At 55.7% G+C, this 279,306-nt stretch overlaps 5 protein-coding genes across 8 annotated transcripts in view; 3 read left to right on the plus strand and 2 right to left on the minus strand.

The window, feature by feature from the left end:
- Nucleotides 1-1,007: 1,007 nt before the first annotated feature.
- CHST13 (carbohydrate sulfotransferase 13) lies at nt 1,008-13,327 on the plus strand. Its single transcript, XM_068557248.1, has 3 exons — nt 1,008-1,104; nt 10,641-10,723; nt 12,485-13,327. The coding sequence occupies exons 1-3, from the start codon at nt 1,008-1,010 to the stop codon at nt 13,325-13,327; spliced, it is 1,023 nt and encodes a 340-aa protein (XP_068413349.1).
- C12H3orf22 (chromosome 12 C3orf22 homolog) lies at nt 8,941-33,571 on the minus strand. Of its 4 annotated transcripts, none has more exons than XM_068557253.1 (4): nt 33,492-33,571; nt 23,447-23,576; nt 22,339-22,470; nt 8,941-12,032 (listed from the first exon to the last, which is right to left on the minus strand). In XM_068557253.1, exons 2-4 carry the CDS (start codon nt 23,533-23,535, stop codon nt 11,855-11,857), a joined length of 399 nt encoding a protein of 132 aa, XP_068413354.1. In that variant the 5' UTR covers nt 23,536-23,576; nt 33,492-33,571; the 3' UTR covers nt 8,941-11,854. The 4 variants fall into 4 exon arrangements, with proteins under 4 accessions (XP_068413354.1, XP_068413351.1, XP_068413352.1 ...); XM_068557250.1 differs by having other exon boundaries at nt 8,941-12,075; XM_068557251.1 differs by lacking the exon at nt 33,492-33,571 and adding an exon at nt 23,966-25,124 and having other exon boundaries at nt 8,941-12,075.
- Nucleotides 33,431-75,613, minus strand: TXNRD3 (thioredoxin reductase 3). Its single transcript, XM_068557844.1, has 16 exons — nt 75,113-75,613; nt 61,861-61,921; nt 60,766-60,875; nt 58,470-58,574; nt 58,162-58,234; nt 56,119-56,238; nt 54,162-54,304; nt 52,808-52,923; nt 51,824-52,049; nt 51,122-51,214; nt 45,117-45,193; nt 44,116-44,272; nt 40,984-41,091; nt 36,719-36,814; nt 33,834-33,968; nt 33,431-33,619 (listed from the first exon to the last, which is right to left on the minus strand). The coding sequence occupies exons 1-16, from the start codon at nt 75,611-75,613 to the stop codon at nt 33,557-33,559; spliced, it is 2,184 nt and encodes a 727-aa protein (XP_068413945.1). The 3' UTR covers nt 33,431-33,556.
- Nucleotides 75,614-96,360: 20,747 nt separating this feature from the next.
- On the plus strand, nt 96,361-226,213 carry CHCHD6 (coiled-coil-helix-coiled-coil-helix domain containing 6). The gene is made up of 8 exons (XM_068557249.1): nt 96,361-96,506; nt 112,125-112,233; nt 115,176-115,248; nt 116,837-116,981; nt 180,487-180,570; nt 202,068-202,138; nt 224,992-225,127; nt 226,029-226,213. The coding sequence occupies exons 1-8, from the start codon at nt 96,420-96,422 to the stop codon at nt 226,032-226,034; spliced, it is 711 nt and encodes a 236-aa protein (XP_068413350.1). The 5' UTR covers nt 96,361-96,419; the 3' UTR covers nt 226,035-226,213.
- An 11,823-nt stretch (nt 226,214-238,036) lies between these two features.
- PLXNA1 (plexin A1) overlaps nt 238,037-279,306 on the plus strand; it is a 46,281-nt gene continuing 5,011 nt past the window's right edge. Inside the window, exons 1-29 of the mRNA XM_068556889.1 lie at nt 238,037-238,083; nt 242,413-243,664; nt 245,401-245,583; nt 255,181-255,321; nt 256,034-256,134; nt 256,316-256,439; nt 256,523-256,676; nt 256,943-257,042; nt 258,174-258,288; nt 261,020-261,220; nt 262,847-262,943; nt 263,012-263,205; nt 263,287-263,438; nt 263,517-263,637; nt 263,870-264,006; nt 265,206-265,373; nt 265,707-265,800; nt 265,967-266,206; nt 266,292-266,435; nt 266,642-266,876; nt 269,236-269,378; nt 270,604-270,860; nt 271,093-271,159; nt 276,243-276,389; nt 276,471-276,630; nt 277,243-277,346; nt 277,539-277,635; nt 277,932-278,122; nt 278,200-278,369. Coding sequence (XP_068412990.1) covers nt 242,486-243,664; nt 245,401-245,583; nt 255,181-255,321; nt 256,034-256,134; nt 256,316-256,439; nt 256,523-256,676; nt 256,943-257,042; nt 258,174-258,288; nt 261,020-261,220; nt 262,847-262,943; nt 263,012-263,205; nt 263,287-263,438; nt 263,517-263,637; nt 263,870-264,006; nt 265,206-265,373; nt 265,707-265,800; nt 265,967-266,206; nt 266,292-266,435; nt 266,642-266,876; nt 269,236-269,378; nt 270,604-270,860; nt 271,093-271,159; nt 276,243-276,389; nt 276,471-276,630; nt 277,243-277,346; nt 277,539-277,635; nt 277,932-278,122; nt 278,200-278,369 — 5,216 coding nt within the window. The 5' untranslated portion in view covers nt 238,037-238,083; nt 242,413-242,485. The remainder of the gene's footprint in view (nt 238,084-242,412; nt 243,665-245,400; nt 245,584-255,180; nt 255,322-256,033; nt 256,135-256,315; nt 256,440-256,522; nt 256,677-256,942; nt 257,043-258,173; nt 258,289-261,019; nt 261,221-262,846; nt 262,944-263,011; nt 263,206-263,286; nt 263,439-263,516; nt 263,638-263,869; nt 264,007-265,205; nt 265,374-265,706; nt 265,801-265,966; nt 266,207-266,291; nt 266,436-266,641; nt 266,877-269,235; nt 269,379-270,603; nt 270,861-271,092; nt 271,160-276,242; nt 276,390-276,470; nt 276,631-277,242; nt 277,347-277,538; nt 277,636-277,931; nt 278,123-278,199; nt 278,370-279,306) is intronic.

A 279,306-nucleotide genomic window follows, 5' to 3' on the forward strand; every position in this document is an offset into this window, starting at 1 on the left:
ACCCTGGGTTCAGGCCGGGTCTCCCAGCCCCCAGGGATTCACTGTCATCCCCCTGCACTCAGGAGTCCTCAGCGAGCTCTAAGTGCTCCCCTGGGGTCTGGAGCAGCTGTGGGGGACCAGGTGAGGCACAACAGTCCTGATGCCCGGAGGCGTGAAGTGGGACTCCCCACCTCAGCCCCCCGTCCTGCCCCCCTCTCCCCCGGCTGCGGCCTGCAGGCGCGGGGGATCCAGGCAGGACCTGGAGACCCCCGTGTAAAACAAGGCTACAGGGTGGGCTTGGGAGGAGAAAGAGGCACCCTTGGGCCTGATTCCGGGAAGGGGGGTTCCGGGGGAGTCATGTATAGGCGGCTGGTCCCCCAAGCCAGCCCCTGGACCCCTGGTACGTAACGCAGCAAAAAGGCAAGGGGACACCGTGCTCCCCCGACCCGCTCATCCGCCAATGTGACAAGGCTTCTCGGCGTCGGGTAGAGGATGGCGCCGCCGACGAGCGGAAGAGGACGGAGCCGCGCCGGCGACAGGGCTCCCTCCACCCAGTCTCCACCCTTCGCGCCCTGGACCACTGCTCGGCTGCCCCGCTGGACTGGGTGGGGGCCGGGCAGACTGGCCCGCCGACCGCCTCGCCCACCTGCCTGGTCCCCAGCAGTCGCCGCCTCGCCCCGCCATCCCGCCCCTGGCGAGCAGAGCCCTCGCCCCCGCCCCCGCGCCGAGGGCAGTGGTGCGCGCCGCCGGGAGGGTCCCAGGTCCGGATCCAGGAGCGAGGACCAGCCCCTGGGCGGCCCAGGGGTGGGTTGGGGTAGGGTTTCGGGTCTGGTTCCCGGTGCGGGTCCGGGTCCGAGGACTCGTCCGTCGGCGGGCCAGCGGGAGGGCCGGGGGCGAGTTGCCCTGGGGCGGGTTTCAGGTACTGGTCCGAGGACTCGTCCGTGGGCGGGTCCAGGGGCGGGGCGGGGGGCCGGCTTCGGGTGCGGGCCGGGCCGGACCCCGCGGACAGCGGCGCGCGCCGGGCAAGCATGGGGAGGCGCTGCTGGCGGCGGCGCGCGCTGGTGGCCGCGTGTCTGGGCGCCGCGCTCCTGCTCCTGGGCGCCGCGCCCCGCGCCCTGCGCCCGGGTGAGTGTGCCCGCCGGCCCCAGGGCCGCCCCACCAGCGGCCGGTCCCCCGACCGGGTGGGGGCACCTACGGTTTCCTCCCGGGCTGGGGGACTGGGACGGGTGCGCTCAGAAAGGCTCTAAACGCCCCGCCCTTGTCCCGGCTCCCCGCAAGGGTCTTGTCCCCTCGGGAGTTGGTCTCCCAAGGCCCGGAGAGGTGAGAGGTGACAGTCCGGGCCTCCCAGCCTGTGCCCAGGGACCAGGTGAGTGGTGGGCGGCGGAAGGCATTAGGCCCACCCGGGAAGTTTGCCTCCTTTGCCTCGAGCTCACCCCGCTTAGCGCCCGGAAACCCCTCCGGGTGCGCGGCCGCGCAAGGGTGGCGGGCTTGACGCTCCGGGTCCGGAGGTGGCCCCTCCGCGCACCGCGCTGCGCCCTGGCGCGCCTGCTCCGCCTGAAGTTCGCACCGGGAAGGACTAGGATCCTGAGCACTCACCTCATGGTCCGGCGGGGGAAACAGGCAGCCAGTCGTGACCGCCGTGCGGATTTCCAGCTCCGAGCCGGGCATGTGCTGAGTCTTCTTCACTCACGGGAGAGGCCGAGGGGCCCTTGGGCGGCCTGGGGCTGGAGGTGCCCGGAGGCCTGTTCTGACCTCTGCTCTGTTTGCCTTTTCCTGGTGTGAGTGTGAGTGAATGTGAGAGTGTGTGTTGGGGGAATCTGTGTCTCCTCCCCCACCCCCTGTGGGCTCTGCAAGAATCCTTGGAATCACGCCTTTGGAGCCTTGCAGAGGGGGTCCAGGGAGGAAGTAACCGTGTCCGCAGGTGGGAGGGGACCATGGGAGTGTGGGGTCAGGGTGGCTCAAGAGATGAGGCTGAGGAGACTTTGGGGTCAGCACGTACCCACCTGGCTGGGTCTGGGTGACCTATCCCTGCCCCACTGCCCAGGGCCTCAGTACTCCCATCTATAAAATGGGCTGCTCGAGTTCTTCCTTACAGGGTCTCTGGGGAAGTGGAGTTAAATGGGAGCAAAGTGCCTGGCTCCCAGCCTCCTCATCAAGCCGGATGTCACATGGGTGGCGTGGTGCCCCCCGCATCCTGGGGTGAGGGGCTTCCTTCTCCTGCTCACCTCAAACCTCTCTGCCTGCCTCTGGGCTGCGGTCCAGGTGAGCTGGGCTTGGGAGGCTCCTCGGTGCTCACCAGGGCTCTGCCCAGTCACCCTGCCGTTCACACCGTCCCCTCCATGGCTGGACGCAGCTGCCCAGACCTCGCCGCCTCCCCAGGCCCACGGGAGGGAGCCGCAGTCAGTCTTTCCGTCCCCCGACCAGTTCTGAGGGCTGGGTGGCCATGGGGGTGGTGCTCCTGGCTCCTGGGGAGGGGGCTCCCATGTCCTAGCTGAGCCGAGTGTCCCCCGGCACTGCGTGGGCTGTAGTCCTAGTATCTGCGGTCATGACACTGGCCACCCACTCTTTCTCGAACAAATGATTACCAGGACCTAGGGCCGGGCAGGGCACAGTGGTTCCTGGCCCCCAGGGCTCAGGCTCGGGTGTGGGGGGAGAGAGAAGCTGCACTTTGTTCCTTCTGACCTCCTCCCTCTCCCGTAGATTAGGAGGGTGCCTCCCATGCCCCCTTCCTAGCCTTTGCTCAGGCCGTTCCCCACCTGAGCCGAACCTGCCTCATGAATACCCTTGGCCATGACCCTCTCCCGCAGCAGCGTGGCCTCACTGCGTCTGGCCTGGCAGACCCTTCTGGAACCCTGCTTCCAGCGCCCCCAGGTGGGGTGGGGCCTTTCCTCTGCTTCCCAGAGCCCCTCTCTGTTCCTTCTGGACTTTCAGGCCTTTCCCCATGGCCTGCTGCCAGCCATCAGAGCTTTGAGGGTGACCTGGACAAGCAAGGGTTAATCAAGCCAACCTAGCCTGCTGGCTCTTCTGCCCCCAAGCCCTGAGCTGAAGCCCCTGACCCCAGGAGCCAGTGAGGCTGTGCTAATGGTGGGCCTGCAGGCCCGGCAGAGGGGGCAGAGACAGCGGGGCAGAAAGGGCAGGCTCTCTGTCCAGGGCCTCTGGAAATGGCTTCAACAGGGCCTGCGGCATCTCCGAGTGTGTCCCGGCAGCGTGGCCCGAGTTGGAAGGGGGTGGAGCGTGTGGCTCGTGGCGGGGGGATAGGGCTCCAGGGCCCACGAGGGACTGCAGCCCCTTCCTCCAGGCAGGTGAGTCTCCAAAGCGGCAGAAGTTGCCACAAGGTGGGCAGGAGACCCCTGAAGCGGGCTCCGCTGCCCCTTTTCTAGTGGGGAGGTCTGGAGCAGCCCAGCTGGTGCCCGTCAGGCCAATGCTGACCTAGTGGCCAGGGTCCTGGGGACGAGGAAGATGCCAGAGGAGGTGGGACAGCTGCCTGGGGCACTGCCGCCCTCAGCGCCCTACCCTCGCCCCGGCCCCACTGACAGGCCCACTGTCCCCCCTGCCCGCCCACCCTTGGCTTCCCCTGTGGCTTACCTGGTGGGGTGACTGACTGCTTCTGTGTGATGCCCTTGACCACGTATTCGCTGGGTGCCTCTTTGTGCCAGCGTCAATCTGGGCTGGGGACAGAACTTACTGATAACCTGCCCTCCCAGAGTTTCTGTTTTAACATCAAAACCCCGGATCTGCAGTCTGTACCCTCCGTCCCCAGAGGCGCACCCAGGGAGAGCCGTGATGCTGCTACTTTAGCTCCCCACCCCTGCTGGTCCACGGGGGCCCTGCTGGGAGGTGCTGGGGCCCACCCTACCCCACCCCGTCCCGACCTCCATCCCCTTCCGGGTTCACAGGGTTGAGCATCTTTCCTGAGGCTGGCAATCAGGGGTGTTTCTCTCAGAGCCAGGCTGGGCTTCTGCCCACTTCCAGGGGACCCTGGGTGGGGGTGGGGGGTTGTTCCCAGGGGGCCCGCCCCTCCCTTCTGGGCTGGACTGCTGCCCTCCTCGTCCTCCGGGGCACAGCCCGTCCCTTAGGGCCCCGCTTCCTGTCCGAGGTCCGAGCGTGATGTGGGCTAACAGGGACCTTCTCCCCCAACAGCCTTCCTGGAGGGGCTCCAGGGGGAAGGACCCAGGAGGCTCGGGTGGGGACGCCGGCTCTGTCCCCGCTGTCCGTCCGCTGCCTTCTCGGGCACAGCAGCACCTGGGGACCCAGGCCGAGGGAACAACGGTCCACGATGGCCTCGGAGCCCCTGCAGTCGTGCAGTGTAGGGCCCTGTAGGCAGCCACCGTTTCTAATGAGACACCAGGATTTGGTCCCACGCAGAATAAATGCAGAAATGCCCAGTGACTCCTGGTGAGCCAAGGTGCCAGGGCTGGGGGGGCGGTCAGTGAGGACAGGGCCCCTGAGGCCTCAGCAGCAGCCCCTCAGTGCAGGCGTCCGGGCTTGCCCCCGGCTGCCCTGTATCCGCTGCCTCCCCCGGAGCCCCGCAGGCCCCAGCCCGCAAGGTCTCTCAACGCCTGCTCCGTGGCGCCCCAGTGCCCGACTGGACCCCCGACTCCTTCCTGTCCTGGCCCTAGAATCACAGCAGGTGACGGGTCAGAGACGGGGCGCCCCCAGAGGGCCGTGTCTCAGACTCACTGGGCCAGATGCTCTGCCATCAGGGGCTCGAACCACGTCTGCATCTCTAGGTCTGGCTTTTCTCTGTGGTGGCCTCACTCCCCGCTCCCGAGCCAGCGGGCAGCGCCTTCTCCGGTAGTTTCAGCCAGGGTCCCAAGGAGGCATCTCATTGGCCTGGATTGGATCACATGGTGCCCACCTCTGAGCCAATCGCTGTGGCAGAAAGGGATGGAATGCTCTGATTGGCCAGACCTGGTCACATGCCCAACCCAGCCGCTACGGGAGTGGGGAGCCTATCAGAACCACCTGGAGGGAACAAGCAGGTTTGTGTCTGGAGGGAAATCAGGTGGGTGACCGAAAGGAGGGGGTGTGGCTGCTGGGAGCCCAATCAGTAGATGCTCACCACACTGCTGCCCACTCTCCCGAATTGCCGGAGGGTTCAGAGCTCTAAGGCACCTTCCAGGCCGCCAGAGAGTAAAAGTCAGCTGTCAAAACAGAAGGCTCCAGAGTAGGGACTGGTCGTCTCATTTTGCAGAGGAAGACGCTAAGATCAGTAGAAACGAAGTGACTTGCTCAAGGCCACCCAAGTAGGAAGTATGGGTGCCAGGATTTAAATCCACGTCTAAATCCTAACCCTTATGCTTTCTGCTGTACAGGGCAGGTGTATTCGGGTTGGGCTTTGAAGGCTGCATAGGAGTTTACCAGGTGCAAAACAACGAAAGAGAATTGCAGGCAGAGGGAGTGGCACAGAAAAGCATGGAGGAGTGAAATGGCCTGGTGTGCTAAGGGATGTGCTGCTCCCTCAAGGGTTCATGAGATGGAGCAGTGAAGTGGAGGCCAGGAAGGTACTGTAGGTTGGTGAGTGGCCTTGAATGGCAGGCTAGGAATTGGGGTGATCGCCCCACGGCCAGGAAGGGCCATCAGTCTTTAAATAAATACTCGCAGACACTAGCTGAGGTACAAGGATTATAAGAAAACAGGACAGTGCCCTCCTTGCAGAGCTGACCTTCCAGAGGGGCAGCCAGATATCAGCCCACACAAATCAGATGATCTCAGCAGTAATGAGTGCTGTGAATAAATTAACGGGAGGCTGTGGTGGGACATTTGAGCTGTCTGGTGGGACATTTGAGCTGAGATCTGAATGAGAAGTATTGACCCTAAAGTGTAGAGGTTTCTCCTGAGGTGGGGACGCACCTAATGTGTCCACTGACCAGCAGGAGGGCAGTGTGGCTGGAGCTGAGTGAGTGAGTGAGCAGGGAAGGGTGGGGCTGTGCCTGGAGACGCCCTGGAAGGAACTGGGACTTGCCATCAGCCAGCGAGAAGGCACGTGGGCTTTCCATCACACGGTGGTGGGAATAAAACCTGTGATTATCCCAGGCAGAGGGGACGCAACTGTACTAGGAGTGATCTGACCAAGCAGGGTTCCGTTCTCGGCATTGTGGAGCTCAGCGTAGAGTCTGAATCTTAAATACAAGTGGAGAGATGGCTACTTAAAAAAAAAAAAAAAAAAAAAAAGCGGCAGGATTGCTTTTTTCTCGTGAAGGGCTTGATCTCTGGAGGGAACATCCCTGCCCCCAGCCTGCAGGTCACAAGGGGACCCAGTGGGCCGGGCAGCGCTGCTCCTGCCCATCTGTTCTTGCGACACTGGCCCAGCTAGAACTTATTAACCGGAAGCCGCGTCGTAACCTCTACTCCCTGGGCAGGGGTCACCAAGCACAGCTTCCCCCACGGGTGCAGCCTCAAGTGGCCCAGGTACGGCTGCGCCGGGCCTGTCCTCAGGGTGAGCGGGCCAAGGACCGTTTGTCGGTTTCTGTTTTTGGTTTCCCTGTGCGGCGTGCCACCCCCTGGCCTGCGGTGCTGTGAGGATGGGTGGGGTAGTGTGCAGGGCAGGGTAGGGCACGGCAGTAAAGGACGCACTCACGCCGTGGCCTGGGGTCAGGCCTGCTTAACGCCCTTACTTGCTGTGAGGCCTCAGCAGTTTTCTTTGCGTCTTTGAGCCTCAGTTTCCCCATCTGTCAAGTGGAGATAACAATAGCTCCTACCCCCAGGAGTACACGTGTCAGTGAACAAAGCAGGGGCACGGTGCCAGGCTCTCGCCCACCCAGCACCTCCTGCCCGGCTCCCCGGCCTCCCTGCAGGCTCCTGTGCTGCCCAGGACACTCCAGTCCACGTGCAGCAGGCACTGGGCTGTCAGGCTGGGCCTCGCGCTGGCCCACTGGGCCGGGACCCAGGCCTGCTCGTGAGTCCGGGGCTGCATGGCTCCCCGGCCTGGACCCTGTGGGCATGGGCCCTGGGTGCCCCCAGATGGCGGGCAGCTCACCCCCTCTGCTTCCCGCCCCTTCACACCCAGCTAGTTTGCTTTGAGCTATTTCCGACATCCTGCTGTTGTCTGTTTCACCTTCTCCAGCCTCTGTCCCTGTCCTCCTGTGTAGCTGCCTTTGTCTCTGTCACCCCTCAGTCCCTCCCACCTCCTTCCGCCACCCTCTCCCCCTTCTCTCTCCCTCTCTCTCTATAACCTATTTTTGTTTCCTTTTCCAAAGGAGAACCCGCCTGCGGTTTTGCCTGTGGCTGCTCTGGGCTGGCCCAGGCCCCTCCCTGGCCATGAGGCTGGGCCTGCCCACCTAACCCTCTGGCCTGTCTGCTCCACAGCGCCCTTGGCAGGGAGGCCTGGGACCTGGGGGTTAGTGGAGGGGCTTGGCGACGGGAGTGGGGGTAGCAGGATGCCTCCGTGTGGCCCTCTGGGGACAGCGCCTACCCTCGGAGCCCAGGCCTCCGGCTTCACGGAGGCGAGGCTGGACCCAGGGATCTCCAGCGCATTCCCCTTCGACCCTCCTCCATGGCCACCCTGCCCACCCTGCTGGACCGCGGCTCTTCTGCTCTGTGCAGTGGCAGGCGTGGAGCTGGGCGGAGGCGGCCCAGCCCTGTAATCACTGGCCTCGGGCTATTCTGGGCCTCTCGCCTTCCACCCACTGGCTCCCGGGGTCTGGGATGGGACCTACTTTCCTGCAGGCTGTGGTCTGGCCGGGAAACGAGAGGCCCCACACAACGCTTGGTGTTTCCGGAAGGCTGCGTGCTTCCGAGTCGTGGGGCTCTGGGGTGGAGGTGGCCTAGGTCTGCTCCTCTGCATGCCCCCCGGTGGGCACCAGCCTTTTCTCCATCCCCAGCCGTGACCCTGAGGGAAGCTCTTCCCCTCTCAAAGGCTCCACTTTCCCATTGGCAGTGGTGAGGCGGACCCCCCCCCCCACCCCGCTCCCAGGGCTGTGCGTGGCGCTGGGCTAGTGTGGTGCCCGCAGCTCCTGGGGCCTCCCTGCCAGCCAGCAGCCAGGAAACAGAGGTTCAAGTCTTGGGACCACCGATGACCCCCAAGACCTGGGCAGGCCCTGAGGGCCTCACCCCTCCACGTGCCCTGGTCACAGGAGAGCGTGGTCCTTGTTCTGGGGACACTGGAGTGGGGAGGGGCCCTGAGGCTGCCAGAGGCCTGGCAGGTGGCCTGAACAGCGGGCTTCAGGTACACACAGAGGGCTCTGGAGGCCGGGGCACGGCCTGTCCGCCTGTCATTTACTGGTTCCTTCAACCACCTCCGCCAGACAGTGCTCCAGATCAGCGGTTCTCAACGTGCACTGCCGGGCCAGCAGTTAACAGCACGCCTACACTGTCAGAAACACAGACTCACGGGCCCCGCTCCACACCTACAAGGGCCAGAGCCTCTGGGTATGGGGCCAGGCCACCTGTGGTTCAGCAGGCCCCATGCACGCTCAAGCTGGAGAACCACTGCTTGTGGTCAACTGGCCGACAGGTCAGTTCATCAGATTTTCCAGGTTTGCTTGTTTGCCAAAGACTTGTCTTAAGGAAAAGTCTTGCATCCTGGCAGCATTTTAAGACTCTTCATTTGGTTGAAAGCCAAGGATCGTGGAAACGCTCGTTCTTTTTATGAATATATTATTTTCTCATATGATCCTGAATTCTTAAAAGATATTCCTCTTATGAACATTCCATATTATTATGAATTCAATAATTTCTCAGTAGCCATGGAATATATTTAAATTTCTAAACCAGATTTACACATGCTCTTGTATATATTATTTTTTGCGGTCAATATCATTTATTTTTATTGAGATAATACTCTCATTCTACAAAATTCACGTTTTTAAAGCGTACAGTGGTTTTTAGCATATTCAAAAGCTGTGCACCGTCACAGCTGTACAAACCCACAACATTAGCCACTAGCCCTGCCCCACATGTTCCCAGTGCCTGCGTGCCCCCCCTCTCCCCATCCCACCCAGAGCCCCTGGAAACCACTCATCGACTTCCTGCCTCTATGGATTTGCCTGTCCCGGACGTTTTATATAGACGGAGTCAAACAATGTGCGCAGGGCCTTCTGCGACGCTTTTTTCACTCAGTGTCAGGTTACAAGGTGCATCCACATGGTAGCAGGTGTCAGTGCTTCACTCCTTTTTATGGCCATTAAATCTGTTAGCTGTGGGTTTTTCCCAGATGGCCTTTATCAGTTTGATGACGTTCCCTTCGATTCCTAGTGTTTTCATCATGAAACGGTACTGAATTTTGTGCAGTGTTTTTTCTGCATCTCTTGATGATCATGCGGGGTTTTTTCTTTATTCTATTAACATGGTGTATTACCTTGATTGATATTTTTATGTTGAACCAACCTTGCATTTCTGGAGTAAATCTCAATCGGTCATGGTGTATAACCCTTTTTACATGTTGATGGATCTAGTTAGCTAGTACTTCCTTGAAGATTTTGCATCTATATTCACAAGAAATACTGGTATATAGTTTTCTTTTTTTGTGACGTCTTTGGTTTTGGTATCGGGGTAATACTGGGTTCATATGACGAATTGAGAAGTGTTCTCTCCTCTTCTGTTTTGTTTGTTTGTTGAAGAGTTTGGTAGAGATTGGTGTTACTTTTTCTTTAAATATTTGGTAAAATTCACCAGGGAAGCAATCTGATCCTGGGCTTTTCTTTGTGGAAATTTTAAAAAATTACTAATTCAATCTCTTTACTTGTTATATGTCTGTTGAGATTTTCTATTTCTTCTTGAGTCAATTTCAGAAATTTGTGTCTTTCTAGAAATTTGTCAGTTTCATACAGGTTAAATTTGCTGTTGTACCGTTGCTCATATTGTATTCTTCAACCCCTTCTTACTTCTGTAAGGTCCACTACTAATGTCTCCTCTTTCATTCCCATTTTTAGTAATTTGCATCTTCATTCTTTTTTTTTTTGGTCTAGCCAAAGACTTGCCTATTTGGGTGATTTTTTAAAGACTGCATTATAATTTATTAGTTTATTAATAACTATAACCACATTTAAGAAAAACATGAGTCTTTGGTAGTTCCGGGAAGATTGAGGAACGCAGCGATGAGACAGAGAGCACCCCTGCCCTTGGAGGCTGCCAGTCTGGGCGAGAGCAAAACCTGCGTTTACCATGAGGCGACACACACACCAGCAGGGGACGTACAGGCCACTGTAGGTGTCCCCAGCGGGTCACCTGAGCTGGTCACCTGCTCACCACCAGAGAGCCGGCAGCTTGGCTGTGCCATGTCCGCTGCTGCCTAGCCCTTTCTGTCCGCCTGTGCCTGGGGCCAGGGGAGGCTGGACCCAGCCAGCCTGCTGAGCCCTAACTCTCAGGGCTCCATGCACGTGGCTGGCAGAGGTGGGGCGTGAGATGAAGGCAGATGGAGGTGGGAGAGGTTGGGTGGTCAGGGCACTCCCGGAGGGCGGTGGTTTCCACCTTCCCTCTTGTTCCCTCCTGCCCGGCCCCCTCCAACTGGGGGGGGCAGGATGTGGGGGCAAGAGTGACACCAAGCACCCTGCCCTGGTGGACGAGGGGCCCTGTCAGTGCCCCCAGAGGCAGGCGGGACACAGGTGGGAAACTGAGTCCCAGAGGTGGATCCAACGTGCCGAGGTGAGTTGGCCAAGCCCCCAGGAACACGGCCAGTCTGTCTGGTGCAGCAGTGAACGCCCCTCTCCTTACTCCCCCAGCGTTTGAAAACAGGGCCGTGGGCTCCAGCTGGCTTGGCGGCAAGAGGAGGAGTCCCCTGCAGATGCTCTACGACCTGGACCAGGTAGGTGGACAGACGCCCCGTCCCTCCCTCCGCCTCCAGCCACGGGAAACCCCGAGCTCCCACGTGGACCTGCTGCCGTGGGGCTGCAGCCACAGCCAGCCTCTGTCCGGGAGGGAATGCTGGGCTGCGGCAGGGCAAATCGTGGGGCAGGCTGAGAGACCTGGGGTCTCCAGCTGTGCACTGAGGCCACGCCCTCTGCAGCAGTGTTCCACGTGGCGGACAGAACGACCAGCGGGCTGTGTGCCACCCACGGCAACAGGCGGCAGCCAAGGGACCCCCGATCTCAGTCCTGCTGTGACAGAGGGAGACAGGCGGGCGCCCCCTCACCAACGGGGGGACCTGCAGGGACCACACACTGTGCCCACTGGGAGCACACGTCTGGCTCACACACACCCCAGCAGGCACACTCAGCACTACTGAGCGCCTGCGGGTCACCTGGGTCCCTGCCCTTGAGGTGCTGACGGTCCCGCGGGGGGAGGATGGCATCTGATGGCTTCCCGCACCAGCCTGCACTGACTTGGGTCCAGGCTGCCCTGAGCTCTGACGGGAGGGCACAGTGTAGATGGAGACCCCCTCTGAGAAAGGGACACGGGGCCTGCAGAGGGACAGCGGAGATGCAGATGGGGGCACCGAGTACCTGGCGGTGGCAGAGGGCCATAGCGGGGCAAGGGCAATAGGGAGCCGGGGAGGAGGACCACACTGGGCTGGGGAAGGCGGCTGCTCACCGAAGCCCTGAGGGCTGAGCCCAAGGCACCCACACCCTTGGGGTGCAGGTGGGAGGCCTTGGTTCAGCGAGGGTGACAGGCTTGCCCTGGGCCCCACAGCGAGCGGAGGGCAGGCCAGCCTCTCAGCAGGCTTCTGAGGGGCAGGTGGGGCTGGCTCGGCCCCCTCGCAGCCTGAGGGCCCAGTGGCCGTTACGTGTCAAGGCATCCTGCAGCTGGACAAACAACAGCAGAGAAACGGTCTGACCGACAAGTGCTGACCGTGCACCGGGCACTCGAGTTCCGGGAGCCCACGCAGGCCTCACGGCAATCCTGTACGATGGGGCGTCATTATCCCCGTTTACCTACGGCACTGTCCCTTGGCACAGGGAGGCCAAGGACCCTGAGAAGGTCACAGAGCTCGTAAGGACTAGGCCCTGGCTGAGGGCCAGCCAGGCTGGCAGGGATGAGGGCTGTGGCTGTAGGACTCCGTCCCGAACCGGTGGGCACAGCCCCGGCTTCTGAATCCTGAGGGACCCGAGGTGGAGTCCCAGCTTCTCTCCTTGACAGCTGCAGGCAACCCACTTCCTCTGAGGCTGTTTTCTCTTCTGTAAAATGGAGAAAGCAGTGCCTGGCTTGGTATTCATAGGGCTGCAAGCAACAGAAAAGCTAGCTGAGGCCAATTTAAGCCATCGGGACACTCACTGCTTATGTCTCAAGATGCTCAGGCACCAGCAGCCCCTGGTACGGCGGCACAGGGCTCATCCCCATCCTCCGGACGTTACTACTGTGTAAGCTACTGGTCTTACACCCCACCCCGGTTTTAGGGAACGGTGAGAAAATACTCAGTTTGCCCCGGCGCTTAGCGCTCTGACGTCAGACGTCTTTACCAGGCTGACTCTGACGTCGCATGTCCGTTCTCCGGCTCTCGGGGTCCAGAGTGCCGTGCACGCGATCAGTCACATCCTGCACGCGCCTCAGGCCGGGTCGATTCACTTCCCCCCATCCAGGCCCCCTGTCTCCCGCGTGGCCCTGACCCACCCCCGTCCTGTCCCCGCAGGGCCCGCGCTCCGCGCTGGCCGAGGTGCACCGGCAGCGGCGCGACCTCCTGCGCCGCGCCTGCAGCCGCCACACGCGCCGGCAGCACCTGCTGCAGCCGGAGGACCTGCGGCACGTGCTGGTGGACGACGCGCACGGCCTGCTCTACTGCTACGTGCCCAAGGTGGCCTGCACCAACTGGAAGCGCGTGCTGCTGGCGCTGAGCGGCCGCGGCCCGGGAGACCCGCGCGCCATCCCCGCGCACGAGGCGCACGCGCCCGGCCGCCTGCCCTCGCTGGCCGACTTCAGTCCGGCCGAAGTCAACCGGCGCCTGCGCGCCTACCTGGCCTTCCTGTTTGTGCGCGAGCCCTTCGAGCGCCTGGCCTCGGCCTACCGCAACAAGCTGCAGCGGCCCTGGGGCGCCACCTTCCAGCGCCGCTTCGGCACCGGCATCGTGCGGCGTCTGCGGCCGCGCCCGGGCCCCGACGCGCTGGTCCGCGGCCACGACGTGCGCTTCGACGAGTTCCTGGCCTACCTGCTGGACCCGCGCACGCGCCGCGACGGGCCCTTCAATGAGCACTGGGAGCGCGCCCACGCGCTCTGCCACCCGTGCCGCCTGCGCTACGACGTCGTGGGCAAGTTCGAGACGCTGGCGGAGGACGCGGCCTTCGTGCTGAGCCTGGTGGGCGCGCCCGGCCTGCGCTTCCCCGAGCCGCCGTCCAGGGCCCGGGCCGCTGGGCGCGACCGTGCCGCGCGTCTCTTCCGCGACATCAGCCCCTTCTACCAGCAGCGCCTCTACGGCCTCTACAGGATGGACTTCCTGCTCTTCAACTACTCCGCCCCCTCCTACCTGCGGCTGCGCTAGCCCTGCGGGCGGGGGGATGGGGCGCGGAGACTGCGCATGCTGCGGGGCCCTGACTCTGCCCCGAGAGCCGCCGCCCCCGCGCTCTCTCACCCTCGGCCCGCCCACCCGGGCCAACCGCATCCCCGGTGCAGCCCCCGTGCAGCCCACCTCCCCGCGGGGGGGGGACTGGACCCCTGGGTGCCTGCCGCCTGCTTCCTCGAAGCGCCCCAGCCGGCGGGTGCTTCTCCAGGACCCCTGAGTGGCTGAGGATGGGATAATAGGTTTCTAGGTTGCGAGCGCCTGTTTTTTGTCCACTCTGTCCTGGAACCTATCCGTGGCGCAAGATTAGAACGCTGGCTCGGCGCAGCCTGTGGCCCATCCTGGGGCCCTCCCCACCTCACCTGCCCGGATGAGGACGGCCCTGGACTAGGAGAGAAGCCCGCCGCCCCTCCCCGGGCCAGGCCCAGGGCAGGCCCAGCCTTGTCGCCAGCTCCGCTCAGGCGGCGACCGTGAGCTGCCGGCCACCTGGGGCGTCCTGAGCCCGGAGCTCACCGAGGGCCCTGTTCTGGCCCCACCCTTGGTCTCTGTCCTGCTCGGTCTTCCTGAGCCCACAGAGCCCAGGTTGCAACGTAGTGGCAGACTTTATACGACCTTGGTGAGCTGGGGAGCTCATGTTTTTGAAATAAATGTGTTTTGTTACTTTCTGACATTTTAGAGTTTCTGTGTCTCATTTTGCCATTTGTTCTGGGGGCATGAGGTTGTCTCATCTTGAGCCTGGGTCACCTTCACAGCAGTCCACAGGTACCAGGTTATGTGGGGAGTGGGATAGGGAGGGGGTACACCATGGGGAGGGTGCTACATTCTGGCTCAAGGGGCGACAGTGACACTTGGGGGAAACCTATCCTTTTACTCTGCCTGGGTCGAGGCTTAAAGCCAAACCAGCTCAGCCAAGCCCTGCGCTTCGGGCTGCCTCCTGCCCTGGGGGGTGTGTGTGTGTGTGTGTGTGTGTGCGTGCGTGCGTGCGTGCGTGTGTGTTGGGCTGCTTGGCAATGAGGATTCCCCCCTCAGAAGCTACACACGCTGTGTTACATCATGCCGTCGATGCCCCGATGACACACAGCTTTGTTCCAAGCTCACGCAGCGCCCATGCAGCCTGTGATGTGACCTGTTTGCTGAGTTACCTCCATCCAGAAGCCACACCCCAGGGGCATCACAATTACAAGTCACCCTCCTGCCCTGCCCTGACACTGCGTGCTGTCAGCCCCCAGCACCTGCTGTGGTCTGGCACTCATCACAGGCGCACACACTCCCTCAGGTGGGGCAGCAGTGCACGCGCCCCGTGTCTCCGTGTCACACTCTCCACAGCCTACCACACAGCCCTCCTCTGTGCCCTGCCCTCACCTACCTTGGGGTATCTGCCTGCTCCGAGCTCTCTGGCTGGTGCCAGAACACCTGTCCTCCCAGAGCACAGGCTGTCAGCCAGCCTCCCAGAGCTGGGGTCCCGGCTGGGTCACTGGACGATCCGAGAGAGGCAGGGTCTCATGGGCAGAGCTGGACAAGTCGTGAGGGCGCCCAGGGGGCTCTCAATCAGGCACGCCCATCACGGATTCTACTAAAACCAGACACAAGTTCCTAAAGGGATTGAGGTCACCAGCTGAAGGTCCCAAGCGTCTACCTTGCTCACCATTGTCTCGTTTTCCCAGTTCCTCAGTCTCCAGAACTGGGTGGTGCCGGTCAGCACCCTCCCCGGGATGGAAGGGATGTGGGTGGATTGGTTTACGAAGACCTGTTTAAAAGAAGTTTCAGTGTTCTTTTGCTTTTTAGGGCTTTCATTGTCAGGAAAATGTTTCCCAGATTTTTGTAGTTGTGGTGTTGGGTTTTTTTTTGTTTTGTTTTCGGTTTTATTTTGTGGCTTTGTCATCCAAGCAGCTTCCTGGGAGGCCTATTTCCATGCTTGAAAAGTTTGCTAAAATAAACCCCTGGTTCTTTGGGCCTGGAGGGATGGTGCACATTCCGTCTCCAGGCAGAGGCCCACTTCCCCCCCCCCGCCTACCGGCCGGACCAGGCCTTGAAGCTTCTGCGGCCGCAGGGGAGGCAGAGGGAGCGCCCTTCGAAGTGCCTGCTTCCAGGGAAAAGCCGTCAGCGCCGTCTGGTGGAAGAAGGGGGAAGGGGGCCCGCCCTGCAGCGTTTGCCCCTCAGGTGGTAAACTGCAGAGTCCTCCCGGGACTCAGCCCCAGGTGCCTGCGGGGAGGCCCTCCCTGCCCTTCGGCGGCGCTTCCTGGAACCTCCTCCCAACTGGACTGGTTGCATCCACATCCCTGTCTGCAGACCTGCTCTGGGGAGGATCCACTGCGGACTTGCTTCCATTTCACTGGTCCCTCAGTAATAGGCAGTTAGGCTCACCTGCGTCCTTGCATGCACCTGGTCCTGCGCACGCGTGTGTGACTGTAGGAGAAACTCCTGGAAGGCGGGCCCGCACCCGCGACCACCTTCTCCTTAGGAGTCCTCAGCCCTGTGCTGTGCGTGTTTGGCTCTGCTCACACTCGGGGCACCAGGACAGTCGAGGTCTGGGCGGCTGCACCTGCACTCTGGCAGCACGCCCCATGCGCCACGCGGGCCACCGTGGTCATTTCTCTGGCCTGTGGGGTGACTCTGCACCGAGAATCCCGCTCAGCCTCTCCTGCTGTCAGACATGCAGCGTGTCGCGCGTTTGTCTGTGAGGTGCTTCCCAAAGCTTGTTTTCTTCTCTGAGGACCTCGTGTACAAACGCTCAGCACACAGCGAGACCAACAGATAGTTCCTTACTCCCTAAACGTTCTCTCCTTAGCGAGAACTTGTAGAGGAGGAGCCCTGAAGAGCAGCACGTTTTATGACTGGATTCAGGGGACTGGCTGAGCTTTTTCTACGGCAGAACCACCGGCTTTGCCCCACGCGCCCTCCAGCTCCGTTTCCTAAACGCTCTGGGGCCACAGCCAGTGCAGCCTGGAGGTGGGGCTGAAGGAGCCTCTGTCTGTCAGCTGCTCGTGGCCACGTGCAGAGAGACCCTCGGGAAACAGTGTGGTGCCCGCAGGTGAGGGTGGGTGCTCAGGAGCCCTCTGGCCAGCAAGTCTTCTCTGGAGACAACGTGCCAGGGGACAGGACCAGACAGGAAAGCTCAGAGCAGCCTCGCCCACCACAGCAAAGAGTGGAAACAATCAAACATCTATTGGAAAGAGATGGACACTTGCGCACATTGCTAAGGGCGGCCACCCTGGTCCTCCCCAGGGTCCCCACCCCCTCTCTCTCTCCCAGGGGGAGGGCTACAGTGAGGGTCCCAGTCTGAGTGCTCTCCCAAGGCTCCAAGATGACGTCCTAGCCCCCGTCTTAGTAGAACAGAGGGGAACCCTTACATCCTCAGCAGTCACCCTCCCACATATGCTGCTCCTACGAAAGCCAGGGGATTCCGCAGGCTGGATTGCAGCGAGCCGGGAGCCCTTCTTCCATTCCCGTCTTCTCTTTAAAGGTGTAAAACACCCACAATGTGGTGTTAGGTTCACACAGTAAACATTTAGAAAATGGTATGCCCGTCCCCAAGTCCCCAGCTTTTCTACCCAAAAGTTGTTACCCACGTACACATGCCCACACACACGTGCACGCTCATACATGCACACACATACACCCACACACCGTTTTCTAATATACACAGATGGCAGCATTTTAGACACTCGCTGCTGTGCTTTAAAAAAATATCTGAACGTCCTCTGCAGATTGTTCCAGATCATTATGTAAAGGACTGCTGCTGCTTTCTAATGCCTGTCTAGTGCTTCGCGGTGCAGCTGTGGCATAATTCAAAGGCGTCATTAATGGATATTTAGGTGGTTTCCAATCACTTGCTATTTCCTGCAGCGCTGGAATGAATATCATTGTCCAAACATCTTTACTTACATGTGTGAGCATATCTTTGGGGTAAATTCTTGGAAATGATATTCACACGCTGCAGAATTGACCGTCACCCCATTTTATGAATGAGAACACACAGCCGGACATGCAGACGACCTTCCAAAGGGCTGTGAACCTGCAGCGTGTATTCACGGGGCGACCTTTCCGGGGCTCCTCAGGGCTGCTCGCCTCCCCACAGGTCACCTCAGCCTGAAGGGAGCTCCCGGACCCGCTGCCCTGAGCGCCCGGGGGGTGGGTGGCCGAGAGAGAGGCGGCGCAGAGCCGGGCTCCAGGAGGGGCCCCCGGGGGGCCGGGCGGCATCGGCCGGGGGGTGCCGCGGACCAGGGGAAGCGGCAGCTCAGCAGCACCAGCTCCCAGGCGTTGCTTGGTGGTGACGGTGGCGGCCGGAGGCTGGACAGTGGAGGGAAATCCGGGGCCCCCAGCCTGGAGAAGCCACACAGAGCCCCGCGGTTACCCTCAGGAGCCTCCCCAAACCCCTCAGAGAAGTCTGCCGGGGCCGCAACCAGGATTCTGCTCCCAGCGCGGACACGCCGCCTCCCAAACGCCACCCGCCTAGACATCCAGCAGCCTGACGCCTCCTGCGCTCTGCCCCTACCTGGACCCCATGCCTGCCCATCTTGGGAGGGACCAACCGTGTGCCACCACATCTTGCGGACTCCTACCTCCGGGACCACCTTCCCCACCCACCTCCCGAGACCACCCTCTCCCCTCCCCCTCCTCCCTCCCCCACTGGGCCTCCTATCCCCACCTCCCCCATTGGACCACCCTCCTCGCTCCCCCACTGGATCAAGCTCGCCACCTCCTCCATTGGAGCAGCCTCCCCAGCTCCCCATTGGACCAAGCTCCCCATCTCCTCCCTTGGACCACCCTCCTCACTCCCCCATTGGACCACGCTCCCTGCCTCCTCCATTGGACCACCCTCCTCGCTCCCCCATTGGACCAAGCTCCCCACCTCCTCCTTTGGACCACCCTCCTCACTCCCCCATTGGACCACGCTCCCTGCCTCCTCCATTGGAGCACCCTCCCCAGCTCTCCCATTGGACCATGCTCCCCAGCTCCCCATTGGACCACGCTCCCCAGCTCCCCATTGGACCAAGCTCCCCACCTCCTCCATTGGACCACCCTCCTCGCTCCCCCATTGGACCAAGCTCCCCGCCTCCTCCTTTGGACCACCCTCCTCACTCCCCCATTGGACCACGCTCCCTGCCTCCTCCATTGGAGCACCCTCCCCAGCTCTCCCATTGGACCATGCTCCCCAGCTCCCCATTGGACCACGCTCCCCAGCTCCCCATTAGACCAAGCTCCCCACCTCCTCCACTGGAGCACCCTCCCCAGCTCCCCATTGGACCACGCTCCCTGCCTCCTCCATTGGAGCACCCTCCCCAGCTCTCCCATTGGACCATGCTCCCCAGCTCCCCATTGGACCACGCTCCCCAGCTCCCCATTGGACCAAGCTCCCCACCTCCTCCACTGGAGCACCCTCCCCAGCTCCCCATTGGACCACGCTCCCTGCCTCCTCCATTGGAGCACCCTCCCCAGCTCTCCCATTGGACCAAGCTCCCCACCTCCTCCATTGGAGCAGCCTCCCCAGCTCCCCATTGGACCACGCTCCCTGCCTCCTCCATTGGAGCACCCTCCCCAGCTCACCCATTGGACCATGCTCCCCAGCTCCCCATTGGACCACGCTCCCCGCCTCCTCCATTGGAGCAGCCTCCCCAGCTCACCCATTGGACCAAGCTCCCCACCTCCTCCATTGGAGCAGCCTCCCCAGCTCCCCATTGGACCACGCTCCCTGCCTCCTCCATTGGAGCACCCTCCCCAGCTCTCCCATTGGACCATGCTCCCCAGCTCCCCATTGGACCAAGCTCCCCACCTCCTCCATTGGAGCACCCTCCCCAGCTCCCCCATTGGACCATGCTCCCCAGCTCCCCATTGGACCACGCTCCCTGCCTCCTCCATTGGAGCACCCTCCCCAGCTCTCCCATTGGACCATGCTCCCCAGCTCCCCATTGGACCACGCTCCCCAGCTCCCCATTGGACCAAGCTCCCCACCTCCTCCACTGGAGCACCCTCCCCAGCTCCCCATTGGACCACGCTCCCTGCCTCCTCCATTGGAGCAGCCTCCCCAGCTCCCCATTGGACCACGCTCCCTGCCTCCTCCATTGGAGCACCCTCCCCAGCTCTCCCATTGGACCATGCTCCCCAGCTCCCCATTGGACCAAGCTCCCCACCTCCTCCATTGGAGCAGCCTCCCCAGCTCACCCATTGGACCAAGCTCCCCACCTCCTCCATTGGAGCAGCCTCCCCAGCTCCCCATTGGACCACGCTCCCTGCCTCCTCCATTGGAGCACCCTCCCCAGCTCTCCCATTGGACCAAGCTCCCCACCTCCTCCATTGGAGCAGCCTCCCCAGCTCCCCATTGGACCACGCTCCCTGCCTCCTCCATTGGAGCAGCCTCCCCAGCTCCCCCATTGGACCATGCTCCCCAGCTCCCCATTGGACCACGCTCCCCACCTCCTCCATTGGAGCAGCCTCCCCAGCTCCCCATTGGACCACGCTCCCTGCCTCCTCCATTGGAGCACCCTCCCCAGCTCTCCCATTGGACCAAGCTCCCCACCTCCTCCATTGGAGCAGCCTCCCCAGCTCCCCATTGGACCACGCTCCCTGCCTCCTCCATTGGAGCACCCTCCCCAGCTCACCCATTGGACCAAGCTCCCCACCTCCTCCATTGGAGCAGCCTCCCCAGCTCCCCATTGGACCATGCTCCCCAGCTCCCCATTGGACCACGCTCCCCACCTCCTCCATTGGAGCACCCTCCCCAGCTCACCCATTGGACCATGCTCCCCACCTCCTCCATTGGAGCAGCCTCCCCAGCTCCCCATTGGACCACGCTCCCTGCCTCCTCCATTGGAGCACCCTCCCCAGCTCTCCCATTGGACCATGCTCCCCAGCTCCCCATTGGACCAAGCTCCCCACCTCCTCCATTGGAGCAGCCTCCCCAGCTCACCCATTGGACCAAGCTCCCCACCTCCTCCATTGGAGCAGCCTCCCCAGCTCCCCATTGGACCACGCTCCCTGCCTCCTCCATTGGAGCACCCTCCCCAGCTCTCCCATTGGACCAAGCTCCCCACCTCCTCCATTGGAGCAGCCTCCCCAGCTCCCCATTGGACCACGCTCCCTGCCTCCTCCATTGGAGCACCCTCCCCAGCTCACCCATTGGACCAAGCTCCCCACCTCCTCCATTGGAGCAGCCTCCCCAGCTCCCCATTGGACCATGCTCCCCAGCTCCCCATTGGACCAAGCTCCCCAGCTCCCCATTGGACCAAGCTCCCCACCTCCTCCATTGGAGCAGCCTCCCCAGCTCCCCATTGGACCAAGCTCCCCACCTCCTCCATTGGAGCAGCCTCCCCAGCTCCCCATTGGACCACGCTCCCTGCCTCCTCCATTGGAGCACCCTCCCCAGCTCTCCCATTGGACCATGCTCCCCAGCTCCCCATTGGACCAAGCTCCCCACCTCCTCCATTGGAGCAGCCTCCCCAGCTCCCCATTGGACCACGCTCCCTGCCTCCTCCATTGGAGCACCCTCCCCAGCTCTCCCATTGGACCATGCTCCCCAGCTCCCCATTGGACCAAGCTCCCCAGCTCCCCATTGGACCAAGCTCCCCACCTCCTCCATTGGAGCACCCTCCCCAGCTCACCCATTGGACCAAGCTCCCCACCTCCTCCATTGGAGCAGCCTCCCCAGCTCCCCATTGGACCACGCTCCCTGCCTCCTCCATTGGAGCACCCTCCCCAGCTCTCCCATTGGACCAAGCTCCCCACCTCCTCCACTGGAGCACCCTCCCCAGCTCCCCCATTGGACCACGCTCCCCAGCTCCCCCATTGGACCACGCTCCCCAGCTCCCCATGGGATCAAGTTCCTCAGCTCCCCCATTGGACCAAGCTCCCCGCCTCCTCTATTGGAGCACCCTCCCCAGTTTCCCCATTGGACCACGCTCCCCAGCTCCCCATTGGACCACCCTCCCCAGCTCCACGTGAGACCACCCTCCCACTCCTGTTTCCCAGACTCCAGTGGCTCCCATTACCCCTCAGATAAGCGCTGGCCTTTAGCACCTGGTGATCTACCCACTGCTAGGGGCTCAGGGTGTGAGGGAGGCAGTCCAAGGGGGGCAGGCCTCAGACTCCCTCCGTCCAGCACAAAGGACCTGGCCACGCACAACCTGACTGCCAGCACAGGACCGTGACTTGCCTGACCCCTTCACAGGAGAAGCTGAGACCCAGGGACACCTGTGCCCCCAGCCCGCAGCCTGTCAGCTGAGAGGAGCTGGCGCCTGCAGCCGAGTGAGGGCGGGGTGCTGAGACCCAGGACCACAGCCTGGGCCAGCGTGGGTGGGGAATGGGCACCATCTGCGCTTCTGTAGGGGTGCGTGTGCGGGTGTGCACGTGTGCGCTGCCTCTCAGGGTGTCCGTTCAGGGGATGGTGTGCACCTTTGTGACTCGCCAGGGTTATACACGGAGTGTGGAGCCAGGGGCCTCCCGGGTCAGAACAGAAACCGGCCTCAGCTCTGAGGACCTGCGTGCCCACTCACGTCTCTTTGCTGGCAGAGTCGCGGGCCCTGGGCCTGGGGCTGGGGTCCTGGGGGGCAGCGGGGAGGCCCTTCTATGTCTAACACCTGAGTGCCAGTCCTGGTTCAGGGTGAGTGGGTGTGTCTGTGCGTCTTTAGGTTTGCATGTGCTGGGTCCTTATCAGGGTGTCTGGGTGTTTCGCTACGTGTCCCCCCACCCCTGCCGTGTGTGTGTGTGTGTGTGTGCATGCTGCCCAGTGCGGGTCCCCTTCTGGCCCCTCCAACCCCCAGAGCTGGCTCTCCTCCACTCCACGCTCGGCCCTGATTCCCCGCCCGTGGACGAGGCCCCAGGTGAGGCCAGGCCCGCCCGAGCTACCCTGCCGGCTACGGAAGGGACCGCGGGCTCTAGTGTCTCCCCGGGGCCCCAGTTTCCTCAGCCTGGACGTGGTGTGTTCGTGTGTGGACCAGGTGGAAGGCCGGGCGGCGTGGCCCGCAGGCAGCGCCAGTGACATCCGGCCTGAGACTCACCCTCTGACTGGGATGGACCTCGTGGGCACCGACGTCTTCTGCAGGGGCAGCTGCTCCCGCAGCGAGCTGCTCATCTTCGTGACCTCCCAGGGCTGCAGGGGCTCCGCGTTGGTCTCCGTCAGCCAGGAAAACCTACAGGAGCACTTGGCATCTTTGGGGGCTGCAGCCCAGACCTGTGGACTAGCTCTCGCTTGCCTGGAACTTTCCACGTTCCAAGCACTGCTCTGAGTGCTTTATAACCATGCTGGGAGGTAGCTATTGCTTTGCCCTTTATGGATGGGGAAACTGAGGCACAGAGAGGTTAAGTGACTTGCCCAAGGTCACACAGCTAGGAAGCAGTGGAGCTGAGATCTGGGCCAGCAGCTGGCCCAGAGCTATGTCTCGGCCCTGCAGCAACGGCCTGGCCCCGGGAGCCCCAGGCCCCAGGTGTAAGCCTCCCCTTGCGTCACGTAAGGGCCACTCTGCCACGTGCATCTGCCACACTGGGCCTCAGGACAGAGTCTGGGGCCTGGCGACAGAACAAGGGTCGAGGTGTGGTGTCCAGCCCAGCCTGCCGCGGGCGCTCTCGAGGAGGCCGTGCCCCGAAGGTTCCGCTCGGGGCAGCCATCGGTCCTCCCACTCCCTCCCAGGCCCCACCTGCCTGCTCAGCACACTGCCGTCTCTGCTGGCTCCTGAGTGCCCTGGGGCTTTGCAAATTCCTGCCCCTCCGCCCCCTCCTCCTGCCCCCCGCAGCCGGATCCCATTACACCCTCACAGGAGCAGGTGCTGTGAATGGGTGACAGGGCCACTGGCCCAAAGGAAGCGGTTTGCCATGGCCCTGGGGTGCCCGGGGGCCCTGGACCCCTCTCTGGAGGCCCTTGGCTCAGGGTGGGATGGGGGCGAAGGTGGACCCCCGCCGTCACGGACCGCAGAGCTGGTCAGGGAGCTCCCTGTGGACAGACGACCGCCCCGCTCCAGCTCTGCGCCCCAGAGTGCGTTCCTGGGGTGCCTGCGGGGAGGCAGGGCTTGGCCTGGGGTCAGGGTCTGGGCTCAGGGCCTGGGGTCAGGGCCTGGGCTGAGGGTCTGGGCTCAGGGCCCGGGGTCAGGGTCTGGGCTCAGGGTTTGGTACCTGTACGGAAACTTCCTGGCAAACTTCTCCTCGGTCCTGGTCTTACTCTTCTTACCCTGGTGGGACCCCTTGGGGGCCTTCACGTCCATCGCAGAACGGGGCTAAGCTGGGGTTCGCCCTTCAGCCACAGCTGGAAGACAGGCGGGAGGAGCCAGTCGGGACCTGGACGGCATGGCTTCCCCTTGACTGACCGCCCGCCCTTGTCTGCCGAGGAGATGGGGCCGAGGGGAGGGCTGTGCTCCAGGATGCTTGCTCTGCTGTGAGTGTGTGTGTGTGTTTGTGTGTGTGTATAGTGTGTCTGAGTGTGTTAGGGTGTAGTGTGTATATGTGTATGTCTGTTTGCTTGTGTACGAGTGTGTGTGGGTGTACGTGTGTGTTTAAGCGTGCGTGCAGCTCTATGCGGTTCTATGCCGTGTGTGGCTCCGTGTTGCCCCACAGTCGAGCGGACGCTCGGCTGACCGGCCCCAGGAGGCTCCCAGCTGCTCCCCTGCCGGCAGCCACATCCTCCCTCCAGCGCACCCCAGCCGCGGCCACCACGGATCTGCTCCCGTCTGTGTGAGGACGTGGCTGCACGGGGTTGTACGGGTGGGATTGCGCGGCCGGCACCCTTTGGAGACTGGCGTCCTCCTGCCGTCGCAGGGCTGGGTCTGCAGGGGCTCCTGCCCAGGGCTGAGCTGGACCGACTGTCACCCACGGGACCCCGGGGCAGTTCCCAGGTTGGAGGCATTATGAATAAAGCTGCTGCAAATGTTCACGTAGAAGTTTCTGCACGAAGATAAGACTTTGTTTCTCTGTTGTAGGCGCCTAGGAGTGCAGTCACCAGGCGGATGGAGGCCCATTTTTAGTTTTAAAGGGAACTGCCACGTGGTTTTCGAGTCGCTGGGTCATTTTCCCTGCCCAGCAGTTGGGAGTGGTTCTCTTTTAAGGCACCCAAGAGTAAGGGTAACCCAAGGCAGGGCTGAGAAGGGCTGGGGTTAAGACCTGACCACTGGGGCTTCACGTGCCCCTTGGCCCCAGCGGCTGTGCTAATGTGGCTGCACTGTGGTCCCCACAGCCAGCTCCTCCGCACGTGCGTGACCTTCATGGGCCGATGCCGGCCACCTGCCGGCACCCCGTGCTCCACAGGCACGGAGGCTCCCAGCATGGGAGGTCCCGAAGCGCCGGCCGAGGCCCTGGTTCCAGGTGGGGATGGTGTGGATGCTGTCAGCCACCCACGGACGTGCCTGACCGGCGGGTCTGACTGCGCCGGGCCAGACAGGTCCCCGGGAGCCAGTGCCCTGGAAGCAGCCCCGCTGGCGACGCGGGGAGGGGGTGGGGAAGGAAAGCCGGGCTGCTTGGCCCCTTGACCGGGACAGCCCCGGGGCACCCTCCCCACAGCACGGCCCGCGGAGGACCTGGCAGGACTGGGCGGAGTTGCCCACCGTGGAGACACCATGTGGAGTGCCTCTTTCCCCCCTTCTCACCTCCCACCCCTGCCGAGCCGCGGGAGCCACTCCCAAGTAAGGCATACCACAGCAGCATGCACCTGTCCCCCGTCGTGGGACTGGCTGAGCCGCCAGGAACCAGGCGGGGAGGGCGAAGGCTGGTCACGTCCCCGCAGCACCGCGTCTGACCACACACAAGCGCAGGGCAGCCACTGTCTGCTGGCTCCTCCTTCCCTGTCAGACCTGAAGCCCACCCCCCATCCCAAGCTGGGGCTGCCCACCCAACCCTTCTCTAGTCACAGCAGCTGGGTTTCCATGACAACACTTTGCATGATAATGGACCTCCTGAAATCTGGAGAAAAGCCTCCTGGAAACAAGGCGCCCCTTCCCAAGTCTGGGGTCTGGGTCCCCAGGAGGCCGCTGTCCCAGTGGGGATTGGGTTTTCTCTCCTGGGGGAGAGGTGGAGAGGTGGGCCAGGCTGCTCCCCCGGAGGGCTTCGAGGGCTGCCTGGGGCAGGTGCCCCAGCGTTGTGGCGGAGCGTGCTGGCCGTGAGGCTGATGGCCCCACTGGGCACAGAGCACCTGGACAAGGCCACGCGGGAAGCCCTGGCCTGTGAGCCCCGAGCACAGCGTCCTGGGGGCCGGGCCCCACCGAGGAGTCCTCCTGACCCGGACTTACCGCCAGCAAAGGGCCGTGTGGACGGGGCAGCTCTACACCAGCACAGGTTAGGGGGCCTTTGTGGCCTCTGACGTGGGACCAGGGTTGTTACGAGGACACCAGGGACCCGTCTGTGGCCCTGGCCCCCAGCCCTTTGTTATCAGGTAAAGCTTTCAGCCCCCCTCCCCAGACGAGCCAGGAGAGGGCCCTGGTCCAGGACGGGGCTGGGTCCGCACAGGAGGTGAAGTGTCTGTTGAGCTCCGTGCAGGACCTTGTTTAATGTTGCCATCTGATGGAGGACACATTACCATCATCCCATTTTCAGGTAAGGAAACGGAGGCTCTAGAAGGTGAACTGCTCGGCCTGCGTGCCCCCTCCCCCAGCACGTGGGGAAGAGGTGGGGTCCGGGCTGTGTCCGGGCCACGTGGCGCAGTCCTGGAGAGGCTGGCGAGGGGACCCCACGCCCACCGGGCCCCACCTGCAGACCCCCTAAGCCCTGGGCCTGGCCCTGCAAACCGTGCCGAGCCTGCTTCCCGCGGGGCAGGAGGGCCCTGCCGGGTCCCGGGCAGCCCTCCGTCCCGCGGCTGCTCCCAAGCCGACTTGGGGCTGCCCTTCCCAGCCACACAGGCTGCCTCCCCGCTCCCGGCAGTGACCCATCAGGGTATGGATCGATGTGAGGGCCACTGCCCACCCCCCCACCCCGCCAAGGCCAGCCCCCCGGCAGGGAGCCTGCAGCCAGAAAGGAGTGGGTGAGCGAACCCCCCAAGGGGCCGGCTACTCACCTGGCCGCCTGAATGACGCCAGAGCCGGGGGAGACGCTGTCTATGGTCCCGGCTGCCGTGCACCAGGTGAGCACTGGCCCCAGGGCCCCAGGGGCCAGGCCCACAGGCTCACTGCAGCATCAGAAGCCCCTGAGGTCACAATCGGTGACACTGCAGCCACTAAGCCACGTGGCTTGGAATCCAGCCTGAAGCCCCGCTGGCCGGGGCATGGCGGTGGGGGCAGCTGCGTGAGGGCTGGGCTGGCGGGCGTTCCCGCTTCGAGGACCCCGGACGGGAGCACCCACACCTACACGTTTGGTGGCAGAGCCCCCTAGCCCTCCTTCAGACTAAGCGCAAGGGAAGGCCTACAAATAGCGAACAACTCGCCCTGGTGGCAGAAAAGCCCCTTTTCTGGCTGACCTTGACTGAGCCCTGGCCGCAGCCCAGGAGCCGTAGGGCTGGGCCAACGCAGGGGAGGGCGGTTAGCTCCGGGGCCTGCTGCCCCGTGGAGGCCCCACCAGGCTCAGAACCGTCAGGGTTGCCACTGGACAAGCAACGGCGAGCATCCCAGGCCAGGGCGCCTGCGTCCCAAGTGGGGACTAGAGGAGAGGAGAGGGGCATGTGGTGTAAAGCAAGGCCTCCTCCTGCCCTGACGTCCTAGGCCTTTATCTGTGAGTGAACACGTAGGGAGCGTGTCAGCTGGGGTCTCGGAACAGCCCCGAGATGGGGGTTCTAGTCGAGGGACATGCCGAGGGAGGGACGCAGGACAGGGCAGGTCTGAGCTGCCGACTGGTCCCAGGGGAGCCCTGCAGGGACCTCCCCGGAGCTGTTCGTGCCCTGAGGTGGGGGCAGCCTTTCGGGCCCGGGCGGTCACGCCTGGCCTGGGGCCTGTGGTGTCCCGTCCCCGGGAGAGCAGTGCTGAGTCAGCACCTCACGGCGGTCAGGGGGCAGGAGGGCTGGCTGGGACACCAGCCTGGTCCAGAGGTCCGCGCAGGGCCAACCTCGCGGTCACAGAAGAGAGGGAGAGTGAGACGGAGGAGGAGGTTTGGCGAGACGGCTGTGCTGTCAGGAGATTCCCAGGAGCTTGGGAGGGAGGTGGACGGGCCCACACGGGCATCCAGGGCTGTGCAGGAGCCGGACTTCCCAGCAGGCTGTCCACACCCTTAAGCCTGATTTAGGTTCCCTTGACTCTTCTCTGGGCCACGGCGTCTCGGACTACGGCTTAGAAGGAACAGCAGGGGAGCGTCGGCACGGGCTGGGGCCCAGGGCACTGTCGGCCCCTCTGAGCTCACACAGTGGTTGGGTCTGTGAAGGGCTGGGCTGGCTGTGGGCGCACCAGGTGAGAGCCCGGCCTCTGCCCGACTCGCCATGCCACCCTGGGCACACAGGACCCTCTCGGAGCCTCCGTGTCTGCGTCTCGGGGCTGTGGAGGAGGGGGTGAGAACTTTCCAGGGGTCCCATTGGCGCGAGGTCACGGTACCGAGGGGACGTGAGCTTTGGTCTGGGAGGCGGCAGAACCCGTGGGGCCGGCGGCGGGGCTGACCTTTCCTCGCTTTTTATGCCCCTCACCTCCTTTCCAGCCTGGTCATCGAGCAGCAGGGCTGAAAGGAGGACTCTGCTCGTGAGGGCAGCGGGTCAAAGCGAGGCCCGCCGGGGCTTCCCAAGGCTGCTACAGATTGTCAGTGAGGAGAGAGATGACAAGACGCGCGCTTTGAAAATATGGCTCTGGCTCTGTGTGGAGAACAAAGAGAATGGGGCCAGGAGCGGGAGCGGGCGGACCAGGGGCCATCGGGGTAAGTGACGCGAGAGACAGACGGCGGCACCTTGGAGCGAGGTGCTAAGAGAACAGAGGGAAGGGGGCGGGCCTGAGAGATGTTTAGGAGATAAAAGTAACACAGCGTGGTGGCGATGGAGGCCATGAGGGGCTCAAGGCGATGCTGGGTTTCCTTCTTTGCCCCCAGATGGGACTGGACGGAGCCATGGAGGGAGACGACGGGTCCAGTCTTGGTCAGGCTGAGTCTGACCCTCTGAGATGTCCCTCCACTTAGGCAGTTAAACATCTGGGTCTGAGATTGAGACGGGTGAAGTCTGGCCTTAAGACAGTAGTTCGGGTGTCACTGGTGTATCAACAGTAACTGAAGATACTCATCCAAAGGGGACAGAGCGCAGCAGAAGTTCGGAGGGCATCAGGCTGACGGTTAAGATACTCCAACGTTTAATGACCAAGTCAACATTTGATGCCCACGAACCAGAGAGAGACACAGATGGAGAAGACACAGAGAGCGGTGTCACCAAAGCCAGGGGACGATCTGGCTCTAGGGGCACAAGTGGTCATAGCCTTGGTGCTGTGGGTGTGCTGCGACATGAGGGCTGAGAAATACTGGGGTCTTGGGGCCGATTCATTCCACGCGGAGCTGGTCCTGGGAAGGACGGGCACAGACTGCAGGGGCTGGACCCTGAGGTTGTGTTGTCACATTCCCTGTGCCATGTCCCCAAGGCACTCTCCGTCGTACCCTGCAAACTGGATGCATTTACCACTAACGGTTTTTGTGGGTTCTCTAGGGTTTTCTGCGTATAAGATCATAGCATCTGTGAAGAGACATAACTTTACTTCTTTTCCAATTTGGATGCCTTTTGTTTCTTTTTCTTGCCTAACTGCTCTCTCTAGAACTTCCAGGACTCGTTGAATGAGCAGTGGGCAAAGGAGGCATCTTTATCTTGTTGCTGATCCCGGGGGAAAAAAAACCTTTCCGTCTCTCAATACTGAGTACGGTGCGATCTGTAGGTTTTTCATATATGGCTTTATCATGTTGGATTTTGTCAAATGCTTTTTTTTGCATCAATTGAGATGATCATGTGGTTTTTACCCATCACTCTATTAATGTGGTGTATTGCATTCACTGATTTCCTTATTATGAAACACCCTTGCACCCTGGGGATAAAACTCACTCGGTATATAATCCTTTAAAGATGCTGTTGAATTTACTTTGCTATTATTTTGTTGAGGATTTTTGCATCTATAATCACCAGGGATACTGGTCTGTAGCTTTCTTTTCTTGTAGTGTCTTTGTCTGGCTTTGGTGGCAGGGTGATATTGATGCATAGAATGAGTTAGGAAGTGCTCTCTCTTCTTCAGTTTTTTGGGAAGATTCTGAGAGGGATTGGTGTTAATGTTTCTTTAACGTTTGGCAGAATTACACCAGTAAAGCCATCTGGTCTTGGGCTTTTTTTGCTGTTGGTTTGTTTCTTTAAATCAACTTTAGTAAGGGCTAATTCACATACAATTAAATGCATTTTAAAAACTGTGGTAAAATACACATAAGATCAAAATAACCATCTTAACCATTTTTAAGTGTACAGTTCAGTGCTAAGTACACGCACACCGTTGTGCACCCATCAGTACCCTCCATCTCCAGAACGTTCTTCATTTTGCAAAACTAAAACTCTGTCCCCGTTAAACAGCCCCTCCCCCTTCCCCTCCCCCAGCCCCTGGCCCCGCCATCCTACTTTGTCTCTACGGATTTGACTGCTCTCATTTAAGAGAAATTGTACGATATCCCCAGTTCTGTCACCGGCTTATTTCACTTGGCATATAATGTCCTCAAGGTTCGTCCACGCTGATGAAATTCATGTAGGAATTTTCTTCCTTTTTAAGGCTGAATAATATTTCATTGTATGTGAAGTCCACATTTTCTTTATCTATTCATCTGTGGATGGATACTTGGGTTTCTTCCACCTTCTGGCTATTGTGAATAATGCTATGAACATGGTGTACAAATATCTCTTGGAGACTCTGCTTTCAGTTCTTTTGAGTGTATATTCAGAAGTGGAATTGCCAGATCATATGGTGATGCTGTTTTTAATTTTTTGAGGAACTGCCAGACTGTTTTCCACAGTGGCAGTACCACCATTTCACACTCCTAATGGCACACGTGGGTTCCTGTTTCTCCACATCCTCACTGACATTTGTTGCGTTTTTTTTTTTTTTTTGAACAACAGCCACCCTGATGGGCGTGAGGTGGTATCTCACTGTGCTTCTGATTTGCATTTCTCTGATGACTAGTGGCACTGAGCAGCTCTTCATGTGCTTATCGGCCATTTGTGCATCTGCTTTGGACAAAGGTCTATTAAAGTCCTTTGCCCATTTTCAAACTGGGTGGTTTGTTTTTATGTTATTGTGTTTTGGAAGTTCTCGATATATTCTGGATATTATATTCTGGATTTTCAGATACGTGGCTTGCAAATATTTCCTCTCATTCTGTGGTTTGTCTTTTTACTCTGTAAATACTGTCCTAGTGTCCTTTACTGCAGAAAGCTTTAAATTCTCCTGAGGTCCAATTTGTCCATTTTTTCTCTTGTTACCTGGCCTTTCATCATATACAAGACTGATTGCCAAATTCAATGTCATGAATCTTTTGCCCTATGTTTTCTTCTAAGAGTTTTATAGCTTTTGCTTTTACATTTAAGTCTTTGATCCATTTTCACTTAATGTTTGTATATGATGTTAGGCAAGGATCCAACGTCATTCTTTTACATGTGGTTCCCCAGCACCATCTGGTGAAAAGATTGTTCTTTTCCCGTTAAGTGGTCTTGGCACCCTTGCTCATATACTGAGGCTTTATTTCAAGGCCCTCTATTCTCTTCCATTGGTCTATAGGTCCCTCTTTGTGCCAGTACCACACTGTTTTGATTGTTGATGATTTGCAGTGAATTTTGAAATTAGGAAGTATGAGATCTCCCACTTTGTTCTCTTCCATGATTGTTCTGAATATTCAGAGTCCCTTCAGATTCCATGTGAATTTTAGGATGGGTTCTTCTATTTCTGCAAAAATCATTGCTGGGGGCTTCCCTGGTGGCGCAGTGGTTGGGAGTCTGCCTGCCAATGCAGGGGACGCGGGTTCGAGCCCTGGTCTGGGAGGATCCCACATGCTGCGGAGCAACTGGGCCCGTGAGCCACAACTACTGAGCCTGCGCGCCTGGAGCCTGTGCTCCGCAACAAGAGAGGCCGCGATAGTGAGAGGCCCGCGCACCGCGATGAAGAGTGGCCCCCGCTTTCCGCAACTAGAGAAAGCCCTCGCACAGAAACGAAGACCCAACGCAGCCAGAAATATAAATAAATAAATTTTAAAAATCATTGCTGGGATTTTGACAGAATCTGAATCTACAGATTGCTTTGGGCATAACTGACATTTTAACAATATTAAGCTTTTCAATCCAGAAATGTGGGATGTCTTTCCACTTACTTGTGTTCTTTTTTTCAGCAACATTTTGTAGTTTTCACTGTACGACTATTTCATCTCTTGGGTTAATTTAGTTCCTATGAATGTAATTCTTTTTCGGGCTATTGTAAATGGAATTATTTTCTTAATTTCCTTTTCAGATTGGTCATTGTTAGTATATAGAAATTCAACTGATATTTTGGTGTTGATTTTGAAATCCTGCTATTTGCTGAACTCATTTATTAGTTCTAACAGTTTCTGTGTCTGTGCGTGTGGAATCTTTAGTGTTTTCTACATACAAGACCGTAACATCTGTGAACAGAGATAGTTCTACTTCTTTCTTTCCAAATTTGGATGCCTGTTATTTCTTTTTCTTGCCTAATTGATCTGGCTAGAACTTTCAGTAAGTACTATGTTGAACAGAAGTGGCAAAAGGGGACATCCTTGTCTTGTTCCTGATATTAGACTAAAAGCTTTCAGTCTTTCACCATTGAGTTAGATGGTAATCGCGGGGTTTTCATATGTGGCTTTTATTATGTAGAGGTAGTTTTCTTCTATTCCTAGTTTGTTCAGTACTTTTTAATCGGGAAAGTGTGTGAAATTTTGTCAAATGCTTTTTCAGCATCAATTGAGATGATCACGTGGTTTTTTTCCTTCATTCTGCTGATATGGTGTACTACACTGATTGATTTTTGCACGTTGAATCATTCTTGCATTCCAGACATAAATCTCACTTGGTTACGGTGTATGATCCTAGGAGAAAATCTATTTGCATGAGAAAAGACAATGAATAGATACCAATGCTGAGATCACACAGAGAGCAGTATTACCTGACAAAGATGTTAAAGCAGCTGCTATAAAAATGCTCCAACAAGTAAGAGAAAACACTCTTGAAGTGAGTAGCCCAAATGTAGCTCCAATACAGCTGCTTGCATTGCACTCTGTTCAGCTGCCCCCCAACCCACATCCAGGGGAAATAAGCAACATCTCCTGTTCCCACCTCAGTTACAGCAATCGCTCCACCCGCCTCTCTTGCTTTTGCCTCCCCAGTAGAAAGGCGAGTCTGTAACTGGATCCTGCGTGCCTTACTCTGGGTGCCCAATCCCCGCCCCAGCCCCGTCCACAGATGGTGCTCCCTAATTGGTTCCTGGCTTAGAGCTTCTTTTAAAACGTATGCCCAGATGTTCTGACCACAGAAGCAGGCGGCCAGCGTACGGCCCAGGAGAGCACTGCTGCCTGGAACCCTCAACTTGGTGCTGGGGAGGTCTGCTCCCAAGGAAACAAGGTTCCAAAACGACCCTGGGCGGGCCTCCCACCTCAAGGGCCTTTTAGATGCTGACAGGTGTGCAAACTCAAAAGGAATCTCCTAACGTCACCTGTTCACTTACTGAACCCAACCGTAAGGAAACAGACTGAGAAGAGAACCACCTAAATAGTTTTCAATTACGTTTCACATGATACAGTATTGAGAACTTTTAAATATTATTCTTAAGATCAACATGAGAAGTCCAAGCATCTCTCTCTGACGTGAGATATTCTGCTCAGTCCAGTGACACGAAGAGGAGAGCGGCCAGGTGGTCACTTTCGGGAACCAGAAGAGGGCGAGGAGGTCTGCCCATGGCTCCACATGTGCCCATAGGAGAAGACGGCGCGCTAGTGCTCTGCGGCAGCTACGGGGGCATCCCAGACGCCCATGTGCTGAAGATGCCCACTTTATAGTCAGTTTCATAAAAGAAAATATTTCCATGGACTCAACAAAGCAAGGGGATAAAAACACTAGCAACCAGGGACATCGACTTAGATGAGTCGTGTGACTAAAAGGTCTGTCAGGGGAGCTGATGGGGAAGAGGTCAGTCTTGGCTCACCTGGCGGCTCCGAGCTAAGACGTCAAGGACGCAGCGTGGCTGCCCCCCCCGTCAGCCAGGCGGGTGGACGGCACTGCTGCTGTCCCGCCTCCTTGTCCCCACGCTGTCCCCGGGCTTACCCGAGAGCACGCCGCCTTCACAGAAACGGGAGCGGGACAAGGAAAGCGACAGCAGCGGCTTAGCCTCAGCAGCCCTTCTGCGTGATGTCCAGCCCCGATGACTTCGTGATCTCCAAGGTGGTGAACACCTGCCCACGGGAAGGAAACAACACGAATTCACACTCAGCTGTCGGTACTTGAGCTCTGCTGCAAGAAATCACGTCCTGAATACAACATCGATATTATCCTTTAAGGCATACAAAGCAGTTATTAACATAAAATTTGTCTATTGACAACATGCTTTATCACAGTTTTCCAGACCACACCAACCGAGTCCACGTCTACAAGCTCCTGTGTCCGTACCTCTGCACACGTGGGGTGGATCCCAATGGTGTCGTCCAGCTGCTGCTTTGTGAGCCCACACTTCATGGCGGCTGCAAATCCTTGGGTGATCTCTCCGGCCTTCGGTCCAAGGACGTGAAATCCTATCACCCGATCCTTCCAAAGGGAAGCCAGTAGGTTAAGGATCTGAATAGGAATCTCGTCATCCCAAGTTCACCATTGAAACTGACGGCAACTCCCACAGAAAAGCACTTCTAACGCTGAACTGAGTAGAGAACACCACCATGAAACCGTGCCCTGCGAGAATCTGTTAGGTGAGCCAGTAAATGCACATCCTGCGTTAACATGCACTCACGATTTACCGGAATGAACAATTAACCTGCTGCACGAAGGAGTCTGTTAGTATGATGGACATTTCTGCATTACACTGAGATAGCGCTAAACGACAACACGACAAATCCCAACTAACAGCCAAGGCTGGAATAAGTCTAAGTTCCGAGGCAGCAGGCGCTACTCCCAGCCCAGGATGCAGGCTGCCAGGCTCCGAGGCGGCTCAGCAGACACCGAGGAGTGGCCGGCGGCCCCTGCTCCCCACCCCAGGGACTGCGAGCCGCAAGGACGCGCGGCTCTCGTCCCTGCGCGCATGCAGGCCCGGGGGACGCGGGCTCGTCCCCGTGCACTCCCAGCACTCAGGCTTCCTCTGTCCATGTTTTCTCATCACTTTTCTTCATCCAGAGCTTCAGGGTTAAAGTGCACAGGGTGAAGAGAGAGAGCATGACAGGCGGCAGGAGTCTGTGCCCCCCACTCTCCGGGCACCCGCGGCAGGCGGGCAAACGGATGCCCCGTGAGCTGCGCTCCCAGGGGGCCGTGGACGGGAAACTCTGAGGGGTGCACGTGCAGCAAAGTGGGAGAAGGAGCGGCCCAGAGAGGGGGAAGCCACTTATTAATGAAAGTGAGGAGCTTCTGAGAGATGGAAGCCTGTTCGTGATTTTCAGCATAGCTCCAGGAAGACAGTGAGTGGTGGGGTGACACTCCAGAAACGGAAATTTGGACAAAAGTAAAAGAAAGGGGCAGTAGGTTACTGCTCACTGACAACGCACCTGGTCACCCAAGAGCTCTGATGGAGATGGACAATGGGATTAATGTTGTTTTCATGCCTGACAACACAACATCCTTTCTACAGCCTACAGATCAAGAAGTGATTTTGACTTTCAAGACTTATTATTTAAGAAATACACTTTGGGGGCTTCCCTGGTGGCGCAGTGGTTGAGAGTCTGCCTGCCAATGCAGGGCACATGGGTTCGGGCCCTGGTCTGGGAAGATCCCACATGACGCGGAGCAACTGGGCCCGTGAGCCACAATTACTGAGCCTGCGCGTCTGGAGCCTGTGCTCCGCAACAAGAGACGCCGCGATAATGAGAGGCCCGCGCACCGTGATGAAGAGTGGCCCCCACTTGCCACAACTAGAGAAGCCCTCGCACAGAAACGAAGACCCAACACAGCCATAAATAAATAAATAAATAAATAGATAGATAAATAAATAAATAAATAAGAAATACACTTTGTTAGGTTGTAGCTGCCATAGACAGTGATTCCTCTGATGGATTTGAGCAAAGTAAATTGAAAACCTTCACCATTCTAGATGCCGTTAAGAACATTTGCGGGACTTCCCTGGCGGTCCGGTGGTTAAGACTGCGTGCCTCCCGTGCAGGGGGCGTGGGTTCGATCCCTGGTCGGGGAACTAGGATCCCACGTGCCTCGCGCGCATGGCACGGCCAATAAAAATTTAAAAAAAAAGAACATTTGTGATTCATGGGAAGAGGTCAACATATCAAAATTAAGAGGAGTTTGGAAGAAGCTGATTCCAGCCCTCCTGGATGACTTTGAGGGGTTCGAGACGTCGTGGAGGAAGGACTGCAGACGTGGTGGAAACGGCAGGGGAACTAGAGCTAGAAGTGGAGGCTGAAGGTGGGACTGAACTGCTGCCATCTTGTGATGAAACGTGAACGGATGAGGGGCTGCTTCTTATGGATGAGCAGAGAGAGTGGTTTCCTAACACGGAATCTACTGCTGGTGAAGAGGCTGTGAAGAGAGTTGAAACGACAGCAAAGGCCTTAGGACACGACACAAACTTCGTTGATAAAGGAGCTGCAGGGTTTGAGAGGACTGACTGCAGTTTTGAAGGAAGTTCTGTGGGTAAATCGCTGCCAAACAGCATTGCTGCTCCAGGGAAATCACTCATGAAAGGAAGAGTCCATCAGTGCGGCGAACTTCATGGAGGCTTTGTTCTCAGAAATGGCCGCAGCCGCCTCCATCCTGACCGGTCAGCGGCCGCCAGCACTGGAGGCGAGACCCTGCACCGGCAGAAGGGCTACAGCTGGCTGAGGCTCAGGGGGTGGTCAGGGTTTTTTAGCATATTTTTAAGTTAAGGTCGTACACTGTCTTTTTAGACATAATGCGATTGCACACATAATACACTACCGTATAGTGTAAACATAACCTTTATAAGCACTGGAAAACCAAAGAATTTTGTGGCTCACGTTACTGCAAAACTCGATTTATTGCAGTGGTCTGGAACCTAACCACAATACCTTCGAGGTATGCCTGTATTTCCAAATGTACACAAACATACGCCTTACATGTCATCACTGATGACCCAAATTTTCACAGATCCTGTACTTCTAAACTGCCAAGTTAGACAGCTCTGGAGTGACACATTCTGATGATTTTGAAAAGGTAAGTCACTGCCCAACTGTCACTCTGCAAACACAGTGCCTGGGTAACAGTTCCAAGGATTTCCACCTGGCCCTTAGAGCTATCTTTAAAGAGATTATAAAAACCCAAATACTAGAATAAAGGCTTTGTTTTAAAATCAGAGCATTCCTGCTTCCAACCGTATGACGTACATTGTCGAATTTACTGCAGATGATCTTTGCGTAACAGGTGTTGCTGTCTCTGCGGGCCACTGTCCACTCGAGAGGCCAGAACAAAGTGTGGTAGACCTGCAAGAGAGAGGCCAAGGTCGGTGTCCATGGAGACCGCTCCTTGACAGGCTCCTTATTATATACAAAGACGACAGTTTCTGTACCAGCTCTCAGAAATTTAAACTTGCATGATACCAGCTTATGAATCTGACGGGAGCATCTGGGCGAGCTCCTAACTGCCAGCTGCAGAGCGTGTGACCTTTGCTTTGCTCTGCCGTTAGTCCCAAAACATCTCCGATTAACTAACTTCGGTTCTCAAGCACCTAGAGAGCTACTCGCCAAGCAGCCAACGCTCCAGGCCCTGTGGGGCTGAGACAGTAAAGAAAGCCTTAGGTTCTGCCCTCCACCAGTTCACACACCTCCTGTGAGGTTCATATTCAAACCAAATCTAGGAGAAGCAGAAGCCACAAGACAGTCCAGCCACCCGCGGTACGAGGAACACTGCCTCCGCCACCTGAAGGCCCCCCTCCCCCAGAGCCCAGGGTACCTCGAAGGCTCCCAACCCGCTCAGGCCTCAGGGGCGGACCACACACCGTCAGTCCCCTCATCCCCTCGGGGCGGCTACACGTCCCGGTGGTCCTCCGCCTAATCACCCACACAGAAGGCGGTGGATCTGTGTGCACTGCCACGATGAGAATGTGCTCTCAACTATCCCCTGCAGCGGAGGGATTTAAGTACTGGTTCTTTGTTCTTTAACAGGATGATGTATTTTACAGTTGGAATACTGTCTTTATTGTTTTTATAACAATGATACAAGGTTATTAAAAGAATAACACAGTGCAGAGAATTACAAAGAAAGCGGGAAAAAAATCCCACTGCCCAGAAATAACCATTTTAAAAGTTAAGGAAGCATCAGTGGTTAATGCGTACGTAGTTAAAATGACATTTTTATTTAAAACACACCATAGTCCACAGCTACTTGTAACAAAAACCATTAGATTTAACATGAAACATGTCTATTTAACAGGAGAGAAATAAACTCTTCCTCACATTTTAATACAAACCTGTCAATCTCTGTGGCTATTAGGAACAGAAGATAAATGCTTCTTCATCTCAAGATAGTATTCCTAAAATACACCCCTAAGGTTAAGAAAAGAAATGGTGCAAACTCCAAGGTTTTAAACAGGATTTCTGAAACTGCAAGCTCCTGGCTTTCATGCGCCCTGAGCCCCTGCACCGACCCCTCTTCCCACACCCCTCCCGCTCCTTTCCTCGTGTGTGTTAGGTCTGTTTTTCCTCCTGGTACTTGCAAGATTTTACTTTAAGTTTCTGATCCTTCTGGTTCAAAGTGGGTGTGAAGTGTGGACCCAACTTCGTATTTTTCCTGAATGCTGTCCCCTTAGACTCCAGCACCCTTAAATGAACGTCCTTTCCCACAGATTTAAAATACCACCTTTACCACACGTTAATTCTTCTAAGCGCTTGAATCAATCTGGGCTCCAAATTCTGTCCCACTAATCTTTCTGTCCACCTGCGTGCCACTCCGGCACAAGTCTAATTACTGTAGTTACAGGATACATTTCAGTCTCTGACAGGACTGGTCTCCCCCGAGTACTCTCCTTATTCAGAATCACGCTTGGGAATTCCCTGGTGGTCCAGTGCTTAGGACTGGGTGCTTTCACTGCTGAGGGTGCAGATTCGATCCCTGGTCGGGGAACTAAGATCCCACACGCCGCGCGGCAAGGCCAAAACAAACAAACAAACAAAATCTCCCTATGATTGTCTTTCTTAAAAGTTTTAATTTTTTAATCAAATTATACACAATAACTGCAAATTTTCAAAGCTCTGTCATGAACCCAGCCACCTGGGCCGCCCCGGTGCCCTCTTCAGTCAGTCAGCACAACCACCTGCACCTCCTGCGCGCGGTCGTTCGCGCCCCGTGCTTCTACACAGCACGCTTACGCTGCACTTACCCGACTCCCCTACGCTCGGCTTCACTTACTGACTCGCCCTATTGAGGAGGAGGATTTAACTCGTTCCTCCCCGGCCCCTGCACTCTCCTCCCCACCCTCCCAATTATACTCAAATTTGTAGCTAGATCATTGGCGGTGTTTCCTTTACTAGGTAGAAGTTATTCACAGAGAAATGGGCATCCACACGCAAAAGAATGAAGTCGGACCCCTACCTCACACGTGTACAAAAAATAACTCAGAATGGATCACAGACCCAGATGTAAGAGCTGAAAACTGTAAAACTCTTAGAAGGAAAAACATAGGCATCAATCTTCACGACTTTGGATTAGGCACTGGTTTGTCAGAAGTGACATCAAAAGTGCATGTGGCAACAGAAAACAAAAAAGACATATTGGACTTCATCAGAATGAAAGATTTTCGTGCTTCAAAGGGCACCATCACGAAGGTGAGAAGACAACCCACAGAAACGGTGACCATTTTTACAAACCATCCCTGTGGTGTCTCACTAAGATCTGGATGTACGTTTCCCTGGTGATTAATGATACTGAGAACTTTTTCATGTGCTTATTGGCCATTTGCGTATGTTCTTTGGAGAAGTATCTATTCAGATTCTTTGCCCTTTAAAAAATTGGGTTATTTGGGGTTTTTTTATTGTTGCGTTGTAAGAGTTCTTTAGATACTCTGCATACAAGTTCATTATCAGACAGATGAAAGTCCACCGGACTTAACGGCATGAATTTTGTGAACAAATTAATCTTTCTTCTTACGCCGTCTTATTGTTTCTACCCTCATCTTCTTTTCACCTGAATTTCCTCATTTAAAAGAAATTATATGTGTATTTATGAGAGGCTTCCTCATTCCTCTTTATAGTTGGAATATTAAAAAAATACTAATAAATCAAATTTTCAGTCCTGTAAAATGCAGTAAATAAATGTACAGACTAGGTGAGTTGATCTGCAGTGAGCCTTAGGAAAGAGACCTTAAAGTAACTCCACAAACCTGGGAACCCTTCCTACAGAGACATCCCTTTATCTGGGGTACAGCCTCCTGCATCCTTCCTCTCACGTGCCTGCAGAGCTTAATTTCTCATTGATCTCAGAAAGTTTTAGAACTAAGTGTTAAATCCATAATTGTTACCATCACTTTTCCAAGACCCAAGTAAAAGTTCAGCACTGCAAATGGGTGGTTCATTATTACCAGAAGTGAATTATAAACACTGATCAAATAATGTCCTCTAAAATGGAAATTTCTCATTGGAAACACCACCTAAAATCGCACCATCTGTCATCATTCTGGTCCCCCACCCCGGAAACATACAGGAGCGTCTCAGGAAGTCATTCGGCCGTTCAGCGCAGGAGCCTCGGTGCTGTGCTTCAGAGGACGCCCCGTAACCAGGGGAGGGCCTGCGACTTCAACTCACCTGCTTCAAACGGCGAGCAGTCCTCAACCTCTGACCCTTCTCACCTCCCCACCCCTCCTGTGTGGGGAGGAGGTGCAGGGAGAAGCCACCTGAACCACCCGCTTACGAGGCGGTTATGACCAGACGGGCAGGGGTGGAGGGAGGGTGAGAGCACCTTCGGGGCGTCTGAGGAGCCCACAGCCCCAGCAGGCCGACAGCCCCGGACCTGCCTCTCCCCTGAGCCTGCAGGTGGCGGAGGGTCCCGGACCAGGTCCTGCCTGAGTCCGGCTCCCGTCACGCCAAGCGGGAGGGGCTGGACGGCAGACCCGGCCCGGACCAGCGATCGTCCCTCATAATTTGTAATTGAGACGAGAAACAGTGAGTCAGTCAGTTCCTCCAAAGACCAGAACTACGGGTGAACTCGGAGCAGGGAAGGGCCACATTCTCCCGCTACGTGCATTTCTGTTCCTAAAGGGTCAGCACTGCCCGCGCACGCGCACAAACTCCCACCAGGAAGAGGAGGAGCTGACACGCCTCCCAGCTCCTGGTTCCCACCCCTCCCCAAGGCCTCAGACACTCCCGCGCCCCCGAAGGTCGCACGGCGACCCTCCCATAAGCTTCCTCAGGCAGACGCCTGTTGCTGTAGCTCGGAGCCCTGATGCCCACAGCATATGTCCTTCTTTCCCCAGCTGTGTAATTATTACAGGTTGCTACAGACAGGGTTTACATGATTTCCAATTTTCCTGAAGTAGGAATACAATTTCCTACAATACAACCATTACGGTAACTCGCAAAACTACAAAACAAAAAGTGACTGAAGACAAACCGTGGATTAAAAGAGAAGGTCTGAACATGCCAGAGTCACACCACCTTACTTCCAGATTCTCCTTCCGGTACACTTCCACGGCTTTCTCCTCCGCGTACCCGCAGCAGCCGTACTCCAGGGGCGTGAACACCACGGTGGGGGCATTAATATAGTCACACTGCAAGAGAAACCAGTCACGGTCTTTTACTTTGTGGTACTTTTTACAGCGAAAATCCATACGACGCACATTTGTAAAAGGAAGATCAACAAGCACGGTCCCGTGCAGGTGACCCTCACTGCCACCGTTTCAGGGAACTGAGTCACTGAGCAGACGGGCGCGCCCCGACTCCAGGGCAGGGGCCACGCACTGCCATTGCACCGGGACCTGGGCCACTGCAGCCGTGCACATGACCGCGCCCCTGCAGGGATGAGCGGAGAAGCCGCTCAGCCGCGCAGGGCAGAGTGAGCGGACCAGCCCGCCCTGGGGAGACGGCCATGCGCATGGAGGGCCGCCACACCGCGGGACCCGGGGACGGGACCCTTCAGGGCCCTTATCAGCCTGGGACAGAGCACAGGAGGACATCACGGGAAGGCTGCAGACGCTGAGCCCCACACGCCGTCCCCAGCAGCCCTGCATCCCGGGGCGCGAGTGTGTGCACAGGTGCACGCCTGTCTGGAGACTGTGACAGCGCAGAGAGAAAGCGTGTGCGGGGCTGAGAAAGGGGGCGGGCAGAGCCAGAGAGGAAGGCCACTGTGCTGCCCGCCCACAGCTCCTCAAGGGCAGCGGTGCCCACCGCACGACTTCCCCCACCCCGCCAACAGCTCACAGGTGACTAGCTCAGGGGAGACTCCAACCCAAAGGGAGCGACCGGCCACCCGCACTGCATGAGGAAAAGGGGAGCTCCGTCCATCAAATTCTTCCCTTTGTAGGATATGAACAAGAGGCGAAGGGAGAGGCCCCCAGGGGTGAAGCCCCTGGGTGGTGGCTGGACAGGAAGAAATGCTCAGCCAGAGTGGGAGCCAACCAGGAACCCCACCCTTTCGGGGCCCAGAGCAGCCTGGAGCCCAGCCCCACCCCAGCCTGGTTCTCCCTGCAGGTTACCGTGGGATCCTCACGAGAAGCCCCGTCGACGTGACGGCCTGAGCGAGGCGCTGCTCTGCGGCCCGAGAGGAAAGCCAGTCACACACCCCCGGGCGTCCCTGCACGCGGTGGACGATGTGGGCACCGCGCACCAGCCTGACCCTCACCTTAGGCCCCGACACGTCGTGTTCCACGACCCGCCAATCACAGACCAGCCAAGCATTTGTTCTCTTTTTTCCAGCGTGGCTACAGAAGCGCACAGAAGCGCAGACGGCTGTATGCAGCAGTGCCTGACCCTCCTAGGTCCTCGCATGCTCATCGATCTGGCCATCAACCCTGCCTCCCACGGCTTACAGGGGACGCCTCATTCTCAGCAGGTGCTTTTCTCCTGCTCCGTGTCAACTGAGGAAAACCAACAGGAAACTCCCCAGCTTCCCCTTTCACCTAAAGCACGCCCCACATCTTCAACTCCGACCTGCACCTGAGCTGGGCCGCACCTCACTCCACCTGCAGCCTTCCCTTCCGCCCTGGTCCTCTGACCTCCCTCTGCACACGCGCTGCCCTGTCTTCTCACCTCTCCGCCCACGGCCCCTGGGATCCGCTTCTCAGGACCTCAGGCAACTGCTGTGCTTCCTACAGCCCAGTGCTCGTGCCCTGGGGAGGGGACAGCTCCCCATCCGTTCGCACCCCTGCCCCCGCCGAGGCCAGCAGGGCCGCGGCCCCAGTCACCCTGCACCCACCCACGCCTCCGTGTGCCCACGAGGTCTGCACACACGACCTCGCTGGGCACCTGGTGGTGAAACACAGCACAGGGAGTTCCTTACGAAGAAGCCGGGCCCCAAACATTCCACCTGAACCTACTCATGCAAAGCATCAGAGAAACCAGGACGTGAGACGCTCTGCAAGAAGAGTAGCCTGGATCCGTCAAAAAAACCCGTCATGAGAAATAAAGCAAAGAAACGGGTAAATAGAGGCAGGGGCTCTGGCGGATTAAAAGAGACCTAAGAGCTTGAAAAGCCAGATGAGCCGGGCGGTGCGCACGTGTGCCCACGGGTGACGTGCTTTGCTCACGTCCTCAGCACAGAGGTGGAGCTGTGGTCATGGAGGGGAGCACCCTTGTTCCTAGGGGACGCTGGCTGGAAGCGTTTTTTGGGGGCAGAGCGCCTGCCACTCACTTCCAGAAGCTCAGCAAAACAGTCTTTGTGTTGAATATCCACATGCTCGGAAATGCGGGCGGTGGGGGGGGGTAGTGAATGGCACGGCATTAACACCTGAACAGTCCGGGCGGGAGGTCCATACAGGTGATTGTTACTAACCTTTCTGCAGTTTAACACCTTTCTGAATAAAACGCTGGGGGACATAAAGGTTCCTTATTGCGGCCTCCCAGATTTTTGATGATCTGGCACCAGATTAGCTCCCAGACTCTTCCTTCCCAGCTGTGGGACCCCCTGCTCTGCCGGCACACGCCAGGCCTCTCTCTGCACTGAGGCTGGGGCAGCACAGCAGGCCCCCTGATCCCCCCCCACCACCGATGCGGCCTGGCCACCTCCCCCGCCGCCCTCATCTGCCAGCCGCGCACGGGTCCCTGCTCTCCTGACGCGCGGGGCTGGGGGCTCCCGAGACCACCCTCGGCCCCGGCAGACACAGCCTGCAGAGCAAGAGGCTCGTCTGTGACCAGAGACTGCGGGAGGCGGGGAGACTGCAGGGAGCGCCGGATGCGCCATCAGCCGTGCGTCGGCTGAAGCAGAGCCCGGAGCCCGGAGAAGCGGGGTGGCTAGACCAGGCCCACAGGCTGAGCAGGCGCAGAGGCCGGCCCCTTCCGCCCCAGGCCACAGGGCCCTGCCACCCGGGACGCGTTTCCAGACCCCTCCAGTCAGAAGACAAGGCGTCCCTGCCTGGGCGCCCCCCACCACCCCGGGAATGTCACCCAGTACAATGGCTTGCACGTTAAGATACTCCTAAGATATTTATTTAAAACCATCAGTAAACGGTACGGAACTGCAAACGGTTTAGGGGGAAGCTTCCCCAGCAACACAGGCACACGGTGCCACCTGTACTGATGGTCCTCAAATCATAATTTTGATTTAGACATTATCTCAGGAACAGCAGTAAGAAACTTACCTTTTCTAAACGGCCCCCAAAAAGCCTTCGAGCCAGCAGCTTGCCTGCCTGCACGGCGACGGGCGTGAGCTCAGGCTTACCCTCCACGACGTCCCCGACGGCGTAGACGTAGGGCACGCTGCTCTGCTCCACGTCGTTCACTGGGATTTTGCCAGTCCTGTTACGTTTGGAAAGAAGAAAGATATTGCGACCGACGCTGCACTGCTGGACACGAACGCCTGTCCAGGAAAAGACTGACTCAGAGAGAAAGACCCCGCTAAGCGCTCGGGCAACTCTGTCATCAAGTGTCTGCGGGCTCAAACAACTGGGGCACCTGCGGCTCCTGAAGAAACACCCTTCTGGCTGGAAAACCAGGCCCACTTTCTGGGTGCCAAAGTATCTCTAGATTCCCCCAGAGTCAAACCCATAGCTTTGAAATTTTTCTCTCTGCCTGATCAAGGACATACAAATTCAGTCTAAATCACAGAAAGTAGGTGAACACATTCCCACAATTTTTGTTAAATAACTGTTTAACGCATGAGATATTTAAGGAAAACATGAAGAGTTATCAACTGATTAATGAAAAAATTGGTAATACAGAGCTGGCACAGTACTTATAAAGTAAATTTAAAGCATCGAAACTTTGCATGTTAGTAATTAGATAAGAGTCTCCAGGAGGTGATGTGTAGAAACGCCGTGCCCTGTGCAGCGCTGGGTCTTGCCCCGTGCAGCGCTGGGACTTGCCCCGTGCAGCGTTGGGTCTTGCCCCGTGCAGCGCTGGGACTTGCCCCGTGCAGCGCTGGGTCTTGCCCCGTGCAGCGCAGGGTCTTGCCCCGTGCAGCGCTGGGACTTGCCCCGTGCAGCGCTGGGTCTTGCCCCGTGCAGCGCAGGGTCTTGCCCCGTGCAGCGCTGGGACTTGCCCCGTGCAGCGCTGGGTCTTGCCCCGTGCAGCGCTGGGTCTTGCCCCGTGCAGCGCTGGGTCTTGCCCTGTGCAGCGCTGGGTGGTGACGCCCGGGACTCACTTCTCATTGACTTTGACACCAATCTTCTCCAGCCCGATTTTCTTCGTACAGGAGTCACGACCAATTGCTAACAAAACCTACATTTAGAGAGAGAGCAAAAACAAATGATCAATATCAGGAATGACAGAGGCAACATCACTATGGATCCTTCAGACATTAAAAGGATAGTAACAGACTATTATGAACACCCTAAGCCAATAAATTTGACAGTTTAGACAAAATAGATTCCTTGAAAGACAGAATTTACCAAACTTGCACCCATACAAGTCTGAATAACCCTACGTCATGGGCTGCATTGTGCCCCTTCCCCAAATTCATGTTGCAGCCCTAACCCCCAGAACCTCAGAATGTGACTGTATTTGGAGATGGGGCCTTTGCAGAGGTGATTAAGGTAAAACAAGGCCATTAGGGTGGCCTAAACCCAGTCTGACTTGTGTCCTTACATAAGAAGAGGTTTTTGAGACACACACAACACAAACTGAGGGGTGATCACGTGAGGACACACGGAGAAGGCGGCCGTCTACACGCCCAGGAGACAGGCCTCAGAGGAGACCAGTCTACTCACACTTTGATCTCAGGGGTCTGGTCTCCAGAGCCGAGAGAAACCCCATCTAGTGGCACTTTGTTATGCCAGCCCTAGCAGACTAAGGAACTCTATACTCATTACAGAAACTGAATCCACAATGTATAAACTTCCCATAAATTAACTCCAGACCCAGGTGACTTCATCGGTAGAGTCTATGGAACACTTAAGAAATAACACTAAGGACTTCCCTGGTGGCGCAGTGGTTGAGAATCCGCCTGCCAATGCAGGGGACATGGGTTCGAGCCCTGGTTCAGGAAGATCCCACATGCCACAGAGCAACTGAGCCCGTGTGCCACAACTACTGAACCCAAGCTCTAGAGTCCATGAGCCACAACTACTGAGCCCACGTGACACAACTACTGAAGCCTGCGCGCCTAGAGCCCGTGCTCCGCAACGAGAGAAGCCACCGCGATGGGAAGCCCGCGCACCGCAATGAAGAGTAGCCTCTGCTCACCACAACTAGAGAAAGCCCACGAGCAGCAACGAAGACCCAATGCAGCCAAAAATAAATAAAATAAATAAATAATTTTTTTTAAAAAAAGAAATAACATTAATGATACACAAACTCTCCGGGACACAGAAGAGGGACCACGTCCCAAGTCCTTTGTAGAAGGCCGGCACAATCATCTGACACAGAATCAAACAAGGGCAGGAAAAGAAAAGAAAATTAGAAGCCAGCACTCCTCATGAACATAGATGCAAAATCCTTAACAGATGTCAGCAACTAAAATAGAGCAACATAAAAAAAGTGGGCTTTGTCCCAAAAATACAAATCTGGTTTAACATACAAAAATCAATCAGTGTAATTCACCATATTAACAGAATAAAGGAGAAAACAACTTAATCATCCCAAAAGATGTGGGGACAGCATCTGACAAAACTGAACACCCTTTGAGGATTTTAATAAAATCCTCAGCACACTCAGAATAAAAGAACACTTCCCCAGCCTGATAAAAGGTATCTGCAAAAACCCGAGAGCTCACATCCCAGCTGTGATGAAAGACAGCCTCATTGCTGAGATGGGGGACTCTCACAATTTCCATTCAACACTGTTGTGGATGTCTTAATCAGTGTAACAAGGCAAGAAAAAGAAATAAAAGCACACAGACTGGAAAGAAGAAACAAAACTGGTGTTTTATGCAGAACAAATCCTAAGGAGGTCAATATACAAAAATCATTTGTATTTCTATGTACTACCTACTAACCACTGAAAATTAAAAATTTAAAATACCATTTACAGTAGCTTAAAAATATGAAATACTTAGAGATAAATTTAACAAAATACATGAAAGACCTTTAGAGCAAAATGACAAAAAGCTGCTGAGAGAAACTAAAGAACTCGCAAATAAATAGAAAGATATATGAGGTTCGTGTACTGGAAAAATCAATGTTGTTAAGATGTCAGTTCTCCCAAATTCATCTACATAAGCAATACAATCTCAATCGAAATCCCAGCAGGATTTTTTTTTTTTTTTAACAAATTGGAAACATGGATGGACCTAGAGATTATCATACTAAGTGAAGTAAGTTAGACAAAGACAAGTATCATATGATATCACTTATATGTGGAATCTAAAAAAATGATACAAATGAACTTATTCACAAAACAGAAGCAGACTCACAGACATAGAAAACAAACTTATGGTTACCAAAGGGGAAAAGGTGGGGAGGGATAAATCAGGAGTTTGGGATTAACAGGTACACACTACTATGTATAAAGTAGATAATCAACAAGGACCTACTGTATAGCACAGGGAACTATATTCAGTATATTGTACTACTTATAATTGGAAAAAATCTGAAAAAGAATATATATATATATATATACACACACACATATATATTTGAATCACTTTGCTGTACACCTGAAACAAACACAACATTGTAAATCAGTTATACTTCAATAAAAAAATTTCATATGGAAAGGCCCTATGCAAAGTTAGAGAGCCTACCCTCCCTGGTCTAATACTTACTATAAAGCTTCAATGACCAAAACAAGTCAGAGAGGATAGAAACAGACCCACAGTTAAACATCACATGATCACAAAGGCACCAAAGCAATTCAATGGACAAAGGGAAGTCTTTTCACAGATGGCTCTGGGTATCAACATGGAAGAAAAAGAACCTCAATTCCTACCTCACACTGTAAACAAAAATTAGTTCAAGATGAATTACAGGCTTAAACATAAAAGATAAAGCTATAAAGCTTCAGGAAGAAAATGCAGAATATCTTCACAACCTCTGGGTAGAGCACACAGAGAACTTTAATCATAAAACAAAAATTTGATAAATTGAACTTCAGCAAAAATTTAAAACTATTGCTCATCAAAAGATGCCATAAAAAACTAAATGGGCAACTAGATGGGAAGAAATATTCACACACATACATCTGAAAAAGGAATGTACCCACAACACACACAGAACTCCTGCAATTCCAAATAAAATTCAATAACCCAACCAAAAATAGGCCAAAGACTCAAACAGACACTTGATAAGGGAAAATATTTAAATGGCCAAAAAACACATGAGAAATCGCCAAACATCACTGTAGTCATTAGGAAGATGCAAGTTAAACCTATAACAAGATTCCACTACACGTGCACTAGAGTGGCTTAAACAAAAAAGTCGACAACCCCAGATGTTGGTGAGGCTACAGAACAACCACAACTCACGCATCCTTGGTGTAAATATAAAATGAGACAATCATTTGGAAGCTGTCTGGCAGTTTCCCCAAAAGTTAAACACAGGAAGTCCCCAATGACCAAGCAATTTCACTGCTAGGTATTTACCCACAAGAAAGGAAAGTGTGTGTCCACAGAAGGCCTCAAGCAAGAACCTTCACAGAGTTTTCGTCACAAGAACCCAGCTGCAAACAGCCTGGCATCCCTCCACAGGAAAGTGAGTGACCTGTGGTACATTCAGACAATTCATATGGTGAAAAGAGCCAGCCACTGATACACGCCACATGGATGGATCCCGAGTCAGACCCCGAGGAGCACGTACCACGTGGCTCCACATCGTGACATCTAAATAGGAACAACTGGTCTCTGGTGACAGAACCAGATCAGGGTTGCTTGGGGTAAGGTACTGGGAAGGGGTGCAAGACAGCTTTCCGACTCCACAGAAATGCTCTGTTACTCTCAAAGGAGTGTGCATTACAGAAACACGTACACTTGTCAAAGCCAATTGAACTGTGCCTATCACTACATGTAAATGATACATCATTACAAAAATAAACAATCCACAATTTTAGATATTTTGCACAACTTTATACCAATACATTTGATAACTTAGATGAAACAGACTAATTCTGAGAAAATATAACAAATCAAAAGTTGATATAGAAAAAAGTAGAAAGCTTTAAAAGGTCCGTTGACTGTTAAAGAAAACTGAATATATCTTCATTGAACATTCTAGGCCCTGGTGGTTGCATCAGTGAATTCTATCAAACATACAAAGAACTAATTCTAATATTACTAAATGCTTCCAGAGAACACAAAAAGAAGGAACATATTCCAAACTTCTTTCATGAGCTAGAATAACTTTGATACCAAAATCTGAAAAGTTCAGTACATGAAAGGAAAATTAGAAGCCAGTACAATTCTTGAATATAGATGCAAAAATTCTAAATAACCAAATCCAACAATATATAAAAAGGACCATTACCAAGTTGGGTTTATCAGGAATACAAAGTTGACTGAACATTAGAAAACCAATGTAATTCAACACACTAACAGATTAAAGAAAAAAAAAATCATTAACAGCTACAAAAGAAACAATCTTACAGCTAAATATCCACTCCTGACTTTTAAAACAAACAAACAAAACCAAAATAACAAAAGAAACCACTTAGCAAACAAGAAATAGAAAATGATTTCTTTAGCGTGATTAAGAATATCTACCCAAACCCTATGGAAAACCTTACTCTATAACCATGAAACAGTGAAAGCCTTCCTTCCGACCCTGAAAACAGACAGGAGCGCCTGGCTCTGCATTTCTTGTTAACACTGCACTGGAGGCCATGGCTGGTGCCCTTGTGCAAGAAAAAGGAGGAAAGGGAAACAGTTGAAAGGAGGAAGCAAAACCCTTGTTATGAACATGTACAAAGAAGACCCCAAATAATATAAGGATACATGACCAAATATGACTTTAGCAAGCTTACTGAATACTAAATCAAATCACACAAATCAGCAGCATTTCTATATATCAGCAACAAACAGTGAAAGACAATGATATTTTTTTCAAAAAACATCATTTGTAACTATACAGAAATACGTAAGTACCTAGGAATAAATCTAACAGAAGACCTTCTTGATGTCTACAGAGAAATGTACTAACTTTGTTGGGAACTATGACAGATGGCTTAAGTCAAGGACAGATATACCATGTTCATGGACTGGGAGACTGGATACTGCAAAGAAGTCCAGTGTTTCCAACTGGTTACGCATCCACCGCAATCCTAATCAAAATCTGAACAGAGGCTGATTTTTATTTTTGTTTTTGTTTTACATATTTTTGGCTTTGGTGAGGCTCTCCACATTATCTACTTTTAATTGAAAAGAATCATGTTATAAGAGTGTGTAGGGCTTCCCTGGTGGCGCAGTGGTTGAGAGTCTGCCTGGCAATGCAGGACACACGGGTTCGAGCCCTTGTCTGGGAGGATCCCACGTGCCGCGGAGCGGCTAGGCCCATGAGCCACAACTACTGAGCCTGCGCGTCTGGAGCCTGTGCCCTGCAATAAGAGAGGCCGCGACAGTGAAAGGCCCGCGCACCGCGATGAAGAGTGGCCCCCACTTGCCACAACTAGAGAAAGCCCTCGCATAGAAACGAAGACCCAACACAGACAAAAAAAAAAAAAAAAAAAGAATAAAGGCAAACACATTAAAAAAAAAAAATAAGAGTGTGTAAAACATAAGTGTACAGTTTATGTTAAAGGTATAAACTACAGTTTACAAAAGAAATGGTCTCTAAATATCATCAGTTTAAATTAGAATTGTTGCCACCCAAAAGTCCATGGACTAGTCACGCTGTTTGGAGATTTTACATTGTTTGTTTTTGAAAATATCTTTATTGTTGTTTTGATTATAAAATATATTCAATGTTTATTGCAAAAATATTCAAATGCAGAAATGTATAAGACATCTAATTCCCCAGAAGTAAGCACTAGAAGCAGTCAGGTACACCTGCTTCCAGATTTTGTTCTCTGCATAGTCACACACACACGTATGCTTTACCATCGTATGCTTCGTGTACCACTGAAAACTATCAAATGTCAACAGCACAACCACCTTCCATATGTATCAGACTCTCAGGAAGAATCAAGAAAAGAGTTAATGCTGGTATAATTTTCCCATAAGTTTCATCTGCACTAACTTACGAGCGTGTTCATCCGCCCACCGCTCACACGACAGAAACTCACCGTGTTGTAAAGGCCCTCAATCATCTCTGTTCCTTCCGTAGATTGAGCCACTACCTTCAGCTTCCCGGGTGACCCCTTCTCCAACTGCTGAACCTGGTGAGGAGGAACAGTGCGAGGATTATCTCTACAGGTGACAGAAAATAGGTGGCCCACAGGGTGTGTGTACGTTTAGGTGTTTGGACAGAGAAAAGAGGGCCGCCCCAAGGGACAATGTGGAGGGAGAGATAAGGTGCTGGGTGGGTTAGTTGGAGACAACAGAAGGGGAGCCACGGAGGGATGCTTTCCAGGCATTGACTGAACAGATGGCGTGTTCCAGGGGACCACTTCCCGAGCACTGAGACAGGCCGGAAACACAGCAGGGAGTACATTCGGTGGGGAAATCAAGAGCTTTATTTCGTCTTGTTAAATTTAAAATGCTTGAGAGGAATTCAAGTGGAGATGCCCAGCAGGCAGCTGCATAAATGGGTGTGGAGTTGGGCAGGATGCCTGAGCAGAGGCCTCAGCACTGAGACAGGACATGCGGCCGCGGGAGGGACAGAGAGGGGGAAGAGGAGGAGGGGGAGGGGCGGCCGGGCGCCGAGACCCGGGGCGGGAGCACCATCTTCAGGGTCCCTGGCGAGCAGAGTTAACTAGGGCAGCAGGGAAGCGCGGGAGCGGGGAGGGCGAGGCGACAGCCACGGCTGGCAGGTGCTGGGGACTCACCTCCACGGGCACGAACTTGCGCAGGAATCGGACGCCGAGCTGCTGCATGGAGGAGCCCACCTTCTCGGCCATCTCCTGGTCGAAGCCCCGCAGCAGCTGCGAGCGCACCATGACCGTGACCTCCAGGCCCAGGCCGGCCAGGAAGCCTGCGCACTCCAGCGCCGCGGGGGATGCGCCCACCACCAGGGTCGCGCCCGGGCAGTAGGGCAGAGAGAAGAGGTCATCGCTGCAAAGAGAGAAGGGGTTTCCAGGCGGGATGGTGCCACGCGGGGCCGGAACGAACAGGCGCTGAAGGGGACAGACAGCCTGTGCAGTGCGTGTCCACTGCGGAGGGAGATGTCCAGCCCAGTGTCTCGAAATCAAACTAGTGGGTCACAGGCCAAGATTTTGTAAATAATACAGTGGAATGGAGGATATTAGACCACATTCCATGTAATAAGAAGAAACACTGCTTTGCCTGGCGTGTGTGTTGTGTGTTCACCTGAACAACTACACAGTGAAAAATGTATTTCTTAAAGTGCGCCTGCTCAAAAAAGTGTGAAAGGCATCATCCAGCTTTATATGTCAAGGTCGTATGTCTTGCTACAACCGTCCAATGAGAATTCCTATTACCTCCCAGTATTAGGACAGCTGTGCTTCTCCTGGTCACCTGGTTCATTACTGTCATACAGACACGAAATCCTAAAGCAGTGAAGTAGTCACTGCTTCCCTGTGAGCTCTAGAAATTGTAGAGCCAAAACCCAGACCCGTTCCCAGAGCACCTACCAGGAGACCTGTAACACACCTGTGTGCATCTGTGACCTTATTATTTACCAAGCCTACGGTCTCTGTGCTCCATTATGTTAACTACTTAGCTTTGCATTGTATGTGCTTTTATTTGTCATTAGTTCAAATCTTTTGTGAAATAAGACAGGGAGTAAATAAACTGGAGACACAGAAACATACTATTTACAACTTACAGTTAGATGGCCTAGTTAATCTTACCTAGTAATACAGTATTCTTTATCTCCTTGGATTCCCAAATAGCGTGGCCTTTCCCCTGTTGCTATGACAAATTTTGCTGCAGTATAATACGTTTCCTGTCCCTTTCCATTGGTTGCCTTGAAAAGAGCAAAGCAAACTTCACTTTTCATCAAACACCACAGAATATCAGACACCCAGGACGCAGTAGTTACTACGGAGCTTCCCGTCAGCGGGAACACACATGCAAAGATAGTAACGCACTGGGATAACCTCCTGCACAGAAAACAGGTGTGTTCACAGCCTGGGCACCACGGCCGCGGTGCGGGGCAGCGGGGAGCTGGAAGGCCAGTCAGGGCGGCCGCGCGGATGACTGGAGAGAGGACAGAGCGCGGCCAAGTGCGCAGGCCGGAGAGCAGCTGGCATTTGGGGAGCAGTCAGTGCCGGGTAGGAACAAGGAAAGAGGGCGCCAACGCTGAAGACCCTTGTGCGCCATCCCGAAATCCAGGCTCTGCAGAATCCACAAAGCTGCTCATTGTTTGTTTATTTTCAATTACACAAGCAAATCATAAATCCATTTTCATTAGAAGATTAAAAAACAGTGGGACGGAGGGAGGGCAGCCTGGAGGAGGGTCCTGAACAGAACAGTCAGGCTGCGGCGGGGAGAAGCCAGGCAGGTGACGGGCTGAGAAACAAGCCCACCGACTGGAGCTCCCACCCCGGTCTCCTGTGGCCACGTGAGGTTCTCAGCTCTCAACACACCACCAACACCTTTCTAGAGACAGCAGGTGACCACAAAAGGACCTCAAGTCCTGTCCAGGCCATCGAGTACTGTGCCACCAAAGCAGAGGACAGAGGTGGAGCATGTGCTGAGGACGGCAGCGGACCGTCTCCCATGCTCCAGTTCAATGTTTGTGATCATCACAACAGTCTCATTCTCCTTAAGTACGGATCTTACAACACACAAATATTACAAATACAAATGTATAAAATACACTAATTCTGATACTACTTTTACTAGTGCTTTTATGAATAATATGTACTGGAGTTGTAGTTAAGGTTTCATTTTAAAAAAGAATTGCACTCCTAAAATTTTGATCTTTTTAGAATTTTGAACTCTGAACTGTTTAAACATTTCCTCTTTTAAGATGGCAATGAAACCAAAAGGCAAATAAGTTAAAACTGAGAGTTCTTTAAAAGGCAATTTCTCCACTTTAGCTAGACGTGGAATCAACGAACACTGGGGAAAGCACATGTGTGCACGGCTGTGCACACGCACACCGGCTGCAGCTCTCAACATGCAACACGGAGTCTGGGTTCACGGCAGGCATGGCAGAAGTAAGGAAAGCAACGAACGGGACAAAACGCCCCAACAGACCTTGATTTTATGGTGTTCAACAAATTCCCCGCAGGAGTTGACGTGGGCCACCGCCTTCTCCCTCAGAGCCCGCCGGTAGCCCCGGGTCATAGAGCCGATGTGGTTCTGAATGGCTTCGGTCATGGTCTCCCAGTTGTGCTTCACTGAGGAGAAATCACCAGGGGGTGTGAAGGGGCTGCACTGTCACCGGTTAAGTCACATGTAACACACGAGCCACCCCATCTATCGCTTCAAGAATCAAGAAGTGAACAGAAGATAATTAGCAACTGAAACCTTTTTTATGCCAGTCACGGCTTATACTTATTCTTCTTTTATAATACAAAAGACGCGCAAAGCAGAGTTGTGAAAACAAGGAAAGCCCATGGAGGAGGGCGGGGAGCAGCCCTCTCGCAGCCAGGCCCCAGGGTCTCGAGGTACCGGGAGCGCCCCCAGGACAGCTGCGGGACACCTCCCCGGCCACTCCCCCCGGGTCCCCAGCGGGGCTGTGACAGTGAACGCCCCACGTCTAGATGACCGAGTTCACCCACTTCCTGTTGAAGCTGGGGTGGGGTTGACGGAATCAAGATTCCTCCTCACCCTGGACCTTCTAGGTGGGGTTTCTTTCCTGGATTCATCGCATCTGCCGATGCTGGTCCCCAAGGAGACACCAGCCCAGGGCTCCCGTCAAGCTGGGGGAGGTCCCCAAAGGCAAACCCATCCAACGGGGGTTCACCCTCTGGTCACATTTGGACCCGGACCCCTCCAGCGCTCCTGAGGGCCCCACTCACTGGGACATGGGACAGGAGAGCACAGGGAAGGGGCAGAGGTCACAGTGCGCGGAGGCTCGGGCGGCGGCAGTGATTATGGCCCAGACGTCACGTCATCCTAGGACCTCAGTGGACAAGTCTCCTAAGATTTTGCAGTCCAGATGGCCATCCTGGTTACTACGTTCCCAGACCCCATGCCCATGATCCCCGGGGGTTTCGACCAGCAGTGATGACCATCTCTACACAGCCCACATGGTGTGGGGCAAGCTGCTTCCCGTCCTGTGTCCTACCTCAAGGGCCACCTTTGCCACCTCCACTCCTCAAGGCTCCTAAGTGCCCCTCAGGTTGATGCTGGAAACCTCAGCACCAATTACGGGCACTAAGTCGCTCCCCTCCCCCTCCCCTCCCCTCCCCCTCCCCCCCCTCCTCTCCCTCCCCCAGCAGGCTGTGCTGCTCCAGGGCAGGAGTGATAGTTTCCTCATCTCTGCATCCTCAGAGCCTCAGCAATAGGTGTTTCGCAGGTTTTTTTTTTTTTTTTTTGGCCACACCGCACGGCATGCAGGATCTTAGTTCCCCAACCAGGGATCGAACCCGCATCCCCTGCAGTGGAAGTGCAGAGTCCTAACCACTGGACCACCAGGGAAGTCCCACCAATAGGTTTTTATTGGTGAATTTGTTTTCCATTTTTCATTAACCAAAGACATACATAAACACTGATAAAAAAGAAAGTGTCCTCACAGTAATGGATAAAATCCACACAATGACCCTTGCTATTCTGTTTTCTTTATACTTGAAAGAAATCTGAAAATAGTGATTATTCCCTCTCACACTCTGCTAAGGGTTTGGAATGGCCGAGGCTGCAAAAACTCCCTCCTTAAGCACTAAGGCCCATGAAAGCAGGTTTCAACTGACCATCTCTGAGTTCTCTGGGCCTGGCTGGCACACGGTGGGCTCTTAAAAAGTGTTTATTAAACTAATTTAGAACTAAACCACAGGGACTTCCCTGGCGGTCCAGTGGTTAGGACTCCACGCTTTCACTGCCGAGGGCCCGGGTTCGATCCCTGGTCGGGGAACTAAGATCCCATAAGCTGCACAGCGCAACCAAAAAAAAACCCCATAAAACTAAACTACAGAAATGTAAATAGCAAGGATTTCTAAGGAACTCATTCTTTCTCTTCTCCCAATCTATATTTTTACACGCTATCACCCACCTTGTTGATTGTACTCCCAGCCAAACTTCCTTGAGTCAGTTAGCGCCTGGCCCAAAAGGGCAGCTTGGTGCATCAACTTCTTAGGGATGCAGCCAACATTCACACAAGTGCCACCAAGACCTGAGAGAGAGGGTCATAGTTGTAACGTTGTGTGTATGTGTGTGTGTGTGTGTGTGTGCGTGGTTTTGCGCACGTGCAGAGTGGGTGTTATTAAAACGTGGAAATGACAAACTCCACGGTCATGGGGGTCACCATCACGCCCCACAACAACACGAAATGATTCACCGAACTTGTTGGCCGAGGGTCCATGAAGAAGGCCCAGGGATGCGCAAAACATGGACGTGCATGTGAACGGTTTTCTGGGGACAGAGTCCAAAACTTCCACGTGAGTCTGACCCACAAAGTGGTCAGAACCGCGTCAGGTTAATTAGGCCCACGCTGCACTAAGGCCAAGACTGTGGCCTCCAGCCTTTGCTTCTGCAAACCTGAGTCCTCCTCTGAGCCAGCAAAGGTCCACTGCCAGCTGCCAGATAACATCTACTCTGGATCCTTCAACAACACGGGGCTAGAAACAGAAGAGCCCTCTGAGAGGACATCTCTCCTGGTGTCCAGGTTAAGCGGGCTCTTTCTGGACAGGAGAGGGGAGGGGGGCAGAGGGAGGAAGAAGACAAGCGTTCTAACCATACGAGCAAAGTTGAGGTGGATTACCTTTAATATATGAAATTCTAGGCTAGATTTTTTTGAGTAAACTTGAACTTTAAAAACCAACTTTCCCGGGGCTTCCCTGGTGGCGCAGTGGTTAAGTACCCGCCTGCCAGTGCAGGGGACACGGGTTCGAGTCCTGGTCCGGGAAGATCCTACATGCCACGGAGCAACGCAGCCCACATGTCACAGCTACTGAGTCTGCACTCTAGGGCCCGCGAGCCACAACTACTGAGCCCACGTGCCACAACTACTGAAGGCCGGACACCTAGAGCCCGTGCTCCACAACAAGAGAAGCCACCGCAATGAGAAGCCCGCGCACCGCAACGAAGAGTAGCCCCCGCTCATCACAACTAGAGAAAGCCTGTGCGCGGCTACAAAGACCCAACACAGCCAAAAATAAAATAAATAAAATAAATAAATTTATTAAAAAAAAAACAAAAAACACCAACTTTCCCATTTTGTCAGGGTTCTGGCAGGAAACAGGTGACACTCCAGCTGGGGAACTGAGGAGAGGGTAGAAATCATTACAGGGTGTGGCAGGAAGAGCAGTGGGTGGAAGGGGGGCCACCACCAGCCCCGTGGAGGGGTAAGCGACGGGGCCAGTGCCACCACCCAAAGCTGGACCACGGGGGGAGAACCAGCCTGCAGTGCCCAGAGGGCCTGGAGACCCTGCCCTACGCTCCCTCCTCTGCTCTTCCCGTTACCCCGATGGCCACGCCCCAGCAGAAGCCAGAGGGCACGCGGCCAATTCCCCAGTTTGTGGGGAGAGCAGGGTACAGACAACGGGGATGGACCGAAGCATAAAGAGAAAACACCCAGCACAAAACCTATGCCTTCTATGCTACAGTGAAAAGAGCGTGGACAGGCGAGCACTCTTGTCTACAGCAAAGTCCCAGGCTGGGAGCTCGCTGTGCGTTGCATTAAACGGACCTGGGATGACCACACACACTAACTCAACTGACCATCCTGCAGCCACTGGGGTCCATGATAAAATCAATGCAGAAACACAGAAAAGCATCATGACCACCTCAGGCGAGCACAACGGGGTGCACACACCACTGCGTGACCACAACTGTGTGAAAACGTCCGTGTGTGTACAAAAATTATTCTGGCAGAAGTTCTGGAATACTGGGGTCATGGAATTTTTCCCTTTCGCACAGTCTTCCTTAATTATTTTCCTATTATTCTTCCAGTGTCTCCCCTTGTTAACAATGTGATTGGACATTTAGTTTCCTCACCCCTGAAACAGGTGGGTTAAACTTGAGATTGTTGTGAGGACTGAGGGAGACTGAGCCGACAGAGAACAACCGCCGCACGATGGTGGGAAGAGCAGCTCACCCCACGATGTGCCCTGGGGCGACGGGACCACAACATCCAGCACCGTGACTCTCCTCCCCAAAGCGGCGGCTTCCTATGAAAAAAGCCACAGATAGAGATCCTGTCATTTTCCTGACACTCCCCCGATTTCTCTCTCCCCTAAACGATGACTGTGCTTGTGATGAAACCCAGTCTTTCCTCTTTATTAAACCAGCTATTACAACAACAGAGTAGACTGGAACATCATAAATGGCTTTTTTTTAAGTAGCAGAAGAAATGCTCATGGCAATCACCAGGAAAATTATCTTTGGGTGTCATTTTCTTCGTACCTGAGCACACGAAAGGCCGCCAGAGCCACCACCAATGACAATGAGGTCGTAATCATATGCTGGATCTTCCTCAAGGAGCTTCTGTAATAAACCACTCTGATGTGCCTGAGGGTTAATCAAAGGAGAGAACACAGTATGACTTGTTTTCAAACTATTTCTTTGTACCCTATGCTTAATCAGCATAAATTTCTTTTATAAAAATCTTGGAAACAGTTGACCTACAATTTATGTAAGTTGGAACTGTCAGTTTACCTGGATGGCATTCAGTTGGGTCCAACTAGTTAGAACGGATGCCAAAGCACATATATTTTGTTGGTTATCACCCAATAGTGAGGCATGTGTCCAATGATGGGGAGGCCATGGCCTTATATCCATGTCAGACAAGGTCATTTTGTAAGCAGCTCTTCTGCCCTTTTCTGTTTGTTCATTTCTGCTTTCCTCAGACCTTAATTGCAAAACTGAGATCACAGGTAACATTTAAACTAGCTCCTGATTTCTGCTCTACTGAATGCACGCAATACCTCGCCTGACCTGTTGACTCCTTTCCTGGATTAAAAGAAGTAAGAATGAAGGATTAAGTAGGTAAACAATGACTGACTCTCTATGCCCATCTTCCCCCTTAGCAAATCTGCAGGTGGACCACGTGGGCAAGATGGCATCCAAAGGAAGCTCAGGAGAAGTCAGCAGGTCTGCACACAATGGAGAAACGACGAAGAATCTGACCTCCTGTCTTAATGATTAACTGAGATTATTTCCCCTTTTTCCCTTTAAAAACGTTCATGGCCAAGCAGAATCTTCCAAGTTGGTTCTGGGACATGGGTCCGCCTTCTCCCCAGATGGCTGGCTTTTCTGATTAAAGCAACTTTCCTTTCTACTAACACTTGCTTCTCGATATTGGCTTTCGACTGGCGAGCAGATAAACCTGAGTCACGGAATAACTTAGTGCAGTTAAATAGCCAAGCACCATTTTTCAAGATCCTCTATATCTTGTTCACCTGTGCTAGTCTTCACTTTGAAAACAATTCTCATGCATCATCAGCAGGACATGCACTTTGAAGCTTTTCCTGGTTTCTCGTAAATTGACCTAAATCTTGCAACTTCCTATACAACTCAAACAACCTGCTCTTTCCGTCGGGATGGTCAGGAGGCTGACGCTGCAGCACACTCTCGTGTCCACTTGGCCCGCCTTGTGGTCAGAAGAAGCTTAGACGAGGTCAGAGACTCCATACGTGACTAAACAATAGTTCTGTCTGTGCGAAGTCAGCTGCTCAGTCCCATCACACTGGCTTTCGAACGGGCTCGTCCTGGGAGCGCCATGCAAGTGCCACGCGACCAAAGACCCAGCAGATGTCTCGTGCATGGTCCCAAAGCCGGGTGGCCTCCTGATTCCTAGGGGCCCGTAGGGAAATCTACCTCCTACACAGCTGCTGTCCAAGGGAGAGTCTTCCAGTCTCGAAGTAGAACTGACATCTCTACAGCCCCAGATCCATGCTCTGACAGCATTTTCCCAGCTAGGATTGGCAAGACCAGCCAACTCCAAAGGTGTTTAGAGGCTATAAACTATGGTACTTACCACCACATGAGTTGGGTTATAGCTTCTAGGACAGACAGAGCAGGCTGTTACTAGATAACAATGCCAATCCCAGATTAACATACAACGTAGACAATCTTTTCTCCCGACAAAAATATAATTCTTAATTGAAATCGAAATATAAGTATTTAATCAATCACTGATTATTACCATTTGCATACATACATAAAGGATACAAGAGCAGAATTTTAATAAAAGCAAACCTAGGTAAAATACAGACCTTATTTAATAAATAACAATTTTTATCTATCTCTACTTAGCCGAATGATTCCTGTTCATTTCTGCATTCTAGGAATCAAATAAGCAAAGCTTTGCAAAGCTCGCAGGGTCAGCAGCCTTGGTAGGAGCTCTGTGCACCCTGGACCAGCATGTGAGTGTTGACCTCGTTTCACTAAACCTTGAGGAGGGAAGAGGCCTTGTCCCTGTCCCATCAGGAGGAAGAGAGCAGGGCCACTCACCTGTCTGCCCTACAACCTCACTCAAAGCCTCCTCCTTCTCAGCTTCGGAAGTTTGAATTCGTAGAAAAGCTGATTTCCATTAAAGTAATCAAGATGACCTGATAACCATCCTACAGGCTTTTGATTTTACAAGCTCCGAAAGACACAAATGAACAGACTTCTAAAAACCATCTCCCCCCCTTTTAAATATTTTTTTAAAACAAAATTTGAACAAACAGCATTCTAGAACACACGATACTATCATTACCTGGAAAGTTCGGTCACATCCGCCCACGTGCACTTTATTCACAAAGATATTGGGCACGGTCCTCTGATCAGTGATCTCCGACAGCACCTCTTGAACACTGGCCCCATCATCTAAGGAATAAAAGATTAAATATGTAAAACACTGCAAAGGTTCTAAGCCTTTGTGAGCTGAGCTGAAGTGTTACGACACTCAGACGCCCACGTTTGCACACCCACAAAGGTCAGCATATCATACAACTTTATAAATGATGACTCGAGAGGGGAAAACACTCAGGTGTTCAAAAGGAACCTTAAAGAATAAAGACCAGTCTCCTGACTCCTTTTAAAACAAACACTTCTAAATCAGAATCTGATTTATAATCCAATGACTAGGCAGAGACAGATAACAATCCTCTTTAAAGAGCAAACATAAAATAAGATCTGCTTTAACAGTAGTAACTGAGGAAATATTTCCTGTAATTACATTTGAAAAAGCTTCATGATCAGGGTCCCTAAAAATAGAACTGGGCCGTAAGTACTTCCGGCACCCTGCTTGGGATACTCTCTAGACAAGTTTCAAAGATTCTAGAACGCTTCGCTTATTAAAGTGACCCGGCTAAAAGGAGGGGTGACGTCCACGAAGGCTCAGATCAGGTTTTTGTTCACCATGACGTCTCCCACTCCTGCAAAACACATGCACGCGTAAAGTGCACAGATGACAGGAATTCAAAAGTGTAAAGCTGGAAAACTAACGTGTTGCCCCTCAGGGGTAATACACTCAGGAAACAGGGGCAGATGCACTTCATTTATCACAGCTTAATCTACTGTGCTAGAAAGCTGGCAGACACATCTGAAATGCCTGAAGGACTTCCAGGTTATCGGCTTATACATCTTCCTTCTACTCCCTCCCCTCAAACGCAAAAAACATAAACAAAAATAAATCTACACAAATTATTTTCATATACAGGTTCATTCTCCGCGGGGTTGAATGTAGATGAAATTAGCTCATCTAACCGAAAGAGACAGGAGTAAATTGAATTGAATGAGGCAAACGGAAAGAAGTCAATCTTGTTGACATTTATTACAAACAACAATGTGTACTAATCATTCTACTTACCAACTTGATCAAGTTCCAAGATATTACAGTCAACTCCCAGAGAAGAAAAGAGTTCTTTAACCTGCAACAAAAATGCACCCAAGTTTTACTCTCACAAAGATTAGACAGAGCTATGAAACATGGGCAGAGTAACAAGGGATGTTCAATACAGATGTTCTTCAGGAACATGAGCTCCGGTCTATGTTCTCCCCCTTCCTCTATGCATCTTCCCAGAAAAACCTCACCCCATCTCTCTCCTTCCTTTACATTCTTGATTTCCAAATCTGCATTCTCGATTTCCAAATCTGTAACTTTTGCCCAAATCCCCTTTCTGAACTCAGGACAAGCAATATTTCTCCACCTGGCTGACCACAGGTACCTCACATGCAGCATGCCCCAAATAAAATTCATCTGTTCCCACATCCCTTTTCCTCTTTGCGTTTTCTGTCAACAGTCATTAAGCCATTCAACAAATACTCATCCATCACACACCTACTATAGAGGTCATCCATTGTTCTACATATTCAAGACACAACAATGAGAAAGACACAATCCCTGCCCTCCAGTAGGGGAAACAGACAAGGAAACGGACAATTCCACCCTGTCACCATTCGCCAGTTGCTTGAACACAAAACCCTAGGCCCTTGCTACTCAAATGGGGGGCCAGCAGCTTGGGCATCTCTAGGAGTCGTCAGACACGCAGACGCAGGCCCTGGATGCTGATCTGCATTTTGAGCACTTTGCGGAGCGCGGACTGAGTCACTCCAGTGCTTCCCTCTCCTGCGGTGTCTTCCTCCCCTCACTAACTCCTCACCCACCCAGTTAATGACCAAGTCTCGACAGTCCTCTGCGTGGAGCTCGTTCATCTTTCCAGTTCCCCCGAGTCGCGGTCCTCAGCCAGTGACACCTACCATGGGAATTTCTCAGCTCCCTCCTAGGGGTTCTCTAAGCTGCAGCTGACGAGGTCAGCTTTCAGCAGGGCTCCAACCCTTCAACGCCCTCAGCCCTCAAGGTAAAGCCCAGGGGCTCCAATTCCAGGATGGAGGCGTGAGGAACTTGGCAGACCTGCTCCCTGGCAAACGTCCACAACTGGTGGAACTTGTTTAAAAAGAGCCATTTAAAGTCTCTCGAAATTGAGGGCACATAGCAAATAAGGAAACATTTATTGAAGAAAATCTACTAGATGTCAGTAAGAGCGGGAGAGTCTGAGGCACCTGAGCCATGACCTGCGCCTTCCCTCCTCTGCCCGTCAGCGTGATGGAAGCTCCACTCCAGGTGGACGTGGCCAAGGGAATGAGGCTGCCTGTTACCTGAGATCCCAGCCACTAGAAGGGCCAGGCCACCACCATTTCCCAATCTCCCCACAGCTCTGAGTGGCAGAGGCTATATTCCCGGGGAGCGTGGCCAGCAACACGGGAAAAGCTCCCTTCCTTCAACCACCCCCACTCATAAATCCAAGTTTCTATCCCAGGCAAAAACACCAGGGCCCTGATCCCCCTGGCCCCAGCCCACTGGTGGGACAAGGTTCCAGGCTGGGAGAGGCCACCGCCTCACCAGAGCTGCTCATAAAGCAGGTTCTCCCTCCAAGACAAGGGGGTCGCTGTCCCCACCCCAGCTCTGGAGCAAGGTCTCAGAGACTCTGCTCAGGGCAAGAGGTAAACCACAAGATCAGAGAGCTCCAAAACTCTACCCAAAGGAACGGACTTTATTTGAAACAGACTGTGGGGAAGTTCAAGTCTAAAGGTGCAACTGAAACAATGGAGATTTCAGTGGTGAGCAGTTAAGGGGAGGCTGGTAGCTCCATCCTCTGTAGCCAGCTGGTTTACCAGAGAGCCAGGGAAGGACCTATCGAACAACAACCCTTCTAGGGTCAGAACAAACTGCAAATTTGTCTCAAAAACTACAGCTGCAAAGGGGCCCAGATTTAATTAGATAAGCGAACGGAACAATTTACACCCCAGGGGATTGTCAAAAACAGCAGAGCAACTAACCTGCAAATGGTGGAGCCTAACACCTGGCATGACACTGACAGGATCAGACAATGTAACACGGACGCCCAGCGAGAGCCCTGCTCAACCCTAACACATGGCATGACACTGACAGGGTCAGACAGTGTAACACGGGCGCCCAGCGAGAGCCCTGCTCAACCCTAACACATGGCATGACACTGACAGGGCCAGACAGTGTAACACGGGCGCCCAGCGAGAGCCCTGCTCAACCCTAACACCTGGCATGACACTGACAGGGTCAGACAGTGTAACACGGACGCCCAGCGAGAGCCCTGCTCAACCCTAACACCTGGCATGACACTGACAGGGTCAGACAGTGTAACACGGACGCCCAGCGAGAGCCCTGCTCAACCCTAACACCTGGCATGACACTGACAGGGCCAGACAGTGTAACACGGGCGCCCAGCGAGAGCCCTGCTCAACCCTAACACCTGGCATGACACTGACAGGGTCAGACAGTGTAACACGGACGCCCAGCGAGAGCCCTGCTCAACCCTAACACCTGGCATGACACTGACAGGGTCAGACAACGTAACACGGACGCCCAGCGAGAGCCCTGCTCAACCCTAACACCTGGCATGACACTGACAGGGTCAGACAACGTAACACGGACACCCAGCGAGAGCCCTGCTCAAACCGTTAACCCAGGGCGGCTGCGCAGGCCGAAGGCTGCACCTCTGAGGAGCATGCGGGGCTCCATCTTCAGGTGGACACAAACTTCCCCCAAATAATCCAGCCAACGCCCTACAAAGAAATAAACAAGCAAGCAGAAACAAGCCACAGAGAAGGAGGGGTCCAGTATCCGGAGTTGATATCATACATTACCTAAAATGTCCTGGTTTCAACAAAAAAAATACCAGACATACAAAGAAACAGGAAAGTGGATCCATACACAGGAAGAAAAGCAGGCAAGAGAACCTGCCTCTGAGAGGTCCCAGATAGCATGATGAACTGGCCAAGTAGCCACTGTAAATACATTCAAGGAACTGGAGAAAAGTATGCTTCAGGAGATATGAAGGAAGGTATGATGCTAATGTCTCATCCAGTAGAAAATATCAATAAAGAGACAGAAATTATATAAAGGAACCAACTGGAAATCACGGGAAAGTACAATAACTAAAATCAAAATTCCACTATAGTATCTCTACACTAGACTTGAACTGGCAGAATTAGCAAAGCTGAGGACAGATAAGTGGAGCTTATGCAGCCTCGAGCCACAGAGAGAAGAGATAAAGAAAAAGGACAGAACCTTAGAGAAATATGGGACCGCATTAAGCACAATGTATGCACAGTGTGAAAACCAGTAAGAGACAGAAAGAAAAGGGCAAAAGAAATATTTGAAGAGATACACAAAAATATCCCAAATTTGATGAAAAATTGCAATCTAAATCCAAGAAGCTAAACGATGTCAAAGTAAGATAACTCACTAGAAGCTCTGGAAATTGGTCAGAGATCTATAGCAACCAAGTGAATGCTCAGTGAAGAAAGAGCCACATTTAAATGGTAGAGAATTCTGTGGCGCTTTCCATCTCCCCAGTGCTGCACGGCACAGTAAGAGGGGAGCAGCAGCCTGAGCCCCCAGTCTCTTTCACGATGTGGAGAGAGCAGAGAGGCCCTCACCCCCATGTGAGGGCTGCCTGAAGGACTGGTCTCGGTGAAGCCTAACCGAGACTGAGTGAAAAGCACACATACAGGCCCAGGGAAGATGTCCAGAAAAGGCCTCAGAAGAGCTTAGGCCTCCATCCTGCACTGGTTAGGGCAAGTCTTCCCTAACTTGGAGCCAGTCTGTGAAGACTGGGAGAGGTGGCCGTATTTATAATGCCAAATTTTCAAGAAAAGATAACATGCATACAAAGAAATGGAAAAAATGGCCCAAAGGAAAAAATGAATCTCCAAAAATGTCCCTGAACACATATAGACTTCATTCTTACTAGACAAAGACTTGAAAACAACTGTCTTAAATATGCTCAAAGAGGAAAACACAAAGAACTAAAGGAAATCAGGAAAACGATATATGAATAAAATGAAAATATCAGCAAAGAGATAAAAATAACCAAACAGAAACTCTGAAGGTGAAAAAGACAATCAATGAATTATAAAATTCACTAGATGAATTCAAGAGCAGGCTCAAACAGAGAGAAGAAAGAATCACCAAACTTGAAGACAGGCCATTTGAAATTATTAGGTCTGAGGAGGAAAAGGAAAGAAGAAAAATGAACATGGAGTAAGTGACTTGAGGGAGACCATTAAACAATATACACATTATGGAAGCCACAGAAGAAGAAATGGGGCAGAGAACTTATTTGAAGAAATAATGCCCCAAAACTCTCCAAATTTGAGGAAAGACATGAATATACACATACAAGAAGCTCAAAAAACCCCAAGAAAGGGACTTCCCTCGTGGCACCGTGGTTAACAATCTGCCTGCCAATGGAAGGGACATGGGTTCGATCCCTGGTCCAGGAAGATCCCACATGCCATGGAGCAACTAAGCCTGTGTGCCACAACTACTGAGCCTGCGCTCTAGAGCCTGTGAACCACAGCTACTGAGCCCACGTGCCACAACTACTGAAGCCCGAGTCCCTAGAGCCCATGCTCCACAACAAGAGAAGCCACCACAATGAGAAGCCTGCGCACCGCAACAAAGAGTAGCCCCTGCTTGCTGCAACTAGAGAAAGCCCGCACACAGCAATGAAGACCCAACGCAGCCAAAAATAATAAATAAATAAAATTTAAAAAGCCCCAAGAAGGATAAACACAAAAAGACTCACACCAAGACACATTATAATCAAAACGTCAAAAACCAAAGACAAAGAGAGAATCTTGAAAGTAGCAAGAGAACAGCAGCTCGTCACCTACAAGTGATCCTCATTAAGGTTATAAGTGGATTTCTCAGTAGAAACCTCATAGGCCAGAGAGAGCTGGATAATATATTTAAAGTTCTGAAAGAAAAAAAACAAAAACAAAAAAAACAATTATCAACCAAGAATTCTATATCTGGCCAAAAAACAAACAAAAAAAGTCCTTCAAAAATGAGGGAGAAGCTAAGACTTTCTCAGATAAACAAAAGTTGAGGGAGTACATTAATACTAGACCTGTCTTACAAGAAATGCTATAGGCAGCCTTTCAAGTTGAAATGAAAGCATTCTAGATAGGAATGCAAAGCCATATGAAAATACAAAGCTCTCACATAAAGGTAAACATATACAAACATACAGACCAGTATTACTGTAATTTTAGCTTATAATTACATTTTTTACTCTTCTATTGGATTTAAAAGACATAAGTCAGAAAACAACTGTAAGTCTATGGATACACAATATATAAAGATGTAATTTGTGACATAACATGAAGGGATGAAGGGGGAGGGGTCAGAACTGTAAGAAGTAGAGTTTTTGTATGTGATGGAAGTTAAACTGCTATCAGTTTAAAATAGATTACATCTTTTGGATGGTATATGTAATTCCAATGGTAACCACAAAAATATCTACAAAATATACACAAGGGAAACAAGAAGGGAGTCAAAAAGTATCCTTACAAAAAATCAACCGAACATAAAGGAAGACAGTAAGATAGGAAATGAGGGACAAAAACTATAAGCTATGCAGAAAACAAATACCAAAATGGCAAAAGCAAGTCCTTTCCTAACAATAATTACTTTAAATGTAAATGGATTAAACTCCCCAAACAAGAGACATAGACTGACAGAATGGATAAAAAGACAGGATCCAACATTATGCTGTCTAGAAGACTCACTTTAGAGCTAAGGACACACATAGGCTGAAACTGAAAGGATGGAAAAGACATGCCAAGCAGATAGTAACCAAAAGAGAGCTGGAATGTTTATACTAATATAAAACAAAATAGACTTTATGCCAAAACTGGTATAAGAGACTAAAAAGGACATTATATAGTTTATTATTACTATTATTTTTTTTATTTTTATTTTTTTGGCTGCGTTAGGTGTTTGTTGCTGTGCACACGCTTTCTCTAGTTGTGGCGAGCAGGGGCTACTCTTCGTTGTGGTGCATGGGCTTCTCATTGTGGTGGCTTCTCTTGCTGCGGAGCACGGGCTCTAAGCACATGGACCTCAGTAGTTGCAGCACACAGGCTCAGTAGTTGTAGCACGTGGACCCTAGAGCATGAAGGCTCAGTAGTTGAGGCATGCAGACTCTAGCGTGCACAGGCTTCAGTAGTTGTGGTGCGTGGGCTCTAGAGCACAGGCTTGGGAGTTGTGGCACAGGGGCTTAGTTGCTCCACAGCATGTGGGATCTTCCCAGCCCAGGGATCAAACCCGTGTCCCCTGCATTGGCAGGCAGATTCTTAACCACTGCACCACTAGGGAAGTCCAAAAAAGCACATTATATGTTAAAAGGACATTGTGTGTCAATTTACCAAGAAGACATAACAATCATAAAAATATATCTACCAAACCTCAGAGCTTCTAAATATATGAAGCAAACACTGACCAAATTGAAGAAAGAAACTGATAGAACTAAATTATAGTAGAAGACTTTAATATTCCACTTTCAAAAATGGATAGAACAACCAGACAGAAGACCAATGAGGAAATAGAGGACTGGAAGAACACAATAGACCAATTGGACCTAACAGACACATTACATAACACTCCACCCAACAAACATAGAATACACATTCTTCTCAAGTACACATGGAACATTCTCCAGGATACATCATAGCCTAGGCCACAAAAGAAGTCTTAATAAAAAGATTAAAATATATAAAGTATCTTTTCTTATCACAGTAGATTGAAACTAGAAATCAGAGCAGAAGGAAAACTAGAAAATTCACAAATATGTGGAAATTAAACATCACACTCTTAAACAATAAGTCAAAGAAGAAGTCACAAGGGAAATCATACAATATCTTGACAAGTGAAAATGAGAACACAACATACCAAACCTTATGGGATGCAGTGAAAGTAGTGATAAGAGAAAAATTTACAGCTATAGATGTTTACATTAAAAAAGAAGACAGACCTTAAATCACAACCTAACTTTACACCTTAACTAGAAAAAGAACAAACTAAACTCAAAGCTAGCAAAAGAGAGGAAATAAGAGCAGAGATAAACAAAATAGAGAATATAAAAACAATACAGAAAATTAACAAAACCAAGAGTTGGTTCTTTGAAAAGATCTACAAAATCGACATACCTTTAGCTAGATTGACTAACAAAAAAATAGAGAAGACTCAAATAACTAAGATCAGAAATGAAAGAGGCAACATTACTACTGTTTTTACAGAAATATTACAAGACAGTACTCTGAACACTCTAACAAATCAGATAACCTAGATAAAACTGATAAATTCCTAGAAACATGGAACCTACTAAGACTGAATCATGAATAAGTAGAAAAGGTGAATACACCTGTAACTAGTCAGGAGACTGAATCAGTAATCAAAAGCCTCCCAATGAAGAAAAGCCCAGGACCAGATAGCTTCACTGGTGAATTCTACTGAACATATAAAGAAGAGTGAACACCAATCCTCCTCAAAGTCTCCCAAAAATCTGAAGAGGGAACACTTCCAAATTCATTCTATGTGACTACCATTGCCCTGAAAACAAAGCCAAAGACACCACAAGAAAACTATGGACCAATATCCCTCATAAATATTGACTGAAAAATCCTCAACAAAATAAATACTAGCAATAGGAATTCAACAGAATATTAAAACTATTATACACTATAATCAAGTGGGATTTATTCCTAGAATGCAAGGATGGTTCAACATACAAACATAGATTAATGTAGTACACATCACATTAACAGAATTAAGAGAAAAAAACCACATGATCATTTCAATGGATGCAGAAAAAGCATTTAAGAAAATTCAACACCCTTTCATGATAAAAACACTCAACAGACTAAGAATAGAAAGAAATTACCTCAGCATATAAAGGCCATATAAAAAAGCCCACAGCTAACATCAGACTTGATGGCAAAAGACTGAAAGCGTTTCCACTAAGATCAGAAACAAGACAAGGATGCCCACTTCCACCATTTCTACTCAATATAGTACTGGAAGTCCAAGCTAGAGAAATAAGACAAAAAATAAAAGTAATAAAGGGCAAGCAAACTGGAAAAAAAAAAGTAAAATTATCTCTGTTCACTGACAAAATGATCTTATATGTATAAATTCCTAAAGATTGTACAAAATAGTCTTATAACTAATAAAAAATTTAGGAAAGTTTAGGACACAAAATCAACACACAAAAATCAGTTGTTTTTCTATATACTAATAATGAATAATCCAAAAAAAGAAATTAAAAAAAGAATTCCACTTACAATATCATGAAGAAGAACATTTAGGAATAAACTTAACAAAGGAGGCAAAGACTTGTGCACTAAAAACTACAACACATTGATGAAACAATTAAAGAAGATACCAATAACTGGAAAGAAATCCTATGTTCACAGATTAGAAGACTTAATATTGTTAAGATTTCAATACTACCCACCCAAAGTGATCTAATCTCTATCAAAATCCCAACAGTGATTTTTGCAGAAATAGAAAAATCCATCCTAAAATTCATATAGAATCTCAAAAGAGCCCTGAATAGCTGAAAAATTCTTGATAAAGAAGAACAAAGTTGGAGGTCTCACACTTCCTGATTTCAAAAATTGCTACAAAGCTACAGTAACCAAAACAGTGTGGTACTGGCATAAAGACAGACATGAAGAGCAGCGGAAGAAAACAGAGAGCCAAGAAATAAAGCCTCACATATAAGGTCAAATAACTTTTGATAATGGTGTCAAGACCATTCAATGGGGAAATGACAGTCTTTTCAATAAACAGAGCTGAAAAAACTGGATATCCATATGCAAAAGAATGAAGTTGGACCCTTACCTAACACCATATACAAAAATCAACTCAAAATGGATTAAAGACTTAAATGTAAGCGCTAAAACTATAAAACTCCTAGAAGAAAACATAGGACAAAAGCTCTATGGCATTGGATTTGGTGGTATTTTGCATATGACACCAAAGGAATAGGCAGCAAAAGAAAACAGAGAAATTGGACCTCATGAAAGTTAAAAATTTTGTGCATTAAAGGACATTATCAACTGAGTAAAGAGGCAACTCCAGAATTGGAGACATATTTCAAATCAAATATCTCATAAGGCATTAACATATAGAATATATAGAGAACTAAAACTAAACAAACAAGAAAAACCCCAATTTAAAAATTGACAAAGTACTTGAATAGACTGTTCTCCAAAAGAGATACTGTCCATTAATAAGTGGTCAATAATCATGTGAAAAGATATTCAACATCATTAATCATTAGAGAAACGCAAATCAAACCACAATGAGATACCACTTCACAACCATTAGGATAACTGTTATCAAAACAAACACAGTATAAAAAACAGAAAATAACAAGTGTTGGCAAGGATGTGGAGAAACTGGAACCTTTGTGCACTGCTGGTGGGAATTTAAAATACTATGGCCCCTTTGGAAAACAGTATGGTGGTTCCTCAAAAAATTAAAAATATATAGAAATATCTTATGAGCCAGCAATTCCCCCTCTGGGTATAAGCGCAAAAGAATTGAAAAGAGACCCAAACAGATATTTGTACACCCATGTTCACAGCAGCAATATTCACAGTAGCCAAAAGGTGGAAGTGACCCAATTGTTCATTGACAGATGAATGGATAAAGGGAATATGGTCTATACAGACAGTGGAATAGTATTCAGCCTTAAAAAGGAAGGGAACTGTGACCCATGCTACAACACAGATGAACTTTGAGGACATTAGACTGAAATCAGCCAGTCAGAAAATGACAAATACTGTACGATTCCATTTATATGAGGTCCCTAGAGGAGTCAGATTCCTAAGACAGGAAGCAGATGGTGGGGCCAGGGGCTGGGGAGGGATGGGGAGTTACTGTTTAATGGGGACAGAGTGTCAGCTGGGGAAGATGAGAAAAGTTCCGTGGTTGGCTGGTGGTGATGGCTGCACAGCAATGTGAATGTGCTTGATGCCACTGAACTTAAAATGGTTAAAACGGTAAACCTTATGTTACGTGTATTTTACTACAGAACAAAAAAGCTAACCAATGGAAGTATACATTTTTAATCCACAGACATATAAATTAAGGGTTGGGGAAAACATGGCTTACAATTAATGTGGCGAAGGGGCTAAAAAATGAGGGCATGTTTTTCACTATTTCCTTTGGGCCATGGTCTTGCACGTGGCTCACAGGAACTTCCCGCCTGGTCAGGTGCCTGCACGTTCAGCCCACTCCTCACACTGTTGCCAGATTCCAGGTCACAGGTCAGACCCTTTCACTCCTCACAAGTCTGACATCATGAAGTCCACACTTACCAGCATGCATTTTTAGATCTCAATACCGCTGAGAAACTGAAGCTCGGCCATTTGCCACTTTACTCTCCTGATTCCCTTTCATACACCCTGTGTTCAGCCCCACTATTTTCATGGCATCATCTCTTACCTTTGCTTATAGGAACTCCTCAGCTAGATGCTATTCCTTGCCTACATCCACCTGATCCCTCAAGGACCAGCTTAAACATCACGTCCTTAATTTTTCTGATCCCCACAGAAGGAGCTGTTTTTGTCTCTCATTGCCACAGCACCTGTCTCGCACACGCGTTTCTTTGGGTACCTGAGAACTGGCTGATTACAGCTCCATTAGACCATGAGTTCTCGGGAGGCAAGGCCACAGTTTATTCATTTCTGCGGCCCAAAACACTAAGCACCCAGCAACACTTGCTGAATGACATTAGCGTCCCAATAAAGGAACAAACCTCTCTACCTGACTCTGCACAGGTAGGGATGTGGAATACGGTGTCCAGTCTGGGTGACACATTTAAGCGGTTCATGGTCAAACTACTGCACAATCCATTTAGTGAAGGGTCACATGTAAAGACAAATGACATAAACACGTGAAAAGCTGGGCCAGGAAAGAAAAACACTCAGGGAAAATACTGAAATATCTGCCATCCAAGTAGAAGCCAGATTCTTAATTCTGTGCACTGGAGCAACAATCACCTCCAAAAGTGAGTAAATGTTTCAGGGAGACAAATTTGGGCTCAATTTTTTAAAAATTCCAGTAAACAGAGCTGTCCAATTATGTAACAGGACTCAAAGTAGTGGCCACGTTGTTGGAAGGGGTGACGCACACAGAACAGAAAATCATCGGTCCTAAGATTTTCTGTGTCAGCAAAGGTTTGACCAGAACAATCTAAGGCTGTTTATTCACTCAACTCACTTACCTGCCTCATACTATTCTAGGCCCCAGCGACACAGCAGTGGCCAGGCACAGTTCTGACTGCTTGGCCCTTTTATAAGCTCCAAAGGACTACTTAAATACGTAGAGAAAGAAGACAGAGGCTAGAAAGAAACCAACACAGATGTGAGAACCTGACAGGTGATGAGTGAGCATTCAAACCACCGTGGAAAGAATGGACTCTCCAAAAAATGAAGCAGGGACAACTGACAAGTTATAAAGGAAAAAATGAACTGGATCCCCACACGTCCTCAGCTTCAAGTCCAGGCGGAATTAAAGAAGGGGGGTGTGAAAAGCACACTCTAAAACTTTCAGGAGCTAATACAGAAGAGTATCTTTATGACCTCAGAGTAGAAACAGATTTCTTAAATAAGACACACAAAAAGCACAAACCAGAAAAGAAAAAGAGTGATAGAGTCAACCATGTTAAACTTCCAAACTTCAGTTAACCAAAAGATCCCAAAAAGAGAGTAAAAAGAAAAGCCAAATCTGGGTGATTTTCCAATACATATCACCAGAGGACTAGTATCCAAAATACATAAAGAACGTCTATAAATCAGTAACAATAAATAAATAAAACAACCTAATAGAGAAATAAGCAAAATACTGGAACATTCTGCAGAAGAGGAAACTCAAATGACCCGTAAACACATGAAAAGATGTTCAACGTTATCAGGGAAATGCAAAGCTAAAGCCACAATGAAATACCATCTCATAAATGCCAGAATGGCAATAATTAAATGTATCAACTGTTGGCAAGGATGTAGAGCAATGGGAACTGTTAATACCCTGCCAGTGGCAGGGTAAGTGGTATGACCACGTGGAAAAACATTTTGGTATCACCTCGTTAAGGAAGAAATCATGCTTCCTCTGTGGGCCAGCCGTTCAGCTTCAAAAGCCTACTCTAAAATAGCGAGTCTTGTGTACTTGCACCGGGCCATACGGTAAGAATAGGCATAACCATGTTGTATTGAAGAGCAAAATACTAGAAACAGCAGAACTGATACACTGTGGTTATGAGTCATCCTAGGGAAGAGTACAGTAACGAAAATTAACAAACCCGTTACAGGTACTAACATGCATCAATCTCTAAAACATAACTGTTGAAGGAAAAAAGTGCAGAATACAAATGCATGATTCTACTTAACATAAAGTACCAAAACAAGCCAAAAGGAACAAAGTACGGTTTAATGATACATATGTTTGGCGGCAAAACTGTAAGGAAAAGCAAGGAATTCTGGCTAGTGGTCACCCTGGTGGGGGGAGGGCGGGGGGGTGGTGGTGGTATAAACCAGGGGGATCAGGAGGCTCCCGCCGGAGTGTGGTCTTCCTAGAGAAACTGTAAGGTGCACGTGTGAGATACACGTTTGCCCGAACAACGTATAAGTCAATGGAAATCTGAAAATAAGATTGAAAATCATAATTTCACGCACCTATCCCAACAGTTTATGCTTGTGCATCTTCCGCGTATTATTTCGACTCTCAATAACGTGAAGTATAGCTCAAATATGCAAAGTGCCATCATACAGATGGGTCTGTCTTCCAGAGGATCACTGCTCAAACTCACAACACAGGTGCAGTGAGGGGCCGCGTGCAGTCCGGCCCAAACTGCCGCTGAGGCGCCAAGCGGATCAGGGGCACGCGGTCGGGACGGGACCAGCGCCGGCCTCTCCCCGCTGCTCTCCTCCCAGGACAGGACCCGTGAGACCTTTTCCCTCCGGATCCCCCGCCCACGTCCACCAAGCTCGCGGCAGGGTAGGACAGCGGCTCACGCCCGCAGGCCCGTCCGGAGGCTGAAGGCAGGACCGCGTGGCCCAGCCGAGGACGGCGGGGCCGGTGTAGCCTTCCGGACCGGGTCCGCGGACGAGGGCGGAACGGACGGGCCCGAGGCCCGGGGAGCGAGCGGGCACGGACCAGCGGACCCGGGCAGGGGTGGGGGGCCGCAGAGGCGACGGACCAGTGGGCCCGGAAGCCCCTGCCCGCCTACCCGCGCACTGTGCGGACAGTAGCTCTTGCTGAAGATGACCACTCGGTGGCCCTCGATGAGGCCCAGCAGGCGGCGCCGAAGCTCCTCGCGGGCCGCGGAAGACAGGCGGCTGGTCCCGGGGGCGGACAGGCGGGCCCGGCGCCCGGGCGGCGACTGCGGCACGGATACGCCGCGGACATTGCCCAGTCGGCGGTTGGGGGCGGCGCCGCTCGCCGGTCCCGGGGACGTCTGCGCCCGCGAAGGCGGCGGCGGCTGCGGCGGCAGCTGCGCCAGGGCCGCGGTGTCACTCCCGGCTGGGCCGGGCCTGCCCGGAGAGGAGACACCGGCTCCGGGAGACCGGACGGAGGTTAGGCAGGTAGCCCGAGTGCCGCCCACGCCCTGCAACGGCCGCTCGCTCCGACCCCGGCTCCGCCTCCGACCCCGGCTCCGCCTCCGACCCCGGCTCCGCCTCCGACCCCGGCTCCGCCTCCGACCCCGGCTCCGCCTCCGACCCCGGCGCATGCGAACTAGGTCTCTGCCCGGCCTCTGGGAACTCGCCTGCCCTTCGCAAAGGGGCGGGTGCCAAGCTGTATGGTCTTGTTATCCCAATGTTGGTACGCGCACCGCGGGACCGCCCAGTCTCCGTGTGATCTCCCAGGGGTGACCCCTGTGGAGGACTTACTTCCACTCTTACTTCCACTCCACAAACCCCTTTAGGCCACCTTAAAAATAGATGTATGGGGGCTTCCCTGGTGGCGCAGTGGTTGAGAATCCGCCTGCCAATGCAGGGGACACGGGTTCGAGCCCTGGTCTGGGAAGATCCCACATGCCACGGAGCAGCTGGGCCCGTGAGCCACAATTACTAAGCCTGCGCGTCTGGAGCCTGTGCTCTGCAACAAGAGAGGCCGCGATAGTGAGAGGCCCGCGCACCGCGATGAAGAGTGGCCCCCGCTTGCTGTAACTAGAGAAAGCCCTCGCACAGAAACGAAGACCCAACACAGCCATAAATAAATAAATAAATTTATAAAAAAAAAAAAATAGATGTATGGTCTTCAGTGAGGATGGATGTCTCAATCTTTGGAAAGAGTGAATAAATAAAACCATCTTTAGGAAAGATGGCTATTTTTTAAAGCTTATATCCAGCAAAGTAAATAAAAATACTACTGTGTTTCTTATCGCTACGAAGTTTTTAAAGGAATTTCCTAGGTCGCTACCTCTCAGTCCCTACTGCATAGAATTCTGGAGGCACTTCTAATAAAGGGACCCTGAAGTCATCTGTGCCAGAGCAGGAACCCTGTATCCATCATTTGGGTGGCTGGGTGGGGGATCTCAGGGCTAACTTGCTCACCATGACTTACAGCCCCCTGCGGCTGTAGGATGAATGTATTGAACCCCAATAAAGAGAGACATTCAACCACAAGACCAGCAGGCGTGGCCTGGTCCCTCTCAGGGGTCATCTCCTGACACCTTGTGGTTCACGGTGCTTCAGCCACACTGGCTTTCTCCCTGTGCTTCAGTTATGTCAAACACAGTGCCGCATTAGGGTCTTTGCATTTTCTGTTTACTCAGCCTAGATGTTCTCCCTCATCCAGCAAATCTAGCTTTTTCTAGGGGACGGTATGAGAGGGAGATGCCTGAGGTCATTTCTCAGGCAGGCCGAGGTCAGTCCAGGTCTCCTGCTGACCATTCACTCACAGCCCCTTGCAGGTTCCTTTCTAAGTCTCACCTACCTTACTGTGGAGTTGGCTTTATGGCTACAGATATGATAGTAAGAAGGAGAAAGGGCTGCCTACAGCTTCAACTTAAGGTTTATTGTCCTCAACACCCTTGTGCCAAATTTGTTACCTACTTGGCCCCGAGGATGCCTCTAACCTTAGTTTTCAAAATTCAAGAGTTTCACAGTCAGGCCTCCTTACGAGGAACCATCCCGTTCCCTCTCAGCCTCCGGTCCTCTCCTTGGCCAGAGGCTGGGTCATTGAGAGAAAGGATAACACATTTCTTTCTGCTTCCCTGTTTCCTGGGTTTTCCTTTGTATCCTGTTCATGGCCTTACGTCTAGTTGATCCATCAAAGCTTCACTGGTGGGCCTTTCAGAACCATGACACTGTTTTTAGGAAACTGTATTTTAATTAAGCTCTGAAAAAGCACAGGCTCTGAAGCCAGACAGCCTGGCTCAGAATCCCAGCCCCACTGCTTCCTAGTCAGTGGTCTGAGACAACAGTCATAGGATGAGACTAATACCAGTTCCTACCTCAAAGGGTTGATGTGAATTTACAAGAGTCAATACACATAAAGTGCTTAAGACAGCATCTGGCACCTGGTAAGCGCACAATCAGTACATGTGTGAAGTTTCATTATTTACTCCTCCCAACAGCCCCAGAAAGGAGAGATCATTGTCTCCACCTCACAGGTGAGACAGCTAAGGATAGGGATGAGAACAGGATCTTCCCAAGGCCACACGGATGTCAGAGGAGGGACAGACTCGGGTCCCAGGCCCCTCCCTCTGCAGAATCAGCACTGCAGAATCAGCCCCTCCAGAATCAGCACTGCAATTCCCTTCAATTCCCTTTATTATGTAAGCCAGCTCGAGCTCAGTAAAAAGCATCTTAACAAATAAAAATATTTCAGCATTACGATGTTAGGTGCAGAAAAATTCATGACTCATAATTTCTTAAGGGAGTATATTTTTTATCATAAAATATTCTTCTTTGTCCTTGTTAACTCTTCAGTCATTAAATTCTATTTTTCCAAATATTACTGTGGCCAAATCTACTTTCTTTTGTTGGTATTTATATACATATCATTTTCTATCCTTTAATTTTCAACATATATTTGTCTTTTTCTTCCATATTTGTCTCTTGGGGCAGGAAACAGCCTAATTAATCACCTCTTATCCCTTGTAAGTCCTTAATTCATTGAAGTCAGATTCAAGAAATCAGATGATAGAGCCAAGAAGACATTGACACAGAAACTAGATTAGTGGTTGCCTCGGGCTGGGCAGCAGGGGAGAAAATAGGGCGGCATGGGGAGTGATGGCTAAGGCTTATAGGATATTTTTTGAGAAAAAAGTGTTCTAAAATTGTGGCGATGGATGCATAACTCTGTGAATATACTAAAAGCCTTGGAATTTACACTTTAAATGGGTGCATTTCATGGCATGTGAATTAAGTTGTTAAATAAAGAAAATACGAATAAATAAAACAAGAAACAATTAGAAAACTAGAACTCAGAAATTTGATGTATTGTTGCCAAAACTTATTTATATATAAAAATATTGTACATAATATAAATTATTATGTATAAGTATGATATGAATTATATATATTACACAATTATTATCTACACTTACAATATCTATTTCTATGTATACGCACGTGTCTATGTATAAGAAAATTTCCTACAATATGGCACAATAAAGAGGTAGAAAATATGAAAGAAGAAACCAAAAAAATCAATCCATGAGGTTACAATGTCTGTCCAATAGAAGCTCCAAAAATATAGACAGAGAAAAAGGGACAGAAATAGGAAAATAATAGTAATAATAGGAGACAACTTCCCAGCACATGAGCCTTCAGGCCAGAAGGGCCCTCTGAGTGCCCAGCATAATGGATCGAAAAGACCCACATGACAGCAGCACAAAATTTCAGAATATCAAGAATAATGGAAATATCCTATGAGCTTCCAAAAAAGGTGGGTGCAGGGTGGATGCATTTGGCATCAGATGCCTCACCAGTAACTCTGGGTGCTGGGGGGAAAAGGAACACCACCTCTAAATTTGTGAGGAACATTAATTTTGCACCTAGACATCTAGAACAAGCCAATGTTTAAAGGCAAAGTAAAGGTGTTTTCAGACATGGAAGGACTCAGGAGTTTGACCCTGCACAGAGCATTTCTCAAGAAGTTATTTGAGGCTCCCCTTCACCCAAATGAGGAGCTAATCCTTGAAGAAATGCTCCAGGAGGAAAAGGTGAGTCCACCCTAGGAGGTTAGTGAATGGAAGCCATTGCAGGAAGCCAATCCGCCATCTCACAGAGCAGTTGTCTCAAAGAGAAGGAGGAAAATGTTCAGGAAAAAACCGGGGACTGGGCAGCAGCCCCCTGCTGCCCCTCAGTGCAGAGGGCTCACCAGCCCGGCCTCCGCGGACACCCAGTGTTTGTAAAGTTTCCTTAGTGGGAGGCTGCTTTCCTATCACCGAGCCCCAGAGGGCAGAGAGTGGGGGAATAACCCAGAGACGTGGCTACCCAGCTGGGTGACCTTGAGTGGGTCCAGGATGGGCAGAAAAATAAAGGCAGTGGGTGTGTCAGTTAGCTGTTGCTGCGTAAGGAACCATCCTTCATCAACAACCCTCAGTGTTGCTCGTGATCTGAGGTGGCAGGGTTCTGCCCTTCTGAGCTGGGCTCTGCAGGGCTTGCTGCCGTGTCAGCTGTGAGTCAGCCCTGAATCAATGGGCGGCCTCACTCCTCTCTGTGCAGCTTCCTAGCACATCCGGAGATTCAGCTGGGACAGCTGGGTGACTCATCCTGCAGCAGGCAGGCCCAGAGATCTCTGAGAGACAGGAAACATGCAAGGCCTCCGGAGGCCTTGGCTGGGAACCAGAACACCTTCTCTTTTGCGACTTCCTGTCGACCAAAGGGCCAGAGGGAGGTACCCTGCCCTCCTCGTGACAGGACGGGCTGCAGTCCCATCACCGAGGACATGCACACAGGGAGGGGACAAAACCGGGGCTACTTTTGCCAACAATCTGCCACGGGGAAAGAAAACAAGGATTTCAGAAGGCAGCAGAAGGGGACCTCTCTTTCTCGGTGGGCTCTCTTTTCCTTTCCCCTGTGCACGGGGCTCGAATGGACCATTTCCTCGGGCGGCACTCTGGGTGTTCTGAGACGTTCAGACTTTGCTGTGCTTCTTTCCCTGTTTTCCGCACGTGGAGGAGCCTTTGGTCAGCCCAGCACGGCTCCCCTGAGCCAAGGGACCCACCAGAGTGGGATTCAGGTCCCGCTGGAGCAGAGACTCACTCTCCCCCCAGGCATGGAGGCAGCAGAGGGTCAGGCTGGGCCTCTCAAGTGAAGGGAGAGCTGCACACCCCCGCCCGTTTCCTGGCGTTGATCTTTCCAGAAAGCAGCCGGGAAAGGTAGGGGGGAGGCCTGAGTCATGGAAATGCCTGTTCAGGCGGAACCTTCTGAGTTTAAGTTACATAAACGGAAGGCAGGGCGGCAGGTCCGACTGCTTTCTTTTTTTTTAGAAAAGGTGTCAACAGTTTCTTTGCCTTGGAAATGCCTACGCTCCAGAGTCCTTAGTAAACAGAGTCAGGAGGGGATGGTGGCACATTCGCACCGCGGCCCCCAGCCCTCCAGGGAAGGGGCGCAGGACTCTCTGCTGTTATTGAAAGCAGAGCCTCTCGCCAACAGCGCGTGGCCTCCCTCAGGTCCCAGCGGGAAGGGCAGCCCCGGCCCCGGCCCCGGCCCCGGCCCCGGCCCCGGCCCCGGCCCCGAAGGTAACTCCGCGGGGAGGGCGGAGCCCGCTGGGGGCGGCGAGCCCGCTGGGGGCGGCCTGCCCACCGCGCCAGCCCCGGGTCCCCGCGGGGAGATGTCGGCTTCGGGCCCGGAAGGTGCCGTTCCCGCACGGCCCGGGGGATTCTTGGACAACTGGGCCGGGAAGGGTTCGGCCTCAGATGCAGAGCCGCTGTCAGCCGGAGCGAGCGGCGGATTGGAGCGCAGCGCGGGACCAGGGCTCGCCGGCCGCTGGGCGGACCGGCTGCACTCTCCGCGGTCGGTTCCCGGAGGTGATTCCTCTGCCGCAGGCGCGCTCGTCTCTCAGCGCCCGCGCAGCGGGGCCCGGGGCCTGGCACCGCTGGAGGATTCCTGCCGGGATTCCGCGCGTTCCGAGGCGCGTCCTCCTGCCGAGCAGCGCCGCAAGGACGCCCCCGCGTGGGGGGCCCGCCCGGCGTCACTTCTGCGGCCGGCCGTCAGGTGGCAGTGGCCGCTCGGGAAGCGGGCGGCGCGAGGCGCTTCCTCTCCGCGCACCTGGGCGCAGGTGCGTCCCCGCCGTCCGCGCCGGCGCACCTGGGCGCCTCGGGACCGCGGGGTCCGGCCCCCGCAGGACTTCTTCCCGCTCAGCAACCCTCGCTCCGGGTCTGGATTTCTCCTCTTAAACAGGTCAAGCCCGTCTCGGGTTCACGGAGGAAACAGGTGTGAGCGCATGGTGTGAACCCTGGACGGTTCCATAGAGCGGAAATGCCTAGTGTGGACTCCCTGATGAACCGGAAGAGCAGAGGCGTGCTCTGCTCTCAAGGAATGTCCTGGTCGGCTACCGAGAGCCCCGCCCTGCGCAAGAAAGCACGTGCGCAGGCAGCGACGTAAGAAAGGACGGACAGAAAGTGTGCTGCCGCTTGGCCTGTATTGACTCATTGAAACCGCACGATAGCCTTCTGATTCTCTGAGCTACTTGGATTGTCCCCATTACACAGACAAGGAAACTGAGGCCCAGAGAAGTCGTGAGCTGCTGGAGCCCACATCTTAGTTAAGTGGCCAAGGGAGATGCACAATGGAAGGTGGGAGGGGTGGGGCTGAGGAGGGGCGGAGACAGTGAGCGAGGGGCGAAAAGGCAGGAGAAGGATGCCCGCCAGGGGCAGCGTGGGACCCCTCCACAGCCCACAGCTGCAGGCCACCCGCATGGCATGGCACCTCTCCCCAGAGGCCTGGGCAGGGAGACGCCACGCCCTCTGGGAGCCGGGCCCAGGGCCCCTTGCAGACAGTTTTGGAGCACACTCTGCCATCAGCCCAGACTGTGACATGTTCTCAGAGCCCTTGCACAAACCATAATTTGTAATGCTATACTTGTGTGATTTTCTGATTAATGTCTGGCACACCCCCTCCCCCAGAGCGGAAGGGCGGAGAGCAGGTCGTGTGGTCACCACTGTGTCATCAGTGCTGGGTGTGTGCTGGCACATGGCTGACACTCACGGAAAGTAGGAGTGAAAGCAGAGAACACAAAGTCCACCCTGGCGAGGGTGCAGGATCGGGGCTCTCGGGGTGCGGTTTGCACGATCACCTCTTGTCTCGGCCCCTCCTGTCTCAGGCTCTGGCTCTCTCCTTGAACACATCTGTGTCCTTTAGCACACGGGAGCCGGAGGGATGCTCGCTGGTTGTAGACAGTGCTCAGAGAACAAGAGTGAACGAGCTGATGATGGCTCTGAGGCTACATCCTTAGCTGCTTTACAGCTGTGAAATAATCAAAGTGCAGCCACCCCGTTTCCCTGGAAGGGCTGTCTCAGGAACGTGAGCGGGAGGTGACAAAGCTGGCTGTGTCCTGGGGCTGGGGTGGGGTGGGGTGTCACTCACTGCTCTTTCCCTTTTCCTCCCAGGGACTGGTAATGGCCTCATAAAACTGGAGCCTGCACGTTGGCCTCTGATTTGGTTCCTATTCATTTGCAGGAATGATTTCACCTAAAAGAATTCACTTTATCCCTCAACTGTAGAGGTGTTGTCTGCTGGTTAAAGATGCAGAGTAATAGTTTTTGGCAATGTGGCTGCTTTCTGCAAGCCCTAGTATCTAAGTTGGAAGAACAGTAATTGTCGGTTGTTAGAATCCTGGTGGTTTTGTTTATTTTCTTATCTTGCAGCATTATTTGTGCTTCTTGCCTTTAAACTGTGATGAGCGAGAATTTTCTGAGAGGAGGGGTCTGTGTGCTCCTCCCTGCTTTTGCCGTTCTCCTTTTTTAACAGCTGCAAGAATTAGCGTCTACATAAATTCAGCCAACAGGAATGCGTACATACTACTGCTTTGTGAATCTGACAGATGGTAGTAGTGGGCAGCAAACCTGTAGAATAGAAAACCTATGAAACAGGCCTCAAAGCACCATTCTTTTGTCAAGTTGTGATGAAGGATATCTACAGACTCAGGGAAGAAAACTCAACCAGCCAGGGAGTGTGGGTGAATTTCTTAGGTCTGGCAAACAAGCTGTTTATAACACACATGAGACTGAAATTCTAAGTTGCAAAGATATCAAGGCTGGGCTTGGAGGAAGATCTTGAGTTTTCTCCATTTACAAAGTCTGTGAATTTGGTACTATACTGTATTTATCCCAGTCTCAGAGAAACAGGAGACACAGAGCCTGAATCTTATGAAATCCAGAAAGGGGAGGACTTGGGAATCCAACTAGTGGCATTTGGGGCTTGTCCTGCAGGAGTGGGGCGGGGTTACAAGTTTCTGTCCATCCGACTGAGGAGCTCTGGGCCAACCCCACCCATCCCACCTGCAGGTCCCCGGGTGGCTGAGAAAGGTCAGCCATGAACACTCAGCAGCACGCACAGGCGCCACCTGGGGCCGATGTCCTTACTTGCCTCCCACGTTCACCTGTGCCCATGCTGGGCTCTCCTTTTTTTTCCCAATCCTTCTGCAGATGGGTCAACTGATGTTATTTTCTTGGCTCAGCCCTTGGACTTTGGAGGGATTTCCACACGTCCTAGCTTTCTCCTCCTCTTTCTCCCCCTAGGGGGGACACCTCAACCTAACTTTGACTCCCAAGGACCCACCAACCAGTTCCCTTATGGGACCCAAGCCAACCTGTAAACCAGGGGTGAAATGAGCTACCATTTTGGAGCAGTGGGAAGGGGTGCCTGGAAGGGGAGAGAAAGGAGGGTGGAAGGCAAGGGTCTGTAGGTTCGAAGGGGCCACTATTCTCACCAGACACGGCTGACGTGAGCCCCTCTGATCGGGCTCCACTTCAGCACCAGTGCCGCTAACTGCTCAGATCTGTTTGCAAATCTGCGTGATGATTCGAGACTGAATATGAGTAGTGAGAAAGGCTTTCCACCGTGTTCTCTAAATAGTAACACTAATCAAATTTATAGAGAGAGCAGGACAGGAATTTTGAATAAGTCTAATTAATGGCTTCAGAGAGATGCACGAGGATATTGCCTTTGTAAAAAAAAAAAGATATTAAAAACTTGATTGCTAAATTAGGAAAAACAAAACCTCAATGGATGGGCTGAAAAATGGAATATTCACATTCTAGGAAACCTAAGTGAGGAATTATCATAAAAGTACAAAGAAATAGAAAGCATGAAACAAAAGTCAAGCGACACGAAGGACAGAGTAAAAAATTGTAAAAGCCATCAAATAGGAGTTCTGGAAAGAGAGAATAGACAGATTGGAAGGGAAGAGATTTTCCAAGAAGTGATAGAGGAAATTCCCCCTCAAACTGAAGAAATGCAGGAATGCTGAGACTGATGGGCCCCTCAAGAGATCAGCATGACACTACATCAGTATCTTCAAAGTTCTGGGTGAAAATCACTTGGAACCTATAACTTTATATGAAGCCTAACTATTCAGTATTACAAAGCTATCATTCATTGTGAAGGCAAAATAAAGACATTTCCAGGCATGAAAGAAGCCAAACATTTAAGGCCCACAGACACTCTCTAAAAACAAACAAATGCTGGGTGATGAGCTCTAGCAAGAATAAAAATGATAGGGTACAATGGTGATCAAATAAAACAATAAAAGCTATTTTTTAAGAGTAAATGAGTGTTGACTGATTAAAATAAGACATTTTAAATAACAACGTGATACACCACCTGGAAAAGTGACAGTGTACTCAAATGCTAAACAGTCGTGCCCTGTCCTGGGTGTGTATCCAAAAGGAATGCATAGATACCTGTTCCAAAGGACAGGTGCTAGAATGTTCTCGGTGGCGTAGTTCGCAACACCCACACAATGGGACCGACACAAATTTCACCATCGTAGAAGAGACCACCTGTGACACAGCCGTAGAAGGGACGAGGAAAGCACCACTGCCACGTGCTCCTGTGTGGAGGAGTCTCAGAGGCGTGACGCGGAGCAGGAGAAGCCGTACACAAGGGAACAGACGCTGTGATTCAAACATACAGGTTGAGAGACCTCACGCACTGACCGGTGGTGACGGGAGTGGTGCTGTGGTTTACCTGTGGCGGCGATGACGGGAGGCTCAACAAAGGCTTGTCGAGAACTGGCGATGTTCTGTGCCCCTCTGGGTCCTGTTTGCAGGGATGTGTTCACCTTGAAAAATTCATCAAGTTGTACACTTAAGATGTGGGCATGTAAAGTATGTCTTTATACTTTAATGAAAACAAAATGATCACGGAATAAAAATTCTAGGGAACTGGTAAATGGAGCAGAGGGAAGTAGCACGTGTTGTCTGACTTGGGGTGATTTAACTACAGATAGTGTTTTATAAATATAATCTTAATTAAGTATTTTCAAAGGGTGAAAAAAATTTTAAGAAAATTCAGTTGGTATAACAAAATGTAAGAAAGGGGAGAAAGAAAGAAAAAGTGTAACACACAAAAACAAAAAAAAATGGAACAAACAATTCTAATAATATCAGTCATCACAATAGATGTGGGTTAAATTCATTAATTAAAAGAAAAAAACTCTGGTTGGATAAAAGTACAAATTATGTGAAACTTATCTAAAAGAAATAATCCAGGAAAAATGAAAGTGAAGGAAAGAAAATGCTAATAAAACCAAAAAAGATGGTAATATTAAATTCAGATGAAATAGCATTCAAGGTCAAAGCATTTAATAATAAAAGAAAGGGGTATGTCATGCTGAAGAATGGGAACAATCCACAGGGTAACTAATGATCATTTTACTGCACTTAAAGCACAACTTGAAAATACATAGAGCAGAAACCTGTCAGAATTACAAATAGAAAAAAAAACTAGATCCTCAATGTCTTAGTGGGCAATTTTGACAAAACTCGTAGAAATGAATAAGTAAAAAGAGGATTTGAATAAAATAAGTAATGAGCTTAATCTAATTACCATTCTGCTCAACTGGCAGAGATTATATATTCTTTTAACCACAAATGGAATACTCTGAAAAACTGACCTATGCAAGGCCGTAAAGGATATTTTAATAAACTTCAAAGAGCTGCTATTATTTAGGCCGATTGAAATAGGATAAAACTAGAAGTTAACAAAAACATTTTAATAGCTCTTGAATTAAGGGGAAAATTAAAATATATAATGTATGAACTATTTAATGTCTGAACAATCACAGATGCACCATATTACAGAATCTGTTTTTCTGCCACAGCAATACTCAAAGGAAGGAGTATGACTTATATGCGTTTCTTAGAAAACAAAAAAGATTGAAAATAAATGAACTAAACTTTCAAATAAATTACTTAAAAACCATTTAAACCATCCAAAAAAGTAGAATGATGAGATTAAAGCTAAAGTAGAAATTAATAAGGTACAAACAAAAGCAACGCAGCTGGTCAATGAAATAGATGTTTCAATAGATGAAGAGACAAAGGAGAGGAGCTCAGGAAAATAAAGCTATATGCCGATCTTCTTCATAAACACGGGCGCAAAACACCCAAATAAAATGCCGTATAGAACGGAAACCTGAGGGCCATACAGACGATGGGGTGCTGCCCATAAGGTCACTCTGCCTAAGAATCATTCTATCCTTACTGCAGTCTCAGCGTATATTCCCGGCTCTGCCTTCCTCTCTCCCTCCTCTCTCCCGCTGCCCCCATCTCTCTCTATAGTTGTGTATACATCTATCTATTTTTCATCTGTATGTCCAGCTATATGTCTTCCGAACATGTTTATTTCTGAGTCTCTTGGCCTTTGTTCTCTAATTTGTCTTTTTTCTTTAGTTTCACATTTTTAGTTTCTTTGTGTCTAGATGTTTGTGTGAAAGTGTCTTTTTTCCATTTTCGTTTTTAACCTTCTTTTCTCTCCCTTCATTAAAAAATATCAAAAATATGTAAATGTTATGTTTTTATTAATTGAATGTGTTCCGTGTTTTTAATTTTAAATTATGATGAACAGAACATTTTTATAGTATTATATTTTAAATTAAATTGATTTTTATTTTTTAAAAATTAGCAAATTCAGTTTGGCAGTATATTAAGAGACATCCCAAGAATGCAGGTATGTGTTCAACTTTAGAATAAAAATCTACCGGTTTAAATCACTGCTTTTCTAGAGTACAAGAAAGATCACATAACTATTTTCATAGAGAACAAAAACACTTTTGAAAATATTCAACATATATACTTTCAGGATAAAAAGCAAAGCTTCTAGCAAATTAGGTTCTTTCTTAATATGATAAAGGGCATCGAGACTCTACAGTAATCGTCACCACTTGATAATGAAATAAAAAGAGTCAGTGTTAGTATCATTGTGCTATTCAACCTTTTTATTGGAGATTCTAGCCAGTACTATAATACGAGGGAAAATGTCATTAATACTGGAAAAAAGGAACAAAACTGAGATTATCTGCAGACCATACGATGATCTACCTGGAAAATTCTGAAGAGAATCAATTGGCAAAACCAATAAGAGAGTTTAACAGTGCAGCCACATATAAGATCAGCATAGAAAAAATCAATAGCTTAATTACATACTAGCAAAAACCAATTATAAAATGAAATGAAAAATGAACTCATTCTTGAAAACAGCAAATTCCATAAAATATCTAGAGAGAAACCTCATAAAAATGTTTAAATACTAAATAAAGAAAGCTACCAAAGTTTACTGAATGGCCTTCAAGAAGAGTTAGTTATATCAGCTCTCCCATAAATTAATCTATAAATCCAACGGAACCCCAGTTGAAATCTCAGGAAGACTGTTAATGGTATATGACAAGATGATTTCTTTCCCCGAGAAGGGAAATCTCCAGAGGTGGCCAAGAAAATTTAAAAGAGAAAAACAATGAGGGGACTTTCCTTGTCAGATATCCAAATATCTGATAAAGTTATAGTAGTCAAATCAGTGGTGAGTTGCTATAAAAAAGCTAAAGAATAGAGAAACAAATCTAGCAATGTACTATGTACATATGGAAAACAGTTTATCATGAAGTTGGCTTTTTAAATTCAGTGCCAAAACAAAATATTCAATAAATGATAAGGGCTATATATAAAATCTACATAATTGGCTATTTACATGAAAACATTCTATGCAGCATAATCCCATAGCATAATAAAAAATAAACTGCAAATGGTTTTAAAAGGTAAATGTTAAAAAACTGTTTACAAGTTCAGTAGGAGATACTTCCTTACTAATACATAAAATCTACAACCCAAAAAAGAGCATGAATTAGATATCTGAACGAAAAAAGTTTAAACTTGTTTGTCAAAAAATGACCTACAGTTAAAAGACAAGTGGTAGATGGGAGAAAATAGAGCATTGGAAAAGAGGAGTGACATCTAGAGCGTACAAAAGCTCCTGCAAACCAGTAACAAAAGGACAAACCGAAACAGAACAAAACAAGCAAGGTGGGCCAAGTATATGAGAAGGTGATTCACAGATAAAAGAATATCAAGGACCAGCACAAATGTAAAGATGCTTAGCTTTAGATATAGTAATAGTCAGGGAATTGCAACTAAAATTAAAACAAAATGTTCCTCTCTATCACACTGGTGAAAACCTGGGAGGCTATCTTGAAGCTCCATTTGCAATGCAAACACAAGGCTTCCACTTAGAGGGTATTTTGTTTAGCATGGCTGAGAGGGGTGACGGAGATGATGGGAGGGAGGTAACGGTCCCCCGCAACGCTCTGGTGTGGCCGCTGCTCTGTGTGGGACCTTGAATGCAGAAAAGGCACAGGCCGCGCTGAAGGAGCCTCCTGGGGCTGCTCAGAGCCCACGGGGCACTCCCCGCTCGGTCCCTCCCTTCCCCTGCTAATAGACGCAAAAGGTTGGAAAACCATCTTGCCAAGTAGGCAACCAGGTTTACCACTGAGCTCTCTGAGGAATCCTGTCAATCTGTAGCTCTTATTACAGCCCAGTGTTATTTCCTTAAAGTCTGTGCGTACATTTTAATGATTCATAAAACTCTGTAAGAGTCCCATGGTGGGGAGTGGGTGCAGCTGCAGGGGGTGGAAGGGATCGAGAGTGGGGCAGGGAGCCAGTAACAGGACGGTCTCCCCAGCAGCCCCTCCTGCCCTCCCCCACCCCCTTTCCTGGGCCTTCACCCCAGCTCCCAAGCCCCGCACCCAAGGGCCAGGCAGGCCACGCTTCAAGGGAGGCGCCAAAGCCAGGTGGGACCCTAGAAAGGGCTCTGGCTTCTGAGACGTTTGGACCAGGGTTCAGATCTCATGTCTACCTCCTTCCTGCTGTGTGACCTCAGGCAAGCCATGTCCCCTGTCTGAGCCTCAGCTGGCAGGCTTCTTTGGATGATGCGTAGCACAACAATAACTAGTGATAACTGAGTGTCTCCTCTTGGCCAGGTATTGTTCTGGGTCCATGACACGTATTAACTCATGCAATCCCACATCAGCGCTACAGGTAGGTACTGTGCTTATGCCTGTTTTACAGATGGGGAAACCGAGGCAGAGGGAGGCGAAGGAACTTGCTGGAGACCACACGGGCAGCCGAGCTGGGACTGAGATGAAAATCTTCACTCTTAATTACTCAGTTTCTTGCCTCTCTGAACCTGGAGCAACTCGCTCACCAGTAGGGGAGCCCATTCAGCCAGCCAGTCAGTCAGTGACTCAGTCACCCATGCCTTGAGCGCCCGCCCCGTCCCAGGCCCTGTGCCAGGTGCTGGGAATTCAGGGATGAACGAAGCAGACGCAGTCCCTCTGCTCCGAAGCTTCTATTTTGGGAACTGTGTGTGTTGTGGGTGATATTGGCTGGAGACCAACGGTAAACAAATAAGTAAGCAACAAAGATCCAGAGAGTGATCTTTTCAGGAGGGAAGAAAATAAGACACAGCAGTGTGAGGTGGGGGGTGGGCCTGGCTGGGGAGGCGACATCACGGGCGGGCGGGGCCGCAGGGGCAGGTCCAGGTCTGCTGGCGCCCGAGGCCCCCGTGGCGGTGCTCAGGCTGCTCCGGGGCCCCCGAGCTGGAGCCTCAGGGCCAGGAGCAAGGCCAGAGCCTGCGCTGGAGACGCGAAGCCCAACTCAGGTTACAGTTGTGGGCGGGCACGTGCGTGCGCATGTGTGTACCTGCGCGTGCATGCGTGTGCGGGGGTGGGGCGCGTAAAGAGAGACTGATTCGCCAGGAGGCCGCATAGGCTGACCAGACTCTGCTCCGGCTGCCTCGCTGCAATCCGTGGCCCACACGGCTTTGCTGAGCCAACGTCTCTCTCTTCCCACTGAGCTCGCAGCCCCCACGGTCCCCGGCCGCCCACGCGCAGCAAGCTGCCCTCGGGAGAACCGCGACAGGAGGTGACCGTACTGGGGAGGCGCTGGGGCGCAGGCTCCCGGCGGCCGGTGCACCCTGTCCCTCCCGGGCACGCTCGCTATGCTCGCAGCTGCCCGGTCCCGAGAGCGGCTGGAAGGGGTGCTTGAGGGGGGCACCGTAAGGGGGCTGCTTACCGGGTGCCGGCGGCTGGTTCTGTCAGGCCTGGGGAGTGATCGCGCAGGTTTAACCTGCCGTGGCCACCCTGCCTCCTCTGCCGGGGCCAGGCCCTGGCTGGGGTGACCAGCGTGACTCCAGGAGAGACTGGCTTCTGGGAGAGATTCCTTTGTGCTGAAAGGGAGAGCGCCCTTCCGCAGCTGCTCCCTGCAGCTGGGCGGACAGAGGTGGGCAGGTGTGATGCTCCGAGCCCAGGCTGGCATCTCCACACTGACACCACGAGGGGAGATGCGGCCAACCTGCTGGGCAGGCAGATGGGAAAAGCCTCCATCCTCCACGGACCCGGACTGTCTGCACTGAGTCCCCCACGTGGAGAAGCACACGCTCCAAGCAGGCAGGCAGACCTCAGAGAGGAGAGGAGAGAGCTGCTGTGGTGTCACATGCCGAATCCCCGCAGGAACTTCTACCCGAGTGTCAAGCTAATGCCCGTCCCTCCCTGTGGAAGCACAAGGCTGGAGAGAGGAGGCTCCCCGGACCACCAGTGTGTGCCAGGGTGGGGCAGCGGGGAGGGTGCTGCAGTCCCCCTCAAATTCAGATGATGGTGAAGGGCAGGCTGTGCTTCGGGGATGGGCCCTGTCATCAGCCATCTCCACAGCTACTGCAGAGATGTCCTCCACCGTGGGGCTGCAGAGAGCTTCCCAAAGCACAGCCCCCAAATCCAGAGTCTTCCACTGCCACGCCTCAGGGTAGAAGGACATAGCCAGCATTCAAGGCCTCTGTCCTCATGACCCAACCAGCCTTTCCGGAGTTTTCCCCACCACAGCTCAGCGTGAGCCCAAACAGCCTGAACACTACAAACGGCCCCGCATCCAGCTCCTCTCGTTTTCCAGGCCTGTAGGGGTGGTTACCAGGGGCTGAATCACCCCCATCCTACAGACGAGGAGCCTGAGGTTTCGGAGGTGAAGAGTCACAGAAAACTCGGAGATGCCCCCCAGCACTGGGGCGCCACCCCCCCAGTGACGCCTCTGGGTGGCTCCCAGGCCGCGGGCCCACCTGAGCCTCCTGCGTGAGAGTATCCTTCACTCCAGCCCCCTTCTCGTCAGGGCTCCACTCCTCCCCAGTGGTCTCCAAACTTTAGCCCAGAGGAAGCGTGTGTCAGTACACCGCAAAAGGCAAAGTCAGGCAAGTGACGAGCAGCAACAACTTGCTTTCAAAGGTACAAATGTGCCCGCGTCGCTGGGCGACAATCTTAGCACCCAGGAAACACCTTTGTAAGACAGAAGATCCATGAAACATAGTTACTGTGTGGCAGAAGATGCGTGTATGCTGTCAGCACGACACCTGTGCACAGAATGCATTGTGATTTTGTCTCAGTGTGATCTTTCAGCGTCTGGAATTTCTCGGTTATTATCAGTACATCTTTCTTACGTGGACCTTCTCAGGAAACAGTAAGGGGTCAATGAGCTGTTCATTCACCAGTGGTGCCTGATGGTCTAGTGTTTAGATGTTTCCTTTCTCCTTCTACTCACAGAAGACGGCACTTCCCCGCTCTTGCAGGTGGGAGGGGCAGTGGGCCTGCATGGCCAGTGGATGTGAATGGGGGTGACAGTTGCCAAGGCAGGGAAAGCTGGGGCTCAGTCCTCTAGGCTCTGAAGCTCACTCGTCCTGCTGAGTCAGCCGAGGAAGCCACATGTTCCAGATGTGCAGGTAAAGAGCATGGTAGAGCCTCTGGTGGCCGGGAATGCCACGTCCCGCACAACCACATTTTGCCTGAGTGAGAAATAAAACATTATGTTGTTAAACCTCCACCTTAAATATTTTCAACTTCTACTGAGGTATAATATACATATCGTAAAATGCTTAGATGTTAAGTGCATGGCTTAGTATTGATAAATGTATAAACCATGTAGCCACTATTCCAAGTTTTATTCTCCTGTCCATTTCCATCCCCCTTCCTAGACAACAGTGTTTTTTAGTTTCCAGGATACAAGCCTTGTACTTCTTTGGCTAAATCTATTCCTAAGTGTTCTATTGTTTTTGGTGCTATTGTGTGTGGAATTGTTTTCTTAATTTCATTTTTGGATTGCTCATTGTGAGTATATAGAAATAGAACTGATTTTTGCATATTGTTCTTATACCCTGCAACCTTGCTGAATTTGCTTACTAGCTCTGTTGAGTGTGTGTGTGCGCGCATGTGTGTGTGTGAATTCCTTAGGATTTTTATATACAAGATCATGTCTTCCACAAATAGAGATCATTTTACTTCTTCCTTTCCAATCTTTTATTTCATTTTCTTGTGCAGTGTTGAATAGAAGTCGTGCAAGCAGACATCCTTGTCTCTTTCTTGATCTTATAGGAAAAGCTTCCTTTTGACTTTTAACATGGACAAAGCAAATTCCTTTTCTGACTTTTCTACTCTACCAGCCCATTTCTTCTTCTTCTCTGCTTCTGGAGAATCCAATTTAAGAGACACCAGCTCACACACCTCCCCCTCCCCCACCCCCTATACTGGTTGCCAAGTTATTTAAAAAAGAAACAACTCTCAATAATAATAGCTATTGCTGAATGAGTTCACTAAGTCCAAGCTCTGGGCAGGCACTCCATGTAATATTGGCACCACTCTTATATCAGGAAACTGAGGGGCACAGGTCTAGGAGGAGGCAGAGCTCAGCCTTGCATCCCATCTCACTGCTCTCTTTAGCACTGACTGCACTGTTCTCTGGGTACCACACTGCTCAAGAGCCATCTGACCAGATTTAGGTCACACAGTCACCTCCAGCTACAAAGGAGAAGGGAGTCCAGAGAGGGAAGTATTTTTTCTTTCCCCAAGTGCAGAATTTTATTTCCTGATTATTATTCTGAAAAATTTCAAACCCATAGAAACAGTGGAAGATATAATGGATTCCAATATACATATTTCACCTAGATTCACCTATTGTTAACATTTTTCCCTGAACCATTTAAGTGCAGGTTGTAGACACTATGACACTCCCCCAATACTTCCAAATGCATCTCCCTAAAACAAGAAAATTAACTTTAATTCAATAATGTCACCTAGGACATATTCCATATATAAAACTTTCCCAGTTGTCCCAAGTACCTTTTTATAGCTTTGTTGCTGTTGTCATTTTAATGCAGGATATAATCAAGATTCACTGCTGTGTCTCATTGTTATGCTTCTTTCATGTCTTGAAACTTGTTTTGTTTTTCATGACATTAACCTTCTGGAAGAGTCCAGGACAGCTGTTTTGTAGGATGTCTCACATTCTGGATTTGTCTGATTGTTTCCTCACGATTGGAGTCAGGGCACACATTTTTGGCAACAACACTCCAAAGGGGACACTGTGTGTCCCTTACATCTCCTGGGGAGGGACATCATGTCATGTTGCCCCACTGTGATGCTAAATTCAGCCATTTAGTTAAGGAAGTGACCTCCAGTTCGCATCAATGTAATAGTTTTCTCTTTATGATTGTTCAGAAATCTGTGGTGAGACTTGGGAGTTGTCACTCAACAGCTTTAGGATCCACTGACGATTTCTGCATGATTCAGTTAATTCACTGAGGGTCACAAAATGGCAATTTTTAAATCTCACACTGATTTGCTGGCATTCTTTTGTAAAGAAGAACCCCCCCCCCCTTTTTCTACATCCCCCTTTTTTTTTTTTGGCTGTGTTGGGTCTTCGTTTCTGTGCGAGGGCTTTCTCTAGTTGTGGCAAGTGGGGGCAACTCTTCATCGCAGTGCGCGGGCCTCTCACTATCGCGGCCTCTCCTGTTGCGGAGCACAGGCTCCAGACGCGCAAGCTCAGTAGTTGTGGCTCACGGGCCCAGTTGCTCCGCGGCATGTGGGATCTTCCCAGACCAGGGCTCGAACCCGTGCCCCCTGCATTGGCAGGCAGATTCTCAACGACTGCGCCACCAGGGAAGCCCCATCCCCTCTCTTTTAACACATGGACTATTGCATTTTTTAAAAAATGAAATATGTTATGGGTTCAAACTGTCAAATTGCTATAATGCTCAAGTTGTCCCAAGTTTGGCCAGTGGGAACTCAGGCACCAATTTTTCTAACCAGGCACATTGTTACACCTAAGGAAGTTGGGTTCTGTCATAAGGAAGGAGAGAATGGGTACTGGGCAGCAAACAGTGGGCCTGTTATAACACCTTACCTCCTCAAAGTCTCCATTTCCTGGGCCTTAGACTGGGGTAATACTCTCTCAGGATGGTTTCCAGGACTAAATGAGTTGGTCATGGATTAACTGCATGCAAAGCATGTGTGCCTGCATCATAGAGCCTGGTGCCATGAAGGTGCTCAAAAACCATGAACTTCTCTTCCCTTTCTTTCCTCTGCCACTGTTTTTATTAAAATCCTCACCCTTCTTTGGATTTATAACGTCACTATCTTCACCTTTTTGCACTTCGGTTTTCTTTTCAGGGAAGTAGGGATACACGACTTGCTGGGTTGTCATGAGGCTTAGCTATGTTGGTGTCAGTGTAACCCCACTCTCAGTCTTGTGGGATTCCAATTCTCTCCCAGGAGTTTGCACATGGTGGGAGCAGGGGAGACCACACACAGTCTCATAGTCACCTGTGGCCCTGACTCTTGTTTTGAGGAATTAGTTCAGTGGTTAATTATTTCATCAACTCAGAAGTGAAATCCATCCCTTTCCTCAATTTTTATAACCCCTTCCACAGTCACAGGGTATTCGGGAGACCTTGAAAAACGTGAGGAACGTGGAGTACATGCTGAAAGTGCCCCGTCCAGCCCGTGAGGCCATCCCCTGGCTGCTGTGGGTGTGGACTGCTGAGAGCTCACAGTCGCCCCCTTCACTGGGCTGCCAATGACCGACTGCTGCGGGAAACAGAAGGCCAGTCCCCTTGCCTCCGAGCCGGGCCAACTCTGGACATAATTTGTGCTCCAGAGCCCAGCTTTGACGGCATGTCAGCTTTCTCCTGAGGCACTCCCCCAGTAAACCACTTGCACCAGAATCCCCTACTCAGCCTCTACTTATAGGGAAGAGATGGAGGGAGATTTCCAAATCAAAGTATTTTGAAGGAAACTGGCAGATGTCCTTGTTATCCTAGAGGATAAAAATCCTCTAGTGCCCCCCCCGCCCCCCCACAATGCCCACCGTCTTCTTCACCCAAGCCGCTCTCATCTCAGAGCATCTCACTTTCTCTTCCACCCTCTGCTCCTCCCCGCTTCCCTTCCAGGTTCCAAAAGGCTCCAAATGACCCTTACTATTTCACGGAGCAGTCGCGGGTTCCCCAGTTCCAGATCCCAAACTCAGCTCCGGGTCCACTGTGGCAGATCGACGCGAGTCAGCAGCTCAGAGAACAAAAGGGGGCTTGGTTCAGGTGGCCGAGGCTGTGAGCAGCAGTCACCGCGTCCATTACACGTGTGACCCCGCGAGACAGGCGTGAACACGACGCTGGATGCACGGTGCGTGTCTCCTCAACGCCGAGGGCCGTTCACTGTCCTCCCCGGGCCTTTAGAACAAGCTCTGGCCCCGCCGATAAGGCCCTCTCCGCTCTGACCTTCAGCCCGCCTCCGGGTCTGCTCTGCACCCTCCCACACTCCGGGCCCGCGCTGGGCCCTCGCTCTCCTTCTCCTCCCTCAGGGCCTTTGCACGAAGTTCTTCCTCCACCGCCTCCCCCCAAGAGGGGCGCCTCCCGCCAGCTTCTCTCCTGGCACCGCGACGTCGCCGTCTTCCTCAGCGCCGAGGACGCTCATTCACGGGCCTGCTCACCGCGAACCTGCAGCGCCTCCGCCCGCCCAGCGCGGCCTCCTCGGTGGTGGTGTCCCGGTCACCGCGGCTCCGCTCCTCGGCCGGCCATCTGGCCACGCGCCGTCTGGGTTTGGGCGCAGCGCCTCGTGCTCCTGGTCCAGTGGGCGGCCACCGCGAGACTACAGCCCCCACAATGCCCCGCGACCCGCGCCGCGATTGGCTGAGCCCCGAACTGCGGCCAATAGGACGCGGCCTTGTTGGCAGGTGGCGCCGGTCCCGTAAGCGCCGGCGCACCGGACCCCCTCCCGCCATGGGCAGCGCCGAGAGCCGCGAGGGTCGAAGGGCGTACTTCGGAATGGACCAGGAGGAGCGGGTCCGGGTGCTGCAGGGCATCCGGGTGAGCGGGCGGCCGGCGGGCGGGCGTGGAGGCGTCTGCCGTCGCTCGCCGCGAGAGGGCCGCGAGTTCGGAGGGCGCCGCAGGCCTGGCCTCCTCAGGGTGGGAGGACGGACGGAGACCGGGGGGCGGGGCCTCGTTACCTGGACCCCTGCCCGGGTCCGCCTTGGACATTTGATTCTGTGCCCTCGCCGCCTGCGGACGCCCAAGCGTGTACGAGGACAACGAGCCGCGCCCCCGTGGGTTCCGGAGCCGCGCTGCTGACCTGACTGACCACCTCCCGTGCCAGTCCCCCCAAGTCCCCCCCGCCCCTGTTCGCTGGCCTCAGGGCCTCCTTGTCCCTCGAGGTGCCGTCCTGCTCGACTCGCGATCTCCGCACGGGTTGTGTTCGCGCCCCCAGTTTGCCTTATATCCGCTCTTGCGTTCTTGTAGTTCAGGTCTCACGTGAGGATCCTTTCCTGACCATTCAGTCCAGAGTGCCTGCCCATCCCCGCGGTCGCACACTGGTTTTTGTCGAAGCGCTCGCTCATCTCCATTTGAAACTTATGTTGATGCTTTACTTCTTTGTGTGTCTCCGGCCGCAGTGTAAGCTGCTTGAGGCCAAGGCTCTTGTGTGACTGCAGACTCTATCCCCAGACTCTAGAGGAAGAATAAAAGCAGCTCACGTTTGAGTGCTTAGTGGGGGCCGTGGGTTGTGCTAAACCCTTGACGGGTACCCTGTCATTTAATTCTCAGCAGCTCTCTGAGAGGTCGGATTCTGTTTGCCCATTTTATGGATGGAGGACAGGCGAGGCACTGAGACATGAAGTACTTACCCAGGGTCACCTAGGTAACAAGCCAGCGAGCTGGGATTGCGCTCAGCGGGACTCCAAGGACTGCTCATTGAATGCTTCCTCCTGCACCTCTGCCTTGCACGTAGTGGGTGCTTTGTAAACCATTGCTGAGTGATTAAATGGACGAACCCCAGTGAAGCAGGCACCAAGTGTCCATGGAATGCACAGAACCTGGCATAGGTGAATTAGTTAATTAGGGAGCTGGCTCAGAAAAGGACATCAGGGCACTTCCCTGATGGTCCAGTGGTTAAGACTCTGTGCTTCCACTGCAGGGGGCAAAGGTTCGATCCCTGGTTGGGGAAGTTCCACATGCCACGTGGTGTGGCCAAAAAAAAAAAAGAAAAGAAATGGACATCAGAAGGTCTGACTTCTGGATAGTTGCTCATTAGCTGTGTGACCTGGGGTGAACAACTTATCTTTTGAGTCTCAATCACCACATCTTTTCAAAAACGGGGGCAGGCTGTGATAATCCTAGGTGCTGCCTTGGATAAGATGATGTGTGTGCGCGTGTTTAGAAAAAGTACAGAGTGTTTTGTGGGAGCCTCTATTCTTAGCGTGCCTACTTAGCATATTTGGTACTTGCTAGGTGTTACCCAGTCTTGACCTGGCTTGGGGCAAAGTCAAAATGGAGAGAAGACGGCTCCGCTCACGTTGGAAGGTGAGAGGCAGTAGCCGAATCAGAATTTAGAAAGATGCCCCAGGCTCTGTGTGGGCGCTCTCCCACTGTTGTCACCTGCTTTGGAGAGTGTTGGAAAGTTCAGTCAGTCAGAGTCTTCTAAGGGAACGTCTTCTTTTTTTTTTAACATCTTTATTAGAGTGTAATTGCTTTACAGTGGTGGGAACGTCTTCTGAGTGGACAGAGGAGCATCATGTCTTTCGGGTTTTATATCAGACAGGCACATTTTATTTCTAGTTCTCTTAGCAGTTCTGCAAAGTACAAATTCTCTTTAAAAATGGAGAATCAGGCTTAGAGAGGTTAAGGAGTTTGTCCAAGGTGTTACTTCTGGGACTTTAACCCAGATCTTTTTGGGTACAAGAATAGCCTTTTCTCACGATTCCAGCTTCCCCTGCATGCTCCCAGTGATGTGCAAGGCAGTGTGAAAATTCTGTGACAGCCTCTAGCTGTCCTGACAGGGTGCTGGTGCCATGCTTAGTTCTACCAGAGATTGTTAAAACTAGAGGGAGCTTTGGGCAAACTCATCAGAGGGAATAAAGAACTTGTCTAGAGGCATACAGTTGGGGGCACTGCCCCATGCTCTGAGACCCCTTCCTTCCTTCCTTCCTTCTGTCCTTCTTTCCATCCACTCGTGTGCCTGTTTTGAGAGAGGGAGACCAGAGAAAGGAGGTGATGGCAGTGCAGTGTTTGGTGTAAGGTTTTTCCTGCTAGCAAAGTGACTCAAGGGTTGGGAAGTCCACCTTGTCTTTAAGCAGGTGAGTGAAAATCACTAGAAAAGATCATTGGATGAACCAAACGAGAAGTTAATTTAATAGAAGGTATAGAGGGTGTGTGCCAAAGAAGAACATCTGCCCGCTCCTTCAGAGAAAGTTAAATATTCTTTTTTTTTTTTTTTAATAAATGTATTTATTTATGGCTGCGTTGGGTCTTTGTTACTGCGTACGGGCTTTCTCTAGTTGTGGAGAGCGGGGGCTATTCTTCGTTGCGGTGCATGGGCTTCTCGTTGCTGTGGCTTCTCTTGATGCAGAGCATGGGCTCTAGGCGCACTGGCTTTGGTAGTTGTGGCTCGTGGGCTCTAGAGCACGGACTCAGTAGTTGTGGCGCATGGGCTTAGTTGCTCCGCGGCATGTGGGATCTTCCCGGACCAGGGATCGAACCCGTGACCCCTGCATTGGCTGACGGGTTCTTAACCACTGTGCCGCCGGGGAAGTCTGAAGTTAAATATTCTTAAAGACCGCTTGTATTTAATGCCCCTGGCCTGGTCCTGGAAAGCATTCTAGTTTCCTTAAAATTAAATGCCAGGGCCTTGCTAGTTTGCATACTTATTTGCATAAATTTACATAGTGAGTTCAAGCCCTAATTCCGCGGAAGGTAAGAGAAATTTAATTAATGCAAAAAGCTGCAATTATATTCACCTGTTTTTCAGAGCAAGCATGTGTGAAATACATAAAGATTTCATTTCAACCAGTATGTTTCATCTCATCCTCCAGTAAGAGGAGGTGCACACATGGCCACAACATCCCGTGGGTGACTGTCCCCTCTGCCCCTGCACAGCCATCTTTGGTGACTCAGCTGAAGTTGGTTGCATGTCAACATGCAGACCCCTGTTCTCCAGCCTTTGCTTCTTCCAACCACTTGGCTCCTGCTCTCCTTCCCAGGTCACTTCCCAAGGCTGCTGCTCTAGCTGTGTCCCAGGCTCATGTCACCCTCAGGGCTATACCACCTTTACCATCATTCATTGCCATGGGAGGCAAGTCTGGACCACTGCTGAGGGGAAGGTCTCGGAGGAGGTCGTGGGACACAAGGGACAGCACCCCGTGTGCCCACACCAGAGAGGCCACGTGTCCCCGACGTGTGGGTACCGCTTCACCGCCACCTCAGCAAGTGCTCACTGTGAACTGGGCCTGGCCTGGCAGAGACTACAGGGGACAATGCACAGGGCCCTGCCTCATGGAAACCTCATCCCAGGAGGGGGAACTGACCAAGAGAAAGAAAGAGGCAGAAGAATAAGAAAGAATTGCAAGTGCCATGAAGAAAACAAAAAGGACGCGAAGAGTGATGGGGCTTCCTGCTCAGGTGGGCTGGTCAGACAATGCTGCTCGGATGAGGTGACGGTGATGACGGGCCTGGGCCAGTGGGGAGAGGCTTCTCTGCTCTGGGCTGAGTGGTTTCAGGGCACTGTGTCACCTGGTCCCCAGGCTGACCTCGTGAGATCTCATCCCCATGCAGAGGTGAGGAAGCAGGTTCAAGGAGGTGAAGGAACCCCCGGTCACAGCGAGTTGGTGGTGGAGCTGGAAGCTCAGACTTCCCGGCTCCATAGCCTGTGTGCTTGGCAGCCACACAGAGGTAGGGATGGTGGAGAAAGTTGGCCAGCTGATGAGGCTAGACAGGTGATGCAGGGCTGTTTACACGTTTCTCTGGAGGCAACATTGTGGTTCTCTATTCAGGGGTGGAGCTTTGGAAAGATTTTATCTGATGATAGTGACTTTAAAAAATGGCTTTATTGAAATGTATTTTACATGTAAAATTCACCATTTCGGGGATTTTTTAAAACAAATTTACAGAGTTGAGCAACCGTCATTCACAGTGGGATTTTAGAACATTTACGAGGCCTAAAAAGTTCCCTTGTACCTATTTGCAGTCACTCCCCACTCCCACTCCCAGCCCCAGGTAATCACTAAGCCTTCTGCCTCTGTGTTGTTTGCGTTTTCTGGACATTTCTTGGAAATACATCATGTATCTTTCATGTCTAGTTCCCTTCACTTAGCACAGTGTTCTTGGTGTTCGCTCCTCCACGTTGTGGTTATGTATTAGTCGTTCCTTTTTATTGCCGAATAGCATCTCATTGTACGGATATTCTGCACTTTGTATATTCAGTCAAACAATGATGGCTATTTGAGTTGTTTCCAGTTCTTGACTATTATGAATAATGCTGCTGTGAACATTTGTACATAAGGTTTTTTTGTGGACATTTGTTTTCATTTCTCTTGGATAGATAACGTAAGAGTAGAATTGATGGGTCATTCTGTTTATGACTTTGGTGAATTATTAGGTTTAACTTTCTGAGAAACTGCCAAACTGTTTTCTACAGTGGCTGTACCATTTTACATCTGCCTCAGCAGTATATGAGGGTTCCAGTTTCTCCATACCCTCACCAACACTTGTTATCATCTTTTCGGCTATAGCAATTCTAGTGAGTGTGAAGTGGTGGTTTGAATTTGTGTTTGAATTTGTGTTTCCCTAATAACTCATTGTGGTTTGAATTTGTGTTTCCCTAATAACTATTCATGTCGAATGTTTTTTTATGTGCTTATTTGCCACCCAGATATATTTGTTTTTTGGTGAAATGTGTATTCAAATCTTTTGCCCACTTTTAATAGCTTTTGATGGTGGTGTTTGTCCTTTTTATTGAGTTATAAGCCCTTTATCATATTACTATTTGCAGATATTTTCTCCCAATCTGTGGCTTGTCTTTTCTTTTTCTTAATGGTGTCTTTGAAGTGTAAACATTTGTAATTTCGATGATGTTTAACTTATTTTTTTGTTTTAGTGATTGGGCTTTGGCATCATATCCCAGTAATCTTTGCCTAACCCAAGGTTATAGAAATTTTCTCATATGTTTTTATCTAAGAGTTTTGGCTTTTATACTTAAGTTTGTCATCCATTTTTAGTTAATTTTTGTGTATGATGTGAAGTAAGGCTCTAACTCGTGTTGGCAAATCACTCTGCCATTTTAGGGTGAAAGCAGCCATAGACAATATTTAAATGAATGGGTGCGGCTATGTTCCAGTAAAACTTTATTTATAAAATCAAGTGTTGGGTTGGATTTGGCTCAAGCACTAGAGCTTGTTGAACTCTGCTCTAAATCCATCTTTTTTTGTTTGAAATATTTAATTTTCTCAAACTACATTTGTTGAAAAGACTGTCCTTTCCCCGTTTGAATTACCTTGGGACCTTGGTGAACATCAATTGATCATAAACATAAGGGTTTAGGGTTTATTTCTTGACTTCAACTCTGTTGAGAATTCCATTGATCTGTGTGCTATGTGTCTGTCTTTTTGCCAGTACAACACTGTCATGATTATTGAAGCTTTGTGGGAAGTTTCAAAATTGGGAAGTATAAGGCTCCAGTTTTGTTCTTTTTTTCAAGATTGTTTGGCTGTTTTAAGTCCTTTGCACTTCCACATACATTTTAAGATCAGTTTGTCAACTTCTGTAAAATGCCTGTTGGGATTTTGATGGGGTTTGTGTTGAATCTGTAAGATTACTCTGGGGAGAATTGCCATTTTAACAATATGGAGTCTTCCAATATGTGAATATGAAATCTCTTTTTAATTATTTAGATCTTTTAAAGTTTTTCTCAGTAGCATTTTATACTTTCAGTGTACAAATCTTGCATTTCTTTAAAAATTATTCCCAAGTATTTTATTCTTTTTGATGCTATTATGAATGGAATTGTTTCCTTAATTTCATTTGTGGATTCTTCACTGCTAGCATGTGGAAATACAGTTGATTTCTACAGTTGATTTTTGTATATTGATCTTGTGTCCTGCAATCTTGCTGAACTCATTTTTTAGTTCTAGTAGGGTTTTTTGTGTATGTGGATTCCTTAGGATTTTATATGGGTAGGGGTCATGGTGTCTGCAAAATGAAGACAGTTTTACTTCTTCCTTTCCAGTCTGGATGCCCTTTCTTTCTTTTTCTTCCCTTGTTGCATTGGCTAGAATCTCCAGTACAGTATTGAGGAGAAGTGGTGAGAGTGCATGTCCTTGCCTTGCTGCTGAATTCAGGGAGAAAAAATTCAGTCTTCCACCATAGAGTATGTTAGCTCTAGGCTTTTTATAGTTGCTCTTTATCAGATTGATGATTTTATCTTTTAATATTGTCCATCACCTCTTCCTCTCTGTCCTTATGTCCTGTTTTTCTTCTGTAAGCTTGTGGAGTACAGAGACTGCTCTTACTTATTTGCTTCTGGATCATTAGTAGGTGCATGTTGGATTACATGCTTGGATGGATGACTTGTTGATTGTTTTTACCCACGCTGGTGATCTGCAGCCTGAGAATCTTACTCTACTGCTTTTTACTCTTTCGAGGCTTTGATACAAACTTGTTCCACATGTGTGCAGCAAACTTCCTTTTATACCTTGCCGTTGCCCAGTGACATGCATCTCTAATGTCTCAGTGTGATATGCCTTATCGTGTTGCTTTACCTCACATCTTTCGTCTTAGCTCACTGCTTAGGGTTAGTGTGGAGAACAAGAGATCCCAGGGGACCTGGCCTGGAGCCCTGACTCTCAGAGGGGTGTGTCTCCCTCCTTATGTGCAGGACAGGGCCGCTCTCAGTGCAGGTGCCTTGACAGACGTGGCCACGAGTCCTCCTCACTCTTCCCCTGCTCAATGCTCTACCTGGCTGACTGTTTGGTGAGTGCCATGGATGGGCCACAACAGGAAATGCCAACTCAGAAAGCCAGGAGTCGGATGGCCCAGTTCTCCCCAGCTTTGCCGCGAGCACACATCTGCGTCTGGCGGTGGAGTCTGGCATCATGGCTTGGGTGCCGGTCCCGGGGCCGGGCACTTTCCAGGTGGGTTCTCCTTGATGCTCCCAAAACACCACATCTCCCGCTACTGAGGAAACAAAGGAGCCGATTCTGTAGGGAAGCAGAGCACTTTTGGTCCCTCCACCTGGCCCGCAGCTGCTGAGGGTGAGGGTCGTCCTAAAGATGGGACAGTGCCCCTATCGCTCAGCTCGGGGCTCTCAGACTGACGTGTACACGGACAGCTAGGGCTTCTCTGAACATCCTGTACATTTCTTCTGGGTAGTACTGCGGCGTAACCAGCGATGACATTTACCTGGTGTGAGAGCTCAGGTGACTCTCGGGTGGGTCTCTCATGTAAGATGAAACTCCATCCTGGTACCTGTGGCTGTGCACAGTGCAGTGTTGAAGATCTTTCTGTGTCAAGGATAAGCCGTAAAGTAACGTAAACGTAAGGAGGGTTGTTGACTTTGGCTTCTACTAGCTTCATCTCGGGTCCACTCCCTCGCTGGGAGGTCTTGGACCCTGTGGGTTCCACCCTGGAGGGAGGTCACCGCATGTCTTCCGCAGCAGCCCTGGTCTCCAAGATCCCACCTGCCGTCTCTGCAGAGCGTTGCCTGGTTCCGTCCTCTTGCCCTCCTGCACTCCACCTGGGCCATCTCTTTTGTCCTCATGTGTGAGCTGTTGACCTCCGGGTTCTAAACACCCAGACCATAGGTGTCCCCATGCTGCTGGCCATGTCCCCCTGCGAGTCTCCTGGGCGCCTGTGATTCACTGCATCCCCCCACTGCCTCTCCCACTCTCCCTGTTCCTGACGTGTGAAGGTCCATCCAGCTGGTCCTCACGCCGGAAGCTGATCCCACGTGCCCTTTTTCTCTGCATCTAATGACAACTCTTGTGTCTTCCCTTCCAGTTGCTTCTGTTTAATCCTCTCCTCTTTACCCTCAGGAACTCTCGATCTCAGTCAGGCCCACCCCACCTTCCCCTTGCCCATCTGATAAATCATTCTTTCTCCCAACAGGCTTGCCTGCCACAAATCTGTGCTTCCTGGCGCTAGCAGGGTAATGTGTTTTTAAAAGGTACATTTTACTTTTGAGCAGCTCTCAGGCAGTGGGGATAAAATCCAGACAGTCCCAGTGGAGGTCCCTCCCTTCCAGGCCCAGCGCCCTCGCTCTCAGAGACGGCCCCCCCAGCTGGTGGGGTCAGTGATCGTTCAGGGTTAAAGCTGAGGTGCGACCCGCTTACTTCCCACCCATACGCGCTTCCCGCTATCTCCAGGTTCAATGCAGATTCCTGGGCCTGGCTCCCGAGGCCCTCTGTGTGCTGGTGCCACCTTCTCCTGTCGCCACCTGTCCCTTGGGGAGGACACGTGCTGCCGTGCTGTTTCGAGCTTCTGTGCTCCTCTGTCTGCAGGGCTCTCTCTCCCTTCCTTGGCTAAGTTCCTCCTTGGCCTAGCGACCAGTTCAGGGGTTCCCTCTGAACTGGGTGGGGGGAGCTCTGCCCCGTGAGCAGGACCTCGTCTCCTGATCTCTGGCCCCAGCATGTGGCCCGGAACCGGACTCAGGTCAGCAAGATCCTCGTTGGACAGAGGTTTAAGCTACTGTCTCCATATTTCTTGGATGAAACCATCAGCCCAGAAACTTTGTGGTATTAATCGACAACATTTAAAACTTGAGGCTTTACATCAATTCAAGTTTTAGTTTTTTTGGGGGAAAAGAATTGAAAGTCTGGTCCACGTTTCCATGTGGCGACCCTTGGCTGGAGCTACGAAGTAGCCACCCTCTCTGGGGCTTTGCTGTCGCCTGTCCTCGCCACGTTGTCCTGGCACTGCTGCTTTGCTGCCAGGCCCGCCTCATTTGTTTTTGTCACCTGCCTGGCCCCGTGGGCATCGGTGGTTGCCACCTTTTTGCGGGGGCCTCCAGGACTCTTCTCGTCCAGATACTCGGATTTAAATCTGTGGATCTAATTTCAGCTCACAGAAAACTGAAGGACTAGCCAACAAAATCTCCACAGCAACAGCCACAGGCAAAGCAGAGGAATCTATTCTTAGAGTCACAGGAGGGCAGCGCCTCCCCGGGGTCAGGTGTCTGGGCCCCAGGGGCCGCTGACAGACGGGCACAGGCCGGGTGTGGAACCCGCTGGTGCTCAGCCTGCGTGGAGGAGCCGTGGGCCAGGAAGGCTGAGGGCAGCAGGCTGCACTCGGCGGGGGCTCGGAAGGCGGCGCATGCGTGGCCGCAGCGGCGGCCGTGCAGGCCTCGCTGGCTGCTGACTCGGGCCAGCAGCTTCTGCCCCTCCCCCCCCCACCCCCCGCGTGAGGACGTGAGGATGGTCCCCTGGTGAACACCAGAGGCTTCCTGACGCAAAGAGCAGTGCTTGGGAACCAGCCTCCACCTTGCGGCTTCTCAAACGAGTCTAGATGAGTAGCGTTCTCAGACAAGAAAGGTCTTGATTTTCGTACTGCCGTTTCACTAATTCAAGTAGGCTGTCTGTTTTGTGAACACATGCGTGCTCCCCATTCCACCTCCCACCCCGGGCTCAGTAAAGCACCATACGTGGCAGGAAAGGCGATTGGCAGATCGTGTTTTTCTTGGATTGGCCCTCCTGTGTGCCCGGTGACGTGTCCCCTCGCCACGGAGTGGCTCCGCGTGGCTGCCAGCACTGAGTGTCCTCTCAGGGGCCCGGCCTTGGCTCCGGTCTTGGCCCCTGCACTTAGGACCCTCCGTGATCTTGGGTGAGTTGTGTCCCCTCCTGGTGCTCACTCCTTCGTCTGTGAAATGGGGTGGGCTTGGCTGGGAGCCTGGCAGGTGGAGGTGCTTGCGTACCTGGGCTGGGCTGTTTGCGTCACTGTTTTTCCATGGGAGCCCCTGGCACCCTCTGGGTTGAGTTTCTCCCGCAGCCCTGAGCTCTGTCGCCCCTTCCGGAGTGTGGGGACATTTCACTCTCTCTCCAGTCTGCCTGCCCCGGCGCTCCGATTCCTAATTTCTTACTCCAGATTTGCCACTCCCCATGTAACGTGTCTGTTTCCTGTGGATCGGAGCTGTGAGACAGACTCAGGACCCGTGCACACAGAGCAGTTCCGGGCTTAGGGAGGACGCGCCCTCTCCAGCAAGCGGCTGTCACCTGCCCCTCATCCGTTCCTTTAAGGCTGCAGGATGCATCTTATGTTTACATGCCGGCTGTCCCCATCTCCTTGTGAATCCTTGCAGGCTCCCCTAAGCCTCCATGAGGAGCATGCCTCCCCTCTTCATGTAGGAACGAGGTCGCGCTGTGTGGACGGCGCTGCAGACCACTCTGCTCGCCGCCCGTGCGTCCAGGTGCCGGGCCGCTTCACTGTGTGCTCCCCTCACCCCGCAGCGTCCTCCTCCTCCTGCCTCCGGTCCTCTGCGGGCTCAGCCCCTCGTCCTGCTTTGCCGACTGTCCTGTCTGCTCCCAGCGGCCCGCGGCCTCTCTCCCCTGTCGTCCCGGGCCCTCGGCGAGCGGAACCCTGGACTTCCCTGGGTGCTGCCCCTGTGTGCCCGTGCCCTTCCCCTCTGGAAGCCCTCAGCCCATGTCCTCCGTGTGCCCGTGTTACCCCTGTTTGACCGCGGGCCTTTGAGGACGATCTTCTCGCTGCCGTGTCTACACTCCGCTGCACCAGTGCGCTGACGGCCCGGGGCCTGTGGTCAGTGTTACCTGGTCCGTGTGTTTCACGAGCACTGGAGCAGCTCAGTGTGCTGGACGCTGAAGACACAGCAACATCCAAACAATCCCTGCTGCCCCGGAACCTGTGTCCTGGTGGGAGTGACGAGAAGCAGGTGCAGTGGAGGGTGTTTTGTGAGGAGGGGTGGGAGGGGGGCACAGAGCCTCGGAGAAAAGGGAGGCCGGGGGAGGGAGAGGGGCCGCGGGGTCACGACCTCTCTGGTTGTCAGGACACGCAGGAAGGGTGTCTGTGGCCAAGACGCTGGGACCCGGCTGGGGTGGTTCGGCTTCCAGCGAGCTTGGCTCTCGTCCCTTCCCAGCCCTGCCCGCCTGCCTACGAGGCTGCTGAGCGGTGGCACCTCTTTTTCTCCAGTCCTGGGGGCGAGTCAGGGGAGCAGCCTTGGCCCTGGAGCAGGAGCCGGGCAGCCAGCCCTGCAGCTCGCGGCCCACGGCCAGTGCGCTGGCCTCCGCGCTGCTGCCAGGGGGACAGGCCATCATGCTAGCTGGCAACGCTGGTAGGGTGTGGCCCTGTGGTGACTGTGACCGGGCTCTTCCCCTCCGTTGGGTCGGGGGCTCTGCTCATTCCCGCCACCTCTCCTGTGTCCAGAAATGGGCAAGGCCATGGCACTTTTAAAGCAGCGCCTTCTCCCCAGCCTTTTGCTCGTGGGGCGGCTGTGCTAATTACAGGCCCAACTGGTTGACAAGGAAACTCTTTGGGAACTTGCCCTGAACTGAGCTGCTCTTGGGCGAGGGAAGCGATTTGGTCCCAGCCCTGGGGGTTAGGTCTCCAGCCGTGGCGCTTGTGGGAGAAGAGAACCCCTTCCCGGGCTCCACGTGGTTGGCGTGACTCGTGCAGGTGCCAGCCCCGGGCACCACAGTGCTGGCGGGGAAAGTCCGCCTGCACGGAGTCCCCGCGTTACTCCAGGCTGAGGGCAGGTCCATGTCTGAGCCACAGGACGTCTGCCTTGGAGGACGCTTTGAAGAGTCCGCCCAGTTAAACTTTGTGTGGGTTGCGGAGGAGGGAAAAGGCCTGCCAAGGTCACGGGGCCGCGCATGGAACGGAACGGCCGGTCATAGTGCTCAGCGGCGACCCCTGACTGTCCGTGCTGTTGACTGGTTCTCATGTTTTTATGCACCCGGCGTGTGCCTGGTGTGACGTAAGGCTGTTTGTACATGGCCTGCCTTTCACGTGAGAGCCGGTGGTGGTGGTTCGCTCTGTGCCTGCTGCCCTGTGTGGCTCACCCCGTGTGGTCCTCACGAGTTGTTTCCGTGACACAGACGAATACGCCTACTCAGGCAAGGAGTCCCCTGCCCGAGGTCACACAGCTAGCTAGTAAGTTGCTTAGTTGGGATTCAAACCCAGGCCCATCTGACCCCAAAGTACTAATTCCTGAGCTGTGTGGCAGTCAGTCCAGCCTGCGGGGCCCCGTTTCCAGGTGCTGAACGGAAAGCTCTGGGAAGGTGAGGAAAGGGGTCAGGGACACACAGCTGGTGTGGGTGGGCTCCTCTTTCCCTGCACTGTGCTGGGTGGGGCCCTCCATCCGCTGACCACACAGGACTCCATCTGGCTGGCTGTGACGGCCCAGCGACCAGTGCGCCTGTGGCACCGACTTCCCAGACCCGTTTGGCTCTGGGGGCCTCCACTGTGGTTCTGTTGGTGCAGGGAGTACTGCCCAGATGGTGTTTACACACTACTGTGTGTGTGTGTATTTGTTGATTAAAAATATTACTGAATTTTGTAGCAACATTAAAAAATATTATAAATCTCCTGCCAGCGAGAAGCTTGCCAATGTTTTCCTTAACCCCTCACTCACCAGGTGGTGCGGTTTGGTGGGTGCCCCCCAACCCCCGGGGCCAGGACTAGGAAATCAGAGCCTGATTCCCCTGTGCAGAACCCCCCGTAGCTTCCCTCTCCCTTGGGTCACATTTGGGCTTGGGATCTCGGTCTGCCTCTCCGGCCTGGTCATCTGGTCCAGCCTCCTCCTCACACACGCCTTTGTCAGGCCCTCGGACAGGCCAGACTCGGCCCCTCTCACAGGCTTTGCACTCATCCTCCCCTCTGCTCAGAACTAGATCCTTTTTCCTTGGATCTCAAGATGTGGTTGTGGCGGGGCCTCCTCCCTCCAGGGCGGTGGTCTCCTGTTAGTGCCATCTCCTCTGAGGGGTCTTCCTGCCACCCCATGTGCACCCGGCCCTGCCGGACTGTATTTTATTCTTTCCCAGCACTTACCACTAACATGCTTCACAGATTTTAAGGACATATTTTGAAATAGAGATCCCCTGTAATATTGATAGGTGGAAAAATCCACCTCTTACCCTTTACCATCAGTCCCTGTTTCCCCCCTCCCCCAAGCCCAAGGCAGCCAATCTAGTTTCTGTCTCTAGAGATTTACCTGTTCTGGACGTTTCACATATGTGGGGTTATACAGTATGCGGCCTTTTGTGTCTGGCTTCCTTCACTGAGCAAGATGGTTTTAGGTTCGTCATGGTGTGTCCTGTGTTAGTAGTTCGTCCCTTTTTATGGCTAATATTCCATTATTTTTGTTCACCTACCCATCAGTTGATGGATATTTGGGTTGTTTCCACCTTTGGCCATTACAGATAATGCTGATGTGAATGTGCACGTGCAAATTGGTGTGAATGTGTATTTGCATTTCTCTTGAGTGGGTACCTGGGAGTGGAATTGCTGGGCCTAATGGTGACTCTGTGTTGAACTTTTGAGGAACTTCCAGACTGTTTTCCACTGTGGCTGCACCATTTATTTGCCACCAGCAGTGTATTAGGGTTCCAGCTTCTCCACGTCCTTGCCAATACTTGTTACTATCTGACTTCTTGATTATAGACATTCTAGTGGGTGTGAAGTGGTATCTCATTGTGGTTTGAATTTGCATTTCTCTCATGACTAAGGATATTGAGCATCTTTTCATTTGCTTATTGGCCATTTGTGTATCTCCTTTGGAGAAATGACTCTTCCGATTCCTTGCCCATTTTAAAATTCGGTTATTTTTCTTTGTATTATTGAGTTGTGGGAGTTCTTTGTGTATTCTAGATACATGTCCCTTGTCAGATATATGATTTGCAGATTCTGTGGGTTGTCTTTTCAGCTTACTTGATTGTGTCTTTTGAAAAACAAAACTCTAATTTTGATGAAGTTCACTATATGTTTTCTCTTTGATTGCTCATGCTGTTGGTGGCATATCTACAAATTCACTGCCAAAGCCAAGGTCATAAAGATTTACGCCTGTGTTTTCTTCCAAGAGTTTCATTGTTTTAACTGCTGCATTTAGGTCTCTGATCCCTTTTGAGTCAGATTTTGTATATGGTGTGAGGTAGGGGTCTAACGTCATCCTTTTGCACATGGATGTCCAGCTCTCCCAGCACCATTTGTTGAAGGGACTATTCTTTCCCCATTAAATGGTCCTGGCACCCTTGTCAGTCAGTTGAGCACAGATATATAGGTTTATTTCTGGGTTCTCAATTCTCTTCCACTGCTGTGTATGCTTGATCTTCTCTTGTTCTATAATCATTAATTAGCTATTTGATTTGTATCTGTCTTAAATACTAGAGGGACTCAATTATTATTATTATAATCTTTACCTGCTAAAAGAAATGGTCATGGTAAAAAACTGAAACACAGAAGTGCCGAAAGTGAACGTCCTGGCCTGGCTGCTCCTGCCCCGTGTGCAGGACATGCCCCAGGATGTCTGGTGTGTGCTCTGAGTGGATGCGTACATGGGGAATGTGCGTGTGCCAGGGTCAACGTGTATATATCGCAGGTCTGCGTCTTTATAATTGTGTATCTTTTTTACGAAGTCGAGATACAAAGTGTCCTCTGACTCTCACGGGTCAGCGGTGGCATCCTTCCATGGCAGGCACGTCTTACCTGTCCTTTCTCGACAATTCCGCGGTGTTTCATAGGAGGCGCACCGTCATTTCTCTGACCACTGCCTGTCGTCGCTGTTATGTTGTTTACTTCTCCTGTGCGAGTCCAGCGCCGCTGTGCACACACGTGGGAGCACTTTCCTCGCCTGGATCCCTGAGGTGGAGCTGCTGATGGTGGACTTCGTCCTCAGGTCATCTTAACGTCTCCCCTCGCTGTGCTTTGTGATGCCTTGCACATACTGGGCACTTAATAAATATTTATTGATGTAAACTCTTAGGGGTTATTATTCTGGATTCATCCCTCGCTGGCTGTTTCATTTCAGTCACCTGTTTTATGACACCCTCTTACCCATTTCACTTCCTCTACAATGAAGGAAAGATTTGATTATCCAGTCGTCACTGGGGGAGCCAGGGTGAAATGAGTCAGGCCGTGCTGGATTTTCTGCTGTGACTGTGGCCCTGGTGGAACTCAGACGGGAGGGAGAGGTGGCCCCGGCCCTCAGGGTATTTACAGACCATTAGGTGAGGCCGGTAGAATGTGAGGCACTTCCTAAGAGGTGCGCCTGTTATAACAGGGAAAGGATTGGGAGAAATGGTCCTTAAGTTGGGTGCTGTCTGGAAGAGCCCACCATAGAGGGACCCTGGGACGCCCACAGGGAAGGGTGAGGTTTGCACAGCTGGAGACTTCCACCCTCTGTACAGGGTGGGGCTGCAGTGGTTCTCAGCAGAACGGATTCAGGGCAGGCGAGAAGAAGGGGAACTCGGGGTCCCCTGAGTGTGTGGGAGCAGCCGGGAAGCCAGTGGGGGACACGCTGTGGCCCGTGGAGCCCAGGCTGGGCGTGGCATTGACCTGGCGGGTGCCAGGCCAGCACGAGAGGTTTCTGTGTGGAATTCCTTAACATTGTTGGAGTTGGTCTTGAGGAATTAGTCTGCTCAGAAATCTGGGGTGTGGGTAGAGGGGAGTCTTCACTTCCAGAGGGTTCTGTCATTTAACTGTTCCCCTCAATCCTTCCCACAGCTGTCTGAAAACGTGGTCAACCGCATGAAAGATCCCAGCCAGCCTTCCAGAGTGGGGCCGCTGACCCCTCCAGCTGCCGCCCTTGGCTCCTCTGAAGGCCGGGAGAAAGGTAGGCCGGGGTGGCAGTTCTGGGCGGGGACGGAGTGGGTGCTCCTCCTGGAGATGAGCTGCCGGCTGAGCCCACGGGCGGTGCATGACGTGAGCGCTTCCCAGGAGAGAGTGGCCCCCGAGCCGGGCGCTGCCTGTTCAAGGACTGCAGCGCTGTGTAGTCAGAGCCTCTGTGACCATGACCAGGGCCGGAAGTTCCCCACTGTTCCAGCTTCTCCGCACGCTAGCAGTGAGTGGGTGACCTTGGCGCCAGCCCCAGAGCTCTGACCTGCCCTCACGCTCCGGGGTCCTGGCCCAGCTCCTGGGACGGTGCTCGCGGGGCTTCCAGGAGGGTCGCCACCCCGTGCCCCCGGCTCCTTCCCCGGCTCGCTGCGGAGCTGCTGCCTGAGCCGGGCTGGAAGCGCCTTTGTTCCCCTCTGTCGTGTCCGTCACAGGTGAAGAAACCTGTGCTTTTCTCCAAGTGACTCCTGTTAACAAACAAAGGAACAATAGAGTTTGAGTGGAGAATGTATGGTGCAGAAATATTAAGATACTACAAACAAGAAAAGTCCTCGTGGCAGCTGATTAATGAGAAGAGCTCGTTGATGAGAATCTGGGTCCCCCTGCTGTAACCTGAGGTGTGAGTTGTACACTGACGGGCTGGAGGGGCCTGGCCGTGCGGGGCATGGATGCCGTCCCAACCCACAGTGAGTGACTGCGGCCTCACATTGGAGCTGTCTTCTCCGCCGATCGGCCCCGTTTGGGTGCAAGCACGTAGGAGGCCACGCCCTCGTGTCCACCCGGCATGTCCTGAGTGCCAGCCAGGGATGCGGTCATGAGGCGCGCGCTGGCACATGCAGGCAGGGAGACGGGGACCCTCCCCCAAGGCAGCCCAGCTCCCGTCAGGAGCTGCGTGCGCAAGCCTGTGGCTTACAGTGTCACGCGACAGTGCGACATGCAGCAGAAGCCCGCAGAAGACGCCCTCGTCCTTTTCCAGGGGGTCATCCTCACCGTCTCTCCAGCCGGCTGGAGAGAGGGTTGAAGAGGCCTAACGTGAGTGAGCGAGCTGTAGAAAGGGGAGAGGCAGAAGGGACGAAGAGGGCAAAAATTGCTGAAATATGTCAGGCCACGTCAGTTTCAGCCTTGGAAGAGAAAAGAAGCATTTGTTTCAGTCTTGCTACGTTTGAGCAGTTTAAAAAGCAAGAAGAGTGGTTCATCTGTCATGTGGTTTTGGTTTAACAAAGTACGTTGCTGTTTGAGGGTGAGTTTTGAGTTTCTGAAGGCTGGATTCTTCAGCATGGGTGGAATGCCCTGAAGTGGACTCATTTTAAAATACTTTTACTTTTAAAATGCAGTGTTTGCTTTTACTTCAGTGATAGAACAAGATTAGAAAAAGAAGTTAAACCCTTACGCCAAACCATACCCCAAATGCGTGTCAGAGGGAGTCACAGACTGAACTGGGAGAGGTGAAGGCATGAAGCTAGAGCGGCAGGTAGCCTCCTAACCCCGTATCAGGCGAAGAGACCTTCAGTGAAGGGGAAGAGTGGAGACTGTGACTGTCACAATTAGAGACGGTTGAGAAGAAATAAATGAACAAAGAGTGACAAACTAGGGAAGCAGAACCCACACGGAGTGAGCAGTGTTCATATGTAAAGAGTCCCTGAAGCCCTCTGATGGCTGCACGGAGAATGTGTACAAACGGTCAGAGAGGTGACGAGAGTCCCAGCTCCACGGAGGCTTGACACACTCGAACCGGCAGGCTGCCACGGAGCGTGGGCGCGGGGGTCCGGCCACGGGCTCTGCAGTGGGTGCACGCGTTACTTTTGTAGTCGTGAAAAAGGAAAACTGTATAGAAAGCAGAAATAAACGTGATAGACCTTATGTCACTAGAGTTGTTGTAAGTCAGGCCCTAAGCCCGGGGAGCGTTCACGTCAGATCCACACCAGGCAGCGGTGCCTCCTGCACGTTCCTGGCCGAGGACCTGGCGCGGCCCCAAGGGCTGCCCTCCCCGGCCCAGCGCGCCTGCCCGGCCTTCCAGGAGAGGCGTGGGCCCGGGTGAGTCCCGGGGTGCTGTGCGTGGCGGGGGGCCTTCCCGAGGGGCTGAGCGTCCCAGCCTCCGAGGTCAGCAGCTGAAAAGGTCTTGGGAGAAGCACCCCCTCCCGTCTTCCTCCCAAAGCCAAAAGGTCTTGGGAGAAGCACCCCCTCCCGTCTTCCTCCCAAAGCCTGGTTCTCCGGCCGGGTCTCGTGTGGCCCGAGTGGCTGAGCGTGGAGGCCTGCGATGGGGTGGAGGACGTGTGACCAAAGCCTGAGCGGAGCGGGGACGCTGAAGCCTGGGGCAGTGGGGAGAACGTCAGTGTCACTGCACGGTAGGAGAGGAGAGTGAGTTGGGTTTGCTCGGACATCCCCACGTTCTCGGCCATGGGAAGGTAGACCTACTGCGGCAGCTTAAAGAGCCCAGTACTACTAGAGGTGAAGCAGGTGAAAGGTTGTATAGATGTCCTTAAGTGGGGCGTTGGCCACATTTAGGATGAGAACCCTACAGAAAGGGGTCTGAGAGAAACAAGACGTGAGGAGCCTCCCCCCCCAGCCCCCGCCCTGCCACGCCAGCCGAGACCCCGGGGCTGTGCTTTCAGCTCGGACTGAGCAGAGCTTCCCGCAGCCGGTCTGGCCTCTGGGGAAGGTGACCTGGATTCCCAGTGGCCGCAGAGGGAGGAGGGGGGATTTGGATCACCGCACTCAGGTGTCCACGCTGACCCAGCGACCAAGCCGTCCTATGCAGGAGACGGGCAGAGGGGCCTTCGGGCCACCCCTCTCCTGCCCACAGAGTAAGGCTGTGTTCTGTGTCTGCCTGGGGCACATCCATCCATGGGGTGACGTCCTGGGCCCTTTCCTGGGTGACACTATGCCTCTGTCCGTCCGTGGGTTGCTGCTGATGGACCGACCTTTTCTTCTCCCCCTTTGCAGAGTCTAAATCGCCCAGGCCGGAGAGTGGCGGTGGCCGGCAGCCCTCGGGGGCGGAGGTGGATCTCCTCGAGAGGTAAGCCGAGGGCCCACTCACCCCGGCCCTGCGCTCCGGCCCGATGCGCCTTCCTCACCGGGTACCTTCTCCTCCTAAAGGCCGAAGTGTTTGCGTCACAAATGCCGTCTTATTTAGGTGGGATGCCAAGCCTGTGATTTAGGTGGCACTAGTCCCAGTGTTTAGATGAAGACACTCGCGGGTGTGGGAGGGCCAGGACTAAATGGCCGAGTGGCCGCACTGCTAGCCTGGTGCGTGCCGCTGTGTTTGCAGGAGCTGCCTCCGCAGGACTGGCTCCAGGGTGTGGGTGGCCTCTCCCAGCACAGGCCACAGCCCAAGAGCTTCCCTGCCCGGGGGCTGGTAGGCCAGCAGCCGGGCCCAGAGGTGCCCAGAGTGCACCGTGAGTCTCCAGGCCTCGGGGAAGGCAGAGCTGAGCGCCCCTCTCCCTGGGGTGTGGTCCGCGGAGCCCGGCGTGGAGTTGTCACAGCGCTGACTCAGTGAGCCGTCGGCTGGTACTGAGGGACCTCGTCTGCAGCCTCTAGGCCGTGGCCTCTGTAACAGGGACTCGGAGTTAGCTTAGGGGCCCCCGGTCAACCACAGCTGGACGGCTCCCTCTGCAGGTCAGCCCAGCCATAGCTGTTCCGTGGTCAGGGGTCAAGACCCCACCTTCTGAGAATTTCCAGTCCTTAATCCCAAGAGGCCTCCCAAAAATAAATAACCAGAACCTTTTTAAAAAAATACTTTTAAACATTTTAAAAACGTTGAAGTAACACATGTTAATGGAAGACTTAGGATAATATACATGAAAGGGAAAAACTGCCCATCGATTCATCATCCCTTGTTAATATTTTGGACTATTTCTTTCAAATGTCTTCTTTCCTCTAGTTTAGGGTTATTTTCTCAAAGTCATGTAAAACTTTGTGTCTTGCTGTTTTTACCAGTCTTCTAATTATCTTCCCTTTGTTACGCCTCGTCGTAGGCGTGTTGATTGCCGAAGGCGCTGTATGTGGGTGCTCAGTTTTAGAGCAGTGCGTGGCACGGTGGGCCGTGTGGCGCTGAGGGCCTCACGTCTGGCACGTGCCCCCAGGCCGACCTGCTGCGGCCCTTTCACTGTGTGCATTTTCTACACCCTAGTAAATAACACTACTGAGAACATCTCAGGGCCAGTAACTTTTTTCTCTCTCTAGGATGATTTTATTAGGAAGACTGGAAACAGGTCCAAGGATAGGGACACGTTCAGGATGGAGAGTTGAATGTTTAAAAGGCTTCTGAGCCTTCCCGCCCACGGGTGGGGGAGGTGGGCTGCCCCCCCACCCGCCCCTCTAAAGGAGCGGCTCGAGTGAGGGTTGATCCCCTGCCCCGAGGATCTCTCATTTGGCGTTTGGCTGTCTGATTCCTCACCTGGTTGTCAAGCCTCCTGCTCCCAATCTGTATTGTTCTGGCTGAGAAAGTGTCACACTGTCCCCGCACACGCCACTCCCAGGGGATTGTCACTGGTGCCTGACCCTCTCTGGTGGCCGCAGCGTTCCACCAGCCTTCACATCCGTGGCCCCTGGCAGATGAAGCGAGCTGTGTTTGCATCTGCGTCTCCTGTCTCTCCCTGGCCCAGGTGTGACAGGGAGCAGGCCGTGGTCCAGGACGAGCTGCTCCAGGTGGCGACGAGGGACACAGAGGCGGCTGCCAAGCCCCGGAACGCATCCCTGCGGCAGGGGGAGGGCAGCATGGACCTGGAGACGCAGCGGTCCGCCCAGCTGGTGAGTGTGGGTCCTTGGCTGGCCTCCTGGCTCAGTGGCTCTGGGAAGTAGAGGTTGGCCCTGGAACCTGATGGGTCCGAAGTCCCAGCTTCTCCTCTGTGGAAAGGGTATCTTTCTAGGGACCAGGAGCGGGGGTTCTTATAGCCCCGGCTCTGTCATTGATTTGCTTTGTGGCCTGTGGCCTCAGGTCTGCACAGTGAGAGCTGGATCGTTGGGTGCTGGGTCCCGGAACCTCATAGGTGTAAGTGCTGTGAGGACATGTGTTCCAGGAGGGTGCAGAGGGAGAGTACTGTGGGCCTGGGGCCTTGCAGCAAGCCAGAAACAGGAGGAGAAGTCCCCCTGAGAGCGGAGCCGAGCTATCCGCCCGCTGGCTGGGCACATCCTCCAGCCCCAGGCAGCGTCTCGGACCGTCCTGGTGGTCACACTCGGGCTTGCCTGCGGCTCGAGAGGAGGTGGTGAGTCGGGGGCCCAGCAGTGCTGGCAGATCGCGGAAGCACACCGGGACGGCTGTTGCCATTCTGGGTACATTTAACCGACGGGAGGTACCATCAGGGTCTTTCTGCTGTGGGTGCAGGCTGCGTGTCACAGCACGTGAGGTCACAGTGCCCCAGGGGCCACCACGTCATCACGGCCCGGGTCCCCTCTCCTGCGGACCCGGTCGCACTCAGCAGCAGGAGGAGGATGTTCCGGAAGCCCCAGCACAGGTCCTCTGACATCCCTCTGCCTGGACGGCGCCAGGGCCTGTGGCTGGGCCAGCCCTCGGCAGAGGGAACTGGGAGGGCTCCGCTGGCTGGAACTGGGGCTCTTTTCTAATCACGTTTGCGGGGAGGTGGGGGTGGGCATCCGGATGGAACTAGGACCGTCAGGAAGTATTAATTCTCTCAGTGGTGGAGTGTGGGGTGTTCCCACACATCCAAGGAATTCTCGACACCAGCCGTGTGTCCTACAGTTCAGATCAGTTGTGACACTGTCTACCCGCGGTGGCATCAGATCCCCAGGTTAAGGGCTTCGTCCCACAGGGCTGCCCCCCCCCCCCCCCCGCCGACCTCTCCCCCAACTTCGGATGCCAGTTGAAGCCAGGTTGTCACGTGTGCTTCTGACCCGCCAGCTGTAGATCAGAGGTTCCCACGACCCCCTCCTCAGGTTTGATTAACTTGCTAGAGCAGCGTGCTAGAGCAGAACTCAGAGGAACACTTTACTTACTAGATCGTAGGCTTACGATAAGAGGATGTGACTCAGGAGCAGCCCGATGGAAGAGACGCACCGGGGAGGGCGTGGGGAAGGGTCCCGAGCTTCCACGCCCCTCCCCGCACCCCACCCTCCTCTCCCAGTCTCCACGCCTTCCCAGCCTGGGCGCTCTCTGAACCCGCTCCTTCGGGGTTTCTATGGAGGATTCCTTACGCGGGCGTGATTGGCTACGTCACGGGCCCCTAGTGACTGATTCCACCTCCAGCCCCCCTCCCCTCCCGGAAGGTCAGGGGCTGGGACCCACGTTCCAGGCCTCTGATCACACGGTGGCTCCGCTGGCATCCAGCCCCATCCTTGGGTGGTTTCCCAGAGTCACCTCATCGACATAGGGAAAGACACCTTCATCCCTCTCAGCACAGGAGATTCCAAGGAGCTCTGTGCCAGGAGCAGTGGACAAAGACCAAATACATCTTTCTTATTATAAATCATGCTGTCATGGCCGGGAATGGGGTGGGGAACAGCCGTAGCAGCACCTGGCACCACGTGCTCCAGAGGCCACGGCCGGGACACCGGGAGCAGCTCACCGAGCTCCACAGAAGGAAGCTGGATGGTGTGAGGGCGCCACTTGGACGCCCCCTCCCGGGAGGGAGAGCGGGCCTCTACCCAGATGTGCAGATCATGCAGCAGGCACGTGAGACACGCAGGTTGAACTGGGCCCTCGGGAAATAGCAACAATGTAGGATCCTCGCCCCTGGGAAACTTTCAGCCTAGTGGGAAGACAGACTTGAACCAAAAACTGGAAACGGCCAAACCGTTACAGTGAATGTGAGACGGAGGCAAAGAGGACATGCCTGGGATGCAAAGGCCGTGGTGTCGGCCGAGGGAGCAGCTGGGCTGAGCCGGGCGGGCGGGAGGCGGCACTGGACGTGGTGAGGGTGAGCGAGCGCGTGCGCCCTGCAGGAGGCCGTGGACGAGGAGCCTGCCCAGCGACGCCGAAACTGAGACGGAGCCCCGGGAGCTGCAGGGGTGGGGGCTGTGCTGTGACCTGTGGCCGCCTGGTGGAGAATCATGATGCAGAGAGACACCTGGTGAGGACAGGCAGGCAGCCCGACAAGCTGGTGGGAAGGACCCAGGCCGGGGACGTGCAGGGTTCGTCGGCGTGGATGGAGCGAAAGCGCTGGCGCCTGGGACAGTTACACAGTGGGCGTGGCAGCCTGCAGGGCTGAACTGTCACCTGGAATGTGGTCACCACAGCCAAAGGGATTCACAGCTTCCCTCCCTCCTGCCTCCGGCTCAGGTGTGGCTTTCCTGGCAGGAAGGGTATCTTTAGAGGGAAGAAGACACATCCTGCCTGGACTCGCCCGGACGTCTGGGGGGACGGTGCCCTCTGCCAGAGCTCTGAGGACCCGCGGGGCCCGTGGCTGCCTTCACATTGCAGGTGTCCGTGACTCCTTGTTGGGGCCCCGCTTTTGATTGTTCAGTGCCCACTTGCTCGTGCAGTTGGCGCCGCCATTCCCTTTTAGGAACTTACCTGCTTCCTGTCTTGTGTCCCTGGGTGGGATTGCAGCGGCCTCTTTCCCTGCTCAGGTCCAGGCAGGGTCTGGGCACATGGCCCAGGCAGCCAGTCACGCCCCGGCCCAGGACCTGCAGTGCTGGGTGAGTGGGAGGCCGCTGATGGGGAGGACCGCGTCCCACACCTCCACGTGCCCTGGGCATGGGCTGGGCAGACACAGAGAGACACGTGGCTGGTTTGGAAGGCGAGGTGAGGCAGCTCGGGCCTGCTCTGCGCGTTGCCCGGGCAGAGGTGAGCGAGGCCGCCGCCGTCACCTTCACTTGGTCGGTGTGGTCGCAGATTCTTTAGTGGAGGTAGCCTCAGAACTGTGCTTTGCAGGGTTTAAAGTAAGAGCAGAAAGACGGGGAGAAGAACCTGAGGGGAGCAGAGAGGCTTTTCCCTCCTCCCCCGAGTGCCCGCCGGGCGGGACGAGTGCCGGGCGGAGTGCTGAGGCTGGATCCAGGCTGGGCCCCGGGCTTTGCCCCGACCCTGCACCTGCAGCCTCGTCTGGAGGGTGCTGAGCGCGCTGACATTTAGCATGCCCTTTGCTCTGACTTTTACAGTATGGACTTTGCAATCCTCCTCTGCACGAGGGAATGATTGAGCTCATTACTGGGAAAAGTTCATAAAACTAACAACAACGAAAGGTAATAATTTTTATAACCTACTCCTGAGGACCGAAGCATTCCCGTTTCCTGCCCAGCGGCGCTGCGGTGAGCTGCCGAGTGTTGATGCGCATTCCTGCGCGTGCGTGTCTGACCCCGAGTTCCTGTGCCCGAGCACAGTGAGGCCGAACAAACATCGGTGCTTGGAGCAGAGGAAGGTTTCTTGCAAGGAGACAGAGGGCTCAACCCCCCATCTCCTGAACTCCCCGAAGGGTTTCAGCGAAGTATTTTTCAAGGCCAGGTGAGGGAGGGGAGTCGCAGGGTGTGTGATCAGTGGGTGCACAGTTCTCTCACGGAACATTGGCTGACGGTGGGGTAACAGGGTGGGGTCACAGGGGCCAATATCATCAGTCCTCCGGCTCCAGGAGGCCTGGGGGCTGCTCATGGTCATCAAGTAGTTACCATCTTCCATTTGGTGGGGATTTTCACATCTGTAAAACATCTCAGGAGTGTGCAATAGATACTGTTTTCTGGGCGCTTCTGAGAGGAACTAGAGCAGAGGAAGGGAAGGGCCTGCCCTGGAAAGGCCCCGTAGGGTCCTGCTCGGTGACACGAGGGCTGCGGAGCCTCAGGTGTAACTGGGGTGGAGGCCTGGGCGTCAGCGGGGCCTGTGTGACGTGTGCTTCCCTCTGAATCGGGGAGGAAGTTTGGAGCCCAGATCCCACGTTCCAGAGAGGAATATGAAAGAACAGAGTGGTTTCTTGGCCTCAGTCTTCTGGTGCCAGAGCTTTACAAACCCAGTGGATGGAGCAGCGAAGGCCTGGCAGAGCCGTCCTTTAGGGAGAGTGAGATTTACGACCCTGCCTGTTGGATTCCTGACACGTATTATTAGGAGTGTGAAATTGCAGTACACCTGATAGAAAGTAAAAACTTCCATCTCTTTTCTTTTCCAGTGAGCGATTCTTTTATGACGTTATGTATATGTTCTCTGGGTGCCTGTCATATGTCAGGCACTGGGTTAGTTTATTGATACATGGAAATAAGTAAGATATAGCTGCTGTCCCCGAGAGGCTCTGTGCTTAGGGGCGTTCAATGTTCTCACGAGTGGCCGCACAGAAGACCACGTGATCCCAGCACAGGGCATCCCCTTCGGGAGGTGATCATCTAAGGAACAAGACGCACAGAGATGCAGGAGGGGAGAAGTAGAAAGAAAGGCTGCGGCTGAGGTCAAACTGAAAGGAATCTGCCCAGGCCCAGGAGGCTCCTGGTGTCTAGGGCCGTCCCTCCGCAGGCAGGCGGGGCCTCCACAGGCCTGGTGTAAGGGCCGCCCCGCCCTGCCGCTGGCCACCCCCGCCCCTCCCACAGTCACATCTGCTCAGAGGGCGGGGGGGGAGGGGGGGTGCACTTCATTCTTTTACGGAATTGGAGCAGTCAGTTAGAAGGTGTAGCGTGAGGCCTCCTGGGTTCCTACTTTCCTTGTTCAGGTCAAAGTTAAAATCACTCGGCCTTGTGGTTAGAGGATATGACAATTTTTAGAGAAAGGAAAACTACAGGTAGGCTCGTGTGAAAACTGGTTCAACCATATTTTAAGCTGGTTATACACCAAAAAAAAAACTTTGGTTTTATTTCTCATATACTTTATACAAACTGGGGGTGGAGGGAGGGCGTGAATCCAGACGCGGGCTAAGAGCTGGCACCACGTCCACGGCTGGCCCTCGGCGTATCAGGCCTGTGTCATGAGGCTGCAGGGGTCGCGGGGACCGAGGAGGGAGCCTGGCACGAGTGTGGGCCCGTTAAGCCCGAGGTGGCGGGCGGGGCACAAGCAGGGAGGAGGGGGCACCTGTGGCGAGTGGACAGCGGGTGGCCCTTCCCTCTGAAGTGGGGCCGGCGCTCTGGGTGCCCAGCAAGGTGCCTTCGGTGCCTTCGGGTGAGAGGCTGGGGCTCCAGGGGCTTCGCAGCCCGGCCGTCTACCGGGTCTGAGGGGCCTCGGCCGGTAACGCCAGAGGCTGGAGACCCTCCTTAGTGCTGACCTCGTGGGGCAGATGGCCGACGCGGTGCCTTCCTGGTGCCACTGCTTCGTATTATCAGGGCACGCGTCACGGGGCATGTCCGTTAGCGCCGGGGATGAGCACCAAGCCAATGGTGGGCTGGATCCAGGGCGCTGAGGGCAGCCTTCCCTCCTAGGCCTCTCCAGGGACTCGGCTGCTGGCCTCAGCCAGGCTCCTGGGCATCTGCGTGCCTGATGGGCCCCCAGGGCCCGGGACGCAGCCTCCCTTGGGGAAACGCAGCCGCGGAGGCTGACCTGGGCCGTCTGACGGGCACCGGGGCTGAGGTGGCACCTTACTGACCTCCCGCTTCGTCCCTCGTGAGGCCCAGGGCCTGGCTGAGAGTCTGGGGCCTTCCTGTCGTGAGTGGGTCTCTTGCGGCCTGGGCGAGCCCAACAGCGGGGGAGACCCGGCACCCCTGCGCGCACTCCGTGCCTGTGGGTCCTGAGGGGCCGGCCCTCTGCCTGGCCCACGGGTCCTGAGGGACTGTCCGTCCGCCTGGCCTGTGGGTCCTGAGGGGCCGGCCCTCCACCTGAGCCCCGTGGGTCCTGAGGGGCCAGCCCTCCGCCTGGCCCGTCCTGGCAGCAGCCTGTTTCCTTTTTCTGCCCCTGGGGTGGAGCTGGGCCAGTGCCTGCCTGCTTCTATGCCTGCTCCAGGATGCCAGCAGGCTGGGGAGAGGGGAAGACCATGGGTTATTTTAAGTCTGTTGATGTGGTTTATTCATATAGTCTTTGGGGAGCTACCATTCTGCCTGCTCCTTTCTGTGAAGAAAAGGAGCTACCATTCTGCCTGCTCCTTTCTGTTTCAGATTTGTCAATTAGCAGACTGTGTTTGCCTCTTGGGTAGATGCCATTGCTGGCTACTGGCAGGGTAAAGAATGGGAAAGAGGTTATTTGGCTGACAAACCCAGCAGTGGGACAGGGGAGAGTCTCAGGTCTTCAGTAACCCCCACGTCTGCTCAGTGACCAAGCCAGGTCCCCATCTTGTGTGAGTGTCTGGGTCAGCACGGCATGTGCGCCCATCGGGACAAGTTTGGCTGTAACAGAAGCCCAGGTGCGGTGGCTTAAACGGTGGGGGCGTGTTTATTTCAAGAACAAGTCGTTGGGCAGAAGGCCTGGCAGGCACTGTGGCTCGCAGTAGGCTCCCTGTCCTCCTTCCCTCTTGATCCGGCAGCCTCCTCAGGGCTGCAGCGTGGCTGCTGTGCCTCCAGGCATCACGTCAGTTTTCCAGTTGGGAAGAAGGAAGGGCCCAAAGCCTTTCCTAGTGAGGTTTTGTTGTTTATGTGGGAGGGACAGCCTCCCTAGGGGCCTCCTCGGCAGAGTGGGGTCATAGGGCCACCTCTGGCTGGAAGCGGAGCTGTGGTGGTGATTTTAGGTGGACATTTGACACCCCCAGATCAAAGAAGGGTCTGGGTGCTGGTCGGGTGGTGGGCTGGAAGGCTCCCTGCTGTGGGACCTGGGGACCTGGGTGCAGAGTCTCTATGGACACAGCACAGCCTGCACCAGCCTCGTTTCCTCGCGTGTCCAGTGGGAACGTCTGGAGCTGCTGGGAGCAGGTGGAGCGTCCAGCTCGCCGTCTGGCTGGTGGGGGCAGGGGTGCCTGCTCCCTCTGCGTCCTGCCCGCCTCCCCCAGGATGAGGGGAGGAGGAGCTGCGTCTGGAGGAGGCAATGGGGGTGATTCTGTGCAGAGGGGACGCTGCACAGGGGCTGAGGTCCCGTCCTCCTTCCCGAGGAGCCAGCACCCCTCACCTGGGCTCCTTCGTTCTGAAGCCGACCTAGGCTCCCACGGGGCCCTGCGCTCTCCTGACTCCCAAGGGTGTGGGGTGGAGGGGCCGTGCTCTCATCGAAGCCCAGGTGGGAGTGCTTCCTGGGCCCCGGGCTCTCGTGAGGCTGAGGGAACCCGCTGCCCGCATTCTTCCCCACGGCAGGCAGCGTATCCCACTGCTGGACGAGTCGGTAGGCTTTCTAAGGGAGGATTCCGGCGCCCTGTGCTTTGCTAGGACCGGGGGGGCCGGGGGTGTGGCTACTGTGTGAGGCCTTTCCATGATGCCCCTGGGCCACACGGCCCTGCCGCCCTCTAGCCTGGGCTTGGCCCCATGTCCCTTTGCTCCTGCTAACTCTGCCCTCTGGGTCCTCCCCTAACGCACCTGGCGGTGTCTGCCCACAGGCCTGCACCCTTGCCCCGTGGCCTCTCCGTCCTCCCGCTCCTGTCCCTGGGCTGTCGGTGTGCAGCCAATGGATGATGGCACGGATAGGCTCTGGGTGTCAGACGGTGTGCAGCACAGACGTTTGTGGCCGGCCGGTGGACCCAGGGCCGCCCTTGTCTTCCCACTGACACGCTGGCCATTAATAGAAGCACATTGTGGGTGCCCTGGGGAATGTCAAGCGGCTGCAGGTTGGCGCGGGAGCCCATCGTGTGCTTACCCTCCTCGGGGAGGGTTCCTGAGCCTGGAGTAGCTGCTCTGTGGCGGGTGCCCCGTCTTCCTTTGTCCCTTCGACTGTCTGCGGGGCTGCCTTGGTGTTCACTCCAGAGCGGAGGGCTTTGCACCTCAGGGTTCTCAGCCCCAACCGCTGCTGGGCCCCTGGACTGGGGCCGGGCCGGCCTGGGGGCCGCCGGGGGCCAGGTACCTGCCCGAGAGCCTCACCTCAGGCCGGGTCGCTTGGCCCAGTTTCTGGCCCTGGTCCCAGCCCCAGTGGAAGCCCCTTCATGACTGCAGGGGGCCACTGGGACCACTGGCTCCTCTTCCGGCTCTAAGCTTCCGGAGCTGTTTTCTTTTTTCGCTTTCACCTTGTCTCCTTGTTCTCCTTGAGACCGGCTGGTGCTGCCCCGGGTGTCATGACTGGGGTCTGAAGCCCGGGAGCAGATGACTCGCCGGAAGAGCTGGGTCTTGCTCTGGTCAGGGGTGGTCCTGCAGGAATTGCTGGAGGCTTGGGTCGGCTGCGTTCTCCTCTGCTCCGCGTGTGGGGTCTTCCTGCACCTCAGTTTCCCCCCCAATACGGTGGTGGTGAGGATGCCCGCAGCTCAGAGGTGTAGTGGGGGTTAAACGAGGTGTATTTTAGCTCCTAGGAAGATGTCCGCACTTAGTCGGTCCTCAACAAAAACTGCACCTGGACGTTTCTCAGCCAGGCCTGAAGTGAAAGCCTTCCTCGCCGTCGGTTTCAGGCTCATGCTCCTCAGCTCCCCGGTCGTTGTTGCTGCTCTGCTGTCACGTGGGCTCTCGTGACCTTGACCTTCACCCCAGGTGTCTGCCTGACCCGGAAGGGTTCGCCCCCTCCTTCCCTTTGTCCTCCTGTCTGGCCCCACGCCTGCTTCCTGTGCACCTGGGCCTGGGCTCCCAGGGCCACTGCAGGGGGTCACGCTGGGCCAGACGGTCTTGGGCTCTTGACTCCATCACTGCTGCTGGCTCGGCCCTGTCTTTGCCCTGTTCCAGGGGCCCCTGTGCCCCCCCCCACCCGGCGCTGTGCCGAGCCCTGTCTGCACCTGCTGGCCCAGTCCTGGCTGGACTTTCTTCGTCCTGGCTTCGCCTCCCTCTCTTCCCCTTGGAGCTGCTCTGTCCCCTCCGCCTGCCGTCTGAAGTGCCCCCGCCCTTTGCTGCAGTGTCTTGAGATCAGAGTTTGCTTCTCAAACTCCTCAAAGTTTGCTTTTCACGGCCATTGATACTCTGTTCTCAGAAACAACAGATCTGGTGACTCTCCTTCATGTTTCCTCCGTGGGGTCCTTGACACAGAGGAGCTGCCCTGTCCTTTAAATTCTCCTTCTGCGCCCCCCGCGCCTGCCTTTCTGCCTGCTCCACCCGCCATCCACCCGGTCCTGCCCTGCCAGAGCCTGCGGGCCGGTGGGAGAGGCAGACCCCGGCCAGTAGACGCTCACTGGATCACAACGAGGGAAGCGTGACGCGGCCGGAGGGCCAGGAACTCAGAGGACCAGCAGGACCTGCGTTAGACGGAGGTCAGCGAGGGCTTCTCTGGGGGGCCGACCTGGGAGTCAAGGCCTGGAGGAGCAGGAGGGGCGGGGCCGGGGGCCTGGGGCCGGGGGTGGGGTGGGGCGGTGAGCTGGGGAGCTGCCAGCGCAGTGTGGGGGCGGGGCAGGGCCACCGCGGAGGGGCTTGTGGGCGTGGGGGGCGTGCAGCTTGGGTGCAGTAGGGGCCCCCAGGGGGGTTTTCACAAGGTTCTGTATGGAGAACAATGGGAAGCCGCCACAGTCCTGCTGAGAGGCCATGGCGGCCTGGACAGCGGACGGCGGCCAGTGGGCGGGAGGAATGGGGGGAGGAGTGGACACGTGGGTGAGGGAGAGGAAGAAGGAAGGTTTGTGCGGGGGTCTCAGTGCCCCAGGGGGGCCCGAGGAGTGCGCCCTCTCTGGCCTCCTGCCTGTCCCCATTCCCAAATAGGCGAGCTGCCCAGGGGGGTCCCAGTGTCCAGGAGGGCAGAGAGCAGGTATGTGAGGAGGAGGCCCCCAGGTGCTCCTCCTCCAGGTAACAGGCCAGGGTGGGGGGTGGTCCGGCGGTTCCTTGTCCCAGGATGGGGAAGGGACCATAGTGCACGTGCCCACTCAGTAGTTTGAGGGCCAGACCCAGGCGCCCTCCTGGACGAGCCTTGTTGCCCAAGGTGGCCGCGTGGCCGTGCCTAGCTGCAGGCTGGGGACAGCGGGAGACCTGCTCTGGGGTCCCCACAGAGCCCCCCTCATCTGCTGTGCCCTGCCCTCTGCTCAGGGCCTGTGGGTGCTGCCCAGACGGAGCCCTCCGGCAGAGCGTGTGCAGAACAGCCGTCTTCCCCCCGGCCCTGGGCCCTCGGTCACTCGCCGTCACTGCTGCTGTGACAGCACTCCGTTCCGCACGTCCGGCAGCACCTGCGGCAGGCGCCGTGCCCCCAGCTCCGCCCGGACTCCACACGGCTGTGCGGGAGCAGAGGTGTCCCCGAAGAGTGGACTGTTTTTGGCTGTCCCTTCCCAGTGGCCATTGGCCGTCCAGGCAGCTGGCCTGGGGGCTTCCGCGGAGGCCTCAAACTTAGGCCTCTTGTTGTGAAGAGGCCCCGTCGGGAGGCTGAGTGTGCTGAGGCCCGCGGCTCTTCCCGGGCCACCTGCCCACGGTTGGGCCCCGGCCAGGTCTCACAGAGGAACGGTGGTTTCCAGCAGGTCAGGTGGAGTCAGACAGGGGAAGTCCTCCTGGGCTGGAGCAGGATGCGGGGGCGGGACTGAGGTCGGGTCCCAGCTGGCCCGGCCGCCGGTGCCGGAGTCGCGCGGGGGCCTGGTCCTGGTCGAGGACGGCCGCCTCTGCAGCGCGAGGCCCTGGCTCAGCCCCCGGTTCCCTCCCGGGCCCTCCCCTGTGAGTAGAGCCACAGGCTTTCGTGCTAACTCCCCCGCCCTAGCCTGAGCCTCGTGCATCCCGGTTAGCGCTGCCCCGCCTGTCGCCGTAAGCGGAAAGCCCTGTGGCAGGTGCTCAGCCCGCTCCCATGCTCACGCGGGATTTGGCGGCAGTGTCCAGGCCCAGCCTGCCCCCTCCTCCCGGGAAGACGCAGCTGACTGAGGGCGGCTGGTGCTCTGCTGACCCCAGCACAGCCCTCCTGACCTCCAGAGGCTCTGGAAGGCTGGCAGGGAGAGATGGACATGGAGGGTGGCCTCGTCTTTCTTGCCCTCTGGTTTTCCCTGGAGCCCCCAGGACATGGTTCTCCCTTTTGTCCACCCGGCGGGGCCCCGTGGGGCTGGCGTTCGCCCCCGGCCTGTCCTGGCACTTCCTCCCTCTTTCTCCCTGAGAAGAATTTGCCTGTGTTGCCCTAACTTGCTTCCTGTCTCTGCTCCCTTGGGGGAGCTGGGGATTCTGCTCCTTTGCTGGGCTCTCTGGCCAGAACAGTCCTGAGTTTCTAGGATCTTAGCGTGGAGAATTTTTAACATTTGGTTACGTCCAGCAGCTGGCATTGGAGGCTGTGGCCTAGCCTGGGCTCAGGAGCCAGACTGCCTGGGACCAGTCCTGCGTCCTGGCTGTGCTCCTTGGTCGTCAGTTAATCTCTCGCGTCCCTTCTCTTAAAGGGGGCAGTCGTGCCTGGTCAGTCCCTAGGTTTTCTGCAGAGTCTCGAGATAATGCACGGAAAGTGCTGGGGGGTACTTGGCACACGGCAGACTGAACGTTGCTCTCGCGCGGCTCAGTGGGGGCAGGGGTGGGGGGCGCGTGAGTCCTGCTGTCCCCCCCGCCCCAGATGCGCCCCTCACGCCTCACGAAGCTCCCTCCTTTGAGGCCCTGGAAAGGGGTTTCTGTTCTGAAGAGGTCACGGCCGGGTTTGGACCAGACAGATCTGGTCCCTGGTACCTGCCGTTGCATTGCCTGCGCTCAGGGGGCTGGGGGTTCAGGTCGGTGCTGCTTGTGCGGGTTTGGGAAGGTGGGGAAGAACCCAGTGACCCCATCCTGCTTCTCATCCCGTCACGGGAGCGGGCGGAATGACTGTGGTGTTACCACAGCCAGCATCCTCGTGCCCTTGGTGGTTGGAGCCTGAGGCCGAGTCCTGGAGCCTCTCCCTGTCCTGCATGTTGGGCCCACGAGGTGGCAGTCCTGGGCCGCGCTGGCTGGGAGGCCGGCTGCGGGGAGCAGGCCTGGGCGGGAGGAGGGCCTGGATCTAGCTGAGGGGCTTGAAAGGCCCCTCGTCCTGCCTGACCTTCCCCTGCCCCCTTCACCTTCTGCCGGGAGATCTAGGCCTCTGTCCGTCCCCAGGCCTCCCTTTGTTGTGCTGCTCTGGGGGCTGGTCCCGATCCCCCAGTGGGGCTGCCCAGAGGGACAGGGGTGCAACCTGTCTTCCCGCCCGGTGGGGCTGCCTGGGGGAGGGCTCCCCTCTTCTCCTGCTGTATTCTCACCCAGAAAGTCGCTGGCGTCCTGTAGAGGAGGGACAGCGGGGACCAGGTGAGGGATGGGAAGCGTTGGGGTTTCCTGCTGGGCTGAGCTGCGCTCCCGCTCGCAGCTGCCCGCCGCTTTGCTCCTGGAGCAGCTAAGTCCCTGCTTTCCTGGCCACATACTGAGATTGGGGCCAGAGAAGAGTCTGCGGTCCTCGTCCCGGTGATCTTCCCAGCCGGCAGACGGAGGCGACATGGGGTTCCCTCCACAAGCGCCTCCTGCGGAGCCAGGCCACCGCACGTGCCTGCTTCTCAGCTCCCTTTTGCAAAATGAGCAGGTTCTGACTTTGCTGTGGGTGGACAGATGCTGCGGTTTTGGCAGCGCTGGGATGTTTCAAGGCCCGGGGAAGTCAGCTAACAGCACCGACTGGAGCTTCCCACGGCGAATAGCTGTTGGGCTTCAGGACCCTCCAGCTGGCCTCCGAGGTCAATTGGCAGAAGGTACCTACCTTCAGTTGACTTTCCTGCTGAAACCAAGATCCTGGGGGCTCCTGCTGCCCTTTCCCGGAGGCCGAAGAGGAGGGGTCTGCAGGCGCTCAGCTGGGGGGCTGCGGCCCCTGCTCACCTGCCGTAGCTCCTTCCAGGCCACTGGCCGCCGGGGTGGGTCCTGGGCAAACACTGCAGAGCTTGTGAGTCGGGACCTTGTCGGGCCTGGAGACCAGCACCTCCTGCCTCTCTTCCACCTCCCCTTCCCCCAGCAGACAGGCACTCTGCCCAGAGCCTTCGTGGGCCGCCTTCCACACCGGCGGGGAATCAGGGCCTTTGGGCTTTCTTCTCTCTCCCCCGTGGGCCATGGCGCTCCAGCGTGCGTCTCAAGTCAGAGGCCCCGGACCTGGGGCCACCCGAGAGACCCAGCGGGGCGTCTTCCCTGGGGGTGGGGGATGGTGTCCCGGTTCTGGGTGGAGAGTTCCCGGCAGCACAGACGTCCCTGTGGCCCTGGGCTTTAATCTCCGTTTACAGGGACCTAGGCCATGTCAGTCCATAAAAGAATCACAGTGGGGGCTTCCCTGGTGGCGCAGTGGTTGAGAATCTGCCTGCCAATGCAGGGGACACGGGTTCGAGCCCTGATCTGGGAAGATCCCACATGCCGCGGAGCAACTAGGCCCGTGAGCCACAATTACTGAGCCTGCGCGTCTGGAGCCTGTGCTCCGCAACAAGAGAGGCCGCGGTAGTGAGAGGCCCGCGCACCGCGATGAAGAGTGGTCCCCACTTGCCGCAACTAGAGAAAGCCCTCGAACAGAAATGAAGACCCAACACAGCCAAAAATAAATAAATAAATAAACAAACAAACAAACAAACAAACAAACAAACCCAAAGTTTAAAAAAAAAAGAATCACAGCGGACAGAGTGACAGGTCTCTGAGCCATAGTCTGCACGGACCGGAGAGGGAGGTGCTGAGTCGTAGAAAAGCCCAGAACATCCACCTGTGTTACTCAGACCAGTTGTGTGGCCTCGGTGCCGTGTCTGCGGGCGTCAGTGTCTCCACCTGTGCCGGGGCCGGGTGCCCCTTCAGAGCCTCCCTCGGGAGACGTGCCAGCAGCCGGCTCAGGGTCAGGCCCGCACCGCGTCTCCTTCAGCCCCTGCGCCCGCGCGCGGCCCATGGAGGGTGTTCAGACCCCTGTGCGCGTTGTGCCGGAACACCCCGTGGCCCCCCTGGGCTGAGCTCCTTCTGAGGTGCTGGCTGTTGGCGGAGGAGGGAGCTGGGGCAGGAGGCCAGCCCGTCCGGGAACATTCTTCCTGGCGTTTCCTCTCCAGAGTGGGCAGCTTCGAGTGGCTCAGCTGCCAGATGACAATCCTGTGTGCTCTCCCTAATTGGTGTTCAGGGGAGATTGATTTTTGCCTGTGTCACTGCTGCTGGAGCCCCGACGCCTCTGTCCTCAGGGACTACGTACCTCCAGATGAATTTTGTTTTCAGCCACCGCAGCATCCATCCTCCACTTTTCTAGAAGGACGCGTTTAGGAGAGATGAAGGTAGGTACCTTCTGCCAATTGACCTTGGAGGCTGTCCCTTGGAAGGGTCCCAGGAGAGAAGCTGACGGTGGACGAGCAGATGGCCACCAGCAGGAAGTGAGTCTGTGGCCAGTCTTCCTGGATCTGAAAAGTGGTCATCTTCTAGACTCCTGGGGAAGGGGGTCTGCAGGAAAGTCGGAGCGCCTGAGCAGACGTACGATACCCTGCCAGAGGGGGAGCCAGGGCAAGCGCAGGGCGGACGTCAGGCGCAGAGGGCACCAGGAGGGGACTGAGGAGGGGAAGGGTACAGGAAACTCCAGCTCTCCGCACGGTCGCCCTGGCTGGCTCGCGGCGGATGGACGTCGGCGGGGAGGGGTGTGCAAGTGCAGACCATCGGAGCTGGGAGCAGGTTCCCAGCCTGTCACTGGGTAGGGGACTGAGGCCCAGATGAGGTGGCAGTCCTGTCCAAGGACCTGAGCTGGTGCCCGTGTCTGAAAGCCCCTGGCCTGTGTCTTGGGCTCTGGGCTGGCCGCGCCGGCTGGGGTCATCTCTGAGGCTGGGCTGCACACGTGGCCTCAGGAAGTGTCTCTCACACCGTTCCTTGAAATCTGGTAGTTTCCCTGAGCTCCCCAAGGATTCTGCAGTATATCTGTATTTGAGTCACTGTAGCTCTGTTTTTGGCAGCCTGATTATTTAGGCCTGACAGGTAGGCACAACTGTCTCATTAAATGCAGATATATTTGTGTGGCTTGGAAAAAAAAATGGAACATTCCATTAGTCTAAAAAAAGAATACTGGTCGTTCCTTTTATTCGTAAACTCAGTGTATTAGAATTTGCTGTCATGAAATGTATGAAGTGGAAACAAAGCCTCTCTTGTCCCTCGTTGCTGTGATCTGCTCAGGTGCTGGGTGCTGTGGTGCGTCCCGGCGGGTGTGTGTGCAGACCCTCCTGTTGCCGGGGCAGGGACAGGCTCTGCAGACGCTCCAAGGCTCAAGGGCCCCTCGCCCAGAGCCCTGCAACAGGGCTGGGCTCTAGGCGACATCCCCCCGGGCGTGTGACAAGGAAGGAAAGCAGGGGGTTGGGTTGGAGAGTGGAGGACAGGTGTGCTTTTCTCTCTTCTGAGGTGGAATTCAGGTCACACATTTTAAATTTAATTCAGCGCATTTCCTGCATTCACATTCTTGTGCGACCATCACCTCTACGTAGTTGGAGAACATTTCCGTCACCCTTGCGCGGCTCTTGGGTGTGCTGCTTCCTATGGGACATAGCCTATGAGCAGGGGCGGGCAAGAAGTGAGGAAGCGACCGGGGAGGACCTGGGGCAGAGCTTGCCCGGTGGAGGGGACGGCGAGTGGGGCGGAGCTGCTCTGGGGACTCAGGGGCCTCACCGGGAGGCCAGGAGCTGGGCACCGAGCAGAGGGAGGGGGCACTGGAGGCGGGTGGGGGCCTGCGCGGCTGGCACCTTGATCCGGTGGGCATGCTGCAGGCACTCAGTAGGTGCTGCTTCCTCCCCGGCTGCCCCCCTGGGTCCCATCATAGCTCCTTGTTTATCTCAGTCTGGTTACCTGCGTGTATCCTGTTAAGCGAGGCAAGCAGGCGTGACGTGTGTTTCGTTTGTGTCCTGCTTCTGCAAACTGACTAGTGGTCACACATCTCTACCTCTTCCTCCCATTTGTTTCCTCATGGATAAAAATCTTAGGAAAACATCAAACAGTATTTATGATTTCCTTGATAAAATTGCAGTTCTACTTTTCTTGAGGGCATTGCCTCAAGAAAAAAAAGATATGACCTATCTGGCGAAGGTCCAAGGAAAGAGACCTAAAATTAGTAAAGCAGGGGTGAGGTGGTGGGGTGAGAAGGAAGCAGGGCTTCTCTGGGAGCAGTGCTAACAGTGGGGCTCCTGTGCCCCGTCAGGCCAGGGCTGCGTTGTTCACAACGCACGGACTCCTTCACCAAACCCAGACCAGGGCCAGGAGGGGTTTCTCCAAGATTGAATGGGAAGTGCTGGTCTTACTGAGCACAGGGCATCTTGGGGGGAACACCATGAGGTGGCACACGCCAGAAACCTGAGCCAGTTTTAAGGAAAGTTTAGATCAGAAGTGGCTGAGCAGGCTGCAGAAGCAAGTGAGAATTGGCAGCGGAACACAGCAGGGTGCGGTGAGGACTCACGGGGCCCCTCCCAGCCGCCCGCTGCCCCGAGTGTGGGCCCAGGGGTGCCGCGCTGGAGATACGGGGCTTATGGGAACTTTTAAATGTCAGCAAGTATTCAGACTGAAAAAAAGAAGAGGAAGGAGTTGGAGGAGAAAGAAACTGTGGTATAAACAGGACCAACCTAGAGGCTGAATATGGTCCAAGGCCCACTGGCTTCCAAACTCTGGTTTGGATGAGCCTCCCATCAGGTCTTTCGGGGGAATGCAGGCTGTCAGTAAGTTTACGAGCTGCAATTCAGGACCGGGTGAACTCTTCTAAAAGCCCTCTGCGGCCCCGTTGTAACCTTAAGTTTGTCGTCTGTAAAACAGGCCACCAGGAGCCTTAAAATGTTGATTAAAAGGCGCAGTTAAATAGAGGAGACCCTCGGCGAATTGACAGATCTTCCTGTGGCCATCCGTGCCCGTCAGCAGTGCTGCCCGGTGTCCCCTCCAGCCTGCAGCCGTCTGCTATTTTTAGCTCTTCTGTAACCCCATTAAACCGTACTCACCTCCCCGGGCCACTGTATGTTTAATTATGTAAATGGCATCACAAATCACTGTGGTGTTGAACTACATCTCATTTCTCAGAGCAAATCAAAGCACGTTCCACCGTGTCTTGTTGATCATCCATCCCGCCTGGAAGTAGGCGCAGGGCAGGGCGGCGGCTTTCTGCTCGGGAAACAAGTCGGGGAGAGGGTGGTGTGTGGGGAAGGGCCTCATGGGATGGATGCGGGATTGCTCTGAGCAGTGACTTTCCTCTCTTAACTCAAGGTGTGCGTTTCGTGTCTCTGTTAAGCCAGCTCATGGCAGACTCATTTTCTTCACTTGGCTTTAACTCTCCAGCCGCCGTGCAAGGTGGTGTCTGGGCGAGGAGGTGGCTGGCTGTGGAGGGGAGCCGGCACGGTGTCCTCTGGAGGCCCCCGCGGGAGCCCGCTCTGACCCCGGCTCAGGTTGAGGCCGGGCGCCTGCTCCCAGCAAGGCCACCGTCTGTCTGGCTTGCGTCGCTGACGTTGGAATTCAAGCTCCTTTTCGTGTGATGGGTCTTCAGTAAAGAAGAAGGAGTGAGCTCCCTTCTTGGCCTCCGTCGTGGTCTCAGGTGCTCTGTGGAGTTCTCTGCTTGTCCTCTTGGCTCTGCAGCTGCTTAGCTCCTCCGTCCCGCAGCCCAGCCCTGCGACTGGCTCCCACATCCTGCTTCCCCTGGGCCAGGGCTTTGATTCTGGCCGCTCCCTGCGGAGATTCTCTCGGGGGCCGTGTCTCATGACACGATTCTCTTCCTGCCGGGCTGGTATGCTGGGTCTCCCTGCACCGCTGTGCTGACGGCTGAGCTGACCGCTGGGTCCTGTGAGGTCCTTGCAGGTACCGTCCTCTCTTCCGTATCATCGGGGACCTCGTCTCCCGAGAATGAGAACATTCTCCCCAACAGCAGCGAGGTGACTGTGCTTCATACCTGACACGGAAGCCGGGGGCAGGTTTCCTGGGCGGCCCAGTCACGTCCTTGAGGACTGGCTCCTGAAAACCCAGGGTCGGGTCAAGGGGCCTGCGCTACGTGTGCCTGTGCCTCCGCGGTGTCCCTCCATCTGCAGAACGGCCGCCAGGCACTGGGCAATCTCTCGTGATGCTGGCGGTGCCGAGGCATCCAAGCCGTGGTTTTCTAGCGTGTCCCTGAACTTGGTGCAACTGGTCATTGCCTCACGATTAGATTCGGGTCAGAGCTCATGTTCCTCTTGGCGAATCAGCTCAGGGGCACGTGATGCCACCTCGCCTCAACGTGTGGGTGGTGTTAAGTTTGATTGTTGGTTGAGGTGGGTGAAGCAGATTTCTCTATTTCACAGCACCTTCTCCCCTGAGGTGAGCTAGCAGTCTCGGGAGTCATGCTTTGGGACCCTGGAATATGCTGCTTCCAGCCTTTTATCCAGTGATTTTCTGTCCATTCTATTCGTAACATTCTTCACATTTTTAAACCATTCTTCTACTGTGGTGAAGTATATATAACATAAAATTTGCCATCGTAACCATTTTAAGTGTACAATTCAGTGACATTAAGATTATTCACAATACTGTACAACTGTCACCACCATACGTTTGCAGAACTTTTTCATCTTTCTGAACAGAAACTCTGTCCCCATGAAACAACTGCACCCCAGTCCCTCCCCCAGCCCTTGGTAACTCCCACTCCACGTCCTGTGCCTATGAATCTTACTGCTCAAAGGGCCTCATGTGAGTGGAATCACACAGGATATGGCCTTTTGTGACTGGCTCACTTCATGTGGCATAATGTACTCAAGGTTCATCCATGTGGTAGCAGGTGTCAGAATTTTCTCCCTTTTAAAGGCAGAATCGTATTCCATTGCATGTGTAGACCACATTTTGCTTATTCATGCACCTGTCACAGACACCTGGTTGCTTCCACCTTTTGGCTATTGTGAATAATGCTGCTGTGAATGTGGGTGTACAGATATCTCTTCCAGACTCTGCTTTCAGTTCTTTTGGTATACACCCAGAAGTGGAATTGCTGGATCATATGGGAATTCTATTTGTAGTATTTTGAGCATGGAACTGCCATGCTGTTTTCTATAGCAGCTGCAGCATTTTCCATTCTTACCAGCAATGTATAAGGGTTCCAATTTCTCCGCTCCCTCACCAACATTTATTCTTTGCCGTTTCTGTTTTGTTTTGTTTTTTTATAGCCATCCTAGTAGGTGTGAAGTGGTATCTCGTTGTAGTTTTGAGTTGCATTTCTCTGATAACTAATGATGTTGAGCATATTTTAATATACTTCTTGGGCATTTATATATTTTCTTTGGAGGAATATCTCTTTAGATTCTTTTGCCCATTTTTAAATTGGGTTTTTTTTTTTTATTATTGGGTTGTAGGAGTTCTTTATGTATTCTAGATACAAGTTCCTAATCAGATATATGATTTGCAAACATTTTTTGTTTGATAGCTTCTTGATAATGTCCTTTGATACAAAAAGTTTTTAATTTCAATAAAGTTCAACTTATCATTTTTTCTTTTGTTGCTCATGCCTTTAGTGTTGCATCTAAATCTATTTCCACTTAAAAGGTCATGAAGATTTACCCCTGTGTTTTCCTCTAAAAATTTTATTGTCTTGATCCTTGGTCCATTTTGAGTTAGTTTTTTATATGGTGTGAGGTAGGGGTCCAACTTCAGCCTTTTGCAGGTGGACATCCAGCTGGCCCAGCACCATCTGTTGAAGGGACCATTCTTTCTCCATTGGATGGTCTTTGCACCCTTGCCCAACATCAATGGCCACACGTATATGGGTTTATTTCTGGACTGTCAGTTCTCTTCTGTTGGCCTACCATCTATCCTTATGCCACTACCACACTGTTTTGATTGCAGTAGCTTTGTAGGAAGTTTTGAAATTGCAAAGTGTGAGTCTTTTAATGTTGTTCTTCTTTTTCAAGATTGTTTTGGCTATTCAGTCCCCACTGCAATTCCATGTGAATTGAAGGATTGATTTTCCATTCACAGGAAATAAAAGATGTTAGAATTTTGATAGGGATCGCATTGAATCTGAAGATTGCTTTGGGTGGTTTATTAGTTTCCTAATGCTGCCGTAACAAAGTACCACAAACTGGGATGCCTTAAAATACAAATAAAGGAGTTCTCAGGACCATGCTGTGTCTGAAGGAACTCAGGAGGAATCTGTTCCATGCCTTTCTCTTGCCTTCTGGTGTTTGCTGGAAATCCTTAATGTTCCTTGGCTTGCAGCTGCATAACTTCAATCCCTGTCTCTCTCTTCACATGACAGTCTTGCCTCTGTGTCTCTGTCTCTATGCCCATATTTCCCTCTTCTTGTAAGGACACCAGTCTTATTGGATTTAGGTCCCACCCTGATCCATTGTGACTTCATCATAACTAATTACATCTTTCCAAGTAAGGCTGCATTCTAAAGTTTTGGTGGATGTGAATTTTAGGAGGATACTATTAAATTGTTAGTATTGATTGCTTTTTCTTTTTTTTTTGATTTTTTTGATGTGGACCATTCTTTTAAAGTCTTTATTAAATTTGTTACAACACTGCCTCTGTTCCATGTTTTGCTTTTTTGGCTGCGAGGCATACAAGATCCCAGCTCCCCGACCAGGGATTGAAACCACCCCCCACACACACACCCCCCACCACACACATTGGAAGCTGAAGTCCCAACTGCTGGACCGCCAGGGAGGTCCTGGTATTGACATCATAACGATATTAATTTTTTCTAACCATGAACATGAGTGCTTTTCCATTTATTGAAGTCATTTAAATTTCAGCAATGTTTTGTAGTTTTCGGTGTATAATTCTTTCATATTCTTGTTAAATTTATTCCTAGGTATTTTATTCTTTTATATGCTCTTGTAAATGAAATTGCTCTCTTAATTTTATTTTTGGATTGTTCATTCCTGGTGTATAGAGATACAGGTGATATTTGAGTGTTGGTCCTGTACCCTACAATTTTGCTGAAATCATTTTATTAGTTTTAATAGCTTTAGAAGTAATATTACCTTTAGCTATTGGAACTAATAGCAAATGGAAGTGTCCTTCTATTGCTAACTTTTCTGAGAGTTTTTATTATGAAAAATACCTTTTCATAATAAAAACCGTTGGAGTTTGTCAGATGCCTTTTCTGCATCAATTGAGATGATTACATGTTTTTTTCCCTTTTGTTCTATTATTGTGATGTATTATATTGATTGATTTTTGTCATGTTGAAACAGCCTTGCATTTCTGGTATAAATCCATTTGATCATGGTGTATAATTCTTAGACTATGACGTTGGGTTTGGCTTGCTAGTGTTTTGTTGAGGATTTTGCCTCTGTGTTCATAAGGGATATTAGCCTATATCTTTTTTTGTGATGTTGTTATCTGGCTTTGGTGTCAGAGTTATGCTGGCCTCATAGAATGAGTTAGAAAGTGTTTCCTCCTCCTCAGTTTTTTGGAAGAGTTTGAGAAGGATTGGAGTTAATTCTTCTTTCAATGTTTGGTAGAATTCACCTGTGAAGCTATCTGGTCCTGGCTTTTCTATGTTGGGAAGTTTTTGATTACTGACAGAATCTCTCTACTTGTGATAGGTCTTTTGAGATTTTCTATTTATTCTTGACTCAGTTTAAGCAATTCATGTGTTTCTAGGAATTTGTCCATTCCCTCTAGGTTATCTGAGTTGTTGGCATACAGTTGTTTATAAAACTTTCTTATAATTCCTTTAATTTTTGTAGAGTCAGGCCCCACTTTCGTTTCTTGTTTTAGTTATTTGTATCTACATCCTTTTTTCTTTCTCAGTCTAGCTAAAGGTTTGTCCATCTTTTCCAAGAACTGACTTTTAGTTGATTATCTATTTTTTTTCCATTCTCCATTTTGTTTACCTCTACTTTTTTTTTTTAATTGAAGTATAGTTGATTTACAGTGTCATGTTAGTTTCAGGTATACAGCACAGTGATTCAGGTATATATATATGTGTCTGTATGTATGTGTGTGTGTGTATATATATATATATATATATATATATATATATATATATATATACACACACACACACATATATATAGGGAGAGAGGGAGAGGGGGAGAGAGGGAGAGAGAGAGAATCTTTTTCAGGTTCTTTTCCATTATATGTTATTACAAAATATTGAATATAGTTCCCTGTGCTACACAGTAGGTCCTTGTTGGTTATCTGTCTTATATATAGTAGTGTGTGTATGTTAATCCCATCTTCCTAATTTATCCCTCCCCCCTCTTCCCCTTTGGTAACCATAAGTTTATTTCCTATGTCTGTGGGTCTATTTTTGTTTTGTAAATAAGTTCATTTGTGTCTTTTTTTCCAGATTCTACATATAAACGATATCTTACTATATTTGTCTTTGGCTTACTTCACTTAGTATGATAATCTCTAGGTCCATCCATGTTGCTGCAAATGGCACTATTTCACTCTTTTTTATGGCTGAATAATATTCCATTATATATATATATCATACACATATATATACACCCCACATTTTCTTTATCCATTCAACTGTTGATGGACATTTAAGTTGCTTGCATGTCTTAGCTATTGTAAATAGTGCTTTAATGAACATTGGATGCATGTATCTTTTTTTTTTATAACTTTATTTTAATTTATTTATGGCTGCATTGGATCTTTGTTGCTGTGTGCGGGCTTCCGCTAGTTACAGCGAGCGGGGGGCTACTCTTCATTGCGGTGCACTGGCTTCTCATTGTGGTGGCTTCTCTTGTTGTGGAGCACGGGCTCTAGGCACATGGGCTTCAGTAGTTGTGGCATGCGGGCTGAGTAGTTGTGGCTTGCGAGCTCTAGGGCGCAGGCTCAGTAGTTGTGGCTCATGGGCTTAGTTGCTCCATGGCATGTGGGATCTTCCCGGAGCAGGGCTCGAACCCGTGTCCCCTGCATTGGCAAGCGGATTCTTAACCACTGCACCACCAGGGAAGTCCCATGCACGTATCTCTTTTGAATTATAGTTTTCTCCAGATATATGCCCAGGAGTGGGATTTCAGGATCATAGTAGTGTTTACCTCTACTTCTAACCTTTACTGTTTCCTTCCTCCTGTTAGCTTTGGGTTTAGTTTGCTCCCCTATTTCTAGTTCCTCAAGGTGTAAACTTGGATTATTGATTTGAGACCTTTCTTCTTTATTAATGTAAGCATGTATGGTATAAATCTCTCTCTGAGCAGTACCTTCACTACATTCCATAAGTTTTGGTGTGTTGTGTTTTTATTTTCATTCATATCAAAGTATTTTCTAATTTCCCTTATTTTTTCTTCTTTGACCCATTGGTTAAGAGTGTGTTATTTAATTTCCACTTATTTGGGCATTTTTTCAGTTTTCCTTCTCTTATAGATTTCTGGCTTCATTCCATTGTGGTCAGAGAAGATACTTTCTATGATTTCAATCTTTCAAAATTTGTTGAGATTTGTTTTGTGGCCTAATATAAGGTCTGCAGCAGGGTGTTCTACATATGTCTATAAGGTCTAATTGTTTTATAGTGTTGTTCAAGCCCTCTATTTTCTTATTAATCTGCTGTCTAAAGTTCCATTCATTATTGAAAGTGAGGTATTGAAATCTCCAACTATTATTATAGATCTTTGTATTTTTCCCTTTTATTTTGTTGATATTTGCTTCATATACTTTGGGCTTTTGTTATTTGATGCATATATGTTTATAATTGCTATCTATTCTTGATGGATTGACCCTTTTATCAATAAGGGTTAATTATTTATATCCTTCTTTGTTTCTTGTGACTATTTTTGACTCAAAGTCTATTTATTTCTGATATTATTATAGCCATCCAGTTTCTTACTTTCGCATGTTATATCTTTTTTCATTCTTTCAGTTTCAACCCACGTGTCTTTGGATTTAAAGTAATTCTCTTGTATACAGTGTATAGTTGGATCGTGTTTTTCATCTATTTTGCCAGTCTCTGCCTTTCGACTGGAGTGTGCATTTACATGAAGGTAATTACTGAGAAGGAAGAAGTTAATTCTGCCACTTTGCTATTTGTCTTCTGTATGATTTATTGCTGTTTTTGATCCCCATTTCTTCCATTACTGCCTTTTTTGGGGTTTATTGATTTTTTTATGTAGTGAGCCATTTTGATTTCTTTCTCATTTCTTTTTGTGTTTATTCTTTAGATATTTTCTTTGTTGCTTCCATGGAGATTGCATTTAACATCCTAAATTTATAACAGTCTAATTGAATTGATGCCAACTTAACTTCAATAGCATAAAAAAACTGTGCTCCTACTCATAGAGATGGAAAGTAGAATAGAGGTTACCAAGGCCTGGGGGAAAGGAAAAGGAGGAGTTATCACTTAATCAATATAGAGCTTTTCTTTGGGATGATGAAAAAGTTCTGGAAATGGTTAGTATGATAGTTGTACACCATTTTGAATGTACTTACTGCCCCTGAAATTGTGCACTTAAATCTGGTTAAAGGGTAAATATTATGTATATTTTATTGCAATAAAAAAGTTAAAAAAAACTGCTCCTATACAGCTCTGTCCCCCCTTTATATTATTGTTTTCACAGTTATATTTTTATACGTTCTATGCCCAATAACAGACTTATAATAATTTTTTAAGACATTTGCTTTTTAAATCACCTAGGAAATAGAAAATGGAATTACAAACCAGAAACATGACAGTACTGGCTTTTATATTCGCCCATGTATTTACCTTAACTGGAGGTCTTATTTCTTCATACAGCTTCAGGTTACCCTCTAGTGTCCCTCATTGTAACCTGAAGGGCTCCCTGCAGCATTTCTTATAGGGTAAGTCTAGTGATAATGAACTGGCTCAGATTTTGTTAATCTAGGTATGTCTTAATTTCTCCTTCATTTTTGAAGGACAGTTTTGCTGGATATAGAATTCTTGGTTGAAAGCTTTTTTTTTTTTTTTTTCCTAATACTTTGAATGTGTGTTTCCCATTGTCTTCTGGCCTTTATGGTTTCTGATAAAAAATCAGCTGTGAATCTTTTTTGAGGATCCCTTGTGTATAACAAGTCTCTTCTCTTTTGCTGCTTTCAAGATTTTCTCTTTGTTTCTTCAGTAGTTTGATTATAATTTAACTTGGTGTGGGTGTCTTTGAGTTTATCATACTTGAAACTTTTTGAGCTTTTCAGATTTGTAGATTCATGTCTTTCATCAATTTTGGGGTGTTTTAGCCATTACTTTTTCAAATATTCTTTCTGCCCCTTTGTCTGTTTCTTCTCCTACTGAGACTCCCATAATGCAGATGTTAGCATTCCACAGGCTCCTCAGATTTTATTCACTTTTCTTCCTTCTTTTTTCTTCCTGCTTCCCAAACTCAATACTTTCATTTGTCCTATCTTTACGTTTGCTGATTCTTTCTTCTACTTGCTCAGACCTGCTGTTGAACCCTTCTCATGAATTTCATTTCAGCTCCAGAGTTTTTGGTTGGTTCTTTTTTATAGTTCCTATATCTTTTATTGATATTCTCATTTTGTTTATATATCATCTTCCTGATTTCCCTTTTTAGATGTCCATGATTTCCTTTATCTCTTTGGACATATTTAAATGATTTTGTTTAATAAGTCTGATGTCTGGGTTTTCTTGGGGATGGTTTCTGTCAGTTAATTTTTTCCCTTTGAATGAGCTATACTTTCTTATTTCTTTGTATGCCTTTTTACTTTTTTTTTGGACATTTGAATATGATAATGTCGTAACTCTGGAAATCAGATTTTTCCTCTTTCCTGGGGTTTGCATTATTTTTTTGATTTTTTTAAGGCCATAGTAATCTATTTGTTTAGTGACTTTTCTAAATTATTTTTGAAAGACTGTATCCTTGTGTGTAGTCACTGAAACCTCTATTCCTTTAGCGTGTTCAGCGAATGTTTTGATAGAAATTTCCTTTTATGACAAGGGATTAAAACAGAAACAAAATACACCAGAAAAAAAGAAAAGGAAAACAAAACCTAAGCCCTTTCCCACTCTTTGCAGATTGGCTCTGTGCTGGGGAACCCTTTCAGCAGTCAACCAACTTGTACTGAGCCTAGAGATCAGCCCAAGGTAAAAGGTTAGAGGCTTCTCAAGTCTTTCCTGAGCATGAGTCTTATCACTGGCCCAGATATTTCTGTGTACATGGTTGCTTTTAAACGTCCTAATGTTTCAAAGACTCTCCTCCAAGTCTTCCTCCCAGTTGGTTGTTGTCTGTCTGAACTGTAATCTTTTCCCCAGCAACGCCTTTCCCTTTCCAGCCTGAGTTCTGAGTTAGGTGAAGAGAGATGTGCCTCCCATCAGCCCTTCAGGCAGCCCCAGACAGGGTTAGAACAAATGTACCCAATAGTTTACAAATAAGATCTGCTCCCCCTGGAACCTGGGTCCAGGGCCCCATGTTGGAAATGTGGGCTGCTACCTGCCACGGGAGGGGCAGGGAAGGGCATTTGAGAATGCCACAGAGCTTTGCTACTGTTTTCACGTTGCCTTTTTCTTGATTCAGCATTCACTTGGTTGCTGTCAACCTTTGGCTGTTTTTTAGAGTTCTGACAAAGCTGGTTCTGAGAGTTTCTGCGTATTTTTCAGAGTTTTTGTGGGAAGATGAGAGCTTGGAGCTGTTTACTCCACGACTGTCCTCGCCATTGATGATTCTTGTCTGAATCAATAAGCTGGTGGTTGCAAAATTGTCATTTTGTATTTCTACAGTTTCCTCTACATTTATTAGTTGGCATTGTTCTAGAAAAAGAGCTTTATTTTCTGTCTCTTCTGTTTATTTTATTAGTATTGATAGGGATTTAGATTTTTAAATAGCTCATTATTTTAGATAACTTTAGTGAGGTGTAATTTATATATAGTAAAGTCCATACGCTTTAAGTATCAGCTTGATGACCTTGGCAAATGTAACATGTAACAACTACCTAACAATCACCTCAATCAGCTTATAGGATGTGTCCTTTTCCCCAGAAAGTTCTCCCATGCTTTTTTGCAGTGGCTTTTTTGTTTTTACCATTTATTTTGAAGTAATTATAGATTCACAGGAAGTTGCACAGATAGTGGGGAGGGTCCCCATGTACGCTTCATGGAGTTTTCCCCGAAGATTACATCTTGTGTAGCTGTAGTGCGGTATCAACACTGGGAAGCGGATACATTGTGTAAGTGTAGTTCTGTGTCATTTTATCTGGATTCCTGCAACCAGGAGGTCTCTGTGACAGCTGGCAGGGTGGGGTTGTGTGGAGATCAGCCTCCCCCCCTGGTCCTCTCTGATCCCCTCCCCCCACACCTCCCACAGCTGGAAGGTGGGGGGGCCCAGACTGGCGAGGGTGGGGCTGCAGTTGTTTTCTGTGTCAGGCTGGAGCTGGGCAGTTACCGTCGGAAAGTTTCTGTCTTGCCTGGCTGCTTCTTTCCTGGTCCTTTGGTAGAAAGAACAGGCTTTCCTGGGGGCTTTCGGTCACTCCCACTGGCATCCCCTTGAGCACCAGTCCAGGATACATGGGGCAAAAAGGACACAGGAAACACACTGCTGGGTGCGTGTGAGTGTCCTGAGGCCCCAGCCACATGCCCCCTTCTCTCCACCTCTCAGGGTCCTGTCGTGTTTGTCTTGTGCGGAATGTTCAGAGTCCTTAGCTGTCTTACCAGAAGGAAGGGGAAGAAGCCTGTCTCCTCCTGCGGTGTCTTATTTTTTAAGCTTCAGATGGTAAAAATTCTTGATACCTGCTGTGAACTCCTGTCCACAGGGTGGTGATGCCCGTCTGCATCCTGCCAGCAGTGTGGGAGGGTCACGTGCCAGCCCTGGGGATTATCGGCCTGCGTAACGCGTGTTGCTCTGAGATGCAGAAATTGGTGTCTTGTAGTGTTATTTTTTGTTTCTTTGGTTTCAAGTGGAGACTGAGTATTCTTCACGTTCGTTAGCCTAAGTTTTTCTTCTCTCGTGATTTGCCTCTTCATGTCCTCTGAGAGAGAGAGAACTGAAAACTGAGCGGGTGATCAGCTACTGTGTTGGTCACGGTCCAGCGAGGAGACAGAAGCCACAGGCCTCATTTGAACAGAGAATGTGTATCAAGAATTGGTAACTAGGTTATTGAAAGGGTGTGACGGGAACACGGAGGTGTAAGGAGGCAGCTCCTGAAGCTCGGGCTGGGGTCGGGGAGAGGCCTCTGTCACCAAAACGGGGCCCCACGAGAGCCCAGCGTTTCGGGGAGGGTGCTGCTCGGCTGGGGCTTCTGTGACCCACGGAGGGTGTGCATGAAGTCTGTCCTGCAGGTTTTGGGGAAAGCTGCAGACCAGCGTCAACTGCTGCTCTAGGAAGCGCTGTGCTGCTGGTGAAGGGGCACAGTGATGGGGGAGGGGCGGGGCGGGGGAGAGCAGAGCAGGGGGCGGGCCCTCCCCTCCCCTCCCCTCCCCTCCCCTCCCCTCCCCTCCGTCCTTCCATGCAGCCTCCTCCCAGTGTCCCCTGATGGAGACACGCACCGTGGGCAGCTGGCCAGGCCTAGCATCAGAGGCGGTGGGAGGGTGGGCTGGGACCTGAGACCCCTGTGGGCAGGGCCTCTGCTGGGTGTGGGTGGAAGACCCAGCTCTGCTGTGCCCACCGTCTCAGTCCTTCTGCCCCGTCTGTCGTTTGAACATGTTGCGGTAGTGACGGATTTTAGCGTTAACATGTTTTGGTGTAGTGTGGCCCCTGCTCAGTTTTTGCATATGAATGCTGTACTGTGTTCCCTGCGTGTGCTACGCATGTGCTGTCATACAGGATCAGATGTGAAGACACGTATGCATCTCACAGGGGATGAAACAGGTTTTCAAGGGTAATTTTAATCCCATTTGCTTCTCCCTTTGCTTTAGGACCTGTCTCCCCCTCACCTCCCAGTCCTGGAGGGTGAGACTTTATGTTCCGGTCAGACCGAGACCCCCGTGGCTGGAGCGGGCACACACATCTCCTCCTGTCCCCACATCCATGCATCCTACTTGGGTAGATTTTGAATTTGTAAGGACTGGACCATGTTGGTTACCCACAGGGCTGAGGCACTTAGTAGTGGCTCAGTAATTTTTGTTAAGTTAATATTGATAGCAGCAGCAGCAGTATTTCTTTTATATATAATTACTCATTAAATCTCACATCAACTTTGTGAGAAGTTATCATTACCATATGTCATCAATTCTGAGGTGAAAATTTTTTTCACATTTCATCTCTGAATTGGGGATGCATTTTATCATCAGTGGCATCTTATCACTCATCTTTTTTCTTGGCGAAAATAGAATATGGTTCATCTTACAGTTGCAGGTGTTTGAGGTTCAGTTAAATCTGGTGTTATTCCCATTTTATGGATCAGGAAGCTGGGGCTCCAGGAGGCTGGGCTTAGGAGCCTGGCTCTAGCCCCCGGTCCTGGCCCCTGCTGGCCCTTCCTCTCCAAGCCTCCACACCACCCCCCTGCCTGGTCTGGAGCAGACTCCGAGGCCCAGCTGGCCCTCCCCTGCCCAGGCCCCTCACAGGTCAGCTGACGAATGTCTGTGACTTCCATTTAGTGGAGCTGCATTTTCCAGTCTAGACTCCAACTCAGCTCATGGGGTAAAAACCACACATGGTCAAAAATCCCTGCGTACACCCGTGAGGAGGGCGGGCTGGGCTGGGCGTGGGGTTGCACTTGGGTTTCCTGCCACATGAGGCGAATCGCTGTTCTTTAGCTCCGCACCAGGTGAAATGGTGGCTTGGGTTTTGGGGTCTTGTTGTCGGAAGGATACTGACCTTCAACCCTAGACTTGCACTTGTGAGTGTAATGAGACAGTCATCCTCCAAGAGACACACGGCAACTGAGGTGGCCTGAGGGAGGTACGTCTTCTGCTTACACAGGGCCACCCCACAGCTGGTGTCCACGGCAGGGCTCAGCTGCGTGGCAGATGTGGCAGCACCACAGCAGGCTCGCCCGGCTCCTCTCCCAGGCGGTTGTGTGCCGGGGAGAGTGGCGATCTCAACACCTTTATTGAGATGCGACTCACATGCCATACAGTTCTCTCTTAAAGTGTCCAATTCTGTGATTTTTAGTATGTTCCTAGAGTTGGGTAACCAGCACCACAGTCAATTTTAGAACATTTTCATCACCCCCAAAAGAATCTCTTCCCATTAGCAGTCACTTCCTGCTTCCCGTCCCTGGGGTCTTCCTGTTCTGGGCATGTCAGGATGTGGTCTTCGTGTCTGCCTTGTCATTTAGCCTAATGGTTTCAGGGTTCATGTATGCCGAGGCACATGTCAGTACTTCTTTCCTTTTTATTGCTAAAAAATATTCTATTGTGTGGTTACACCACATTTTATGTATCCATTAATCAGTTGCTGGACATTGGGGTTGTTTCTTAGCTTCTTGCTTAGCTGTTTTGAGTAACGTACATTTGTGTACAAGTTCTTCTGTGGACGTGTTTTCATGGCTCTTGGGTGTATACCTAGGGCTGGAATTGCTGAGTCAAAGGGTAACCCTGTGTTGAACCTTTTCGGGACTGGCCAGACTGTCTTCCGAAGTGGCCGCCTGCACTGTGTTACATCTCCCAGCAGTGTAGGAGGGTTCCAGTTTCTCCACATCCTCGGCAATACTTGTTGTCATGTTGTTTTGAGTACAGCCATCCTGGTGGGTGTGAACTCGTATCTCATTGTGGTTTTGATTTGCATTTTCTTAACGGCTAATGGTGTTGAATATCTTTTCACATGCTTATTGGCTGTTTGTGTGTCTTCTTTGGAGAAATGCCTATTCAGATCCTTTGCCCATTTTAAATTGGGCTATTTGTCTTCTGTTGTCCACTTGTAGGAGTTCTTTGTATATTCTGAATAGTGATCTTTTATGAGATATATGGTCTTCAGAATTTTTCTCCCATTCTGTGGATGTCCTTTCACTTAGTTGATGGAGTCCTTTGAAGCACAGTAGTTTTAAATTTTGATGAAGTCCAGTTTGTCTATTTTTTTCTTCGTTGCTTTTGATGTCACATCTAAGAAACCCCGTTGCCTAATCCAACGTCCCGAATATTCACACCAATGTTTCTTCTAAGAGTTTTATAATTTTTTGAGTTCTTACATTTAGGTCTGTGATCCACTTGGGTGAGGAATGGGTCTAACTCCACTCTTCCCAGACAGAAGTCTGGGTGTCCAGTTGTTCCAGACCGTTTTTCAACCATTTGTTGAAAAGAGTATTCTTTCCCTTGTTGAAATGTCCTGACATCTTGCTGAAAATAAAACAACTTAGTTTTTGCTGGGCATGTATAGTTGATTTCATACTAGATAAACGTGGGTATGAAGCACTTCTACGTGTTTATCTCATCTCCGCCCCACTAGGTTATAAACTCCTCAGGGCAAGAAGTCACATCTTCTTTATCTTTGATTCCTTCCACATCCAGGGGGTGTCTGATGTACTCTGGACTCCCATGGGAGGGGTGCAGGCAGTAAGGGCCTGATAATGAGAGTGCAAGGGAATATTCCTCTCGGTGTGGCCCGGTCCCGCCAGAGCCCACAGCGCTGAGGCTGCAGTCAGACAGCCACGTAGGGACTGGGGTTTTCCTTTTCACTTTTATTTTAACGTCTGATTATTTAAAAAACAAAATCTTGATACGCCGCTCGTGTTGGTACACAGGTGCCCCTTTTAATGGTGTGCCTGTCAGGCCTGAGAACCCAAGGATGTCTCCTCATTCTGTCTGTGCTATGGCTTCCGTCCAGGGCAAGTGATCGTGATTTCCCATTTTTGCTAGTTATATAAAGTTTTAAAACCAACGTAAGCGAAAAATCGGAGGTAGATTTTAAGAAGAGCACTAAATAAGGTGCTGCACAGATGTTGCAGAAATCACCAGGGAACACTTGAATGATGAAAGTTAGGGAAACACTTAAGGGGGGGGACTTTTATTTTTTCTATTCATTTTTTTCACCTATAATTTTATTTTTGAATAGATAATACACTGTCATAGCTGAAAAGTCAAAGAGTACAAAAGGCCCCTTCAGCCATTCCTCTGGCCGCCTGGTCCCCCGTCTTGGGGTAAAACTTACTGATTTCTTGTGAGGTCGTTGACTACTGTACAGGAAAAAGCACCAGTGGTCCCCTACCCTTTGCCTGGTTCTTTGTCGCGTTGGAGGGTCATCCTTGACCCAGACTGGCGGTCTAGACGTGCGGTGGCCTCAGTGTCCACATGCCGGGGCCCTTGACTGTCCTGTGTCTGGGCGGACATTTCAGGCCTTCTGGGCTCGTTAGGCGCGTGGGGAGGCTGTGCTCCGGGGCGCAGTCATGCAGTCAGGGCTGCTGCTGGCTGCAGGGGACAGGCACCCGACTGCGGGAGACTGGGCGGCCCAGGCGCGTGTTGTCGTCCTGCACAGAAGATGGGGCGGCTTCTCCACGGCTGTAGGCCGTGGCGCCCCCGCGGTCACATGGGGCGCGGGTCCTCACGCCACTGTCTCAAGCAGGACGGGGCAGGGGCATGGATCTGTCTCTTGATTCTGGCAGGACAGCTGTCCAGCGATTTACGTGCGCATCTCCTTGGCCGGACCTGGGACCTGGGACCTGGGACCCCCTCAGACCATCACTGGCAGGGGACAGTGGGTGACCATGGCTGGTTGAGGTCGTCACAGTTGTCTCCAAGGCTGGCAGAGGGCTTGCCTTTCCTGAGATCAGCTGCGGGCCTTTGCCGGGACGTGGGGGATGAAGCTGGGACAGGGGTTCATGCTCTGAGGCGTTTCCAGCTGGCGTGGCCACCTCTGAGCTCAGGGACGGGAAACAGTAAGCTCTGATGTGGCCCGAGGCAGGCAGAGGTCGCTTCAGACACAAGTTCTGTGCAGTAGAGCTGGATCCCTGGGGCTTTTGCTTCAAAGATTCTTCCCCCAGGAGTGCGTCCTTCGGGAGAACTGCATGTCGCAGTCTGTCCGTGAGAAGAAAGCAGAAATGCCTCTGCCCGGGTCTGTGGAGTCTGCCTGAGCGGTTGGGCACCACGGAGGGTTGGGGCGGCCAGGGTGACTCGGGTGGACAGCAGGTGCCCCCTGCCCGGCGCTCCCCCTGCCTTCCGCTCTTGCCCCCATCCCCTGCTCTGCCCACGCCTCCCCCGGCCCCTTAGATCGCTGCCTGCAGGCTGGGAGAGGGCCTGCTTTCCTCTGCACAGGGATGGGGAGGCGGAGGGGGAGGGGGACGGGGACTCGGGAGGCAGGTGTGGAGACCCAGTCTGGTCTGGCTGGGGCTGCCGGGAGGGGCCGGGGAGGCCGGCCGGGCCATGCTCTTCTACGTGTTGGTCCTCCCGTGGCTGTGCCAGTGCCCACGAGCCAGCGGCTCCCGGCGAGGCAGGGAACAAGCCGGTGATTAATTGCCCTTTTTAAACTGTAATTATGTCACTCACCAGAACCCGTGAACATTAATTCTCGATCCACAGAGTGAGTAATTGAATAATGAAGGGGCTGCCTGCTTGCTGTGCTGTGTTCGTGCCCTTGCCTTTTGGTGATGCCGGGCCCTCCATCTCTCCTGGTCTTTGGATGGTGCCCACTCCCCTGGTGATCTGGTGCCGGTTCTGCTCTTCTGACTGCGGGCTACTGGCCTCACCTTTCAGGGCGGTGATGTCACCTGCTCTGGAGACAGGGACACCAGCCATTTCCGACTCCAACCTGATGCTGCTTTTGACTAAGTTCTCTTCCAGCAACAGAAGGCTGCCTTGGCTAACTGCAGCAAGAGCCTGAATGTACTGGAAGGATCCTGGAAGGGTTTTGGGAGGCTCACGGAGGCAAAAGGAAAGATGAAGAAGGAGGAGGCCTGAAAGAAGAGAGTGGACCGGGGTGGGCGGGGCACCGTCGGGTGGTTAGTCCTGTGAGACGCGGGCAGGGGGTCTGCGCCCGCCTGGCCAGGCTGCCCCCTCACGTTCCAGCAGCTCACATTCTGAGCCAGTGGCACCCTCGGCAGCGGAGGGTGGCGCCTTTGGCTGACTGTGTCCCCCCCTCCCCCGTCCTCATCCGCCAGCTCTTACCGAGGGCGGGAGCTGGGCAGGCCCGTGCAGTAGAGGCCCGTCCTCAGCCCTGGGCGTCCAGCTCTGGGCTGTCACAGCAGGGAGTGCCCGAGCCGGGAGGGAGGATGGCATGCCGGGCACCGCGTGTCTGCCCCTCCAAGCTCTGGCCTCCCTCCTCACAGAAACCGCCGCGCATGTCCGTATGGGACTTCGCTGGCTCCACGTCCCTGAGACTGGCTGCTCCTGGTGTCCTGTTATGTCACGCCGTTCGCAGCATTGGGAGCTCCTGGGCAGGCTCATTGCATTTTGGACGAGGAGTGTCAGAAAGACCTTGTGTTTTAAGAAACCCTTAGACTGGGTGTGCACCTCCAACACCCCTGCCCCCAGAACAATCCCACGTCCTATTGGTTTGGCTCTTCCAGTGAAGATGCGTGGTGTGGAGCCATGGCTTCCTTTTGGTCAACAACTGTCATGTATGAGATATTGGGGGGGCTGGAGTGCAGGCTGGGGCCCCTGTCAGCTGTGCTGGCTGCCAGTTTACCTGGGGGGGCCTCTTGGGTACACACTGGGGTCAAATTCACAACCTTGGCTTCTTCGTTGAGGAACTGAATCTGGGTTCGTGGTTCGCTGGGGGGGGGGGCTCTGACTCAGCACTCGCGGCCCCGCCCTTCACGTGCTGCCTGTGACTCTGCGCTCAGCTGGCCCCTTGACCTGTGATCTTTTTTTTTTTTTAACATCTTTATTGAAGTATAATTGCCTTACAATAGTGTGTTAGCTTCTGCTTTATAGCAAAGTGAATCAGTTATACATACACAATATGTTCCCATTTCTCTTCCGTCTTGCATCTCCCTCCCTCCTACCCTCCCCATCCCACCCCTCTAGGTGGTCACAAAGCACCGAGCTGATCTCCCTGTGCTATGCGGCTGCTTCCCACTAGTTATCTATTTTACATTTGGTAGTGTATATATGTCCATGACACTCTCTTACCCTGTCACATCTCACCCCACCCCCTCCCCATATCCTCAAGTCCATTCTCTAGTATGACCTGTGATCTTGATGGGCTCCTAGGGAAGGTCTCTCCTGGGACTTTCATCAGCCAGTGTCCTTCTTGCTTATATATATATATATATATATATATATATATTTGAATTTTTAATTCAATTTTTAAAGGTTATTTTCCATTTACAGCTATTATGAAATATTGGCTCTAGTCCCCTGTTGTACAGCATGTCCTTGAGCCTGTCCTACACCCAACAGTTTGTGCCTCAGGCTCCCCACCCTATACTGCCCCTCCCCCTCACCACCAGTAACCGCTAGTTTGTTCTCTGAATCTGTGAGTCTGCTTCTTTTTGTTTTATTCACTAGTTTGTTGTATTTTTTAGATTCCACATGTAAGTGAGATCGTACAGTATTTGTCTTTCTCTGCCTGATTTATTTCACTTAGCACAGTGCCCTCCAAGTCCATCCATGTTGCTGCAAATGGAAAAATTTTGTTCTGTTTTATGGCTGAGTAGTATTCTATTATATATATACCACATCTTCTTTATCTGTCATCTGTTGATGGACACTTGGGTTGCTTCCATGTCTGGCAATTGTAAATAATGCTGCTGTGAACATGGGGATGTGTGTATCTTTTCAAATCAGTGTCTTTTTAAAATATATATGTACACACACACACCCGTGAGTGGAATTGCTGGATCATATGGAAGTTCTATTTTTAGTTTTTTGAGAAGCCTCCATACTGTTTTCCACAGTGGACGCACCAGTACATTCCCATCAACAGTGTACAAGGGTTTCCTTTTCTCCACACCCCCTTCAACATTTGTTATTTGTGTTCTTTTTTATGATGGCCATTCTGACCAGTGTAAGGTGATAGCTCATTGTCATTTTGATTTGCATTTCCCTGATGATTAGCGATGCTGAGCATCTTTTCACATGCCTGTTGGCTATCTGCATTTCCTCTTTGGAAAAATGTCTATTGAGTTCTGCCCATTTTTAAACTAGGTTGTTTGTTTTTTTGATGTTGAGTTGTATGAGCTGTTTATATATGTTGGATGTTAATCCCTTATTGGTCATATCACTTGCAGATATCTTCTCCCATTCAGTAGGTTGTCTTTTTGTTTTGTCATTTTGTCGATGGTCCCCTTTGCTGTGCAAAAGATTTTAAGTTTAATTAGGTCCCATTTGTTTATTTTTGCTTTTATTTCCTTTACTTTAGGAAACAGATCCAAAAAAATATTGCTTCAATTTATGTCAAAGAGTGTTCTGCCTATGTTTTCCTCTAGGAGTTTTAGAGTATCTGGTCTTATATTTAGGTCTCTAATTCATTTTGAGTTTATTTTTGTGTTTGGTGTTAGAGAATGTTCTAATTTCATTCTTTTACATGTACCTGTCCAGTTTTCCCAGCACCACTTATTGAAGAGACTGTCTTTTCTCCATTGTATATTCTTGCCCCCTTTGTGGTAGATTAACTGACCATGAGTGCATGGGTTTATTTCTGGGCTTTCTATCCTGTTCCATTGATCTATATGTCTGTTTTTGTGCCAGTACCATACTGTTTTGATTACTGTAGCTTTGTAGTATAGTTTGAAGTCAAGGCGCATGATTCCTTCAGCTCCGTTCTTCTTTCTCAAGATTGTTTTGGTTGTTCAGGGTCTTTTGTGTTTTTATACAAATTTTAAAATTATTTGTTCTAGTTCTGTGAAAAATGCCATTGGTATATTGACAGGGATTACATTGAATCTGTAGATTGCCTTGGGCAGTACGGTCATTTTAATAATATTGATTCTTCCAACCCAAGAACATGGTGTATCTCTCCATCTGTTTGTGTGGTCTTCAGTTTCTTTCATTAGTGTCTTGCTTATGTTTTTAATTTTTTCCTCTCTGTTGACTCCTTCCCCTTAGCTTATATTTGCCCAAGATTCCCAAAGCACTTTATTTTTTTTTTACCCACTTCCAGTGGTGTGGAAGCTGTGCCTCCTTCTATTGTCCTTGTGATTATGTCTATATATTTAAAAAATTTAAAATTTTGAAACAATTTTAGGCTCACACAGAAGTTGCAGAAACAGTGCAGAGATCCCCATGTACCCTCCCCCAGTGATGACACCTTACATGCACCACAGTACAGGGTCTGTCAACCTCAGCACAGTGACACTTGGGACTGGACATGCCGTTGTTGGGGAGGGGGTGTGTCCTGTGCCCTGTGTGACGTTTAGCAGCACCGCTGGCCTCTACTAGATGCCAGTGGCGCCCCCACAAGGTGTGACAAACAAAATTGTCTCCGGATGTTACCAAAAAGTCCCCAAAGCATCCCAGTTGAAAACTACTCTGTATTGAGTTTTCTGTTACTGTTCTAAAAAGTCACCACTCGCTTCCTGGCTGAAAACAGCACTGCTGCTCTGTTGGTCAGAAGTCCGACGTGGTGGCCAGAGTCTCTGCTTGGAGTCCACTGGGCCAAAACCAAGGTGTCATCTGGAGCCTTGGTGCTCGCTGGAGGCTCTGGGGAAGGAAAACGCTCCCAAGCTACTCTGGTTGTTGGCAGAATCCAGCTCCTCCCCACAAGGCCCGTCCTTCTCAAGCCAGCAGCAGACATCCACTTCTTCTCATGCTTTGATCTCCGATCCTCTTTTCTACCACCAGCTGGTAAAAGTTGTCTGCTTTTCCTGAAAGCAGTGTCTCATGTGGTGACACTGGGCCCACTGGATAATCCAGGATAATCTCATCTCATTCACAGTCTGGGGATTAGGGTGTAGACATCATTGATAGGCCCACCTGCTGAATACTGCCATAGTGCAGAGATCACAGCCGGGAAGTTACAGCAGCAGTAAAACCTCAGCTAACTGCAGACCTCCTTCAGAATCATCAGCTTTCATATGTACTCATTGTTTACCATTATTACTGTTTTTTTGGTGTGTAGAGCTTTCAGATTTTATCATACATTTTTATCATATACATACACACATACACACATATATTTTTTCACGTAACCACCCCCACATTCAAGGACACAGAGCTGTCCCATCAACCCCACACAGTCCCCCTTCCTTCAACCCTGACCTAGCAACCTTTGTCTCTTCTCTGTGAGCATAATTTTATCATTTTGAGGCTGTTATGTAAGTGGAATTATATATGTGTCACCTTTTGAGATTGGCTTTTTATTTCACTCAGCATAACGCCTCTGAGATCCATCCAAGTTGCTGTCGTGCATCAATAACTTGGTCCATTTTATTGCCGAGTAGTGTTCCATTTTATGGATGTATCAGATTGTGTACCTGTCCACCTGTTTGAAAGCCATCTGAGTTGTTTCCAGTTTTTGACTGTTACAGGTAAAGCCACCATCTATGTATATACATGCCCAGGCTTTTGTGTAAACCTAACTTTCACTTCTCTGCCATAAATAACGCAGGAGGGGGATTGCTGGGTCATTTGGTGAGTGTATGTTTAACATTATAAAACACGGCCAAACTGTTTTGCGGGGTGGCTGTCCTATCTTACATTCCTAACAGCTGTGTGTGAGTGATCCAGTCTCCATATATCTTTCCCATGCTTGGTACTGGCAGTATTTAAAATAAAAAATGTCAGTAAATAAAATAATTAGCTATTCTAGTCGATGTGAAGGGGTAGCTCACTGTGCTTTAATTTGCACTTCTCTGATCGCTAATGACATTGTGTAGTTTTTCATGCGCTCCTTTAGCATTTGTAGATCCTCTTTGGTAAGGTGTCTTTTCAAGTCTTTTGTCTGTTCCCTAATTGGATGGTTTGTTTTCTCACTGTTCAGTTTACAGAGTCCTCTGTATATTGTCCCTTATCATATATGTGATTTGCAAATATTTCCTCGCAGTCTGTGCCTCAACTTTTCATTCTCTCACCAGTGTCTTTGCAGAACAAAGCTTTTAACTTTGAAGAAGTTCAGTTCATCAGTTATTTTCTTTTATGGATCATGCTTTTGATGTCATATTTAAGAGCTCTTCGTCTAACTCTAGGCCATGAAGATTTTTCTCCTGTATTTTCATTTAAAAGGTTTATGGTTTTACGTTTTACATTTAGATCTATAACCTGTTTTGAGTTCATTTTTGTATAATGAATGGTTTAATTTGAGTTTCATTTCTTTGTTCTAACGCTGTTGAAAAGACTATTCTTTCTTTATCAAATTGTTTTTGAACCTTAATCAAAAGTCAGTTGATCATATTTGCTTCAGCTGTTTCTTCAGTTCTGTTGATCTGTGTTTATTCATCTTGCCTATACGACACTGTCTTGATCACTTTAGCTATGTGGTGAATCTTAAACGTGGATACTGTGATTCTCTCAACTTTATTGTTCTTTTTCAAAATTACTTTAGCTCTTTGATTTGCTTTGCCTTTCCATAGACATTTTAGAATTTGTCTGTATCTGCAAAAAGTTCTACTGAGACTTTGATAGGAATTGCATTAAGCTTATAGATAATTTTGGGGAGAGTTGGGATCTTTATAATGTTAGGTCTTCCAATTCATGAACACAGAATGTCTCTTTAAATTTTAAAATCATGTTTGATGTTTATCAATGCCTTGAGGTTTTCAGCATACACATCCACATGCATTTTGTGTGTGGGGTATGTGTGTGTGTGTGTCTGTTGCGGGGAGGGGGGAGCTGTTGTAACTGGTATTGAGTTTGAAATTTTGGTCTCCAGTTGTTCATTGCTAGTATTTGGAAATAAGATTGATATTTTTTTCTTTGTTTTTTTGGCTGTGTCGGGTCTTAGTTGCAGCATGCGGGATCTTTGTTGAGGCGTGTGGGATCTTTCGTTGCGGCACGGGCTCTTTGTTGTGGCGCGCAGGCTTCTCTCTAGTTGCAATGTGTGGGCTTCTCTCTAGTTGCGGCAGTCGGGCTTCTCTCTAGTTGTGGTGCAGAGGCTCCAGAGCACGTGGGCTCTCTAGTTGCGGCACTCGGGCTCTCTAGTTGAGGCACACGAGCTCAGTAGTTGTGGCACGTGGGCTTAGTTGCCCCGCGGCATGTGAGATCTTAGTTCCCCGACCAGGTATAGAACTGGGTGTCCCCTGCATTGGAAGGTGGATTCTTTACCACTGGACCACCAGGGAAGTCCCAAATAAGATTGATTTTTATGTGACGGCCTTGTATGTATCCTGTGACCTTGCTAACCCAGGAGTTGTTCTGTTAAGTCCTTAGGTTTTTCTGCTTAAATGGGCATATCTGCAAATAGGCATAGCTTTTTATTTCTTCTTTTAACAATCTATTTGCTTTTAATTTTTCTTGCCTTGTTGCATTGGTTAAAGCTTCCAGTACTATGATGAATAGGGGTGGTGAGAGTGGTGGACCCCCTTGTCTTGTTCCTGATCTTTGGTTGAAAGCATTCAGTCTTTTCATTATGACTTTAGCTGAAGATTTTTATAGATGCTATTCATTAGATTGAGGAAGTTCCCTTTTATTCCTAGTTTGCTGAGAGTTTTTATGATGAAGGGGTATTGAATTTTGTCAAATGCTTTTTCATCACTTGATATGATCACGTGGTTTTTCTCCTTTAGACTTTTAATGTGGTTGTTTACATTGATTTTTGTGATTATTGAACCCGTATTGCATTTCTAGAATAAACCCCACTTGGTCATGCTGTGTGTGTGTGTGTGTGTGTGTGTGTGTGTGTACACATATATCTATGTACACACATGTGCTGAATTTGATATGCTAATATTTTGTTGAGGATTTTTACATCTGTTTTCATTGTTATTAATTATTGGTAGCGTTTATTCCTTCCTTCCTTCCTTCCTTCCTTCCTTCCTTCCTTCCTTCCTTCCTCCCTCCCTCCCTCCCTCCCTCCCTTCCTTCCTTCCTTCCTTCCTTCCTTTGTAAACGTTAATCTGGTTTTAGTATCAGGGTAATGCTGACCTCATAAAATGATTTAGGAAGTATGGCTCCTATTTTCTGGAAAAGAATTTATAGAATTGGTGATGTTTCTTTTTTTCAATGCTTGGAATAATTTGCTAGTGAAACTATTCAGGCCTGAGATTTATTTTTCAAAAGGTTAACTATGAGTTCAATTCTTTAATAGTTACTGGACTATTGAGATTATCTATATCATCTTGGATGAATTTCGGTTGTTTGTAGTTTTTGAAGAATTGGTCCATTTCATCTAAGTTGTTGAATTTATATGTGTAGAGTTGTTATAGTATTATCTTATCCTCTTAATGTCTCAGGGGTCTGTCGTGATATCTCCTCTTTGTTCTTGATGTTGGTAATTTGTTCTTCTCTTTTTTCCTTTGTAGTTTTATTAGAGGTTTATCAATTTTATTAATCTTTTCAAACAACCAGCTTTTGGCTTGATGGTTTCTCAGTCTTCAATTCCACTGATTTCTGTTTTTAGTCTGTTTCTTTCTGTCTGCTTACTTTGAGCTTATTTTGTCTTTTTTTCTAGTTTTTTGAAATTAGAGTGTAGAGTATTGATTTGAGACCATTCCTCTATTTTAATATAAGCATTTAGTGCTGTGTTAGTTACAAATTATCCCCAAACTTAATAGATTAAAATGACATTTACTATTTCAGTTTCTGTGGTCAAGAAACTTGATGTAGTTTATCTGGGTCCTTTGCTTCAGGATTTCTCCCAAGGCTGCATTTAGGGTGTTGGCTAGGGCTGTAGGCATCCCAAGACTAGCTTAGGAGGACCCACTTGCAGGCTCACTCATGCAGAAGTCATTGCCTGCTGGTCAGAAACTGCCCTCGGTTTCCTGGCACATGGCCTCTCCACTGAGGTGGTGACAACACGGCAGCTTGCTTCAGGAGAGCAAGCGAGAGAGAAGAGCCAGAGTGAGTCACAGCTCTTGTAACCTAATCAGGAAAGTAACACTCAGTCACTTTTGTTGTGTGCTCTTCATGAGAAGCAAGTCACTCAGTCCAGCCCATGTCTAGCAAGGGGAGGGCCTTACACGATGCTGTGAATATCATAAGACAGGGGTCACTGGGTGCTGCCTATCGTAGAGGGTGTAGCTTTCTCCCTGAACGCTAGCTGCAGCCCAGAGAGTTTTAAAAAATATGGTAAAATATACATTTACCATGTTAACCATTTTTTAAATAAACTTATTTTTTAATTTTATTCATTTATTGTTTTTGGCTGTTGGGTCTTCATTGCTGCGCATGGGCTTTCTCTAGTTGCAGGGAGCGGGGGCTACTCTTCGTTGCGATGTGTGGGCTTCTCATTGTGGTGGCTTCTCTTGTTGCGGAGCACGGGCTCTAGGCATGCGGGCTTCAGTAGTTGTGGCAAATGGGCTCAGTAGTTGTGGCTCGTGGGCTCTAGGGCACAGACTCAGTAGATGTGGCGCATGGGCTTAGTTGCTTCGCGGCATGTGGGATCTTCCCAGACCAGGGCTTGAACCTGTGTCCCCTGCATTGGCAGGTGGATTCTTAACCACTGTGCCACCAGGGAAGCCCATGTTAACCATTTTTGATTGTATAATTCAATGGCATTGAGTATGTTTACCATGTGGTACAACGATCACCAGTGTCCATTTCCAGATCTTGTCATCACCCGAAACAGAAACTCTGTTCCCATCAAATAGTAACTCCCCATTCCTCCTCCCCCAGCCCCTGGTAACCTCTATTCTACTTTCTGTCTCTATGAATTTGCATATTCTAGACACCTTATAAAGGTGGAATCATACAATATTTGTCCTTTTTTATCTGACTTATTTCACTAAACATAATGTTTTCAAAGTTTGTCCATGTTTTAGCAGGTGTCAGAGTTTCATTTTTTTTTTAAAGGCTGAATGATACTCCATTGTATGTATCGAACACATTTCATTTATCCATCCTAGTGTTGGTGGCCATGTGGGTTATTTCTGTCTTTTGGCTACTGTAATGCTGTTACAAGCATTTGTGTGAAAGTATCTCAGTCCCTGCTTTCATATCTTTTGGGAGTATATCTAGAAGTGAAATTGCTGGATCATATGGTAGTTTTATGTTTAAGCTTTTGAGAAACCACAAGGCTGTTTTCCACAGTAGTTGCACCATTTTTCGTTCTCACCAGCAATGCGCAAGAGTTCTAACATCTTCATGTAGCCTACAGATTTTGATGTGTTGTCATTTTGTTTTTATTAGGTTCTGTATAAACACTGCATCATTAAAAATTTTTTTGTGTCCCATGGTTTTTTAGAAGTGTGATGCTTAATTTTCAAGTTTTTGAAGATTTCCCTGTTATCTTCTATTATTGAAATCTGATGTAATATATTATGGTCAGAGAAGACATTTTGTATGATATCAGTTAATTTGAATTTGTTAAGCTTTGTTTCATGATCTAAAGGTGAAGGCTCCACATATTCTTGAAACTAATGTTTATTCTTTTGTTAGGTGAAGTGTTCTATACATTTTAGATGGGTCCTGTTGGTTTGTGGTATTGTGGATTCTTCTGTATTGTTGCTTATTTTCTGTCTAGTGGGGTTTTTTTCAGTTTCTTAGAGAGTTGTGTTGAAGTCCCTAACTGTAATTCCAGAATTGGCTATTTCTGTGTTCAGTTCTGTTATCTGCTTCATGTGTTCTGGAGCTCTCTTTGCATACACACTTAGGATTGTTATGCCTTCTTAATGAGTTGACCCTTTTATCATTATGTAATCACCACTTTTTCTCTGGTAATGTTCTTTGCTCTGAAATCTCTTTGTTCAACGTTAATATAGCCTGCTTAGCTTTTTTTGATTACTGTTTGCATGATACATCTTTTTCATACTTGATCTTTTTCTTTAATATATAGTTTTTTTCATTGCTTCTTTTCTTAGTAAATTTATTTATTTTTATTTATTTATTTTTGGCTGCATTGGGTCTTCATTGCTGTGTGCAGGCTTTCTCTAGTTGTGGCGAGCGGGGGCTACTCTTCGTTGTGGTGCGTGTGCTTCTCGTTGCTGTGGCTTTTCTTGCTGTGGAGCATGGGCTCTAGGCGTGCGGGCTTCAGTAGTTGTGGCTCGTGGGCTCTAGCTCTAGAGTGCAGGCTCAGTAGCTGTGGTGAGCAGGCTTATTAGTTGCTCTGTGGCATGGGGGATCTTCCTGGACCAGGGCTTGAACCCGTGTCCCGTGCATTGGCAGACGGATTCTTAACCATTGCGCCACCAGGGAAGTCCCATACTTGAACTTTTTTTTTTTTTTAATTTATTTGTTTAATTTATTTTTATTTTTGGCTGTGTTGTGTCTCTGTTGCTGCGCACAGGCTCTCTCTAGTTGCGGCGAGCAGGGTCTCCTCTTTGTTGCAGTGCGCGGGCGTCTCATTGCGGTGGCTTCTCTTGTTGCGGAGCACAGGCTCTAGGTGCGCGGGCTTCAGTAGTTGTGGAGTGTGGGCTCAGTAGTTGTGGCTTGCGGGCTCTAGAGCACAGGCTCAGTAGTTGTGGCGCACGGGCTTAATTGCTCCACGGCATGTGGGATCTTCCCAGAGCAGGGTTCGAACCCGTGTCCCCTGCGTTGGCAGGCGGATTCTTAACCACTGTGCCACCAGGGAAGCCCCCATACTTGAACTTTTAATCTACCTACACAAAATGCTTTGCTAGCATGTAGTTTGGTCATTTTTAAAGCTGTTCTGAATTCTCTTATTTTAATTGGTGTGTTTAGATCATTTATATTTAATATAATTAATGATATATTAGGATTTAAATTTATCGTCTTTTGTCTGTATCCACCGTTTTTCATTTCTATGGTTTTCCTTTCCTATCTTCTTGTAGGTTACCTGAACATTTTATAGTACCTCATTTTAATTTATCTAAAGCAGTTTTGAGTATCACTTTTTCCTTTTTTTTTTTTTAAATGAAAAGCTTTCCAGGCAGATGTCGGAAAGCCACTTCTAGGGCATTGAGAGTTACCAAAAACGGCCCAGGCTTTCTCTCCCCGTCAGCTGACTGCGATTCCACATCTGTGCTGTTCGCAGAGGAGGAGAGGCTCCCGGCCTGGCCACCTCCAGCCCCTCCCGCCCTGCACGCCCCCTCCCCTGGGCCGGGTCAGTGCCACCAGGCGGCCGTGGCACGTGCTGAGGATGGTCAGCCAGGCCCGGGCTCTGTCCCTGGGCCGTTTGCCTCCTACCGGGGCTTCCCCTGACCAGCAGGTGGCCTGCGGAGCCCGGTGCTAACCCTAACCCATGTCAGCATGGGTGGGCCGGCCTGGGGAGCCCGGCTGGCAGAGGGCAGGGTTCCAGCTTGTGGTCCTCTTTTGTTTTCCATGGAGCCCTTTCTTGACCCTCCTAACTCAGGGATCTTCTCCCCTGGAGTCGTGTGCATGTGGGAGGCCCTTTGCCATGGGGCTCACGGACGAGCTTCTCCTGTCTGCGAATAGGTGCTTTGGGGCGTTTGACGCCGGCCCCTCTCGGGCTCCGTGGCTGCCTGCCCAGGGCGTGCACATCCCTGGAGACTCCACGTCCGTCTTGCAGAGGTGACCGGTACCCTCGGACACAGCCGGCCTGCCTTTCACTATGTTTATTACCTCTACTGGTTGTGACTCTACATTGAATGCAGTTTCTAAGAGGAAAAAAACGAAGGCATATGAAGTGATAGCCTATCCATGTGGGCCCAGTGTTCTCGGATACAAGTCACCATGGCAACCTGGTGGCCTTCACATCTCACCAGTTAGGAAGATGAACTCTCCTGCCTGCAGATGTGAGCAGATTGGCCATTGTTGTTCAGTGCTCTGTGCCAGCAGGCCTCGTGACCTGGAGCTTCCTGGACGGGGAGGGAGGGCAGCAGACGGCGGCCTGGCCCCACTGTCCCCCGTGCCTACCTGTTGTCTGAATCCGTTCTCTGTGACAGCCTGGTCCTCCTGCAGTGGGCTCGGCACCGCCAGCGGGTCTGAGGAGGCCTCTGTGAGTGCAGACTGGGATGCCGGCCGTGGGGCTGTGGTCTGCACACCTGTTGTGTCTGCTCCCAGGCCCCTGGGCAGGTGTGAGGATGGATTTTTAAGGTTCAGTTTGGCAGGTCAGCTTGCAGCTGCTGGTGTGGTCCAGGTAACTCTGCTGTCTCTCTCAGCCTCCATTTCTGCTGGCTCAGCCCTTTCTGTAAAGCCTGCCCATCCTCTGAGCCACACCCCATCCCCCAACCCCGCCCCACCGCATCATAATGGGAAGGTGGGCTTGCAGGCTCCAGGTTTAGGCTCTTTTTCCAGAACACACTGAGATCAGGTATGGGTACGTGGGCCTGGACTTTGACAGCCGCTCAGAGGGTGATCTCGGAGCCATTGTCTGAGAACAGGCCGGGCCTGTTCCTGGGCAGCTTGGCTTCCCTTGTCCACTGTCTGAGGCCGAAGGGCCAGGCTCTGCGTGCTGCCTGAGGGCGGTTCCAGCTTCTGCGGCAGCCGCAGGGCTGGAGAGATCAGCAGAGAACTATACATATCTATGCTTGCCCCTCAGGTCCCTCCCGTGAAGAGGCCACGCAGGCAGCAGCGACACGGGCTCGCCTGCCCCTGTGCCCCGGCCCAGGCTGCAGCCTGTAGCCAGGCGGTGACCGGCGGGGTCGCATGGAGGCCGGCTGGCCGTGCCTTCGTGGTCTGTGTTCCTCAGCCCTCGCCTCCGAGTGGCCTGAGATCACAGTGGCCACCCCTGATCGAGGCCTCTTGGGGCAGACGGGTGTCTAAAGGGACGCCCGCGTGCGTGTCGGAGGCCACTTGCCTGTGAGTGTGTGCACAGGGCATGTGGGCCCCAGCAGCCCCAGAGCCCCACACAGGGAGCCCCTCAGGCCCAGACCCCGGCCGTGTCCCTGAGGGGCGTAAGGGCCTCGCGGGCCTGGCTCTGGAGGAGGACTCCACGCCTAGAGGGAGACGCGAGGAAAAGCCAACGGAAGGAGCCTTTCTAGGCCGGCTCCTGGGCTTCCTTCGTTACGAGAGACCGTGTGGCTTAGTGGAAAGAGCCAGCTTGGAGGCCGGCCTGGGTTCCAATCCCGGCCCTGACACTTGCCAGCTGTGTTCTTGGGGTGGTGGGCACCCCTGGCGGCACCACTGTCCTGTCTGTGCCCGGGACCCCTTCTCCAGGGAGCCGCCCTTCCTCTGCTGGAACCTCTTACTCCTAATGAGTGGGCAGCCCTCTTACTTCGTCAAGGTATTTAAAAATATATATATATTTTTTATTGAGGTATAGTAAGAAATGCAGTGATCTTAAGTCAGCACACGTTTCTCCCCAGGTGTGATAGCACCTGCATGAAGATCCAGCTCACTTCTGTATTGCAGACGGCCCCTCGGCCCCCTCCTGGTCAGCTCTCCCCACAGATGACCCTGGCCAGCCTCAGCCACCATGGGTCGGTCTGCCCTCCCTCCCTGGGTGCCCTTTCTCCCCGTCTGCTGTGCTCAGCTGTGCTTTCCCTGTGCCGTGGCTGGGGAGCATTTGTCTGTGGAGACCACAGCTCGCTGACCAGGCTGCATGTGGACACTTAGTTGTTTCCAGTTTGGGACCCCGATGAGCAATGCATTTTCGTACGTGTGCTTTGTGGACATAGGTGCTCGTTTCTGTTGAGTCTTTAACTGAAGGGGAGCAGCCACGCAGTTTTCTCAAGTGCTTGTATGGATTTCCGTTCCCTCCAACAGTGCGTGAGCGTTCTGGGGCTCCGGTCCCCACCCCCCTTTCTTACTGTCAGTTGTTTTAGTTTGAACTATTCTGCTGGAGAAGCAGTGGTTGTGATTTGCATTTCCCGATGATTGTGGAGGTTGAGTAGCTTTTAAAATGTTTATTGGCCATTTAGATAGCCTCTTTTGTGAAATGTCAGTTCATATCTTTTACTTATTTAAAAAAAAAATTGGGGTTTTTTTTCTATCAGTTTGTAGGAGTTCTTTATATATTTTGAATCTAGTCCTTTGTTGAAAATATGTAATGTGCATATATATCTTCTCCCAGTCTGGGGCCTGCCTCTTCACTCTCTTAATAATCTCTTTTGTTAAGTCCCATTTGTCACACTTTTCTTTTACATTTAATTCTTTTTGTTTCCTGTTTAGAACGTCTTTGCTTATACTATGGTCATGAAGATATTTTTCATTGTTTACTGTTTTCTTTTAGAAGCACTTAAGAAAATGACAGCTTATTGTAGATATCATTCACATATCATAAAATTTACCCTTTTAAGGCATACACGTTATTGTTTTTAGCATATTCATTGAATATTGCAGTAATCACCACTAATTCTAGAGCATTTCACACCATCCCCCCAAACCATTACCGTTAGCAGTAATTCCCTATTTCCTCAGCCCTGTCCCCTGGAAACCATTAATCTATTTTCTGTACCTATGGATTTCCCTATTCTGGACATTTCATGAAATAGAATTATATAATGTATGGGCTTTGTGTCTGGCTTCTTAAACTGGGCATAATAGTTTCAAGGTTCATCTATATTGTAGCATGTATCAGTGTTTTATTCCTCTTTTATGACCAAATAAGACTCCATTGTATGGATGGACCACATTTTATTTCTCTGTGCATCAGTCGATGGCATTTGGGTTGTTTCCACTGTCTGGTTATTATAAATAATGCTTATAAAAACGTTCATAAATAAGTTCTTTTTAGACATAAGTTTTCAGTTCTCTTGTATTGTTATTACTTGGTAGAATTATTCATGTATACGGTAACTCGTACCTTTATCCTTTTGAGGTTCTACCAGACTGTTTTCCGAAGTGGCTGCACCATTTTACATTCCCACCAGCATGTGGGAGGGCTCCTGGTGCTCCATCCTTGTCAACACTTGTTATCGTCTGTCCTTTTGCCTAGAGCTGTTCTAGTGGGTGCGACTGGCAGCTCTTTGTATTTCCCTAATGATTCTGAGCATCCTTCCATGTGCTTATTGGCCATTTGTATATCTTCTCTGAAGAAATGTCTGTTCAGATCCTTTGCCCTTTTTAAGTTAGGTTATTTGCCTTCGTATTTTTGAGTTGTAAGAGTTCTGCGTACAAGCCACTTGTGAGATAAATGATTTGCAAATATTTCCACCCATTCTGTGGGTATCTTTTCACTTTCTTGATGATGTCCTTAGAAACACAAAAGTTTTAAATTTTGATGAAGCTCAACTGATCTATTTTTTCTTTAGTTATTTGTGTTTTTGCTGTCATATCTAAGAATCTGTTGCCAAATTCAAAGTCATGAAGATTTATCCCTATATTTTCTTGTAAGAGTGTAAAGTTTCAGCTCTTAAATTTAGGTCTTTGATCCATTTTAAGTGTTTCTATACGGTGTGAGGTAGGAGTCCAGCTTCTTTCTTTTGCATGTGGATATCCTGTTGTGTTAGCATCATCTGTTGAAGGACTGTTATTTCTCCATTGTCTGGACTTGGCACCCTCATTGAAATCAATTGACTGTAAATATAAGGGTTTATTTCTGGACTCTGAATTCCTCCCATTAATTTACACATCTATCCTCATGTCAGTAGCACACTGTCTTATTACTGAGCTTTGTGGTAAGTTTTGAAATCAAGAGGTGTGAATCCTCTACCTTTGTTCTTTTTTCTGATTCTTTTGACTGTTCGGGGTCCCTTGAGATTCTGTATGAATATTAGGATGTATTTTTATGTTTCTGCAAAAGAAAAAAGTCAGCTGAGATTTTGATAGGGATTGTACTGATGCTACCTTTCAATTTTTAAAAATCTTTCTCATTTAGGTCTCTAATCCAGTGTGAATTAAAGTTTGTATAAGGTACAGGTAGGGATATACATTTATTACAAAGGTGACTCTTCCCTCCCTGGATTGCAAGAGAACCTCTGTCGTTCATCAGTTAGCTTTATGTGTGATGGCTGTTTCTGGACTCTGTTCAGTTCAATCAGTTTCTTTCCTTTTATAGTAGGTCTGATTATCTTGTGTATTAGTGCTCTAGTGTTGTTGTTTTCAAGATTATTTGGCTTTTCTAGGTCCCTTGCATTTCTATATCAATTTTAGAATCAGTTTGTCAGATTAATATCTGTAGATTAACTTGGAGAGAGTTGAAATCTTAACATTCTCGAGTCTTCAGTTTCTCCCCCCCACCATCTCTCTCTCTCTCTCTCTCTCTCTCTCTCTCTCTCTCTCTGTGTGTGTTTAGGCCTTCTCAGCAATGCTTCATAGATTTCTGTGCAGTGATCTTAGATCTCTTTTGTTAGGTTTACTCCTGGGTGTTTTATATTTTTGGATGCTAATGAAAATGGTATTGCTTTTCATTTTAATTATTTTTATTTATTACTAGTATATAGAAATGTGATTACTTTTTATTTAATTTTTATGACATTGTATCCTGCGACTTTGATAAATTTACTTATTAGTCCACATATTGTTGCGTAGTTTCCTTAGGTTTTTCTACATACAGTCATGTCATCTGAGTGTCATGGCAATTCTACTTTTTCCTTTCCAGTTCAAGGATGGGAATTTTTTAAAATTTCATTTATTTTCTTGCCTTGTTGCACTGGCCGGACCTCCAGTACAGTTTAGGATAGAAATTATTATCTGGGTGATGTTCTCTTAGTTGTGGACATAGGGGGATGTGATCAGTATTTCACCATTAAGTCTGGTGTTAGTGCAGGTTTTATAGATACTCTTTGTCAGATTTCTGGGCTAAGTTGCTGAGTTTATCACGAGTATGTGTTGAATTTTATCAAATACTTTTCTGAATCTGCTCAGGCCCATGTGTTTTTCCCCTTTATTCCATTAAAGTGGTGAATTATAACTGATCGTTTTAAAGGAGAGATTATTGAGATATAATTTACATATAGTAACCTCTGTCCTTGATGTCCAGCTCTGTGACAGCCCCTCCAGGGTGTGGCCCAGCTTCTGCTCCCACCCTGGGGCCAGTTTGTGCAGAAAAGCCCAGATGGGATCCAGTCAGTGACTAACCGGGTGGGGGAATCCTGGAGTTCTTGGGAGTGCATAGGGAGGACTCCTGGGCTCGGGGAATCAGGGAAGGATGGCACCCAGGCTGGGCTTGAACTTCCTGCCGCCCTCTGCCTGCCTGATGATGAGAGATCCACCGTTCTCGTAGCTAAACTGCGGGCTTGTGAGCAGGGGTGTGGTTTATGCGCAGAGCACGGGCTTAGAGCCTGCAGAGGAGAAAGCAAGGAGGCTGCTGAGCCAGGAGTCAGGTCTGCCCTCCCCTTGGAAGCTGAGGCTCCCTGTGCTGGCTCCCGCTGGCTCCCGACGCTCGGTTCCCCAGGCTGCCTGGGGATGGGCAAAGGCGGTAGCGCTCGCCTCCCCAAATGCTCCTTTGGGGAGAGCACCTCCTTGCCAGGAAGGGTTGCTGTGTCCGTCCCAGAACCTCCGGGCAACGCCTTGCCTCAAGAGATTTCTTGTTGCCGCCTCTCCTGTCATTTCTGGTTCTGGCCTGCCCGCCTGTCCGGAGGCCTGGGCTCTGGGGGCCTGTGGGGCAGAGGGGAAGGACTGGTCTGAGTTGGGGCGCACGTCCCACCGCGTCAGTGCCACCTCTGGCGTCAGCTCCTGGTGTCCCTCCTCCTGTCGGAGTTGCTGGTCCCCGTCCCCTGGCTGCCGTGTCATCCCCTGTGTCCTAACCGGGTGCCTGTGCCCCTGGTAACAGCCAGGATTCTTTGGCTGGAGACCAGCTCTGGCCTAAACAAAAGGGTGAGTGTTGGAAGGGTATGGTGGCCCCGGACCTGTCAGTCTGGAGCCTGGATGGGACAGGACACCGGCGTCTTCTCCTTTGGGGCCTTTGCTCAGGGTGGTCCCCGCCGGGCCATGTGTGGTCCTTCCGAGAAGAGGGAGTTTTCAGTCTTGGGGGGAGCCAGTGGGGGTCCGCCGGCCTGCTCTGCACCCTTGGCGACACCCTCCTGCGTCCCAGGGACTTGTCACCACACGCGCTCTTCTCGCGTTCCAGCCAGGAACTTATCAGTTTTATTGATCTTTTCCCAAAACCCACTCTTGACTTTGTTGATTTTCTCTATTGTTTGCTTTCTGTTTCCTTGATTTCCACTCCTATTCTCTTATCTCCTCTCTTCTACTTACTTGGGTCTAATTAGCTGGTTCGTGTTTGTTTTCCAGCTTTGTGGGCTGGACAGTGGACCGTGGACACTTCGGTCCTTCTTTGCTGAAATAGGTGTTTAAACCTCAAGCTCCCTCTAATGAGCGTTCACTGCACAGCACGGGCAGGTCAGGGTCAGCCTGAGATGGGCAGAGTTCATGTGCAGGGCTCGGGGGCTCTCCTCTTTGGGGTCTTCCCCTCACTCTCCAGCGTGGCCCCGAACTCAGATTTCTCGTTTTCTCTTCGGTTTCTCGGCTCCCAGTGTGGCACCAAATGGGACCAGTTCTTGAAAACTCATGGAAATGGCGGCCCCTCCTGCCGTGTCCTCCTTCCACATGGCGACCCTCCTCCCGCATGAAACCGTGTACAGGCCCTCGTGTCCTTGTCTATTGAAGTAAATGCTGACTCAGGAGTGAATGATGGAAAATGTGAAAATGGAGAAACAAAGAGTAGCTGTTGGGCTGGGGAACTGGGAACAGCTGAGACTACAATTCTGCCACATCACAAAATCACCGAACTCCCAGTTCCCTGAAAGATGCAGACAAAGGCCTGACGCACGTTCCTAAGTTGTTTTGCAGGAAGCTGACCCACCAGATGAAAGCTGCTGACCACAAGCACATAGACAAGATGATGCTTGATGTTTTATCAAGGTGAAACTTCACCTTGATGCCATCCAATCCCAGGATTGTCCACGAGCTGACCACGCCCCGCCCCTTGAACACTATACAACCCCTCACTACCCCCTCCGGGGGGGACACACTGTCTTGAAGGCATTAGCCCGCTCTGGCCCCCTTTGCCTGGCAAAGCAATAAAGCTGTTTCTTTGCTACTTCACCCAAAACTCTGTCTCCACGTTTCTATTTGGCACTGGTGCACAGAGGCTGAATTTCAGCAGCAAGCTCCTGGCTGTGCTTGCTTTTCTCCAGGGCCTTCAGATGGTTGTCCCTTGTGTTTGGTCCAGAGCTTGTCAGGGCACTTGGTCCGGGAGGAGCAGTTCTGCCACGTGGGCCGTGGGCCGTGGGCCGTGGGCCGTCTGTGTCCACAGACGCCATAGGGCTCCCGCTGCAGGTGGGGACTGGAAGGGGGCCTGCCCAGCCAGGCGTGTGGGCAGCTTTAGCTGGGCCCCCCCGACAGCTGCTCCCACGAGCTGAACCCCCATCTCCATCTTTGCGCAGGGGCCATCGCCCCACCGACCTGGAAGGCCGCGCGCCGGGCCCTCCCCGCCCCTCGCGGCCCCCGGATGAGACCTGTCCTTCCCTGTCTGTAGTCTTTTCTCACAGAGGCCTCGTCAGGGACATGCCCTGGGTCCCGGCCTCCTCACTGGTTGGCTAAACAGGATGTTGGCCACAGGGTTTTCCTCTTCTTTGCAATCGGCTTCCAGCACCGCCGGAGACTGGCCTTGGCAACGGGCGATTCTGAGTATGAATGTCCCCCATTGAAACTCTCAGTGCCTCCACATTGCCGAGACCCTCACCATGGCTCGGGCGGGGTCCCTTGGGCCCCATTCCTGGTCGCTCCTTCCCCTCCCCATGCTGCTCCTTCGCTGAGAGGAGGGAACGGACGGCTGAGCGTCTCCGGCTCCTGGCGTTGCTGTGGTCCCCATAAGGGCACTGGCTTGTTCCCTCTGCTTCCCAGGTCCCTGGGAACAGGACTCAAGTGGCAGCCTGACCCGGTAGGGGGGCTGGTGTGGGACCAGGTGACCAGAGCCACTGCAGGCCCGTGAGAGGATGATGGGCCGGGTGGGGCAGGCCCGCGGAATGCGGTGCTGGGAGGGTGGGGAGGCCCCACGTCGTCGCTGTGGGCCAAGCAGCTTACAGACCCAGCCCTCGAGTTACGCTCCCCAGGGCTTAGAGGTTAGTGGGGCAGACGAGGCCCAGAGACACAGTCCCCATGGGGGGACCGGGGTGTGACGGGAGGCTCACGCACGCAGGTGTACACGCGTGCACGTGTGTGCACACACCCGCACCCCTTCAGCACTCCGCGGGGCGGAAACCCCGCACTTGCCCCCGGAGCAGGGAGGTTCCCCCTGGGGTCGGGGTGCCCACTGCACACTCTGTGGCTGGCTCTGCCCCCACCTTGGGGCAGCTCACCTCCTTCCTTGGCCCCGGTACCGAAGCCTTCTGGCTCTTTCCAGAAACTCAGTACCTCTCTTAAGGATGGAAGATTTACACTGTTAAAGACAGGCGTCAGCATGCTAGTTCTGAGCAGTACTTTGAACAGCGGCAGCTTTGTTAGAGTGACTGGGGGGGCCTGGCCTGTGGTGCTTCTCTGACAGAGGCCCTGAGCCCCAGCCCGGCCCTGCCATTGGCGTCCACGCCTGGACAGTGTCAGTCGTGGGATGAGCCGTGTGGTGGACAGCAAGTGGATAACCTCCCAGGAGATTCTTGAAGGTTTGGCCCTTGCGTAAGGGCCTGAGTCATGCTTCTGATAATGTGAATGTGTAAGTTCAGTTCTGAGCTCTAATGGCCAGTGCCTGCACGCTAGGTGCACTGCCGGATGGACAGAAGGGGCTTGGGGCTTCCCCCCACAGAGCGCGGATGTTGGCAGGGGGATCAGTAGATCGCTTGGTGTAACAACAGTTAGAATAACTATAAAATCTATTTAAGTGCCCCGGGAGCACAGATGGGAGAAGCCGTTGTGTTTGGATGCCGAGGGAAGAGAAGACACGACAGTCAGATCTTGACTGCAGCCGTAGAAACCAGCCCCGCTGTTGTGAGCAGGGAGGGAGGCTGGGGGCCCGGATTCAGGGGATGGTGACTGTCGGAGCCTGAGCCAGGTGCCCGCCCCGACGAGTCGTCCCCAACACACCTGCCCCACAGAGAAGTAGGACAGCACACCCCTGCCCACACACCTCAAGGCAGGAGTTTACAGGGGGCTGGAGAGTCCAAGAAGGAAGAGCATGTGGGCAGAGCCTCAGAGAAGCTGCCAGGCTGGCAGGCAGGATGCAGAAAAAGAGGCATTTCTGGCAAAGAACAGTAGGAGCCAAGAGCAGAGCCGTGGAAACCCTGGCGTGCCCGTGAAGGGGGCAGCGTTCTCAGGTGGTCGAGTCGAGGTCAGAGGAGTGGTCCTTCAGTGCCGCCTCCCTGTCGTCCACGAGGTGGCCTGGCAGAGACTGTGGGCGGGCCTGCAGGGTCTGAGCAGACCTTGGATTGGCCCCGTACCATCGTGTGTCTCGAAGGCCATCAGGGTGGCCGCCGCCGTCCCCCGTAGCCTGGCCTCTGGGCTGTGCCACAGAGGCCCCATGCCAGCGCTGGGGCGGCTCTTCCAAGTTCTCGCGTCCTCGTGGTCTCAGCCCAGGTCGTGGGAGCCAGCGGGGGTGGTGGGACAGTGCTGCACGGAGCCCGGCTCCCTCTGGGCGGTTGGAAGCTTGGCCCGCCTGCCTGCTGACGGCCACGTGCTCAGGCTGTGACCAGGCCCCTGGCCACCCGTTCCTGGTGAGTCAGGGGCTGCTCCCCCGACCCGTTCACCTCTGAGAACGTCTTCAGTTCACATCAGGCCGGGAGGGTGCTCTGGACACCTCGGCATGGGGTGGGGTGGGGGGAGCCCCCACTCACAGCGGCGGCTCTGCCCGGTGCACGCGGCCCCTCTGCCCGTGGCCTGGTCCTGTGCGAGAGCCGCGGCCCAGGCACCGTTGTGTTTAAGCCATGTCTCTCAGCTCTGATACCTGCAGCAGCAGGCGGCGGAGTGGAGTGCGGCCCCCTCCCCCCGCCAATCTTGTCAGCCTGCAGATCTGAACACAGGCACTCCTCTGCCTGACCGGCTTATTTCAAGTGGCGTGTTGTTACCCTGCGCTGAAAGACAGCCCCTGCCTCGCTCCCAGGCGGGGGTTTATTCTCCATCATTACTTTTTAAAAGGTGTTCGGCTAGAAGATTGCCTGTTATTTCCTCTGTGAGCCTCTCCTCACTGCCGTTGTGTGGCGACAGCTGACACAGCCGCGGGGGGTGCTCTGTGCGCCTGCCCGCGAGTCACCGTGCGCGACAAGAGGGAATCAGGACGTCTTCCTGGGCAGCAGCCTTCCGGTTCGGCTTTTATGAACTGGGTTTAAAAAATAAATAAGTCAGATCGTATTGCTCTCCTGCTTAGAGCTCTTGGGTGCCCCCTTCCTTTGAGCACAGCTGACCTCTCTCCACTCCCAGGGCCCGGGCACAGCAGCCTGTTCCCCCGGGAAGCCTTCGCGTTTGTGTCGCGTCCTCAGAGGCCCTGAGTGGTCACCACCCCCCTCTCTGGCTGCCCCTGTCCTCCCAGCCCTTCCCCACGTCCGTCCGGCATCCTAGCCGCTCATCAGTATGTCCTCAGCCTGCCATCCCCCTGCTGTGTCCCTCGCTCCAGGAGGGCTCCGGACACACGAGCCGCCGGGACGCTGTGGTGGCTGATAGTCTGAACAGGCAGAGACTGGGAAGCAGCGGGGCCTTGGTGTGGGGAGAAGCAAGGCCAGAGAGGGTCGTGCAGTGCCGGGGAGAGGAGGGCACCTGCAGACGGGCCCAGCACTTGGCTCTGGGAAGGAGGACGCGCAGCCCCGGGCAGAACTGTCCACGCTGGGTTCATGACCCATTTTCCATTTTCTCGTAGGCAAGTCCAAATGTTTTTCTGTAAAAATCCCGGTTTGGTAAACACTGGTGACCAATTCAATTGAAAACCAAACCAAACCAACACCACCCAGTAGACCAGAGGAGGACCAGGCAGTTCATGGCCATGAGCGGGCCTCTCCTTCCTTCCCTCCCTCCCTCCCATCTTTCATCCACTCAGCAGTGACCCTCGCTGACTTCACAGCTTCAGTCCCGTCCTCCGTGCCGCGTGGAGAGGTCAGGGCTGTGACCCAGTGGCCCCCTCTGGGTGGCCTTCCCGGAGGAGGCTGGGCAGTCCCGGGCTTTCCCCAGCAGGAGACCCACGCGGCCTGTCGCTCTGCCCAGCCCCCTAGGCAGCCACCTTAAGCGGAGTCGTGCACGTGGTTACATTTAGTTTCCTGACCTTTCCCTTCCCAGGCCAGAGCCCTCCTAGAAACCTTGGGGATGGTAGCACCTTCCAGGAGGGTTTGCTTGGAGACCCATGCGTGCTGGGACTCTGTCCCTCTGGGAGGGGGGCCATGACTTTAGCATCTCAGCTCTGCGTGACCTCACTGTGTGGCTCTGGGTGACTGCATCACTCTGTGCCTCGGTTTTCTTGCCTTTTAAGTGGGTTTAATGGTTCCTTCCTTATCGGACGGTTGGGTGAGTTGAAGGAGCACTTGAATCATTGTTTATAAACTGTTGATACGTGGTCACTGCTGCTCTTACTGACTCGGCCCTGTCCTTCAGGAGTCGTCTCTGATCCCTGTTTCTGTTACAATCGAGGTGGTACCTTCCGCCCAGCACCTGGGTGCTGCTGAGAGAAAGCGAGGGTGCAGGGCGCGGGGCCGACAGATCAGACGCAGTGGACGCGAAGGGGCACGGCGGACGCACAGGGACGTGGCGGCCTCGCGTTTTCCTGGTCATGTTCTCTTCTTACTCTGCTGCCTTGGAACCCGCCTGCCCTGTGAGCCCTCCCTGTTTAGTTGTTCTATCAGTATCTTGAGAGATGTTAAAGTCTTTGACTATGATTGTGGATCTATTTATATTCTTCTTTAATCTGTCAAATTTGTTTTATGTATTTGGGATTTTTGTTATCAGGTGCATACACGTTTACAATTGTTATCTCTTCTTGACTAATTCTCTTTTATGATTGTGAACTGCCCTTCTTTATATCTGGTAATATTTTTTTGTCCTGAATTCTCCTTTATCTGATATTAGTATAGCTATACCAGCTTTCTTATACAGCAAGTTCACTGCATACAAATGAGTTCTGTTCCGAGAGCGCATTCGTAAGTCCAGTTTGTTCATAAGTCCAACAAAGTTAGCCTTAGTTAGTTAGGTACCCAACTAACACAATCGGCTATATAATAATGTACTGTAGTAGGTTTATAATACTTTTCACAGAAATAATACATAAAAAAACACAAAAAGTAAAGAAAACATTTTTAATCTTACAGTACCTTGAAAAGTACAGCGGTGCAGTACAACAGGTGGCACACAGGGGCCGGCATCAAGTGAACAGGCAAGAAAAGTTACTGACTGGAGGAGGGAGAGGAGGTGGAAGATGGTAGAGATGAAGGATTGCTGGCAATAGGAGACAGAGGGCAAGCTGCAATTTCACTCACGCCTGACGTTGATGGAACGCACGTTCGCATCTTTGAAAGTTCGCAACTTGAAGGTTCACGTGTAGGGGACTTACTGTACTTGGTGTGCACGATACACCTTTTCCCATTTTTTAAAACCTGTTTGTATTATTTTTTATCAATAACATATAGCTGGGGTTTTGCCTTTGCATTGGTGTGTATGGTAAGCAGAATAATGGCCCCCCAGAGACGTCCGCCTCCCAATCCCCAGGACCTGTGAATGTACTCTCTTGCATGGTAAACAGGGCTCTTCAGATGTCACTAAGTTAAGAATATATGGTGGGGAGACTATCCTGTATTATCCAAGGATGCCCGGTGTGATCTCAAGTGTCAGGGAGATTAGGAGAAAGGGAAATCATGGAACGATCAGGGAAAGAGGGAGACAGGAGAGTCAGAGAAGGAGGCGTGATGACAGTAGCAGAGGTCAGGGCGACGTGGGGCCATGAGCCAAGAAATGCAGGCGACCCGCGCACCGCGATGAAGAGTGGCCCCCACTCGCTGCAACTGGAGAAAGCCCTCACACAGAAACGAGGACCCAACACAGCCAAAAGTAAATTTTTTTAAAAAAGCATATATATTAAAAAAAAAAAGAAATGCAGGCGACCCCTAGACGCTGGGAAGGGCGAGGAAACGGGTTCTTCTCCAGAGCTTTCAGAAGAACACAGCCCTGCTGACGTGGTACCACGCTTGTAGCCAAATAAGACCCATTCGAGACTTCTGACCTCTAGAACTGTAAGAGAATAAATTTGTAGTATTTTAAGCCACTAAGTTTTTGGTAAGTTCTTACAACAGCAAGAGGGAACTAATACAGGGGTAAGTCTGTTTATATTTAATATCATTATTGGTATGAGCGCATTTAAATTGACCATTTGTTATTTCATTTGTTTGTTCTTTGTTCCTCTGTTGAGGGAGAGGGTGGAGATGAATCAGTACATTTTAGAATTCCGTTTTATCTCCTCTACTGACTTTTTATTTGTGCTTTCTTTGGTTGCATTTTTAGTAGTTATTCTAGAAATTACTTTTAAAAAAATCTATGCTCAAGAAGTATTCTGTTACTTCAGGAATTATTTAAGAACTTCACAAAAGCACCCTGCTTGGGATTTTTCTGAGCTTCGCAGATCTATTTGTGGTCTTTAATTAATTTTGGAATATTCTTGGCCTTTATCTCTTCCCTTTTTTTGCCCCATCTTTCTCTTTTCCTACTAGGACTTCAATTAAAGTTATGCTCTGTCGTTTAATATTGTCCTGTAGATCTCGGGGGCCCTGTTTCATTCTGTTTTTCATGCGTCGTCCGCTTGGGTTTCAATTTAAATAATTTCTAATCATTTGTTTCCAAGTTCATTGATTCTTTCCTCTGCTCTGTCCAGTTTGCTAATGAGCCCACGATTTCTTGTGTTTTCGTTTGGTTCTGTCCTAGTTTGGGTGGTGTCAGTGAAGGTGGAGGAGGGGCCCCTGAAGACCCTCTCTTCCATAAAAGCAATGAAAATGGACAGAGCCTATTTTTTCAGAACTGAAAGTTAACCAAAGACTTGTGGCCATCCAGGAGCATTTGTTCAGGAAAAATGGGTGAATCTCAGTAAGGAGAGTGAGGTTTGTGGCATTTCAAATTGTCCTATTCCCATCCTCCTCTTCCCAACCTGAGACTAGCGGCTGGCGTCTCCTCAGGAGTAATGGGAACTGGAGGGTTCCTGTCTTCCTGTAGGAAGTCTCCATGACTTCCCATGCGGTGCCCACCCTTTCCTGCTAGAGTCTCCGCCGTGTTAACCCTGGTGACTTTGAAGTCCCTCTGGGCTAACTCCGGGCCATTGTTGCGTCTGGCTCTATTGAGTATTTCCTCTCTATGGTACATCTTTATTTTCTTGTGTGTGTGTGTGTGTGTGTGTGTGTGTGTGTGTGTGTGTGTTTAAATGTTTGGTTGAATGCTGAACCTTTTGGGTAAACAAGACAGAACAGTGGGCAGTGCAGTATATATTTGTGCCAGTGGAGGGTTTTCCTTTGTTATGTGAGACCCTTAGTGTGGGGACTGGGTCCCTTGTAAGTGGCATACAGTTGGATTTCCTTTTTCTTTCTTTTACCCAAAGTGGTGATCTTTTTCCGTTAAGGCTGAGGTTATTTGGTTCGTGGTCTATATTCATTGTCTGTTGCTAAATAACAAGTTACGCATTTAGTGGTTTAAAGCAGTAACCATGTATGACCTCACAGTGTCCGCAGACACCTCATGGTGGACACCTCGTGGGTCCTTGGGGCTGGGACTGGGCTTGGCTGGGCCTCTGCCTCTGGCCTCTCATGGCGGCAGTCCCATCCCAAGGCCCTTAAGGCCATTGGGCTGAGGCCCCTCAGCTCCGTGCCACGGGGGCATCTCCGGAGGGCAGCCCACAACACCAGGGAAGCTGGCTCCATGGGTGTGGACAAGCAGGCTGGTGCCAGACAGAAAGCACGACCTTTGCCCCTGGAACTGCCCCCTCTCGCTCCAGTCATAGCTGCTCATCAGGATTTGGGTTTCACTCCAGGGCCCAAGCTGGGGGACGTGGGATCCCGGGGGACCATCTCAAAAGCTGTGATCCCTGATTACTTATACTGATTCCTGCAACCTTGCCTGGTCTTTCCTGTTCCGTCCTCTCCTCCCCTCATTCTCCTCCAGCCCCCGCCTCACCTGCTCGGACCTCCCCCTCCTCCCCCTCCTCCACCTGCCCTCCCTGTGCATCCGTGTCCCCCGAGCAGCCACAGGGCAGTTGGACTCGGGCCCGTGCTCTGCCCTCGAGTTTTCTGGCTCCTCTGTTGCTATGCGTCCTTGTCCCCGTTGCAGGGCAAAAATCTCTCTACTGTGTCCCCATTTCCTAATTTCCCCCTAACTGCCCTCAGCTTGGGGCTTGTCTCATTCATTTGATTCCTTGTTCCTTGAAGAAATTTACCTTTTTAATATTTACCTGCTGGGGGGCTTGCCTGTTTCAGGTTCATTTCTTCTTTTTTAATCAGCAGTTCATTTATCTTTTTGAGCACCTTAAACTTACATGTTTAAAATCCTTTATCAGTTGGAAATTTGAACACTGGCTGAATATTTGATGATGTTAAGGAATTCATTTTTTTGGTATGCAGTGCTACTGGTTCTGATTAGGAAAATAAAAGTCTTTATCTTTTAGAGAAATATATTGAAGTACATGCGGATGAAATGACCTGCTGTAAGGAATCTGGGGGGAGGGAGGGGTGGGCGCTGTAGGTGAAACAGGATTCCCGTTAATCATTTTTTTTAATATTTCCTTTTTTTTAAAGTTAATTAATTAATTTTATTTTTGGCTACGTTGGGTCTTAGTTGCAGTCTTGCAGGATCTTTGTTGTGGCATGTGAGATCTTTCACTGCGGTGTGTGGGCTTCTCTCCCTAGTTGTGGTGCACAGGCTCAGTAGTTGCAGCATGCAGGCTTAGTTGCCCTGCAGCATGTGGGATCTTAGTTCCCCAACCAGGGATCGAACCCGTGTCCCCTGCATTAGAAGGCGGATTCTTAACTGTTGGACCACCAGGGAAGTCCCTAGTTTATCATTTTGAAGCTTAGTGATGGCTATCTGGGTTTTTAAAAATATTATTATAAATTTTTATTTATTTCATATTATTTAATATATATTTTAATATTATAATATCTGGGTTTATTTAGTATTATTTTAGTACAGTAATACAATTTTGCATAATAAAAAGTTTTTAAAAACCATGTCATAACGTCCCATCACGTGAATTTTGTCTGGAGTGAATTCGCATCAGCTGCTGGTTTGATGGGCAGCCTTTCTAAGCTTACGCTTCCTCACCGTATTTGGGGTTTGGTTTGCAGGCTTGTTTTGAGTGCAAGTTTTGGTTTTGGTCTTGTTGGCTTTGTTTCTCTCCTATTTCCTTGTCTCCCTGCCGAGCATTTTCGTGGCAGCCTACAGCTGCCCCAAGTGCCAGCCAGCTGTGGCCTGGGGTTCACGGGGCTGGAGCTGTGGCCTCTGGGCTGAACCCAGCTTCCGGCGAATTGAGAACCACGGCCCGACATTGGGTCCTCAGGATTTTCAGGTTGGCTTCTTATTCTGGGGGAGCCCTGGGCTCCGGGGGCGAAGCTGGCCCCACGGCCACCTCTGCCCAAGGCTGTGGCTTTGGCCTCACCTGCCTCTGTGCCCGTCTGTTCTGTTGGACGTTTGCATCTTGTTAGCAAATTCGGCCGTGTCTCCGTGGTTTTATCTGCCTTGTGTTTGGAGCAGGGCAGGTGCATCGAGCGTGCTCATCTGACAGGTCCCTTCACTTCCCCCTTCAAAGACTGTGACCCGAGAGCGGGCACGCATAATGGTGACATGTTACCTTTGTGTTGGAGACGGTGTGCTTTATTCAGTGTTTTTCCCCAGAAGGCCGACTGGGAAATGTCTTAGGGAGAACGACGGTCGCTACCCTGCAAGCTGTCCCTCTGTGGTTCCCCAGCCCGTGTCCATCTGCAGTTGTCCTGTTTTTCTGTCTCTTCTGCTGGGATCTAAGCTCCATGAGGACCGGAGCTCCCCCTCATCCCCAGTGCCCCAGCCCCCTTACAGGCGTGTGTGTCACGTGGCAACACCCGCTAACATTTGGCTCTGACCTGAGGGCCACCTGCCTGCCGTGCGCCAGGCAAGGGCCGGACGGTGGCCGTTCTGCAGAGTGGGCACCTCCGTCCGCCAAACCTGCGTCACCGGCACAGCCTCTGGTCCAGGCGCCAACACCGGGCGTTTGCGCTGCATGCACTTTCTACAGCCCCTGCGCCAGGCCAGCCCTCGTTTTTCTCAGGCAGAGGCAGGCCAGGGGCCCTGACTCAGGGAGGTCCCAAGGGCTCCGGGGACATGGGCCTCCCCGTGAGGAGGACGTGAATTCCTGCTTCGTCTGATGTAGCATCGTTGTGCGTGGGCCTAATGTGACCCTGGCCTTGCCGTTGGGGTTTCCTTTGACCCCTGCACAGCCCGTGGGGGGAGTCATTCCGGGTTTCTGTGTCACACATGCGTGAGCTGGCGCTTGGGGTCAGGGACTTGTTGAAGGACCCCCGGCTGGTTGAGGGTGGGGAGGGGGCTGGCCCGGGTAGCCTGCTGTGACCTTGTGAGGGTCCTCGGCCGTGTGCACCAGTGTTCTGTTTGCTCCCGTCAGGAGGCTGAGGGGCAGCTGTCCCCCGAGGCCTAGGATTCTGGGTTCCAAGGCTGCTCACCTTTCAGCTCCCTGGCCCTTGGAGACAGGTGGTTTGCTCAGCAGAAGGAGGACATCAGGGCGTCCCTGCCGCTCAGAGCTCAGGGAGTGAGTCGGCGGCACATGTGCTCTGGGGACGGCGCAGTGCTTCCGGCCTGCGTGCCTTGAGGCTGCACAGCTTCCGTCCAGGCCCTTCTCTGCCCAGGCTCGACCCCAGCTCCGCTCGTGGCTTTGAGCTTCAGGGCCGTCACCTAAGCCGCTCTGTTTCTGCGTTGTGATGGGGCCCTAGTCACCCTGCCTGCCTTTGGAGACCGTGGGGCGCGTGTGCACACGCTTGCCCTGGTCAGTGCTGCAGGGTCCCCTCTTAACGGCAGTAGCGACGTGGCACTGCGTGGGCTTCCGTTCGTAGGTCGCAGACGGCTAACTGGACTCTGCTCTCCCCGCAGGCCGGGGAGCTGGAGAGCCGAGAGGCAGAGCTGAGACGCTGCGACGCCTTATACAAGGAGCAGCTCGGGCGCCTGGAGAGGCAGGTGAGCGGTCCGGCGGGAGGGCGGCTGGGCCCCGAGCTCCGGGCGGGCTCAGGAAACTGACCCCGCAGTTCTGCGCTGGAAAGAGGTAGTGACAGTGTGACCGTCGCGGTACAAATACACGAGCACAAATACACGAGCACCGTTACTGATTTTCTCCTGGGGGTCAGGGATCAGAGGGCCCATCTCTACTTTTCTGAAGATGAGCCTTTGAAAGGAACAAGTTTCAGAGGCACATCACCTGCCCTTTTTCAAATCTGCAACAACGAAAATTCATTTGGTAACTTTGTAACTTGCTTCCTGTTTGGGCGGCTTAGTATGTTGATCATGAAGGAGTTTTCAAAGAGACGCTGAAACCTGTGGCAGGCGATGGTTGGCAGGTTAACCCATGGCTCTCCCTATGCCTGAGACCGTGGCCAAGCCACCGCACGCCTGCTGTCCCCGCGGGTCCTGGAGTCCCTTGTCTCGGTTTGGAGCTTTGAGGTTGGCGGTGTCTTGCAGGCTTGATGGCAGGCACGGGCACTGGAGCCTGTCCGTGGGGACAGAAGGGGGTCACCCGTTGGAGTCTGGGGGACGCCAGGCGTGTGAGGTGTGCAGCACGGAAGGTGACTCTCCTCTGGTTGTCCTTACAGCCCGTGCTCTGCTTCTTTCTCACCGTCCTCCCGCTCGTCCTAGGTCAGCTCCAGACTCCTCACATAGGCAGATGGGCCCCTTCTTTTAAGTGAGGTTTGCCTGCGTGGTTGAGAGCAGTTACTAAAAGCTTCCAGAAGAGGTGTGCAGATGCTTAAACACTAGCATTTTGCAAAACAGGAGCCGGGTCTCTGGAGGGAGGTGGGGTGGAGGTGGAGAGGGGCTGGGCAGGCCTAGTGGGCCTTCTCGGGGGACAGTTGTGTTCCTGTAATGGCTGGGACCACGGAGAATCTTCTCCAGTTGCTGTTGCTGTTGTATTTTTATATAAATTCTGCCTCAGTTGTTGAATGCTCAGACTTTGACATTTTCAGCTTCTGCACCTTCCAATCGTCAAGCTCCTTTTTTTTTTTTTGGTTTCCTTTTACGCTTGGAACTTGATGGTGGAAAGCTGTTTGGGGCAGACTTGGAACAGTGGCTGGATCATCCTTGACCCCTCAGCAGCTGGGAGCCAATCGGGGTGGGGAAGGTCGGGGCGGGAGGCGCAGAGGCCCGTTGCCCGGAGGACGCCGTCTGGACCCGGCCGTGTGATCGGCGTCGACGGGCAGGAGAGCCCGCGGAGTCCAGACCAGTGTTCAGGGGAGGGGACTTCGTGACCCTTCTGTGCCCGTGACGGTTATTCCTGAGTGAGGGGAGCATGTTTTGTTGGGCGCCTGTGCCTCGTGATCTTTCTGAAGAGTTGTTCCTGGTGCCCAGGCCGCCAGGCTGGAGCGAGGAGGGCTTCCCTTTTCCCGCAGAGAGAGGTGCACTGCTGCGTTCACAGCAGCCTCGCCAGGGTCTCGGCCCAGGAAGCACAGCTGGCATGATGTCCGTTCAGGCGGGAGGCAGAGGGCAGCATGCACTGACGGTGGGGGGCTGGGCACCAGGCCCGCCGTCCGCTCCGTGTTCTCTCCCCTGCAGACTGCAGGCCGCGCTCCAGCAGCAGCGGGTGTGTCTGAGGCAGTCTCATCTCCAGGGATGGCCTCTTCTCCAGGCCTCGCTGGGCCCAGGGCCAGGCGGGTGGGGCGGGCGGCTCCGGGGTCCAGCAGAGCTCAGCCCTGGTTCCGCCTCAGCAGCACAGCAGCCTGGGACTTGGAGCAAGTTGTCTAAATTCCGGAGCCTCAGTTTCCTCGTCTTTGAAACGGGAATTTCAAACTCGCGCTGCCAGCTGTCTGGGGGACGCGTGGCTGTGTGCGTAAAGCAGCCCCCGGAGTGCCTGGAGGACCCACCCGTTCATCCCGCGTTAGTTTGGCTCTGTTCAGTGCTGGGCAGTGGTGGTTCCTGCCACACGGAGCCCACAGTCCAGGGTGGGAGGGGAGGGGATGCTGAGGGCTAGGGCCCCAGACGAGGGACGCCTGAGACCTTCCTGTGACCAGTGGGCCTGCCAGCTCCGTCAGTATGGTCTTACTTTTCTAAACTCAGCAGCTGCAAGTGGAGAGGGCACTTTTGGGGTCTAGTTTCAAAGAGTGAGGCAGGGAGAAAGGGAGGACCTTGGAAACGTGTGTTCTTCCTGGATTTCGGGCTCTTTCCCCAAGAGGTGCACCCACTCCCCGCCATCCCAGCCTCTGCCTGTGAGCAGTTAGTGCTTCTCCTGGTTTCCGTTTTTTTTCTGCTTGGGCTTGCTTTTCCTAAGGAGCGGCTGTGCCTTGATCCTGCCAGGCCTGCAGCCTTCTCAGTGCGGCACGAAGCAGCCCTGCCTGGAGTCCCTGAGCCTCTCCAGGAAAACAGGAGCTGCTTAAGGTTCCGAGGAAGGGGAGTAGGTTCAGGGAAGTCCGCTTCACAAGAGAAGGTGGCTGCTGGTCAGGGGTGCAGGAAGAGGGCCCAGCCTCACGCTTCGGGGAAATGAGTTACAGCCCAAGGCGACCCTGTCACACACTCAGTGGAGCGGCCGCCGTGGGAAGGATGGGCACCAAGGATGGAGGTTCAGCCTGTGCTCCCAGGGGGCCGCCTGGCCAGGCCCCCTTGGGAAGCTGTCACCCAGGGTCCCTGGAGCTGAGCAGAGCTATGCCCTGAGGCCCGGCCTTTCTTAGCAAGAATGGGCTGCTTATACCTGGGCTAGCCGCCTCCGATAAGGTGAGACAGGAGGACCCTTGATCCAATCTGATTCTTTTCACATGTAGGAAAGCGGCCCCAAGGCAGCTCAGTGGTTTGAGAGTCAACTGGTACAGCGGTGAGTGCTGTGCTCTTAGACCTAGAGGGACCTGGGCCGTGTCCCTGACACCTAAGACAGAAGTGGGGAAGTGGGTCAGCCTGACTTGTGTCCCATCTGTGGCCACCCTGGTTGCCGGCACTTCTGTTTCTAAGGACTCAGACGATAGAATCCTGTCGGGGGTGTGACTGGTCACCAAACTTAGGTTTCCCAAAACCCACCTTTTCTCCCTTTGCTAACGTGGACATGGTCCTGTCTGGTATCTTCCCATTTTCTCTGAATTCTTAGTTGCCAGAGCAACAAGAGTCTCCGTCAGGGAGTTCAGAGCTTGCGTGACTCGCCTGGGTGGGGACGAGAATTCATCTAGCATGCTGACGCTGTCTGCAGCCGACCCCAGGTATCCGTGTTGGATTCACTCTGTTCCGTCTCCTGGGCGGAGGCTGGGGGTTCCGGGGCTCTTTCTCTCCGCCCCCTGCTGACCGCACCCCTTCTCACCAGCGTGGGCCTGTCCTGGTCCCCGTCTCTCCTAATCAGATTCTGAAGCCCTGTCTTTGTGCTCGGCATTTCCCAGCAGCTCAGCCTGCCGGGGCCTCAGCCCTCCTGGCCCTACTCCCCGGCCTGGCCATCCGTCCCATGGCCCCTGTGCCCTGTCGGGAGCACAGGGCAGAGGTCACCTTTGTGCCCTTCCCGGAGATCACCTGCACAGGTGCACTGGGCTGAGGCCGGCTCTCCATCCCGGGTCTCATATCAAGATCGGTTGTGATTGTATTTCTCGGAAGAGTGTTTTTAAAGACCTTACCGCTTAAGCTGTCCTCCTGCCGTGGAGGTGTCTGGTGTCCTCGCCGCCTCGCCGGCCGCTGCAGTCGGTCCCCAGCTGCCGGCACTGCTCTCACCCTGGCTTTCCAGTGCCCACGCACAGCTGCTACCTCTGCCCGGGGGGCAGGCACCTCCCAAGGCTTTGTTTGCCTCCTACAGGCCCCGTGTGTGGACGTGGCCCTTCCTGCTGGGTCTCAGGGACCACGTGCAGCTTGCACGCGGCCCCACGGCCTCCTCAGTGGTGGACGTGGGATGTACGTCTGGGGCTGGCTGACTTCAGAATCCTAGTCCGGCCGCCCTGTCCACACTGGGATTTATCTTTTTAATGGGCAGGCAGATATGCTCCAGAAAGGAAATAGCCACGTGGCCCTGCCTATTCTGCATCCAGACTGCGTCCTCCTAGACAGTCTGATGCCACGTCCTGCACTTGGAGGTGACTGTCCGAGGAGCTGTCCCCTCAAGGCAGCCCGTGGCGCTAAGTGCCCAGGTTGGTGTTACGCCTGCTGTAGTAGAAGGTCTGCCTGCACCTCGTCCTGCCCTCAGGGTCAGTGACGGGGGTCACAGTGCAGTCGAGCTGGGAGGAGCCTCAGGAAGGAGAGTGGTCGCTGAGTCAGGAGGAAGCGGCCGCAGAGCCGCGTGGCAGGGACGGTGCAGTGGCCGAGCGCATAGCATGGCCAGGCACACGAGGCGGTGGTGGGTGTGGGGGCCATGCGAGGCCACCGCAGCGGCTCTGTATGCAGGGCTCACGTCTCCACATGGACCGTCTTCCTGGGAACTCGCCCCCCAGCTGGGAAAGCCAAGGTCTGCTGGGCTCTTTCCTCTCCCTGTCTGTGTGTTTCCTACACTCCATCCATCCCCACACTTCCCGATGGTTAAAACTGTCCCCTCCTCTGCATCCGCATCTCCGTCATCTGTCACCCACACGAGGGCATCGTCCCTGATGGTCTCCTGGCCTTAGTGGCCGTCCCTCTGTCCCGTCCAGATTTCTCGTTGCCTTGTCTGCACTGTGCTTCCTCACCCGGCCCTGGACGTCACCTGGTCGGGCCCTGCACGCCCTTCAGACTCCACCCCACCATCTGCTGGCCCAGCTCAGTGTCCCCAGCCCCTGATGGGGGTCAGCCTCTTGCCCCAGCTTGAGCTCCAGGTCGGGACGTGATTCTTACACGTACAGCGGCAAACCTGCAAATCCAGAGCAGAGAAAGAGGGGAGGGAAGGGTGCTCTGTGGACACACGCCCAGCACAGGTTCTGGGGCCGCGGCCTGTGTGCCTACCCACCCGAGGCCAGCCCGCGGGTCCCTGCAGAGCGAAGGCCTTCCCACCTCCGTCAGCGGCAACTCGGGCCCGTCGCCAGACACGGCGGACGTGGGGCTGGGCAGGCGCAGCTCCCACTGCAGGGCAGCCAGGCCGGGGCCGTCCCGGACACTCGGAACCCGGGGATCACGTGGGAAAGGCGCGGAATGTAAAGATTCTGGGGCTCTTGGTGGCCTCTTGCCTGGTGCCTTCTTAAATACACCAGAGTCAGTCTGGGGGGGACTTGGCGCTCTTAGGATCTCACAGTACCAGCCTCTAAACTCAAGCAGAGGGAGGTTAGGTTATTTACCCGAGTTAAACGGCTCAAGAAAGGACTTCATGTCTTGCTTGAAATGCTTTGGGACGTAAAGATTCCGGCCCATCACTGTCTCCGCGAGGGCTGTCCGTGTGGACCCCGTGGAGCCGGGTTCCTGCCATCCTCCCAGGAGGAACACAGGCCGTCCCATCTCTTGTTCAGAGGGTCACACTTGGCAAGTGTTGTGGACGTGCTCATGGCCTCTGTCGAGAATGCCAGGCGTCACTAAAACAAACAGACGACGTTGCGGCACCTGGTTGTTGGTTACCAGCTGGCAGCTTTGCCTAGAACAGCGGTACCTGTGGACACCTGCCCCGGGCGTCCCTGTGGCACCTGCTCCCACGGCCCACTTCCCTGTGGATGCCCAGGAACACGTGTTGTCCGGCGGAGAAGCCGATCGGAAGGCGCTGCCAGTGGTCCCGAGTGGAGCCCCTTCCCATCAGGTTGCCTGTAACCCCTGGACCCAGGAGCGGCGTTGCTGGCCTTGTGGGTGGGGTGCTTGGGAGGGGCCCGGGGAGCTCTAGCGATACGAAGCGGCAGGAGGTGCTTGGGGGAGAGCTGGTGTGAAGCGCGAGCTCGGTGAGGAGCGGCTGAGCTGAGCTGCCCGGACTGCGGGGCTCCGCGAGGCAGCGGGGCCCCTGCCAGCTGACGTGCGGCTGTGAACGTCCCGTTTCGTCGCGGTGTTGCTGACAGCACCTCTCTCCCCCGAACACGTGACCTTGAGCACACAGGCGGCTCTGTCCAGGCTGCTCCTGATTCTCTCCTGGACTGCCCTTCCCCAGGGCGCCCCAGGGGCTTCCTGGGGAACAGGATTCGCTTTGCAGAAATCGCCTCACTGCAGACTCCCATCAAGGCCGCGCCTTGTTTCTTTGAGATCGCCTCTCAGATGTGTTAATGATGGAAGAAAGAATGAGAACGATGAGGAAAGTCTGGAAAAAACTGTGGATCAGTAAAATTTAAAGAGGGAAAGCAGACAAACGACTCAACAGATGGAGGAATTGAGCAGAAAAGAGGGAGTGGGTTTAAATGGAATCAGAGAGGCATCTGAAGGGGTTTTGAAAGGGAAACACAGAGATTACGAAGATTTTAAGTCGCTGGGCTCTGAATGATTAACAGCTGACTGAGGTTCTGAGGCCAAAATCATGCCTCTGCTGAAATGAGAAAAAAAGATAGAAGTGTACGAATCTCCTTAGTTTTCAAAATGAACCTCAAGAAGGATAAACCAGAAACTAATGAGATTTTTTACCTACAAGCGGGAGTGGGAATGGGCTGGGAAGACAGGGAGGGTGTGGGACATCTCTGAGTGTGTTTTTTATAAATAGTTTGACTTTTGAACCATGTTAATGTTTTTCTTATTTAAAAATTAAATCGACAGAGATGGTGTTAAAAATTAATACAAGCAGAAATAAATGAACCCAGCCATCTATCAGACAGATACCACCCACAGAGAGGGACTTCCAGAGAGAAGATGTCTGGGCTCCCCTCTCCCTGCTCTCCCCACCAAGTACAGATGGGAACCCTGGAATAAGTTGAGAGGCACCACAGGACTCTGAAAGGAAGGAAGACGAAGAGCTGGTGAGGGACCCTGGGCTGGAGGAACAGCGCGGTGGCCCAGGTGCTCACAACCCCCTCCCAGTGACAGAAGGCAACCAGGGCCAGTGTCTTCGGCCCCAACCTAGTGGCAGACGGCTTCGCAGGTCGGCTCACATTCCTCCAGATTGAGATGGAGCCCCCCAGCCATACTGGGGGTCTGGTGAGAGCCCCTGGCATGCACCCCCAACAAGTGTTCTTCATCCCTGGGGCCAGAGACTCCCTTCTTCCCCTGAGACCCCAAATGGCTCGACAGCACACCAGGGGGACCCTGCCACAGCAGGGCTGGGGGCAGCCAGGGAGCACTGGCCTGGGAAGAGCACTTTGTCCTGTGGACCAGAGGGTCCTTGCTCCCACCCAGATCATTGGTGAGCTGCTGGCCGGCAGGGGATGTCCCGCCCACAAGTGGCTGGGGCAGTGCTCCTTGTGCCCTGTAGGCAAAAGATGACTGACAGTGGCAGGGGGACCCCTCCCCAACAAGTGGCTGGCGGGGGAGCACAGCCTGGGGAAGCACTTCCTGCTCCGCAGGCAACCCCTCAGGGTCAGCAGGAGCCCCAGTGCCTTGGAGGAACCAAGTGGACACAATAGTGCAGTAAAGGCTCTGAATCCAGATGCTGAGCAAATCCCAAAGATAAACCCAAAGAAAGCCACACCTAGACTCACAATCATGAAACTTCTGAAAGCTAAAGACAAAACTTGAAAGCAGTCAGAGAAAGCCAATGTTACGTATGCAGTGAGGCCGATTTGATCGATGGTGGAATCTCATGTAAAATCATGGAGGCCAGAGGAAGTGGCGTATTTCCTGAGTCCTGAAAGAAAAACTCTGTTAACCATGAATTCTACACCCAGCAAAACTATCCTTTAGGAATGAAGAGGAAATGAAGACGTTCTCAGATTACAGAGAGCTAAGAGAATTTGTGGCTGCCCAGTGTACCCGTAAGGAATGGCAAAGTAAGTTCTTCAAACAGAAGGAAATGATAAAAGAAATAATTTGGGAATATGAACAAGAAAGAAATAACAAAGGAGAAATAAAAAATGCAGATAAATACAACATTATCCTTCTTCACATGAATTTTTAAAATCATATTTGACTGTTGAAACAAAAAATATAACATCGTATGATGTGAGACAAATGCATGTACAAAAAATGCTCAAAGTAGACTTTAAAAAGTGGAGAGGCTGGAGGAACCTCAGTGGAAGTGAGGCTTGCAGACTTGACCCTGAGCGGTAGAGCGTCGGCAGCAGCAGGTTGTATATTACATGTGTGCATTGTAATGCTCAGTGCAGCCACTGAGAAAATTAGGTGAAGCAGTGACTCAGACACACTATTAATAAATCAACATGGAATCTGGTGAAATGTTTAACTGACAGGAAGACAAGAAAAGAGAAATGGAGGAGGAACAGAGGGAACAAACAGGAAACATGTGATAAGATGGAAGACTTAAGCTCTAACTGTCAGTAATCACCTTAAAGGTAAATGGTCTAAATATGCTAGTGAAAAGGCCGAGATTGCCAGAGAAGATCACACAAACACACACACACACAACTCTGCTGTCTATGAGAAACTCAATTCAAATACGGTGACATAGATGGAAAGTAAAAGGGTGAAAAAAAGATATGCCAGAGCTTCCCTGGTGGCGCAGTGGTTGAGAATCTGCCTGCCAATGCAGGGGACACGGGTTCGAGCCCTGGTCTGGGAAGATCCCACATGCCGTGGAGCAACTAGGCCTGTGAGCCACAACTACTGAGCCTGCGCGTCTGGAGCCTGTGCTCTGAAACAGGAGAGGCCGCGATGGTGGGGGGGCCCGCACACCACGATGAAGAGTGGCCCCCGCTTGCCACAGCTAGAGAAAGCCCTCGCACAGGAAGGAAGACCCAACACAGCCATAAATAAATAAATAAATAGATAAATAAATAAAATTTTTAAAAAAAAGTAGATTTAAAAAAAAATATGTCATGTAAACATTGATCCAGAAAAACATAGGAGTGGTCATTAATATCAGATAAAGAACTTCAGAGCAAAGAAAATTACTAGACACAAAGAAGGGTGTTATATGATGATAAAAGGATCAGTCTACCAGGAAGGCATAGTAATCCTAAATGTGTGTGCACCGAAGAAGAGAGTCTTAAAACATGTGAAGCAAAAACTGAGTGGGCAGAAAGACACACACAGACCTAAAATAATAGTTTGGGGACCTCAATATCCCCTTTTCTCAGCAACTGATAGAAGTGCTAGACAGAAGATTGTCAAGGATGTAAAGGGTCTAAATGACACAACCAACTAGCAGGATCTGACATATAAAGGATACTCCAACAATAGCAAAATGCATGTATTTTTTAAGCACCTGCGGGACCAGGATAGTCTATATCCTGGGCCCTAAAACTAACCTTAACAAATTTGAAAGAATAGAAACCACATATCAAAATATATGGGATATAGCTTAAGCAGGGTTGAATGGGAAATTTATACCAGTGAATCCCTAAATTAGAAAAGAGGAAAAGTTTCAAATTAAAAGGTCAAGAAATTAGAAAAAGAACAGCAAAATAAACCCAAAGCAAGCAGAAGGAAGGAAATAATAAAAGATAAGAACAGAAAATATAATCATAATAGGAAAACACTAAAGAAAATTTATGAAACAAAAATGCTGGTTCTTGGAACAATTTGATAAAATTGATAAACCTCCAGCAAGACTGACAAAGGTATAGAGAAGACACAGGTCACCCCCATCAGCAGTGAAGCAGGTTGTATCCCCACAGATTCCATGGCCACTGGGAGGGAATGAAGTAACACCACTTTATGCTCATAAATTCCACAACGTAGAAGAAATGGACCAATTCTTCGAAAACCGCAAACTGCTAAAACTCAGCCAAGATGAAATTGATAAACAGAATAGTCCTGTAACCACTGAAGAAATGGACTTCATGACTTTAAGACTCCAGGAGAAGAAATCTCGAGGCCCAGATGGTATCTCTGGAGATTTCTACCAAACAGTTAAAGAAATTAAAACCAATTCTACGCAATCTCTTCTAGAAAAGAGAAGCTCAGGGGAAACTTCCCAACTCATTTTATGAGGCCAGTATCATTCAATACTTTGTCAGACAAGCAGTGTTACCAAACCAAAGACAAGAGAAAACTACAATGTCTCTCATGAAGTTAGACACAAAAATCCTCAACAAAATATTTGCAAACCAAATTCAGCAATGTATGAAAAGAATTATATACTATGTGTGTATACACCATGTTATGCAAAGTGGGGTTTATTCTGGGTGTGCAAGACTGGGTCAGTGTCTGAAAATCAATGAAATCTGTTATATCAACATGCTGAGGGAAAAAACATATGATCATACTAATTGATACAGAGAAGTATTTGACAAAAATCTACTCCCATTCATGACAAAAACTCTTGGAAAATCGGGAATAGAAGGGAACTACCTTAACTTGTTAAAGAGTATGTACCAAAACCACCAGCTGTCACCAGAGACATGGATGAGATTCTGAACGCCCCCCGCCCCACCACGGCAACAAGGTGCCTGTCAACACGTCCACTAAAAGCAGGGTTAGAGTTACGCCACCAGTGAGACACTAGCCTCTGCAGTAAGAGAAGAAAGAGAAATTAAAGGCTGTGGGTTAGAAAGGAAGAAATAAAACTGTCCCTGTTTGCATAGGATATGATCATCTGCATAGATGACCTAAGGAATCCAAGAAAAAAGAAGAGGAAACCCTAGGACTCATAAAGGCTTTTAGCAAGGTCACCATACACAAGACCCACGCACGAAAATCAACTGCATTACAGATTGCTATGTACTAACATCTGGTACTGAGATTAAAAGCAAGATCCATAAAAGGAAAAAATGTTACAATGGACCTCATCAAAATTAAAAACTTTCGTTCTGTGGAAGGCCCTGTGAGGAAGATGAAAAGAGGAGCTACAGAAGGGGAAAAAAATATCTACAAACCACACACCAAGCAAAGGACTAGTGTCTAGAATATAGAAAATACTCTCACAATGCACCAGCAAAAAATAAATAAATAAAAACCAACAATCCAATTAGAAAAATCCACCAAGGGGATATACAGATGGCAAATAAGCACATGAGAAGACATTCACCATCATTAGCTATTGGATATGCAAATTAGACGTGCAGTTAGACATCGCAGTGTACCTATTGGGGTGGTTAACATCTTATCTTGTGAAAAAGTGAGGAGTGTTCAGAACATGGTGAGGGCATGTGAGTCTATACGGGACCCAGGAGATGGCCTGAAAGAGGTCCCACGAGCCGAGTTCGGACACCTTGTCTGTGCAACACAATAGTGACGACAGAAATGGATTATAACACGTTGGATTTTAAAAAGAGAATCTAAGTCCAAACTGACATAAAAACATACAGGAACAAAAGGAGGAAAGGAGAGGAAAACTGTCTTTACGATGGAACAACAACTAATAAATGTGGAGAGAATGATAGACAGTCACCCATTTGCCACTGTTGTAATAATAATCAATTCAGGCAAAAACCATGACTGTTGGGAAGTAGGGTAATTATGCTTTTACAGCATCACTCTTCAGGTCACGTGCTTGTTGTCGAGGGAAAGGGTGTGGTCGCAGGTCTACGGTCCTACATAGCAAATCCCCTCGAAGCTCAGAGGCATCAAGCAGCCGTTGGTTAGGGTCACGGGCTCTGAGAGTCGGGGGCTCAGACAGGACACAGGAACAGCTTGGCTCTGTTTCCTCAAGTCAGAGGCCTTGCTGGGGGCCATATGGTGGCTGGGGGCTGGAACCATCTAGAACCTTCTCCCCCCCACCCCTGGCAGTGGATGTGGCCGTGCTGGGGCTTCACTGGACTGTTGGCCGAATCATTTACGTGTCCCTTCCGGGTGGGCTGTTCCAGGCTTCCTCCCAGAGAGCGAGGCACCAGTGTGCCAGGTGTTCACGATCCCACCTCCAAAGCCACGTGATGTCACTTTGAAGCAGCCACAAAGTTCCACCAGGGTCGGGGGAGGAGTGTCCCGTGACCTCATACACCGACGTGTCGATGGGGGACATGGCTGCAGCCCCTCGGGAAAGTAGAGCAGCCTAGCGGCCACTCCCTAACTCCTCATCTTAACAGTGGGACACACTGAGGGACGGCTGCCTCACCTCTGCCGTTTCTCCGCCAGGAATTTTAACCTGAATCTAATCATGACAAAACAAGTGTTCGAACTGAGGGACATTCTCTGAAACAACTGTCCTGACTTCTTGAAACATATCAGTGTCCTGAAAGGCCAAGAGAGGGTGGGAGCAGGTTAGACTGAAAGGCAGGCAGGGACATGTCAGCCAGGCATGACCTGTGACCCTCGACTGCGTCCCGGATTGGGGGGGCTTCCTGGGGCAGCTGGGAACAGTCAGATACAGGTGATATATTAGAAAATTATCCTATTGATGTGAAGGGTCCCGACTGTGGTAGTTGTTTAGGGTTTACTCAGAATATCAGAATTAATTTGCTCTTGGGAGATGCAGCTGAAGTGTTTGGGGGCAAAGGGTCATGATGAGTGAAATATCGATAACTCAAGTGGCTTCAGCCAGAAGGAGCGTGCGAGTGGGTGGAAGGGCAGAGCCCCAGTGAGCGGTGAGTCCAGGCGATGCGCACCTGGTGCCTGTCACGCTCTTCTCTGAGGTGCGAGATTTGAACGCAGGGCTGGAATGAGCCTGCGCCACACTCTCCGCCTGAGCAGCAGAAATAAGGTTTCCAGGAGGATGGAAGGAAACACAAGGATGTTAAAGGAAGAAGGGGCAGAAAAGGCAGCTGCAGGGCTGCTCTTTGCAGGAGGGTCGAGGTTCCTCCAGGTGCAAAACTTTACCCTTTCAGCAGCGCGGCCTGAGCGGGATCAGCGGGCGGGGAGGAGAGGCCGCATGGCATCTTCCAGAAGGGCGGCCCTGGCGGAAGCAGAGGCCATCAGGCTGGACCGAAGGGCCCTGGGCATGGCCCCGGAGGCCGGGCATCAGTGCTGAGTCGGAGAAGGAGGGCAGTGGGGCCTGCCCTGGGCTCCATCCCCCCCTGCTCCCCCAACGGTGCCTGCGGGTGGCGGGAAGGGACGTGACCTGGCTCGGCCACCGCAGCCCGAGGCTTGGGGTTGGTGGGGGGACAAGAGCTGCCCCTGCCGCCTGCCAGCCGCTGGCCTGGGGCCGTTCTACCCTCTGCGCCCGGAACTCGTGCCGGGAGCTGCCGGCCCCCAGGGCTGTGGCCGGCGGACTCCGCTCCCTGGGAGAACAGAGCGCCTGGGGGTCCAGGTCCTGGAGCCCCCCATCAGCTGCCGCCGCCTTGGGGTCCTGCAGCCTCGGGGTCCCGCCGCCGTGAACACTGACCCCCCCCTTGCTCCCGATCCGTGGTTCCAGAAGCTAGTAGTTTAATTTCCTCAACAGATCACTTGTTGGTAACAATAGTGGTCACGACAGCTCCCGTTCCTTCAGCACCGACTGCTGCCCCCGAGGGTGACACGTCAGGAATTGTCTCCCCCGGTGGTTGTGAGAGGCTGTCACTCCCCCCCACGCAGCAGCAAATGTCCCCAGTAACCGTGCTGGCCTCTGTCCCTCCTCGCGTAGACGGCCCCCTGACCCCCGAGGGCGGCTGCCACGTGTTGCTCAGGCCAGAGGGCGATCTTTTTAAACGCACCTTACTTATTTCTGGTGTATTTATTCGTTTATTCTTGGTCTTCTCCCACTCCTCTGAGCACAGCCCAGCACCCCCCGACTCCAAGCCTGTTTCATTTAGGAGCTCGTGCTTATGAGCTGTCTCTACAGCCCATAAGCTGTTGGGCTCTATTTGCGGGTATGAGAATGGGACCTTTTAAAAAATACCCTTTTGCAGCCCCCAAACTTTAGTCTTCCGTGAGAACCTGTGCGGATTTCTTCGGTGCTGTGACATTTCCTGTTTGCATTTGCACAGCCCGGAGAGCAAACACATACCGGTGGTTCAGGTGTGTGTTCGTGCATGTCTCAGCTCATCAAGGTATTCGTTCTGTAGAAGGACCAAAACCCTCATTTGCATCTGTTCGTCTCTTTGTGTCAAGCGCCTGGACTAATCCTTCCGTGGAGGAGGCTCCGGGCAGACGTGCCTGGTGGGTCCGGCTCCCAGCCTCAGGCTCTGTCTGCAGAACAGACAGCGTGAAGTGTGTAACAGCACCTGGGGACTGGCGGGCAGTAGGTGCTCCTCACAGGCGAATCCCCTCTCCTGGAGGTGAAGTCAAGAAGAAAAGAAATCTTTTCCCAGAGTCTCTTAGAACCTTTAGTAAACACTTAGCAGGAACCTTTACGGTACTTGAATTGAGTTAATTAGTCATTTTTGCAATAAAGGAGAGAATTATTTTTAACTTAGGTAATTTATACCTCATACACATTGAGCTATATTATCCCCGCAAAGCCTGCTGTCTACCAACATTTTGAAACTGTTCTAAAATTAGAAGTTGGAATCAGAGGAGGTGACAACCATGAAGAAAACTCACCTGTGTTTAGGAGAAGCAAGAGGAGGTCTGGTGTTTCCGCAGAACTGACAACGGGGTTGAACGTGTTTCCAATTACTTTGGAAGCCAAGGGGGCCCGTGAGACGGGGGCGCGGAGGTCGCCAGACTTCCCCTTTTCCTTTTCCTTTTTTTCAGCCCTCTTTCCTCCTTTGATTTTCTTTTAAAACTTCTCAGACCACAAAATATCAAGCAGCTAGGAAACTTAATACAAAGGACCACATTTTAGTGTCCCACTGTAGTTTCCGATGTTGAAATAAAAGTCAGGTTTCTCAGAGGATGGAGTTCTTTGTGGAGCGGGAGCCACTAGTCAGTGACAAGGCAGGCTTAACCTCAGGGTTTCCGGGACCGGGAGCAGCGTTTCCCACCTTGGGTGCCAGGGAACCCCCGGGATCTTCCTTAAACACCGATGCTGGGGCCCCACCCCAGACCACCCAGCAGCCTACGGGCTGGGCTCAGGCGGCCTTGCGGCTCCAGGGTTGAGGGCCACAGCGAGCTGCCCACGGGTGCAAGGCCTCGGGGACGGGTGAGGACAGTGGGAGCCACGGAGGGCGGGGCGCCGCCAAGGGCGCTGGGATTTTAGGAAACGGCTGTGGTGCCCATGGGGGCCCTGCTTCTGGGCACCTGCGCCCCCCAGGTGTCCCAGGCACTCAGGTCCCCCGGGAGCTTGTGCTTGGTGGCGCCAGTGAGGCCTGGAGCGGTCCGCCCGACCTTCCCCGGATGGGCTGGGCCGCGTGGGCCGCACGCCCGACTGGCCAGAGGGCGGGGAGGCTTTCGGGGGTGGGCGGGGGCGGGGGACGAGGCTCTGGGAAGCAGGGCGTCCAGCCTGTAGCTTCTGCCGGCAGCGCCCTCTGGTCCCAGGGCCGAGTCTCAGTGCTGAGGACCTGTGCGTGCCGAGCCTGCCTCCCCGGGGCGCCTGGTCAACACCCCTGTGGCCTGAGTCACTGCCCGCGGGGGCCGATCCTGAGACCTTGACTCTGGGGCCCTTTGCTCGGGGTCGGGTCACCAGTAAGTCACAAAAGTGGGCTAAAATTCATGTCCCTTCATTTTTAAAATTCCTTTTTGTTTTCTATTGTGCTCTGCATTTTGTTTTCACACTCTTTAGATATTCATGTAGCCAAACATGTTTCTGGAAGTGTAAAAACCAGCTAACCGGCGCACAGGCCTGGCGGGCTGCCTGGCGGGCTGCCTGGCTTCCTTGTGAGGGCAGTGCTGCCCGCCTGGCGGCCGTGTTCTGGCCCCTTCCCCTGCACTCTCCGCAGCCACCCCCCTCCCCGGGCCGCCCCCCCCCCCCAGGAGCTGACCCCGGTCCTGACCGCCCCGTCTCCGAGGGCGCAGTCAGTGGTCCCTCCAGAATGGAAATCAGACCGCATTGTCCCCTGAGCAGCCGCCGGCTTCCTGCCAACCCTGAAGCGGGCCCTGTGTGAGGTGGCCAGGCCCCGGCCCAGCCGTCAGCTGACCGACTTCCAGCCACACGCCTCCTGCTTTCCCAAGAGCGCGCCGTGGTGGTCCCAGCCTAAGCCTCCCCTGAATCTCGTTTCCCTCTCCATGTCCTTCAGGTCTCCACCCACGCTGTCCCGCAGAGCGGCCTTCCTGGCTGTGTCTTACCCCTACCCCGCCGTGTCTTTTTGGCACTGGTTCCAGGGTAGAATTTTTGTTTTTCAGGAGCCAGGCTGCTAGCTCTGCGAAGGCCAGGGCTGCACCTCTCTCGTTTACTGCTGTGAACAGTAGGCACTCATAAATGAGGGGAAGAAACAGACGAGCCCTGGCCTGCTGGTCACTGGCTCCTCGGAGCCCCAAAGATGGCCCATCGCTGCCCAGGGACCCGGGGCCCGGCGGGGGTGGGCGAAGGCAGAGGCACCCTGGCCCTGGGGAAACCCTCCTGTTTGTGCCTGGCTGCAGCCTCCGTTGTCTCTGAGGTCGAGAAGCGGACATCTGCCCACAGCAGGAACTCAGGCTCGGAAACAGGCCTGGTGGGGGCAGCGGTCCTGGAATTTCACGAATTACAAGCTGTGGGGAAGGTTCATCTGAGGTTGGAGCCTAAGCTCGTTGTGGGGTCTCCTGGGCAGAGGGGCGGACGCGGCAGGTGGGTTGGATCAGCCAGGCCTGGAGTGTGACCGGGTGCAGAGGTACCTGGGTGAGAGCTGAGGGTTGCGGGGTGTGATGGGAGGGGCTGGAAGCAGGGCCCAGGGAGGGAGCGGAAGTGAGGGCAGGGGAGTGTGGGAGGAGTGGAGGGTAAAGGCGTGGTCAGTGGGGTGAGAGGGCAGGTGTGCCACGTGGGGCTTTCCGGGGGGGCGGGGTGGAGCGGGGGGTCACAGGTGGGACCATCCTCAGGATCAGAGGGGGTTCTCAGGTGGGACTGTCCTGGGGATGCTTGAGGATCCTAGGTAGGACCGTCAGGTTGCAGTTGGGATCCTAGGTGAGGCTCTCCTGCAGGGTGGGAGGCCCTGGGTGTGGCCCTGAGGATGGTGGCTGTGGATGAGTTTGGATGGTGTGCCTGAGGATGAGGAGATTGTGGAGGGAAGGGACCCCGGGGTTGAAAGGATCTCAGATGGACATCCATGAGGGCAGGCAATGGGGGCAAGATTAGCCCTTACCCATCCTGGGTAAGTGCCGGAGCAAGTCTGGAAAGGGGTGCCTTCTCCACTATCAGCAGAGTAGAGCATAACCGGCCAGCTTCACTTGGTCATTTTTAGCAATAGTAGTGGCTGAAAGGGCAGCAGCGCAAGGGGGTTGGGGGAAGGAGCAGAGAGGAGGGAGGAGCGGGGTCGAGGTGGGGTCTGGTGACTGGGGAAGGAGCCGGCACCAACGGCGGGGAGGGGCAAAGACGCTGAACTGGCTTCACAAATAGCCAGTTGTTCAGTCCCTCAACAAAACAGAATTTCTGTCCCTTCACCTACTGTGTCACTGACTGCACGCCCAACAGTTTTAAAAGTTTTATGTTGACTATTTGGACTTTTTACAAAACACTTTTGTCTTTTCTTTTCTTATTATTTTCAAGTCAGAGATTCTCCAAATGCCCTTGCGTTCCTGTGGGCTTGGAGAACCTTTGGTAATTAGGCTGGTGAGTTTCCCGTATCCCTGATGACTGGCTGGACGTGTTGAAGCACTGCAGAGTCTGGGGTCTCCCCTCCTCACTCTGCTCCCTGCAGAGTCTGGCGCTTCCTTGAGCCCCGGCTCCGGCCCCGACAGCTGCACTGACTTTGCCGGAAGTCTCCCGGCTCTGGGCCTTCAGGTTCCTCTAGGCATAACCACGCGTCTGCTCTGAGTCCAGTCTGCGTGGCCCTCGGTATGTTGGATCCCTTGCTGGAGGCGTGCACGTATGCAAGGCTGATGGATCGGCTCTGGGGCCTGCCTCTTTCCCTCGAGGTTCTGGCCCCTGGGCGGGATCGTCTGCCTCTGACCATCTGTCTGCACCGGCAGAGGAATAGACATTCCTACCGGAAGCGTAGCTCTGGGTGTGAAGGGCCAGTCTGTTGACCGGTCCCAGCCACAGCGCCTGGCATGGGGGTCCACTTGAACCCCGTGGGCCCTGTGTCCCCGGTTGATGGTTCAGAGCAGAACCAGTGACTGTCTCTCTTACACTCACCCGAAGTGTTGCTGAAGCGCTCTCACTTGGGGGAGGGGTCCCAGCTCCTGGTCCTCACGTGGCCCCTGCGGCCTCTCTGGGCCCGGCGCTGCCGGTGGGGCTGCGTCCGCGGAGCGGCAGCTCAGAGACTTCCATTGACCAGGCAGACGCTGCGTGCTCGTCACGCTCTTGATCTGCCCGGGCGGAGCTGCCCCTGCTCCCCTTTTTCAGCCGCTCCTGGTGGGGCCGCTCTGTGCCGGCACCGCCGGCAGCTCTGGGGATAGGTCAGGCAAAGGGGCTGAAAACCCCTCCCTTGGTGGAGCTCGCCTCCTCCAGGAGATGCCCCTCTCTTTCCCTTGGCTGACGTGCATTTGGGTGTTAAGTGTTTAAGACATTTATTGTTTCCTCTGTGCCAGGCCCCACGAGCTCGAAGCGTTTTATATGTGCCATCTCAGCGGCATTTGTAGCAATTCCCATGACACTGTGTGGAGGGCGCTCTGGGACCGTCCTCGTTTCACACAGAAGCCCGGGAGCCAGACGCCCCCCGCGGCCTGCACCCACCCTCACGGCCCGGCGGCCTCTCACCGTTCCTGGGGCTCCCCTCCAGGCCGGCAGACCGAGCTCTGCCATAGGGACCCCCGTCCTGGCTGCAGTGGGGACGGACAGCCCCCCTCAGTCCTCAGCCTCCCCCCTCCCCCTGCCCTCTCTTTTGATCTCCAGAATCCAGGCCCTTGGAGAAATCAGACAGTATGAAATATGAAAACTGCTTGGGAAGTGATTGAAGAAACACTGACTCTTGAAGCCTGTTGAGATAAGGCTCACACCTTCTCACTCACGTTATTTAATTTTTAATGGCAGGCTTAATTAATCGAGATCAGGTCTTCTGGTTTCAGACTCGCTCGCAGCAGCTGGAGGGGGAGGAGGGCCTCTGAAATCGTGGGGTCTGAATTTAGGGGAGGAGAGATCACCGGTCGGGGGGAGCAGGGGGCGGCGGGGCTGCGGGGGTCGCTGTGTCGTCCGTGCGGCCGCCCCACCGCTCAGCACACCCTGAAGAGTGGAGCCTTGCTCAGCCCCATGGCCTGCGGCCCGGCTGCCGTGGGACCTTCAGCGCTCAGCAGGGTCTTGGTGGGGGGGCCCCCGGTCCTTCCAGAAGCCCCTTGGTGGAGTCTGCGAGGGCCCTGCTCTCGCTGGCTGAGGCCTCAGAGCGCACGGCTTCCAGCGGCCCCAGGAAGCTGGGTGGACCCAGAGCTGCTCCCTCAGGGCGCGTGCGGGGCGCAGTGCGGGGCAGGGGGTCGCTGGCGGTGCTGTCCTGCTCAGGCAGGTTAGATGGGCAGAGGGCGCAGCAGGGGGTGGTCCTCTGAGCCATCCTGAGGCTGTAGAGGAAGCTGCGCTGGGCTATCACCACTTCTTGGCCTGCGGGCACTTCCTGCGACTAGCCTCACCGACCACAGGTTCGAGCTGAGGTCGCAGTCAGTGCAGACGCTGACGCAGGTCTCCCCAGCCGGGCGGTGCGTGGAGGTGCAGGGTCCCAGCGTCCGTGGGCCCATCTGGGCTGCGGGTGCTCCCCTGGGAAGGGACGGTGCCCGGCTGCTCTCCCAGGAGGGCAGGCCTGAGCCGCGAGGCTGTCTGTGGGAGGGGACGGGCGGCGTGGCTGGGGGCTTGTGGCTTCAGAAGGGGCAGTGGTGGCGTGTGGGTGGTACGGTCGTCCCCTGAGCCCGCCCCCCTCGGCGCCCCGCGGGGAGGGCTGCCCGCCTGACGGCTAGGAGACAGGGCTCGGGGGAGGAAGTGACCCAAAGAGCAGACGCCATGTGCAGAGAGAGTTAAAACATGGACCTCCCAGGAGAGCATCTGCTCAGCGGAGAGGGCCTGACCTGATTCACCTGTGTCCTTACACCCTCCCCAGGGTCAGTGTCGGTTGACCGTCCACTGGTTGAGGTGGAGTTGGAATCTCTTGGCTGGAGCGTCGGGGCTGGACGGCTGGGCATCAGCATGTCCCTGTGGAGGGGGGCAGCCTGGCTGGGTGGGGAGAGCCGCCGTTTATTTCATGCCTGTTGTGCGCTGGGTGTTCGCAGCTCCCGTTGACCATCAGAGGGGCCTCGGCTGTCTCCCCGGTTCAGAGGTGGGGAACATGCCAGGGAGCGGCGGGGTGGCCTCAGTCAGCAGCTGGGGGTGGCGGCCCGGCAGCGGGCTCGCCCCAGCACAGCCCAGAGCAGAACCCCTGCCCTTCGTGGGCTCAGCTGCGCCTCGGAACACCCTTCCGCGTCCCTCCCAGATGGCCCTTCCCAGAGGCCGTGGTACCAGGATAGGACAGCCGGCCTAGTTCCGCCCCCCACCCCGGGTACAGACTCTGCCTTCGCTGCCCTGCAGGTGCTTCGGGGACGTGCTCCCCGCGCCCGCCTTGGTTACCTTCCCTGCAGGTGGATGATGGGGCCCATGGGGTACGGCGCTTGCCCCGCACGGCTCTGATCTGGGCACCTGTCACCTCTTCTGGTCCGAGTGGTCTGTTCCTTTTGGGCCAGGCTCCCTGTGTACTCAGTGGAGGTGGAGTTGGGAGAGCCGGGCTCGGAGGCTGATGGGCCGTGGAGTCTCCATTTCCGCGGGTCCCTTCACCTGCCTCGCTGGCTGCTTGCAGGGCCTGACTGACCGGCACCCGCGGGAGCCCTGAGCCAGAAGCCTGCGTTTGCCCATCTGTGGTGGGAAGGGGCTGCCCCAGGCTTGCGCGGGCCCAGCAGCTCCACAGGGCATCTTGCTGGGGCGTCCGACGCCAGCCCCGTGTTGGGCTTCCTCTGGGTGGTTTCGTTCTCGAGCCTGCGTCCTTAGAGATGTTGGGTCCACCCGTGAGGCTCACGGGGCTCAGCCAGGAGCTGGTGTTGGGGGGCAGCTGTGTTTACGTTGGTCTCTGGAGACGTGGCATGCGGGGTGCTGGGCCTGGGTGGCCTGAAGCCACTTGCCTTGGGGCACAAAGAAGTGGAGTGACTGTCCGAAAGGACGCTGCGGTGGCCCCAGGCTCCAGCCCAGCTCTGTCCGGCTGCCGTTCCCCCACTGCCGGCCCTGTGCACACACGGGGTGACCTCGGAAGGAGGGCAGCATGTGCCTCTGGGACTGCCTGGCAGTGCTGGTGAGTGCGGGGGTCCTGGGCTGTGGTCCCGGCACCGCTGCCTGCTGTGTGGCTTCGGGTACGTTGCTTCACATCTCTGGGCAGCAGAGTCCACGTATAAGATGGGGTTGGACCAGACGAAGGCCCGGCAAACTTTTTCTTTAAGATAGTGACTGTCTTAGGCTGTGTGGGCCTTGTTGTCTCTGTGGACACTGTCGTAGCCCAGGAGCAGCCACAGCCGTGCGGTCACAAATCGTGGGCAGGGCCGTGTGCCCATAAAACTTTATTTACACGGTGGGGCAGGCCAGGCCGGGCCTCGCTCGCGGCGGGGGTGTGACCCCTGAGCCAGGGGCTCCATGTGTCCTGGCGGCCGCGGCTGGTCCATGAGGAGCTGGGCCCTGCCGGCGATCCTGGTCAGGAAGTCAGCATGTGTGGACTCAGCACGGCTGCGGGTGGGATTGCGGCCGGAGAGAAGCTTCCATCTGGTAACGGGTCGGGTCTGTTTTCTCTTTGCAGAATGTCGAGACGTACAGACTGTCTTCACAGCAGTTCCACAAGGCAGCCTCGAAGATGGAGGGTGCGATCAAGTAAGAGCTTCCTCCTCCTGAGCTCCGCCTGCGTTTGTAAAATCTCCCTGCCCCGAGGCCTGATTTCAGGCTTCTCCAGGGGCTCAGATCCCGGCTCCTGGGGTCGGGGCAGAGCCAGCCTCTCCAGGCCCAGGTCCTGCGTGTCCTGTGAGCTGGGCCGGGCACTGCGCCCAGGCCCCTGCGGGAGTCTAGGAGGGGTGCTGCTGGCCCCCCCCGCCCCTGGGTGGGTTCTGGAGCGGCCTGGCCCTGAGCCGCGAGCCTCTGCGTGACTCTCGGTTGGGGCTGTCTTGCCTCCAGAAGGACGGGGTCGAGCGGCACAGGGCTGAGCACCAGGGTTCTGTCCGCCTGTCCTGCTCCTGCGCTGGGGGCCCGGGAGCCGAGCGTCAGGGACAGGGGTGCGGCAGCCTGTCCGCTGCAGACGCGGCTGCTGCTTCGGGTGCAGGTCCAGGAAGGTCTGCAGGGGCCCCGTAGGGAAGGGAGAGCTGGTCCCTTGTGTGCAGGCGTCCCTGGGGACCCGTCGACCTTCATCAATCCGCTGGGGCCCCCACGCCTGCCCCTCCCCCTCCCCCTCCCAGGCCCGGTGCAGGGGGGACCGGCTTGGATCTGCCACCTCGAGGTGACGACGTATGGAGGTTTGGGGGACCAGGGGTGAGAGGCTGCTGCTGAAAGCCGTGGGGGTGCCCAGAGGGGGCACATCCCGTCCAGACCTGGCACCGCAGGGACCCCCGAAGCCGGGGAGGTGCCGTGGGTCCTGGTCGAGCTGACTGAAGGGAGGGTGTGGGGAGGAGAATCTTCTCTTGCAGTTCAGCCCTGGGGCAGTGACGGGAGCCGGGGAGCAGGACCCTCCCGCTCCCCGGGGGGGCGACGGAGACCTGGGACCCCGAGGGCGGAGCGTTCTCGCTGCCCCGGTGGGGTCCCCACCCCTCCCAGATGAGATTCCGGCTCACCGGCATCAGAGGCACTGAGTGACAGGGAGAGGTTGGGTGACAGCCACCCAGGAATGTGACCCCCAGAAGTGGGCAGGCCCTCTCCAGGCTCCCGAGTGGGGCAGCCCCCGCCCTCTTTCCCTGGATCTCGACCTACCTGCAGGGGAAGGAGCTGGAGAGCTGCCAGGGCTCTGCCATCAGCGCTGCCGCGTTTTGTCACCCACCATGTGGCCCCATCCTGAGGGGGGACTCGGGTGGATTTGACTGTCACCTCCTTTTTCATTCTCGTGCCCTCTGAAGGCAAAGGGGGTTGGCGTGTGTGGTGCAGGGGGGACTCTGTATGTTCAGGGCATCCTGGACAATGCTCCCTGTAGAGCGTGTGGCTGAAGGGTCAGTGCCCCTCGTCTGCTGTCGGTGGTTCCATCTCGCAGACCGGGAACTGGGACCAGAGAGGTCGGATGGCTCCCTCGCCTGCACAGTCAGGCCTGGCCGTGCAGTGGGGGCCAAGCTCAGCTCGGACAGCTTCGGGGCCTCTGGGCCTCACTGTCTGTCTTGGCGGCTTTGCTGTCCCGTGGAGGCCCCTGTGGACGTAAGGTGGGCGGCGGGACGGAGGTGAGAGCCCAGCAGACCTGGACTCAGACCTCGGCCCCGCCTCCTGCTGGGTTTCCTGTCTGCAGGTGAGACCCCCGTGGACAGTGGACCTGGGCCGTCAGCGGCTGCTGCTGTGCCTGCGTGACAGTGGTTAGCGATGGTGGTCGTTTATTTAGTCGTCCCTTCACCACACCTAGCATGGCATAGTGTGGAACAGATTTAACATGTAAATTGAGTTTACTAAAAAAACTGTTGCAATTTCCCAAACAGAGCCAACAGGAGGCAGAGTTAGAGATTGTTTTACTTAAAACCTGGGGTGGGGACCGAGTCCTTGGTTGGAGAGTTCTTGCATTTGCAAATGTGTGTCGACTGTATGGTAAATACCACAGAAGTATATGCAGCTGCTGACCGGTCACATCGGAGCGTTTTCTTCTAAGACAGTGGGCGTCTTTTAGCAACTCTGAGTCCATGGAGTGGTCACTTAGGTGGTTAACCAGATGCCTGTGCGTCTTTCACACACGGACATGGAGCACAGAGCACCTCCATCCGCCAGGCACCTTGCTTGGCACTGGTGACAGGACCACAAAGAAGACAGCTTCCGTTCCTGCCAGCCAGGCACTTACAGCATTTAGGGGATGACAAACAACATTTAAAAACTAACTGTACAAAAAGCATTTGCCCAAACAATGGCTGATTACAGTGATGAGCCGTGAAAGACAGTGAGTGAAGAAGCCCAGTCTGAGGCCCCGACCCAGACCCCAGACCCGGGCGGGCATGGGGTGGGGGTGTCCTGCACTTAAACTGACTCCTCAGGACCCGAGACGTGGGCCAGAGCGAGCAAGGAGGGAGAGAGGGCTTCCCAAAAGAAGGCCAGCAGGTGCGGAGGCCCCAGGCAGGAAGCGATTAGCATGTTCAAGGCACTGCTGGAGGAGTGGATGAGGAGACTGGGCAGAAGCCAGAGCCCGTAGCCAGTTCCAGCCCGCTCTCTTTTCCTAATATATGCATTTGAAGTGGCACTTGCTCTCCAGCTTTAGCTGCACCCTACAAGTTTTGGTATATAATTCTGTTCAGAATTTTTCTGATTTCTTTGACTCATAGGTTGTTTCAAAATATATTGCCTACTTTCCAGACACTGGTAATTTTCTAGTTCCCTTCTAGAGCGTTGACTTCTGGTTTAATTCTGTGATTAGAGAACATGCTGTAAGTCCTCGAGACACTCTGAGAGTCTTCACGGCCCAGCGAGAGGTTGGCTCCAGCAGACCTTCTGTGTGCATGTAAAGTAGTGGCTCCGCGGTGACATCGCTCAGCCGTGCCCAGATTCTCTGCATCGTTACCCTGTGTGGATTTATGGGTTCTTCCTGGGATCACTTCCTTCTCACTGAACTACTTCTTTAGTGTAGTTTGCTGATTACAGAGTCTCTCTGTTCTGAATTGTCTGGAAACATCCTTACTTTACCCTTAATTGGAAGCAGATAGCAGTCCTTGCCGTTGGCTTTATCAGGGACTCTTTCTACTCCATGATACCTATTTTTCCCTGGAGAAGTCGGTGTGGATGTTATTGTTCCTCCTTTGTACTAGTTCCTTTTTTCTCTGTCTGATTTTCAGACTTTGTCTTTGGTTCTTTAGCATTTTGACTCTGGTGTGCCCAAGTTTAAATTTTCTTTCTTTTTTCCTGCTTGGGGTTCATGCCTTGGGGTTCGATGTCCTTTCATTAGTTTTAGAAAATTTTCGGTCATTCCTTTTTCAGATAAAACTCTGCCTGTCTTATCTTTCTTCCTCTCTGGAATGACTGTGTCTCCCGTGTCTCCATGCTCTTTTTTCTGGTTTTCCTCACTGTTTCTTCATCTCCATGCTGTAACCTGAGTCTTCTCTATTGACTTTTCACTTCACTAATCCTCTCTCTAATGTGTCATCTGCTTTAAACCTATTTATTGAATTCTGAATTTCAATTACTGCATTTTTTCAATTCTAGAAATTCTGTTTGCATTTTCTCCCCCAGTGTCTGATGGGGTTCTGGTTTTTGCCACCTGAATTCTTGAACATATTAATTGTAGTTATTTTGAAGTCATCTGCAGGTCTGTTTCTGTTGCCTGTTTTTCCCTCGTGGTCTTGTTTCTCCGTGTGCCTGGTAATTCTTGATTGAGTGCCAGGCGTTATAGAGAAGGTACAGAGGCTTCCCCAGAGGTGCTCGCCCCCTTCCTTGATGGGCCAGTGTGAAGGCAGATCACGTAAACCCTGAAGGGCTGAGCTGGCTGGGTCCTGCCTGCAGTCTTGGTGGAGCTCAGGCTTCTTGACTGACCCCTGTCCCTAGGGTCTGGCTGTCCAGGGCGCCTCATTCTTGGCGAGCTCTGAAGCCCTATGTTTGCTTCCTCAACTCTGTGAAACTTCTGAGAATTCTACTCTGCCCTTCAGTGGCTTTTTACTTAGGTTCTGAGTTTCCTGCCATGAGGCTTCTTGAGCTCAAGGATCTGAAGAATGCTTTAGAGGAGGAAAACCCCTGCGTGTGCCTCCCTTCTCCCTGGAGTCCCGATCCCTTGAGTCCCAGCCATGCTGTGTCTCTACCGTCCCAAGAGAGCTCCAGAGGCCCTGCTGGCTTCTCCGCCTTTTAGCAGAAGCTGTTTGCCCAACACCAAGAATTGGCAAAAACTCAGGGGGATGGGGGGGAGGCAGCTCCAGGAATGAACACTCACCTCCAGGTTCCCTTCTCCTCAGGAGAGCGTAGTTCTTCCACCAGCCACTCCCCTGTGGCTGGGCATCCCAGCTTCGCTCTTGAGGAAGGGGTTAGAGTTTGCCAAGCAGAAAACAGCACCGTGGGTCACATTGGCTGGGTTAGACGCTGACGGACAGTGACCCTCCCAACGTCACGCTGGCCTCTCGAGCTTCCCTGAGGCTGCCAGGCCCAGCGTATCCTCGGGGGTCAGCAAGCACTTGGCCTGAGGAGGAGCACGGGCGGCGAGGCCAACATCCACAGGCTGGGGCTCTGGTTTCGGAAGAATTCCATTGTTGGGGCAGAAGCAAATCACCCAGTACACACGCACACACGTGCACACATACCCTCTACCTCACAGCAGCGCGGAAGGCGGAATTGCTCAGGTTTCCTGAAGGAAGAGATTAAGACCCCGGGGAACATCCTGCATTTATTGTCACATCTATTTTTTATGATAACCTCTGTCCTCTTCCTGTGGAAGTCATCCAGAGCTGCTCTCGGCTCCCTCCTGGCAGGAAACTCGTACAGCCCCCGGCCCCACAGAGGGCGGCCCTCAAAGAGGTCAGCACAGCGGAGCCGAAAGAAGAAGGCTATTAACTGTTTCCTGGGACTGAGTCACCGTGCTGCAGGGACCGTGACCAGAGAGGTCTGGTCGGTGAGGACACAGCTGCTGGGCTGCCCACCTCACCTGGGCCGGGCTCCTGCCTGCCGTGGGCCCACCTGAGGGAGGGGCTGGTTTTCAGGTGTGTGAGCTTCCCCGTCTGCATCTGTCAGGGACCTAACGATGGGATGGTGATTGTCTATGGAGACGGTGCTTGTGGGCTTGAATCCTGAATAGGACGGGTTCAAACATCCTCTAATCCAGGTGGTGCTGTATTAGCCTGAATTCAGAGGCTGTTTCTGTCTCTGACTTCCTTTCCTTACCTAACCTGTTAAAAGGAGCATTTTCTATTCAGAAATTTACCAAAACACGTGGTTTAAACGGGTGTACCTGGCTCTTTGAGAGGTTGACAAATTAAAACCCATTTAATAATTCATTCACAAGACAAAGTGCAGGTAATCCGTTTCTTTCAGGATATCACGTGCGGCAGCTGTGCCGGAGCCTGTATGGTTCAGGGTCTCCTGGTATGAAGCGCGGGGCAGGGGCCGAAGCCGCGTCCAGCACCTTGCGGGCTCGCTTCCTGGGCTGTGAAACGGGGCGGGGATGGTGCCTCTTTTGCTCAGGCTCCTGCGAGGGCTGAGTGGTCCCCACGGGTGCTCCGGACCCACGGCAGGGGTAGCGCGGCATCCGAACCAGGTCCGATGGAACCCAGACCTACTCTTTCCTCCTGGGCCACGGTGCCCGCTCACAGACGTCTGGCAGAGACGTCGCTGCAGGCTGGCAGGCTGACTGGCTCCCATGGCCCACGGGCAGCGGCCACCAGGTTTCTCCGGGCAGAGTCTCCTTGTGGTCTGCTCGTGACTGGCCTGGAGCAGGGAGGCTCCCCCATCAGGGACTCTCCCCGTGGCCTGCCCCGGCCTGGGCCACGTCCACAGAGACGGCTGGGTGTGTTTGCCATGTGACTCGCCGCCCCCGTAGGGCTCTCTGTCGTCCCTTCTCTCTGTAGACAGGACTAGGTGGCGGTGATCTGGGGCCTCTCCCATGGCTGGTGCCACGTGTCAGGGCGCACGGACACAGCTCCCCAGGCGGCACCGCCCTCTGGGCTCGCCGGGGTGGGCCTGGGGCCGAGACCCCTGCTGGGCGCCCCTTCTGTCCCCACACTGTGCTCCACTGGCCCTCAGGCTTCTGCGGGCAGGAGCCGTCTTTGCTGCTCTGTGTCCCGGGCCCCGGACCGGAGCACCCGCGCGGTATATCCGGTGTGATCATTGCTTTACCAGCGCGTGAATGACGCCCTCCTGGGCAGAGGCCGCGGGGCTTCCTGGCTGATTCGGCTCTGCCGTCAGGGCCGTGTGGGCAGAGACCCGGGTGCGGTGCCGGAGAAAACAGGGACCTGCATGGGGGGAAACAGGTGTCAAGGGTGGGCCTGAGGCTCGGGTGCGGCTGGAAGGGCGGCCTGGTCGCAGGCGTGAAGGGCCTTCTGTGCGTGTGAGAGAATTGGAATGCGTCCTGCAGGCAGCGGCAAGCCGTGAGAAAGCTTGTAAGTGGGGATTCGTGTTTTAGAAAGATGACTGGCAGCATCTGGGAGAGGCCGAGATGGCGCCAGTGCCGAGGTGGAGGTGGGGAGCCCACGTGGGACCCGCTTTGGCACCGCCAGCCGGGGACTCTCCACCTTGGCGGACACACGAGGCCCCTGCACATGAGCTGGGCCCCCGACGCACAAACAGTCAGTTATGCAATGCGTTGCGAGGAGGATACAGTAGGACAATGGGCGGAGGGTGGCTGAGACTCTGGGGACTGTCCCTGACTCCGGAGCAGAACCTAGAGATGAGAAGGGGCCATGCAGACCCCCAGGCTAGGGCGCCAGGTGAGGAGGCCAGGGTCCAGCAGGAAGGAGGGAGGCTCCTGACCGGGGAGAGTGTCTGGGGATCCCCAGCCAGGAGGGGCAGGGCAGCCTTCTGAGGACCACAGGCGGTGGGCTCAGAGCCTGTCCTGCGGGGTGTGAAGTCCCCGGCAGACCCCACCCGACGTGGCCACAGCCTCCAGGGGCGGCCGGCCTCCGCCCAGTGCCTTCTTACTGCTCAGAGACCCATGACTCAGGAAGCTGGGCTCAGAGACGACAGTCTGTTAATCCCTCCCCTTGACAAAGACGAGATTGCCCTGCATCCCAGCTCTGTTAATGACTCGCTTCGGGAATAAAGCCACCGTCCCGAAAGCCTCCGTTCTTTGTGCCACTTTCGTTTTTCTTGGAGTGTCTCGTTTTAGATCAGCTTCTGGGGATTAGATGCTGTTACAGTGGAGGAATCTTCTTTTTCAGTCAGTGAAGGGGTTACCACTGAGTGGCGTCATCCTTGGGTTTATTCTTCCAAGTCTGTTGCCTCCCTGTTCCGCTTCCCGAGAGAAAGCTCTGCTTAGGGTCCCGCGTGGTCATCTGTGCCAGCACCGCGCTCCCTGTCCTCGCGAGAGGCAGCCCTGCCGAGGGCTCGGGACAGTCGAGCGGTTACTGTGTAGGTCTCAGAGCCCCTCAGATCTGGGCCCCGTGCACGGGCTCCCGTCCCTTGGCGGCGACAAGGGCAGGGCTCTGCTGACCTCCCGGGACGCCGCACCGTCTCTGGGTGCCAGGTGCCGCAGGACCAGGGCGGGGGTTCCCGGAAGGGTGATCTCTGCAGCCTCTGCGAGCACGTTCGTGAGAGGTTCGTGGTTACGTGTTAGCATCCCGACAGCGTCCGGGCCCCTGGAGGAAAGGCTGCAGGGTCTGAAGGGTCGGGGGCTCCACCCACCCCGTCCAGGAGCTCTCTGTCCTGAGGGTCCGCCCCCGGAGAAGCGGCGTGTGTGGTACGGGCTGGCCACGTGCCACCCTGGGGCTTCCCTTGCACTCACTGCACGGCTGTGGGTCCAGGCTGGAGTGGACCCTGGTTTTGTCGTCCAGGACAGGCCCTGTGTTCCTGGTGTGGTCAGGCCGCAGAGAATCGAGAGGCTTCTCCACAGTCCAGTCTCTGGGAAGTTGAGGGTACATACCCTGCCTGGGCCGTGATTCCTAGGAACTCCTTAAAGTGTCCCCAGACCGTCACTCCTGCTGTTGCCCCCTGCCCCCGCCCAACACACGCACAAATGAGGTGATGCCGTGAGCCACCGTGTGGAGGCACCCCGAAACCACAGGGCCCGTGGGCAGCCCCTCGCTGGCCGCAGCGCCGTCCCAGCTCGGTGCCGCCACCTGGTCAGCTGGACCCCACTGACCGTCCATGCAGCGCTGCCGGCAAACCGACCCCCAGCTCCTACGAGAGACTCCTGGCGGGGTCGTGGCGCTCTGAGTCTGGCTGTCCCACTCTTCTGTGAATTCCACGCGGTGGATGGACCGCCTTTCAGGCGTCTCGTGAGGACAGTTGTCCCACTGCCCGGGAGTTTCGCTTAAGCTGACACACGATTTCCCTCCCCACCTGTCCTGCAAGCAGCCTGACCGGTGAATTGGCTCATAGCAGTCACCTTGGGGTCCTTGGCCCCGGCAGGGCTGGCACTGCCCCTAGGGCGTCACTGTCACAGGCCTGCTTTTGTCAGAGCCGGGCTGCGGGAACGTGCTGCCCCTTTCTTTCCTTTGACATTGTCTCCTTCGTCAGGTAAACAAGCTCCTACCTCAGGCAGGTACGAATTTCTAAATATGGGTTAGAAATATAAAATGGTTTAAAAGTAAAAGATTTGGTCACCTCGGTCCTAGATGAGAAAAATGTGTTTACGATACATGGTTCCTTGTCTTAAGGACACGACTGCTCAGATCTGGGAGTCGTTTTGGGAAGAGCGTGTATCTTGAGCGTGGCTCTGGGGTTCCCAGGTGACTGCATGTCCCCTGCCGTGTCTTGGGTGATGCAGGATGCTAGCCGCAGCCGTCGGCACTGTTTCCGCCTGGATCTTGGTTTCTGGTGGCAGGACGGCAGTGCTGGCGTGAAGCAGAGGGGGCCCTGGTGTCCCTGTGATGCCCCTTCCTCTATGCCTCCCACTCTTCAGGGCCTCCCTCCCTCCTTCCAGGGACCGGGCATTGAGGCCCAGCACAGCCTGTGCCGTGCTGACCACTAGGTGATCTTGAGCCAGGTGTGAGCACTCCCGGGCAGGCAGCCCCCTCCGCCCTAACCCAGTCTCATGATGTCTAGTCCTCCAGACCCTGACCTGCATGGTAACTAGTCCTCAGGGCCCAGGCTAAAATCCTGGCAGGAGGGCAACACCATGCGGTGAAACAAGGTGCGGCCACGTCTGCTTGCCTGGCTGGAGAGTGTAGGGTGGGAACCATGGTGACAAAAGGCTCTCTGCTCTCAGGGTTTGTTGCTGTAGCTTCTGTGTATCAGCTCTAAACCATGTGCAGCTTAGTCCAAATGCCTGTTTAAGCACAGGCCAAAAGTCTGGTTGAAGCTATAACAGGAAAAATAGGATTTTTATAATACAAAGCTTGCCATTTGTCTTGGATATAAAATTTATGACACTTTCCGTATGGTAAAAATGACCAGTGAAGCTGTGTTTATTTCTTCAAAGGTAGCAGAATGCATCTTGAGGAATTAAGAAAAATTATGAAGGGTGATTGTGCAGCATAGCGAATCTCTAACGCAGATTAAACGGAACCGTTGGGGAGGTGAAATGCATTCCAGAGAGGGCCGAGCAGTGCTGGGGCGGGTGGGGCAGCTGGGCTCCGGCTTCGCTTGGGGCCGATGTGGCAGGAAGTTGCCGGCGCGAGGCCCACGAGTCCACGTAGATGCCACAGCAGGAAGGCCTGGGCGCCTCCCGTGCGGCGTGTGTGTGCTTGGCCTGTGCAGAGTGGGTCCCACACGACACTTCGCACAGTGAGCCCAGCCGGAGCGGGGGCCGCGGTTCCTGTGGGCGGGCGAGGCAGACGGGAGGGAGGCCCTGGCACTCAGCCGATGCTGCCTGTGGCCCAGGCACCTGGACAATGTCACCTCACTCGTTCTGTGGACAGGATCACGGGGAGTCGTGCCGTGAACGGGCTTCCCAAGGGGACGGCGCCAGTGGTCAGGAGAGGCCCGTTGCCCAGGCTGCCCCTGCCAGCCTCCCGCGTCCGCCGAGTCCACCCGAGGGGAGAGGGCATGAGCGCCGGGGTCTGGGCTTCCTCTGAAGGCTTGGGAAGCTCTGAACTGATGGGAATGGACGTGTTTCAGGACGATGGCGCTAGAGGTAGCGGATGAAGTGTGTTGAGCTCAGGCTGCCGTCCTGCCCTTGTGTGGTTGATTGTTGTTACGCCCGAGTGTCTCTGCCCTGATTCATGCTCGTTTCAGCCTGTTGTGCCAGCCTGTCTCTCAGTGTGTGTGCTCGCGTGTGCACGGCGGGGCGGGTGCATGCGCCAGGGGAATGGAAAGAGGGTGCCCGTGACACCTGTGATTTGTGACCACAGGGAAGACAAGGGTCATGTCCTTCCCATTCTTGAGCAGCGATGGGACAGGTGGGGTGCCAGAGCCATACGGTTGGTCTTGTAGCAGATCCACCAGAATAGGCATGCATTCCTTTGACTCTGTGAGCAAGCTGATTTCTATTTCACACTTTTCAGAGAGAAGCATTTCTTTATTTGCTCCTAATTCAACAAAGATTTAGCTCCTACTTTGTGCACGTACCCATTTGCTTTGCATTCCACACCCACCTGTCTTCGTCCTGTCTAATTGTGTGTGTGCGTACAGATATACATAATAACTTGCAGTGCAGTTGTAGAATCCATCCAGATCTATAACGTATGGATGTGGTGTCTGCACATTGTTTGATTTGCTCTTTACTGTAGCACCTTGAAGTCATCAGTGATGAAAATATCCAGATGATTATGTATCTTTACAGTTTTTCAAAATGAAAAATAGTTTTGTCTTCTGATTAGAAAAATGATACATGAATATTGTAAAAAATCAAACGATGCAGAAAAGTATTAAAAAGTTAAAAAAGCCCAAATTTCTCCCTGCTTAAGTTGTGGTGACGTCACTCTGAGCTGAGCACACACACAGTTGGACATAAGTGGGCTCGTGGAAACACACGTCACCTCCCTCGTCCGCATTCTGTGGGCCTGTGTCCATGTCGGTAAATGTGCATTTACGTGTTCACTTTTAATACTACATTGTTCTTCTAGAGGGTCAGAATTTATGTAATCGATCACTTATTGATGAATCCTGGGGAGTTTTCTGATTTTTGTTTACCAATATAATGATAACTGCAACAAATAGGTTTATCTGTTGTCGTGCACTTATTTAAATCCTCATAGAGGGAATTGTTGGGTCAGAGAACACACACACACACACACACAAACTGTGTATTTATATGTGTATATTTATGTGTTTACATTTTACTTACTGACTGTCCAGAACAATGGAGGTCCTGTACCAATTTTCACTCCAAACAGTGATGCTGGACGGTGTCCGTTTCCCCAAGCACAGGATTTTAACAATATTTCTAAAAAACGTCTTTGCCAATCTCACAACCAAAACCAAACAAACAAAACCTCTCTTTTTTAAAAAAATTTATTTATTTATTTATTTATTTATGGCTGTGTTGGGTCTTCGTTTCTGTGCGAGGGCTTTCTCTAGTTGCGGCAAGCGGGGGCCACTCTTCATCGTGGTGCGCGGGCCTCTCACTATTGCGGCCTCTCTTGTTGCGGAGCACAGGCTCCAGACACGCGGGCTCAGTAGTTGTGGCGCACGGGCCTAGTTGCTCCGCGGCATGTGGGTTCTTCCCAGACCAGGGCTCGAACCCGTGTCCCCTGCATCGGCAGGCAGATTCTCAACCACTGCGCCACCAGGGAAGCCCAAAACCTCTCTTTTTTAAACTCCCTCATTTCTTCCAGGATCAGTGAGGTTAAACCCTTACAGAAATTACTAGCTGTTTGCATTTCTTCTTTTGTGAACTACTTACTTATGGCCTTTGCCCTTTTTTCCTTATTAATTCTTTTTAAAAGGTCTTTGTGTAACGGTGTTATTAATCTTTTATTTCTGTTGTGACTATTTTTTGAGTTTAATTTTTGCCCTTTGGAAGTTGATGGGGGGATAGGGACCCAGTGCATTTTTGCTGTTGTTAATTTTTCTGTTTGTGACTTAGGTTATAATCCAAAGGCCTTCCTTCCCACCATACCCATATTTTTAGGACGAGCACCGCTATGACTTATTCCCCACTAAGGTGTGCTCCAGATGACCCCACTGTGGTTTCTTAGGTGTGGGGTGTGAAGTACAGATGCACCTTGGTTCTTTCCCAAATGGGGAGCCCTCTGTCCCATCAGCAGTGATGTAAAAGTCCACCCAATCCTTCACTAACGTCCTTGGGTCTGTTTCTGGACTCTTTTCTGGGGCCAAGCCTGCACGTTTTAGATATGTATAAAACATATTATGCAGCTACACTAATTTAAAATATTAAATATCCATCAGAGCAAGTTCTACCTTGGTGACCTTTTTCCAGCTTGCTTTTTCAAATGAATTTAGAATCACTTTGTCAAACTTTCCCTACCCCACTCCCAGCTGGAAAAAAAAAGGAAAACCTGGTGGGCTCTTTTTTGGCATAAATACATCCTTTTGAATACATTCAGTCCTCTCAAACTGCCATCTGTGTTGTGTTTTATTTTGCCTTGTTTTGAAATAATTTCAAACCCATAGAAAGGTCACAAGAATAAGAACTCTTGCCTTAAGCCAGGTGCCCGATTGGTCATGCTAGAGTCTGCGTCCTCACCACCTCCCTCTAGACAAAAACACTGTCTTTTCCTGACGTGGTGACCTGTTGCCACTAAGTACTGTAGTCCAGCATGTACCTCTCAGGACCGTCCTCCGTGACCACACACAGCTCTTCCGGTCGGGAAACCCTCGCTGACTCAGCCGCAGACCACAGGCACGCCCCCCGCTGCCCGCCGCAGCCCTTTCCTTTCTGGCCCAGGAGTTTGTGCTGCAGCTCTGTGACCATCAGTCTCCAGTTGGGACAGTTCCTTGGTCTTTCTCTGTCTCTCGTGACCTTGACAGTCTAAAAGGGTACAGGCCTCTCCTTCTGAAGGGCGACCCCAGCCTGGGTCCGCCCGATGTTTCCTTGTGGCCAGCCTCAGGCCGTGCGTTCCTGGCAGGAAGGCCCCCCAGATGGTGCCGTGCCCTTTCTGGTGGGTCTCATCCGTCCACTAGGGGTGTGGACCGTGACCCGGTCACGGTGGGTCTGCCTGGTCTCTCTGCACAGGCTGTGTCCCCTTGTGCTTGATCCCGGCTATGCGGGAGGCTCTCCAGGGTGTGTCCAGGTCCTGATCCCTCAGCCTCGGCCTCCAGGGACTACTGTCCCCTGAACCAGCCACCACAGTCGGGGTGGCCCATGGCAGTTGTTGACTTCCGTCGTTTCCTCTACATTTATGAATTGGATTAAAGGGAGAGTTTCCCTTCTCCCCCACTTAGGTGTTCGTTTGTTTGTTTATGTTAGGAAAGAGTCAAAGAGTCACAGTGCCTTGCTGGGTTGTAATAAATTCCCTCGTTTATGTTGTTGTTCACGTGGTCCAGGATTCTGCCTTCAGACAGACTCTTTTGTCCTTTTGATGTGCGGCTTCACGCTCTGAGTGGCCTTCACTCTCTGGCACAGGTGTTCCGGCCCCAGCCCTGGAATCAGCCACGTCTCCACTCTGTTCTGTTTACTGTAGAGTGGTGCTTAGAAACCAAGGTCTAAGCGCTGGGCGTGCTTGCTGCTGCTGGGGTGTCAGTGTTTCCAGGTGCTCCCGCACAGGCATGCATGTTTACGTGTGTGTTTACGCACACTCACGCGTACGTGTGTCTGAGCACGTGAAGTTCACACGGGTTCCCCGGGTTCCGGCTCTAGGGTTCTTGCAGCTTCTCCGTGTTTGGAGTTCCCTCCTCAACGGGCCTGGCTCCCTTGTCCTCCGCATGCTACACCCTCACTTGCTCCATCACTGACCTTTTGTGCTCAGTGTAAACCGCCCTCACTGCTGCTCTGGCCGCTTCCTCCCCTGGGCTGCACCGCGCACTCCCTGTGGCCCCTCCGGCAGGAGGGCAGGAGGGCGCCCACCCTCGTGCTTTGTGCTCCGTGACTCCAGGCTGACGGGAAGCACAGCAAGCCCAGCGCTGCACGCCTGGGGGCCGCGTCCCTCCGCCTCCCAGCTTTGGCTCCCTCTCCTCGATCAGGTGGCGTCAGGGTCTTGCTGGGCTCCGGGGACCGCAGGCTACTCTGATGCTGAGGGTCAGCTGTGGTTCAGAACGTAGATGAGGGTGAGGAGGGGGCTGACCGTCCCGGTGCTTCCTGCACGGAGACTCCGGCCCCTCCCCGCCCTCGGCGACGTGTGAGGTGCATGGATGGGTGACGCCCTGAGGCCCTTTGCACCTCTTGTGTCGGCGACAGTGGACGGGGGGGTGCGGCCCACAGAGCGAATCAGCCCCAGTGTCCAGGGACGCCCCTCAGAACACCCCGGGTCAGCCAGGAAAAGGCCCCTGCGGTTTCCAAATGTGCTGGGAAACCGTAGAGCGGGGGACGGACCTGCGAAGACCCCACCGCGCCAGCTCTGCACTAATCTGTTTCTTCACTGAGATTATGTGTCAGGTTTCAGCTGAGGACACATTTCTGCAGGCTGAGGGGGGAAAGCTGCGTGGCGGGTGGAGGGTTAGGGTCTGGTGGGCCGGCGGCGGGCAGGGCTTTGGGAAGGGTCTGAGTCAGCGGACGCAGGGGCCGGGTGGGAGGAGGCCCCGGGAAGGCAGTTCCTGTGACGACAGGAGGCCTGTGCGGGCTGGATGCAAGGGCCGGGCAGGACCAGGGGTGGGGGGTGCCCAGGGGCTCCAGACTTCGGCTTCGGTCCCATCACAGAGGGGACGAGGGACACCCCAGCCTCAGAGTCACTGCAGGAAAGGCCCAGGGCGGAGCAGCTGTGCCTGGTCACGTCACCAGGGGGTATTTCTCCCTGAGTCTCACCCGACGGCATCGGGGGTTAGTTCCTGCCTCTGTCCCTGTGTCCCCTGTCACCAGAGCACACCACACCACACCACAAACCTATTCGGGGGCTGGGAAATGCTGGCCGTCCTGCACTGAGGCTTATGGTCTCCGCCGACCTAACTCTGCCGCGTGTGGAGGGCTGTGTGGTCCGGCCCAGCCCAGAGGGACGCTCCTTGGTTTGTTGGTTTCCAGTCGACACTGAGCTCCTGGCTGCTGCGAGGGTCCCACCCCCGGGGCTGGGCACGGGGAGGCTCCCCCAGGAAGTGGAGTCCGTCCAGAGGCAGCTGGAGAGCAGGCCCAGGGCCACCCACAGGCCACAGAGGCAACAGGCTGGACCAGGCGGACATCTGGACGGTCAGGGGGACACGGTCTCCCTGGGCTGGGTCATCTGCTGAGCTCGGCGTCGGCGGGGACCCTGGACGCAGAGGTAGTAAGCTGGTCCCTGCCCGCGGGGCACTCCCGGTCCAGTGGGGCCGCTCCGCGCAGGTTTGGCCCCAGCCGCCGGGCGCCCTTGTGGGTGTGAGCCGTGCCAGCCCCTCGTGAGTGAGCAGAGGTGACACAGTCGATCGGGGACACTTGGCTGCAGTCAGAGGGGACGGGAGGACGGAGGCTGGCAGCGAGTGCACGCAGGACCTCGGCTCACACGGTGCCTGTGATGGCAGCCTGCCACCGGGACACCAGCCAGCATCCCCCTGGAAGTGCCCCTGTGCGGCACCTTGAAGGGCGGGCGCATCCCGGGGGCTGGGAGCCAAGGAGCAGCCTGGGGAGTCACCCCTGCCGTGTCACGCCCGCCGCAGGAGAAGCCTCAGTGTGGCCTCGGCCGCTCCGTGCACTGTGGACCGGCAGGCAGGAGGCCTGAGCCAGTGTTTGTGGCACCGTGCTCTTCCTGGGGCCAGGGCCCTGCAGCAGAGGGACGTGGGCCGGGGTCCCTGCGGGGTCTGGGCCTCGGTGAGACCTTACATGAGAGCAGGAGGTGCTGGCCCGTCCCTGGGCAGCAGGCAAGTGGCCGGGCCTGCACGGAGAGGAGGGGGCACAGCAGGGCTTGGAGAGGCCCCCCAGGTGTGTCACAAGGAGGTGAGGGAGGCAGACTGGGGGCAACACCAGCCAGCAGGTGCCGTGGCCCAGGAGACAGGGAGGCCTCGGGGAGGGGAAACAAGAGGATGCCGGCAGACGGGGTCCCGGGGGTCCTCAGGCGCTGCTGCTGCCGCCCCCTCCCCTGGAGCCTCCAGCCCCCCGGCCACTGAGGGACCGTGAGGAATGGCTCTGCAGCCCCAGTGGTCCTGGTGTGGCCCTCTTCAGACCCCCAAGACCCCCGCGACCCACGCCTCCTTGGGCTGAGTCCACCCCACACATCTGGTGAATCGGGAGGCTCCTCGGGGGGGACATGTACTTCCCCTGCGGCTTTTTCGCAAAGGACCAAAGCAAGGAGCGGCCTCCCTGTTCCGTGCACGTGTGCACCTGTGCACGTGTGCGTGCAGTGGCAGTCCCAGGGAGGAATCCTGTCGCTGGCCGTGGGGGCCACTTTGCGCTTCGTTTCCTCGGGACCAGAGCTCTGCTAGGCCTGGGCTCCCAGAATAGCGGCCCCCCCGGGGGGGGGTCCCGTGTGGCCTCTGGAGACGGCACGTCTCTGGGCCCCACCCGCCCGGGGTTAATGGCACGTGGTCGGCAGCGGCCAGCGAAGCGGGTCCTCAGCGAGCAGCTGGTCTCATCGGCCCCTGGGCCCTGGCCGGGCCGCCGCGGAGCCTGTCCCGCGGCTCAGCTGGCCCTGACAGAGATGGATGTGCAGCTCTGTGGAGCCCCCGCACCTCGCCTCCGAGTCGTGATAGAAAGCCTGCTCCGTGCGTTCACCCCCGCCAGCGCGTCTCTGAAATGAAGTGTCAGGAGGATGTCTAATGGCCCAGTTCCACACCAGCGGTGGTAATGGGAGAAGGCTGAGGTGATGAGATGTCAGTCAGTGAAGCAGAGCCCACAGAGGGACGTGCTTGACGTCGCACTCGGGCCCGTGAGCAGCCGGGCCTGTGTGAGCTCGGAGGGGGCCCGGCCCCGCGCTGGCCGGTGTCGGCCCTTCCAGTTGGCAAACTTCTGGCTCCCCTGGGAGCCTGAATCCCATGTGTCTTTTGCTTCTTCTCTGTACCCTTGGTTCTTTCTCCCTTGGAATTTTGGGGGAATTTTCCAGACTTGGAGTGGAGCTAAATGGACGCAGCGTGGAGCCAGATAACCGGGCTCTTATGCTGGCTCCGTCTCTCGCTGTGTGGCCTTGGGCAGGTCACCTGACCCCTCTGACACTGGTGTCCCCACCTGCAGGATGGGCTGCTGTGCCGGGTTAGGACCTGGCAGGGGCTGGTCCTTAGAATGACCTGGACCTCAGGCCCAGCCTGAGGTGCAACCTGGGACGAGAGGCCTCCCACCTGAGCCATTTACCGCGGAGCCTCTGTCGTGCAAGATGCATGTTTCTGTCTGTCAGGAGGTGACTGGTGAGCCGTCTGCCTCCCGCTAACTTCTGCCCAGCCGGCACTCGGTGCTTTCCTGCGGGGCTGGCTGCGTGCTTCCCGGGGCTGCTGTGGCCCACAGCCGCTCTCTCTGAAGCTGGAGGGCTCCCGGGCGTTTGTCCAGCTCCTGGTGTTGCCGGGAGGCTTGGCATCCTCGGCCTGTAGGCGCATCACCGCAGCCTCTGCCTCTGGCCTCACGTGGCTTCTCCTCTGGTCTGTGTCCGTGGTCAGTGTCTCTCCTCCTCTTAGGAGGACACCAGCCACGTTGGATCAGGGGCCTCCTTGCCCGACCGTGACCCCATCCTGACTAACTGTACCTGCCAGGACCCCATCTCCAATCAAGGTCACATGCTGAGGCTCCAGGAAGGGCGTGTTTTGGGGGAGGCGCCCCTACCCGCTGGCTTTCACGTGAGCAGCGGGTTCCCAGGGCCTTGGCTCCACACCTTGCTGCGGACGCCCCTTCCGGGCCGGCACAGCTGAGCGTCTCAGCTTTGCCACAGGAGAGCTGAGAGCAGTTCCCAGCCGCGGACCGAGAACTTCAGGCGGCGTGAGGGTCCGGTTCCCTGGGGCCGTGGCCGTGTCTTCCCTGCAGGGGTGTGGTTTCAGCCCTGTCCCTTTCACTGGGCTCCCCCAACCCCCATGCGGACCACCCCTGCCCTTGGGGGGAAGGATGGCAGAGCCGGGAGTGAAGGGGAGATGCTGGGGGCTGCAGAGGGCAGGTCCCTCCCCAGTGGCCTTGGTGGCCTTGCTGTGTGACTCGGGTGAATGATGGGTGAGCATGTGCAGTGGTTGTTTCACGAAGCTGTGTCCCCCTCCGTCCTGGTGCCCTCGCGGCAGGGTGGTCCTCCAGGCCACGCCCATCATGGGCTCCCCTGCAGCTCCGAGCCTCCCCGGGCCCTGCGCCCTTGTGGGGACAGACTGGCCTCGGACGGGGGACCTCCCGAGTTCAGCAGGGGGAGAGCAGGGCCGGAGAGAAGGGATGGATGCGGATAGGAGGGACTGCTTAGCACAGGGTCCAGCGAGCTGTAATCGCCCCAGAAATGGGTTTGTTAACCTCCTTGGAGTTGTGGAAACCCGTGGGCTGCTTTATGTTCTAGGACAATCAGTGCTCGCAGTGGAGAGGGTGGGCTATGGGGGTGTCGGGGACAACGTGCCCAGCGTACGAGGTGCAGGAGGAGGAGGGTGTCGGGCTCCTGTGGGCGCCCACTGGGCCGCTCGTCCCGCAGTGACCACACCGGCCGTGAGTCTGGCGCAGAACTGTGGGAATAGCGGGGGCCCCACGTGGGGCTCAGGGGGCATGCGTGGAGGGAGAGGGCGAGCGGAGCGGAGTCAGAACGGGGCCTCCAGCCTCCAGGGTCAGGTGGGCTGCGATGGGCCCCTGCGCAGGAGGAGCCTGTGAGGCTGGACTGGGGGAGTGGGAGCAGAGCCCCGGGCAGAGCCTCTGGGAGAGGAGAGCGGGCTGGGGGCGGGCGGGTCAGGAGCAGAAGTGGTTTGGGTTTGTGGTCTTCTTAGACTCTAAAAAGGTGAGGTGTCTTCAGCAGAGAGCGGAATAGCGAAGGTACGAGAGGGAAAGGCCACTGGGAGAGGCCACCCAGGTGCTGGGGGAGAGACGAGGTGGCTGATGGGGTGCCTTGGCCCTGCAGAAGGACCTCCTCTAGGTAGGAGGCAGGGGTAGTGAGGCTGGGATGCCAAGGAGGGGTGTCTGTGCCCTTAGGGTGCTGGTGGCCCTTTGGGGGCAGGGGGACGGGGAAGCAGACCCCAGACTGTGTGGGGAGTGGCACGGAGGGCTCAGGAGAGCTGGGCCCCAGGGCCTGAGCACCAGAGGGGGAGGAGACCCTTCTGGAAGGGTCACTGTGGCCTGGGGGCAGCTGCTCTGGGAACCACGCAGAACTGCAGCCGGCAGGGGGTGCAGAGGAGGCAGGACACGGGCGGGTTTGGCCTCCGCGGACCCGAGCCAGGGGCCAAGAGGAGCGAGTGTCTGCGGGGACTGAAGGCCTCTGGGGAGGAGGGATGGAGGAGGGGAGGCAGGAGGAGGAGCGGTGGCCTCTAGAGCCACCCAGGTGGGGTGGGTTAGGTCCAGGGAGAGAGAGGATGACCGTCCCTGCTGTTTGGGAGTTGCAGTGGATACATCTGCGGTTTTCAGTTAGATTGGAGAGAAGCAGGAACGTTATAGTTAGAAGGTGAGAGGGAGACATCTATGATGGGGGAGGAGGGGGAGGCATCCAGAACGAAGGAGGGGGAGGGGAGGCATCCAGAACGACTCCCGGCTTCTGACTAGGTGGGTGACCGGAGGGGCAGGGACGCCACTCACCGAGATGGAAACTAGGTGGGAAGTGGGTTCCTTGGCGCTTGATGGTGAATGTGGTGAGGAATTGGCGGGTTGGGGGTGACATGCTAGGCTGGAAGGCTCCAGGGACCCGGGGGGGGTCCAAGCGTTGGAGTTTGGGGTGTGTGTTGTGGGGATGGACTGGGGTTGGCCCTGCGGGGAGAAGTTTAGGGTGTTTGGGGCAAAGGAAAGGGAGGAGGGCCCTCTGTGCCCACGCAGGTGGGGAGGGCCGGGTTCCCAGCGCGGGGTGCCTGGCAGTGAGAGCGACATGGCCGGTCTCCCGAAGCTGGCAGGGGGCAGCGGGCAGTGGTCCGGAGCGCCCAGGGCAGCTTCGGAGCACCATCCGGGCCTGGGTGAGCCGTGAGCTGTGAAGCACAGGTCGGACGGGGCCCATCTTCCAGCCCACACCTGGGCCCAGCCCCAAAGCCTCCTGTCGTCGCTCTCATCTGCCAAATGCCTGCCCCACTCTCTGCCGGCCCCACCCGCCCTGCCCCCCCTCACTCTGCAGGCTCCTGTCTGGCGTCTCAGCCCCTCGTGCAGAGGAGGAGAGTCTGGCAAGCAAGGGGAGCTGACCTCTGAGGGGGCCAGCATTCATCCCCCAGAGCCTCCCAGACGGGAATCCTAACACGTCCCTCAGCTGGGGGGGCAGGGCTTCTCTCCGTCCCTGGAGAGGTCACTGCCCTGGGTACCTTCTTTGTGTGTCCAAGCAGCCTATAAAGCCTGAGCTGTTTGCATGCAGTGGACGGGGTTGCCGCGGCCCCAGCTGTGTGACCCAGCCTCGCCTGCTCCCTGCCCCGTCCCATTCACGGCCGGTTTGCAGGCAGACAGGTGAAATTTCTTGTGATTGACGTTTTCCTGACACCCTATCTCCTCGTGTTGTCACTGACAAATGCCAGAGCAGAGGGGCGTCCGCAGGCCCACGGGTGGCCCTGGTGTGAGGGGCTGGGTTCTGCTTGGCTCCTGCCTCTGTTTCTCCTGAACTGAGAGCCCACTGGGTGCTCTGCGAGGTTTGCCCTCAGAACGCACAGGGGCCCTGGTCCAGGGACCTGAAGACAGAAGGTGGGGGGCAGAGTTAAGAAGCCGCTGCTCTGCCCATTTACAGCCAGCGGGTGAGTCGCTTCTGCCATCGGTCTGGAGAGGGTGCGGCTCCAGGACGAGCCCCACACCACTGGCCAGGCTGCCGGCCGTCCTGCCCGCGGACGCCTCTTTCCATGAGACCTGCAGCTCCGACAGCTCTGCTGGCCGCACCCTCAGGGGCCACGGGTGGGAGCTGTTCATGGGGAGCAGGGCTGGATGGGAGCTGCAGCTCCAGGGGCCGTGGGGCCAGGGGAGCAGGAGGCCTGTGTGGGAGGACGGCAGGCGGATGCCAGGACGGAGCCCGAAAGATAGGGCCTCGGGGGCTCCCCGCCAAGGGCAGGTGGGGACGGAGGAGCGCAGAGGGAAATGCAGAGGGAGCTGTTTCCAGGGGAGGGCAGCAGAGAGGAGATGCCCGTCTGGAGGCATTTAGAAGGCCCACCATTGGACGTGTCCGTGTCAGAAAGGTCTTGAACACGGAGGGAGGGGCATCCTGCAAGCACTGGGCAGCCAGGCGGTCACCCCACTACAGCGGCAGACGGAAGCCAGTGAGGGGACCCCAGGGCCCGGGAGGAGAGGGTGAGCCCGGGAGCCCGTCTGTTCTCCCGTGCGAAGGTCAGCGCCGAGGAGAGACACGTGTCCTCCTCAAGTAGGAAGCCTCCGAGCCCGTCTGCACGGTGCGGGCAGGAGCAGGGCCGTGTGGGGCTGTAGGGCCGCTGCGTCCCCTGGATGCGCCCTCAGGACCTGGTGGAATCCCGGGTGGCGGGCAAGGCCTTGCGGGGAAAGGGGGCCGTTTCTCCCACCACAGCCTTGACCTTCGGAGCCGTGGACCTCAGCGTAGGCGTGGCGGCTGCTCCCCCGCCCCCCCGTCCCCCCCGCCTCCTGCCTGTTCAGCTTGTAAACCATCTGTTCTGTCCAAGCCACGGATCTTAGCTGATCACGGTCACTCCCTCGTCAGGGATTGTCTGGGGGTGGGGGGCGGCGGTGGGAAGGGAGGGGGCTGCAGTGTGTGGTCAGCAGGCCTGAGGACCAAGCCCACACGCGGGGCCCGGGGTCCCATGGGCATCGCTGCCGGGATGGTGGCGCCGGGCGTGTCAGCCGCAGATGGGTAATGAGAGCCGCTGAGCCCTCTGTTCCTGGTCTTAAGGGATGGATGTGGGTGGTTGAGTTGCGTTAAAACCAACGTTCCAGCCCAGCACCTGCTGCAAGGCTGGACTTTTGAAACTAGATCCGGGGCCGGGGAGCTGTCGACCTGTAGGCCCCGGGTGACAGGAGCAGGGGTCCTTCCACTGCCGAGGCCTCCCCGGCGCCCGAGCTTGGGAGGGCAACACGGGGCCCAGGTTTAGCCGCGGCTCCGAGGTTCCTGGTGGACCTGCCAGAAACCATGGAAACCCTGTGAGTGTGTGTCCCGGAGCCCCTGCATCCTAGTGTGGGACCTGGGCCGGCCAGCTGCCTCCTCGTCCTCTGCTGCCTGGTCTGGAGTCGGGGCGGGCGGTGAGAGATGGCAACCCCGCCCGGAGCTGCGAGGAGCAGGGGCCTGAACACGTGAACACAGGAGCTCGGGGGCGTGAGTGCATGTGCGTGTATATATGTGCACATGTGTGAGTGAGTGTACAGCTGTGTGCACAGGTGTGTGTGCATGCACACCTGTGTGCATGCGTGTGTGAGTGTGAGAGGGTGCGTGTACAGGGGAGCATGTGTGAGGTCCGGAGAGAGGGGAGGGCGGGAGGGGCAGCGGGCGAGGCATCAGGAAGAAGACCCCCGTGACGGACTTGAGAATAAGCTTTATTTCCCTTTTCCATCTTTGTTTCATATTTTTAAAAAGAGAACATAAAATCATTCTTCAAATGAATATGTTTAGAGTCTAGTTTTAGGCTCTGAACCTACCTTGATAAACAAAGAAAGAAAAAATAGTAAATTCCTCTAAAACGCTGCAGTGATATTCTCTAGTTAAGTGAGAGTCTGAACACGTTAGTTTTTTTTTTAAACATTTTGTGGTTATCCAGTTTTCCTCATCGTGCACGTATTAGTTTTGAAATCAGAAAAACAGCTTTGGGGGAGACGATGGTGGCCCACACCCGGGGCGGGAGGCGCCCTGGAGGCCTTGGGCGGGCGGGGTCCCCCGAGGGCCACCTCGGCCCCTCTCTGGGGGGTGACCGGACGCCGCGGCCCCCATGCCTGGCCCGTGGCACTGCCCCAGACTGCCTCTTCCTCTCTGCAGGCCCCGCAGGGTGGAGCCCGTGTGCTCGGGGCTGCAGGCCCAGATCCTGCGCTGCTACCGCGAGCACCTGCAGGAGGTGCTGCTGTGTGCGGACCTGGTCAAGGCCTACCAGCACTGCGTCGGCTCAGCGCACAAGGTAGGCGTCAGCTGCGGCCTCCCGCCCGCCCTGGGCTCTGCGGGGGTGGGCGAGGAGGGGGGTCTGTGGGCACCGCTAGGCCAGGTCCGGGAGCAGCTCTGGGTGAAGTCAGGCCCTGCTGTCTGGGGTGGCCACCGGTCCTGACCTCTGGGCAGCGGGGGGTGGAGAGGCCAAGGTGCAGGGTAGGGGTCGTGGAAAGGGCTGGGCTGCCCTGTGGAAGGGGGAGAGCTGAGGGGGCAGAGGGCAGCCACTCCCGCGCTGGCCTGACGGGGCCCGGCCTTTGGTGAGTGGAGGTGGTCATGGTGGTCCGGGTCCCACGCGCTCCCCAGCCCCATGTTGGGTGGCACTGCAGGCTGTCCTAGAGGCCCTGCCCTGAGGCGTGGTCCTCCTTCCTGACCCTCCCTGCCAGGTTCCCAAGGTCCCAGGCCCTGCCAGTCTCGCCTCAGGAGCCTCCGGCTTTACAGGGTCCCTAAGAGCACTTTGCCCCTGGGAGCTGCTGGGCAGCAGGGAGGGAGCAGGTCAGAGACGCAAGGCTCCTCCCCAGGGCTGCTGGGCGAGCTCCAGCCCCGCGAGGTGCTGTGTCCCACGCGCCAGCGCCTGGGTGTGAGGGCTCTCCAGGCGGTTTCACTCTGAGCTGAGAAGAAGAGAACAGAGGGGAGACCTCGTGGGGCGAAGGAGAGCTGGGTCTCTGGGCCAAGACCATGTGCACAGGGTGCAGGCGGGAGGCCGGCGGCAGGCCACGGGCACGTGCTGCGTGGGCACCAGGCACGGAGGTGAGGGGGCCCCGTCCAGGCCTGAGGACCCACGGGGCAGGACCCTCTCCATGAAATGGGCCCTCATGGAGCAGAGCCTGGGGGACACGCACGCTCCCGGTGGACCTGAACTCTGTCCTCCTTTGTAGGGTTGACGCAGGCCCACTCCGGGCCTGGCAGCGACTTGGAGCCTGAAGAGGGGACCCGTTGTGGGACCACAGTCCAGAGACCGCAGGCGCCGGCACCCCTGCTGGCACCTCCGACGCCCCTGTGCTGGAGAAGTAGCGTGTGTGCCCCTGTCCGCAGACAAATAAAGCAGGCATCCTTGTCTTCAGTCGTGTCTGGGCTGCCAGGCGGGCCTGCTGCCGCCTCCGTGCCCGGAGCGTGGCCCCAGGTCAGGCTGGAGGACGGGCACCCGCCAGCACCAGTGGGGCAGGCGGGTGCGGGCCTAGCCGTGCCCAGAGCGGGCGGAGGTGCGCGAGGGGAGCAGTTCCTCGTCGGGGCGCAGCAGGGGAGCAGGCCAGCTTCCTGACAGGCTGAGCTTGAGTCCAGCGCCGGGTGGAGGGCTCCCGGGCAGCCAGAGGCTGGGAGAGTGGGAGCCCAGATGGGGGCCGGGGGCGGGGCACAGACTCTGCACAGCTGGGCGTCTGCAGAGAGTAAAGCTGGGCGCAGGGCCAGGGGTGGGTGCCAGGCCGGGAGGAGGTGCTCCTGAGGGACCAGCACAGTCCAGCCCCTCTGAGGGGTGTCGCCCTGGCCTTGGGGGGAGGTGGGCTCAAGTGGAGAGCCCTGCAGACACCTGGGGTCATGAGTGACCCTCAGGGGGGCCGGGGGCGGGTCCGGGGACAGACCAGGCCAAGCCTTAGGCGCTGGAACTGGCATGACTGGACTTCACTGGGCGAGGGGAGGACCTGGGTGGTTTCTGCGTGTTTGGCTTGGGTGCTGGTGATTCCGCAGACTGAGCAAGGGTTGTGGGTCGAGAAGGGCAGGTGACAGCCGGGCTGGGGTGAACTCTGCTCGGTCGGCACCCACCTGCCAGTCCTTGACCCTCGGCAGGGCCCCCCGCTGAGGCGCCCTGACCTCCCGGCTGCACCTGCCAGCCCAGCGCTGTGCGGGCAGCAGGAGGGGGATGCTCGGCTGGTGAGCTTGATTTCCTGCCGCGGTTCTCTGGAGCCCAGGCCCTCTGGAGCTGAGAGCCGGCGGTCCTGATGCCGGCTTTGCAGCCCCAGCTCATCCCCCAGTTCTCACATGTGGAGCTGGAGGTCCGCGGGGCTTGTCGACGTCCGGGGGGCTGGCCAAGCTGCCCCCGCAGCCGTGTCAGCTCAGCTGCATGTTGGCCAAGGAGATGCCCACCCAGAGGTCCTGGTCAGCTTCCCCAACACACCGGGGAACAGCCAGAAACGCAGCAGCCCGGTAGGTGGAGGGCGCCCAGCGAGGGGCCCTCTGCGAGGTCAGCTCAGTGGGGTCACAGGTCACCGGCTCATTGACCCTAAGTGACATCAGAGCCACTCTTCAGCCAGAAACTGCCGAGGCCCTTCTGAGACTCCGTCAGAAGCCTGTGGTGTCCAGGGCCGCGTCCAGCTTCCTAGTCTCAGAGCCTGTTCTCCCACCCAGGGGGCAGCCTGCGTGTGCACCGGTTTGTCTGCACCTGGCCACCTGTGCCTTTGTGTGTGTAGGCCCCTGTGTGTGAGCAGACGTGTGCACTTGTGCCTGTGTCTCTCACAGGCAGCCAGCCAGCCGTGCTGTCCATCTGCTCGTGCCCCTGCCTCCCTCCTGGACCTCAGCCCATTCCCTGGACTCCCCTGGCGCCAGAGCCAAGCTTCCATGGGCTGAGTGCCACGCTCCCCTACTGTGGCCGTAGGGCTGTGTGTCCGAGTGTTACTGTGGTGGGGGGTTGCGTGTGCTCAGGGTGTGGGCTCTGTGTGCACGTGTGTGGGCCTTTGTGCACGACGTGCCTGCGTGTGGGCCCGCGGCTCCAGCCCCTGCACGTGGCCATACGTGGCAGGAAGTGGGGCCTGAGAGAGTGTGGCACAGGTGAGGCTTGTGTCCAGAGGGTGTGGACCTCGAGGCAGGCATTCTGGGCCCAGGCCCCGGCTGTGTGACTGTTGGGGAGTTATACTCATCCTACCCTGTGGCTGGGGATTAAATGTCATGACGTTGGCTGTGACATCCAGGGTCCAACCAGGAGCCAGAAGGCACTATTATGTAAACAGAGGAGCTGAGTCCAGGGAGTTGGCCCCAGAAGAGGTGGAGGAGCTAAAACCCCGGATGGGATGCTGTGACAACCCAGAACTTAGCAGTAGCATGAAGCTCCTGTCACCCAGGGCTGGAGGGACAAAGGGAGGGCGCAGGTCACCCAGTGGAAGCTGGCTCAGGGAGCTGGAACCACAAGGGACGTGGCCGCTGCCCATGGCCCCCCCTCCTCCCGCCCTGCAGCCTTCACAGGCGCTTCTCCCGGGGTCGTGTGACAGGCGGCCCATGGTCAGTGCTCAGCAAGCGTGAGAGCAGAGGGCCCGCCACCCAGAACCCTCAGGCCACCTGCCGGCGTCCGGCCTTTGACCCGAGTCCGCTCCCTCTGGGAAGTCGCTGTCCCCAGGAGCCACCTGGCCAGAGTCACACTCGAGGGGCAGAGCTGCATCCAACGGCTGCCTGGTGGAGCGGGTACAGAGGCTGGGCTGCCGCGCCGCATCCCAGGGCAGCCCGGCTGTGCCTCCGCCCTCCGCTCCCTCCCCTTACAGGCAAGTGCCGACCCCAAGGTCAGTCCCTCATGGAAGTCCTGCAGGCTGCTCTCTGCCCGGGAGGCCCAAGGGGCTGACCCTGCCATCCTCACCACGTCTCGGGTGCTGGGAAGCAACGGCGACACCTGGTCCGTGCCCCGGGCCTTGGTGCAGCAGGAGAGCCGACCTCGGACGTCAGTTGGCGAGGCCCTCGGGAGAGGCCCGGCCAGTGGCCGGAGGGGGCTCCTCTGGGGAGCTGGGCCCCGCTGGGTTTATCACAGTGTCGGTGACGTCGGCAACACACTGGAAACAACCGAGTGCCTAGCAGCAGAGGACGTGTTAAATGAAACATGCTCCGCCCACCGGCTCTGTGGCCTCTGACAACGGCGATTCAGCCTGGAGCGTGAGTCCGCTTAAAAACTAAGTCGCGTTAGCTGCGTGAGCCCGCTGTTTGGAGGAACAAACACCACCTGGACACACGTGGAAACACAAGGAGCGAGGCCAGGGGGTGCCCACCAAGACGTTTCCGTGGTTTAGGGTTATGGTGTGTTTTGTTAGGGTTTTTATAATTAACTATATTTTCTGTTGTTCCACACTGACCAGAACGGCTTTCTAACACCACCGCCCCCCCGCCCCGCCCCGCCAGCTCGAAGCCTCCGAAGGCAGGTGGCGGGTGCAGCCTCGCGCCTGGGCGTGGGTCCAGGGTGCCGGCCCTCCCTTCCCGCTGGCTGTCGGGCCCAGCGGCGACCCCTCAGCAGAGCCTGGATCTCCCTGAGCAAAGAGCTTCCCGCCTGCTAAGCGGGCAGTGGGGGTGTGAAGCCTGCCGAAGGGACGTGGGGAGGCCAGGCAGGGTCCGGGGTATGTCGGGATTGGGGGGCCGGGAAACCGAGGCGGCAGGAGGGGTTTTGAAGCTACTCAGATGAGCATTGGCAGCGAACGTCCACTCTGGCAGTCATGGCCCTGGCACGGGAGGTGCAGCGCTGAGCAGACGGGAGACCCTCCCCCGGGGGCCCGGAGGTCGCTGGGGAGACGGACCGGACGAAATCCAGGCTAGAGGGTCTCACGCAGTGGAGAGGACGTGGGGCTGGGGGACCAGGAGTGAGGGCTGCCCGCACACACCCGCGCCGCTGCCTGGCTGCCCGCACCCAGACCAGGAGCTCCGTGCGGCCCCGGCCCGGGAACCAGCCCTGCCAAGTCCGGGTCGCGCTTAAGGAAGACACTTCCGCTTCGTACCTGACAACCTGCCTCATTAAATTTAATGGGCTGGTTGTTCCCGTTAAATAAACATCAACTAATTAGGAAAAACATATTTGCTGAGGTTTGGCTATGGAACGGATAAACCAATTACACGGTTATTCAGCCTCAAAACACACGCGGCCATGAGGAGGGTGCAGACCACAGCAGGGAGGGGTGGTGGAGCCCTGGGACTCGGAGGCTCCCCACCGCAATCCACCTCCTCCCCAGGGCTTGGTGGGCCCCCAGAACGTCACCCTGGAATGACACTCCAGGCTCCCGGAGCACAGGAGTCCGGGCAGGATGGACCCAGACGGGCGCCAGGACCCTGCAGCATGAGGGACAAACTCCTACTCAAGTTGACAAGCGAGAGGAGTGCTGGCTTGTGTGACAGAAAAGTCCAGAAGGAAGTTTCAGGCATAGCTGGATCAAGGAGCCTAGACACAGGCGTCAGGATCCGGCCACTCTCCTTCCACCTCAGCCCTGCTCTCCGCCTTCATCCTTGGGCTCCATGAAGGGCCCAGAGACTCTCGCCTTACAAAGAGTTTCTCTTTCCCTCTAGGTCCAGCTTGGGGGTTATGGGCAGACAACAAACTGCCCTAGAGCTGACACAGTAATATCAGAAACCTCTTGGGGATCCCAGGAAACATGAAAAAATGCTCCACAGCCTTATGATTCATCAAGGGATTGCAGAGAAATACCCATGCAATGGCTGGAGTTGGAGGCCAGACAGCACAGCTGTGGGTGCTTCTGCTGGGTCGACACCCTGAGACGAGTGCGTATGTCGTCTCGAGGGCGACGTAGGGTCGTTGGCACGGCGGCAGCCTCGGCGTTGGAACCACCCAGATGTCCAGGGCCAGCGATGGGTGCACTGAGGTCTGTTCTTCCACGAAGCGCTGCTGGCAGCAGAGAAGCACAAACCGGAGCTCCCGGAACTGCCTGGACGCACCTTAGGCATCTTGTCAGCAAGAGAAGCCAGGCAGAGAGGACTTCCCACCTGACCCTGGCAGCTCGCAGCCACGTCTCTGCGGCCAGGGCCTGGGTGCAGCCCAGCAGGTCCCCTGCTCAGCGTCCCACAAGGCTGCCGTCAGGCTGCGGCCAGGTGGGCTCCCCTCCCTGAGCAGGGCCAGCGGCGGAGCCTCTTGGAGACCTACAGGAGTCCAGCAGGATCCTCCACCTCTGCTGTCCTATCAGAGTCACACAGCAGAGTGACTCCCGGGGCACCTGGCGTGTCTGCCTCGGAACTGGGTGCTTCCACTTGTGTGACTTCCAAGAGGGAGAGGGAGGGGTCCTGAGGTGGCTCTTGTGGGATGACCTCCAAACCCTGTTAGAAAAGAAGACGTGCAAAGGTGGTTCGGAGCAGGTGTACAGGTGCATCTTTCAGCAGACAGAGGCAGGAATATCCTTGTACATGTTGCTGCCAGGACGCAGGAAACTGGGGACAATTTTCACTCCCAGGAGGTGACCTGGGGGCCCAGTGGGGGGACATACCTTTTCACTAGGGGTCCTTCCGTGCACCACTTGGATTTTTTTTTTTTTTACCATGAGCATAATATTTTAATAATTAAAAGGCCTGTTTTAATTGTTAAAAAAACCAAAAAGTCCAGACCTCTTGGAAGGTAAAGGATTCTGGAGCAGCTGTCCCACCAGAGGGGTTGCCCCCTCCTGACCCTAACGTTACAGTGAGCAATGGGGAGGGGGGATCAGTCACACGACTCCAGTAGATCCAGTGAGCTGCCAGGGTTGTTTTGGCCAACAGGTAGGGAGAGCACACCTGAGAATGCAGAGGAAGGCAGAGCTGAGAGAGAGATGCCCGATGACATGTTTGGGCCTGTGGATCCAACCATGCCTGAAGCTCAGACCTCCTTGGACCTTTCAGAGAAGCAAGTGAGTGAATGTGTTGCTGGATGAAGCAAAGCTAGGTTTTCATCAAGGCTTGTCCTGTCCTTTGTCTATGTCTGGTGTCCACTCTGGCTGTTAAAGATTTTGAGTGTCACCTCCGGTGTTTGTCCCAAAACAGCCCTGCCTGCCCTGGAGGGGGTTTCCAGTGAGCCAGCTTATTTGTTCAGGGCCCAGCCCCCGACCGGCCCCTCTCTGCTGCCCCCTGCTCCTTGCCAGGCCTGTGTCCAGGATGGGGAAGCAGCATGGCTGACCGCTGCCCTCCCCACCAAGGACGCAGAAGACACGGGCTGGTTCTGTCTACTCCTCACACCCCCTGCCAGGGACCCTGTGGAGGAGACCCAGGCCCAGAAGCAAATGGTGACGTCCATGCTGAGGGCCAGAGCCCACGAGCCCAGGGCTGCTGCTGACCAGGCGGTGGGCTGGTGCTTCAGGAAGGCCTCCCTGGAGAGGAGGGGCTGCCCCGGGGCCGCGGGCAAGGTCAGCAGGGTGACCTCGTGGGGACAGAAGAGCAGCGTCACGTGCAGAGCGCGTGGTAGATTAGGGAACTCACAGAGATTCCCTGTGACAAAGCGGGGGGTGGGGGGGGGGTGGGGGAAGGGGGTGCCAGCAGGCCCAGCGTGTCCCCTGGGTTCCTCACGGTGAAAAGGGCAGTCACAGCCCCTCCCGGGCTGGCGGGTGGGGTGGGGGTGGAAGAGCTGTTGGGAGAGCTCCCTGCCCCGTGTTTCTCTGGTCCTCACAGCGACCCTGGGGGCGATACCATCTGCCCCGTGACCCAGAAAAAGCACTGAGGGGTGGGCATGTGATGGGAGCGGAGCCGGGGAGGGGGCTGGGACCCCGTGTTTCTGCCCCCGAAGCCTGTGCTCTTCTGGATGGAGCCCTAGTGGCACGGGGACCTCCTCCAGAGGATGGTTTTCCCAGAAGGGGTGACACCGAGGGGACCGTGGGTGGTTCCAAAGCCTCCCCAGAAATTCCAACTTATCTCTCCGTTGCTGTGCTCACCCTGAGGCTGACTGTGCCCACGGGGCAGGCAGCCACCGAGGGGGCACGTGGGATGGGGCAGGAGGCGGGTCTGGGCCTGAATGCTGGGGAGGCTCTGTCCAGCCGACTGGAGGGCCGGGCCTGCCCCGCTGCATCCCCACGTCCCCGCAGAGACCCTCGGAGGCGGTACACGGTGCTGTTTGAAGCTACTGGATTCAGGGCGATCCGTCGTGCGGCAGAGTGAATATGTGGACTGGTACCTTGTGTCCCCACCCTGAGATGAGGCCCTGGCTTCCTGGGATCTCCCCGCCCCACCCCATGATGGAAATACCAGGGCGTTGGTGCTGTCGTGACTCTGAGGGGGTGGGGCCAGCCTGCAGGGAGCCTGTAGTGTCCCTGAGGAGGTGACACGAGCTCTGAGCCTGGAGACCAGGAGACGAGGGCGCCCGGGCGGGTGGGGGCGGGGGGGGGCAGCAGGGCAGGCCCAGGACACCTGCGGGGTCTCTGCTGGTGGGACATCTGCTGTCTAACCTGCTCGTCCACGGGGCCAGCCCTGCTTCTGGAGGCGGTGGCGGCAGCAGAGCCGGGCCTGGGTCAGAGCAACAGGAGGGGTACTCTCTTACCTTCTTACTGTGAAATCATCATCATCTACAGTAATAGTAGCGTCACAGGAAGTTGGGAAGATAGTGCGGAGGCCCCATACCCTCTCCTGGCCTCCAGCGTTCACATCTCAGGAGGCTGTCGTACAACGTGGAAACCAGGACGCCGACGTCCACACCAGGTGTGTGTGAGCTCTGTGTCCCTCATCACAAGTGGATGCCTGGGGCGGTCACCGCGAAGGAGATACAGAACCACCCTTCCCCGCCCCCCAAGCCACGAATCTGTTCAGCACCACAAGTCTGTCGTTTGAGAGAGATTCCAAGGGTGGATTGTGAAGCGTTGGGGTCGACTCTGCCCTCTCATCTGTGTCTGCTGCCTCCCACGGCTGGAGCGCGTGCCGGGTGGCACGTAGGTCAGCGCGTGTCTGATGCTGAGCGGCAGCCGTGGGTGTAGCCTCCGCTACGCAGGAGAGCGGCCCCGTCCCGCGCGCAGCCTTCACCTGTTCCCGTCTGCACATCTGCGCCCCTGTCGCAGCTGTCCCAGGTGCGCCGCCTTCCGCGCTGAGACCTCCGACGGCGGGAGTGGCGGCGGCTTCCGCGCAGCCCCTGGTTCTCCGACCCTCTCCCCCGTTGCTTCCCGGGGGGAGGACTCCTGCCAGCCACTCCCTCTGTGTCACCTGCGTGTTGGCATCTGTCGGTCCTGCGCCCCCAGGCAGGCTCCCTGGTGCTTGCTCTGACGGCGACTCTGGATGGGGTCCCGCACATTTGGGGGCCGTGTGCTGGGCTCCTCGGCCGCACCTCCACCTGGGGTTTGTAGCTGGCCTCCTCTGACCCCGCGTGGGTGGGCAGACTCGGGGCTGCCCGTTACTTTGGGTGGGAGTCCAGCCTCCCGCTTCAGCCCACGGAGTTTCGCAGAGTGAGAAGGCCTGGATTGCTCCCCCGTCCCCAGGTTCTCACTCCTGGGGCTGCAGGTTGCAAGGGCCACTGTGTCCCACAGAGGGTGGAGGGGTGGCTTTTCCAGAGGCCACGGCCCTGCAGAGGGCATCCATCCTTGGGAACATCATCTGTGACCTGACTGTGAGCCCCAAGGCGACAAGCACCCACTCTGGACCTCCTGGGCGTGGCGTGCGCTGCACCAACTGCAGACCCCTGGCCGGGCTATTCCCGCCGGTGCATCTTGTTCCCTCCACCCTGCCTGATAGCACGTTCACGCCACTATCCGCGGGGCAGGTGCCCTCCAGCCAGCCCCTCGGTCCAGCCTGTCTCACTGTTTACATCCCTCACCTGCTTGGCCCCTGGAGTCATCTCAGTTTGCAGCCCCAGGACAAGGTGAAGCTGAGCCCTCCAGGGCTCCGTGTAGTGGTGGGCAGGAGCTTTGCTACTGTCTTCTATACAGTGTAGTGCTGACAGTGACCTGGCTTCGTCCCCAAGGTCGGGACTCTCAGCCCAGGCTGGTCACCGCTGGTACTGAGTGGGACAGAAAGCCCAAAGAGGGCTCATGGGTGCGGAGGGAGCTGCAGTCAGGGAGGCTTCCTGGAGGAGTGGGGGAGGGAGCTTGGGCCTTGAGAGATGAAAGGTTGCAGTGGGGGCACTCCTGGTCAAGGGCACAGCATGGGCACAGGCCTGAGGCGTGAAGGCATCTTTGGAGCAAGAATGCTGGGCACCTGGGGGAGAAGGTAGGCAGGCGGTGGTCCGCTGGCACCACGGGGTCCTGGGTGCCCTGCCTGTCCTGCTTTGGGCCTACTTGTTTTAACATCTGCACCTGGACTTTCTCTGGGGGACCACCCCTGGCTCTGGAGAGCTCCCTGTGCCAGCCAGCCCACCGTCAGGTTCTACCCTCAGCCAAGGTGACTGGTTCAGGGGGGCCCTGTGATCCAGCCCACTTCATGAGGGTCCATTCTGGGAATTTTCTGGACCTATTGGGAAAGAAGCACCTGGAGCTGCGAAGGCCACCGGGCACAGAGGCTGGGGGGGCCCTGCAGAGCCCACAGACGGGGAGGCAGCACCATGACCACGCTTCCCTGCTGCTCACCTGAGCGGCCCTGGGAGCTCGGGCCCAGGTGAGGCTTGTCTCCTGGACCACAGCACCCGCTGGGGAGGGCGGGGTGGGTGGGGATGCGCCTCCGGGCTGCGCCCCATCCTGCTCTAGGGGACCGCTCTGTGCACACCCCTCCATTGGCCTCACCGCGCCGCTGGCCCCCGACAGACCCCCACTCCCGTCTCCACCCAGCGGCCAGCGTGGACTTCCCAGAACGCGGCGGTGACTGCAGCCACCCCGTGTGCACAGCGGCTGCCTGGAGGCTGAGGCTGGCGGCACCCACCCCACGGGGTGGGAGAGGGTGGGCCACGGGGACCCAGGGTGCTGCACGCTCAGGGCCAGCCCCGTGTGTGCATTCGCACATGTGCACGTGCCCGTGCGTGCACACGCCACGGGTGCGGGGTGGCGGGCTCCGTGTGTGATGCAAGCCCCTGGAGGGTCTGCCCAGGGAGGGTCCCAGCCTGCGTCCTCCCTCCTCTCAGACCCTCCTGCAGCCGCATCCCTCTCCATCCGTCTGCGTGGAAAGCTGCATGGGGAGGGGCGGGTGGGAGCTGGCGCATCGGGGCAGGAGGTGACAGGTCGGGGTGAAGGCCAGGCAGGAGTCAGGGCCTCCCTGGCTTTGGGCCCGGTGGCCAGGAATCAGTGGCCACCCCCAAGGGGCTGAGGTGTCCGGCGCTCTCTGCTACCCCGAGCCTCTTCCTCCTGCCCCATCAGCGGTGGGGTTCTGCCTCGGGGAGGGGAGAGGCCCCCCAAGTCTACTTCTGCACAAAGCTCTGAGTCACAGAAACGCAGAAGCGGCCCTGGCATGGCTGCAGAGGCAGGAACACTGGAGGTTTGGAAAGGCCCTCCTCCCCAACGCCCCCGCACCCTCCCCCCCCATGATCTGTTTCTGGTTCTAGGAATTGTTTTCCCTGCCTCACCACACACTGCCTGCCCTCCTGAAGGGTGACAGAAGCGAAACCCACGCAGGAAACCCAAGGAGGAAGAGCCCAGCGCCTGCTGACTCATTTCCCTCCTTGTGAGGTGGGATGGGGGGGCGCCTGAGCTGTAGTCCCCACCCCCCATGAGCCCCCGCTGTGCTCCCCCCTCCATCTGCACCCGGCCGGCCTCCTCAGGGGCAGGGACACACTGTGCCAGGCTTTTAGGAGCAACAATTTGCCATCTTTGCTCCGACAAACTGCGTGCTGGGGATCTCAGCCCTGTGTCCCTGTTGGACTGTGGGCTTTCCTTGTCGATTCTTGGGAATTTCTCCTAAATCCTGGATACGCAGCTTTTGTCAAGTGTACGTGCGTTGCAGATGTGTTTTCCTAAGTCCTGGCTTATCTTGATATTTCCTTTCCTAACTTTTAATGAACAAAAATAACCAATATTAAGGTAGTCAAATTGACCCGTATTCTCCTTTATTTTTGATTTGGGGTTGAAGAACTCCTTCCCTGGCCCACGGTCATGAAGACAATCTGCTCTACTGTCTGGAGTGCCTTTACGGGGCCCACCTGGATTGACAGTCCTGCGTGGTGCTGAGCGTTACCTAATCAGGTCTCCTCTGGGGAGCGGACCACAAGGTGAGGGGCAGGAGCAGGGAGTGGAGGGAAGTGGAGTAATCTGCAGTGTTTTCAGAGAGACCCCACGGGGCTGGGGCTGGGGCTGGTGGGTTCGGGGGCCCAGCGGCGGCTCTGAGAACAGGTGGGACTGCTGTGCCGAACCAGCCACGCTGGGATCCGCGCACCTTCGGGGGACGCCGCAGAGCAGAGCGAACGGCCCGCCTGCCTGTCGGCCACTCGGCCGCGTCCCCGCGTCCCCACGTCCCCAGATGAGCACAGCGGGCGACGAGCGCGACGTCCCGACAAGCCAGCCACGCCGGACCCATTGGAAATGGAGAACGACCAGCTCAGAAACCGGGACGCGGCGGCGTGAGGCGGGGAGGGGCGGGGGCTCACCCGGGCCTGGGGTGGGGGGGGTCCCTCTCCTAAGGGGTGACCGCCCGGCTCGCGGCCCCCGCTGCGGCCCTCGCTGCGCCCCAGCTCGTCCTCCCGCACGGGCCCCCGGCCCTTTGGTTGTTTCTATGGCTCCGGCCGCCTCGCCTCCCCTCGGCCAGGTGCCCCTGCGGCCTCACCTTCGGGCGGCTCTGGAGCGCGCGGGCCGCTGCGGGAGCGCGGCCACGGGGACCGCGTCTGCCCAGCCGCCCGGCGAGTTCGGACCCGCGCCCCCCGGACCCACTCTCCGCCCCGCGTCCCACCGCCGCCCGGCCCCGCGCCCACCCCGCCGGCCTCGTCCCGGACCGCGCGCCCCACGCCCCGCCGCCCCCTGAGGACCCCGAGCCGTGACCGCCGTCCTCGGCCGCATCGGGACCAGGTTCCGTCAGCTCCTGGCGGCTGCGATGCCCTCTGAAGCAAGCGGTGGGCTAGGGCGGGCGGCGGGGATCGAGCGCCCCCTGGAGGCCTCCGAGAGCCCCGCCCCGCGCAGGCCCCGCCCCGGCGCAGGCTCCGCCCAGGCCCGGCCCGCCCGGGCGGCGCATGCGCGCGACGCTCCGCGGGCGGTGAGAGCGAGGCCGGTCCGCATCCGCGCGGCTGGCGCCCCATTCATGCTGGGCAGCGGCGGCGGCCACGCAGTGGATCCCGGGCGCGGCGGCCTCGGCCTGGGTGGCCTGCGAGGCTTCGGCGGCCCCGCGGCGGGGCGGGGCGGACGGTGGCGCGGGCGGCGGGCGGCGATGGCCGGCGGCGGGCGCGCCCCGGGGCAGCCCGTGAGTAGGGGTGCAACTTTCCCCGCGGCGGGGCGGGCGGGGGTCCAGCGGGGGTCCCGCGGTGGTCTGGGCGCGGGGCGGCCTCGGGCCGGGGTCCGGGCGCGGGGCGGCCTCCGCGGGGTTGCGGGCGGGCGGGGGTCGCGTGGGGGGCGGCGGCGCGCGTGTCCGCGCCCCCGCGTGTCCGCGCCCCGCTTGTCCCTGCGTCTCCGGCCCGGTTCACGCGTGTCCGGGCGCGGCCGCGGCGCCGAGCCTGCGCGTCCCCGCCCGGCCGGGATGGGACCCTGCCCGCCGCGCTCGCGGGGCCGCGCCGCCTCCTCCGGCCAGGGCGGGGAGAAAGTTCGCGGCGGCGCCGCCGGGAGGGCTCTGCGGCCGGGCCGGGCCGACGGAGTGCGCTGGATCTCCGGCGCCGGCAGGCCCGCGCGGCCGGAGTGGGCGCCGGTCCTCCCAGGCCCGCAGGCCCGCGCCGGCTGGGAGGGGCGGTGCGCCAGCCGGGCGCCCGGCCTCCTCGCCGCCCCGCGCGGGGCCTCTCCAGGGTCAGCCGCTTCCCGCGGCCACTCCGAGGGCTGCTGCGCGGCCCCGGGCCTGGTGGGCGGCGGGGCTGGCGGCGACGGGGCGCGATCGAGCGGCTTCGGGGAGGGGATTGCGGCTCCGGGGACCCCCGCCCGTTCCGAGACCCTAGGGGATCCCGGGAAGGGGGCGAGAGGGGCTCCGGTGGCCGCCTAGAGCCGGGAGCTGCCCCTGGCTCATCTGTGGGGTGCTGGTGCCACGCCCCTTGAAAGAAAGAGGGGTGTGTGTTGGGGGACGTGGACCGAGCCTCTGCCCGTGAGCCTGGGCTCCGGCAGCGCGGCCGTCCGCGCTGCTCCACCTTCTTCCGAGCTGAGGCCGGTTCTCTGGGTCTGCGCGGGGGTGGGCTCAGCCTTTGCTCCTCCGGCCCTCGGGAGCTCACCCCAGGCAGGTCCCCTGGCGCCCTGCTGGTTTGGGGTGTGCAGGAGAGACCAGGTGCTGCGCTAGGCAGCCCAGAGCCTGCCCGGTCCTGTGCCAGAGGCGGACTTGGAAGCCAGTGATTCCCTTCAGGGCCGGGCAGCAAGTGGGCCTGGGAGGGGGCCCTGGAGGCCCCAGAAGGGCATTTCAGGCAGGGGAGACAGCTCTGCCGAGGCCTGGCCCGCCCCGGCGTGGCTGAGGTGTGTGCTTGGGGGTGGGAGGGGATGAGGGCTCTGGACAAAGCAGACAGCCCTTTGCTGGCTCCTGGTCGTGGTTTGTGTGTTTTAAGCTCCCCCGCACCCCCGAAGGTCCCTGTGTCTGGAGTATGGGGTCAGGAGGAGAGGACCCTCAGGGAAGCCCGAGGGCAGGCACTTTTTCTGAGGAGCAGGACTCCAGTGGCCCTGGATCCTGGTCCCATAGGACAGGCCTGGAGCGGAGCAGACGGCTGGGGACCACCTCCCGGGGCCTCTGCTGGGGGAGGTGGGGTGACGGGGCAGCTCTTGGTCCCAGTTGCTGACAAGGTACCTTTGGGTAGGAGGGCCGTGTCTTCTCCGTCCCCCACACCTCAACCTGTCCGTGCCCCAGAAGAATCCAGATCCCGTGGCGGGGGTGGGGGTGGGCGCAAGATTGGGGCTGCCCCTCCGTGAAGAGGCCTCTGAGGGCCTTTGTTTCTCAGGGTGAGGAGTGGTGGTGGCCGCTGGGCCCGGGAGAGAGCAGGGCATGACGCTCGCTCCACACTCTGCTGGACAGCTGAGGCTGTCCGGTGCCGGAGTGGCGGCCACTGTGCCGGCCCATCTGGCCTCTCCCTGCCCCGCTCACCTCCAGTCGGCACACCCAGCACCAGGCCGCTTCTCCTGCCCGGTCTGGTTCTGATTGGCCAGGCCCAGCCCGCTTCCTGTGCCGGGCGCTGCGGTCACTCTCAGTACCCTCTGCGTGGTCCAGCGGGTTCCACCCCTGGCCTCTGCTCTGGCTTCTCTGTGCCCAGGATGCCCCTCCCCCCCAGCTCTGGGGCCTGGTCCTTCTAGAGCAGGTGGAAGGGCCTCCCCAGACCCCAGCGCTGGTGCTGCTCTACCCGCCCCCCCCCAGCCCGGAGCGTGCATCTGTTGGTGTTCCCCTCCCCCTGCCCAGCATGGAATGAATGCATTTTCTCCTGGGCAGACCAGAGGCCTGTGGGAGTCCAGGTCTCTGTAGGAGTGTTCAGAACTAGCTGGGTGACCTTGGGTGTATCCGAGCCGCGGGCCCCGTTCCTCTCGGGTAGGGGAAGTCACCCAGAGTCTTCGGTGGCCCCTGTGAGGTGGTGGTCACGAGGACTCAGCCCCAGGCCTGGGTCCCCCTTTCCTGGCTGCAGCCCCGTGCCCCTGGCTGGTCCTTTCGGGCAGCTCTGTTGGGGGAGGGGCAGCAGGCCCCCGGCCAGGCTGGAGTTTGGATGGTGCTGCTTCAGCTGGGTTCCTCCTGTTTAATATAAAAAGTAGGGTCCGTAATTGAGTTAAGACGTGTATAATTATCCCAAAGGAGGAGAGAGCCCAGCCCCTGGTAATTGCAGGCCTTCTTTGAACTGGTAAACGGTGAGTGATTCATGTTTTCTTTGGAGTTCCCAGGCTCTCAGCCCAGGCCCCGCCGCCACCCCGAGGAGCCCCTTCTCCGGCTCCAGGTCTGCCCTGGGCTCCTGAGCTGGGGGCAGGGGCTGCCTGCCAGGTCCCTGGCGGCCATAGTTCCTGGGGTGTCTGGGCGGAGATCTGCAGGAAGGCAGCTGACAGCCTGCTGGGGGGGCCTGCAGGCAGCACAGCCCTGTCCCCTTACTGCGGGATCCTGGCCGGAGGCCCTCATTTCCTAAGCCTCAGCATTCCCCCTCCCTACCACCTGAGCAGAGGTGTGGGTTTTCAGTGGCAGAGGGTGAGTGGGGAGTGAGGACACAGGGAGGGAGCAGGTCCTACTCTGCAGGACCCAGTCGTTCACTCTTTCATTCACAAGTGCTGGGTCCTGGGCCGGCCTCTGGGGTTCAGTGGGAAACCACAGAGCCAGGCCCTGCTCTCGCAGAACCGCCACTCTGGTGGGGAGAGCATCTGGGAACAATACGTAACAAAACCGTTAGCAAGCGCCATGCCACAAATTAAACGGGGTGACTGAGAGGGAGCGGCTGCTGCCTTCGGCCAGCAGGTCGGGGGCTGTGGGCAGGGAGGGAAGAGCACCCCGGGAGAGGGGCAGGAGGCCAGAGGAGCCCTGTGCTGCAGGGGCAGACGTGGGGGCCCAGAGACCCACAGGCCCTGGGGCCAGTTTCCAGCCTGGACTTGGCAGAAGGCACCTATCCTTTGGGCCTCGGCTTCCCCACCTGTAAAACGAGAGGCGTTGTCTGGGGGCAAAGAGTGTGTGCAGCATGCCTCAGTGCCTGCCTGCAGTGGGGACCCGGCGTTACTGTGGTCAGTTTCCATCCAGGAGTGGGGTGAGGCCCCAGCAAGCACGTCTGGGGGCGTCACCAGCAGAGCCAGGGCGGGACCCCTGCTGGCCCTGAGAGGGCGCGCCGCCTCATGCAGGAGACGAGCTGTTGTCATGACCATTGCACGGATGGGGAGACCGAGGCTGGCAAAGAGGAGTGACCCCACCGGGGCCACGTGGCTGCAAAGCAACAGGGTCTAGGTTTAACCTGGTGCCCGACTGCCAACTTCCGGGCTGCGGGGAGCTGAGACTTTCCGAGAGGAAGTGGGGCCAGGGCAGGATTCGGGGACCTCACGCACGGGGCGGGGGCACCGGTGGGCTGGGGGTGGGGATGATGGGTGGGAGGTGCAGGGCTGGGGGCTGGGCCAGGGTCAGCAGGGAGCAGCCCTGGGGTCAGTGTGACTGGCCCGCCTTCTGCCGGCCCCGCCCGAACTTCCTTGTCTCCCTGAGAGTAGGACTGCCCAGGGCCTCGGGCAGAGAGGTGGTCACCTGCCTTGGGAGCTTGGGGCTGGGGGTCTTGCTCCCTAGGGCGTGGGGAGGCTTGAGTCAGAGGGTGGTGGCCTCCAGGTTTGGGTGTCGGTGGGGCTCCCGATCTAGACCCTGAACCCTTGTCACCCGCTTTCTTGTTCTGGGTTCATTTTTCTCCTCCACCCGGCCACGGTGGCCCAGGCAGCGATGGAGCGTGTGTGGCCCGTGCTGCCCGCAGGTCCTAGGCTTGGTTTAGCTGCTTGCAGGGTTCCAGGTGGGGAGGTGCGCTTCCTGCACCTCGGGCTTTTCCTGGAGAGTTAGGTCACGCCCCAGAAGTGGGACGTCCCAGAAGAGGACAGGCGCGTGGAGCTCGGTGACGGCACGTGTGCTTGTGGGCACGTGAGGGCTGCTGGCGCTCACACACTTTGTCCCCCGTTCTCCCCGCAGGGCTGAGGCTCCCGGCCCCGTGAAGCGCATCCCTGCAGGACCTGAGCGCCGCAGCCCGAGGCCGCAGCCCGTCATGCTGCTGCCGCGTCTGAGCCCACGGGCGCTGCTGCCGCCACTGCTTTTGCTGCTGCTGCTGCTGGGGGCCGCGCCGCGGGCGGGTGGGGGTCCACAGCCCCCTTTCCGCACCTTCACAGCCAGTGACTGGGCCCTTACCCACCTGGTGGTCCATGAGCAGACGGGCGAGGTGTACGTGGGCGCCGTGAACCGCATCTACAAGCTGTCGGGGAACCTGACGCTGCTGCGGGCGCACGTGACGGGCCCCGTGGAGGACAATGAGAAGTGCTACCCACCGCCCAGCGTGCAGTCCTGCCCGCACGGCTTGGGCAGCACCGACAACGTCAATAAGCTGCTGCTGCTGGACCAGGCCGCCAACCGCCTGCTGGCCTGTGGCAGCGCCTCGCAGGGCATCTGCCAGTTCCTGCGGCTGGACGACCTCTTCAAGCTGGGCGAGCCCCACCACCGCAAGGAGCACTACCTGTCGGGCGTGCGCGAGGCGGGCAGCATGGCGGGCGTGCTGATAGCCGGGCCTCCCGGCCAGGCGCAGGCCAAGCTCTTCGTGGGCACGCCCATCGACGGCAAGTCCGAGTACTTCCCCACACTGTCCAGCCGCCGGCTCATGGCCAACGAGGAGGATGCCGAGATGTTCGGTTTCGTGTACCAGGACGAGTTCGTGTCCTCGCAGCTGAAGATCCCCTCGGACACGCTGTCCAAGTTCCCGGCCTTCGACATCTACTACGTGTACAGCTTCCGCAGCGAGCACTTCGTCTACTACCTCACCCTGCAGCTAGACACGCAGCTGACCTCGCCCGACGCCGCCGGCGAGCACTTCTTCACGTCCAAGATCGTGCGGCTGTGCGTGGACGACCCCAAGTTCTACTCCTACGTCGAGTTCCCCATCGGCTGCGAGCAGGCGGGCGTGGAGTACCGCCTGGTGCAGGACGCCTACCTGAGTCGGCCTGGCCGCGCCCTGGCCCGCCAGCTGGGCCTGGCCGAGGACGAGGAGGTGCTGTTCACCGTGTTTGCCCAGGGCCAGAAGAACCGCGTGAAGCCGCCCCGGGAGTCGGTGCTGTGCCTCTTCACCCTCAGGGCCATCAAGGAGAAGATCAAGGAGCGCATCCAGTCGTGCTACCGCGGCGAGGGCAAGCTCTCGCTGCCCTGGCTGCTGAACAAGGAGCTGGGGTGCATCAACTCGGTGAGCTTCCCGCCGCCCCGCAGCGAGGCGCCCACCGCTCATCACGTGGCGCCCACCCTGCGCTGGGGGCCGCTGCCGGCCCGTCTCCCAGGCTCAGGGCTGCACCTGGGCTGCGGCTGTCCTGCCCATTAGAAGACGGGGTGACGTGACCGTGTCCACGAGTCCACGAGCCCCCGCAGCCATTGGGCGGAGCCCCTCTGACCACGTGCCTGGCGCTGTTCTGGGTGCTTGCGGGCCCCGTCTTGTCTCCATTTCAGAGACAAGGTTGTCCAGGGGTGGGGTGACTTGCCCAGGGTACACGGCCAGTAAGGGGCGAGCTGGGGCCAGACCAGGGTCAGGTGGACGGCAGACACCGTCTTCCTTCTCTCTGTGTCCTGTTGATAGGCTCTTCTGATTCTTGCCCTGGGCGCCTGGCCATGCACTTGACCTGGGAGCGGCCTGAATGCCCGGGAGCTGGGTGCTCAGTAGCCGGCAGTCCCATCTCTAGGCCCTGACGGGGTCCTCTAGGGACCAGCTGCTTTTTGGGGAGTGTCTCTTGCACACCGCCAGGCAGTAGGACCCATTGTTTCTCTGAGTAAGACCCCAGGCTCAGAGAGGGTAAGGGACTTGTTTAGGGCCACTGGGTGGAGGACCTCCAGTGCCAGGCCTTAGCCCCTCTGATGCTGCCGCCGGGACTTGCTTGTGGCCTAGGGAAAGCCCGGCCTCTCTCTGGCCTCAGTTTTCCCATTTCCGTCCTGGTTTGTCTTCAGAGCAGGGTGGGGTGGCCCTTCTTTCTCACATCTGTTGCTGTGTGTGGCGGGGCCCCATCGTGGCAGGGCTGCCCCCCAGACCTCGGCCTCAGGTGCACAAGGCTGATACATCGCCCATCCTCCCCTCGGCCCCTCGAGGAAGGCGTTTGGTCTCCATTGTACAGGTGGAGAGACCGAGGCTCGGAGGGCCAGCGCTTGCCGAGATCGCTGTGTGCTCTGCACGCCCTGTGCCACGGCTGGTCCCCCCAGCCTGGGCATGGTCCCCACTGCCCCCGGCATCTCCACTGGCCCCTCTTCCCCTGGCCCAGCCCTGACCCCGCCTCCCGTGCTCCTTCTGCATCGGTGATCTCGCGCGCTGCAAACCTCAGAGCCCCAGCCTGCTACAGGGGAGACGCCCAGACCCCCTCCCCCCGCCCCCCGGCGTCTGCCTTGCCCTCCCAGGCCCTTCTCCGGAACCTCACCCTATCGATTGTTTCCTCTCTGACCATAGTCGTCTCCTCTCAGCCGGTCCCTCCCTTTGCCTTTTAGGTGTAACGCTGTGTTCTGTCTTGAATAAGCCGTCCTAGTGCCCCACCGGTCCCTGGCCACCGCCTGTGCGGCCTCACTGTGCAGCAGGCCTGGCCCCTCCCTGCCCACACCCAAGGCTGCCTCTTGCCTGCTCCCCCCTCAGCGGTGGATGCAGGGCCTGTGCCTGGTGGGTGTGAGAGGTGCCCACCCCCGGTGCCTGCTCCTGGGCCTCGAGTGGCTTCCAGGGCCTCAGTTTCCCCATCTGTCAAGTGGGTCCAGGAATTCCTGACCCCCCCCCCCGCCAAGGTCTGTACAGGCTGCCCCCAGGCCGCTGCCCCACGTGTGGCCTGTGCAGGCCTTGGAGAGCGGCCCCCGAGACCCCGCCCCAGCCTGGTGAGGGGAGCCGGCCGGTGCTGGCCGCGCCGCCCCCCAGGGCCCAAGGCGCCTGGCCTCACCCCCGACCCTCCCCCGCTCCCGCAGCCTCTCCAGATCGACGACGACTTCTGTGGGCAGGACTTCAACCAGCCGCTGGGCGGCACGGTCACCATCGAGGGGACGCCCCTGTTCGTGGACAAGGACGACGGCCTGACCGCTGTGGCCGCCTATGACTACCGGGGCCGCACCGTGGTGTTCGTGGGCACACGCAGCGGCCGCGTCCGCAAGGTCAGCCTGAGCCGGCAGAGCGCGAGCTGCCTCGCTCTGTGTGCCGGTGGACGGGGCAGGGGCTCCCCCTTGCCAGGCCCGGTGACCTCCAGGGGCTCAGGGGCCGGGCCTGAGCGCCTGCCTCCGTCCCCTCGCGCTCCCTGTGGGCTGCTTCCGCGTCCGGCCCGAGGCCCTGGCTGGGCGTCGGGGCCTGGTGACGCCGGAGCTGCTGGCCCTGCTCCCCACGGGTGTGGGCGGCGGGGGCGGGGCAGGCCTGTGGGGCCCCCTCCCCTCCCGGGATCCGGTGTCTGCTGAGGCAGCACTCTGCCCTGGAGGGAGGCCCCATCCTGCAGGGAGACGGCAAGGCCGAGGGCAGGGCAAGGGGGGCGCCCTGCCCCCGCTGGAGCGCCACTGTTGGGGTGCTCTGGAGTGGAGGTCAGCTCCTGGGCCCCTCCGTGGGCCCCTGGGGCGGGGCCGGTCCCGTGCTTCCAGGTCTCCGTCCCCGCCGGCAGGTGCTGGGCTGAGCGGAGCCGGTGCTGAGCTGGGCAGGGGCGGGCTTCCTGGGGCAGCAGCCCCCCGAGGCTCAGCCGCGACCTGGTGGGTGGGTAGGGACCAGGCCAGGGGAGGGCCGGCCTGCTGTGGAGGAAGTTCCTGGGGCACAGCGGGGTGGGGGTGCCTGGGAGCCCCGAGGATCAGCGCAGGGGCGGGGCCCGGTGCATGAAATAACAGCCGTGCCGAGGCCACTGCTGACACAGCTCCCCAGCCGGCGTGCGCCCCGGGGGTGGGGCCTGGGCCCGGGGCCAGCGAGAGCCTTGCCTGCTCCCAGAGCTTGCGGGGCGGGGTGTCTGCTGTCCCTGCCATGCTGGGTGCCCTGGGAATCACGTCCCACCGCCGGCTGGCTCTGTGGCCTCTGGGAAGGGCCCTGACCCCGGCCTCAGCTTTCCCACCTGTGAAATAAGCCTGAAGCAAGGGCTTTGGGCAGTGGGGGCCGTGCTGGCCGAGGGCCCCCTGGGCCGGGTGCCGCGGAGTTCTGCTCACAGCGCTTGGGGGCCTCTGGGGTGGTGGCAGCCCAGCTCGGGCCCCTGCCACCCTCCGGGCCAGCCCCTGTGCCCCCCGTCCTGGCCCTGGTGTCGGATCCTGCCTGCGCCCTGGGTGAAGGGCACTCTCCCTTGCTAGGGGTGGGGCCTCACCCAGCTCACAGCTCGCTGCTGCTGCCCCAGGGCTGGGGGAGCAGAGGAGAGGGGCCGTGGACCCCCGTGGGTGTGCGCTGGTGGGCTGTGCCTGGCGGGGCCTGCCCCACTGCGGCAAGAGCCCCCGTGGGGTTTGGCTGCGGGTGAAGCACTTGGAGACCTTCCTGTGAGGCCCCAGAGCCTGTCACCTAGCCAAAGGCCGGGCTCCAGGGGCTGGGAGGGGCCCTCCCGATGGCTGGTGGGCCGGCGGGCAGCTGGCCCGGCACCGTCTTGTCCCACAGTAGCCAGCCTCCCTGTGAGGCCGGGGGAAGGACTAGTTCGTGCAGCGCGGACTCCCCCTGCCGCCTGCCGGTCTCGCTCCCTGCCCCGGTCCCACCGAGGGGAAACTGAGGCCCCGAGAGTGGACCGCGGGGGTGGCCTAGGCCCTCCTGTGAGAAGAGGCTGCTTCGGGAGTGAGGAAGCCACAGCTGAGGTCCCCTCGTCCCTCTGCGCCTCCCCCGCACCTGCCTACCAGGGCACCATCCACCCCGGTGCATCCAGCTGGGCACCACACACCGCGTGAGTGGACGGCACCCTTTTTCGGGTGTGTGGGGTCGGCCACACCCAGGGGCTATGCTGGCTTGAGGCTCTGCCCCCTCGCCCCCAGACCGGCCCCCCGCACCCCTCCTCGCCGCATGCCCCTGCCCCGTGGGGCGGGGGACGGTCTGCGGCCCGGGCACCAGGTCTCGTGGGTGGCCCAGCCCTCTTCTCTCTGGGCCTCGCTGTCCTGCTCTGGGGCCTGGGGCAGTGTGAGGGCCGGGGGGAGGGGTGTCCCCTCCCTGCCCCTAGGCCTGGGCTCCCGTCCGCTTGGCCCGCCGGTTCCTGGACCTCCTGAGGTCCCCAGGCAAGGCCTCTGGCCTTGGCCCGCTTGAAGGACACTGCTCCCTGCTGGCGCCCACGTCTCCCCGGCCGGGCCTGGCCTTCAGCAGCAGATTTCCCGCCCCTGCCTCGTCCCTCTCATGTCATCCTGACCCAGCCCGGGGGTGGGTGCGGCTGTGGTCCAGGGGCCGGGGCCAGGGCAGGGGGCGCTCCAGCCGGCACGGTGCCCCCTCCCTGCTGGCCTGCCTGGCTGTCTCCTCTGGGCCTGGGGCGGGCTGGGCCCTCGGCTGTGTCTCCGGGGTTTAAATCCAGGCCCTTCCTGCCCGGGCCTGGCCCCACCACGTGAGCCGCGAGCCCTGGCTCCCTGTCTCGTGTCCTCTGTCTGCCCCGAGCGGGAGCCTGGGCCTGAGGGCTCGCCCGCACCTTTGGCCCAGGGACAGGTCCGCTGCGCTGACACACCCCATCCTCCCCACGTCCGGTCTTTCCCGGGCTTTAAAAAGCGACTGGGCAGCCCTAGGGACGTGGCTGGCTCTGGGCCATCTCCGAATGGTGTTGTGTAAAATTGTAGCTGATTAATTTAAGAGCTGCCAACTTGAGCCGCTGAGGGCTGGCTGGGGTGCCCCCTGAGTCCTCTGCCCTTCCCCAGAGGCCCTGCCCGCCACCTGCCCCTCCGACCCCAACAGAGGCCGTCATGCTCCTGTGCTGACACCCCCAGACCTCCGTCCTGCCTGTCCCCTCCTGCGCCTCCCCTGCCCGGTGGCCTCCGGGTCCTTGGGTGCCCACAGGGGAGTGGGGGGTTGGAGCACAGGCTGTGGTCTCCTGCCAGGGGTGCCTGCCCTACCACTCCCCAGCTGGCGGCATGGGCCTGGTGAGGGCAGTTGTCCTGCCAGTGCTGCAGGGCCAGACTGCGCTGGGGACACAGCTGGCCCTGCCGCTTGGTGGCCATACCAGGCAGGAACACGGCCCCGTCCCCCTAAGTAGCCGGTTTTTCGAGAGAACCTGAAAATCTGTGTTTTGGGTGATGTCTCTTGATTGTTAAGTGTCGGCAGCTAATCTACGTCTTAAGAAAGCATCGTGGGCCAGCCTGAGCGGCGGGGGTGCCCATGGGGCGCCGGGCCTCGGGGTGGGCCCCGGGCCAGCGCAGCTGGACTCCCAGGCTGGGCCCACCAGTGGGTTCACACTGCTGCCTGTGCGGTGATCCCGTAGGGAGGAGAGACCATGGGCTGCGGTCTCAGTGCTCTGTCCCCAGAGTGGGCCTGGGGTGGCCTGGCCACCGGCCCCTCGGGCACCAGTGCTCTGTGTGCCTGCCGAGTGCAGCGCTCTGGGCCTGGGTTGCCGGGACGGGAACGTCCCTTACCCTCCAGAGATCTTGGTCTCTAGAAGCTGCCTCTGAAAGATGGCAGCCCCTCCCTTCACGGCCCCCCCCGCCCCTCCGCCCTCCCCAGGATTCTGAAACTCAGAGGCCCTGGAAGTCGAGTGGCTGTGGGTAGGTCTCTGCATCGGGGCGGTCAGGGCAGCCTGTCCTCAGGGTCCCTGCTCCTGCTTGGTGCATCAGTGGAGACCCCTGCTCCCCAAAGCCCAGGCCTGTGCGGGAGGTGGGTGGGGGAGGCCCCGTGGCGCTGGGGACGCTGACCTCTTGAGAGATGCTGGCCGGAGCTGGCTGGGCCCCACCCCCGGCCTGCTGCCCGTACCCCCGTGGGGCTCGTCTCGTGTGTCTGGAGGATGCGTTGATTTCTAGCAGCTTGCCCTCCAGTGGCCTGTGTGTCGCGGTGCTGAGACTCAAGCCCCAGGCGTGTGCACGTGGCCTCTGGGGGTGGGGGCAGGGTGGTATCCAGTGTCCTGCGTGAGGCTGGCCTGCCACTGGCATCCACTCTGAAGGTTACTCACCCTCAGGAAAGCGCCCGGCCCGGGAAGTGTCACAGGAGAGCACGGCGGGCGCCTACTCGGGCACTGCCCTTCCCGTGGGTCCCCTCAAGGCCTGACCATCCGTCCCTGGGCCTGGCTGTGGCCCGAGTCCCCCGGCAGGCACGTCGTCCGTCTTCCTCCGCTCAGCACCCTGCGAGACTCACCTGTGCTGTGCGGTCAGTCCCGTGCCGCGGGGGCGTCCTGTGCTCCAGACACTCTTGACGACGTCCCCTCCTTCTGGGCGGACGTGACGTTGTTTCTGTCTGTGTTGCCGTTTCCAGCGCCCGGCGGGGGGTGGGTCAGCGGTCACCACGCAGCCCTGCTCGTGGACGGTGTTGGGTCCCTGCGGTGCTCCCTGCCCGAGGAGTTGTCGGTGGGGAGCGGAGGGGCTTCAGCCGCCTGCTTCCTGCGTGTCTCAGCTGCTGTGCCCGTGGGGCCCCGTGGGTGCACTGCCCCTGCCCACCCAGGGCGGGGGTTCCCGGAACCTGCGGGTGGCGTCGCACGGTGCCCCGGATGTTGCTGTGTCCTGGGGGACGTGATGTCGTCTCTCTGGCTCTCGAGGGTGGCTGGCTGCGGCGGGCTGAGCCAGCGGGCACAGGGACCTGCTGGTCACCCTGTGGGTCTGTCCGACCCACCTCAGCCCTCACCCCAGAGCCAGTGTTGCACCAGGGCACATGCAGTGGCGGCCAGCGGGGTTGCCCACAGGGGTCTTGCCCCAGGTCCACCTCCCTGCGGGGTCTGGCTGGTCAGGCTTAGGCCCAGCGTCAGCACCGGGGCACCTTTGGAAAGAATGATGTCCTCGGGTGCAGGCCGGCAGTGGCCTTCCTGTGCCTGGTCCCCCGAGTGCCCAGGCTCAGGGCCAGCCTGGTGGGGGTGGCCTCACAGGGCCCAAGGTTACCGCCCACAAAGTGCAGGACCCCTGCCCTCTGGGCAGACAGGGCTCTGCCCTCCAGGACCCATCTGCGGTGGGGAGTGGGAGCCCCTGGCAGCCCAGGAGATGGGTACGGAGGCCGGAATAGGCCAAGGAGCTGTGGAGTGCACGGGAAGGGCGTTCTGGGGGGGTGGGAACAATAGGGCACAGCTCAGAGGTGCCCTAGCACTGCTGGGGACAGAGCAGTGCTGGAGGGGGTTGGGGGTTTATTCTGTGTGTGGTGGACACATCACTGGTGACCCTGCGGTGGTCATCAGAGGCTGCAGAGCTCAGGCCTGGGGACGGAGCTGGAGGGCAGTGGTGGTTTTGGGAAAGTGGAGGGGCTGCGTCAGCTGCTGGTGCAGAGGGGGTAGAGTGGGTAGGTGGGTCTTGGGTTTGAGGCAGGGACATCTGGCCAGGTGGTCACTGCTGCCTGCTGCGGCATCCGTGGCCGGCCTTGGCGCCACTTGAGTCTCAAGCCGCGGCGGCACCCTGGCCGTGTCACTGCCGTGTGATGGAAGGCTGTACGATCGCAGCTGCCTCCTGGCCCAACTTTCTGCAGCCTCCATAAGCAGTGGGACAGATTCCCCAGGACAGCTGTCACCTCCTCCCCCTGGCAGGGCTCAGCCTTGGGGGCCCACCTCCAAGCAGCTCCCGATTAGGCTGGCCTCTCCGCTTTTAGGAGTTGTGAGTTTCTTAATTCTCACAGTTCTGTGAGTGGGGTGTCTGTGGGCAAATGAGGAAACAGGGTCAGGGAGAACCACTGCTTGCGTTGGTTGGTCCCTGCTCTCCTGTCTGCGTGTTGAGGGTTGAGAATAGGAAAGATGAGATTCCTGGGTCCCCATGCCCCAACCTTACCAGGTGTATCTGGCCCAATTACAACCATCAGGCCTCCTGCAAATCGTGTTTTAATTACCTAATTACTGCCAAGAGGAAATTGCTAATTGCTTTTCCAGTATCAAATTCCTCATGGCCTTTCTGAGAACTGGACCCAGGAAGGGGCCTGGAACCTGCCCCCAGTCAGAGAAGGGGGGAGGCTGTGGTGGCCTGTGAGGAGGTGGGGAGGGGTCTGGGAGCTGGGCCCATTGGGGGGCCTCAGCCCTGTCCGGGAAGGAGGGTGTGGCAGGGGCTCCCGTCCCTGGTAGCCCCTCCCTGGACCACCCTGCCTCCTGGGGGCGGGGAACAGGTTTGGCCGCTGCATCTACAGGAGGAGGGGGTGCCTGTGAAGTCCCAGCACTGTGGTGGCCTGCTGGCCGCTGCCCGTTCTCTGCCTGTTTCCCTACCCAAGGGCCTGTCCTACTCCCCACCCCCATCCCCGTCCGGAGGCCAGGAGTCTTGCTCAGCCAGGGCAGCCCCACTTTGCAGATAGACACGGGGGCTGCTGTCTTGGGGTGGGCAGGACAGGGAACTTGCCCTTCCCGGAAGGGGCCAAGCTGGGCAGCCCCCTGCCTCCGGGGGCTAGGGCGCGTGCCGGCCTTGGCATGCAGCCTGGACGGCCCAGACATCCTCCCTGGTGCCCACACCCGCCCTCGGCCCGGAGAATGGACCCTTTGTTGGCTCTGGGCTGGACAGACAGCTGACCTGGCCGGGCCGTCAGCTGCCTGCCCGCAGCCGTTGGCCAGGGCTTCGCGGTGATGGGTATGGGTCAGCCAGCTGGCCCAGCCTAGGGCTGGGGCCTCCAGGGCCAGGGGCCCCCTCCCCTTGGCCCTGGGCAGGGGTCCCTGTGTAGGACTTCCTGTCTGTTGGGCCCTGGGCCCCAGGGTCCTGCTGGCCTGGGGATGCCGAGGTGAACCCATTCCCTGGCCTGTCTGTGGGGTGCGGTGGGCCCGTGGTGGCAGTAGGTGCACAGCCCGTGGTCAGCGTCTTGCCTGGCCCTGGCTCCCAGAGGCTGCTGGGGCCCAAACCCTTCATGGGGGCACTGACAGTCCTTGTGCCTCAGCTCAGAATCCAGGGGACTCCCCCTTGTACAGAGGGATAGGGACAACCCCGGTGGAGAAGTGAGCAGGGGCCAAGGGTCTGGGTCAGAGCCGGGCTGGGTGGGTTTCTGGGCCTGGTGCAGCCTGGCAGGCGTGCCAGGGCAGCTGGACGGCTCCGCTCAAGCCAGAGGGACCGAGCTGGGTTTGGGGAAGGAGGGCTCTCAGCTGGTAGTGGAGAGTTCTGGTGGTTGTCAGGGGAAGGTTTGCAGAGCACAGCGGTGACAGCTGGAGGTCAGGGAGGACACCAGGGGACGAGGAGTCCGGGGTGGGCCGCCCCAGGTGGGTGGCCCTCGAGTGACAGCTGTGGGCAGGGGTGTGGCGTCAGCACGCGCGCTGCCGGTGGTGTGTGTCCCACTGTCCTGCCAGCTGCTGGGCCCCGTACCCGCCCTGCACGCCCCTTCTCCCCGGAGTGCCCTCCTGGTGGCCTGCCGCATCCCTCCTCCCACTTTAGGAGCAGACTCTGCATCCCCAGCTGCAGCGGGCGGTCTGGAGGCCGGGGTTTCTCTGGCAGGTCCTTGTGGGCCTTCGTTTACCTCGGTGCTGCCTGGGCTCTGCAGCCCGAAAACCAGGCTCCGCGGCAGGTGTGTCCCGAGGACTGGCCGAAAGCCCGTGTGTCTCGTGTGCGTGCGGGGCTCCTGCGGAGCCTGGACGGGGCTGCACGGCGCACAGAGTGGGGCATGTCCACCCACTGGCCTGTGGGCCGTGCCTCCCCGGCCCCCCCTTGCTCCGTGCCCTCCGGAAACGGGGGAGCCTTGCGGGTTTAAGGGCTGGGGCCGCCCAGGGCAGGGGGGGCGTAGATGGGCGCGTGGCGATGGACAGCTGGACAAGCACACTCCTGCCGCAGCTGTTGGGAGCCGCCTGTCGAGTCGCGGCGCTTGGCGGGCCCGGGGGCGGGGGCACTCTGGAGACGGGCTGGCCGCCCCCCCACCTTGCCCGGGACTGTGCCTTCCCCTAGGTGCCCGCCTTCCCTGAACTGTCTCCCTGTCCCCTACGGGGGGGGGGTGGGGGCACCCCTGATGCGACGTCCATGCCCCAGCCCGCGCCCTCGGCCCTGAGCGGGAAGGGGTCGGGCCCCGGGGGTCTGGGTGGGAGAGCCTGGGGCCCGGCAGTGTCCCAGTTCAGCGCCCCCTGCACGAGGGCCAGGCGTGTGGTGGTCCCAGGAGTCCCAGGGGCCGGCAGTGTCAGGTCTGGGCTCCAGGGGGGCTGCAGCGGGTGGAGGCGCCTGCAGGGAAGAGGTTTAGAGGACCCTGATTTGGCCCATTTGTGTTGAGATGGGTCTGGAGCTCTGGGTCCCCACTGGTGCCCTGCCCTGCCCTCTGGCCGTCCAGCCCCCTGCTCCCTGGCTGCGGTCCAGCCTGGCCTTGCTGCGCCTCTGTGGCCGGCCCTTGGGTTTTGGGGGTTGCCTCGGGGCCTGGCCCCCCGGGCACCGTCTGCTGGGTCATTTAGTCCCCGGAGTGGCTCTGGTGTCGGGGGAGGCGCCCGTCGCCCGGGGTGTGTGGGGGACCCTGAGGCAGAGGCCCCACAGCGGGGACGCGCCTGAGCAGGGCTTGGGCCCAGGCGGTGTGGGTGCAGAGGCCAGCTTCCCGGCCTCCCGGCCTCCGTGGCCAGGGCCCAGTCAGCTCCTTGTGAGAGCAGGGCAGCAGGCTCTGGGGTTTGGGGATGCAGGCTGGGGTCCCCTCCAGGCCCTACCCGCGGGGGCTGAGGCTGGGCTGCTGCGCGCCCCCTGCCCTCCTCCTCCCTCTCGGCCCAGTCCTGGCTGCCTCCCCTGCCGGCAGGCGCCGGACTCGGCTCTTCCGGGTCTGGTTTGACTTAAGCCTGCCTGCCCGGCGGGGCGGCAGCTGAGCGGAAGTGGGGGGGTGGCCGCGGGCGCTCAGGAATGCGGCCCTCCCCTCCCCCTTCCCCGTGGCCTCCCCGGCCGGCCGCCCTCTCCCAGCCGCCATGGAGCTGGCCCGAGCTAGGGGTGTTCGCCTGGCCGGTCAGGCCTGCCCTGCCCTGTCCAGTCAGCGTGAGGTGCCAAGGAGGGGCGCTGGGCCAAGGTGGAGGTGGGACGGCGGCCCCGGGAGCCTGCCTGCGGGCTGAGCCGGCCGCCCCACGTGTCCCGTAGCTGGAAAGCCCCTCGGCTCTCTCGCTGTTAATTAAATACGTTTGTTTGGTAAAAGCAACTAAAAATACTTGCAGCGTCGAGCGCAGCCGGCGAGAGCTGGCTGAGTGAGCCCCAGCGTGTTCGGGACGTAGACAGTGTATTTCCTTATGCATGCGACGTCCGCCCCCCCTCCCGCCTTCGTGCTGGGGGTGCCCCCTCTCTTGGACCCGGCTCCCACTGCCTCCCACTTGGGAGGTTCCTGGTCTCTCTTCTCGGCTGCACTGGACGCCCCTGCGGGCCCGCCGCCCCTCATGCCCCCTCCCCTCTGCACAAATAGCCCTTCCTCGGCGATGGGGACGCCCAGCCTGGCCCCAGGGAAGGCCGCCCCGGGCTCCTGCCACCTCTGCCCTGGATGTGGCTGTGCAGCTCGTGACGGGTGGTGGGTGGCGGGCGGGCTGTGGTTTTCTCCAGCCCCCAGAGACCCCCACGCCTGGCGAAGGGGCTGGGCCGGGACCAGCCTGCCGGCCACGGTTGGTCCTGCACCGGCTCCTGGGTGTGGCGGGGGGGGGGGGGCTCGGCCTTATTCTTCAAGGGCTGGGAGGGTGGCTGGGGGGGCTCCCGACCCCACACCTGGGCTGGGAGTGGGCAGCGGCTGGAAGGCACTGGGGCAGCACCACGTGGGTCTCGCTGCTGCAGATCCTGGTGGACCTGGCAAACCCCAGCGGCCGGCCGGCCCTGGCCTACGAGAGCGTGGTGGCCCAAGAGGGCAGCCCCATCCTGCGTGACCTGGTCCTCAGCCCCGACCGCCAGTACCTGTACGCCATGACGGAAAAGCAGGTGGGTGCCCTGGGGAGCTGGGCGGGGCAGGGCCCTCCCTGTCCAGCCAGCCTCCAGGGTTGCCCCGGCGGGGTCTGGAACTGCCCCCGGTCCCTGGACGACTGCACACCCACGGGAGCAGATGCTCAACGAGAGCGTTTTCAGGGTAGTGATGTTGGGGGGTTGGGGTGTCCGTTGGGGCCCCCGAGTTCCCGGGCTCTGGCCCGGCCAGCTCGTCAAGGTCATGTACCGTGTTTCTGGTCCAGCCTGCTTGGAGCCGGCCTCTGCCCTTCTGCTCCACCTGGTGACCCCGTGGCAGCCGGAGGGGTGCAGGTGGGGCCGGGCCCCCCTGCCGTCCTGTGGCTCCCTTCCCCTTTGCCCCTTCCCGCTGTCGGGTTACTCGGTCGCTCTGTGTCTCGGGCCAAGCCGGCGAGGTTGGGGTAAGCGGCGCCCTGCCTGCCTCCGGGCTCAGGATTGGGGCTGGATTGCCCACGGCTCCCCTGGGAAGCTCAGGGTGCAGCAGAGCGAGAGGGACTGGCCAGAGCTGTCGCCCACACCGACGCGCTCCCTGGAGACTGGCCCGGCCTGCTTGGCCTGGCTCGGCCGGGTCAGGGTCACCCAGGACTGGCCCCTGGAGAGACGAAGCAGGAGGAAGGCCTGAGACGGGGGCTCCCTGGTGTGTGGGGCACAGGGACGGGCCCGAAGGGACCTGACGCCGAGGCCCCTCCTGCAGGTGACTCGGGTGCCCGTGGAGAGCTGTGTGCAGTACACGTCGTGTGAGCTGTGCCTGGGGTCACGGGACCCCCACTGCGGCTGGTGTGTCCTGCACAGCACGTGAGTCCGCACAGGCCGTGGGGGTGGTGGGGCCCGGCGGCCTCGCTGGGAGCCTGGGGTCCCGGCTCCCGTGACCCGCCGAGTGACAGGAGCCCAGCTTCCCGGGTCCGGACAGGGTGCAGGGTGGGCCAGGGGCTCCGCTGGCCTCCCGTCCGAGCCCACCCCACGCCTCTGCCTGCAGCTGCTCCCGCCGGGACGCCTGCGAGCGGGCGGCCGAGCCCCAGCGCTTCGCCGCGGACCTGCTGCAGTGCGTACAGCTGACCGTGCAGCCCCGCAACGTGTCCGTGACCACGTCTCAGGTTCCGGTGAGCGCGGCCGCTGGGGATGGGACGGGGCGGCGCGGGGGCACAGGGGGATGGGCCGGTCACCCTGTCCCCCTGCCGCCCAGCTCGTGCTGCAGGCCTGGAATGTGCCCGACCTCTCGGCCGGCGTCAACTGCTCCTTCGAGGACTTCACGGAGTCCGAGGGCGTCCTGGAGGATGGCCGGATTCACTGCCGCTCCCCCTCTGCGCGGGAGGTGGCGCCCATCACGCGGGGCCAAGGTGAGGCCAAGTGGGCCGGCCTGGGCAGTGCGGGGGCCTCCTGTCGGGGGTGGACGGTCACGGGGACGGTGGGTGGGCGTCCCGTGGTGACCACGGAGGGCGCCAGGGGAAGGCACTGCAGGGCTGCGGGGTGTGGGGGCGGCGGCGGGGGCGTGGGCGGTGCCCTTGGCCGTTGGGAGGGTCCTCGGCGAGGCCTTTTTCTGCGCGGGGCTCCTGGGTTCGGCGGCCCCAGGGCCCTGGTGACGGAACCTGTGCCGCTGGTACAGGAGACCAGCGGGTGGTCAAGCTCTACCTGAAGTCCAAGGAGACGGGCAAGAAGTTTGCGTCCGTGGACTTCGTCTTCTACAACTGCAGCGTCCACCAGTCGTGAGTGTCTCTGGTCTCCTGCACAGCGTCCCGCGGGGCAGCGCTTGGTCGGGTCGCAGGAGCCAGGACGGGGCCTCGAGGGGGAGGCCTGAGGCCGGGTGGCGGGAGCGGCAGCTGGGGTGTGACGTGTGCTGATTCCCCTCGTGTGGGGAGTGGGCCGCGGGCACCAGAGCAAGGCAGGGAGCTGGGGGCGCTGCTGCATCGTCCAGGCAGGGGACGGCCAGCCGGGGCTCGGGCCCTGGATGCCTGCTGCTCTGGGGCAGGAGGGGTCCGGGTCCCTTCTGGGTCGGGCAGCCCCTGGGGCACGGACAGCCGGGCGTGGGCGCTCTCCCCGGGCCTCTGGCCTTCTGCGAGCACGCCAGCCTCAGAGGAAGAACAGGAGGAGCTGAGGGCCCCCTGCTCGTCCCACGGGGTCCAGAGCACTGGGCCTGCAGGGGGTCCACCTCGAGCCGAGGGGCTTAATTTTTCAATCGTGTCTTCGTTTGTCGACCGACTTGCAGGCTGACGCCCTCCTGGCTGTTCGTGGGGCGCCCACCGTGGGCCTGGGTGTTGTTGGCACCGGGGTCCAGCCTCCCCATGCTGGGCGGGCGGAATCTTTGGGGCAGGGGCTGTGCTCCAGAGGCTTGGAGGGGTCGAGGGTCTCTGTAGAGGCAGGGCGGTGGGTTACGTGGAGCTGCAGGGACGGTGAGGTGAGGCGTGGGCTGTGCGGCCCGTCCAGGCCCTGGAGACACGTTGGAACAAATCAAGCCCTTGCCAGGCGAGCCTGCTTTCTGGTCGGGGAGGTGACGTCTCCCATGGCCGTCCAGCCTGCAGCCGCCACTCACCACCTACGTTTAAATCTTAGCGTATTAGAACAAGGTGGATTTTAAAACGCGCTTCTCAGCCGCACTAATGCGTTTCCAGTGCTGATGGTCACACGTGGCCTGGCGCCGGCTTTACACGTGTGCATCTCTGAGAGGTTCTGTCGGCCTGTCAGGCAATGGAGGGAGGAGGGAGGGGAGCCCTGGCGGGCAGAAGCAGACCAGCTCCGAGCAGTGAGGAGCAGCCTGTGCAAAGGCCCTGGGGCGGCTCCGTGATCGGCAGCGAGGTGGGGGCCCAGGCTGCGGCCTCACCCCCGCCCTCTGCCTGCAGCTGCCTGTCCTGCGTCAGCGGCTCCTTCCCTTGCCACTGGTGCAAGTACCGCCACGTGTGCACACACAACGCCGCCGACTGTGCCTTCCTGGAGGGCCGCGTCAACGTGTCCGAGGTAAGGCATCCTGGGGGCTGGGTTCGGAGGTGTGGAGGAGTTGGGTGCCGCCTGGGGGTGGTGGGGATGCTGGCCGGAAGGTATAGGGGGACGCCTTCCGGGGCTGTATCGGCCTGGGCACCTCAGCCAGTGGCATTGGCTTGGGGACCTCAGACCCAGGGCACGTCCGGGACCATGAGGGCAGGGACCGTCCTCCCAGTGAGCCAGGAACTAGCTGGGAGCGTGTCTGGCTGGGTCCACATGGACGGAACTGGCTGGGCGAGGTGCAGGCGGCTGGTCATTCCTGGAGTCGCTTGCAGGGCTGCGTGGTCATCAGTAGCCATCAGGTAGTAGTTGTTTTGGAGCCGAGCAAGGCGCTGACTTTATCGTGAGCAGTGGGGCTGAGCACCAGGCCGGACTGACCCGGGCCTGCCAGGCAGGGGGTGGGGGCAGGGCTCCCCGCGTCCAGCCTTCAGGTGTGGAGCCAGGACCTGATGCCAGGCCTTGCCTCTGCGGTGGATACCACATCTGTTGGCTGGATGGGGTAGGAGGGTGTGAGTCCCACCAGCCACGGGGTGCTTGGGGGCTGCATCTGGGCCGCACTTGCCTGGGGCTGAAGGATGCCGCGGGCACGGGGCCCCGTCACAGAACCTGCCCTGGCTGCCCTGCCCACTTCCCGTGGGCCTTGGTTCTTCCACTCCCTGGTGACGATACACAGGACAAGACGGCAGTGGCTGGGGCGGGCCAAGAGCGGGCGGGGACATGCGGTGGGCAGGTGGGCTTCCCAGGTGTGCGGCCTGCTTGAGGAGCTGGCCCAGGGGTCCTGGGGGTGGGGTAGGGGGCGGGGGCAGCAGGAAGCTGGGGGGGCTGAGCCAGCTGGGGGTGGCAGCAGAATGGACGTGTGAGGTGGGGGCCTGGTCTTCACTGGCCGTCTCTGAGCTCTCTGCCCATCCGAACTGTTCCAGCGGAGCAGGCCGCCCGGCGGGGCGCTCGGGGAGGGCTGGCATGGGCGTCGGCCGGGACAGGGAGAAGCAGGGGTAGACCCTGCTCGGGAGCTCGCCTGAGCCAGGCGGGGCTGGGGGGCTGGTGGGGGTCAAGGGGGGCTGTCTGGGGATGGACTTCACGGACGGTCCCTCCTCAGCCAATCCCAGGTTGCATGGGGATGTTCCTAAGGAGTGTGACGTTGCCACAGTCCCCCCATCCCTGGTTCAGGTCTGGTTCTCGGGGCGACCCCTCCCCAGCTCGTGCTCAGGCCGCAGGGCCCCAGTCCCAGCGTTTCCCTGCTTCCCGCCCGGGATGGGACGGGGTCCCTGTGCTCCCGCGTCTGCCCGGTTGGCTTCGCCTGGGGGGGCCACCAGAGCATGGTGGGGACGGGGTGGCCCGGCAGGGGTCCCACGTGGAGCAGCCCTGGGAGGTGGCCTGCGCCCAGACCCGGCCTCCCCAGGATCAGGGTCGTGTGCTCCCCCTGGCAGCCTTGTCACCAGGAGGCTCTGGGCCTGAGGCCGGTGCCCCTGCGAGCGGAGTGGAGGTCAGTCTTCCAGACACGTCCCTGATTTGTGTGAGCGGAGGGGTTCTAGGTTAGGGGAACCTAACTTGAGTTATGAAAACGGAGTCGTGGTCCCTCATTCACTCATAGGCCCCGAATTCCTTGGATGGCGGAGCCTCTGCGTCCACGCTGCTTATCAGCTCCCGGCTGCCTCTGGCTCAGCCTGGTCTCAGGCCACTCAGGGGGGTTGGGGCCAGGCCCGATGACGCCCGTCCACGGCTGGGGTCATGAGGTGCCGAGGCCCAGCCACAGGGAGGCTGTGGCCTGACGGGGGCGTGGAGCCTGCACCCCGAGACCCACAGGGGGACAGACAGTGGTGCTGGCCTCCCGGCAGCAGAGCTGGTGTCAGTGGAGAGGGAAGGTGCGAGGTCGAGGGACAGTGGGAGTGGGACCTGGTGGCCAGGACGAGCTGGGGCTGCTGAGGGATGTGGAGGGGCAGCGGGGGCGTCCCTGGGCTGGGGGCTGGCACGGGCGCCCTTTCAGGTGGCCACCGTGCACACCGGCAGCTCCCGCAGGGCTGCAGCCTGAGCCCCAAACGCAGCCCACATGCCGGTCAGTGCCCCGTGAGCAGGTGGCCGTCAGGGCAGCCGCAGACCCGGCGGTCAGTAGTCAGCCTGCCAGCCCTGCCCTGCTAGCTGTGCCCCCCCAGTGCCCCCAGGGGCCCCAGAAACCTCTGCAGAGCCGGCCCGTGGTGCCTCGGGAGCTGCCATGGGGCGTGGGGATTGCAGTCTGTTTTCAGTGTCTCTATTTAAAGCACCTTTCGCAGGGTTCCCGCGGGCCGGCTCCTCCACGGTCGCTGCACCCCTGCTGCAAGGGAAGCCAGGCCGTTGCATCAGTTAGTGTTGCTGAAACGCTGGTCCTGGGGGCCGGGCTGTTTTTCTGCTCGCTCTGGCTATTTTTACCTACTTCCCGGGCCCCCAGCTGAGAACTTACTGCTGCTTCTGCCTCAGGGGCCTCTCGGCTGCTGCCAGATGGGGCCCCTCTGGTGGGGTCCTAGGACCCCGGGGCAGGGCACTCGGGCCCCCGGGGCAGGCCTGCCCAGGTCACAGTGTGCAGCCCGGAACCCGGGCCCGGCTGGCTGTCATCGACGTCCTCAGTCTGCCGGTGTGTAAAATGGGTGCGGGGCGCCTGTCTTGGAGGAGCTCGGGCTCCTCGCAGCCCGCCCGCCAGCCTCCACCCCGGCTCAGCTGAAGCCTTGTCCCCCAGGACTGCCCGCAGATCCTGCCCTCCACCCAGATCTACGTGCCGGTGGGTGTGGTGAAGCCCATCACCCTGGCCGCCCGGAACCTGCCGCAGCCGCAGTCGGGCCAGCGGGGCTATGAGTGCCTGTTCCACCTCCCGGGGGGCCCGGCCCGTGTCGCCGCCCTGCGCTTCAACAGCTCCAGCCTGCAGTGCCAGAACTCCTCGGTGGGTCCACTCGGCGCGGGAGGGGCCGCCAGGACCCCGAGCGCCGTGTTTCTGCTTTAGCAAAAGGGCTGCACATAGTCAGGTCTGCCACTCCCTGTTCGGGGGGCACCTCGGGCTCCCAGGCCATGCCAGCCTCTCAGCTGGGCCTGGGTGAGCAGGCTGCAGGGGCCACGCCAGCATTTGGAGGGAGCGTGTCTCAGACGTGGCTTTGCGTGCCGTCTTGGGGACCTGGGTGAGGGGGCTGGGGTTGAGGGCGTGGGGGCGTGTCCCTGGGGGCCGAGGTCAGGGTGACAGCACCGGCCCCTTTAAGGCGTCCTGTGTCCGGACACAGAAGCCGTGCGTGGTGGCCAGTGCGTTCCCACGACCCAGACGTGCCACCAGGCAGCCACCTTCGGAGCCTCAGATCTAACTCGTCCCACGGATTAGGGACGGTGGTCTTTGCAGGGCCAGAACCTCCTGGTGGGCGAGGGGAGAGGGCCAGTGGGTGGTCCTGAGGCCGGCTGTGCCTCGCTCCCCCGGCTCGCCCCGTGACTGCCAGCAGGCCTCGGTCTGCCCATCTGTTCAGGAGAGCAGTGGGCTTCCCGGGCTAGCCAAGGCCCTGAGTGGGGAGTGGGTACCTCTGGGCCGTCGGCAAGGCCCCCAGAACCCTGCGGAGGGGCATAAGGTCGGAGGTCAGGGTCCATTGCAGAGGTGGTGGACCCTTGACCCACCAGCTCTGTCCTGGCAGGGCGGGCTGGGGTCCAGTGGTCAGCACAGTCTCCCAGCCCAGGTCGGCCACTCGGCCAGGCCCCAGGCTCCCCGAGCCTGCCTGCCTGTCCCGTCCTTCTGCCTCCTCTCGGCTCCACCCTCCACCTGCGTCTCGCTCTGGCTCCCCTGGCCTGGCTGCCTGCACCCTCTCCTTCCTTTCTGCGCATCCCTGAGGCCAGCTGTCTCTTGGTTTCTCCCCCATCCCCGAGCCTCTGTCACCTCTGTCCCTGCACCCCCGCCCCCCCCCAGGCCCACATTTATCTTTCTTGCAGCTCTTGTGTGAAGGGAAAAGAGAGCGTCAGGGGGTTTGATAGGATCCAATTACATTCCTGCAGATAAGATGATGATGAATTGCCCTGGGGTGGAGCGCAGGTCTTCAACTGCAGAAAGTGGGACACAGCTGGGCGTCCGGGGAGGGCTGAGTCCCTGAGCCTAGCCCAGCCTGGGGTCGGGACTGCCAGGGCACAGGGGACACACGTCTCGCACCTCAGGGCAGTCCCGGAGGGGGGCTCGTTGAGCCCGTTTGGAGACGAAGCCGAGGTTCACAGAGCAACCCTGACATGTGTCCAAGGGGTGCGGGGAGTCCTGGTTTCCTGGCGGGGGCTCACCCTGGAGGCTGTGCCCCCGTAGCTGCTGGAGGTTGGGGGCCGTGGCTGTGCTTGTGCAGAGGGGGACCCGGGTGGGGCAGCAGACGCTTAGCCCCCTCCACAGGTGGGCAGCGCCGTGGGGAGTCTGCCTCCAGATCGGCCCCCAGACCCTGCCCTGCTGAGCCCGGGCCCCCAGCGGCCGGTCCCGCAGGTGGCCACAAGGGACACACAGGCCCTGGGGAGCGGCCCGGGCTCGGGCCGTGTGGCCTGACGGCTCCTCCTGCCGCCGCAGTACTCCTACGAGGGCAACGACGTCAGTGACCTGCCCGTGAACCTGTCCGTGGTGTGGAACGGCCACTTCGTCATCGACAACCCGCAGAACATCCAGGGTAAGCTAGGTGGGGCGGCTGGGGGGCGGGGCCGAGGGTGGCCGCTGACGCCCACCCCCTCCCTGCAGCCCACCTGTACAAGTGCCCGGCCCTGCGGGAGAGCTGCGGTCTCTGCCTCAAGGCCGACCCTCGCTTCGAGTGCGGCTGGTGTGTGGCCGAGCGCCGCTGTTCCCTGCGCCCCCACTGCCCCACGGACTCGCCCGCTGCCTGGATGCACGCCCGCCACGGCAGCAGCCGCTGCGCCGACCCCAAGATCCTCAAGGTGGGCAGGGCTCCCGGGCCCGGGGGGCGTCGGGGGGGTGCTCCGAACGCCCGGCCCGCGTCCCAGCCTCTGCCTCCGCAGCTGTCCCCTGAGACGGGCCCGCGGCAGGGAGGCACGCGGCTCACCATCACGGGCGAGAACCTGGGGCTGCGCTTTGAGGACGTGCGGTTGGGCGTGCGCGTGGGCAAGGTGCTGTGCAGCCCCGTGGAGAGCGAGTACATCAGCGCTGAGCAGTGAGTGTGGCCGGCGGGGCGGGGGGAGCCGGCGGGGGCCTGGTGCCCACAGCTGCTGAGGCCCCCCCGTGCCCGCAGGATCGTCTGCGAGATCGGGGACGCCAGCGCCGTGCGGGCCCACGATGCCTTGGTGGAGGTGTGCGTGCGGGACTGCTCCCCCCACTACCGCGCCCTGTCGCCCAAGCGCTTCACCTTTGTGGTAAGCCCGCCCGCCTGGCCCTCTGCTCCCGCCGCCACGGGGGCCCTGCGGGCTCTCCTGGGGGGCTGGCCCGGGCCACGGGCAGCCTCAAGTGATGGGCCCCGCCCCCTCCCCCGTCGCCGCCGTGGGCCCCGCCTGTGGGCGATGTCTCACACCCAGTGAGCGCAGGCCTGGGCCTGGCTGGAGATGCGGGCGCTTCCCTGGAGCTCCAGCAGGTCCCTTCTCCCCCTAGACGCCGACCTTCTACCGTGTGAGTCCTGCCCGAGGGCCCCTTTCGGGGGGCACCTGGATCGGCATCGAGGGTAGCCACCTGAATGCAGGCAGCGACGTGGCTGTGTCTGTCGGCGGCCGGCCCTGCTCCTTCTCCTGGTACGGGGTGTGGACGGACGGGGAGCGGGGACCCCAGGCACAGGCTGCCTTCCCCTTGTGGTGGTTGGTTCAGATGGCTGGTGCCCCCTCCCATCGCCTGGGAAGCTGGAGGGCTGTGGAGAGCTGGGCTAGGGTGATCGCTATGGAGACCTGGAGGCGGAGAAGGTTACCATGGAGACAGGCAGGCTACCCCGGAGCGGGAGGGCAGGGTGGTGGGTGGGGCCTGGGTCTGAGGGGCGGGCACAGCCACTCTGCCCTGGGTTTTGGGGGAGTCCCATGGAACGTGAGAAGCGCGTTTAGAAAAATTCTTAAGAGGGAGAAAGGAAAACTTAACAAAAGCCCGGAGCCCTGAAGTGGATAATTTTAGATTAGGGATGATAATGGAGCGGGCCTTTAAATATTTTCCTGCAGTAATTACCTGTTATCAGACTAATTATTGGTGTTTGCAGCCTGCTGTGCGCGGGCCTGGCGGCTGTGGTGAAGGCACTGAGGGGATGGGACAGGTGCAGGCGGTGACCGGCAGCTGCCCTGGGGGGGGACCCAGCGCCCCCAGCCCCGCCAGCTCGTTTCACCCACTCACGGCCCAGGCCCACCATTAGCCTGTTTTCAGATCAGGGATGATGGGGGCGGCGGGTGCGTGTGTCGTGTGCCTCCCTCCAGCCCTCCCAGGACGTTGAAGCCGTGGGCACCGCCCGTGGAGGGGCCCGCCCTCCCCGGGTGACTGATGGGGCCGCTGCAGGGCTGCTCTGAGGCCCGTGAGCCCTTTCCCGCCCGGCAGGCCTGCTCTCTGCACCCGTGGGCCAGGCTCTTGCAAGCTGGGGCGCAGGCAGGCTTGCCAGTTGACGCTGCCAAGGAGGCGGAGCCGGGGGTGGGGGCCACCTGGGCAGTGAGCTGGTGAGGCAGGACCCGCCCCCCTCAGCCGGGGGGAGGCAGCCACGCTGAGCCTAGGATGCCTCCCGCCCACGCAGGGCAGCGTCGGGGGAGAAGGCCAGGCTGCGGCCCAGGTAGGCACAGACAGCACCTGGCCCCTCGCAGGGGCTGACGGGGAAGGGGGCCCCGCCTGGAGACAGGCCCGTTGTGGCCTGTGCCATAGGTAGGCAGACGCAGCGGGCGGGCTGGTGACTCGCGCTCAGCCTGTTGGTGGTGGAGCCTGGGCGCTCGGTGGCGTTGGAGGTGAGCTCCAGCACCTGCGTCCTCAGGAGGAATTCCCGGGAGATCCGATGCCTGACGCCCCCCGGGCAGAGCCCCGGCAGTGCCCCCATCGTCATCAACATCAACCGCGCTCAGCTCACCAACCCCGAGGTCAAATACAACTACACCGAGGACCCCACCATCCTGAGGATCGACCCTGAGTGGAGCATCAACAGGTGGGAGCCCGCCCTGAACCCCCCGACCCCCATCCCAGGTTCCCTGAGCCCCCCGATCCCCTTCCTGCCCACGGAGTCCCCCCCGAACCCCGTCCCGCCCGCCCTGAGCCCCTGTCCTGAGCCACCAAAGACCAGCACCAGGTGTGGGACTCCTGCACCAGGCCCTCCGTTCCCCCTCCTGTGGTCCTGCCGCCAGACGTGGTGCTGAGAGACTAACCCGCTTGCTGTCTTGCAGCAAGCCGGGTGGTGTGTCTGGTCCCTCCCATTTGTGCCGGGCCGGGGCAGAGGGCCCCGGCACTTCCACCCCTGATTTCCATCTCCCTCGCCTTTTAGCGGAGGGACCCTCCTAACGGTCACGGGCACCAACCTGGCCACCGTCCGCGAACCCCGCATCCGGGCCAAGTACGGAGGCGTCGAGAGGGAGAACGTGAGTCCTCACTGGGCCCTGCCCCCCGCAGCTCCTGCCATCCCGGCTGCACTTCGAGGCCCTGGGAGGGGTGGGGGCCGTGTGCAGGCGTGGCCGCAGCCCCGCAGTGTCACAGCCTGGCTTTGCACGGGTCAGCCAGCCCGGTGTCCCTGTCTTGCGTCCCCAGAGCTGCCTAGTGTACAACGACACCACCATGGTGTGCCGGGCCCCGTCGGTGGACAACCCTGCCCGCAGCCCGCCCGAGCTGGGCGAGCGGCCCGACGAGCTGGGCTTTGTCATGGACGACGTCCGGGCCTTGCTGGTGCTCAACGCCTCGACCTTCGTCTACTACCCGGACCCCGTGCTGGAGCCGCTCAGCCCCACCGGCCTCCTGGAGCTGAAGCCCGGCTCACCCCTCATCCTCAAGGTGGGCTGCTCGGTGGGGCGGGGCTCGTGTGGGGGCCGGCGCGGGGGGCCGGCGAAGCCCCCGCTCACCCCGTGCTGCCCCGCAGGGCCGCAACCTCCTGCCGCCGGCGCCCGGCAACTCTCGGCTCAACTACACGGTGCTCGTCGGCTCCACGCCCTGCGCCCTCACCGTGTCGGAGACGCAGCTGCTCTGCGAGTCGCCCAACCTCACCGGGCAACACAAGGTCACGGTGCGTCCGCGTGTCCTGGCAGCTCCGGCCCACTGGGCCCCATGTAGGGCAGCCCCTGCTCCGAGCAAGCCCCAGACTTGCCTCCCACCCAGAGGGAGCCCCTCCCTGGTGCCCCTGGCGGGCCCAGCGTCTGCCCTGGGTGCCGGCGCCCCCACCTCGCCGACCGTGCGGGGCGGGGGCGCCCCCTGAGTGGCCTGCACCCCCAGGTCCGGGCCGGCGGCTTCGAGTTCTCACCGGGGGTGCTGCAGGTGTACTCGGACAGCCTGCTGACGCTGCCCGCCATCGTGGGCATCGGCGGGGGCGGGGGCCTCCTGCTGCTGGTCATCGTGGCCGTGCTCATCGCCTACAAGCGCAAGTCGCGGGACGCCGACCGCACCCTCAAGCGCCTGCAGCTCCAGATGGACAACCTGGAGTCCCGCGTGGCCCTCGAGTGCAAGGAAGGTGGGTGGGAGCCGCGGGGAGGCGTCCAGGGTGGGGGGATGCTGGGGGTGCAGAGTTCGCTGAGCTGGGCCTGCGCTGCCTGCCAGCTCCTCTCCCTTTACCACCTTCCGCACGGCCTCGCTGTGCCGGGCTCGGTCCGGGGGTTGGGCAGGGGCCTGACCGGGGCAATCACGGGGTGTTGCTTGAAGCACAGGCTCTGCCCAGAGAGCCCCCTTTGCGTCCCAGCCTGTCCGTGGGACCCCAGGTGGGCACACGACGTTTCTGTGCCTCTGTCTCCTCCTCTGTGGAACGGACGTAGCACCAGGTGCGGGGACGCTGGGCCTGCCCGCTCCGGGCGGGGGGCCGTTTCCCCGGGGGTTGTGGGCCGTGCTCGTCCACGTGCTGGCGCGGCTGGTTCCCTCCGGCGGCCGGTGGGGGGCACTGAGGCAGGGGCCCTGTCTTCAGCCGCCCTGTGCGCACCCAGACCCGGTCCTGGGCTGCCTCTGCTCTCGGGGCGCTCGCTCGGGGGTGTGTCTGTCTCACCCTGGGGTGCACGTGACGCAAACCAGCTCAGGCCGCTTCGGCGGGGAGGCTTCGCCGGGGTCTGGGGCCCAGCCAGGCCCTCACTCCGTTCTCAGAAACCCCCTTCCTCTGCGGCTCCCCCTCCCCGTGGTGCTAGGACGGCCACAGGGGGCAGGCTCGGCGTCCCCACACCTGGTCACATGCCCCCTTCCCCCAAGCCTGCTCCTCCGGGAGCTCCCGACCGAGAGGTGGACCCCAAGGGCAGATGGGGGCGGCCCAGGAAGTGGGAAGGGCAGGGGCCGCAGGCGGCGTCGGAAATCTGAACGGTGGGCCGGCGGGTGGGCGGGAAGGGCCAGGACGGTGGCCTCCAGCTGGAATAGAGCTGTCCCCGGGACCGATGTGTCCGGGAGACCAGCAGGCCCAAGGCTGGTCCCCGTGGAGCAGATGCTGCCGTAGCCGCCGGTGCTGAGCACTGGGGTCGCGGCTGCTGGGAGGCCAGCGGGTAGGCGCTGAGTGGTGGGCGCCCAGGCTGGGGCCGCGGGGGCCCTGGGGGTTCAGCTCCTGTGTGCCCGTGTGGGCTCCAGGCAGCAGCCTGCGCCTGTGCTGGCCTCTGTCGAGCCCGGCTGGCCTTTCTGGCTGGCATGAGATGGGCCTCAGGGCTGGGTGCCCCCAGCCAGCTGGAGGCGGGGGCGCTCCCCTTGAGCCCCAGCTCACTTGTGCCTCTGGGAGCCCCGTCAGGGTCCAGGGCTGTCACGAGGGGTGAACAGAGCAGCGCGGGTGGCGCCTGGCGTGTCAGGTGCCGGGGTGGGGGAGGCCGTGAGTGTCCTGCAGGGTCCACGAGTGAACGCTGGCAGCCCTGGGGCAGACGACAGCCGTCGTCCCGTTTGGGGACAAGGGCAGGGGGCTGGGCGGGGTCGGAAGCCCTGCCTGGGGGGCCTCGTGCCTAACAGGCCTGGCTCTGGGTGGTCACTAATTCCACTGGCCTGGGGTGTCCGGTCTGCCCGGGACCCCGGCCCGTCTTAAGACAAAGGCCCGTGTCCCAGCGCCCCCTCGGTCCCTGGCAGACTGCCCCCCGAGGGGCTCCGGCACGTGTTGGGGGCTTGGGTGGGAGGCAGCGGCCTGGGCCTTCCTGGGACAAGGACAACCGTCTGCCCGTCCTGTCTGGACTGACCTGTGATGCCTGTGTCTGGCAGCGTGTGTGCGGGCCCCCAGGGCCAGCCAGGTGGAGGTGGCCAGACTCCAGGCAGCAGTGCCCGGGGGGGAAGGGCCGGCTCCCGTGAAACCTTCCTGGCATCCCCAGTGCCCCTCTGGCTCCTGACCAGACAGCGCATCCTTGGGCTGCCGCAGGGCTCACACCTCACGGCTCTGGAATGTTCTGAAAGCAGCGGAGCCGCCCTGAGCGAGCGGGCGGGCGGGCGGGCATGTCAGGGGCCCCTGGCCTGAGCTGTGAGGGCTTGCTTGTTGGCGTGCAGGGCTCTGCCCCTTCCCAGCCGGCCTCATCCCTGCTCTTCCCCAGTGGCCGGAGCCAGGGGGCCACAGTTGCTCTGGCCCCTGCTGCCCGATCGGGACGTGGAGGCCCCTTTCAGCCCTATCCCGGCACCGCCTCTGCTCTCGTCTTGGTGAATTCTGCAGCAGTTCAGGGGCGGAGGGCTCAGCCTCTGTGTCAGGACTGGGGAAACCGAGGCACAGGAATTTCCTCAAGTTCACCCAGCTGGCGAGTGGCAGAGCCAGGGGCTGGCCCGACCCTGAGTTTGTGTGTGGGGGGAATGGGGGGTGCTGGGGGGCCCTGAGTGTGTGGGGGGGAGTTGGGGGGTGCTGGGGGGCGGGGCAGCTGCCGTGACACCTCGTCTGGCCGCAGCCTTTGCGGAGCTGCAGACAGACATCCACGAGCTGACCAACGACCTGGACGGTGCCGGCATCCCGTTCCTTGACTACCGCACGTACGCCATGCGGGTCCTCTTCCCCGGCATCGAGGACCACCCGGTGCTCAAGGAGATGGAGGTGGGCTGCTGGCTGGGGTTCACCGCTGCCTCTGCCTGCGGGGGCTCCTTGGGTGCTGGGGCGGTGGGGTGCTGGGGCCGGGCTTGAGCCTGCCGGGAGGGGGGCTGGGTGTGGGGGGCCTCGCCCCAGCAAACCACTCTTAGCCTGGGCTCCCCAGGGCCCAGCTCTGTTTCGTTGGGCCCCTAGTCTACTGCATACCACCTGCAGCTCCTCCGGCCTGGCTCCTGGGTGGGCCCGGGTGCCGAGCTTCACTGGGCCAGGGGGGCTGCTGCCATGCGGGCGCTCAGCTGGGCTCTGCGCGGCTGATGCGGCCCCCGAGCCTGCCGAGGGGAAGCCGCCTGGCACCCACGTCCTCCCGGGCTCCCCAGTAGCCGGCCAGGCGCCCGGGCCCCCCAGCTCGGAACGGGCAGGGGCTCAGCGAGTCTGCTCTGCTGTGCTCTCCGGGGGTGGGGGTGTGTGTCGCATCCTGCACCCCTCGGATATTGGGGAGCCAACCCCCTCACGTGGCTGTGTTGGCGGGACATTCCCTCTCGAGCTGCACCTCAGCGGGCCTTCCTGTCGCGCTGGCTCGGGCCCAGGGCGCCCTGGGCTGCTCACTGCCTGCTTGTTTGCTGGGATGTCTGCCACGCTGGGGCTTCCCCATCCGCCATCGGGTGTCTCTCCCAGCGCTGCCGTCTGCCGTGCTGGTCTGACTGTTCTCTTAGCTGTGACTGTGTGTTCTACCTGGTACCTGTCACCTGTCTTGCCTGGGCTGGGAGCCCTTGTGTCATGCCATGACAAGCCTCGGGGCAGATAAGAGTGAGCAGGGCCCTGGAACCAGCCATACATGGCATTCCATCCCTGCTTTCCCACCTCTGTGCTGTGTGGCCGCAACATGCTGCTCCCCTTTCTGGACTTGAGTGTCTTCCGTGAAGGGGGAGGGTGGTTTCTGCACTGGTGCTGGCTGTGAGGGACTGTGGATGGGCACTCCTGGTGCCCGCTGGACGAGCTGGGCCGCACACAGGGTGGCTGGAGCAGGCCCTCCTTCTGCACCCGCACGCTGCTGTGCCCCGGGCCTCTGCCTGCTGCGGCTTCTCACGCAGCTGCCAGGCCACATGCATTCTGCTAGGACAGTTGCGGCTCAGGGACCCTCAGGGTGACCTGCCCTTTGTACCGGGCCTAGACGGCCCCTCGGCCAGCAGGGGCCGGTGCTCTCTGAGGTCTGAGCAGGCCCGCGGCCCACCAGGTGCAGGCTAACGTGGAGAAGTCGCTGACACTGTTCGGGCAGCTGCTGACCAAGAAGCACTTCCTGCTGACCTTCATCCGTACGCTGGAGGCCCAGCGCAGCTTCTCCATGCGGGACCGTGGCAACGTGGCCTCGCTCGTCATGACGGCCCTGCAGGGCGAGATGGAGTACGCCACGGGCGTGCTCAAGCAGCTGCTGTCCGACCTCATCGAGAAGAACCTGGAAAGCAAGAACCACCCGAAGCTGCTGCTGCGGCGGTGAGTCTGCGCCCCGTGCCTGCCCCTGCGACAGCGTGCCTGGGCGCTGCCGCCGCAGTTCTGGGGACCCACCCCGGGGCTGGCCTTGTCCGGGACCCCTCGGCGCAAGGCGACACCTGCTCTGAGGCCGAGGCCTGACCTCTGGCCCTGGGGAGGGTGGGGTGGCGGGGCGGTGGTGTGGGCGGGCCTGGCGGTAGGACTGAGGCCGCCCCTGCGTGTGTTTTGTTCCCAGGACTGAGTCGGTGGCAGAGAAGATGCTGACCAACTGGTTCACCTTCCTTCTGTACAAATTCCTCAAGGTGGGCGGGCCCCGGGGGGCCCCGGCGGGGGTGGGGGGCCAGGGGCGGCTGGTGGGGCCTCAGCCGAGAGGCACGAAGGGGCCAGGGTCCCGGCGGGGGTGGGGGGCCAGGGGCGGCTGGTGGGGTCTCAGCCGAGAGGCACGAAGGGGCCAGGGCCCCGGCGGGACCGCCCCCGGCTCGCGTCTGTCCTTTAGCTTCTTCCCTGCCCCTTGTGGAGGCTGTCCTGTCCTCACTCAGCCGCCGAGGCAGGGCTGGACGCCTGGGTCTGACGTGGGTCCCGCAGCTGCATGTGGCTGAGCTGGGCCGTGCGTCCAGGCTCCAGTGGGGCGCATGCAGTGCCCGTGGCCCAGACCTGAGGTCAGAGGGAGCACCCGGGCAGGGGCGTGTGTGTGTCCAGCACCTGGCCCTGGGCCAGCCTGAGGAGGCGCCCGGGAGGTGGGTCCTGTTGGCCCCGTTGTGAGGAGGTGGGCAGCTGCCTGGGCTTCCTCTGTCGTTGCCCAGACAATTCCTTCTCGGGCTGGGAGAGCCCCTACTCCCAGACAGGCCCTGGGGAGCCAGGCTGTCCTCGGAACGGGTACAGCCTGCAGGCCGGCTAGACGTGGGTCCAGGTGGACTTTGTTAGGGCCGTGAGCAGCTAGATGGGTCGCCTGCATTTTAGAACTGGGAGGTCGTCAGACCCAGATGTCTGTCTGGCTTCCCTTGAAAAACCCGAAGGCTTGGCAGCCAGGCCCGGTCCTCGCACGGTGGCCCCTGCTTAGCGCTCCATGGTGGACGGGGGAGCGGGTCATGGAGCCTCGTGACGCAGGCGGCCTGGGTCTGATCTCCGTGGCGGCCGTATGGCTGTGCAGGTTCAGCTCCCGGCAGTGTCCCGAGCCGGGGATGGCGGGGGGCTTCCCGTCCTCCGTGCAGGATGCTGCGCCCGGCTGCCGCGGCTCAGAGTGCTCAGGACGGAGTCCTGGCTGGGCTGAGGGGCGCAGATGGGGAAGGGGGTGCGGTGTCCACGGGGGCGTGAGAGTGTGGATGGGGCGGTGAGATGAGAGCGTGAGGAGGGGCAGGAGGTAGCCCGACGGGGCCCAAAGGCCCTGAGGCGGGCGCGAGGTCCAGAGAGGAGGGGTCGGGCGGGGTGGGGCTCGCCCAGCGGGTGGTGGCACGGCGATGCCCAGAGTGCGACGACGTTGTTGTCGTGCAGGACGGGTGGCAGTAACAGAGCCGTGCCTCTCCTGTAAAGCGCGCTTGTTTGCAGACTGCGTGACTTGGTCACGTGCTCATTAAGTCGTCTCTGCGGACCTGGGGGAGCGGGCTCAGAGAAGGCCCGCTTTGGCGGCTCTGTCTGAGGACCCGGGCCGGGCACGTGGCCCGTGCAGGACGCAGCCGGCAGAGGCTGAGGTGCCGTGGCCTCGGGCATTGCCCACAGAACGGGTGGGAGAGTGGAAGGAGGGAGGGAGCCAGGCTTGGCCGAGGGAGCAGGACTGAGGGAAGCCTGGAGGGCAGGGCAGGGTGTTGGGAGCCCGCGGTGGAGCTGCCCCCGGCACCCGTCGTCCCGGGCGGGGTCCCGGCCGAGAGGCTGAGTGGGGTCAGGTGCACACACTCTCGCTGCAGACCAGGAAACGCCAGGCAGGGAGGCGGCATGGCTGGACTGCTGCCCACACGGCTCCAGGAGGGGACCTGGCACTGGCCGCTGGGTTCTCTGTGCCACGGGCTGAGCGTGTACGTGTGTTAGACAGACTTTACATTTTAGAGCAGGTTTACGTTTACGGCAAAGTCGAGCGGAAGGTGCAGAGATTTCCCAAATATCCTCTGCCCCCCCTCCACGCCCCCACCAGCGTGGTCCATTTGTCACAGTTGGTGACTCTACACCGACATCAGCATCACACAGAGCCTGTGGTTGGCCCTGGGGCTTACCTGGGTGGTGTGTGTTCTGTGGGTTTGGACAAGTGTGTAACGGCGCGTTTCCATCATGGTGTCGTACAGGTCGTTGTCACTGCCCTACAAACCCTCTGTGCTCTACCTGTTCATCCCTCCTCCCCCCAACCCCTGGCAACCACTGATCTTTCCACTGCCTCCATGGTTTTGCCGTTTTCAGAATGTCCTACGGTCGGGATCGTGCAGGGTGTAGCCTTTTCGGATTGGTTTCTTTCACCTGGTAGCACGCGGTTAAGGTTCCCCCAAGCCTCCTCCTGGTTTGGTAGCGCCTTTCTTTTTAGCAGGCCACAAGCCAGTTTTCAACAACGCAGATCCTTTTCATTCCTCGCTCTCTTTAGGAAAAAAAGTTAACTAGCAAGGTAATCCACGCTCTCTGTAGTGCCCCTAAACGGCAGGGCTGAGCCCCCCACCCCAAGTTCTGGAGGTAACGACCATCTGTTTGGGTGTGTGTCCCCAGGCTGGTTTCTGCAGTGAAGCAAATATCTCTAAACAGACTGTGCTTGTGATGATGAGAAGAAGTCCTAGTGTCGTACGTTTTCCTCAGTGTGGGGTTTTTCCTCTTTGGTGCCATGCATTTTGCACTGCACTGGGCATCCCCTGCTGTGGCCATCTTTGCAAGTCAGGACAGAGACAGGTGTCCCATTCTTTTTAACGGCTGTGTAATGTTCCTTAATACGGGCGTTCAGGAGAGCTTGAATCTTTCCCCGGACAGTCCTGCAGCTGGCATCCTGACCCGGGGACCTTTGCTTGCCATGTCAAAGCTCAGGTGGGTTTCAGAAGAGTGATGGTGATCAGGCTTATTTGTCGTCTGAATACGCGCTGCGAGGTTGTCATGCGAGAGAGGCTGCCCCTGTTCATCGTTCTGAGTCTTACCTGCCCAAGCCGTGGACAGGACCTGCCCCCACTGGCCTTTCCATTCTTGCAGACTGCTTGGTGTGTTGGCAGCTGTTTCTTTAATAAGTTGTCACCTTTCATTTGTCTGATCAACCACTTTTATTTTTATCTTGACTTGTATGTTTTTATCTTGTACATGTTTTGGGGGTGGTTATTTCTTTTAGAAGATGAAGAGAATTTTTTTAAGTCTTTGTTGAATTTGTTACAGAATTGTTTCTGTTTTATGTTTTGGTTTTTTGGCCTTGAGGCATGTGGGATCTTAGCTCCCCGACCAGGGATCGAACCCGCACCCCCTGCATTGGAAGGTGAAGTCTTAGCTAATGGACCGCCACGGAAGTCCCAAGAGAATTTTTAACTTTTCTGTCATTTACAGCTCCTGTGTTATGCTGAGGAATGTTTTCTGTTAGTATATGGTGTGAGGCAGGGATCTCACTTGATTTTCTTTCCCAAATGGAGACGGGCTTGTTCTAACATTTATCAAACAGCCTGTACTTGTCTCATCTTTGCACTTGGAGATTCACTGGCGGTTTCTGCACATTTCTTCCGGCTGGGCCTGAGACACCGAGGTGGTCCTCCTCCTCCCTGTGCAGGAAATGGGCCCAGCAGGGAAGGGCTGGGTTCTGGGCCTTCCCGTCTCCGAGCCTCTCTGCTCTTTGGTTCCTGCTTCCCAGCATCTGGGCGGGCCCGTGGGAGAGGGTCAGAGCCTGCCATCCAGGCCGAGAGTGAACAGCCTGCTCAGCCTGCCTGTTCTGTAAGGACATTTGGCTTTTAAGGACCAGCTGCTTTAGCAGTAGATTGTCTGGGTTCGAATCCTGGCTTCTTGTGATTTGCTGTGTAACCTCACCCTCTGACCTCCTGAGGTGCCCCTTTTCTTCCGAGAGGAGCAAGTCTCGTGGCATCTGCAGGGAGAGGCAGCTGTTAGTGGCTGTGCCTCTGTCCTAGCTGATGTAACGCAGCCAAGTTTGCAGATGAAACGATTTCAGAGATGGGCATGTTGCTGGAGGGTCTCGGGATGACCTGTGCTCACTGCCGCTCCTTGGCAGCTGTCTCTTTAATTACCGCAGATGCTAACGAGCTGCCTGGAGCATCTGGTTCCGGGCAGGGAGGCTCTTGGTGGGCCAGGGAGCAGGCCGGCAGCTGCCTGCTTGGGCCACACTCACTCCCGAGCTCCGTGGGGTGGGGGGGGCCGAGACGAGAGGGGCCTGTGTCCGGCTGAGGTGGGGACTCAGCCGTGCAGGGCACGCAGCAGCTCAGTCACTGCAGTCGGGGCAGCCCTTCGGGGGGGCAGGACGGGAGCCCTCCTTCCACAGCTGTTTGTTAACGGTGTTTGTTGTCCAGCAGCATCTGTAGAGCCCCCCACGCGCCCGCTCCGTGCTGGGCACTGGGGAGGTAGCGGGAGGGGCCAGGCACGCCCTGGCCTGCAGGCAGCTTCCACTCCAGAGGGGAAACGGCAGGGAAGTGAACAAGACCATTTAAGAGGGCTGGCTCTGTGTGATGGCAGTGAGGGCCAGGGGGCTCGGCCCAGGGCCCGGGAGAGCCTTTCTGACAAAGGGACGTCGGGTAGGGTCTGGGAGGGGCAGTGAAGACCTGAGGGGGAGAGTTCTCGTTGTAGGGGGAGCAGGTGCAAAGGCCCTGAGGTGGGGACGTGCCCAGTGGCTGCAGTGGGGGTGGGGGGCGGCATGTGGTCAGAGATGGGCAGCGCAGACCTTCCCCGAGTGCCCGGACAGCCACCCTGCCAGCCTCCTGCCCTGGGTTGGTGCGTCTGCACCTGTGATTGCGTCGGCCACATGCTCTGGAGGGAGGGGCGTCCCTCTCCTGCAGGCGGGTCCTAGCTGAGGGCGCCCCCCCATCTGATAGATGATGGTCACACCCGTTGTGGTCCCCTGGGCCCTGGGGGTGGCACCGAGGCCTGCGCCTCATCCACATGCAGCACTGGCTGCTTTGGGCAGTGAGTGGCACTGGGGCAGTGGTCCTACCGAGGCCTGAACCGGGCGAGGCTTCAGGCGGGGTTGACTGGCCTTGGTCCTCCCCGCTTGGCCCCTTTGCTGAGGTTTTTTTCTGGGATTTTCATGCTCATCTCCATGGGGGATGGTCTGCCATGAAGTGGTTTTCACGGTCTTCCTTGGACTTTGGAACCAAGGTTTTCAAATTTGGCCATGTTGCCCTTTCTCCGTGCGGGGGCCGGTGTAGGTGCTGGGGGCCAGGGCAGTGGCTGGGGCGCAGCCCGGGGGTCCTGCACGGCCTGACGCCGCCCACCCGCCCCCAGGAGTGCGCCGGGGAGCCGCTCTTCATGCTCTACTGCGCCATCAAGCAGCAGATGGAGAAGGGCCCCATCGACGCCATCACGGGCGAGGCGCGCTACTCCCTGAGCGAGGACAAGCTCATCCGCCAGCAGATCGACTACAAGACGCTGGTGAGCGCCGCCCGCCCCGCCCCGCCCCTCCCACCCGCCAGGGAGGAGGAGGGGGCTGACGCCCTGCCCGCCCATCTGCAGACCCTGAACTGCGTGAACCCCGAGAACGAGAACGCGCCCGAGGTGCCGGTGAAGGGGCTGAACTGCGACACGGTGACGCAGGTCAAGGAGAAGCTGCTGGACGCCGTGTACAAGGGCGTGCCCTACTCCCAGCGGCCCAAGGCCGGGGACATGGACCTGGGTGAGCCCGGCAGGGGCTCTGTCGCGTCGTCCCAGCACTGGGCGCTGGCCCGGAGGGTTGGAGGGAAGGGGTGTGTGACCCAGGCTGGGTCTGTCGGCTGCTCCCCGGGGTGGTGGAAGCAGGGTGGCACTGAGAGGGCTGCACCCCTGCCGGTGGGGGCAGGGGTGGGGTCCCCGTGTGCTCTAGGAAGCAGGTGGGCCCTTGGAGCTGGGGGCTCTTGAGATGGCTCACGAGCGGGGCATGGGCAGGGGCACCTGCTAAGTAGGAAGGGCCAGGGGAGCAGAGCCGGGCTGGACCGGTCTGGTCCCTTGGTGGATGAGGCTGGGGCCGCGATGGAGGGAGGCCTTGAGTGCCAGGCTAGGAGGCCGGCCTGGAGCTCTGGAAGGTGGGCACACCACGTGGGGCTGGGCTGCCCAACGTTGGGCAGGCGCAGGGCTGCCAGAGGGGCTGGGCAGCAGGGGTGTGGGGCTTCTGCTCTGGGCTGGGCCTGTCCCTCTGCTGCCCGGCCTTCACTCAGGGCCCCTGGGACCCTGCCCTCTGGGCCTGTCCAGATGGAGGGAGCAAGCAGCAGGGCCGGCCGCCCTGCCCCTCCAGCGCTCCCCTCCTCCTCAGAGTGGCGCCAGGGCCGCATGGCCCGCATCATCCTGCAGGATGAGGACGTCACCACCAAGATCGATAACGACTGGAAGAGGCTGAACACGCTGGCGCACTACCAGGTGACCCCCGACCTGCGGCCACAGCTCGCGCCCCTCTTCCCACGACGGGGCGCAGGGGTGGGGGCCAAGCTGCAGGAGGAGAGGGCACGGTCACACGTGGGGTCGCCCAGGGTTGGGGGGGGGAGGTTGAGGCCCAGGTGAGAGACCGGCTGCGGGTGGTGGGTCATACGTCACCCGGCCCCCTGCCCGTAGGTGACGGATGGGTCCTTGGTGGCCCTGGTGCCCAAGCAGACGTCCGCCTACAATATCTCCAACTCGTCCACCTTCACCAAGTCCCTCAGCAGATACGGTGAGGGCCGGCGGGGGCAGAGGGCCGGCGGGGGCAACGGGCAGACCACTGACCTGGGCAGAACGCCTCTCTGGGCGCCGCTGTGGCAGCCTGGGACGGCTCGGTTCCAGCCTGTCCCGGGGACACTCGGCCTTTCCCCGGGCAGCACCGTCCCCAGAAACCCAGGGAGGTAGGGGCGGATGACCCCAGCTTTCAGAGGGGGAAACTGAGGCTCACACAGGGGAGCTGCCTGCCCAGGGCGCCGGGCGGGCGGGGGCGGGGGCAGGACGCAGCAGCTGACGGCACCGTGCCCGCAGAGAGCATGCTGCGCACCGCCAGCAGCCCCGACAGCCTGCGCTCGCGCACGCCCATGATCACGCCCGACCTGGAGAGCGGCACCAAGCTGTGGCACCTGGTCAAGAACCACGACCACCTGGACCAGCGCGAGGGCGACCGTGGCAGCAAGATGGTTTCCGAGATCTACCTGACGCGGCTGCTGGCCACCAAGGTGGGCGGAGGGAGGGGGCCTGGGCGGGTCACACGGGGCCGGGGCAGCCCCTGGAGCTGTGCCCTGCCCCCCCACAGGGCACGCTGCAGAAGTTCGTGGACGACCTCTTTGAGACCATCTTCAGCACGGCGCACCGGGGCTCAGCCTTGCCGCTGGCCATCAAGTACATGTTCGACTTCCTGGACGAGCAGGCTGACCAGCACCAGATCCACGACGCAGACGTGCGCCACACCTGGAAGAGCAACTGGTACTGGCCTGGGGCGGGGGCGGGGGCGGGGCGGGGCCGAGGTCCCCGCCGGAGCAGGAAGCCTGGGACCTGGGGGCAGCCCGGCTAGGCTGGGGGCTGCAGTGCCGGGAGGCTGGCCCCGTCCACTGCCCCGGGCTGCGGCTGGTCCCTCTCCGTGGGGGCCTCTCTGACTCAGCCATTGGGGGCATCCGCTGACCCACTTGTGGGGCCCCCTCAGATGTGGGTGGCCGGGGTGTGTGTGTGTGCACACGTGTATCCGTGCGCGTCTCTGTGCGTGCACGGCTGCGTGCAGGTGTGTAGGCTTCTGCGTGAGAAACGGGCTCAGTGGGACAGAGGCCCATCCCACGCTGGCTACAGCGATGCGGGTGACAGTGAGAGCAAACACTCCTGGGGCCCTCAGTCCTGTCGCCCCCTCACTGCCGGTCTGGCTTTTGCCTCCGGAGCTGACCGGGCCCCTCGGCAGGGTCTGTCTGGTCCTCACAAGCTCTGTGCCTCTGGCCTCCTCCTCCCCGTGCCCTGACCCCCGTGCGCACTGCTGCTCCGCAAGCCTGGGATGCAGCCCGGGTCCTCTCCAAGCGAGCCCACCCTGGGCCTCCAGCTCCACCCGTGCTGCCCACAGCCCCTGAGGGGGTCCACCGGGCACCAAGGGGAGGCAGTGTAGGTCAGGACCGTCCAGGGGACCTTTCTGGGATGATAGAAAGTTCTAGGTTTGTGCCATCCACGTGGCCACGTGTGACTAGGAATATGTGACATAACTGGTGCATCCGAGAACCTGAATCTTTAACTTTTTGATTTAAGTTTAAACAGCGACACGTGGCTAGAGGCTGTTGATAGTCCAGCTGATGGCTGCAGTAGAGGTGGCCTTTGGGGTTGGGGTCAGCTGTAGTGGGGCTGCGTCTTCTGGACCCTTTCCTGGTCTTGTTACCAAGACTCATGG

This window comes from Eschrichtius robustus, chromosome 12, assembly GCF_028021215.1.
Source record: "Eschrichtius robustus isolate mEscRob2 chromosome 12, mEscRob2.pri, whole genome shotgun sequence".
NCBI lineage: Eukaryota > Metazoa > Chordata > Mammalia > Artiodactyla > Eschrichtiidae > Eschrichtius > Eschrichtius robustus.

Coding starts and splice junctions, on each gene's coding strand:
- CHST13 (XM_068557248.1), top strand. CDS start 1,008: ATGGGGAGGCGCTGCTGGCGGCGGCGCGCGCTGGTGGCCGCGTGTCTG. Junction 1,105..10,640: donor GCCCCGCGCCCTGCGCCCGG/GTGAGTGTGCCC, acceptor TTACTCCCCCAG/CGTTTGAAAACAGGGCCGTG. Junction 10,724..12,484: donor TGCTCTACGACCTGGACCAG/GTAGGTGGACAG, acceptor CTGTCCCCGCAG/GGCCCGCGCTCCGCGCTGGC.
- C12H3orf22 (XM_068557250.1), bottom strand. CDS start 23,535: ATGGACGTGAAGGCCCCCAAGGGGTCCCACCAGGGTAAGAAGAGTAAG. Junction 22,471..23,446: donor GCCAGGAAGTTTCCGTACAG/GTACCAAACCCT, acceptor GTGCTCCTGTAG/GTTTTCCTGGCTGACGGAGA. Junction 12,076..22,338: donor AGGTCCATCCCAGTCAGAGG/GTGAGTCTCAGG, acceptor TGTTGCTTGCAG/CCCTATGAATACCAAGCCAG.
- TXNRD3 (XM_068557844.1), bottom strand. CDS start 75,613: ATGCGCCGGGGTCGGAGGCGGAGCCGGGGTCGGAGGCGGAGCCGGGGT. Junction 58,575..60,765: donor GATGTGACCGAACTTTCCAG/GTAATGATAGTA, acceptor ATTAACCCTCAG/GCACATCAGAGTGGTTTATT. Junction 54,305..56,118: donor CTGGGAGTACAATCAACAAG/GTGGGTGATAGC, acceptor ATTTCTCCTCAG/TGAAGCACAACTGGGAGACC.
- CHCHD6 (XM_068557249.1), top strand. CDS start 96,420: ATGGGCAGCGCCGAGAGCCGCGAGGGTCGAAGGGCGTACTTCGGAATG. Junction 115,249..116,836: donor GAGGTGGATCTCCTCGAGAG/GTAAGCCGAGGG, acceptor TCCCTGGCCCAG/GTGTGACAGGGAGCAGGCCG. Junction 180,571..202,067: donor TCGGGCGCCTGGAGAGGCAG/GTGAGCGGTCCG, acceptor TTCTCTTTGCAG/AATGTCGAGACGTACAGACT.